Source organism: Lepus europaeus, chromosome 10 (genome assembly GCF_033115175.1).
Source record: "Lepus europaeus isolate LE1 chromosome 10, mLepTim1.pri, whole genome shotgun sequence".
In the NCBI taxonomy this organism is placed as follows: domain Eukaryota; kingdom Metazoa; phylum Chordata; class Mammalia; order Lagomorpha; family Leporidae; genus Lepus; species Lepus europaeus.
Window position 1 is genome coordinate 16,108,550 of NC_084836.1, and position 217,295 is coordinate 16,325,844.

The following is a 217,295-nucleotide window of genomic DNA, read 5'->3' on the forward strand; positions in this document are numbered from 1 at the left end:
GTTATGAAAATAATAGCTTAACAATATTTTACAACCAACTTATAAAATTTAAGTCACATGGAATTTTGAGGGGAGGGTGGGGGCTGGTGCTGAGGCTTAGTGGGTAAAGCCACCCCTGCAGTGCCAGCATCCCATATGGGTGTGAGTTCAAGTCTGGGTGCGGCTCTGACAGTTGCGGTCATTTGGGGAGGGAACCAGCGGATGGAAGACCTATCTCTCTCTCTCTCTCGCTCTCTCTCTCTCTCTCTCTCTCTCTCAGCTCTGACTGTTGCGGCCATTTTGGAAGTGAACCAGTGGATGGAAGACTTCTCTCTCTTCCTCTGCCTCTCTGTAACTCTGCCTTTCAAATAAATAAATGTTGAAAAAAAACAAGAATTATGGGGGAAATGACTGTAAGTACTGAGGAGGAAAACAATGATCGAGGGGTTTCAGGAGCTGATTTCACTCTGTCCCTCTGTCCTAGTTAATCTGTTCAGGAGAGGAATAGTGCCTTTTTTAGTTTGTTCCAGCACTGATCTTGGAGTAGGCACATAGCTAACGCTCAATCCATATTTGATTAGTGAATGAACAAAGTAAGAGAAGTTGAACAATTGCATGATTGTTAATTAACTGCTTCATTTGTTGGTCAGCCACTTCAGTAGACCTGGATGTCTGCTTGTTCTAGTCCCTGGAAATGTCCTCAAGTTACTTTTGTGAATTGTTGATTGATTTATGAAGCACCACACAGACCCTGCCTCATCCCAGTTTCTAAGAACAGCTTAAAAATTGAGATAGTCAAATCTTGCCAAGGTAGAGAAGAAGATGGCCAACAGAGGCTGGCATTGTGATGCAGCTGGTTGAGCTGCTGACTTTAATGCCCACCAGCATCTCATATAGGCGCCTGTTCTAGTCCTAACTGCTCCATTTCTGATCCAGCTACTGCTAATGTGCCTGGGAAAGCAGCAGAAGATGATCCAAGTATCTGGGCCCCTGCCACCCATGTGGGCGCCCTGGATGGAATTCCAGGCTCCTGACTTCAGTCTGGCCCAGCTCCAGCTGTTGCAGCCAGCTGGGGAGTGAACCAGTAGATGGAAGATCTCTCTCTCTCTCTCTCTAATTATGCCTTAGAAAGAGAGAGGAGAGAGAGAGAGAGAGGAGAAAGAGAGAGGAGAAATAGAGGGGAGAGAGAGAGAGAGAGAAAAGTTTTTACCAAGGAAGAAAGGAAGGAAGCAAGGGAAGTTTTTACCAGGATGCGCAGCAGTATTTAGTCTCCCTCCTAGCTGATGATGGTAATCAGAAAAAGTTTTGTAAAATACGAGAGTGCTATTAGTTTGGATGTTTAATGGCCCCTTATAAGCCCGTGTGTTAAAAGTCCAGTGCCCAGGCCAGTGCCATGGCTCAATAGGCTAATCCTCTGCCTGCGGCGCTGGCACATCGGGTTCTAGTCCCGGTTGGGGCACTGGATTCTGTCCCGGTTGCTCTTCTTCCAGTCCAGCTCTCTGCTGTGGCCTGGGAAGGCAGTGGAGGATGGCCCAAGTCCTTGGGCCCTGCACCCCATGGGAGACCAGGAGAAGCACCTGGCTTCTGGCTCTGGATCAGCACGGTGCACCAGCCGCAGCGCACCGGCCACAGCGGCCATTGGGGGGTAAACCAATGGAAAAAAGGAAGACCTTTCTCTCTGTCTCTCACTCTCTCTCACTGTCCACTCTGCTTGTCAAAAAACAAACAAACAAAAAAAAAAAAAAAAACACACACACACACACACACAAAACAAAAACAAAAAAAAAACACTCCAGTGCCCAGAGTCTTCTGTAATGATACTCAGTGGGTAGAAACAATCCATTTCTGGGTTTTGAAGGTGAGGTCTTTGGGAAGTGATTAGATTGTGTTGTTAGAGGGGAGTCCCATGGTTAAATCCTGGTGCCCTGATGAGAAAACACCTGGACGTAGACAGACATTAACACTTCTTCTTGCCATGTGTTGCTCTGGGCTGCCTCAGGTCTGTAGCAACAAGAACACCACGTCAGGTGCAAACCAATGGCAGCCTGCTTGAACTTGAACTGTGAATCTCCAGAACCATGGGCCATTTGGACCGTCATAAACCTCCTTACTGTTTAGAGGTATTTGACATAGATATTACATAAAAGGTGACTAACACAGAGGATAAATAGAAAGCATAATTTTCTCATTTTTAACCTTTTAAAAAGATAGTTGAATGTTTAAAGCAAAAACATACATGGAATTTATAATACATGTAGAAAATGTATAACAAAAATACCAAAACAGATGGAACTAATAAATGAAAGTATTCTGTTTTAAGGATCTTGTTGATAGACAGGAAACAGATGAGATCTGAGGTAGATAGCCAGGGACCAAGGGCTCAAGTGTCCCGAGTCTAATGGGCAGGAGGAAACTCAGCCTGAAGTCCAGAGGAGAACTCAAGCCTGGTGTACAGAAGGACATGCCTGGACAAAATGCCTCCACTACTCAAGAACAAGACGGAGAAACTATAAGCAAAGTAGGATGCGGTTACAGCTGGGCCTGTCCAGCTCCAGAGAGCAAGTCTCCAGCAGCAAGGTCATTGGTGACTGGCAAGTTTGCCAAACCCTGTACAAACTTGCTCACAGCCCAGGAGACATAAACCCCAAGGCAACTTACCCATACAGGTCATCTCTTCCGCCGAGAGCTTTTGCTTTTTACTTCATAAGCCATTTTTCTTGCTCACCCTCCATTGTTGACACTCCTTATTCCTCTTGGTCATGGAACACTAACCTGAACAGCTAGAACCACAGACTCCAGTGTTTTAATAGGGTTTGAATGTAGATGGTGGTAAGTTAAAAATGTATATTGTAAGGGCAGGCATTGTGGCACAGCAGATTAAGCCACTGCTTGAGATGTCTACCTCCCACAATGGAGCGCCTGGTTCAAGTCGTGGCTACTTCATGACTCCTATCCAGCTTCCTACTAATATGCTTGGGAGGCAGAGGATGATGGCTCATCAGTAATTACATTAGATGTAAATTGGTGTCCTACTCCATTCAAGCTACTATAACAAAATGCCATATGCTAAGCAACTAAAAAAGAGTAGAAATGTAGGGACTGTCATTGTAATACAGTGGGCTAATCTCACTATATACTAGGATGGCTAAAATTTAAGACTAGAAATACCATGTTGGTGAGAATGGGAAGTATGAATGGTGTTCTCAACTGTGAGTGATTTTGCCCCCCGAAAAATTTGACAATACCTGGAGACATTTTTGATCATCACGATTAGAATAGAGCTAATAAAATCTAATGGGAGCTACTAAGCCTTCTACAAAGACAAGACAGCCCTCAGAAGGAAGCATTATCCGGGCTAACATATCACTAGTGCTGAAGTTGAGATATCTTGGAACAACTGGAACACTCCGTTTCTGGTAGGAAACCACCAGAATAGTATAGCAATTTAAGTAAAGAGATGAGCACTTTCTTATAAGCATACACTTACCCTGTAACACAGCAACTTGAGGACAGCCTCCAGCCAGCCCAACCTCTGGTACCTATATCTTTATGTAATCCCTTCCTCTTGAGTGTGGCTGAACCTGAACCTGTTGAATTGCTTATAATGAATAGACTATGGAAAAAGGAATGGGGTGCTAACTTGTGATGTTAAGCTGCAAAGAGAATGTGAATTCTTCTTGCTCTGAAAGAGGCTAGCTGGTGCCTTGTGCTTACCCTATGGGGAATGCTACATGGTAGGAACTGAGGTTAGCCTCCTCCCAATACCCAGGCAGGAGCTGGGGCTCTTGGTTCAATGCCCAAAGGAACTGAATCTCGCCAGGTCCTTGTGTGAGTTGCTAGCATGAGAGGGCTTGATGAAACCACAGCACCTACCAACAGTTTGACTGCAGCCTCTTGTGAGACTTGGAGCCAGAGGCATCAAGTTAAGCCACGCCAGATTTCTGACCTAAGGAACTGTGAGGTAAGTGTTGTTTTTAAGCCCAAAATTTTGAAGTTATTTGTTAGTGTAGTAGAGAACTAAAACAATTCCAAAGAACTAGAAATAGATTTCTACACAAAGTGTTGTAGGTGAAAATGTTCATAGCAAGTTTATTGATAATAGCTAAGGGAAATAAGATAATTGTTTATCAGTTGGTAAATGAATAAACAAATTTTGGTGTTTCTGTATAGTGGAATACTATTTGGCAATTGAAAAATCCAAACTATTGATACCTGCAACAACAAAGATGAATTTATTTAAAAAATTTATTTATGTATTTGAAAGGCAGAGTTACAGACAGAGTCTAGAGAGAGACAGAGAGAGATCATCCATCTGCTGATTCATTCCCTAAGTGGCCACAAGGGTCAGGGTTGGGCCAGGGCCAAGCCCAAGCCAAGAGCCAACAGCTTCATCTAGATCTCCCACTTGGGATATCCTCCACTGATTTTCTGAACCCATTAGCAGGAATCCAGATAGGAAGTGGAGTAGCTGAGACTCAAACTGGCACCCACATGGGATGCTGGTATTGCAGGCCTCTGCTCCACAAAGCCAAACCCAATCATATTAATTTTTGATGGTAGTAAGAGTATGGTTTTTAAAAAACTACTATGTGAATATACAAGAGCAAGTAAGTAATTTGGTATGGAAATCTCAGATTTTTTCATGTGAATAAGTTCTCTGCTCTGCCCCCATAATCTTAAACTTGAACTGGTAATATGTGTGTAAATCTGATTCCCTTTTTTATTTCTAATGGGGCAGATATTTAGCAAAGCAGTTAAGACCCCACTTGGGATGCCCACATGCCATAACAGAGTGCCTGGTTCAAGTGCAGCTTCATCTGCTTCAGACTGAGCTTCATGCTGAGTGAACCCTGGAAGGCAGCAGATGATGGCTCGAGTAGTTGGGTCCCTGCCATCCATGTAGGAGACCAGATTTGAGTTCCAGATTTTCAGTATTGGGTTGGCCCAGCCTGGCTATTTCAGGCATTTGGGGAGTAAACAAGAAGATAGAATATGTCTTCTCTTCTCTCTCTCCCTTTGAAATAAAAATAAACATTTAAAATTACATATGTCATAGTTGTTTCCATTGGAAAGTCTAGGAGCCATGACATCCTTGCAGAACAAGTGTCTCTGACCCCTGGTTAGGACCTCTAAATACCATTCCACTAAATGAAATGAGATTTTTAAATGAGTGGCTGATTTCAGATCTGCATTAAGAAACACAAACTTAAGATCTTTTGGGATGTCAGAAATCAAGGAAGCTCTCAAATATTATAGGGGTCAAGTGAAAAGGAATGCAGAGCTAACTCCAAGGGACTGCCACTAGCCAAAAGTGGGACAACCAGAACATCAAGAAAAAAAGTCTGTAATTGAGTAGACCAAATGAAACAAACACTTGATAAAAATGAAAAAAAAAAAATGCAAAGAGCCCGAAAGTTAGAAAAACTCTCATAAGTCACCTCTGCCAATTTTTAGAACCAAAACTTCCTGTTCTGAATTTAATAAATGTCAAAACATGCATTTGCTCTGCTTTTATTGTAAAGAACTGTATCAGATAGCTGATGTTGGAAGTTCTTACAGAATTACTCTAAGTAACTGATTCTGACTGGACCACAGGGTGAGTGAATCATTTTGTAAGAAGGAAATAATGAATCAAGGGAACCAACTTCACTGGATGTTAAAATGACCACGGGAAATGTCGACTGGGAGTTGCACAATGAATAGACTAAGCTGATGTGATATTTCCAAAATTGCTCAAAGCTGGGATTGTGCCCCTGTTGTAAAGTTTAGGTAGTACACAGTGCCAGCTACCAGTTTTCTTGCCAAGAGAAACACATGACAACCTTTAGTTCTGACCACCATTTTACAAGAACCATGAGGAATAGAGGAACAAGTGAAACTGATCCAGGAAGCAATCAGACAACTCTACAATGTGGGAAATCGTATCAGAAAAATGTTTTATTCTACTGAGAAATAATACAAAAAGGAAAATGAACTATTACAAATTTTAAGATACTTCCAAGGCATATCCATGTAAGAAACTTGTTAATTATATTATGGGCAAGCCCTCATCATAAGAGAACTAAAACTGCACTTGATAGCTGATGGGCTGTTTTTTTGTTTTGTTTTGTTTATTTTCGACAGGCAGAGTAGACAGTGAGAGAGAGAGAGAGAGAGAGAAAGGTCCTCCTTTGCCATTGGTTCACCCTCCAATGGCCGGCGCGGCCAGCGCGGCCAGCGCGCTGCAGCCAGCGCACTGCGCTGATCCGAAGGCAGGAGCCAGGTGCTTCTCCTGGTCTCCCATGGGGTGCAGGGCCCAAGGACCTGGGCCATCCTCCACTGCACTCCTGGGCCACAGCAGAGAGCTGGCCTGGAAGAGGGGCAACCGGGACAGAATCCGGTGCCCCAACCGGGACTAGAACCTGGTGTGCCGGCGCCGCTAGGCAGAGGATTAGCCTGTTGAGCCACGGCGCCGGCCTTTGTTTTTGGTTTTGACAGGCAGAGTTAGACAGTGAGAGAGAGAGAGACAGAGAGAAGGTCTTCCTTTTTCTGTTGGTTCACCCCCCAAGTGGGTGCTACGGATGGTGTGTCGCGGCCAGCGCGCTGCGCCGATCCGAAGCCAGGAGCCAGGTGCTTCCTCCTGGTCTCCCATGTGGGTACAGGGCCCAAGGACCTGGGCCATCCTCCACTGCCCTCCCGGGCCACAGCAGAGAGCTGGACTGGAAGAGGAGCAACTGGGACAGAATCCGGTGCCCCAACCGGGACTGGAACCCGGGGTGCCGGCGCCGCAGGCAGAGGATTAGCCTAGTGAGCTGTGGCGCCAGCCTGATTGGCTATTTCTTGAAACTTTTTTCAGAAATTGGAAAAGGGGTGGGTGTTGTGGTGCAGTGGGTTAAGAAACCACTTGGGACCTGGGGAAGCTGGCATCCCATGGTGGAGTTCTGCCTCGGCTTCCTATCCAGCTTCCAGCTAGTCCACCTGGCAGGCAGCAGATGACTGCTCAAGTACTTGAGTCCCTGCTGTTAATGAGGGGGACCTGGATGATGGAGTTCCAGGCTCCTGGCTTTGCCCTGTCCCAGCCCTGGCTGTTGGCAGCCATTTGGGGAGTCAACCAGCAGATGGAAAATCTCTCTCTCTCTCTCTTTCTGCCTTTTAAATAAAAATGAATAACTTTTTTTTTAACATTTATTTATTTTATTTGAAAGGCAGAGTTACAGAGAGAGAAAAGGAGAGATGGAAAGAGATCTTCCATCCACTTGTTCACTCCCTAAATGGCTGAAACCAGGCGCCTGGAACTCCATCCAAGTTTTCCATGTGGGTACAGGGGCCCAAGCACTTGAGCCATCTTTTGATGTTTTCCCAGGTGCATTAGCAGGGAGCTGGATATGAAATGGAGCAGCTGGGACTTGAACCAGTGCTCATATGGGATGCTGGCATTCCAGGCAGCAGCTTTATCTGCTGTGTCGCAACGCTGTCTCCTACACTTGATCTTAGCCAAAAGGCTGAGAAGCGATACCGCTGTCTCCTAAATCAGTATTTTTTCTAAAAGAAATTGGCAATGAAGGAGATATGTTTGGCATCTAAAAGTTGAAATGTAAAACAAACCAACTTGAGTCATAGGCCCAAGCTGAGATAAGGGGAATAGAATGATTCTAATTGGTTTAACTCAACCAGGCCCCACTCCTGTAGCTGAAGGTGGGTGCGATTAATCCTCCCAGAAGGCACAGCTGTATGGTAGAGGGAAGGTGCAGAGGGATTGGGAGACACCCACAATGTCTACTACAGTCTATAATACTTGGCATTTATAAGTGGAGATTTTTCTAAAAGCTTCATTCTTTGTCTTCAGGGGACTAACCAAGCTGATTATTTATGCTGGTAAATTTTCAGATTGCTATTACCTGCTCCCAGGCCCTTAGGAACAATTATCTACTTAATTTAATTACCCAATTTTGCAAATCAAAACTATTTTATCTCTAGAGACATGCATACTTATGATGAAAATTATAGTTTAATTATATTACAAAGTATTTATTTTGGTTAACTCATAATCCATTTTGATCCTGTGGATAAAAATCAAACATTTGTGTCAAAGAAATGCTTTGTTTTCTAGCAAAATAGAAATCTGGTTGGTGTTGGGGACAGGATATTATTTCTGGTAGACTTCAGTGGTCTCTAGAGCAGTCATCTTAAACCAGAGAAACTTTGTTTCTCTGCCTCCTTTGCTGGAATTTAAAATTATTAGGTTTTTTTGTTTGTTTGTTTGTTTTTTGACAGGCAGAATGGACAGTGAGAGAGAGACAGAGAGAAAGGTCTTCCTTTTGCCGTTGGTTCACCCTCCAATGGCCGCCGCGGCTGGCGCGCTGCAGCCGGCGCACCGCGCTGATCTGGTGGCAGGAGCCAGGTGCTTCTCCTGGTCTCCCATGGGGTGCAGGGCCCAAGCACTTGGGCCATCCTCCACTGCACTCCCTGGCCACAGCAGAGAGCTGGCCTGGAAGAGGGGCAACCGGGAAAGGATCGGTGCCCCGACCGGGACTAGAACCCGGTGTGCCGGCGGAGGATTAGCCTAGTGAGCCACGGCGCAGGCTAAAATTATTGTTTTTCTAAGTGTTGAATTTTGTACTTAGTGCAAACATCATTTCATCTTCATTGTTATGCCTGTGGCATGGCACAAATAAAATCTGTGTTAAATTTTGCTTATATCAATGAATCAGAAATGATGACATAGGTTTTTTTTTTTGTTTGTTTGTTTGTTTGTTTTTTGACAGGCAGAGTGGACAGTGAGAGAGAGAGAGACAGAGAGAAAGGTCTTCCTTTTTCTGTTGGTTCAGCCTCCAACGGCCACCGCAGCCGGTGCACTGCGCTGATCCGAAGGCAGGAGCCAGGTGCTTCTCCTGGTCTCCCATGCGGGTGCAGGGCCCAAGGACCTGGGCCATCCTCCACTGCCCTCCCGGGCCACAGCAGAGAGCTGGCCTGGAAGAGGAGCAACTGGGACAGAATCCGGCGCCCCAACTGGGACTAGAACCCGGGGTGCCGGCGCCACAGGCGGAGGATTAGCCTAGTGAGCCACAGCGCCGGCCCTGGCTGCATCTCTTCTGATCCAGTTCTCTGCTATAGCTTGGGAAAGCAGTAGAAGATGGCCCAAGTCCTTGGCCCCTGCACCTGCGTGGGAGACCTGGAAGAAGCTCTTGGCTCCTGGCTTCAGATCGCCACAGCTTTGGCCATTACAACCAGTTGGAGAGTGAACCATCGGGTGGAAGACTTCTCTCTCTCTGTCTCTACCTCTCTCTGTAACTCTGCCTGTCTAATAAATAAAATAAATCTTAAAAAAAATGGAGCCCTCATGATCTACTCACATTCCTAAGGCCCTGCCTCTTAATACTATCACTGTGGGGCTAGGCTGCCACATGAGAATTTTCAGGACATTCAGACTGTAGCAGGGGAAGCCATTTTCTTTATATAGTTCATTGATTTTTGATCAAAAGTATTTTCTGCATTTTAATTGAGTTTACTGATTTTCATGCCCTTTAAATTCTTCTCTTGGGTCAACTTTCCAGGCTCTTACTCTACAAAATAGGTTATCTAGGACTGGGCTGTCAGTATCAAAAAGATATTTAGGAGATATGAGTATAATTAGGCCAGTGTCTGTGCTTTCTGATGATACTCTTTTATGCAATGGTTGGCATACAATTTGATACAAACAATCAGACTTCATACAGGGTTCCATCATGGGAGAGGACTGGGAGGAAACACTAGTTTTTTGTTTTTTGGCTTTTTTATTTTTACATTAGCAAATGGTGTACAGTTTGTTCTGTTTCCTATTTCTCATCCCACGCAGCCTCTTTTTCTTCTGTCTCATGTTAAGAATCTTTTTGCAAGTTTACCCTGATTACAACCTGTTGCAGGGTCTCCCACTTGCTGTCCAGGACAAAGAGAACTCAATTATTTTAAAACAAATACATTCATGTGGTCACAATAGCTGTGTTCACTTTGAAACTGCCCCAAACAGACCACCTACATACTGGCTACAGGTCCCTGTTTCCTTTAGCCAAGGATATACAAGGTGTCAGAAGGAGGGGATACAGAGAACTGGAGTACAAAGAGTACCTCTTTGGATGTCTTGCTCTCTGGGTTGGTGAGTCTGCCCAACAGCTCAGAATGTCTTTATTGCCCTATCTTTATTTTTGGTAACTTTTTTATTTTTATATAATTTTGAATTTACAGCCAAATTGCAAATTGTACAAGGCACTACAAAAAGTTAGTGGAAAATAGAATTAAAAGATAAAATGTGGGGTTTTTTTTGGCATGAAAAATTTTGAAATTCATACATTTGAGGAATCTTGGAAAAAGTTTATGGCAAATGATGTTATAAAAAAACTGCATAGGGCCGGCGCCATGGCTTAACAGGCTAATCCTCCGCCTTGCTGTGCCGGCACCCCAGGTTCTAGTCCCGGTTGGGGCACCGGATTCTATCCCGGTTGCCCCTCTTCCAGGCCAGCTCTCTGCTATGGCCCAGGAGTGCAGTGGAGGATGGCCCAAGTCCTTGGGCCCTGCACCTGCATGGGAGACCAGGAGGAAGCACCTGGCTCCTGGCTTCGGATCAGCGAGATGCGCCGGCCGCAGCGGCCATTGGAGGGTAAACCAACGGCAAAAAGGAGGACCTTTCTCTCTGTCTCTCTCTCTCACTATCCACTCTGCCTGTCAAAAAAAAAAAAAAAAAAAAGATGTATTTGTGGCTAGATACACAAACATGTGCCTTTATTAAGCTTTCACTTTCTAACTTTTGTATCTAATGATTAATGATTTTCTCTTTCATTTACTCTTTATTTCTTGGTCTTTTACTGTGAAGTAGAACTTCCTCTTCTCCTATTTACTTATTCATTGACTTATTTATATCTATTTTTTAAATTGTTTATTTACTTTCTTTGAGAGACAGATACAGAGATAGAGAGATCTCTCCCATCTGCTGGTTCACTCCCCAAATGCCTGAAACAGCCAAGGCTGGGCCAGGCCGAAGCGGGGAGCCAGGAACTCAACCTGGATTCCCCAGCTGTACAGCAGGGACTTGAGCTATCACCTGCTGCCTCCTACAGCACACATTAGCAGGAGGCTGGAATTGAGATCGTAGCTGGGACCTAAACCCAGGCACTGCTACAGGGGATGCAGGTGTCCTGAGTGGCATTTTTGTCACTGGGCAAAATGCCTGTCCCTAATTTCAATTTTGACTTATGAATTTTTATTGTATCTGTTTTAATCCATTACCATTATGATTTATTTTGACACAAAAATTGCTCCAATTGCTTTCAACCTACAAATGTCCCCATCATTCTTTGAGCATTACTTCATTTCTGGTGCAACAAGCTATTTCAGGTCAATTTTCTACTTTTCCTACCCCAGCCCCAGAATGAGTGTTTGCTTCAAGGTGCACCGGTTCCTTTCGGGGTGGAGAATGGTATTGAGAAAGTAAGATCTGCAAGCTTTGTGTGCACCTGCTACCAATGTGTCCTCCTCTCACAGTAGAAGGCAAGGACACACACATTTCTGCTTGTACCGTCATTTATTTCTCTATCTACTTGTTTCTCTATATTTATTTTTATTTTTTTACTTTTTGACAGGCAGAGTGGACAGTGAGAGAGAGAGACAGAGAGAAAGGTCTTCCTTTGCCATTGGTTCACCCTCCAATGGCCACTGCAGCCGGCGCACTGCGCTGATCAGAAGGCAGGAGCCAGGTGCTTCTCCTGGTCTCCCATGGGGTGCAGGGCCAAGCACTTGGGCCACCCTCCACTGCACTCCCGGGCCACAGCAGAGAGCTGGCCTGGAAGAGGGGCAACCGGGACAGAATCCGGCGCCCCGACCGGGACTAGAACCCGGTGTGCCGGCACCGCAAGGCGGAGGATTAGCCTATTGAGCCTCGGCGCCGGCCTACTTGTTTCTCTATATTTTAAAACTTCAACACTGAGAAACCTGAAGTAGCATGCCAGCTTACATAGGTCATACAGCCAGTTACTAAATTATTTGTATTTTTGTGAGCTGGCTATAGCTTGAAATCAGCAATAGAATATTTATACAAAGCAACTGGCACATATTACAAACCAAGATTTATTTCTCCCTAGAGAACAAGTTTAGCAGAATACCACTGGAGATACGCTCCCCATATCCTCACTTTATTTATTCAGAATACTCAAAAATTGGTTTCAGAATTGGTCATGCATAACACTGTGAAAAGAAAATCTAGAGGTCAGTATTCATTAACAGTTGTTTTTGTTTTTTTTTTTTTTTTTTGACAGGCAGAGTGGACAGTGAGAGAGAGAGAGAGACAGAGAGAAAGGTCTTCCTTTGCCGTTGGTTCACCCTCCAATGGCCGCCGTGGCCGGTGCGCTGTGGCCGGCGCACCGCGCTGATCTGAAGCCAGGAGCCAGGTGCTTCTCCTGGTCTCCCAGGGGGTGCAGGACCCAAGGACTTGGGCCATCCGCCACTGCACTCGCTGGCCACAGCAGAGAGCTGGCCTGGAAGAGGGGCAACCGGGACAGAATCCGGTGCCCCGACCGGGACTAGAACCCCGGGGTGCCGGCGCAGCAAGGCGGAGGATTAGCCTATTGAGCCACAGCGTCGGTCTCAGTTATTGTTGTTTTTTTTAATTGAAACAGAGAGAGGAGAAAAAGAGAGAGTGAGAGAGAGCGATAGAGATCTCCCATTCACTGGTTGATTCCCCAAATGCTGGCCATGGTTGGGGCTGGGCCAGGGGCTGAGCATTCACTCCAGGTCTCCTCCACCGTGAAAGGACCTTAATTACTTGAGACATCTGCACTGCCTCCCAGGCGGGAAGCTGGAGTCAGGAGCCAGAGTCAGGAATCTAACCCAGGCATCTGACATGAAACAGGCTGTCTCAACTGTAGGCAAAAGGCTTGCTCTCACTATTTTTTTCTTTACAATTTTTCTGCAGGTAAAATTTACCACAGTGAATTACACAGATCTTACACATACAGTTTGAAGAGTTTTGCATTTAAACCACATGCCTATTAAGATACAGGATATTTCCAATGCTTCAGAAAGAGTTCCCTCATGCTTCTTTCTAGTCGATCTCCCCCTACCTAAAGGCCATTACTTGTTCTTTCTTCTCTTCTTAGTCTTTTTCTTCCTCTTCTTCCCCAACCCCTGTTTTGGTGTTATTTGTTTTTTTGGTTTGTTTGTTTTGTTTTTTTGTTGCATCGTAGGTAAATGCTGCTTTTGCTAGAACTTCATCTGAATAGGATGACACAGCTGGTAAACATAATGCCCACCTCTACCGAGGGCTCAGTGTCCTAATCCCTGAAACTCAGGGTCTGTGAGCGTACGTGGCAAAGGAAATTAAGGTTGCAAGTGGAATGAGTGCTAATCAGGTGACGTCATCCAGGCTGGGTGGGCCCATGTAATCACTAGGATCCTTCGAAGTAGAGGAGGGAGACAGGAGAGGGAGGGAAGAGCTGTGAGGACGGAAGCTGACTCAGAGGTGCTACGTTCCTGTCTTTGAAGGTGGAGGAAGGGGCCACTGGCCGAGGGCAATGGCTGCCTCCAGGAGCGGCTCTCGGGCTCTCCCCTGGGGCATCCAGGAGCACAGCCCTGCTGTCACTTTGATTTTTGTCCAGAGATTCTTGTGGAAAACTGCAAAATAACAAATGTATGTGATTCTAAGTCACGAGAGTTATGGTAATTTGTTACAGAACAACTAGTATCTCTAGCTTTTCCTGTCAGGGCTCAGCATAACGGTGTGATATCCGTCATTTTGTTGAGTGTACCCACAGTCAGCTTCACTTCGTTGCTGCGCAGTGTCCTAGTCGATGAAGCTACCCGTGTTAGTTCTTCCATTCCCCTGTTGAGCTTTCGGATTCTTCCCAATTTTGAACTATAATGATAGCATTATGAACAGGCTTCTACTAGTCTTTTTGTGGATAGACGCATATCCATTTAAACAAATGGTTGGGGCCAGTGCTATGGTGCAGTGGGTTAACGCCCTGGCCTGAAGCGCCAGCATCCCATGTGGGTGCTGGTTCGAGACCCAGCTGCTCCACTTCCGATCCAGCTCTCTACTATGGCCTGGGAAAGCAACAGAAGATGGCCCAAGTCCTTGGGCCTCTGCACCCGTGTGGGAGACCTGGAGGAAGCTCTTGGCTCCTGCCTTCAGATGAGTACAGCTCTGGCCATTGCAGCCAATTGGGGAGTGAACCAGCTGATGGAAGACCTCTCTCTCTCTCTCTCTCTCTCTGCCTCTCCTCTGTGTAACTCTGACTTTCAAATAAATAAATAGATCTTTTTTAAAAAAGAAAGCTGTTTATAGAAAAAAAAATCCAACCAATGAGGTTAAGGAGTCCAGAATAATGGAACATACTAAATACTAAAAATAAACTAATAATACTGCTAGCAGCACAATCAGAATGGAAAACCAAAATGCCAGTAGCGGCACCTCTAATCCTAAGGGAAGGTGAGTGTATACGTATCCATTCATTCAGTTCTGGAGGGAGATGATTGAGTATTCAGTTTGGGCTACAGCAACAATTGTGCTAGCCTGAGACATAAAGAACCTGTTGGCAAACTAGCAGTAGATGGACAGATAAGTGAACCTTTATGATCAAGCACTTTAAAGTGCTGTGATCATGTTATTCAATCCCTCTTGTGAAAACTAGGAGCAGAGACCTGTAAGTGCACCTCGTGGGTGTGCACCTGGGAAGGTTTCTGGAAGGATAGAGTGTCCTATTTAAAGAGAACAGCAGGTTCAAAGCCTAGAGGCAGGAACTCGTGGGCACAGTTGAAGAATGATAAGGACGCATAAGAGGTAAGGACAATGACTTCAGCTTTCTCCGAGGTACATTCTAAAGGTATCAGGGATAGGGATACCAGCAATACCATACAAATGTACAGAAAAACAACCAATAGATGTCAGTCAGCAGTGCTCTGAAAGGATGCAAACATTGTACTGAAACTCTTTCAATTACTCAAAAATTGCTCCCCCCCCCAAGTAATTCCTCTGTCTAGAATAGTCTTTCCTATCCCTCTTCCTAAAATTTCTCTTGGCATGACTATTCCTTTATTTTTTTAAAAAGATTTATTTATTTATTTATTTGAAAGGTAGAGTTAAGAGAGGCAGAGCAGATGCAAAGAGAGAGAGAGAGGTCTTCCATTCTCTGGTTTACTCCCCAGATGGACACAATGGCTGGAGCTGTGCTGATCCAAAGCCAGGAGCCTGGAGCTTTTTCTAGGTCTCCCACATGGGTGCAGGGGCCCAAGGACTAGGTCCATCTTCTACTGCTTTTCCAGGCCATAACAGAGAGCTGGATCAGAAGTGGAGCTGCTGGACTTGAACCGGTACCCATTTTGGGTGCTGGCACCGCCGGCGGCAGCCTTACTCACTAGGTCACAGCGCCTGCTCCTGACTGTTCCTTTAAATCTACCTACTATCCTGTCCTCCTAGAGATCTTCCCTGCCCCTTCCCTGCCCCTTCCCTGCCCTGCTCCCTTACTCTGGAAAATGCTTCTGCTCTGTACAACTATAGCCCCTCCAGCATTCCTGGCTCTAGCTTCAGCTACTGCTGAACTGCTTGTCTGTCTCTCCCCCCAGATAGACAATGCAGTGGTAAAGCTGTTTATTATCCCTCTTTTACAGATGTGGAATCTGAATCACATTGTTGGCTAAAGCCCCAATTCCTCATCTATAAAATAGGTCTGTACCTGTCTCAGAGAGTAGTTTGAGGATTGAGTGAATTCATGTAAACAAGGCACTTAGAAAAGTAAGGCCTTGGGGCTGGTGTTGTGGCACAACACATTAAGCTGCTGTTTACAATGCTGGCCTTGCATATGGGTGCCAGTTTGTATCTTGGCTGCCTCACTTCTGTCCAGCTGTCTGCTAATGCACCTGGAAAAGCAGCAAAAGATGGCTCAAGTGCTTGGGCCCCTGCCACATACATGGGAGACCGTGGCTCCTGGCTTCAGTCTGGCCCAGCCCTGGTCATTGCAGCCATCTGGGGAGTGAACCAGCCGACGGACGATCCCTCTATCTCTCCTTCTTTCTCTCTAATTCTATCTTTCAAATAAATAAATACATCTGAAAAAAAAGAAAAGAAAAGAAAGAAAAGTTAGGCTTTCCTAGGCACACCTGTCTCATGACTTTATTTTCATAGTGTTTTCCATGACAGCCATGGCAACTCCAATCTTCTAGCTGTTGGAGCCAAAAATCTTGAAGGCATCCTGAACTCTCTCTCTCACATCCCACATTTACTCTGTTAGGAAAAGAGTTGCAGATCAGTGTCTCCTCACACAGGGCACCAAAATGTTAGGAAAAGAGGCAGTGCATGAATTTACAGCCAGACTGAATTTATTCAGAGAAAATAAATCCGTAGAGGTGGGTGACCAACTGCCCACATGCACATTGATGGAACATGTGGCAGAAGGCCCTGACCCCCAGGGGCCGGGCCTTTTTATATTTTAGGAGGGCTGGGGATGGGGGTGGGGTAGGGGGCAGCAGGCAGAGGGGAATTTCTGAACTGGTCTTTCAGGTGGCTGTGAGGGGTGGGGCATGAAGGCAATAAGGTGTGAGACCCAATTGAGTTTCAAGGGCAAGGAATACATTCCAGTGTTTATCTCTTTTGGACAATGAGGGAGAATGGCTGAGTCTTATGTCCTTGTTCCATCATACTCCATTAGCAAACTCTGTCCTTTTTTTTTTTTTTTTTTTAATTTGACAGGTAGAGTTATAGACAGTGAGAGAGAGACAGAGAGAAAGGTCCTTCCATTGGTTCACCCCACAAATGGCTGCTACAGCCGGCGCTACGCCGATCCGAAGCCAGGAGCCAGGTGCTTCCTCCTGGTCTCCCATGCGGGTGCAGGGGCCCAAGCACCTGGGCCATCCTCCACTGCCTTCCAGGGCCACAGCAGAGACCCTCTCTTGTGTCGGGTAGTCAGTTCTCCAAGTGAGCTCACCCAAAACTACATCGGAGTGGGCTGCTTCTGCTCAGATCCTTTCAGTGGCTCCCATCTTGCTCAGAGTCAAAGCCACAGCCCTTAACAGTGGTCTATTAGCCTCCTGCCCTGTCCCCAACCACTTCTCTGACTGCATCTGCTACCATTCTCCCCTGGATTGCTTTGTTGCAGACACAACAAATTCTTAACTGTCCTTTCAATACAACATACACACTTCTGTCTCAGGACCTTTGTGCTTGCTGCATGTTCCCAGATATCAAAATTGCTTCCACTCCTTTCTGCTCAGCCCACCCAGGTCTCTCTGGATTACTGTATTGAACAGACTTTCCTCGTCTCCAAACCTTTCCTACCCTTGCTCTGAAACTCATCATCTCTTTAATTCTATTTTTTTTTCTGAGTAGTTATTGTCAGACGGCTCTCATGGGCTGCACACTTTTGAATGATAGATTTTCTCTAATCCTTTTTCTTTGTGGACATTTTATATGATTTGTGGAGCCACTTTTTAGATAGTCCACACAATGGTTCTTGAACTTCATTGATTGTCAGAACTATCCACCAAGATTTTTAAAAATTATTTTTGAGGAAAACAAAGACAGAGATATAGAGAGAGAACTCCCCCCACCCCCACTGGTTCACTCTCTAAATGCCTGCAATGCTAGAGCTGGAACAGGTTGAAGCTGGGAGCAAAGAACCTAATCTGGGTTTCCTATGTGGGTGACAGGAACCCAACTTCTTGAGCTATCACTTGCTGCTTCCCAGGGTCCACAATAGCAAGAAGCTGGAATCAGGAGCAGAACCAGGACTGGAATCCAGGTGTTCTAATATGGGGCATGCACATCCTAAACAGTGTTTTGTTGTTTTTTGTTTGTTTTTAGACTTATTTGAGAGGCAGAGTTACAGAGAGACAAATAGCCACAACGGCCAGAGCTGGGCTGATCTGAAGCCAGGAGCCAGGAGCTGCTTCTAGGTCTCCCACATGAATACAGGGGACCAAGCACTTGGGCCATCCTCCACTGCTTTCCAGGCCATAATCAAAGAGTTGGATTGGAAGAGGAGCAGCCAGACAGGGACCAGCGCCCACATGGGATGCTGGCACTGTAGACAGAGGCTTAATCTACTACACCACAGTGCTGGCTTTCCCCTAAGCAGTGTCTTAACTGCTGCACCCCACTGCCTCTCTTAAAATTTTGTTTTATTTTTATCTCAATCCAAGTCTCTACTTTGAGTTCCAGATTTATTTTCCAAATAAATTTGCAGCAACTCATCTTGGATGACTCATAGAAACATCAAACTCAAGATACCTAAAGTAACTCAAACTTGACCTCTTCCAACCTCCTCCTCCACCATCTCCATTTCTGGGAACAGCATAAACTCAGGCTAGAAAGGTAGGAGTTGTTTTGGACATTCTCGTCTCCTTCCATATGCAGTTGGTCAAGTCCTTACAGTTCTAACCCTGATCTATTTCTTGTATCACCATTTTCCTCCTCATCTTCGTTGCCTGCAAACTGGGCTTCTCATTCCCTCTGTCACTCCCTTCTCATTCATTCTCCACACTGCAGCAGGAATAATCTTTTACAAATACAGCTCTGATCAGATCTGGATGGATTCCCTCCAACTCTTCAGTGGCTTCCCTTTGTCTTTAGGATAGAGTCCAAAGTCCTCAGCGTGGTCTTCAAGGGTCTGGAGCCCCAGTTTCAGAATGGCCACCTCACTCAAACCACAGTGGCCTTCTTTGGAGGCCGTCACTGGCAAAGCCGCTTCCTGTCAAGGGCTTTCAACCCCAGGATTCTCACAGTTACATGCACTCCCCTCTCCACCTTCTTCTCTTATTTTGTCTGACCTCCTCCTCCTTGTTCTTCAATGCTTAGATTAAATGTCACTTCCTCAAGGAGATCTTGCTTACCCTCAGAGCAGACAGGTCCCTTTGTTCCAGACACTTTGATAGTTCCCAGGCTTTTCTCTACCAATCATCACAACAGAGATTACTCCACAGCCTCAACGCCAAGCCACCTGCTTCACATTTTAAGGTGCCAGCTGTCAGGCAGACAGCAGTAATGTGATTGCTGTTTCCTGTACACACGAGGACCTAACTTTTCTTCACTCAGCTCCAGCTGGAGATATTTCCAGTGCTGAATTTTAATTGAGATTTGAAGTGTAACATATCTCAAAAATAGACTACAATGTGGTACCGAGAATGCAAATGTAAGAAGGTTGTTTGCCACATGCCGATCAATAAAACCAATGGACAGTCAAAACCATCAACTCAGAAAAAACAAGGGCAGAGTTTTCCGCACCAGGAAAGGTTGGCCTCTCCTTGTACATGCTTGGGTTTAGAATTTTTTTAAGATTTATTTATTTATTTATTTATTTATTTGAAAAAGCTACAGAGAGAGAGAGAGAGAGAGAGAGAACTTTCATCCACTGGTTTACTCCCCAAAATGGCTGCAACTGCTGGGGCTGGGCCAGGAGCCAGAAGCCAGGAGCCAGGAGCCTCCTTGGGGTCTCCTGGATGGGTGGCAGGGGCCCAAGCACTAGGGCCATCTTCTGCTGGATGGGAAATGGAGAACTGAGGTCTCTGGTGCCAATATGGAATGTGGGCTTTACCTGCTATGCCACAACACCAGCCTCTGGTGCAGAAATCTTGAAAGACTGCATGACCCAGGGAGAAACATCTATTGGAACTTCTGGCAAACTTTCAAAAGCAGTTAATTACTTTCTGGTGATGTGTGGTTTGAAAAAACAGGAACAAAAACCAGCTGGAAATGCAGTTAAAGCAATGCTTTCTCATATCACAGGACAAAATTACAAAGTAGATTAATGATCTTAATTAGCTTTATTTTCTTTTCTAGAACCAGGCAACGCTTCATTCCATAAAATAGACTTCAGTATTTCAATGAGCTGAGCACAGGAGGCTGGTTTTATAGACAGAAAAAGGCTGAAGAAAACAGAGACAAAGCGTGGACTGGTCATTTCAAAGTTAGTTTTCTTGTAAGGCTGGGACAGGGAGACAAGACCTAGAAACATAACTAATTGGTTAACATCGGGTTACTCCAGGTTGCCTGTTGCGTGTAAGGTTTAAGGCAGGTTATCATGCCAATAGAAACCAGCAGGCTTAGGAAATTTGGCTGTTGTCTCTTTAATCCTGGTTCCTCCAAAGGTCAGATAAACAGCTTAGTGTCAGTCTGGTGATGGGAAACTTTAGCATGATTGACTCCATTTCAATTTTTAGCCTTGTACAGGAACTTAATGGAAATCGGCCTCTTTTAACTTATCTAACCTTCATACTGCTTATATTTATATTTCTATAGGCATCAAAGACATCAGAATAGGTTGTTAAAAAAAATTACTGCAGGTGTAGACTGTTGGCCTAGCAGCGATGAGGCTGGTTAGGACACCCACGTCCCATAATTGACTTCATGGGTTTGGATCCTGGCTCCGCTCTCTGATCAACTTCCTGCTAATGAGCCCCTTATAGGCATCACGTGATGACTCAAGTTCTGAGCTCCTGATTTCAGCCTGAACTAGCCCTGGCCGTTCTTGGTATTCGGAGAGTGAACCAGTGGATGGAAGATCTGTCTCCCCGCCTTTCAAATTAAAGCACAGCCAAACAACAACCCCCCCCCCCCAAACAAACAAAATCATATTATCATTATTATTTTAAAAGCATTATTGGCTAAGAGTGATAGACACATCCTTCACCCGGAAGTAAAGGTTAAAGAGTAAAGTTATATTGCAAAGCAGAAGGAAAAACAAGTGGGTTAGTGTATGCTGGTGTCCTTTAGCGCCTGGAAAACTGCTAGGCAACTCCCGGTACGACTTGGAAGCTCTGAGGAAAAAAGTGTCACCGGCTATGCCAGTTTTTGAAAAATAACAGTCTCCCCTCAGAGTAAGTGACTGAAGACTGACAGCTCCGTTTTGCTCCCTGGAGTATCCCCGGGCGTATCCCATTACTTGAATCATGTATAATAGGTGCTCATTAAATAGCTGTTAAATAGAGGCGCTCTCACGGGCTCAGCTTTAACCCCAGGCTGCTCCACGCGTCCCGGCCTGCGAGGGGCGGCGGCCGGCCGTGAACCTCACCGCCCAGCGCTCCATCCCTGCTCGCCGGAAACGCCTGCCCGGAGTCCCAGCTGCCTCGGTTTTGAGCCAGTCAGAGAAAAAGAAACACAAACGCAGCCAAAGGCGGCCCCGAGTCCGAGAACAGAAACCAAGAGTCGCGGATCTCGGGGTTCGTTCCCTGGAGCCGCCGTGGCTGTGGATGTGCGTGGGCTGCTGGGGCGGGGGGAGGGCGGCAGCGGAAGGCGGCGGCCCTTCTCTCCCGGGCGAGCTCCCGCTGAAAACCGGCCCTCCCTGTGGTCCAGACTGTGCCCGGCCGGCGTCGGTCAGGGCGAGGCCAAGGGTCTGGGAGGGGCGGCCGGCACCGCCCGGGTCGCCGCCCTGAGGGCCACATCAGCAGCCGCGCGCTTCCCCCTCAGGCGGCGGCGCGGCTGCGCCTGCGCGGGGCGACCGCACGGGGGCGGGGCGGCGGGAGCTGGCGAGGTGGCGGGCGGCGGTCGCGGACGCCGGGGCTGTCAGCACGGGGGTACCGCGGCGCGAGGAGGCGCTCGAACGGGAAGGAGCCGCGGGCCGGGAGTCGCCGCTGGAGCCCGGGGATGAGGTGAATGCCGCTCCCCGCCCCGCCTTGGTGTGGTCTGAGGAGACGGCGTCCGCGCCCCTCACACCGCCCGCCTCAGCCGCCGCGCTCCGGGGCAGGTGATGGTGGTGGGGGGCGGGGGAGGTGTCGGCTTTGGTCGCGGCGCGGGGCTCTGGCGCATCCCGGGTACTGGTGGGAGGAGGGCCCGAGAGCCTGGCGCGGGAGGGTGGGAGCGGCCCGCGCCTCCGCCCCCGCCGGCGGGCAGTGCCCGAGCCCGGCCCGCGCCTCTGCCGCACCTCGGGCCGGGCATGGAGAGAGGCGTCGGCCCCGGAGCCAGGCCCGAGGGCGGGCTGCAGCTGAGGGGTGCGTCGGGAGGCGGGCCCCGATGGGGATGCTTCGAGGAGGCGCCGCACTCCCCAGCGCCCCAGATCGCCTCCTCACCGCATCCGTTCGGCTTCTCGGTGCCGGTGAAGCTTATCTCAAATGGCTCTGGGGGCAGGATTCTAGATCGCGTGTGCCATCTGTAGGAATCCGCACATAGACACCTATGCGTGTGCATCACGTACCTCTGTCTACTGCATAGATGCCCATCGCTGTTTGCAAATGATCCTTGTTTAAAACATTTGAGATAGCCATCACAGACCGTAACATTCGTGTGACTTTCAGGATAGTCACAAAAAGTTTCGCAGCTGTCAGCGCTGTCCAGGACACTTCCGTGACCTCCCAAGGAAACTTCGTCCATCCCTAGTTACTCCGCGTCCCCCTTGGGCTCCACCCCCTGGCCACCCCAGATCTGCTTTGTTTCTGTTGAATTTTGCAGTGTCTTCACCTTGTGATTTTCTGTTGGTTATCGTTAATTATAGCCATCCTCGTGGGTGTGAAGTATCTCTGTGGTTTTGATTTGCATTTCCCTACTGACTAGGAGTGTTGAGTGTCTTTTCCTGTGCTCATTGGCCATTTGGATCCTCTTTTCCGGAGAAGTGTCTGGTTAAATCTTTTGCCTCTATTTTAATTGGGTTATTGGACTTTTTCGTTGTCAAATTGTCCATTTATAGAAAAAAAAAATCTAGGTTTTGGAGACTGATATTGACTAAAAAATTCAACTGACCTGGTACCAAAGAATTTTGTGTTTCTACAGGTACTTGAGTAAAGGTGGAATTAATGGCACTTAAGTTTTAGAACATCCTACCTGTTAATTCTTGGGCATCTTACTGCCTCTTTCCATTTTCTGGTATCTTGTAAAAAATGTATTTATTAGAGAGGGAGGACAAGAGAGAAAAAGAGAAACACAGAGAAATCCCCTTTCTTTTCTTTTTTTTTTTTTTTGACAGGCAGAGTGGACAGCGAGAGAGAGAGACAGAGAGAAAGGTCTTCCTTTTGCCGTTGGTTCACCCTCCAATGGCCGCCGCGGTAGCGCGCTGCGGCCGGCGCACCGCGCTGTTCCGATGGCAGGAGCCAGGTGCTTCTCCTGGTCTCCCATGGGGTGCAGGGACCAAGCACTTGGGCCATCCTCCACTGCACTCCCTGGCCACAGCAGAGAGCTGGCCTGGAAGAGGGGCAACCGGGACAGGATCAGTGCCCCGACCGGGACTAGAACCCGGTGTGCCGGCGCCGCAAGGTGGAGGATTAGCCTAGTGAGCCGCGGCGCCGGCCAAAAATCCCCTTTCTTTTGGTTCATTCCCTAAATGCCCACAACAGCTGGGATTGTGCTGTTTAGGCTGGCCTAAAGCTGGGAGCCTCCCAAGATGCACTCCAGGAAGCTGGAGTCAGGAACCCAAGGCTTTCCAGTAACCATCACAGCTAAGCTGAATGCGTTCCCTGTTTTCTGGTATGTTCAGAGAAGCCACAGAAGCTATGTTCCTGACTAGAGTCAGGTGAGACCACCATATTGGCATTTTCATGTACTCTATGCTTAGTTTGAAAAGTTCACTTTAATTACAAATAACTTATATAGTGGTTAGCTAGTCAAACTAATGATAAATGGCAAGCACAAATTACTCAATTAAAATTTCATATGCTTCTTAGCAAGGTAGATCTTATTTTCTGAATTTTGTATAGTTTTTATTAAAATTGTCATGTAGAAAATATTTCTGATGGCGCTGAAGAGCCACTTACAGCTGAATGAATGCTCCCATGCTTATTTCATGGTTAACTTCTGAGTGTACACAAATTTGCCATGAATACTTTCTAACAGGGCTGGCACTGTGGCATAGCAGGTAAAGCTACCACCTGCAGTGCCAGCATCCTGTATGGGCGCTGGTTTGAGCCCTGGCTATTCCACTTTCCCAGGCTCTCTGTTATGGCCTGGGAAAGCAGCAGAAGATGGTCTAAGTGCTTGGGTCCCTGCACCCACAAGGGAGACCCAGAAGAAACTCCTGGCTCCTAGCTTTGGATAGGCTCAGCTCCGACCATTGCAGCCATTTGGAGAGTGAACCAGCGGGTGGAAGACCTTTCTCTCTGCTTCTCTATAAATCTGGCTTTCAAATTAAAAAAAACTTAAAAAAAAAAACAACTTTCATAGCAAAAAACACTTAAAAAGACATAGCACTTCCTTCTGGAATCCAATCTCATTTCCCCATTGATCTAATTATGTTTAATTATGACTGTTTTAAAGAAGAAGATGTGATGGTGATGGTGCTTGTTATAGCATGTTAAGGATGACCTTACTCAGGAACATCACAGCAGGTATGGGGACCACAACAATGGAATTTTGCTGTGGAGGAGAGAGACCAGGCTTACCTCAGAATACAGCATGAGAAAATGGGAATTAATAGCCACTAAGAGACAAATCAGGGATAAGGGGGTTGTGGTTAAACCAACCAAACAGGATTCCTGCTGAAAGATAGGACAGAGTGATTAGACATTACCCCAGGGGTTGGTAAAGGATGAACCTGAATAGAAAAGGTGGAAGGTTCTAACTAAACTGACCTAGTGGGGTTCTTTGCTAAAGTGGATTTTACAAAAATATATTGATGGGTCTAGAAGGTTTAGAACGCTGACTGGAGTTTGATCAAGCAGACAATCTTTGTCACTTTCAAAAAGTATGCTTCCAAACTATATACCAACTTTATATAGAAGATACAATTAAAGATTTCCAAATGGAAATAATGGATGAGCAAGTGATTAAGAGCCTTATGAACTGCCTAATGCTTATAAAACATGATGCAACTGTGGACATATTATTTAACGGTTTTATGCCTCACTGCCTTTATTAAAACAATGAGGCTGATTTCAGTATATACCTAAATGTGTTTTTGCTTTGCTTTAGCTAATGAAATTATCAAACATTGAAAATAGACTATCCAACCCTAATATTGATTGCTAAATGACTTAATGCATATACAAATACCTGAGAGCTACAGATGATTTCTCAAGTTGGCTTCCTCCGCTCCCTGGAGTTTTTAGTACCACTTTTTGAGAAAGACTCAAAATTGGAGGCAGTGAAAATTGGGAATGATGTTGGAGACATGATCCCTGGGAAATGATGACTTGTTTCCTTTATGGTACTTAATTTATGGTAGACTTCTAGGGATCCCTTCATCTCTTAGAAACTGTTATTAGATTTATTTAGCTTAAAATATATATGCAGGTAAAATATGTAAATGTATATATGAGAATGGCTAGAACTTTCAATCTGTTTTACTTTTTAAAAAATTTATATTATTTGAAAGGCGGTGTTAGAGAGGTAGAAAGAGAGAGAGAGAGAGAGAGAGAGAGAGAGAGGGGGAGATCTTCATCTATTGGTTCATTCCCCAAATGGCCACAATGGCTGGAGCTGGACCAATTTGACGCCAGGATCTGGGAGCTTCTTCTGGGTCTCCCATGTAGATGCAGGGGCCCAAGCAGTTGGGCCACCTTCTATGCTTTCTCAGGCTATAGCAGGGAGCTAGATAGGAAGTGGAGCAGCTGGGTCTCGAACAGGCACCCATATGGGATGCCAGTGTTGCAGGAGGTGGCTTTACTTGCTAAGCCACTGCACCGGCCCCAATCACTGTGTATGTTAATGTGAATGAATTTAATCAGATTGCTTTCTCTCTGATGAGCTGCATGAAGGAAATGAGACTTTTGACTTGAGGGGTAGGACAAAATGTCTACGTAGGAAAAGTGAAAGGAAGCATCTTCTTTCAGTTCCTCTTCACTTTTGCTCAGCCATGTTACTCCATGCTGACTCTTCTCCTAGGACTGAGAAATGAGGCGATTGAAGCTTTTTAGAGTGCTAATTATACCTCTTATCTCCAGATTTCTAGTCCAAGTCAGATTCTGAGGATGATTAAAACACCCTTAAGGGGCCAGCTTTGTGCGGTGGGTTAAGCCTACACTTGCTCTGCTGGCATCTCATGTTAAAGGGCCAGTGGCAGTCCTAGCTACTCTGCTTCCTATCCAGCCTCCTGCTGATGAGCCTGGGAAGGTGGTGGAAGATGGCCAAGTACTTGGGCCCCTGTTACCCATCCAGAAGGAGTTCTAGATTGCTGGCTTTTTCTTGGTCCAGACCTGGCTGTTGTGGTCATTTGAGGGGTGAAATAATGGATGGAAGATGTCTGTGCCTCTTCACCTGCCATTTCCCGTCCCATTGCTCTGCCTTTCAAATCTTAAAAAAAAAATTTTATTTATAAAAAAAACTTCATATGTTTCATGTATATAGTTTTAAGAGCTTAATATTTCCTGTCCTACCCTCACTCCTTTTAATTTTTATAATGACATACTTTCAGTTTTATCATCACAAGCTTAACCCACCACTAAATACGGAATTTAACAAGTAGTAAGTAGAATAACCATGGTTCCTCAAGAGTATGGACAAGGACTATAAACAATAATCAAATCTCAAAATGTCAGTTTTGCTCATATATATTACATTTTTTAAAAAGATTTATTTATTCATTTGAAAGGCAGAGTTACAGAGATAGAGAAGGAGATCTTCCATCTACCAGTTCACTCCCCAAATGGCTAGAGCTAGACCAATCCAAAGTCAGGAGCTTGCTCCAGGTCTTCCACAAGAGTGCAGGGGCCCAAGAACTTGGTCTATATTCCACTGCTTTCCCAGGCCATTAACAGAGAGCTGGATCGGAAGTGGAGCAGCTGGGGCTCAAACTGACACCCATGTGGGATGCCAGTGTCACAGGTGGAGGCTTAACCTGTGCCACAGCGCTGGCCCCCATAAATAAAATTTTAAAATAAGATCCAAGTATGAGAAGGAAGAGATAAAGCAGGAGGGAGAACAGACATTGTAATTCTCAAGAATAATTGCTAAATATGGTTCAAATGTAAGCTTCACGTTTAAGAAAAACGTGGAGTAACTGGGAGTTGAGCTGGCACCTACATGGGATGCCAGCAGCACAGACAGTGTCTTTACCTGCTACGCTACAATGCAAACCTCATTACATTTTTTTTGTACTCTGTATATTAGTTACCACAAATCAGGACAAACATATGATTTTTGTTTTTTTGGGACCTGCTTATTAAAAATTATTAAAGTAATAGTTGACTTTTATTTCTGGTGAAGTTGGATTGAACAATTCAGCTTAGACCCAGGCTTCCTCTGTTCCTGCTTAATGCACCTGTGTGAATAAGACTGAAGCATCTAAAACACTGCAGTTCTTGGCAGGGAGGAGAGACCTGCCTGCCATCAGGAGCTTCCCTCACAGGAGCTGGAAAAGAAAACTTTGTCTTCTTGAGGGCTTGCAAGTCCACGAGTGATAGTGAGAGCTCAAGGGGTGAAACCAGTCTGGAATGTTGTTTTTTTGGGAGTGGAGAGAAAAAAGTGTCTCTTTAATCCTGCTTTCTCCTGTTGAGAGAATTAACGTTCTGTTGTCATTTCGGGAGGAAAATAAACAGCCATCTTCTCATCGGTTAAGTGTGTTGTGGATAACAGTGTTTTATAGGCTAGCCGAGGCACTTAAATCACCACTTATAACATGAACTGACAGTATATTTTCCTTGGAGATAACTGAACTTCTTGAAACTTTTCAGAGGGTGGTTATTTCATTGTGTGACTAAGAATACAGATTTTGTGAATCTGTTTCCTGACTGGTTTTACTCTTCAAATATTTATTGAGTGTCTAATGAGTAACAAACACTGGGCTAGCTCTGGGGATTCAGTGGTGAACAAGAATGAGTTCTTGCTCTTATGGAGTTTACAACCTAGAAAGACAATTAGTACAAATATTATATCTAAAATGTATTAAGTATTGGAAGATGTAGCAAGCTTTGGGGGAGGAACAACTTTAAGAGGTCCAGGAAAGTAATGTTTAAGAGCTGAGATCATATGTAGAATAGAATGAGGGGAAGAAAGAATATTTGGGCAAAAAGAACATGTGGAAAGTCCAAGAAGTCAGAGTATGTAGTCCACGAAAGTAGTGTTTTTCTAACTGCAGGAACCTACTATGGATTGTGAAATCAGTTTAGTAGGTTGTGACTAATATGTTTAAAAAAAGAAATAAAATAAAAAATCTGTCATAAAAAAAAAGTCTGTCATGTAAAACTTACTAGGTTGTGTGCGCAAGTGGGGGTGTTTATGCAGGATTTAGTAACCTTATTCAAGAATTCGGGTTTATCTAATGAAATAAGAAGCTATTGAAAAATTTTAATCAGGGGGCTGGTGCCGTGGCTCACTTGGTTAATTCTCCACCTGCCGTGCTGGCATCCCATATGGGTGCCGGGTTCTAGTCCTGGTTGCTCCTCTTCCACTCCAGCTCTCTGCTGTGGCCTGGGAAGGCAGTGGAGGATGGCCCAAGTGCTTGGGCCCCTGCACCCACATGGGAGACCTAGAGAAGCACCTGGCTCCTGGCTTCGGATCGGCGCAGCGCCGGCTGTAGTGGCCATTTAGGGGGTGAACCAATGGAAGGAAGACCTTTCTCTCTGTCTGTCTCTCTCTGTCTCACTGTCTAACTCTGTCAAACAAAAAATTCAATCAGAACATGATTAGATTCATGTTTTCTAATGATCTCTTTGGGAGCCAGGTCTTCCTCAACTCAAATATAAACTTCAAATTCCTTGGCCTAGTGTCAAGGGTGTTCTAAAATTTGGTTTCAGTGTGTTTGTTCTAAAGAATCTTCCACCATTTTGTTATCAGAACTTCCCATTTCATGAAGATTTCTTGTTTGCCTAAGTGCTTTTTGCATTAAGACCAAAAGGTCTGTAAGAACAGACATCACGTTTGTCTTTCCATATTGGATCTCTGGCGATCAGCATAGTATACCTGGTACACAGTAGGAACTAAACATATTGGTTGAGAGAGTCTAAGTACTCTTTTTTGTACTTTTTTTTTTTTAAGATTTATTTATTTTACTTGAAAGTCAGAGTTACACACACACAGAGAGGTCTTCCATCTGCTGATTTACTCCTCAGTTGGCCGCCATGGCTGGAGCTGTGCTGAAGCCAGGAGCTAGGAGCTTCTTCCTGGTCTCCCATGTGGGTGCAGGGGCCCAAAGACTTGGGCCATCTTGTACTGCTTTCCCAGGCCACAGCAGAGAGCAGGATTGAAAGTGGAGCAGCCAGGTCTCGAACAGGCACCCATTTGGGATGCCGACACTGCAGGCAGTGGCCATACCTGCTATGCCACAGTGCTAGCCCCAGAGAGTCTAAGTACGTTTAATGTTCTAAGTGTTCCACAGTAGGATTTTAAGTCAGTAAGTGGTAGCAATATATCAGGTATTTATTGATTGGGAAAGATCAGCTTTTTCTGGTTCTGTCTTATGCATTGGTTTTAGCTTGGAGTTTAGGGTCTTTGTTTACAGTAGCTATATTTGTACTTTAACAAGAGATCCTGAAACTTTACCTATGGTGATGCATCAGACCTGTATGTAAAGTATTTGTGTCATGTGGATGTAAGGCTGTGCTCCCCCAGTAGTCACCAGCTGATTGGTCTGCCCAGTAGGCACCTTGTTTTGGAGACCTTTCTCTATCCCTCTGTTTGTTCCATGACTGAGTACTCTGGCCAGACCTACTTGGCCTGATCCCTTTCACACCACCCTTTTTTAGCCAATCAGTTTTGTCCTAAGGTTTTATTTTGCAAATAGACACTAAGATTGAGAGATTGTTTGCTAAGTCTCCTTAATGCCTTTTGTTTTGTTTTGGCAGAGCTTGTATTTCACAGGCCTGTTTGTTTTCCTGAGCAACTCTCATTTCTTTGCATAAGAAGTGTGTTTGCTGACTTGGTGTTGTATTTGGTAAAATAGTTATGCTTTTCCAGTACAGCTTATTTTTGGAGAAAAAGAGAAATATTACAAATGGAAGTGGCTTTGTTGTTTCTAGTACTACTTGGTTTTGGACAAAGAATGAGTATTAGAATTTTTTTTCTCAGTTGAAATTATATCAGTGACAGAACCACATTAATCTATTGAAAAGGTAATTGAACAGAAAGTACTATTATCTTACAGTGAAGTGGTATAGAGATAAGAAAAACCAGTGCTCTTAAGATTCCTCAGACAACATTTTGTAACTGCTGCTGCTGCTTTATATGTATGCCATAAAATGACGTTTATAAAAGAAATAAAGGGAATGTTGCACGGTTTAAGAAAAAAGAAAAAACCAGTACATTACTGGTTTTGGTGTTTCTTCGGTTCACAGGTATGGGCAATCCAGACATCATTTATATTTTTGTTTGAACTTACTAAATAGGCATTCTCTGAGTACTCACCAAGAGGCAATTTTAGAAAGACAGTGGGGACAAAGGGAATAAATCACATTAGCTTAATGAAGAGTCAACAGGAAATAGATTTTGCTCTTAAGTAAAAAACAGAATATCCAAATACCCCCAAAGAACTTACAATTAAGAACTTAATGATGTCAGTTTGTTGCCAAAAAATTATTCTGTCATAGTTCTATGACTTCACAGAATTAAATTGTGAAACCCAATCATGAAAGAAAGATTCTTTCAGTGTATGGTTCTGATAAGTGGCAAGAGAAGTTATGAAAGATTCCTGAAAGGTAGAGAGATTTCAGTTCTGATTTAAATCTATCTTAGTATGTTTTTGAAATGTAGAACTTCTGCTAATTTGTTTTTTTAAAATATAGATGTTATATCTTAAGCTAGAATGCTACAGTCAAATTTTGATGATACAGGATGGCTTTGTAAACATATTCACTGAATTTTGTTTTTGTGTTCTACAGCCCAATTTTAAGGAGTGCATCATATAATTAAATTGAAAATGTTAATATATAAAAATTTATACAAATAAATAATTCTAAATATGAGGAAATATTACACACAGTTCATTTTTTATTTTAAGATTTATTTATGGGGCTCGTGCTGTGTTCCACTTCTCTTTCTGTTGCTCTACCTTCCAAATAAATCTGAGGCCGGCGCTGTGGCATAGCAGGTAGAGCTGCCACGTGCAGTGCCAGCATCCCATGTGGGCACTGGTTCGAGTCCTGGCTGCTCCACTTCCAATCCAGCTCTCTGCTATGTCCTGGGAAAGCAGTCGAAGATGGCCCAAGTGCTTGGGCCCCTGTACCAGGCGGGAGACCTGGAAGAAGCTCCTGGCTTCAGATTGGTCCATCTCCAGCCGTTGCTGGGGAGTGAACCAGTGAATGGATGACCTCCCCCCTCTCCCGGCAACTCTGTCTTTAGGAGGAACCAGGAGCTTTTTCTGGGTCTCCCACCTGGGTACAGGGGCCCAAGAACTTGGGTCATCTTCTGCTGCTTTCCCAGGACACAGCAGAGAGCTGGATTGGAAGTGTAGGATGCCAGTACTGCAGGTTGTGGCTCTAGTTGCTGTGCCACAGCACCGGCCCAGTTGTTCATTTTCTTTGCGATGTAACTCAGTCAAGAAAATAACCTGCTGTAGGGAAGTGATTCATTAAAATGTGACAATCCATTTGAAGAAATTTGACCACTAAAAATATTTTTAGAGTAGTGCTTTTCTCCTAAGTAGAGGAACTACTTACTTTTTAAAATTTATTTTTATACATTTGAAAGGCAGAGCCATACAGAGAGATAGAGGCAGAGAGAGAGAGAGAAAGAGGCTTTCCATCTGATGGTTCATTCCCCAAATGGCCACAACCGCCCACCGTGGGCCAGGTAGAAGCCAGGAGCCTTCTTTGGGTTTCTCACGTGGCTGCAGGGGCCCAAGCACATGGGCCACCCCCTGCTGCCTTCCCAGGCACACTAGCAGGGAGCTGGATCCGAAGTGGAGCAACCAGACACAAACCAGTGCCCATATGGGATGCCAGCACTGCAGGTTTGCCTGCTACACCACAGTGTTGGCCCCAACTTTCTACTTTGTAAGGTAGAAAGTGCTTAATTTAAGCAAAATAATATAACAGGAAACAAAATTATTTTAAAAATTGAATATAGTATTTTCTAATCTAGGTAAGCCCACTTCCCCAGAAGTAAATACTTTGAGCACTTTGGCGAAGTTCTTCAAGACCTTTCCTTAACCTACTGATTTCAAATTGGGGGAGGGTTCAGTATCTTTTCAAGTTGGGCAAGGTGGGGATTGGGTGGGTGGGAGCCAGGATGCTTCAACTAGTAGTGCTTTGGTTTTGCAAAATCGTTCTATGTTACGGAATTTCACATAAAGCTTAAACAAAGTCTCTGCATTTAAAATAAATATTTAGGGGGCGAGCATTTGGCACAGTAGTTAAGATGTTACTTGGGAGGCCTACGCTCCTTTTCTGAGTGCTGGGGTTTGAGTCCCGGTTCCACTTCCAATTCTAACTGCCTGCTAATCCACACTCTGGGGGGTAGCAGTTCAAGTTACTGGCATTTAAGGAGTGTACTCCCCAGATGGGAGCTCTCTGTGTCTGTCTACTGTGCAAATAAAATAAAGTAAAATAAATAACTAAAATAAACAGTGGGCCTAATTTAGAACATGAAGTTGGAATCCCCTTAGTTATCATTTTCCAGGTTATCATTTTGCAGTTTGGTCATATGAATCTTCTACTTAGACCTATTTATTTTCTCCTGTGTTTCTGCCTGGTTACCATTCACCTTGTTGGAATGCACTTCCCTTTCTCTTTGACCCCCATCTTATCTGTTCTTTTTTTTTTTTTTTTTTTTTTTTAAGATTTATTTATTTGAAAGGTGGAGAGTTACAGAGAGGCAGAAGAAGCAGAGGCAGAGAAAAAGAAGTCTTCCATTCACTGGTTCATTCCTGAGATGGCCGCAATGGCCAGAGCTGGGCGAATCTGAAGCCAGGAGCTTCTGGGTCTCCCAAGCAGGTGCAGGGACTCAAGGATTTGGGCCATCTTCTACTGCTTTCCCAGGCCATAGCAGAGAGCTGGATCAGAAGTGGAGCAGCCGGGACTTGAACCGGTACCCATATGGGATGCCAGCACTGCAGGTGGCGGCTCTATCTGCTATGCCACAGTGCCGGCCCCCCTACCTGTACTTTAAGGTTCATTAACTCATGATCTTTTTGTTTGTTTCTTCTTTCAACATGTATTTCATGAACACTTTGATTTTGTCTAATACTATGTGGGGAATATGCAGAACTTTGTATCAAAAGTTCATGGGCTAATCCTCCGCCTTGCGGCGCCGGCACACCGGATTCTAGTCCCGGTCGGGGCACCGATCCTGTCCCGGTTGCCCCTCTTCCAGGCCAGCTCTCTGCTGTGGCCAGGGAGTGCAGTGGAGGATGGCCCAAGTGTTTGGGCTCTGCACCCCATGGGAGACCAGGAGAAGCACCTGGCTCCTGCCATCGGAACAGCGCGGTGCGCCGGCCGCAGCGCGCTACCGCGGCGGCCATTGGAGGGTGAACCAACGGCAAAAGGAAGACCTTTCTCTCTGTCTCTCTCTCACTGTCCACTCTGCCTGTCAAAAAAAAAAAAAAAAGTTCATGGGCTTGTAAAGGACAACTTTCATGTAAATAAGTTCGGTAGTATATTACAAAATAAGAGTATTATGGGAGCAGACACTAAAGTTATGTTTTATATGGTACTTATAAACAAGGCAGCTTGTGATATGGTTATATTTCTCAGTCTTCAGTAAATTCTTGTTTATTTTCTATTATTCAATCAAGAAATGATGTAGAGAGTTCACCTGTGAATCAGAGTTGAGACCTGGGAAGGAAAGAGCTGTTTATTTTATTTTATTTTTTATTTTTTTTTAATTTGAAAGAGTGACAGAGGGAAAGAGAATCTTTGACCTGCTGGTTCACTCCCCCAAATGCGTGCAACAGAGGGGCTAGGACGGCTAAAGCCAGGATCCAGGAACACCATCTAGGTCTCCCATGTGGGTGTCAAGGACCCAAGTACTTGGGCATCACTTGCTGCCTTCCCAGGTGCGTTAGCAGAAAGTTGCGTTGGAAGCAAGGAGCACCAAGGAGGGACTCAAACTGGTGCTCTGATATGGGAGACAGGCTTCCATGCAGTGGCTTAAACTACTGTGCTACAACACCTGCCCCTATTTGCATTTATGAACAATTTACTATTTAAAAGTAACTTGAGTCCAATTTACTGAGTTCCATGAGACATGAGAGGAGCTGGGAGGGGACACTGGAGAGTCTTGGTTCTGTAGTCCTTGTGCACATGGCTACAAGGATCCTAACAGAATGCCTGCAGGGCTTCCTTATCATTAACTGACTAGTTAGAAAGTCTTGAATTCAAGCTTTGGTTCTTTACCTTATTTACTTTGGATACGATATTTAATTTTCTTGAGACTTAGTTTGCTAAAATATAAAGAATACCTATCTCCTAGGTTTTTAAAAAATATTAAATGAGATAAGCACATACAAATACAGGCTATTTTCTTTTCTTCTTTTTTTTTTTTTTTTTGCTTTTTAAAAAACATATTGATTTGCAAGAGTGGCAGAGAGGGAGAAAGAGGGAGAGGGACAGACAGACAGACGGAAACAGAGTGAGATCTTTTGTTCTCTGATTCACTCTCAGAATGACTGCAAGAGCCAGGGCTGGGACAGGCCAAAGCCAGGAGTCAAGAACTCCATCCAGGTCTCCCACGTAGGTGGCAGGGACCCAACCATTTAGGCCATCATCTGATGGCCCCCCAGGCACATTAGCAGGAAGCTGGATCAGAAGTGGAGTAGCCATGACTCCAACTGGCACTCCAGTATGGGATGTAGCATTGCAAGCTGTGATTTAACCTGCTGTGCCACAATGCCTGCCTCTGTTGTGTTGTTTTGTTTTTGTGTTTTGCTGTAAGTGGCATTGCTGATACATTACATGAGTGACCTTTCCTTTGGATTTAAGTTTTTAAATGTGTTGGAGAACTTACTATTTATTAGACTGCAATTCTTTGGAGCAGTGTTTTATTCAGTCTGAGAGTAGACTTCTGATAAGCTATCCTATTCCTGGTAAGGTGAGTATAAAAATGTAGGAAACTAATAGTGTCACAGGAATATTCAGGTGAGAAATAAATCTTTAGCTATAATTTTCCAATGCATTATTCTGGGAATTAGTGAAAGATTATTACATCTATAATAATGAAAGGAAAATTAAAACAGTCTACAGTTCAAAGCCCATGTGCTATTTTTCATTATCTACAACTTTCTTCCATCTTTAAGAAACAGTTAATTTTTATAGTAATTGTTTTAATTGTTTCAAAAAAATAGGAAACTCTGTGTGTAGGCTTGAGTGCCTCTGAGCTCAGGAGGTTACCCAGTCTTGTGGTAATGGAACTTAAAGTGTTTAAAAGAGGGGTCTTTAGGAAGTGATTAGATTGGATCGTGATGGCGATGTGAAAGACCTCCCAGGCATGGATAAGTGCATTCTCTGTCTCTTCCTTGTAATGGCGTATGTCATCTAATGACTCTACCTGCAAGAACCCCCTCAGCAGAGCTGAATCAGTGGGGCCTGCCTGATCTTGGACTCTGAACTTCCAGAATTGTGAGCAAAAGTAAACCCCTTGAAAACATTTATTTGAAAGGCAGAGAGACGGAGAAATCTTCTACCCACTGATAGACTCCCCAAATGCCAGAAACTTCTGGGACTAGGATGGACCTAGAGCCAGGAATGCAATCCAGGTCTCCCATGTAGTGGCAGGAATCCAATTATTTGAGCCCTCATCACTGCCTGTTAGTTCTTGTGTTGGCAGGAGTCTGGAGTCAGGAATTGAAACCAGGCAATCCAATTTTGGACTCGATGTCTTAACTATTGGGTTAAACACTTGCTCTATAAACTTCTTTATAAACTTAGCTCGGATTCCATCTTTTTGTTGTTGTTGTTGTTGTTGTTAAAGATTTATTTATTTGAAAGTCAGAGTTAAACACAAATAGGAGAGGCAGAGAGAGAAAGTTATCTTCCATCTGATGGTTCACACCCTAATTGGCCTAAATGGCTGGAGCTGCACCAGTCCGAAGCCAGGAGCCAGGAGCTTCTTCCACGTTTCCCATGTGGGTAAAGGGGCCTAAGGACTTGGGCCATCTTCTACTGCTTTCCCAGACCATAGCAGAGAGCTGGATTGGAAGTAGAGCAGCCAGGACTCGAACCCATGCCCATATGGGATGCTGGCACTGTAGGTGGCGGCTTTACCCCCTACACCACAGTGCCAGCCTCAGATTCCATCTTTCTAATGTTTCTTGAGTTCTGGTAGAATAGAGTTAGTTTTCTAGTGCAGAGTACCCTTAAAATATGATTTAAAATAGTTTAATTTGTAAGTTGTAAAAAATGTTAATATGTCTTTCTAAAATTAAAAGGTATATGAAATAAAGATGTTTTAACTTAAAAATAATATTAGGGCTACTTCCTATCCTAACTTCTATTTTCTTTTGTCCTTTTAAAACATTGTGATTCCCTGAAGACCCACACTGTGTGTGTGTGTACTATTTATTGGGTGTGTATTTGTATACACATACATACACACACACTGTGTGTATATATATACACACACACTGTGTGTATATATATATATATATACAACACACACACACACTGGTTGGTATGCTGGACATTTAATGAAAAACAGGATTAGGTAAATTGCATAAAATAGAAACATGAAATTCCTGTTGATTTTTTTTTTTAAATAGGAAATTAGAATAAAACAGGTCATCTGAAAATTATAAACCAGGAGATCTAATACAGCACAAATGCGAAATGTTTGGCCCATGGACCATATAAGGCCCATGAAATCATTTGGTCTGGTCCTGCCAAGGCAATCACAGGTGGGAATTGAAATTTAGTAAATCTATAGCAATATAATTTTTATATTGATAATTTTATATGGCCCACAGTGATATAAATATCCAAATGGCCCTGGGCAGAAAAAAGGTTCCTCGCCTCTGCAATATAGCAGTTGTTTTTGTGATTGTATGATATAGTATATTCATTGTTAAGAGGAGAAACAGATGGAAAGTTAGGTTTTGAATCCTTCAAAAAATTTAATAGTGATTAAATAATAAATATTAGCATACATTGGAGTCTTAGTTCAGTGTTCTAAATACTTTGTATGTTTAAAGTCATTTAATCCTAACAATAGCCCAGGGAAGAAAGTGCTTTTCATGAGTAAACTGAAATACAGAGGCATAGGTCTCACAGTTAGGGAAAGCCATAGTATACACCCAAACAGTTTGACTTTGGAGCCCAGGCTTATAACTATCATTATCATTAGTGTGTTGATGCTTCTTGATATTAAATTTTTGGAAGCAATTAGTTGAAGTGTGAAATTTGATGAATAAGTCACTTGAAATCTCACATAAAATGATTCAATGAAAATCATGTTATCGACCTAGTTACCTTATGAAAACATAGCAAAATATCGCAGTAAACTTTGTAAAATTTCTATGAATAGAATAAGCCTTTGCCATAAAGATTTCACATGAATAATTCAAGTTTGAATAAGTAGAAAACATTCTTCTTTTAAAAATATGCCTTGAGAGATTCCAAGATGGTGGAATAGGGAGGGAGCTTACTGCTGAAGTCTAGGGGAAGATAGCTAAAAATAAGTGTAGAGAGTGCAATCTTAGGCAAGAGTTAAGGGAGAAAACAGCAGAGGAAACCTCATGCAAATTACAGGGACACTAGATTACATGGAGGGTGTGGACACACACAACTTAGGACCCCAGCAGCTGAGAGCCTCAGCACCAGCTTTGGAGAGTGAGGCGAGACCAGATTACAGCAGCCCAAGCTCCTGGCGATAAAGGTGTGGGAAGAGCCTGGCATGATTCTGGCTTGGAGCCTTGTGGGAGACGGTATACCTGCCAACCTAGAGGGAAAAAAAGGAGGACATGTGTTTTCTCTCCCTGACCACCTGGCACTAGCTTCCTGTAACAAGTGGAAAAAGGGCAGGTGCCATTTTGGACATAGGTAATAGCTGCGCCAGTTTGTGTCCGTGTGCTCAGTGACCAGCCAAGAGGAGACGCCTGAATCTGGCAGGGAGAGTTGACAGGGGGTTGGATACTCCTGACTGTGGGAGTGTTGTGTGCTGGGACTGTGAAAAAACTGTGGCTGCTGTATGGGAGGGCACAGGGTGTGCCTGGGTCTTTGGGCAGTCACTATGGGTGGCTCTATGTGCTTGGGACTCCCTTATTCCCTAATGAGGGTAATTGCTGCAGGATTCATGCTTACACTGAGGACTACATGGGTCCTTCGTATGGTTCTTGTGGCAGCATGGATGAATATTGTACCCTCTGGTGCTAGCGCCCAGGCATTGGTCTCCTTGGAGGAGAGGGGGTGAACGTGAGGCTACACCAAAAGAGCTGATCAAACCTCCCCTCTGATTAAAAAAAAAAAAAATTTACAATGCTCAGCTTGGGTGTCACCTTGGATACTCCCTTCACCCTGGAGTACTGAACAGAACTCCCTGGCCACACTCAGCACATGTCTCTGGGTATTTACTGAAAGAGTGGACACTCCACTAAGCTACAGAGAGATAGTCCAAAGATAAAAGCCATCACAGGGAGAAAAAAGTATCTCCACAAATGCTAAAAATAAACACAGCAATTCAAGAAACAAGAATAAGGAAGACAACATGACACCCTCAAAAGAACACAACACTTTAGTACTAGAATGTGAAGATGAAGAGCTTGAAATATCCAGAAATGGGATTCAGAAAATTGATGGTAGGATTACTCAGAAGTAAATAGAAGCAAAGCTATGAATTAAGTCCATATATGACATGAATGAAGATTTTTTTCCCATGAAATTGAGATTTTAAACAAAAATCAGAATGAAGTATTGGAAAGAAGAATTCAATAGATCCAATAAAAAATGTGTTGAAAGCCTTTTTTTTTTTTTTTTTAAGATTTATTTATTTGAAAGGCAGAGTTAGAGAGAAAGAGAGGTCTTCCATCTGTTGGTTCACTCCCCAATTGGCCACAATGGTTGGAGCTACACGGATTCAAAGCCAGGAGCCAGAAGCTTCTTCTGGGTCTCACATGTGGGTGCAGGGGCCCAAGGCCTTGAACCATCCTCTTTCTTAGGCCATAGCAGAGAGCTGGATCAGAAGTGGAGCAGCCGGATCTTGAAATGGTGCCCATATGGGATGCTGGCACTGCAGGCAGCGACTTTACCTGCTACGCCACAGCACCAGCCCTGGTGGAAAGCCTTAACAACAGACTAGGTGAGGCAGAATAGAGAATATCCAAGTTAGAAGACAAACCTCTGGAAATTTTACGTTCAGACCAAAAAAAAAAAAAAAAAGAAATTAGAAAACTAAAAAACACTGAAGATTTATAGGATACTATCAAATGACCCAACATGTGGATCTTAGGAGTTCCTGAAGGCATGGAAAGGTACAATGGGTTAGAAGGCCTTTTTACTGAAATAATTACAAAAAATTTCTCTAATTTGGAGAAAGAAAGGGACGTGCAAGTACAGGAAGCACATAGAACTCCTAATAGACATGATCAGAAAAGATCTTCACCATGACACATTGTAGTCAAACTCCATAATAAACAAAAGATTCTAAAATATGGACGAGAGAAATGCCAGATTACTTTTAGAGGATCTCCAGTTAGACTTACAGTGTACTTCTGATCAGAAACTCTGCAGGCTAGGAGGTATATTCCAAGTCTTAGAAGAAAATTATCAGGAGCGGTGCTTTGGAGCAGTGGGTTAAAGCCCTGGCCTGCAGCGCTGCCATCCCATATGGGCGCCAGTTTGAGTCCTGGCTGCTCCACTTCCAATCCAGCTCCCTGCTAATGTGCCTGTGAAAGCAGCAGAGGATGACCCAACTCCTTGAGCCCCTGCCCTGAAGTGGGAGATCCAGAAGAAGCTCCTGGCTCCTGACTTCGGATCAGCTCAGCTCCTGCTGTTGTGACCACTTGAGGAGTGAACCAGCAGATAGAAGACATCTCTATGTAACTCTGTCTTTCAAATAAATAACATAAATCTTTGAAGAAAAAAAAACCTCTCAACCCAGAATACCATACCCTGCAAAGCTCTCATTTATGAATGAAGGTGAAATAAAGACCTTCCATAACAAACAGAAATTGGAATACTTTGTCACCACCCATCAAGCCTTCCAAAAGATGCTTAAGGATATGCTACACACAGAAACATGGTTATGACTATGAAAGAAGTTGAAGGTAGAAAATCTCCCATTAAAATACAAAGGAAATCTAAAGTAAGCAGTAGGGAAATTTATGGAAAAATAATAGTCACCTTGAATGTAAATGGCCTCAACTCTCCAGTTAAGAGATACAGATTAAAAAACAAAACCCATCTATTTGCTGCCTACCAGCAGCACATTTCATCAATAAAGATGCACACAGACTGAAAATGAAAGGATGGAAAAAGATATTCCATGCCAACAGAAACCAAAAAACAACTGGTGTAGCCATCCTAATATCAGACAAAATAGACTTTAACACAACTAGTAAAAGAGACAAAGAAGGGCACTATGTAATGATCAAGGGATCAATTCAACAGGAGAATATGACTATTCTAAATGTATATGTATAATTACAGATCACCTGGCTATTTAATAGAAATGTTAATTGGTCTAAAGGGAGACATAGACTCCAATACAATAGTAATGGGGGACTTCAATACTCCACTTTCAGCAATGGACAAATCAACCAGACAGATAACCAGCAAGTACACAACAGAGCTAATTGACATTTTAGACCAAATGGACTTAAAAGATATCTACAGAACTTTTTTTTTTTTTTTTGACAGGCAGAGTGGACAGAGACAAAGGTCTTCTTTTGCCGTTGGTTCACCCTCCAATGGCCGCCGCGGCTGGTGCGCTGCGGCTGGCGCGCCGTGCTGATCCAAAGGCAGGAGCCAGGTGCTTCTCCTGGTCTCCCATGGGGTGCAGGGCCCAAGCACTTGGGCCATCCTCCACTGCACTCCCGGGCCATAGCAGAGGGCTGGCCTGGAAGAGGGGCAACTGGGACAGAATCCGGCGCCCCAACCAGGACTAGAATCCGGTGTGCTGGTGCCGCTAGGCGGAGGGGATTAGCTTGTTGAGCCACGGCGCCGGCCCAAGAACTTTTCATTCTACAGATGCAGAATACACTTTATTCACACCAGTGCATGGAAATCTCTCTAGGATAGACCACATACTAGGCCATAAAGCAATTCTCAGCAAGTTCAAAAAAATTGAAATCACACTGTACATCTTCTCTGACCACAATGCAATGAAGCTGGAAATCAACAAGTCAAGAATCTCTAGAACATATGTAAAACTGAAAAACATACTTAGTGAAATAAGTGAAATAAGCCAATCCTAAAAGCACAAATACCATATGTTCTCTCTGATCTGTGGTAACTATTAGAGCACCTAAAAGGTAATCTTTAGAAGTGAAATTGACACTTTGAATTGCAATGACTATTAACAGCTCTTTCTCAACTGTTGAGTTAGTTTTTTGTTCATACTTTTTGTTGAACTCTTTACTTAGTATAGAGTTAATCATATGTGTATAAAATTAATTGAAAATAGATCTTTGTAAAAAATCATGGCAATAGGAGAGTGAGGAGGAAGAAGGGTGGGAGGGTGGGTACCATGGAAAGAATTACTATGTTCCTAAAGTTGTATTGATAAAATGCATGAAATTTGTATTCCTTAAATAAAAGGTTTCTGGGAAAAAATTAAATAAAATGAGTAAGCTAGACTGGAAAAAAAATGCGCCTGGCTGAGGCCAACATTATGGAACAGAGGGATAAGCCACTGATTGGGATATTGGCATCCCATATTGAAGTGCTGGTTATATTCCTAGCTGCTCTGCTTCCGATCCAACTTCCTGCTAATGTGCCTGGGAGGGCAGAGGAATATAGTGCAGGCACTTGGGCCTCTGCTGTCCATATGAGAGACCAAGATGGAATTCCTGACTCCTGGCCTTTACTTGACTGAAACCTGACAGTCGTGGCCATTTGAGATGTGAACCAGAGGATGAAGGAACTCTTTCTCTCTCTGATTGTGCCATTCAAATGAATGAATAAGTGAATACATAAATGCCTGACTGAAGTCTAAATTCAAGTATGAAATTTTTTTTAAAAAGATTTTATTTATTTGAGAACTAGAGTTACAGTGAGAGGGAGAAACAGAGAGAAAGGTTTTCCGTCTGTTGGTTCACTCCTCAAATGGCCACAATGGCCGGAGCTGCGCCAATCTGAAGCCAGGAGCCAGGTGCTTCTTCCTGGTCTCCCATGTGGGTTCAGGGGCCAATGCACTTGGGCCATCTTCTACTGCTTTCCCAGGCCACAGCAGAGAGCTGGATTAGAAGTGGAGCAGCCGGACTAGAACTGGTTCCCATATGGGATGCTGGCACCGCAGGCGGAGGATTAACCTACTGCGCCACAGCGCTGGCCCCAAGAATGAAATTTTGATTATGTATAAATTTATAACCTGAAGTTAAACTCATATTACTCCTTGGAACAAAAACCTGTTTCTCAGTCCCTGGGAACAGTGCTTAATGGGCAGTCTAGGCATTTATTGGAACATTACTAAGAGAATTATGTAATTTAATTTTTAATTTTTAAATAAGTGAAATAATATTCATGGGATAATACCTCATTGTGACTCTTGTACTTCATTTTGTTTGGGGTTACTTTTATTTTGAATTACACCTGATGAATTATGGGAGAACCATAATCTGGATTTGGTTAGTAATCTGGTCCTGTCGTGGAGTTTAGTGGGTGAGATGTAGTTATTTATTGAAAAATTGGAAAAGAAGGGCAATTAAGGGGTAGATGTGTGACGCAACAGATTAAGACACCTCTTGGGATGCAGACTTCCCATATCTGACTTGCCTGGGTTTGAGTGTTGCGTCTGTTCTTTCTACTAATGCACGTTCTGGGAGGCAGCAGATGATGGCTCAACAGATGAGGGAGTTGGGCTCCTGCCACGTGGAAGACCTCTAATAGAGTTCCTGGCTCTTGGTTTTCACCTGGCCCATACCTGGCTGTTGTGGGTGTGTGGGGAGTGAACCCATGGATGGAAGATCTCTTTCTGCCTTTCAAATAAAAAGAAAAAAAAATAGTTAAAAAGAGGAGTAGTTAGGACATTTTTATTAGCAGAGACTCCTGTATGGCAGCTAGCTGGGTATTTGGGTAGCTTTGAATTGTGCTGATAGCAAGTGTGTGTGTGTTTGAATAAAAAAGTGCTCAATTCTGACCAGTTAGATCATTGGTCCAGTTAGATGCCAAGCTAATTGAGTAACAAGATACGTGTACTTGTGATTTACCTCATCTGCATATGATTTCTTCTAGTGAGTTTGTGCACTTGAAGTGACTTATCGAAAGTATCGTTTAAGGAATCTGGAAGATCTGGCTTCACCCACCTGATGGTGGTCTCAATGTGAAGATGTCCAGGTGAGGGAGGGAGATGTTAGGTCTTTGCCTCAGGAATACCTCCGTGTGAGAATTGCTCTATTGCATCACCCTATGGAAGGTCATGTACTTCATGTGACCAGCTCAGGAGGAGGAGTCAGGGTGTCCCTTCATTGTGGCCACAGGGGAAACAGAAGGCTGGATGAGTTGAAGTGTGCTGAGTAACACTTGAAATACGAGACCCTTGAAGATTTTGGAACATTCTTGGTCTTAAAATGTAGAAGAAAAAATGATAACTTTGCATGTGGCAGGAAATTTTTTCTTTATATAAAAGCAGAAGTTTTGTTTTTCTTTAAAACTTTGATACTTTTATCCCTTGTCTTTTTTGCTCTTTATTTCTGCTGCTGTTGCTTTTTTTTTTTTTTTAATATCCATTTATTTGAGAGGCAGTGTTACAGAGAGGGAAAGACAGAGAGAGGTCCCCCATCAACTGGTTCACTCCCCAAATGGCTGCAAAGGCCGGAGCTGGCCTGATCTGAAGCCAGGAGCTTATTCTGGGTCTCCCACATGGATGTAGGGGCCCAAGCATTTGGGTCATCTTCCACTGCGCTGCCAGGCCATTAGCTGGGAGGTGGGTGGGAAGTGGAGCTACCGGAACTTGAACTGGTGCCCATATGGGATGCTGCTGCCCCTGGCAGAGGCTTAACCTACTATGCCAGTTTACCGGCTCCTCCTTTTTGTTTTCTTAAAAATAAATTTTTTTCCTTGAAACTTTGACTCAGTGGTATTTACACTTTAAAATCCTGGAAGCTTTTATGTAAAATTTTCAGTTTAATTATACAAAGAGTCAGTTGTATAAGTTGGTCTCAGAAATGGGTTTGTAGTTTTAGAATTGATTTTTTTAAAGATTTTATTTATTTAGGGGCCGGCGCCGTGGCTCATTTGGTTAATCTTAACTCCGCCTGCGGCGCTGGCATCCCATATGGGCGCCGAGTTCTAGTCCTGGTTGCTCCTCTTCCAGTCCAGCTCTCTGCTGTGGCCTGGGAAGGCAGTGGAGGATGGCCCAAGTGCTTGTGCCCTGCACCTGCATGGGAGACCAGGAGGAAGCACCTGGCTCCTGGCTTTGGATCGGTGCAGCACCAGCCATGGTGGCCATTTGGGGGTGAACCAAAGGAAGGAAGAACTTTCTCTCTGTCTGTCTCTCTGTTTATAACTCTACCTGTCCAAAAAAAAAAAAAAAGATTATATTTATTTATTTAATTTGAAAGATGAGTTAGAGAGAGAGAGAGAGAGAGAGCGCTTCCATTCACTGTGCTGGTTCACTCCCCAAATGGCCACAACAGCTAGGTGAGGCTCCAGGCCAATGACAGGAGCCTGGAGCTTCTGCAGTGTCCCAGGCACTTGGACCGTCTTCTGCTGTCTTTCCCAGATGTATTAGCAGGGAGCTGGATCAGAAGTGGAGCAGCCAGGACTTTAATTGGAGCCCATATTGGATTGTAGGCAGTGGTTTATTCCACCGTACTGCAGTGTTGGCCCCCAGAATTAATTTTTTTATAAGATTTATTTGAAAGACAGTGGTAGAGAGAGAGAGGAAGGGAGGGTGGGAGGGAGAGATCGATTGATCTTATATCCACTGGCTCACTCCCCAAATGGCTGCCATGGCTGAGGCTGGGCCAGGTAAAAAACAGGAACCAGCAGCTCCTTCCAGATCTCCCAAGTGGGTTCAGGGACCCAATCACTTGGGATGTCCTCTACAACTTTCCCAGGCACATTAGCAGGGAGGTGGGTTGAAAGTGAAGTAGACGTGACTTGAACCAGTTCCATATGGGATGCCAGCACTGCAGGCACAGGCTTAATCTACCCTAAATGCTGGCCCGCAGAATTGAATTTTTTTTTTTTTTTTTTTGACAGGCAGAGTGGATAGTGAGAGAGAGAGAGACAGAGAGAAAGGTCTTCCTTTTGCTGTTGGTTCACCCTCCAATGGCCGCTGCGGCCGGCGCATCGTGCTGATCCGATGGCAGGAGCCAGGTGCTTCTCCTGGTCTCCCATGGGGTGCAGGGCCCAAGGACTTGGGCCATCCTCCACTGCCTTCCCGGGCCATAGCAGAGAGCTGGCCTGGAAGAGGGGCAACCGGGATAGAACCTGGCTCCCCGACCGGGACTAGAACCCAGTGTGCCGGCGCCGCAAGGCGGAGGATTAGCCTGTCAAGCCACAGCGCCGGCCAGAATTGAATTCTTAATATAAGGATGTGTTAAGCGTGAAGTATGAGTGTGTACTTTTTGTATGAGTTCTGAATAACAAAGTGTACTCATTGGAAATGCTGATGGCTGCAGTTACTTAGAATCTAAATATACCTATTTCAGATTTATAAGCACCAGAGAAAAAGGTAGGGAAATGTGCTATTTCTGTCTTATTTTTTTGGTACTCTATTTCGTTACACAAAAGTTCCAAGGCAGCTTATAAAAGAACACCTACAAGAAGTGTTGATTTCAAAAAATAGAAGAACAAAACTGGTACCCTAGAAAATAAAACTAGGAATGTAGCATTAGATGAATAAATGGATTATAAGGTTTGAATTTTTGATATAGCTATGCTTCTTCGCTGCTAAAGTTAAAAAGTGGCTCCTTCTTTATTGAACAGAACCAAAGATACCAGTCTTCTGTAGCAAGGCTTTCTGTAGCTGTTCTTAAGAAATTTTCATGGACTTTGTATAGGGAAGGTGATGTTAAGTGGTAAGGGGATGATGTTCCCTGAAGTTGTTTGCAGGAAATAGATCTTATATGTTATTTGCTAGAGAGTCATTAAGTTTTGGTAACTTTTTTGTTTTGTCTTTAAGGTACATACACAAAATGTTTAAGATAGAATAAGGTAAATATACATTTTCTGTTATTTTAAAGTGACCTCTCAACTTCAGAACGGTTCTCTGATTCAGCATGTTTGCTGTTCTACCATTCATTGATTTGTTTCCAACAGTAGTGCCGATATTTTCGTTCATTGTTTGCCTCCTATACTATAGAAACTGTTGATGCATTGCTATCAATTCAATCAGAATTCCCACTTAAATGACTGCATTATTTTCCACTTTTCAGTTGGTTGTTTTCATAGGGGTTAGATAAAATCTATCTGGTGGTATTTGGTAGAATAAACTGTGCTCTGTTTATGCAATCCACTCAGTTCTTTGAACACATACCATATTTATTCTGTCAGCATTTTCTCAGTAAGTAGTGTTGGTTTAAGTAGGTTATGGGTTATGTTTTAGTTCATCCATTGGCTTTTTTTTTTTTTTAAGATTTATTTATTTATCTGAAAGGCAGTAACTGAGAAGTGGGGAGAGTGAGTTAGTTTCCAGGTCAGGCTAGGCCAAGGTCAGGAGCCTGAAACGTCATCTGGCTGTCCCAAGTGAGTGGCAGAGACACAATTACTTGAGTCATCACTACTGCCTCCAGGGGCTACGTTATCAGGAAGCTGACTTGAACCCAGTCTTTGGGACTCAGACTTGGCATTTTGACATGGGATTTGGGAGTCTCAAGTGGTGTTTTTTTTTTTTTTTTAAATTTTAAAATAATCACAGATCATTAAAACTATAATAGTATAACTTTTTTTTAAAAGATTTATTTATTTACATGGGATGCAGAGTTACAGAGAGGGAGAAGGAAAGAGTCTTGTATCTGCTGGTTTAGTCCCCAAATGGCTGCAACATCCAGAGCTGGGCCCATGTGAAGCCAGGAGCTTCTTCTGGGTCTCCCACGTGGGTTCAGGGGTCCAAGCACTTGGGCTGTCTTCCGCTGTGTTACCAAGGCATTAGCAGAGAGCTGGATCGGAAGAGGAGCAGCCAGGACACGAACCAATTACACGAAATCAATTACTCTAGATTTAGTTTAAAAAATTATTTGAAATAATAATTTGAAATACTTAAATTATAAATATATATGATTATAAATTATATATTATATGATTATATATTATAGATTATAAATTTCAAAATATAAATTGAAAAATTATTTGATGTAGATTGAGGATTTATTATGCAGAAGATTTATTATCCTCTTATTCTTATTAGAATATTATTAGATTTATTATCCTCTTATTATTGTTAGAAATGTTCAGCTGTCTTAGCAGCTTATAGAAACTTCAGGGTTAGAAAACTGGTGATGCTACTCTTATGTCAGGAGCAACCTTGGCAGTGAGTGAGTGTTCTGTAGAGCCAGCTTTTGTTTATTGGTAGCTGAATCCTGTCCTTGTTGTCTCAAGCTCTTGTGTTTGTACAGAGGATTTTACAGTAATTCCATGTCTCAGACTTGCAGTTACTTGCCCTTTCACTCTTGTATTTTTCAAACTTGTCTAGAAAGTTTGATATCATTACTTATTACCTAAATAAATCTACTTGAGTTCATGAATTCATTTTAAGTCAGTGGAGTCAATATTTTTCTGAGGACTACCTCTGTGTTTTAAGCCAAAAGAAGAAAGGGATACTTTCATTCTACTTTAGGGGTGAATCTTTTAGTCAGAGAGATCAGTCTGTGTGAGGTTGTGATAGGGTATTTCAAAAACTTTATGAAAACCTTATGCATTTGCCATGAACTTTTTGAAGTACCCTGGCATTTGCTTTTTTAAGATTCATTTATTTATTTGAAAGGTAGGGTCAGAGAGAGTGAAAGAGACAGAGATACGTATACAGAGAGAGAGAGACATCTTCCATCTGCTGTTCACTCCTCAAATGCCGGGAGGTCAGGCTGAACCTCGGATCCAGGAACTCCATCCTGGTCTCCCTTGTGGGTTATTTGGACCATCATCTGCTACCTACCAGGAACATTAGCAGGAAGCTGAATCCCAAGCACAGAGCAGCCATGTCTCTAATTAGGCATTCTGATATGGGATGTTGGAGTCCCAAGCAGTAACCTAACCTGCTGTATATGATGCCTGCCCTCTGGCATTTCTTAATATTTTAGTTCCCAAGGACTTCTGAACAATAAGATTACAGGATAAGATATGTAAATTACTATAATTCAGCTGTGATTTGTGCCAATTTGAGACTTATACTTTATGAAATTCATGGGGTGGTTGCTAGCTAAGCTCACCTTCATTCTGTAGTGTTGTTGTCATGACATAGTTCCCTTCCCATGGTATGCTTCAGGAATCAAGCTAAATAGATCCATGTACTTTTTATTTATTCAAGTTTTGCATTCTTACTGAATGATTTCCCAGCCAAACACTGATAGTACATGTGGAATTCTGGAAATTTCTTTTACATTGCCATATGGAGTTACAACTCTTGTGGGCCAAGTGATAAATATTAAATATCACAGGAAACATAAAATTTCATCTCTGTTATGTGCCAGTGGAAGACTAAATGGATACTTTTAACCTTAAAAAGTTCTTTTTTTAAGTTGTAAGTTGTTGAAAAATTTCTGGGCTGGTGCCGTGGCTCAGTAGGCTAATCCTCCGCCTGTGGCGCCGGCACTCCAGGTTCTAGTCCTGGTCAGGGTGCCGGATTCTGTCCCAGTTGCCCCTCTTCCAGTCCAGCTCTCTGCTGTGGCGCGGGAGTGCAGTGGAGGATGGCCCAAGTCCTTGGGTCCTGCACCCGCATGGGAGACCAGGAGAAGCACCTGGCTCCTGGCTTCGGATCAGGTGGTGCGCCGGTCGCGGCGGCTATTGGGGGGTGAACCAATGGAAAAGGAGGACCTTTCTCTCTGTCTCTCACTGTCCACTCTGCCTGTCAAAAAAAAAAAAAAATTCTGTTTGTGTTTTCGTCATTTAGTTTTGACAGTTCTTTCCTCTTTGTATTCTTAATTCTAATAATTTTGGGTAGAGTTGTTTGAAGTAGCATAATTTTACGATGGCCTTTTGAGTGAGGTGAAAAATTCCAGGGTATTAGAAATAGTGCATAGACAGTATAGAAGGGGGAAAGCTAAACAAAGGAGATTTGATTGGCATAAACGAAGTTCTGACTTGTTAATTTTAATAGAAGATATTGAATCAGTGTGAATCAATATGTAACCCCAAATGAGCACTATAGGGGGAGCCTACATGAAATATAAGGGCTAAAAATGATAAATGATTTTAGCAGTAGCTGGAAGATTAATTCAAATGGAGAAAAGAGTTCTTCAGTATGATTCAGTAGTCAAGATCTGTGGTCCACATAAATGGGACATTGGTGTTCCCTGGTGTTCTTTTTAAAATCTGTTTGACAGAGGCGTAGAGAGAAATTGGTCCTATTTGCTAGTTCATTCCCCAGATGCCCACAACAGACAGAACTGGGCTGGAGATGAATCTGGGAGCCAGTAACTCAGTCTAGGTCTCCTACATGGTGGCAGGAACCCAAACACTTGTACCATCACTCCCCATCTGCCAGTGTCTGCATTAGAGTGAGGGCCAGAGCTGAGTATCAAACCCAGGTACTCTGATATGGTACATGGGCTTCTTTATTTTAGGCTTATTTATCATATATTTATTTATTTGAAAGAGTGATGAGAGAAGAGATATATTCCATCCAGTGGTTCACTCTCTAAATGCCTGCAATAGCCAAGACTGTGCCAGGCTGAAGCCAGGAGACAGGAACTCCATCTGAGTCTTGCATGTGAGTGGCAGGGACCAAAGTACTTGGGTCATGATCTGCTGTCTCACAGGGTGTGCATTAATGGGAAGCTGGAATTAGAAGTGGAGGCCATCAGAATCAACCCTTGGGGCATTCGGATCTGGCTAAAAGGCCCATGAGAGTCTCACAGGAATAGAAAGCCACGACACGGTGGCAAAAACAATCTAAATGAAAGATCCTGATGAACAAGACCCCAGCAGAAGGAACAGGCCATCAAGGAGGGAGGTGCCTTTCTCTGAAGGGAGGAAGGAACCTCCACTGTGTTATGGCCTTGACTAAACAAGTTCAGAGTCGGTGAACTCAAGGGGCTTCCATAGCCTAGACAGCTCATGGCAAGAGCCTCGGGTGATTGCTGACGTCATAAATAAGAGTGCCAATTGTTAAATCAACAACAGGAGTCACTGGGTACAGGCTCCCCACGTAGGATCTCTGTCCTTAATGTGTTCTTAATGTGTTTTACTATGAAACTTAAAAACAACACTAGTAGTCGAACAATACCCTATACCTTGTGTGGTTGTGTGAGGGCAGCCTGTTGAAATCCTTGCTTAGTATATACTAAGTTGATCTTCAGTATATGAAGGTAATTGAAAATGAAACTCGATGAAGGGCGGGATGGGAGAGGGAGTGGGAGAGGGGAGGGCTGCAGGAGAGAGGGAGGTTGCGGGGGGGGGGGTAGGGAAGCCACAACAATAAAAAAGTTGCACTTTGTAAATTCACATTTATTAAATAATAAAAAAAAATTGAGGGACAATATTTTCCTTCCTTAACCCTTTCTGGTCAAATGTGGTATTTCATTTTGAAAATGAAATTAATTCCTTTGTGGCCTTTGAAACTTTAATAATACACAATAAATAAAATCATATCTAATAAAAAAAAGTGGAGGCAAGACATCATCCCAGGCACTCTGGTATGGAAGATAGGCATCTTAAATGGTGACTTAACCCATTGTGCCACAAGACTTGGGCATCTTAATTGTTTAAATAGCTAAGCTGAATGCCTGTTCACTTCCCTTGTATTCTGATGAATTCTCTTAGGCAAAGGGTTTGGCAATGAGATGATGGTGGGATAGAAGAAATTGGTGTCAGAATGAACATGAGAAAACCAGAAAATTACTTCAGAATAGTGTGGGATATGAGCTGAGAAAGGTGGTCAGATGGTCAATTCTTCAGAAAAAGGGATTTTTAGATAAGAAATGGCAAAGCTAAGGAGGTCAGATGATGAAACTGATATGTAAAAGGCTACTGACTGGGGCTTTTAAAAATTTTTCCTTGAAATGGGAGAAGTTAGTTATTGAGGGAAATTGGTGAGGACTTTAGCTTACACAAGGTTGGGTCTTTAAATGAAAGTAGGGAAGAGAACTGAGCAGCCTTAGAGGCATCCTAATGTTTGGGTACTGCAAAAAGCAAACTAAATAGGCATAATTGTTATATTTTTGAACCTGTTATGCAACTAAGCACTTATTGGGTATTCAAAGGAATGCACCAACATTTAAATAAAACAAAATAATTTATATAAAATCAGTCAAATATAGTTTTATTTGATGTGATCTCTCTGATAGTACTGTGGTTTTAGTGTATTTATATAAATATATAATACTTGCTCAACCAGTTTTGAGATTTATGACTAAATGTAATAATTACTTATAATAGATTACATAACTTTTCTTGTTATGGGCAATGACCAAGTGTTAAACTCCCATTCAGTGTCTTTCTGAGTAGTTAGGCTTGACTTACGCTTGCTCACTTATAGCTCTGCTGGATTTTCCAAGTATTATTAATTTTCTTTAAAAAAAGATTTTATCTACTTATTTACTTGAAATACAGAGTGTCAGAGAGCGAGAGACAGCCAGAGATCTTTCATTTGCTGATTCGTCCTCCAAACGACCACAGCAACCATATCTGGGCCAGGGCTAAGCCAGGAGTCAGGAACTCCATCCTGGTCTCCCATCTTCTGCTGCTTTCCCAGGTACATTAGCAGGAATCTGGATTGGACTCAAACAGCACTCTGAAATGGGAGGCGGGAGTCACAGGTGGCAGCTTAACCTGCTGCACCACAGCCCGGGCCCATTCAGGCATTATTACTTAACCTTTGCGGTAGAATACAATGCCTCTCTGGTACTTGGAGCAGATTTTCTTTGAGGTTCTCATTTAGCAAACAAATATGCATATACTTCTTTTTCTTAAATTTTAAAAATAAGCATTTTTAGTATTAATGTTTTTTGTATCTAAAGTTGAATGCATAAAGAGTGTCCAGTATCAGTTTATTTATTTTTTGTTAATAATTCCCTGACATGACTTTGTAGACCAGTGCTGAACTGTGTGACAAAATTTTCACAGGGAATATGGAATTCTTCCATAAATCTAGATATGTACAGTGGAAATGCTGTCTTTTTTTTTTTTTTTTTTTAAGATTTTTATTTATTTGAGAGGCAGAGTTACAGAGAGAGGGAGAGACAGAGAGGTCTTCCATCTGCTGGTTCACTCTTCAGATGACTGCAATGGCTGGAGCTGAGCTGATCTGAAACCAGGAGCCAGGAGCTTCTTCCAGGTCTCCCATTTGGGTGCAGGGACTCAAGCACTTGGGCCGTCTTCTACTGCTTTCCCAGGTCATAGCAGAGAGCTGGATTGGAAGAGAAGCAACCGAGACTGGAACCAGTGCTCATATGGGATGCTGGCACTGCAGGTGGAAGCTTAGCCCACTACACCACAGCACTGGTCCTGTCCTTTTTTTAAAGTATGAACCGATTTTTGTCCTTTCTTCATTTTTAGTTTTCAGATGTTTGATTATTTTGGAGGAAAGATAGTTTTTAACTTCATAAAATTTGGGAGAAAATTTTATTGGTTTATGAGATCCAAATATTTGGAAGTCACGCTTTTAAAATTTCTTTGGGCAGACATTTGGCTTTGCAGTTAAGACACTTGCCTTCCATGTTGGAGTTCCTGGGTTCCAGATCCCATTCCTCTCCTGATTCCAACTTTTTGCTAATACCCAGCCTGTGCAGCAGCAGATGATGACTTAAGTAATTGAAACTTGGAAGACTTGGATTGAGTTCCCAGTTCCCTGGTTCATCCTGGCCCAGCTCTGCCAGTTGCAGGTATTTGGGCAGTGAACCAGGGGATGGAAACTCTTCTGTCCCTCTGTCTATCTCTGTCTCTGTCTTAAGAAGATAAATAAATAAAAATTTAGAAAAAGCCAAAATTTCTTCAACCATACACTGGAAGCTTTCAGGGCTGGGGAACTTTTTTCTGCCAAGGGACATTGTATATTTCCAAGATCATTCACAGGCCATACAAAATCATCAACTTAAAAATTAGCCTGCTATTGATTTATTGAATTTCTAGTTCTGCATGCAGTTGCTTTGGCAGGGCCAGACCAAATGATTCTACCCTTGCTAAGTGCTTAATATATCAGAGAGACTCTTAAACTGAAATGGATAGGAATCTGTGATTCAAATTCCTTTTTAAAATATATACATTTTTGGTTAGCTTTTGTTAGGTTATGGTGTGGTAATAAGCAGTTCCAAACTTCTAATGGCTTTCAGTGGTAAAGCTTTCTTCTTCCTCATGCTTTATGCTGCAGTCCACAGGCAACTGTTGCAAAAAACACTAACAAAGAAGGTACTTTGAGTCTTCAAGCTTAAAAAGTATTACCAATCTTTTGAAACCTCCATGGGCTTTTTCCACTTCCTCAAATGTAACCATTCCCTTGAAATTTTGATTTATCATATTCTTCCTCATATATTACATTGTTGAAAATGCCACAATTTATACTTTCTTATGGATTAATTTCAATTTATTTTGTTAGTATGAAAAATGCTATTAAGAACATTCCTTTTCTGGTGAATAATGCAAGAGTTTCTTCCAGGTAGGTGCTTGGGGGGTGGAATTGCTGGCTCATGTCGGCTGTCTTCAACTTTAGTAGGACATGCCAAATTACTTAACAAAGCCATTTACAGTTTACACGTGTACTTGTGGTGCTGTGTGTGTTAACACTGCTTACATTCTTGTTTATGTTTGAAAGTCTAACTTGTCAAGTTTTTGGTCTGTTAGATGTAAATCAGATTTTCCTTTGAATATATTGGGAGATATTTCTTGGATGTTACTGAGTTCACAAATCATTTGGGATGACACTAAAGGTACAGATTTTGATTTAAAAAATCAGTGAGGACTGAGATCCTACATTTTTTTAAAAAGCTTTTAAATTTTTAAAATTTGTTTGAAAGGTAGAGTTAGAGAGGGAAGGAGGGAGAGAGAGAGAGAAAAAAAAAAAGAGAGAGAGATTGATTGATCTTCCCATCCATTGGTTTTCTCTCCACGTGGCTGCAATAGCCAAGGTTCTGCCAGGCTGAAGCCAAGAGCCTACAGCTTCTTCTGGATCTCCCACGTGAGTACAGGGTCCCAAGCACTTGGGTCATCTCCCACTGCTTTCCCAGGCCGTTAGTAGGGAGCTGGATCAGAAGTGCAGCAGCTGGGACGCAAACTGGTGTGCATATGGGATGCTGGCTTCACAGATGGTGGCTTTACCCACTATACCACAATGCCAGCCCTTATTCTACATGTTTTTTAAAAAGATTTATTTTATTTATTTGAAAGACAGAGTTACAGAGAGAGGTAGAGACAGAGAGAGAGATCCTCCATCCACTGGTTCACTCTCCAGATGGCTGTAACGGCCAGAGCTGTGCTGATCTGAAGCCAAGAGCCAGGAGCTTCTTCTGGTCTCCAACATGGGTGCAGGGGCCCAAGGACTTGGGCCATCTTCTACTGCTTCCCCAGGCCATGGCAGAAAGCTGGATCAGAAGAGGAGCAGCTGGGACTAGAACCGGTGCCCATATGAGATGCCGGTGCTTTAGATCAGGGCTTTAACCTACTGCGCCACAGCGCCAGCCCTTGATCCTACATTTTTAACAAGCTCCCAGATGATGCCAGTGCTATTGGACCAATACTTCATATAACAAGGATCTAAGGCACTAAGTCTGAAATGCCGTTGTGTTTGCCATGCTTATCATCTAAAGAGTCTTTGGAACAAAACTGTTAAATAATATTTAATGCAGCCAACTCAATCAAAGTGTTTGAATCATGGCACATAAAGTTTTTTTATTTTTAAAGATTTATTTATTTGAAAGGCAGAGTTACAGCGGGAGAGGGAAAGAGAGGGAGAAGGGAGGAGGGAGACAGAGAGAGAGTGAGAGAGAGGGAGAAGGAAAAGGAGAGACAGAGAGAACTTCTCTCTGTTGGTTCACTTCTGAAATGGCTGGAAGGGCTGTGGCTGGGCCAGGCTGAAGTAGGAGCTTCTTCCAGGTCTCCCACATGGGTGGCAGGGACCCAAACACTTGGATCTTCCTCTGGTTGGTTTTCCTATGCCATTAACAGGGAGCTGGATCAGAAGTGGAGCAGCCAGGACATGAACCAGCACCTGTATGGGATTCTGGCATTGCAGGTGGTGGCTTGACCTGCTACACCACAACTCTGGGCCCCAAGTGCCAATTTCTTGATTTCCCGTACTCTTAGAAGTGTAAGACAGGCCTATACACTCCCGAGAAAACCTGAGGCCTCGAGACCCATTGTGATAGGTGGCTTTGAGAGCCTTTCCAGCTGTAGCAGCAGTAGTACAAATGGGCTCTGTAGCTGTATACATAGCATATGAGGGTACTTCAGAAAGCACATGGGATCATGGAACTAAAGGATGAATTTATTTTGGTGCTCCAAATTTTTGAAATCCGTGTATAGACTTTTGAATATGTGTTTTCCATGAACTTCTTTTTCTTTTTCATTTTAGATTATTTATTTATTTATTTGAGAAGTAGAGTTATAGACAGAGGGAGAGACAGAGAGAAAGGTCTTCCACCTTTCTTTCCTGCTGGTTCACTCCCCAGATTGCTGCAACAGCTGCAGCTGGGCTGAACTGGAGCCAGGAGCCAGGAGCCAGGAGCCAAGAGCTTCCTATGCAGGTATAGGGGTTCAAGCACTTGAGCCACCTTCCACTGCTTTCCCAGGCCATAAGCAAAGAGCTAAATTAGAAGAGGAGCAGCCAGGACATGATCCAGTGCCCATGTGGGATGCCGGCACTGCAGGCGGAGGCCTGGCTTGCTATGACACAGTGCTGGCCCCTTTCCACTGACTTCTTGAAGATCCCTTATGTTCATGGATTTCATTTTTTTTCCACCAAAATAAGCTTATTTAATTACATTTCCTGTGAATATTTTGAAGTACTCTCATATGTCCTTTGCAGCTTCAGTGTCCATCACTGTCTGACTAGTTGCAGTGTGTCTGTGTCTCTTAATTCAAAGTCTTTAGGGAAAATCTGTTTACGGGTCAGCCATTCAAGGTCATTCCCTGGGGTTATGGCTCAGAGCAGATTTGAAAAGTGTGAATGGACAGAGTGCACTTTTAAATAAATGCAAGCTTTCTTTGGCTTGCAAAATGCAGGAGGACATGTATACATGTAATTTCTTTTCAGTTTGATGATTTCCTAAATAACAGAAGGAATTGTATTCCTAAGTCTCTTATAATGGATTTGTGTGTGTGTGTGTGTGTGTCAGAGCTGCAAATACGAATATGACTTCAACCTAATTTTATACCTGAAATAAACACCCTGAACAGTATAAAGGACATCTGCAAGTTTTTTTTTTTTAACAAGTAAATAGCATCATTATCTCTTCATATTTTAATAGCAAAATATATCAAGTTGTAGATAAAATGATAGGGCTTATTATTTAATGTTTTAAGTAAAACGCCATATACTTTACCTTTTGCTGTATACAAATGGGTGTTAGGGGTTGTATCAATTTGATTCTGAGTCTTCTCTACAGGAATGGAAACCATCACTTTTTGAAATAAATTTGTCCACTGCAGAACTTCAGAGGGAGTTGAAGACCTTGTGTAGATACTAGTTACATAAAGTATACAAAGATTAGAAATGCTTTTTATCAAAATGAGCCCAAGTAGTAGCTTTGTAATCTATTTCTATACACAACAGCAATAGTATGGCACAAAGAAGCTATGTTTTAAGCCCATGAAGTACAGTATCAATATTGTAGGATTGAAGAACTCATGTGTTTTCTACATCTAAATATGATAATCTAAACATTGAGATAGTTAATATTATTTATCTTAAAATTAAATTTTTATTTTTTGAGAGGCAGAGAGGAAGAAAGAACCATAGAGAATTCTCATCTGCTGGTTCATTCCTCAGGTTCCCATAACAGCTAGGAATGAGCAAGGAGCTGGGAATTCCTTCCAGATCTCCCATGTAGTGACAGTGACCCAATCTCTTGAGCCAGTCTGTGCTGTCTCCGATAGTTTGTGTTGGTGGATGCTGGCATCACAAGCCAGAGCCAGAAATTGAACCCAGGTGCTCTGATATGGGACATGGTGTCTTAATTGGTATTTTAACCAATAATTTTTAATTTTTTTTCTTTCCAGATCCAGTCCCTTCGTGGAACTTCTGAACACCTTTTATTAGTGAAAGCATTTTCTACACAATGAAGCTAACAACTTAATTTAAACAAGTGTTTATGTGGTTCTGCTTCATCTGCTATGGTTCACGGCGCTTGAGATCTCAGGAGTACCGGATCTTTTGCGATGACAATATGACTAATAGTAAAGGAAGATCTCTTACTAGTAAAACAAATGGTGGTTTAGGTAGTGGAGGAGGCTGTGTAGACTGGACTTTAAATTTAAACACAATTCAGTCTGATAAGTTTTTAAACTTACTGTTGAGTATGGTTCCAGTAATTTACCAGAAAAATCAAGAAGAGAGACACAAAAAAGCAAATGGCATTTGGCAAGATGGACTATCAGTGGCAACACAGACTTTTAGCAATAGATCTGAGCAACACATGGAATATCACGGTTTCTCAGAACAGTCTTTTCACGGTAATAATGGACATATACCATCGGGTTGTAGCCAAAAGTATGATGACTATGCCAACTATAATTACTGTGATGGGAGAGAGACTTCAGAAACTACTGCAATGTTACAAGATGAGGATATATCTAGTGACGGGGATGAGGATGTCATTGTGGAAGCAAGCCAAAAATTACCGAGAGAGTCCAGTGGCATCATGGCATTGCAGATACTTGTGCCATTTTTGCTGGCTGGCTTTGGAACAGTTTCAGCTGGCATGGTTTTGGATATAGTACAGGTGAGTTTTCTTTCACTGGATTGTCTTTTTGTTACTGCATTTCTGTTGAAAATGTTGTATATAAAATAAGAAAAAAATACAAAATGTTGTATATAGGCTATTAATCCCAAACATTTATTTAGATTTTATTATTCCTTAGTAAAGTGAGTGGCTGCTGACTCTGGTAGACAATCTTCTTTTTCTAGATGGGGTTCAAACTTGCCCTCCCCCCCAGAAGTTCTGATCATTCTGATGATAAAATAGTGCTTCTCTGTAGATCCAAAAAGGGTCAGAGTATCATCCATTCTTCATCTCTAAACTAAAACTCTCCTCTTCTCCAGACATTACTATCATTAAGAGGTTGTTATATATACATTGCAAACTTCTCTGCTTGTATATGAGTACATACATTAATGTGAGTTATTTTCAAAAATGAAAATGAAATACTATTTTTGTGAAGCTAATTTTCATTGCTTGATAGTATATTTTGTACATCTTTCCAAATTGCTATATGAAGATTTTCTGTATTTTAAAATATTTCATCTTCCATTGTAGATGGAATTTTACTTATTCTTCATTGTAGATGTAAGTTTACTTATTCTTCTATACTAGTGGGAAAATAATCCTTAGAAGTATATTTATACTAATATAAGTATCTTCATAGGATAGATTTAAAAAGTGGTTATCTTTGGGTATTAGGCTATGTTTAAAATTTTATGGACACTTGTAAATTAGCTTGCAAAAAGTTTGTAGTAATTTATACCTTTCTATTGATATGTAAATACTATTTTTTTCTTTTTTATTTAAATATTTACTTATTTATTTGAAAGGCAGAATTAGAGAGGCAGAGGCAGAGATAGAGAGGTCTTCCATCTGCTGGTTCACTCCCCAAATGGCTGCAATGGCTGGAGCTGGGCCTATCTAAAGTCAGGAACCTGAAACTTCTGGGTCTCCCGCATGGGTGCAGAGGCCCAAGGACTTGGGCCATCTTCCGCTGCTTTCCCAGGTGTATCAGAGAGCTGGATAGGAAGTGGAGCAGCCAGGACTCGAACTGGCGCCCATATGAGATGCTGGCACTGTAGGCTGCAGCTTTACCCACTATGCCATAGCGTCGGGCCCAATGCTGTTATTTTTCTAAGACCCTAACAACATTTAGAAATTCTTTTTTTTTTTTAAGTTTTATTTTCATTTATTTGAAAGGCAGAGTGATAGACATAGAGACATAGACAGAGATCTTCCATCTGCTACTTGACTCCTAAAATGGGCCACAATACCCGGAACTGTGCCAGGCCAAAACCCGGAGCCTGGAATTATATCCAGATTTCCCATAAGGGCGGTAGTGGCCCTGGTACTTGAGCTATCTTCTGCTGCCTTCCCACCAGAAAGCTGCATTGGAAGTGTAGCAGCCAGGACTCAAACTGGTGTCTGTATGGGATGATGGCATCACAGGTGGTGCCCTCACCCACTGTGCTACAAGGCTGGCCCCCTAGAAATTTTGACCTTTTTTATTTTTGCCAAATGACAACAAAATGTTATCATATTTTAATCAACATTTTTCATTATTTTAAAAAAAATTATGTTTATTTATTTGGAAGGCAGAGAGAGACAGAGAAATTGTCCATCTGCTGGTTCACTCCCCAAATGCTTGCAACAGCTAGGGCTGGACCAGACGAAAGCCAGCAGCCTAGAACTCAAGCTGAGACTCCCATGTGGTTGGTAGGGACTCTACTATGTGAGCCATCTCCTGCTGCCTCCTAGGGTATGCATTAACCAGGAGCCAGAATCCGAAGCAGAGCTGGACTCTGGATTCAAGCACTTTGATATGGGATGTAGGTGCCTCCAGGGGCATCCCAACTAATGTGCCAGATGTAAAATACTAAATGCTTAGTATCTTTTCTTATTTTTCCGTGAATTCATCTGGAATCTTTTATCCATTTAAAAATTTATGTGCTACTTACTGATTTGTAGGAGTTCTGTATTATAGCCAGAGGACTACTCATTATATAATTATCTTTTTAAAGTAGTAAATTGCCAAAATGTAACATTCTGTTGTCAGTTTTCATTTTTTAGTCAGAGAAAGGTTGGCTCTGGGAAAGTGCCAGATCCATCATCCTGTAATGTGCCTTTGTCTTTCATTGGTTGCTTCGTGGAAGAATCTCAGATCGTTGTGACTGTAAGACACTGTTCCACAGATAGCATGTTTTTCTAAATGGAAAATATACATAAATTGAAACATTTTCCCACCATCAGTTGGAGAAATTATGTAAGTTATGTGGAATTTTAAAATAGATAACAATACCAGTACCAGTGGGGAATGAAAGCTATCAACTTAAAATAATTTTTGCAAGTCATCACAATGGTATCATAGCTGCTGCAGCAAATAAGCTGATTTTGGTTCATTTCTCTTTTTAAAAAATTATTTATTTAATTTGAAAGGCAGAGAGGCATAGAGAGAAAGCAAAAGAGAGGGAGGGAGAGCAAGTCAGGGCAAGAGAGAGCTTTCATCCACTGGTTCACTCTCCAAATGTCCATAATAGGCAGCACTGGGCCAGGCCAAGGCCATGGGCAAAGAACTTAATTCAGGTCTCCCATATAGATGGCAGGAACCCAATTACTTGAGACATCACCTGCTGCCTCCCAGCATCTTCCATTGCTTTCCCAGGCCATAGCAGAGAGCTGGATTGGAAGTGGAGCTGCCGAGATTTGAACCATCACCCATATGGGATGCCACCACTGCAGGCGGTGGCTTTACCTAATATACCACAGTGCTGGCCCCTGATTATTTTATTTATAAATGTGTAGGAGTTATTGACATATTAATCTTACTTTTACCTAAGAATCTTTAAAAATTTCTTCGTCATAACCAGATCTGTGAATATGGGCAATTTTATTTCATTTTCAATCTTTTTTTTTTTAAGATATATTTATTTGAAAGAATTACAGAGAAAGGAGAGACAGAGATCTTCATCTGCTGGTTCACTCCCTGAATGGCCACAATGGCCAGGGTTGGGGTAGGCCAAGGCCAGGGAGCTAGGAGCTTCATCTGGATCTCCCACGTGGCTTCAGGGCCGAAGTACTTTGCCAGGCGCAGTAGCAGGGAGCTGGCTTGGAAGTGGAGCAGCCAGGTCAGGAACCAGTGCCCATGGGATGCCCCTTGTTGTTTTTCAATCTTACCTTCTTTTTTTTTTTTTTTGATCTATTTCAGAAAATGTAAGGTTTGTTTAACATTAAAATGTTAATATAATTAAGTATATGTATGGTAAAAAGGGAAAATAATATCAGTTTAATAAGACATTTGATAAACTTATAAATATAGATCTATGATTAAAAAATGAAAGTCTGGAACCAATGGCTAGAAAAGATCTTCCCTAATCTGATAAATGGTCCTGCAAAAAAATCTATAGCAAAGATTACACTAAGAAGTAAAATATAAAAATATTTCCTCCTGAAGTTGGGACTAAGACAAAGATATTCACTATCACCATATCTAATATTGTTCTAATAACTACAAGAGGCAAGAAAAAATAAAATATATAGACTTTAAGCAGAAGGAAAAATTGTCATTATATGAAAATAAGATTTGTTATCTAGAAAATTCAAAATAACCTATAAGTAAATTATTTGGATTATATTATTTGAATTATATTTATTGGATTAATTTTTGGATTATAGTGGTTCTTCCCCCCCATAACCACCCTCCCACCTGCAAACCATCCCATCCCATACTCCCTCTCCCATCCCATTCTTCATTAAGATTCATTTTTAATTATCTTCATATACAGAAGATCAACTTAGTATATATATGAAGTAAAGATTTCAAGAGTTTGCACCCACACAGACATACAAAGTATAAAGTACTGTTTGAAGATTAGTTTTACCATTAATTCTCATAGAACAACACATTAAGGGCAGAGATCCTACATGGGGAGCAAGTGCACAATGACTCCTGCTGTTGATTTAACAATTGACACTCTTATTTATGGTGTCAGTAATCACCCAAGGCTCACTGTCATGAGCTGCCAAGGCTATGGAAGCCTCTTGAGTCCACAGACTCTGACCTTATTTAGACAAGGCCATAATTAAAGTGGAAGTTCTCTTCTCCCTTCAGAGAAGGGTACCTCCTTCTTTGATGGCCTGTTCTTTCCACTGGGATCTCATTCATAGAGATCTTTCATTTAGGTTATTTTTTGCCACAGTGTCGTGGCTTTCCATGCCTGAGAAACTTTCATGGGCTTTTTAGCCAAATCTGAATGCCTTAAGGGCTGATTCTGAGGCCAGAGTGCTGTTTAGGGCACTTGCCATTCTATGAGTCTGCTATGTGTCCTGCTTCCCATGTTGGATCATTCTCTCCTTTTTAATTCTATCAATTATTATTAGCAAACACTTGGTCTTATTTATGTGATCCCTTTGACACTTCATCCTATCTTTATGATCAGTTATGAACTTAAACTGATCACTTTAACTAGTTAAGGTGGCATTGGTACCTGCCAACTTAATGGGATTTGGAGTCCCATGGCATGTTTCTAGCTTTACCCTTAGGGGTAAGTCTGAGTGAGCATGTACTGCACTGTACTTCTCCTCTGCCTCTTATTCCCACTCTTATTTTTAACAGGGATCAATTTTCAGTTGGATTTAAGCTCCTAAGAATAATTGTGTGTTAATTAAAGAGTTCAACCAATGATGTTAACTAGAAAAAGAAAATACTAAGAAGAATAAATTAGTAAGCTGTTCCTTGACAGTCAGGTCAAGGGCTGATCAAGTTGTTGTTTCTCATAGTATCAGTTTCACTTCTGCAAGTTTCCTTTTAGGTGCTCAGTTAGTTGTCACAGATCAGGGAGAACATATGATATTTGTCCCTTTGGGGCTGGCTTATTTCACTCAGCAGATTCCTCCATTTTGTTGCAAATGACCAGATTTCATTTTTTTTTAACCACTGTGTAGTATTCTATAGAGTACACATTCCATAATTTCTTTATTTTTTTGGCATAAAGTTTATGTGCCTAGTCCATGAAGTCTTGCTGGGACAGTCACCTCTTAATAGCATTTGTAAAATTTCACTTAGTGTTATTAAATATTTGTAAGATCTTTACAATTTAGAAAGCACGTGTCTGTTTTCTTTTTTATGTTATTTCTCCAGAGGCTAGATAGGATGGATATAATCTTTATTTTAGGGATGAAGAAATTGAGATCACAGATAAGACTCATCGAGGATCACACAGGCAGTTAGTAACAAACCCAGGATTCGAATCACAAATCTTGTATCCAGTTGATTGCTGTCCATTTTTTGACCTTGGGAAAAGTATTTAACCTCTCTGAATCTTTATTTTTATCATTTGTGAAATTAGGTAATAGTGCTGTAATTATCCTGTGGGATTGTGTAATTGATGTTGGAACCAGGATTCAAATCCAGATGATCTACCCAAGAGTCTGTGTTTTTAACTGCTAGCTGTCCTAACTCTTGCCATTATAAAGGAATACAGTTTAAGAGCATAAGGATTGTGTAGCAAGCTAGATATAGAATTAGATGTAGTTACCTGTCAGGCATCACTGAGTCTTTTAAAGTAACTTAAAGGTTCAAAGCTCAGGAGGATGGGGTTAAGCTAAATGTTCTCTGGTAAAATGACCTACATAGTCATTCAAAATGGAAATGCAAACTTGAAAAAATGGCTGGGACTTTTAGTAATGTCTTTGCTTTAAAATATTTTTTTATTTAAAGTATCAGAAAATTTTATCTTATTTTTACAGCACTGGGAGGTGTTCAAAAAAGTTACAGAAGTTTTCATTTTAGTTCCTGCACTCCTTGGTCTCAAAGGGAACTTGGAAATGACACTGGCATCCAGATTATCCACTGCAGTAAGTTTTTTCCTGCCTCACCGTGTGTATGTTACCTGTACTGCTTCTCTTTCATGGAGAGCCTGTATCAGGAAAAGAGCTTTTTCTTTGTCTATCAAGTAAAATGCTAGACCTCAGGTCTATGCTAAGTAGGTTATACCTGATATCATACCCTGGAAATTATCATGGATGTGTAATCTCAAGAAAAAGAAATTTGCCTCCTCTGATGCTAGGGTGTCCTAGCTATTATATTCTGTGCTTAAGACATGAAGTGAATCAGTTACTGAGATTCTTTAAGCTTTGGTGGTTGGTTGATTGGTATTTCAATTTTTTATGATCATAGAAGTAATATATGCTTATTGTAAAAACTGAATTAAAGGGGAAAACGTGTAAAGAGAAAAACTTAACATCACCCCTTGTCCTCTACCTAGACATAATCACTATTAATATTTTGGTATAGATCCTTCTATACCTGCATATCCATGCTTACACTTGATTAGATATATCTCCCATATGGGTGACAGGGACCCAATTTCATGCGCTCCCTTTCAGAGTACATATTAACAGGAAGCTAGAGTTGGAAGCAGAGCTGAAACTCAGACTTTGACACTCCATCGTGGGGCTGTGGCATCCCTAGTGGTATCTTTTTTTTTTTTTTTTTTGACAGGCAGAGTTAGACAGTGAGAGAGAGAGAGAGAGAAAGGTCTTCCTTTTTTCCGTTGGTTCACCCCTAAATGGCCGTTACTGCTGGCGCGCTGTGCCGATCTGAAGCCAGGAGCCAGGTGTTTTCTCTTGGTCTCCCATGTGGGTGCAGGGCCCAAGCACTTGGGCCATCCTCGACTGCACTCCTGGGCCACAGCAGAGAGCTGGACTGGAAGAGGAGCGACCGGGACTAGAACCCGGTGTGCCGGCGCCGCAGGCAGAGGATTAGCCTAGTGAGCCATGGCGCTGGCTCCCTAGTGGTATCTTAACCACTGCACCAATTGACTACCCCTTTTTAACTTAAAACAAACTTAAAAGTTTGAAAGCTAACTTTTTCATTTATGTGCAGGACTTTTAAAATTTCTTCTGATGTTTCTGTGTAGTATTTATTGTCAATTATAAAAGTAAGGGTAAAATATCATAGCTATAGAGGGCCATTCTGTCGTTACCTCACTCTTTTTGCTTTATTAAAGGGTCTTTTGTCATTTTTATGATTATTTGCAGGAGAATTAGTATAAATAAGATTATAGGATTTAAGGAAGGCCTTCAGAAAATATATAGAGAATGTTAAACATAAGGTATAGGAATTTAGCCTAGTCAATCTGTTGAAGATCAGCTATCTTTAACACTTGTTATTATATAAAGCTGGAGATTAAATGCTCATGTATAAAAAGATGTATTGTTAAAAGTTTTCATATTTTAACAAGGAAATTAAATAATGATGAATCCAAATGACTTTATTTTGTCCTTTTGAGTCAAAACTTACCTCTAAACTGATTAGCTTGGAAAATTTCCCTTATCTTATCTTTTTAATAATTTAGATAAAATTATAGTAAAAATATAGTAAAATCATTATAAAAATAAATTAACAGTAGTATGTAATTAGAAAATAAGTACAGTGATTGTATAAATTGTTGAGTTAAAAGGTCTGATCTAAGGTCTAAAATTTTTGAATGCTGATGTAAGAATAAAAACCGCTGTCCACAGTCCTAAAGATTTTATATCTATATGTCAAATATTTATTTACTTACTTATTTGAAAGGCAGAATTACAGAGAGAGTGGAAGAGATAGAGATTTCCATCTGCTGGTCCACTCCCTAGATAACCACAGTGGCCAGGACTGGGCCAGGCTGGAGCAGCTGGGACTTGAACTGGTGCTCATATAGGATGCTGGCATCGTAAGTTGCAACTTAACCTGCTGTGCCACAATGCCAACCCCAACATATATATTTTAAAAAGCCTTTAAAACTGTTTATTTGGAGTAATTGGCCTAGCACAATGTGAAAAGCACTTTTTATTTAAAGATTTATTTTTTATTTATTTGCAAGGCAGAGTAACAGAGAGAGGACGCGAGACAGAGAGCTCTTCCATCCACTGGTTCATTCCCGCAGTGGCTGCAGCGGCCGAGGCTGAGCAAGGTCAAAGCCAGGAATCTGGAGCTTCTTTGAGGTCTCCCACATGGATGCAGGGGCCCAAGCACTTGGGCCATCTTCTGCTTCCCCAGGCACATTAGCAGGGAGCTGGGTCAGAAGTGGAGCATCTTGGTCTCGAACCGGTGCCTATATGGGATGCTGGTGTTACTAGTGGAGGCTTAACTTGCTACACCACTACTTTAAACAGAACTAACTTCTGCTTCAAACTTTTCCAAGAACTTTTTTTTAAAGATTTTATTTATTTGAGAAACAGTTACAGAGAGAAGAGAGAGAAAAGCCTTCCATTTGCTGGTTCACTCACCAGATGGCCACAGTGGCTGGAGCTGGGCCAATCTGAAGCCAGGGTCTTCTTCTGGGTCTCTCATGTGGGTGCAGCGGCCCAAACACCTGGGCCATCTTTCACTGTTTTTCCCTAGGCACTTTGGCAGGGAGCTGGATCAGAAGTGGGGTAGCAGGGTCTCCAACAGACACCCATATGGGATACTGGCACCACAGGACCTTCTGTGCCACAGTGCTGGCCCTTAAGGATCTTTCTTAAGCTATAAGTATCAATCTGTAGTCATAACTTTGTGGAATAGGACTATTTATATTTAATCTGAAACTGTTTCAGTCAATAAGTTTTTAGCTTCCTACTGTTTTTGCAGCTTTTTTGAGATACAACTGAGGTACAGTAAACTACACACATTTGAAGTTTATGGTTCAGTGAGTTTTAATATTTAATATATGCCTGTAGATCTATCATCACAGTCAAGACAGTGAATGTTTGCTTCCTGCTTGTATGTTCAGGAAGATACTAGTTTGTGTGTATTTTAGTATGTACATTTTATTATAAAGTCTTTGGATTATATAAAAGTAAATACCAGGATTTCTGATTCCAATTAGTGCAGAATGAAGTAGTTGGATGAACCTTCCTAAACATTCATAATTACAGTATTCAGAGGAGCTACTTGAAGGTGATAGAAAGTGAAAGGGAGGAAAAAAAAGTTTGCCCTAAAAAGACCATAACTACAATGGGTAAGAATTGAAGAGTTTAGGCCAGCGTCGCGGCTCAATAGGCTAATCCTCCGCCTTGTGGCGCCGGCATACTGGGTTCTAGTCCCGGTCGGGGAGCCAGATTCTGTCCCGGTTGCCCCTCTTCCAGGCCAGCTCTCTGCTGTGGCCAGGGAGTGCAGTGGAGGATGGCCCAAGTGCTTGGGCCCTGCACCCCATGGGAGACCAGGATAAACACCTGGCTCCTGCCATTGGATCAGCGCGGTGCGCCGGCCACAGTGCGCCAACCGTGGCGGCCATTGGAGGGTGAACCAACAGCAAAAAGGAAGACCTTTCTCTCTGTCTCTCTCTCACTGTCCACTCTGCCTGTCAAAAAAAAAAAAAAAAAAAAAAAAGAATTGAAGAGTTTGTGGCGATTTTGCCTATAGGAGTTCTCTAATCTCTGATCTCATGTGGCAGAAACCTTATAGTCTTGCCAGTCTGTGACAGAAGACATAGTTCAGAGCTGTCAGAACAGCTGGTAATTTAAGAGTTTAGGGAAGAAATTCTAGAAGTAAAGAAGAGCTAAGACCCCCAATCTGAGTATAAGATTTGCTCAAACTAGGGATTTGGGCCATCTTCTACTGCTTTCCCAGGCCACAGCAGAGAGCTGGATTGGAGGAGGAGCAGCCGGAACATGAACTGGTGCCCATATGGGATACTGGCACTGCAGGCAGCAGCTTTACCCATTATACCGTAGCGCCGGCCCCCAAAAGTTTTTAAGATACAGGAAGAAATGTGAATTGGACCAACATTTATAAAACTAATATATTGGCTAAGATTTGTATTTTGCTTGTTTTTTTTACTGAGTGTTTTGTATGACCTATTCATGGCTATAGTGTCATAAAGTAGACATATAGTGTCATAAAGTAGTCTTCTTGGCATCAGTTATCAGATGACAAAGCTTGGACCTGACAAAGCAAGTGGAAATTTAGGGGGCTATCCTTGAAGTAGAGGACTGCAGAGAGAGTGAGCCCCCAAATCTGAGTATGAATGCTGCCAAATCTTTGGTTGGCTATGAAACTACACAGATGTAGAAGAGTTCTCTAAAAGGATAGGCTAAAAAAAGAGCAATCATTTGTAACCAAAAGAACCCAGCAGAGATGAGCTACTCTGTACTATGGGAGAGGAGAGACAAGAATCTATGGTTTGAGTCTAGGCAAGTCAGCTGCTGCCGATTAGAGGGAGAACCCACTACTCCTCACAAGAAGATAACAATATCCAGAGTCACTGTAATTGATTATCTACACTGTGTTTTCTAGCCAAAAATTACTAGATATGAAAAGAAACTGAACAATGTGATTCATATTCAAAAAAAGTATGATTCATACTCAGTCAATGAAAAGCATATCCATGTGGGCTGATGTGAGACTTAACAGTCTTTCAAGGAAACTGGTATAAATATATTCAAAGAACTAAAGCAGAGTGTATTAGAATAATTAAACAAATGTCTTAATGAGTGAACTAGTTGGTATTTCTATGAAATTATTAGCCCATTTTTCTAACACTTTAAGATACATGTAGGGACCAATGCCATAGCATAGTAGGTTAAGTCCCCATTTAGGGCACTGACATCCCATATGGGCGCTGATTTGTGTCCTGGCTGCTTCTCTTCCTATCCACCTCTCTGCTGATGGCCTGGGAAAGCAGCACAGGATGGCCCAAGTCCTTGGGCCTCTGTACTCGTGTACATGTACCAGAAGAAGCTCTTGGTATTTGGCTTCAGATTGGCCCAGTTCTGGCCATTTGGGGAGTGAACCAGCAGATGAAAGATTCTCATATTCATTCTCTCTCTCTCTCCCCCCGCCTCTCTCCTCTCTGTCTGTAACTCTGCCTTTCAAATATATACATAAATCTTAAAAAAGATCTATAATTTTAAAAAAAATTTGGGGTACACAGAAGTCTTTATCAGATCATGGTCTGTTATATCACCTTCCATGTTCTTGATTTCTCTAGCTGAACACCATTAGGTCAGCTAATCAAATAAAGTAGGTCTAGCAAAGACCTTTAGAGAGAACACACAAACTTTCCCCTCTCCACCTCTGTGGAAAACAGGTGTTTCATGTTATCCCTAAACTAATAGATAACAGAATGGGTTAGTCCAATTTTTGGTGCAATTTTTACAAGTTGGAAGCAATAAAGTCAATTTTCCATGGTCTTATATACCACATTCATTCCCCAGTGCCTGCCTATAGCATAACTGTTTTCTTAACAAGGTAGATTTGAGTCAATATTTATTTTTAGTTTACTTTTTAATCTTTCTAAAATCTTTGCTTTATAAAGTTATTCATGAATATATTCTTTATTTTTTATATTATATTATATATGGGTTTAGTTATTTTATACTAAAGTAATTGAACATTCAGGAACTTCTAGATCTGTAAGGAATGAGAGTATAATCTTTATCATTTTGTAACATGGAGTAATTGAATAAGGTTCTACTGTCATTCTGGGTTTGATCAGGGAAGCAGAACCATGGTGTATATTGTGGCAGTGAGAATTTAACAAAGGAAGTTGGACAAATCTGGGGGAGGTTGGAGAAGTGATCTGTGGTAGGAGAATCAGGGAGGTAGCCTTAAGCACTAGAGCAGGGAGAGAAAACCACATGTGTCCTGCAGCAAAGAGGTCTGCACTGTCCAGAACTAATGGCCTTTGCTTCATTTGGGCCTTCCAAATCTGAGGCAAGTTTCATTCACTGGCAGACTGTAGCCTAATGCTATAGCTAATGTTATATATGAGGAATTTACTTGCAGGCCTTAGAAAGTACTGCTGATGATGGTATCATGTGAATTTGTCACAGTTACATTGTGCCACTCCCACTTTTGTTGATCCTTTTCTACACCCTAATGTATAAATATTTACAGTGGCCATCATGCAGCCCTGGAGTCTTTATGTCTTATACTTTTTCATGTGATCATTTTAGATTGCTTCCTGTATGTATAGATACCTAAGAGGTTTTTAAAAAAAAATTTTTTTTTAAGGTTTATTTATTTATCTGAGAGAGACAAATCTTTCATTCACTGGTTCACTTCCCAAATGGTTGCAACAGCCAGGGCAGAGCCAGACCAAAGCTAGGAGCCTGGAACTCCATACGGGTCTCCCACCTGTGTGCAGGGGCCCAAACACTTGGGTAATCTACCACTGCTTTCTGAGACACATTCACAGGGAGCTGGATTGGAAGTGGAGCAGACAGAATGCAAACTGAAGCCCATATGGGATGCGAGCATCATAGGGAGCAGCTAAACCCACTGAGCCATAACACCAGCCTTTTTTTCTTTTTTAAACACTATTTTATCTTATTTATTTCTTGAACTCCAAACCTGAGTTTTTTTTTAATTTAAGATTTATTTTATTTGTTTGAAAGGCAGAGTGACAGAATGGGAGAGATAGAGATCTTCCATGCTCTGGGTCACTCCCCAAGTAGTCACAATAATTGGGGCTGGGTCAGGCTGAAACCAGGAGCCTGGAACTCCATCTAGGTCACTCATGTAGGGGGCAGAGGCCCAAGTACTAGGGCCGTTTTCTGCTGCTTTCCCAGGCTCATGAGTAGGGAGCTGAATCAGAAGCAGAATAGCCAGGACTCCAACAGATATTCCAGTATGGGATGCTGGTATCACAGGCTGTGGTTTAATCCATTGAGCCACACTGCCAGCCACAAGGTTTATTCTTTTTTTCTTTCTTTTTTTTTTTTTTTTTTGTTTTAGAAATACAAAATATTTTATTTTGAAACACTGGAAAAACATTAAAAGACAAATGTCCATTATTTAACCAGGAATATTAAGTATACAGAAACTGTAAATCTTCTAAAATGTGGTAGATACTTCCAGAGAGCTAAATACTGAAAATTATCTTGTCTTCTGCTCTAATACTAATAATGCTTGATATGATGAAAAATATCAAGAAGGCTCTATAGTTACTCAAAGTCATCATCATTTGGTTCAACTTAATTACACAAGTAAAAGTTTTGTCCAAGATGTTCCTGACACTTGAAGCTTCCAGATGAATTTCACAAATATTTACAAAAGTATCTTCCTTTTTTGCCTGTGAATGTTTGAGTATTGCTGTACTGATGGCTTATATCCACTACAGATACTGGTTCTAGGCCAGCCCAAGGGTCTTCAAGCATTGAAGGCTTGAAATAATTTTCCAAGTCATTAGACATTCTTTTTTCTATACCACGCCCTGATCCAAATGATGTAGATGTCCTTGGAGAACCCTGGGGGTGGGTCTGCTGCTGCCCTGGGGAGTAGCCGAATTGCTGCTGGGACCCCGCGGGGGACTTGGAGTAGGAGCCAGGGTAGCCGTCAGGAGACAGAGACCCGAACCGGCCCCCCAGAAGCTGCCGCTGTGTCGCGAAGAGTAGCCGCTCCCGTAAGGCTTAGATTGGGGCCCGTAGGGCGGCGTGTGGTGCGGGCTCCGGTACCTGTCCTGAGGGGAGGGCGGCCGCGGTCCGCCACGGCCCAGAGTACCCCGGAAGCTGCTCTCGCTATCCCAACTTCCGACACATGGGCCGGGATAAGGAGGAATCGGGGGTCAAAAATTCTGTCTGTTCATATCGAGCTGAAGCCGAACACTTCGCTCAAGGTTTATTCTTTAAACATTGCTTTTGTACCTTATAACTCACTTTAGCAAAGCCCCCAGGTTGCCAGAGCTACACACTTGAATTTCATCAATAACTTAGATTCCAAGTCTTAGTAATAATATATAAATAAAGACTGCATGAATATCTATTCAGAGACACAGAGAAATCTCAGTATTTGCATTTTCTGGGTGCTTTAAGTCTGAAGTCCAGAATGAGATTAGAAAATAGAGTTTGTTTTCCAGATTGACAGGAAATGTTGGCACAGCACTTAATTTGTCAGGTTGAACCCAGTGAGAGTTTTCTGGTTTGTTAATGATTAAAATTAATGGTAATGAACAACTGTTATGTATATCTTCATCTGTTCACCTAGATTTTATTTTTTTTCTATTTGAAAATCTTCTATGACCAAGCATATGAATAGTTGAACCCAACTCATTATAGTATTTTTTAAGCCTATGATTAGTCATAGAAGAACTTGGCAGAGGAGCTGGCACTGTGGTATAGTTGGCTGAGCCTGCGCATGCAGTGCCAACACTCCATATGGGCGCTGGTTAATGTCCCGGCTGCTCCACTTCTGATCCAGCTCTTTGGTATGATCTGGGAAAGCAGTAGAAGATGGCCCAAGTGCTTGAACCCTGCACCTGCATGGGAGACCGGAAGAAACTCCTGGCTCCTAGCTTCAGATTGGCCCAGCTCTGGCCATTGTAGCCATTTGGGGAGTAAACCAGGGGATACAAGACCTCTTCCTCTGTTTCTCCCTCTCTCTGTCTGTAACTCTACCTCTCAAATAAATAAATCTTAAAAATACTTGGCAGATTTTGATATACATTTTTTGAATCCTGAGTTGTTGGGAAATAGCATATATAACAATTGAGTATGTGAATGATATTTTGGAGATATTCTTTCATCTAGCAGACATACGTATAAATTTTAATACTCAAGTACATAATCAAAATTTGTGAATTTATTTTTATTGGTAACCATTTTAGTTATGACTCAAGTACAAATTATATGAATGATTTGTTTATATCTTGTTTTTTGAACAATAATTGTCCAAATTATACTGTTTTTACATGTGAGATTAACTGGGAAGCTTAAAATTATGTAATTATTTATATTGGGCCTCAATACACAAAATTCAGCCTGTTAGGATGATACCTGATGATGTTATAAAACAGCATCTGTGAATAGGTGGATAATACTAACTAGTCTATTAATTCTTATAAGATTAATAACTGAAAAAATACACTTTTTCCAGAAGTCTCAGTCAAGCCAAATGTTAGATGCAAGGCCATTAGTGAATTCAGAATTGATTTTCAAAGTTCAGTCTGAGTTCTTTCTCTGCCATGTGAAGACACAGTGAGAAGGTGGTTATCTGTAAGCCAAGGAAATGCCCTTAGCAGACACCAAACCCTGCTGGAACTTAGTCTTAGACTTTTCAGCCTCTGGAACCATAACAAAATTTGTTTTTTAAGCCACACTTTCTCTCTCTCTCTCTCTCACACACACACACACACACACACACACCAAAACACAACAAAAGGTCATCAGATTTATTAAAAAGTTAGCTTGGACTTAAAGACTTAAACAGAGCAGATGGCATTTATTCAGTAATATATGAAAATATCTACCCTAACAGGTAAATATTGGGAAGATGGATTCACCCATTGAAAAGTGGAATCTAATAATTGGCAACTTGGCTTTAAAGCAGGTAAGTAGTACACATATTTGTTTACAGATCTTGGGCTTATGGACCTTGGGTCCATAAGAATGATATAAATTGAGTACTCTGAAGTCTACCATTATTTCAGTATCTTGAAAAAGTGATGAAATGATACCCATGACCTCTGAAAGTTACTCTCTTTTTTCTCTTTTTGACAGAGTTAGTGAGAAAGAGAGAGAAAGGTCTTCCTTTTTCCGTTGGTTCACCCCCCAAGTGGCCGCTATGGGCCGGCGCATTGCCACCAGCGCACTGCGCTGATCCGAAGCCAGAAGCCAGGTGCTTCCTCCTGGTCTCTCATGCAGGTGCAGGGCCCAAGCACTTGGGCCATCCTCCACTGCACTCCCGGGCCACAGCAGAGAGCTGGACTAGAAGAGGAGCAACCGGGACAGAATCCGGTGCCCCGACCAGGACTAGAACCCGGTCCGGTGTGCAAGCGCTGCAGGCAGAGGATTAGCCTAGTGAACCGTGGCGCCGGCCGAAAGTTACTCTTAACTAGAAATTGATTGAGTTCTTCCAAATAGGAAAAATATAGAAAATATAAAAAAGCAAAACATTTTCTACCATAGATTTGTAATAAAGGCAGAATTTGTGTTAGTGTCTGTAAAAGTAAATATATGACACTTCATTGTTTGGGTGCTATTTTTCTCCTTTGATTTTTTTTTTTTTATAAATACATCATCTGCCTAACTGAGCTTTTTCCTGTATATTTTGATCAGCCATTTGTCTGAGATTTCTTTAATTTTTTAATGTTATTAGTCTTTCTTTTTTTTTTTTTTGACAGAGTGGACAGTGAGAGAGAGAGAGAGACAGAGAGAAAGGTCTTCCTTTTTGCCGTTGATTCACCCTCCAATGGCCGCCGCGGTCGGCGTGCTGCGGCTGGTGCACCACGCTGATCTGAAGCCAGGAGCCAGGAGCTTCTCCTGGTCTCCCATGGGGGGCAGGGCCCAAGGACTTGGGCCATCCTCCACTGCAATCCCGGACCACAGCAGAGAGCTGGCCTGGAAGAGGGGCAACTGGGACAGAATCCGGTGCCCTGACCGGGACTAGAACCCGGGGTGCCGGTGCCGCAAGGTGGAGGATTAGCCTATTGAGCCGCGGCGCCAGCCATAATGTTATTAGTCTTAACATAAATTGATGCATTAAAGTACCAATTATGTATGTAGTAAGCCAGAGATTTTGTATAATCTATGGCTTTTCCTAGTCGTAGGTGAGTATCCTTTCTTCCTTTCCCCCTACTCTTTCTGTCTTCAAGACAGAAGACTGCAGTTAACCTAGGCATTTTCTAGCTAGTATGAGATTAGGGGATGCACACTACGTTGAGCAGGATAAGAGCTGGAGATGACTGGGGATTCACTGAATCTGGTTTTACCATATCTTTTTCTGCCTCATACCTTCAAGGATGTATGAAGAACAGGGAATCCAAGCTGCCCCATCAGGACAGAACTGGTACCAGCTAGTGAGGCAGCATTAGTTGGAGCCCAGTTAGTAGTAGAAAAAAGCAAGAAGAAAGGAAGGTAGAGGAGTATTGGTAGGGCTGAAGGAAGAGATTATTCTCTCCCTGAGTCTTCCCTGCTGAAACTTGTGAGGCAGTAGATGAGTGTGGAGAGGGGAAAGGGCTAGGCTGACATAAGGCTTTTTTGCCTGGAGACTGGCTGTGAGGTTGGAGGTGGAGAGGGTGGAAAGGACAGAGGAGGCTCGTGCTCTCACTTGCTGGAGGGGGTGTACTCTTTTGGATATTAATTGGGGTCCCAAGCTGATTACCTGTCATGGGTTTCTTCACTATTTTACAGAATAGCTGCTAGGGCTAGTATATAATTTGTCAAATAAAGCAAAGTGCACAGTTCCATCTGAGGAACTGTTACCTTACCACGAGGGGTATGCCCTGCACCAGTATCTCCCATTAACCCCCCAGCCACTACTTGAACCCAGACTTTGCTTTCTCTTGGGTACAGTTATTTTTCAAGCAGTCATCTTTTTGTAGGTTTACAGAATAGGAGTTCCTCATCTCAGCTGTGTGCTTTTGTTTCCTTAGAAACACACACACTCACACTGCGATATCTGCAGCAGTTCCCTAGCCTTGTGTTAGCGTGTCAAACCAGGAAAGACTTGGAATCACAGTATTAGAATTTATATTATTAATTAATTTTACTGCTTTAAGGTACTATTATTTTGTTGTTTATTAACCAATATAAAAATACTGTATTATTTTAACAACCACTGCAGTTGCAGTGGTGCTTATAGCTTGAATCTTAGCTCTGAATCTGTGGGTGACATCACCAAGAGCTCTAATGAGTGGTTGAGAACTATGATTTAGCATATAGAACGATTGAATATGTGAATCTGGGTTATCTGGACTGTCTGTTTCTGTCTGTTCCTTTAATGTACCATATGGCAAAGTCAGACTTGGGAATTTTTCACTTGGAGCACTTGATTCCAGTTTGTGGATTGGCTTCTGTGAGTCTGTGAACACCAAAAAATTATACTTAAAGCATGAGTGCTTCTGTAGCCCTGGAGAACTGTGTTCTGTAGAGTTTTCACCAGGTTGCCAAAGGGTCCACGTGGCAAACACAGTGAAGAATCAGCAGAATAAATGATTCCCTTAGGGGTTCTTTTAGTTCTGACATTGTGTTCATCTGATTCCTAGAGTTATTTGTAGTTTTTTGAGTGTTGCTTTGTGTTAGCACAGTGAGAAACGCTTTGAGATTTAAATTCATTACATAAATGTATAAAGCTTGTTAATATCACTGCCATCTTACAGATTAGAAACTGCAGGTTTTTATCTTTCCTTTTTAAAAGTTTATTTATTTTTTTTATTTAAAAAAGAGAGAGAGAGAGAGATACAGAAACAGAAGGAGGTCTTCTACCGCTGGTTCATTCCCCAAATGGCCCAGTGGTCGGGGCTGGGCCATACCAGGCCTAAGCTAGGAGCCAGGAGTTTCTTCCTAGTCTCTTACATGGGTGCAGGGCCCAAGGACTTGAGACATCCTCTGCTGTTTTCATAGGCCGTTAGCAAGGAGTTGGATTGGAAGTGGAGCAGCCAGGACTGGAACTGGTGCTCATATAGAATGTGGGTGCTGCAGACAGTGGCTCAGCCTGCTATACCACAGTGCCTGCATTGAAACTGAAAGTTTTTTTTTTTTTTTAAGATTTATTTATTTATTTATTTATTTGAAAGAGCTACACAGAGAAGGAGAGGCAGAGAGAGAGAGGGAGAGAGATATATCTTCCATCTGATAGTTCACTCCCCAATTGGCCGCAACAGCTGGAGCTATGCTGATCCGAAGGCAGGAGCCAGGAGCTTCCTCCGGGTCTCCCATGCGGGTGCAGGGGCCCACACACTTGGGCCATCTTTTACTGCTTTCCCACGCATAGTGGAGAGCTGGATCACAAGGTGAGCAGCTGGGTTTCGAACCGGCACCCATATAGGATGCTGGCGCTGCAGGCCAGGATGTTAACCCGCTGCACCACAGCACCGGCCCTGAAACTGAAAGTTTTTAAAACATTAATCACCATAGTGATTGTTCGTGAGGCTATTTTTTTAAAATATCTGTCTTTCCTGAGGACCAAGAACTCTGAGAAGAGGGACTAAATCTCTTTCGACTGCTGTTGTAGCCCAATGCTAAACATAACATCTTGTATGTGATAGAGTCTAAATAAATGCTAGTTGAATGAATGGATCTAAATAACTTGCCATAGGATTAAGTGGTAGAACCTATCATTTGACTATAAAATCCAATCTCTTGTTCACACTGTTTTCGAGTCAAATTGCAGATATGTGGATTGGGTGCTTTTCAGGCTGAAGGTAGTGTTTTCTTTGGTGTGGATCAGAGCATTGAAACCATTTGGGGTGCATATTAAAAACATATTCCTTGATCCCATTTTATGCCTGTTGCCACCAGATCAGGTCAGTTGGAGAACCTACTGTCTTAGGAAATATTAAAAAATATAGTAGCTTCTTTCAGAGGTAATGCAGCTCACTTACCATATGCAGTATTTCTTCTGTGTTCTTGTATGCAATATTTATATAATCAAAAACCTTTCAAGTATGTTTTTTAAATTAATAATTCAGTTGGATTTTATAAAAAAATTTAGGTGCAGGCAACAGTCGTTGGTTTTCTAGCAGCTGTAGCCGCAATTATACTGGGCTGGATTCCAGAAGGAAAATACTACCTTGATCATTCCATACTTCTGTGCTCCAGCAGCGTGGCAACTGCCTTCATCGCATCTCTCCTGCAGGGTGAGTGGATTTGTAAATATCTATGGTCTTGTCCTTTTTATTTTTCAATCTTGTACTTTTAAGTGATTTGTTTCTTGAGATTTTTTCTTTAAAAAAAAAAATACTTGTTCATTATGAAAAGAACAGAAAAAAACTTACCCACAAACATTAAAAATAACTGAATTATTTTGATGCTTTTAAAACTTATAAGCATTAGCATAGAACAGTCTTTCTGCAGTGGTCTCCTGACCTTAGACTCTCTGGTATAGCTGCCAAATAAGATCAGGAAAGTAACTTAGACATTCATTTCTGTGAGTTAAATTACTGGAAAAACTCCCTTTTGGAAATTACATAGGGGATTTCCTGGCTTGTCACTTGAGTTAACAACAAGTGTTCTAGGAATTCTGGGTTTTAAAGATAGTCCCTCAGTTAAAATTTGCTGAAGTCCAGATTTCAAAGAGATTCTTTACTTTTTCTGTAGCAATAAAAATACAATCTTAAGACAGCATATTGTTGGCTATAGAATTTTAAAGAATCTGAATGTTTTAAAAATTAGCTGCATTAGAGCTTTTCAGTTGGTGCTGCTTCTTCTTTATTTTAAATATTTATTTGTTTATTTGAAAGGCAGAGTTAGAGAGAAAGGGGAGATAAAGAGAGATAAATCTTCCATCCACTGGTTCACTCCCCCAATGGCTGCAATAGACAGAGCTGGACTGATATGAAGCCAGGAGCCAGGAGCTTCTTCTACATCTCTTACATGGATGCAGGGGCCCAAGCACTTGGGCCATTCTTGACTGCTTTCCCGGGCTATCAGCAGGGAGCTGGATCGGAAGTGGAGAGTGGAGCAGCCTAGACTTGAGCCGGTGCCCATATGGGATACTGACATTGTAGGCAGCAGCTCTACCTGCTATGCCACAGCATAGCAGTATGTGTTTTACAGTATGTGTTTTACAGTAGAGAATTAGCTTAATATAGGATTGTACCATAAAGGCTTGAAAGTCAAATGTTAGGTGATCATACACTGAAGCTAACTTTTTAAGATAGGTCCTGGGAATTCAGGGAATCTTAATAAAATTAAGACTTGACTTCCAAAAATATTTTCAAGCATTTCATGTAAGTACTTAAATAGTATCAGGGGTAGTTTTTGTTTTTATATAAAATTACTAGATTTGAGTGGCATTAACACTGCCTACACAAGAATGAAGTTAAGCTACTGAAAAATTATATCTCTGGTTTAAAAAAATAGTTTTAACATCAGCACTTTTTTCATTGGGTTCATTTGATTTTGTTTTCTTTCAGATTTTGTTTCATTTACAAAATGTTAATATTGCCGGTGCTGCGGCTCAATAGGCTAATCCTCCGCCTGTGGCACTGGCACACCGGGTTCTAGTCCCAGTCGGGGCGCCGGATTCTGTCCCGGTTGCCCCTCTTCCAGTCCAGCTCTCTGCTGTGGCCTGGGAAGGCAGTGGAGGATGGCCCAAGTGCTTGTGCCCTGCACCTCATGGGAGATCAAGAGAAGCACCTGGCTCCTGCCTTCGGATCAGCGCGGTGCGCCGGCTGCAGCACACCGGCTGCAGCGGCCATTGTGGGGTGAACCAATGGCAAAGGAAGACCTTTCTCTCTGTCTCTCTCTCTCTCACTGTCCACTCTGCATGTCAAAAAAGAAAAAAAAAAAAAGAGTGTTAATATTTTACAGTTTAACAACTATTTGAAATGCCGAGTATTTTCAAAACTCAGAGTTTTAAAAAGCTCAGATTTAAAAACACTTATGTAAAGCTTCTTGTTTTAAATAATGCATATTCCAATTTTATGATAATTTGATACTATTATGCAAAGTAGGTACTATCTGCCACATTTTGTAGGTTAGAATATTGACTAAGACAGGTAAGAGAACTGGTCCAGTTTCAGCAGCTTGTCAGCTTCAGAATGAGAATTAAAATCCAAGTTTTCCGACTTCCAGCTCTTTGTACTACACCATGATGTATGCAACACTTTTTTTTCAAAGATTTATCTTATTTTTTGAATGGCATAATTAGAGGGAGAGACGGAAAGAGATCTTAAATCTGCTGGTTCATTCCCTAAATGGCTGCAACAGCCAGGGCTGGGCCAGACCAAAGCCAGAAACCTGAAACTCCATTTGAATCTCCCAGAGTGCAGGGGCCTAAGGACTTGAGTCATCTTCCACTGCCTTCCCAGGTGCATTAGCAGTAAGCTGGATCAGAAACAGAGCAGCTGGGACTTGAACAGGCACCCAGTATGGGATGCTAGTGTTGTAGGCAGTGGCTTAACCTGCTGCACCACAATGCCAGCAGCCACCAAAACTGTTTATCTTTACAACAGAAAAAAAAAAAAAAAGAGATGTCACTGTCACAGGAGAAACTTCCCATATAGATCTTTAAATGTGCTGATTTTGGAAAAAATATTCAACAAATCACATCTTGTTTGATTGTTGAATAATATATTCCTAAAACTTTTCTGCTATTGCTGTTTTTCCTTTTTACAATGATATATGTGAAAGTAAGTTCAGTGATTGAAAAAAACTGCAAAGTATAAGATGAGGCATTGTTTGAGGACAAATATTCTAGTTTTTAAAAATTTTTACTTGAGGTGGGCACTGTGAAATAGTGGGTAAAGCTGCCACTTGCAGTGCCAGTATACCACATGGGCACCAGTTCAAGTCCTAGCTGCTCTACTTCTGATCCGGCTCCCTGCTAATGTGCCTGGGAAAACAACAAAAGGTAGCCCAAGCACTTGAGCTCCTGCACCCATGTGGGAGACCTGGAGGAAGCTCCTGGCTCCTGGCCCAGTCCTGGCTGCTGCAATCATTTGGGGAATGAACCAGTGGATGGAAGATATTTTCTCTTTATCTCACTCTGTGCCTCTGCGTCTGCCCCACCCCCCGCCTCTCTTCTGCCTCTCTCAGTAACTCTGCCTTTCAAATAGATAAAGCTAAAAAAAAGAAAAGAAAAAAAGTTTTGACTTCATGGGGCAGTATTAAAAACACTGACTAGAGTCATACAAACTATGAACTTAAGCAAACATTTAAACCCTATCCCAGAACCTTGCTTTCATTATCCATAAAATGAACATGCAGGAATAAAAAGTTATTTTTACTCTAAAAATTCACTGATATATTCTGTTTATTTTTCTGTAATCATATTTAGGTTTCCATACTGATATATAGTTAATACATAAACAAATGAAACATTTTAGATTTTCTCTGTCCTGCATTCCCTTAATGTGTTAGCATGGGGAAATCTATACAATTGTGTTTTAATGTAAATGTTATGATTTTTCTCCCATTTGTAGGATTCAAGAAAGTAAGTAATTTAAGTGCAAGTACATAGTCACATTTTGCTCTCTTTTTGTCTGTTTATAGATAGAAGCTTTGGGTTAAAAGAGTATCTTCAACAAAGACTGTTTCTTGTGTACTGGTCATTAGTGTTCAAAATTTAATTACTTCCTGCTTCTTAATATCTCAACACTTTAAATAATAAATGCAAGCATTTCTAGCTACCATATGTGAACAAATCTCTTTCTGTTGGTGATCTTCCGATACATGACTCACCTTTCTTTAGTATTTTATACTTCATTTAGGTTTACAGGTAAAATTTTTGGGTTTAATACATACAAATCTGATTAGATTTGAGACACCTATGTTACTAAATTTGAAATTTTAGCTTTATTGTAACTTTTACAATACTTTTCAGATATCTAAAAACATTGAATTTTTCAAATCTCTTATGAGTCCTTTGGAATTTGGTGAAAACCATTTTGCCTGGGCATAAAATGTTTGCTTTTGTCAACTCACTAAAACATTCTAACTAGAAATGATAGGCTGTTTGTCCTACATATTTTGGCATTTGGGGAATTGCTTTTCTTTAAATCATAGCACAAAAAGTAATGAACATTCTTTCTTCCAGGAATAATAATGGTTGGGGTTATCGTTGGTTCAAAGAAGACTGGTATCAATCCTGATAATGTTGCTACACCCATTGCAGCTAGTTTTGGTGACCTTATAACTCTGGCCATATTAGCTTGGATAAGTCAAGGCTTGTATTCCTGTCTTGGTAAGTTAACTTGAAACCAAATATAATGTCTTACTCAGAGTTTCTTTAAATAAATATTGTAGGGATGCCATGAATCATGGTGACCTTCATTTCATCTGTGTTAGCACTGTTGTTGAGATGATTAGAATAACTGTTATTTGTTTTACACATACTACGTGTTATGGTTCTTAAATGTTTTTTCTCTTAGGGAATTTAAAACTGTACAATCTCTACTTCTGGTTGTATGCTACCCAAAATTAACTAATTTGAGAGGATTGAATATAGATCTGTCTTACTCTAGGATTTCTGCCCTTGGCTCTAAAAGTGTAGCCAGCTGGAAGACCACCTATACTTTTCTGTTATATATGTTGAACAATTGTCCCAAAATGTAAGACTAGTGGTACTTGAGATTTACCAATGGGATATTTTCCCTATCAGAAATCCACACCAGTAATTATCCTCCTGGCAATTAACAGAAAGAAGAAAAAAAAAAAACCATGAAAATTACTCTCAATGCTTTATGAAGTAGGAATCATCCTATAAACATAATTCCTAATGAACAAGGCAGAGTATTTATAAAATCGGGTGAATTGTTTTAATGTAGACTTGCACCCAGGACTACTGTCAATGGTAAATTAATAAGATTTCTGAGCATTTGTTAAATGCTAAATATTGGTTGTGGTTTTATTTATTTTTTTAGATGCCAGAAAAAATTAGGAAGTGAACAGAAATTAATACAAGAAAAAAATTAGTTTATAAGGCAAGCCAGAGGCAAACATTTATTTACGTATCCTCATGTATTTTTCATGGGTTCTATACAGATTTGCTTCTTTAAACTAATTGGACTCTAGTTTTATTTTAAAATATACCACCAGATATATGTTCTTGAATGAAAGAAAGGGCTTTAACCTACCACAGGTGATAATTTTCTTTGACTTTTGGAGATATGACAGGAAGCTTCATTTAATATATAAAATTGCCTTAAATTATTTAATGAGTACGTAAAAATATTCAGTAGAACTTGAAGTAAATGTTCAAGGAAAACTTTTGTCATTTAGAAGATAAAGATGCATCCACTTGAAGTAATGTAAAGGCAATAGATGATCAGTGGCCTACATGTATGATCTTGTTCCCATAGGTGTTTGACTTTTGTTGTGCAATATACAAGGAAGAATATATGTTCAAGTATACTCAGGGTGATGCTAAAGTCTTATCTCCCACTCAAAAGATGCACGGAAAATGAGAATTATGTTATTAAAGGAATGACAACAATCTGCTCTGATTTATATTGTTGGGGTGACAAATTGGTCATTTTTTTCCTTCTCTGAGTTATCATACGATTTAGAAATAAATGCTGAAGTTGGGGGTTGAAATACTAACTTACGGCTTTTGTAAGATAATGTGGCTTAATATTCTTTTCCTACTCTATGAGGGTATTAAACTTTCCCACCCACTCTTAGGCAGTTGGACAACTTGTAGTGTTCATCCCATGGAAAAGACCTGTATGGAGAAGGGAGGCTGGTATCAATAGATCTTTGGATTTTCAAAGAGAAAGCCAGTAAGGGCCTGAGTTAGGCATGCCTAATGCCCTTTTCTTTAGGCTTGCCAATTAGTTAAGTGTCTCCCACTTCAAAGAGGAGGTAAGAGAGGAGAAGAGTAGAAGAGGACGAAGGGTTTTTTTTCAATATGAATAAGACAAAAATTCTATGGGACTACCCAGGAAAAGTTGAGAGTGAGAGTGAGGCTGGAGGATTGGCAGTAATTATGGGATGGTTTCCCCAGTACTGCATACCTGAAAAAGAAAGGCATAGTGTTTGCAGGCTTGTGTACTTAAAGTGCTACTAAGTAATTTATAACACATTTCTCAGCTATCAGGGTGTTTCATCCCTTGAAAAAAAGTGGTGCGGCGGGGGCTGTGGTGTAGTGGGTAATAGTGGGTAAAGCTGCCGTTTGTAGTGCTGGCATCCCATCTGGGCACCGGTTGGAGTCCTAGATGCTCTACTTCCAATCCAGCTCTTTGCTATGGCCTAGGAAAGCAGTGGAAGATGGCCCAAGTCCTTGGGCCCCTGCACCCATGTGGGAGACCCAGAGGAAGCTCCTGGCTCCTGGATTCGGGTCTGCTCAGCTCTGGCTGTTGCGGCCATTTGGGGAGTGAGCTGGCAGATGGAAGATCTCTGTCTCTTTCTGCCTCTGCTTCTGCCTCTCTGTAGCTCTGCCTTTCAAATAAATAAATGAATCTTACAAAAAAAAAAAAAAAAAGGCTGGCGCCTTGGCTCACTAGGCTAATCCTCTGCCTTGTGGCACCGGCACACTGGGTTCTAGTCCCGGTCGGGGCACCGGATTCTGTCCCGGTTGCCCCTCTTCCAGGCCAGCTCTCTGCTGTGGCCAGGGAGTGCAGTGGAGGATGGCCCAAGTGCTTGGTCCCTGCACCCCATCGGAGACCAGGAGAAGCACCTGGCTCCTGCCATCGGATCAGCGCGGTGCGCCGGCCGCAGCCGCAGCGGCCATTGGAAGGTGAACCAATGGCAAAAGGAAGACCTTTCTCTCTGTCTCTCTCTCACTGTCCACTCTGCCTGTCAAAAAACAAAACAAAACAAAACAAAACCAAAGTGGTGATAAAGATTCTTTTCTTGGCCAAACTTTAGTTAAACTGCTGAACTTTCTCCTAGGCTCATCTGTTCCCTTCCTTATAAAATCCAGTTTTAGCAAAGGAACCTTGCTGAGGCAGTTCAGTCCCAACAGCCCCTCCACCCTACCCCCACCTACCTGGTTACCTTTGCTCTCTGATCAGCTTCTTCATCCTCTACCATCTCCTAGGTGATGTCTGATCACCTTGGCCTGTCTTGAGCAGGAATCCAAGATGTTTTAATTACTGTTATGCTTTGAAATTAGGTATTGTGTTGTTTCCAGCTCTATTTTTCTTGCTTAGGATTGCTTTAGCTATTTTTTTAATTTCATATGAATTTTAGGATTGTTTTTCTAACCTTGTGAAGAATGCCATTGGTATTTTGATAGGGATTGCATTGAATCTGTAGATTGCTTTAGGTAGTATAGACATTTTGATGATATTGATTCTTCCAATCAGTGAGCAAAGAATATCTTTCCATTTTTTTCTGTCCTTGGTGATTTCTTTCATCAGTGTTTGATAATTTTCATTGTAGAGATTTTTCACTTCTTTAGTTAAACTTATTCCTAAATGTTTGCTTTTTTGTATGGCTATTGTGAATGGGCTTTGTCTTGATTTCTCTTTCTGTGAGTTCATCATTAGCAAATCAAAAAGCTACTTTTTTTTGTATGTTTATTTTATAACCTGTAACTTTATTGAATTGGTTTATCAATTCAACAGCTTTTTTGATGAACTGTTTAGGTTTTTCCATTTACTGCATACATTATGTCATCTATAAACATGGATAATTTAATTTCCTCTTTTCCAATTTTGATGTCCTTTATTTCTTTTGCCACCCTAATTGCTGTTGCTAAAACTTCCAGTACTTTATCAAGTGAATAAAGTGGTGAAAGTGGACATACTTGTCTTGTTCTAGATCTGAGGGGAAGTGCTTTCGGTTTTTCCCCATTCATTATGACACTGGCTATTGGTTTATGATATATAGCCTTTATAATTTTGAGTAATGTTCCTTCCATACCTAATTTGTGGAGAGATTTTATCATGAAGGGGTGTTGAATTTTAGCAGATGCTTTCTCTGCATCTATTGAAATGACCATGTGGGTTTTCTTCTTCATTCTGTTGATGTGATTTATGATGTTTATAGATTTGTGAATGTTGAATCACTCTTGTATTTCTGGAGTAAATCCCACTTGATCGTGGTGTATGATCTTTTTGATGTGGTTTTGGATTTGATGTGCTATTATATTGTTGAGAATCTTTGCATCTGTGTTCATTAAGAATATAAGTCTGTAGTTTGTGTGTGTGTGTGTGTGTGTGATGTCTTTATTTGGTTTTGGTATCAAAGTAATGCTGGCCTCATAAAAACAGTTTGACAGAGTTCTATCCTATTCAATATTTTGGAATAGTTTGAAGAGTATTAGAGTTACTTCCTCTTTGAATGTTTTGTAGCATTCAATAGTAAAGCAACCAGGTTCTGGACTTTTCCTTGATGGAAGACTTGTCATTACTGCTTCAATCTCATTGCTTGTTATGGGTATGTTTAGGTTGTCTATATCTTCTTGAGCTGATCTTGGAAGGTTATATGAATCTAGGAATTTAACTATTTCTTTGAGGTTTTCTATTTTTTTGGCATATAGTTCTTCATAGTAGTTTCTTATGATCCTTTGTATTTCAGTGGTATCAGTTGTAATGTTTCCTTTTTTTCATCACTAATTTTAATTACTTGCATTTTTTCCTGTATTTTAATTTGTTAATTTGGCTAGAGGTTTATGTATTTTATCTTCTCAAAAAACCAATACTTTGTTTTGTTGATGATTTGTGTTACTTTTTAGTTTCAATTCATTGATTTCTGCTCTAATCCTTATTATTTCTTGCCTACTGCTGATTTCAGGTTTTATGTGTTCTTGTTTTTCTAAGTGTTCAAGATGCATCATTATATCTTTGAGACATTTCTCTTTTTTAAATATAAGCACTAAGCTATAAACTTCCCTCTTAATACTGCTTTTGCTGTATCCCACAGGTTTTTTTTTTTTTTTTTTTTTTTAAGATTCATTTATTTATTTTAAGGGCAGAGTTACAGAGAAGCAGAAGGAGGGAGGGAGAGAGGGAGAGTGAGAGAGAGGAAGAGAGAGGTCTTCCATCTGCAGGTTTGCTGCCCAGATGGCTGCAATGGCCAGAGAAACCAGGAGCCAGGAGCTTCCTCCAGGTCCCCTAAACAGATACAGGGGTCCAAGGACTCAGACCATTTTCTACTGCTTTCCCAGGCCATAGCAGAGAGCTGGGTTGGAAGTGGAGTAGCTGAGACCTGAACCAGCGTTCATATGGACTACTGGCAGTACAGGTGGCTGCTTTACCCCACAGGTTTTTATATGTTGTGTTTTCATTTTCATGTATTTCAAAAAAGTTTTTGATTTCCTTTTTAATTTCTTCAGTGGTCCTTTTTAATTTCTTCAGTGACATGCTGTTTAATTTCCAAGTATTTATGAATGTCCTGTTGTTCTTGTTGATTTCTAGTTTTGTTCCTTTGTCATCTGAGAAGATACATGCTATGATTTCAGTCTTTTTAAATTTGCTGAGATTTGATTTGTGGGCTAATATGTGGTCTATCCTAGAAAATGATCCATGTGCTGGTGAGAGTAATGTGTATTCTGTAGCTGTTTGGTGAAATGGCCTATAACTGTTTGTTAGGTGCATTTGCTCTATAGTATGTTTCAGCTCTAATGTAGATTGATTTTTTTGGTCTGGATAATCTATTCATTGATGAGAGTGAGGTGTTCATGAAATAACACCTTGACAGTAGGGACTCCATTTTGGAGAACCTGAGACTCCATTCTACACACACCCCTCTACACTCCCCCTCTACATACACCGTGAGACTCTGGTCTGAAACTATGATATAAAACAGTTGGACAATAGCACACACTACCATCACACTTGGCAGAGCATAGAAACCTCCTAGCATGATCGCTCAAGCTTGGAAGTGGATAGGTTGCACCTGGGTTAATGATAAAAATGTAATTTGTCTATGTCTTTCATATGATTAAAACTAATACCTGGATTAATGTCAGGATTATAATTAAAATTGTTAAGATTGGCCGGCGCCACGGCTCAATAGGTTAATCCTCCGCCTTGCGGTGCCGGCATACCAGGTTCTAGTCCTGGTCGGGGCACCGGTCCTGTCCTGGTTGCTCCTCTTCCAGGCCAGCTCTCTGCTGTGGCCCGGGAGGGCAGTGGAGGATGGCCCAAGTGCTAGGGCCCTGCACCCCATGGGAGACCAGGAGAAGCACCTGGCTCCTGCCTTTGGATCAGTGCGTTGCGCCGGCCACAGCGCACTGGCTGCGGCGGCCATTGGAGGGTGAACCAACGGCAAAAGGAAGACCTTTCTCTCTGTCTCTTTCTCACTATCCACTCTGCCTGTCAAAAAAAAAAAATTTGTTAAGATTGTAACTGGTATTGTCAAGATTATAATTGATACTAGTTTCACATAGGTTTTAGGTCAGCTTGACCCCAGTAACCATATATTCCCCCCTCCGCCCCGCCCTTGATCCTAGCAACCATGTATTCCCCTCCCAATTTTGCGGTTTTTGCCTTTATAAACCCTGTTGCTTTGTGCTTCAGGGTCGAGAGTTCTTTAGGGCACGAGCCCACTCTACACCACCGGCAGTAAAGGAGCATCAGATTTTATCCATGTGTGGTGTTGCTTTGTTTACACTCGCTCAGGTAAAACATTCAAGTCATGCACGATTATTTTATTGGAGTCTGTCTCTCCCTTTAGGTCTAATAGTATTTTCTGTATGTATCTGGGTGGTCTTGTGTGCATATATATTTATGCTTGTTTTGTCTTCTTGCTGAATGGAACCTTTTATGAAAATATAATGTCCTTCTTTATCTCTTTTTATAGTTTTTGATTTAAAGTCTGTTTTACTTGTTATCAAGATGGCTTTTGGTTTCCTTTTGCTTGGTATATCTTTTTCCAACCCTTCACTTTCAGTCTGTATGTATTTTTGTGAAGTGAGTTTCTTGTTGGTGGCATATAGGAGATCATGGTTTTTTTATCCATTCAGCCAACCAAAGTCTTTTGGTAGGTGAATTTAATCGATTTACAGTCAAGGTTAGTATTGATAGATAAGAACTAAGACCTGTCATCTTGTTGATTGGGTACTGAGTCTACCTGCTCTGTTAATTAATTTGGTGATGTCATGTGTTTTCATGAAGTTTACTTCTAATGCAGACTGCATTTCAGAATTTCTTGTAAGGCTGGTCTGGTGGTGGTGATTTCTCTCTGTTTTTGCTTATCTGGAACATATTTTATTTCTCCAACTTTTTTTTTTTTTTTTTTTTTTTTGACAGGTAGAGTGGATAGTGAGAGAGAGACAGAGAAAGGTCTTCCTTTTTGCCGTTGGTTCACCCTCCAATGGCCGCTGCGGCCAGTGCATCGTGCCGATCCGAAGCCAGGAGCCAGGCACTTCTCCCGGTCTCCCTTGCGGGTGCAGGGCCCAAGGACTTGGGCCATCCTCCACTGCCTTCCCGGGCCATAGCAGAGAGCTGGCCTGGAAGAGGGGCAACCGGGACAGAATCCGGCGCCCCAACTGGGACTAGAACCCTGTGTGCCGGGGCCGCAAGGCGGAGGATTAGCCTAGTGAGCCATGGCGCCGGCCGCTCTCCTTCAACTTTAAAAGTTGAAGCTTTGTGGGATATGATATTCTTGGTTGGAATTTTTTTTCTTTTAAGACTTTGAATATATCATCCCAGTCTCTTCTGGCTTATAGGGTTTCCGCTGAGAAGCCTGTTAATCTGATTGGTTTTCCCTTATATGTAATTTGACCCCTTTCACCTTCTGTCTTTAGGATTCTGTTTGTCTTTAACTTTTTTTTTTTTTTTTTTTTTTTTTTGGACAGGTAGAGTTATAGACAGAGAGAGAGACAGAGAGAAAGGTCTTCCTTCCATTGGTTCACCCCCCCCAAATGGCCGCTATGGCTGGCGCTGTGCCGATCCGAAGCCAGGAGCCAGGTGCTTCCTTCTGGTCTCCCATGCAGGTGCAGGGGCCCAAGCACTTGGACCATCCTCCACTGCACTCCCGGGCCACAGCAGAGAGCTGGAGTGGAAGAAGAGCAACCGGGACTAGAACCCGGTGCCCATATGGGATGCTGGGGCCACAGGTGGAGGATTAACCAAGTGAGCCATGATGCTGGCCCCTCTCTTTAACTTTTGACAACTTGATGATGCTATGCCTCAGAGAAGACCTTTCTTGGTTGAGTCTGCTTCAAGAAATTAGAGCTTCGTGTGTCTGGATGTCATATCTCTTTTAAGATCTGAGAAATTTTCAACTGTTATTTCATTTAGCAGGTTGTCAATGCCTTTTTCCTTTTCTTTCAGGAATAGCTCTAATATGAATATTTGGTCATTTAACTTATATTTTACATAGACTTTCTTCATTCTTTTTAATTATTTTCTCTTTGTTTTTTGTTTGGGCTGTTTCAAAATTCTTGTCCTGGAGGTCAGAAATTTTTTCCTCCACTTGAACTATTCTGCTTTTAAAGCTCTCAATTGTATTTTTTATTTCACTGATAGAAGATTTCATCTCCAAAATTTCTGTTTGTTTCTTCTTATTGAATTCTCTCTCCTTAGTAATATTTTCATTCATGTCAATCATTGATTTCCTGATTTCTTTAATCTATTCGTATGCTCATTTAAAAAAAATTATTTATGTTTTTGAGAGGCAGAGTTAGAGACAGAGACAAAGACAGAGAGAATGGTCTTCCATCCACTGGTTCATTCCCCAGATGGCTGCAACAGCTGGAGCTGGGTTGGTCATGACCCAGGAACTTCTTTTGGTTCTTTCATGTAAGTGCAGGAGCCCAAGCACTTGGGCCATCTTCCACTGCTTTCACAGGCCATTAGCAGGGAATTGGATTGGAAGTGGAGCAGCTGGGACTGGAACCAGTGTCCATATGGAATGGCAATGTCACAGGTGGAGGCTTAACTTATTATGCCACAGTATTCTCTTGCATCTCATTGCGTTTCCTTACAATCATTGTTCTGGTTTCAATATCTGTCATTTCATAGATTTTCTCTAGTTCAGGATCTAATTCTGGAGGAGTATTGTGTTCTCTTGGAGCCGTCATGCTACCTTGTTTCTTCATTTCTCCTGTGTCCCTGTGTTGACATCTGCCCATCTGGTATATTTGTCCCTTCTTCTTCACTTGATCTTAGCCAAAAGTCCGATAAGTGATGTCCCTTCTTCTTTACGGAAGTAGGTTTTATTTGAAAAGATTTATGGTTTAGCTGGAATACAAGGTATCACTTGGTTTGTTGCTTTGCCTTTGGTTCTGGGTGAGCTCAGCAGCATAGTCTTTGTGTGATTTCTTTCTTCTTCTTTTTTTTTAATTTCTTTTGTCTTAATGTCTATAGGTGACACAGTGGCCTAGCCTGCTGCAGTTCATAGGGATAGAAGTGTGACTTTGAGAGGAATAAGTGTTCCTTGGGTGTGTATCTTTGGCCCACAGAGAGTTCAGCGACAGTCTCCCTGGTGAATGTGATAGCCAGGGCCTTGTTCTTGACACTGAGGAAGACAGGGGTGGCTGTCCCCTAGTCCTGCTGGCAAGCCTGAGTGATACTGGGGCTGGTGGCATCAATGACTGTGGCTCTAGGACTGTGTGATGTTGATGGACCCTTCCTCAGGTGGCCCCAACGGCTGTGGCTCTAGGACTGTGTGATGTTGATGGACCCTTCCTCAGGTGGCCCCAACGGCTGTGGCTCTAGGACTATGTGATGTTGAGGGACCCTTCCTCAGGTCTTGCTAGGAGGGTCCGACTGGTGCTGTGGCTATGACATCAACCGCCCTACACCTGGGAATAGGGGATGTGAACTGGACCTGTTCCAGTCCTACAGGGTGACTACAAGGCATACAGGAGATTTTGCTCTCGAGGGTACAAGTCCAGAGAGGTGGAATGCAGGTAGATTCTTATGTTCACCCCATGTCTTCCAGTGGCACTGAGAAATTTAAAATGAATTGTTACAGTCCTGGTGTTGCAGGGTGTAGCGCAGTCATTATTCAAATATCCCAGGGTGGGAGTAGATTTTTTTTTTTTTAAATGGGCTGCTTTTGGTGTTAGCTCCCAGAAGCTAAAGTGAGTCCACTTACATAGAGATGTGAGCATAGGTCTGGTGCTGATTCCCCAAAACTCTCACAATTACAGGATGCAGGGGATCTGTCCTTTGCCCCACATGTTGCCCTGACTATGGTGCTGCATGACTTTCTGCTGCAGAATATGGTGCTCTCTGGGCGTGGGGAGGGGAAAGAAGCAAGTTGGCTTCCCTGCTCCAGCTCAGCAGTTGCGTAGACCCCAGTCAGGTCTCCCTCCAGGCTGAGGTAAAAGTGGGTGACCTGGAATTCCCTCTCAGCTAAAACAAGTGATGGAATGCATGGTGATTTAAGATGGAGGCTGACAACCAGCAACTAAACTGTCAGCATTTTGAGTGTGATATAGTGAATAGTTTAATTGGATCAAGAAATAAAAAGGTAAAATGGAAAGTTACATCACTGACCATAATTTTGAAAAATAATATTATTGAATATTGCTTAGAATTTTTCTAGGTTTTTATATTATGAAAGTTGGCTAAAAGTAATTCGAAATGAATTCATTAAAATAGGATTTTTTATATTTGATTTGTATCATTTTTTCCTCTAAAGATATATTTAGTGACCAAGGGATATCACTACAAAATTATTCCATAATGCATGTAACAGTTACAGGTGAAGTGTCCTGTGTTTGGGTTGCTAAAGCATCTACATTGTGAGCACTAGGGGGCCTCATAAGATCAGGAGAGAATGCCACATATTTTTCTTATGAATACCAAGATTAGGAATAGGCACATTTGAATTTCAAGACCCCATTCATCCTGCTGAGAAGCTTAGCTCTTGGAAACGAAGTTTAATTCCTGAACTATAGAAAATACTAAGTCTTTAGAGATAAAAAAGAAAAAAGATTTCATGGTACCTATAAGGTTTGGTTCCAGAGGTCAGCAACAGGAGTCACTGTGTACTTACACCCCATGTGGGATCTGTCCCTAATGTGTCGTCTAAAGCGAAGTGATGCTATAACTAGTACTGAAACAGTATTTTTATACTTTGCGTTTCTGTGTGGGCAGAAACTGATGAGGTCTTTACTAATTATATACTGAAGTGATCTTCTGTATATAAAGAGAATTGGAAATGAAAAAAAAAAAAAAACAACCTGGTGTTAAAATGGAAATGGCATAGAAAATTAATTAATTTGAAAAAAAAATTATGTAGGATCTCTGTCTTTAATGTGCTGTACATTGCTATTTAATGCTATAATTAGTAATCCAATGGTAGTTTTTTCACTTTATGTTGCTATATGGGCAAAATGTTGAAATCTTTACCTAATATATACTAAACTGATCTTCTGTATACAAAGAGAATTGAAAATGAATCTTTACATGAATGGAAGGGGAAAGGGAGCGGCAAAGGGGAGGGTTGCGGGCGGGAGGGAAGTTATGGGAGGGGGGAAGCCATTGTACCCCATAAGCTATACTTTGGAAATTTATATTCATTAAATAAAAGTTTAATTTAAAAAAAAAAAAGAAAAATCTGATGGGGGCTATTCATCAAGAGGATATAACAATTGTAAATATGTCTGTACCCAATATCAGATCACCTAAAGCAGTTATTAATAGATCTGAAAGGAGAAATAGAAAACAATAGAATAATAGTTGGGGACTTCAGTGCCTCACTTTCAACAACTGGTTGATCATCCAGACACAAAATCAATAAGAAAACATTGACGTTAACTCTACTTTAGACTGAATGGACTCATAGACATAAACAAACCTTCTGTCCACAGCAGAATACACATTCTTCTCAAGATCACTTGTTGCGTTCTCCAGGAGAGTTCTATTAAGCCACAAAACAAGTCTTAACAATATAAGATTGAAATCCTATCAAGTATCTTTTCTGACCGCAAAGATGAAATTAGAAGTCAGTAACAGGGGGCCGGCGCTGTGGTGCAGTGGGTTAAAGCCCTGGCCTGAAGTGCTGGCATCCCATATGGGTGCCGATTCTAGTCCCAGTTGCTCCTCTTCAGATCCAGCTCTCTGCTATGGCCTGGGAAAGCAGTAGAAGATGGCCCAAGTCCTTGGGCCCCTGCACCCGCGTGGAACACCCGGAAGAAGCTCCTGGCTTCGGATCAGTGCAGCTCCAGCCGTTGTGGCCATCTGGGGAGTGAACCAGCAGATGGAAGACCTCTCTCTCTGTCTCTAACTCTTTCAAATAAGAAAAATAAATCTTTTATAAAAAGAAGAAATCAATAACAGAAGAAAAAGTGTAAAACTCACCAATATGTGGAGATTAAACAACTCAGTCCTGAACAACCAGTGGGTCAAAGAAGAAATCAAAAGGCAAACTAAATCTCAAGTTAGCAGGAGGAAGGAAGGAAATAATAAAGATCAGAGCAGAAGTAGAGAATAGAGAAACTACACACTAAACCAACAAAGCTAAGAGGCTTCTAAATTTAAGAATAAACAAATTTGACAGAACATTAGACTAGGAAAAAAGGGAGAATAGTCAAATATATAAAATGAGAAATGAAAGTAGATTACAATGGATGTCTCAGTGCTGCATGCCAGGGCTTTAACCCACTGTGCCACAGTGCCAGCCCCTGAAAACTTTTCTTCTAAGATCTGGTGTAAGTCAAGGATTCCCATTCTCATTGCTTCTATTCAACTTAGTGCTAGAAGACTAGCAAAAGAATCAGATAAGAAAAAGAAGTATCCAAATCAGAAAGGAAGAGTAAAATTTGTCCATGGCATAATCTCTAATGGAGAAAAAAAATTTTTTTTAAGATTTATTTGTTTGAAGGGCAGAGCTACAGAGGCAGAGGTAGAGAAGTCTTCTATCTGCTCGTTCACTCCCTAGATGGCTGCAAAGGCTGAGGCTGAGCCAGTCTGAAGCCAAGAGCTAGGAGCTTCTTCTGGGTCTCTCATGTGGGTGCGGGGTCCAAGGACTTGGGCCATCTTCTACTGCTTTCCCGGCCGTAGCAGAGAGCTGGATCGGAAGTAAAGCAGCCGGGACTTGAGCTGGCACCCATATGGGATGCTGGTACGGCAGGCAGCAGCTTTACCTGCTACATCACAGCAACGGTCCCTGGAGAAAATCTTAAAGACTGCACACACACACACACACACTATTGAATGAATTTGGTAAATTGCAGAATTCAACAAATTTCAATGAAAAAGTTAACAAAAAGTCAGTTGCCTTTCTTTACGCTAATGAAGACCTATCTGAAAAAGAAATCAAGAAAATAATTTATAATAGCATAACAAAGAATAAAATTTAACCAAAGAGGTGAAAGGTCTATATACTGGAAACAAAATGTTAATGAAAGAAATTGAAGAAACACAAATAAATGGAAAGATAACCCACGTTCATGGATTGGAAGAATGAGTAGTGTTCAAGTGTCTGCACCATCTAAAGCAATATACAGATTCAATGCAATCCCTATCAAAACTCCAACAGCAGGCCTCCCACTGTGGCACAGAGGGTTAAGCCACTGCCGCCTGCAGTGCCTGCCTCCAATATGGGCGCTGGCTGCTCTGTTTACAATCCAGCTCCTTGTTGGTGACCTGAGAAAGTAGCAGAAGATGGTTCAAGTCCCTGGGCCCCTGCACTCATGTGGGAGACCTGAAAGAAGCTCCTGGCTCCTACTTTTGGCCCAGCCCCAGCCATTGTGGCCATTTGGGGAGTGAACCAGCGATAGAAGATCTCTTTCTGTCTCTCTGTGTCTCTTTCCCCCTCTCTCTGTAATTCTACCTTTTAAATAAATAAATCTTTTTTGAAAATAGAGGGAATAGAGGGTGCATCCTTTTTTTTTTTTTTTTAAAGATTGATTTATTTGAAAGTCAGAGTTACACAGAGAGGAGAGGCAGAGAGAGAGGGAGGGAGGGAGGGAGGTCGGTCTTCCATCCGGTGGTTCATTCCCCAATTGGCCGCAATGGTCAGAGCTGTGCCGATCTGAAGCCAGGAGTAGGAGCTTCTTCAGGTCTCCCACAAGGGTGCAGGGGCCCAAATACTTGGGCAATATTCTACTGCTTTACCAGGCCATAGCAGAGAGCTGGATCGGAAATGGAGCAGCTGGGTCTTGAACTGGCGCCTCTATTGGATGGCAGTGCTTCAGGCCAGGGCGTTAACCCGCTGTGCCACAGCGCCAACCTCATAAATAAATCTTTTTAAAAAAATTCAGTAGCATTCGCCGGCGCTGCGGCTCAATAGGCTAATCCTCCGCCTTGCGGTGCTGGCACACCGGGTTCTAGTCCCGGTCAGGGCGCCGGATTCTATCCCGGTTGCCCCTCTTCCAGGCCAGCTCTCTGCTATGGCCCAGGAGTGCAGTGGAGGATGGCCTAAGTGCTTGGGCCCTGCACCCGCATGGGAGACCAGGAGAAGTACCTGGCTCTTGCCTTCGGATCAGCGCGATGCGCCAACCGCAGCGGCCATTGGAGGGTGAACCAACGGTAAAAAGGAAGACCTTTCTCTCTGTCCTCTCTCTGTCACTATCCACTCTGCCTGTCCAAAAAAAAAAAAAAAAAAATTCAGTAGCATTCTACAAAGACAAAGGAAAAATCTTAAAATTTTCTTTAGAACTACTAAAGACCTAAATAGCCAAAATAATCTTGAGAAAGTAAAAGTTGAAGATATCGTATTTCTTGATTTCAAGTTATATCAGAAAGCTCTAGTAATCAAAACAATAGGGTACTGGCATAAAAATAGGCACATAGACTAATGGAACAAAATAGAGATCCCAGAAGTAAACCCAAGCTTATATAGTCAACTAATTCTTTACAAGAGCACCAAGACGACACATACTGGAAGAACAGTCTTTCTTTCAATACTATTTATTGACACTGGGAAAGCTAGATATTGAAATTGGACTCATACCATACAGAAATTTCATTTAGAAATGAACCGAAGACCTAAACATAAGCCCTGAAACCATAAAATTCCTAGAAGAGAGTTTTGGGGTAATCTTGACAATTTCTGTTTTTTTTCAGGGGGAGATGGGGTAGGGGGTGTCATACCAAAGACTCATGAAACAAAAGAAAAAGTAAGCAAGTAAGACTATGTCAAACAAAAAAGATTCAGCATAGCAAAGGAAACGACAAAATGAAAAAGTAGCCTATAGATTGGGAGACCTTTGTGAACCATATATCTGATAAGGGGTTAATACTAAACATATGTAAGAAGTGCCTGCAGCTCAATACTTAGAAAACAAATAGCCAGATTAAGACATAGACAAAGGACCTAAATAGACAATCCCACGAAGAGGACATAACATTGGATTTTTAAAAAATTTATTTGAAAGGCAGAGTTAAGAGGGAGAGACAAGGCTCTTCCATTCACCGGTTCACTCCCCAAATGGCTGCAACAGCTAGGGCTGGGCCAGACCAAAGGCGGTAAGCCAGGAACTTCTGGGTCTCCCACATGGGTGCAGGAGCCCAAGGACTTAGGCCATCTTCTACTGCTTTCTCAGGCTTATTGGAAATGGTTGGAAATGGAGCAATCAAGACTTGAATTGGCACACGGGTAGGATCCAGCTGTTGTAAGGGATATCTTTACCTGCTTTGCCACAATTGGCCTCCATGAAAGTAGAGGCCATGACTGATAATCAGGGAAATGTAAGTCAAAACTAAGATATAATGTCACCTTACACTTAAGTGGCTGTTATCACTAAGATAAGACAAGATGTAGCAAGAGTTAGCAAGGATGTGAAGAAAAGGGACTCTTTGTAAACGGGCATATAAAAAACACTATGGAGTTTCCTCAAGAAATTAAAAATAGAACTACCTTTTGACCCTGCAATCCTTCTGCAAAGGAATGCAGATACGCATTTCCATGCTCATTGCATTGCATTGCATTAGGAAACAACTTAAATGTCCACTGATGGCTGAACAGATAAAAACATTGGCATATATACAAGAAGTCTTGGCCGGCGCCACGGCTCACTAGGCTAATCCTCCGCCTTGCGGCGCTGGCACACCGGGTTCTAGTCCCGGTCGGGGCACCGATCCTGTCCCGGTTGCCCCTCTTCCAGGCCAGCTCTCTGCTGTGGCCCTGGAGTGCAGTGGAGGATGGCCCAAGTGCTTGGGCCCTGCACCCCATGGGAGACCAGGAGAAGTACCTGGCTCCTGCCTTCGGATCGGCGTGGTGCGCCAGCCGCGGCGGCCATTGGAGGGTGAACCAACAGCAAAGGAAGACCTTTCTCTCTGTCTCTCTCTCTCACTGTCCACTCTGCCTGTCAAACAAAACAAAACAAAACAAAAAAAACCAAACAAACAAAAACAAAACAAGAAGTCTTGAGAAAATTTATGGAAGATGTGTGTTATGTAAAACTGAATTTCAAAAATTTTTCCACCAAAATAAACTTAGGTTTCAATTCCATTTTCCTTGAACTTTTTGAGTTACTTTGTATATATTATATGAAGAATTACTTGGGCCTTAAGGAGATCCTGCCATTTGTAACAGCATGGATGAACTTGAAAGATGTTGCTCTAAGTGATACATGCCAGACACAGAAAAATACTGCATGATCATGTTTATGTAATAGAATCGGGAAAAATTTGGATACATAGAAACAGAGTAGGATATAGGGAAGTAAAACTGGAAATAGGGAGAAATAGGTCAACTACAAAGTTGTGATTATAAAGAATGAGTAAATCTGTGATCTGATATGCAGCATGAGATTGTAGTTTTAATACTTTGTTGTATACTCAACATTTGCTAAGAGATTTTAGGTACTCCTACTAAAAAAAGAGAGGTATACATTTGTGAGATGATAAATGTTAATTTACTTGACTACGGTAACTATTTCACTATGAACAACTATATCCAGATATCATGTAGTACATTTTAAATACATGAAATGAAAAAAAAAATGGCCTTACTTGGCTCCTCACTCAGAATCTTGGATATTTGAAATGACTTTGAACAATATTTTGCTGTCCTGTGAATGTTCATACATGCCCTAAGGTTTATTCTACATAATTCATTGTGCTACCTTTCTTCTGGTCCTACTAAAATTTTCTTATTTCTGATATCTGAAATAAATACGGAATTTTATTTTGCCAAAAAAGAAAAGAAAAAAAGAGCAAAGCTTTGTTCACTTCAATTGACTTTATTTTTTGTAGTCACCCTGAACAACTTTATTGCTTCGTGGGCCAAATTAAAGTTTTTAGCTTGGTTTTTAGACCTCCTGGTGAGGCCAATCTGCTTGACCTCCTACCTGCTTCTCCCTTCCTTATGCTTTTTATTCCAGGAAAACTCACCAGTTTACCAATAGCAATACCCAGCTTTGGATTCTTTGCTTTCTAATGTCATTGCCCTTCCTCCAGTCTATCCTCTCCTTCCCATCAAGGCCATTTTTTAAAAGCTAATTTCATAGATTTTTCTAATCTTTTGTGATCTTTTTCTCCTCTGAATTCCTATAGCATTTTTTTAATGCTTCTCATATGATGTTCTTTAATTTTGGCCAGTCATTATAGCTTTTTGTGTAAATGTAGTACCAGGGTATAGCTCTCTTGAGGACAAAACTGTGGGGTGTTTTTTTCCCCCTTTATTTCTTTATTTTAAAAAATTTCTTTATAGCAATCTAGTACCATGGTGGGTGTTTAATAAATTACACTTTACCAAACGCTTTCTCCCTTCTGAAAGTGCTCTAATGAATGTCATGAGAAGTTATTTAGGAAGTGTTTTATGTATGCATAGAAAATCGAAGGTAGGTAATGTTCTGAATGATTTTGACACAATGGTGATATAATAGATTATAATAACAAAAAAGTCCTTTTGATGAAGATGTAGTACTGAGAAAATAATTGCCTTGACAAAGTATCTAGAGATTCCATCACTACAGAAAAATTTAAAATGGCAACATACAGCTAGAAAAGATCTATTTCAAATTGAAATAGAAGAGGAAATAAAAGGAGAGTGATAAAAGTTCTGGATTATGAGATTATGATTTGCTTTTGTGTGGCTTGCACAGAAAATACAAGGCGTTTATTCAGTCTTTTAGCAATCTTTAAGCAGAATCTTTAAATTATAATCCAGCATTGGGCCAGTAACTGAAATATCTGCATACAATGATTGTTGCCGGTCCTCCCTCCCTCCCTCCCCACCTAGATGACTAATAAGTGACACCAGTAATAAGGTTATTTCTTCAAATTCCTTTGCCTGCTCTCTGCCTCCCTTAAAGGCCTCCAGCCTGGAAGTGTTGCAAGGAGTTCAGGTAAAAGCAGCATCACCTGTAAGATGGGAATGTCTACTGTATCGCTGCTGTGTTCAGAAATGCTGAAGTGTTTCGGGTGACCTCTGGGAAATGAAACCCTGACTCCTGTGTCACAGTGAACGCCCTGTAACTGTTACCACCGAACTCCACAGACGGGTCTTCCCCATCCCCCTCCTGCTCTGACTGCACGTCACACCCTAAAAACAATTTTTAAAAATGCCTCCCTCCCTCCCTCCCTTCCTCCCTTGCTTCCTTGCTTCCTTGCTTCCTTTTTAAAGATTTATTTGAAAGGCAGAGTTACAGACAGTGAGAGGGAGAGACAGAAAGGTCTTTGATCCACTGGTTCACTCCAAGTGTCCACTATGGCTGGAGCTGAGCGGATGCGAAGCCAGGAACCAGGAGCTTCTTCCAGGTCTCCCACGCAGGTGCAGGGGCCCAAGCACTTGGGTCATCTTCTACTGCTTTCCCAGGCCATAGTAGAGAGCTGGATTGGAAGTGGAGCAGCCAGGACTCGAACTGGCACCCATGTGGGATGCTTGTGTTATAGGCAGTGGCTTTACCTGCCATGCCACAGCGCCAGCTCCCATCCCTTTATTTCTTGTTTGCATAAATTCAAGAGGATTTTTTTTAAAAGATATTTGTTTACTTATTTGAAAGGCAGAGATACATAGAGGGAGAAACAGATCTTCCATATGCTAGTTCACTCTCCAAATAGCTCAACAGCTAGGGTTGGACCAAACTGAAGCCAGGAACCAGCACCTTCTCTGGGTCTCGCATGGGAGTGGGAGGGACCCAGGCACTTGGGCCATCTTTTACTGCTTTTCCCAAGCACATTGACAAGGGGCTGAACAGGAAGTGGAGCATCAGGGAATTGAACTGGCACCCATATGGGATGCTGGTGTTGCAGGCTGCAGCTTAACCTGCTATGCCAGGGCACCAGCCCCTAAGAGGATTTTTAAAACCCCTTTTCAAGTATTTATTACTAAAAGACTATGTAATTTTTGTATTTCTCTGATATTTATTGATTTGAAACAGTTATCTTTTATGCAATGTTTGAGAAGCAGAATGTTGATTGATTTCATATTCTTCAAGGTTAACTTTTAAAAGGTGAATTAGTTGAAGCTCTCAGAGCAGTAGGAATCAGCTTCAGGTTACTTCAGTCCTGTGGAGACCAACAGAAGGCCACCTGGTTATTTACAGGGCATTGTAGAATATCACAGCTTTGACTGGTGATGTGTGTAGAATCTAAATTTGAGACATAGTTTAGAGTGATTTCTAGAATATTAGTTTCCTGAGAAGATTCTGATTACTATTAAAGGGCATTTAGAAAAGATTGTTGGGCCGGCGCTGTGGTGCAGTATGTTAATCCTCTGCCTGTGGCGCTGGTATGCCATATGGGTGCCGATTCTAGTCCCGGCTGCTCCTCTTCTGATCCAGCTCTCTGCTGTAGCCTGGGAAAGCAGTGGAAGATGGCCCAAAGTCTTGGGTCTCTGCACCTGCATGGGAGACCCAGAGGAGTCTGGCTTCATATGGGCGCAGCTCCGGCCTTTACGGCCATTTGGAGAGTGAACCAAAAGACGGAAGACCTTTTTCTCTCTCCCTCTCACTGTCTGTAACTCTACCTCTCAAATAAATAAATAAAAATCTTAAAAAAAAAAAAAAGATTGTTTGCAACTTACAATGCCCATTGCTTTGTTGTTCACATAGAAACTTCTAACATATAAAAATTGACACTCATAGCTGCTACATGTTTCAGAAGAATTTGGAATGAGAATAATGAATGCTGTTAATAAAATGATATAGTAGTAGTTGGAAAATGCCACCAAGGATATAACAAAAGGTGAAAGCTGTGTGAATCACAGGAGAGGGTAGTTTTGTGTGGCAGTTAAGTGGAATCAGAGCAATATGAAACACTTCGGCTGTGTTCATCTTTTCTGTGGTTTGCCTGTGTCATAGAATCAGTACTCATCTATGTGGACAGGTTTCAGGCTTAAAATTCCAAAAATTGTTACATATACACACATACCTTCATCAGCTTTCCACTGCTGCTACCATAAATTTCCACAAACCTTGTGTCTTAAAACAGAAGTTCATTTCCTTATAGTTCTGGAAGCCAGAGATCCTGCATGTTTTATGTAGGACTAATTTCAAGATCTGACAGGGGTGATTCCTTTTGGTGGTTTCAGGGGGTAGTCTATCCCTTGCCTCTTCCATGTCCTAAGGTTGCCTGACCTGTAGCGGCATTCCTCTAGCCTCTGTGTCCGTGGTCCTATTGCCTTCTCCTTTTCTGCAACCAAGTCTCCTCCCACCTTCCTCATACCTATCATTCTATTTAAGCCCATCCAAGTTATCAAGGGCAATATTCCCATCTCTTAATCCTTGACTTAATCACAGCTGCAAAGCCCCTTTTGCCACATAAGGTAACATTTGTGGGTTCTAGGGATTAAGATGGTGGATATCATTGTGAGCCATTATTCAGTCTACCATAATATGCATTATGTTATATCTAGATTTTAATCCAAAATACGATCTTGATCAGGAATTTAGTTATTTATTTTCATTTTATTTGAAAGGCAGAGAGAAACAGATAGGTCTTCCATCCCCTGGCTTACCCTCCAAATGCATACAACAGTTGAGGCTGCACCAGGCCAAAGCCAGGAGCCCTGAACTCTTATCTGGGTCTCTCATGCAGGTGGCAGGGACTCAATTACTTGAGCCATCACCTGCTGCCTCCCAGGGTGCACATTGAGCAGGAAGCTGGAATCAGAAGCAGAGTAACCAGGCCTTGAAACAGGAATTCCTGTATGGGATGCAGGTGTCCCAAGTGGCTACTTAACCACTGCCCACCCCTAACCAGGACCTTCTAAGTGTTTAATATAGAAGAAAGACATTGTTTTATCTTTTAGCAGTAATGTAGAAATTCATGATTGTCTTTTTTGTTGCCTTTTAATTGACCATTTTTTCCTGCTAATTTTGTCATTAATGGTTTTCTAAAAGTAATTCTTTAATTTTATGACATCTATAAAATACCAATATATCCTAAAAAGAAGAATATTTGTAACATCATTCCTTTTTTCTGTATTTGTAATTTTCTTCTAGCCATCAGAATTGGATTATAAGTTAGCCAGGGACAGGGTGGGCAGGTCCTGTACAGTTTTGCACATTGTCTATTTTAATGGTAATTAGAATGTTTGATTTGGCAGAAAAATGAAATAGAATATATTAACAGTGAATTCTTTGGACATTTCAGTATCATCATGATTTTCTTGCCTTTTAATGTTTGAAGGTAATGTTATACTTACAGAATTCTTGCAAAAATAAAAATAGTGGGGACTGATGCTGTGGCGTAGCAGGTAAAGCTGCCATGTGTAGTACTGGCATCCCATATGGGCATCAGTTCGAGTTCTGGTTGCTCTACTTCTGATCCAACCCTCTGCTATGGCCTGGGAAAGCAGTAGAAGATGGCCCAAATCCTTGGGCCCTTGCACCCATCTAGGAGACCTGAAGGAAGCTCTTGGCTCCTGGCTTCAGATCAGCCCAATTCTGACCATTGTGGCCATTTGGGAAGTAAACTAGTGGATGTAAGACACTCTTACACTCTCTCTCTCTCTCTCTCTTTCTCTTTCTCTCTCTGTGTAACTCTGCCTTTCAAATAAATCTTTAAAAAAAAGTTTTCCTTATAAAAAAGATAAAAATAGTGTGAAAATACCAGCATCCCCTTTGTCTACATTTACCTGTTAACATTTTACCCCATTTACTTTTTCTTTGTTCTCTTTTTATCTGTGTATGTCTGTCTGTTGTCTTTAGTGACATGAACATTTTTGAAGCATATAATCCACCTCCTTTTTTTCCATTGTTAGAATTTTTCAAAATTAGCTATGTAACATACTGCGTGGTTCACCTTTGTAAAGTATCCAACTCAGTGGTTTTTGATATATTGATAAGATTATGCAACCATTACCATGCTCTAATTCCACAACATTTTTATCACCCTTCCAAAAGAACTTTGTACACTTTAGTAGTCATTCATTCCACTCTTGTCTCAGCCCCTGGCAACCACGAACCTACTTTCTGTCTCTTTAGATTTGCCTATTCTGCATATCTCATATAAATAGAATTGTACAATATGTAACATTTTATGTCTGGCTTCAAGATTCTTCCGTATCACATCATGAATCTGTACTGAATCATATTTAGTGCTGAATAATAGTCCATTGTGGATATAGCACATTTGTTTAAGTATTTACCATTTTATAGATATTAAGTTGCTTTTATGTTTTTTGCTATTATAATCAGTGCTGTGATGATCATTCACATATAAGTTTTCCTGTGAACATAGTTTTCACTTCTCTTGGTTATCTATCTAAGTGTAGAATTCCTGGTTCAAGTTAAATTCTGTTTAACTTTTTTAGGAATTACCAACTCACTGTTTTTATTTCCTTGTGAAATTTTTCCCTCTTGGAAAATGCAGGGCAGTGATTCTGGGGTTGGGGCAGTGGGTGCTATTTATAACTTCAGGTACCTTTCCAAGATTTTTTCTTTTTTTTTGAAGTATTACTTGATATTAGTTTTTTTTTTTTTTTTTAAGATTTTATTTACTTGAGAGGCAGCGTTCCAGACAGATAGGGAGAGACAGAAAGGTCTTCCGTCCACTGGTTCACTCCCCAAAAGGCTGTAATGGCTGGAACTGGGCTGATCTGAAGCCAGGAACGAGGAGCTTCTTCCAGGTCTGCCATGCGGGTGTAGGGGCCCAAGCACTTGGGCCGTCCTCTACTGCTTTTCCAGGCCTTAGCAGAGAGCTGGATTGGAAGACGAGCAGCTGGGGCTTGAACTGGCACCCATGTGGGATGTCAGTGCCACAGGCAGAGGCTTAGCTCACTATGACATAGTGCTGACCCTCTCTTTCCAAGATTTAAGGTTGAGGATAACTTCTTGAATGCCTGTCATGGTACTCCTAACTTTACCTGGAGAATAAAGATGGTCTGATCTGGTAGAATACTTCATTTGTGTTCAGTAGATTTCAGTGCTTTTAATTTTCTGTGTGGGGCCAGCGCTGCAGCTCAATAGGCTAATCCTCCGCCTGCGGTGCTGGCACCCCGGGATCTAGCTCTGGTCAGGGCGCTGGATTCTGTCCCGGTTGCTCCTCTTCCAGGCCAGCTCTCTGCTGTGGCCCAGGAGGGCAGTGGAGGATGGCCCAAGTGCTTGGGCCCTGCACCCGCATGGGAGACCAGGATAAGCACCTGGCTCCTGCCTTCGGTTCAGCGCAGTGTGCCAGCCGCAGCACACCGGCTGCAGCGGCCATTGCGGGGTGAACCAACGGAAAAGGAAGACCTTTCTCCCTGTCTCTCTCTCTCTCACTGTCCACTCTGCATGTCAAAAAAAATTTTTTTTCTGTTTGGTTGTGTAAAGAGATTGTTGACAACTTCATTTGTTTTAGGAGGTAGGAATGCTTTATAACTGAGGTATTATTTATCTAATGGTTTACAAGGAGAACAAAGAGAACTGGGAAGCTAGTTAAATGTTTCCCCATTTAAAAAATCATGGAGAAAATGACAGTAAATGTAGCATTAGTCATATAACCTTAGGTGGAAGAAAATACAAAAGTGGATTCTGTTAGCATAATTATTTTGAAGGTGTGATGGCAAATCCAGACAAAGCTGCAGGAATAAAATTTGTTTAGATAATATATTTATGTCTATAATAATTGTTTACTCTTACCTCATGGGGAAAAAATTAGAATGTCTAGCTCAGATATCTTCAGTAGTATGTAAGAATATTTTTTAAGTTTATTTATTTATTTGGAAGGAAAAGCAAAGGAAAGAGAGAGAGAAAGAAATCTTCCATCTGCTGGTTCACTACCCAAATGCCTGCTTGCAACAACTGGGGGTAGGCTAGGCCAATACCAGAAACCAAGAACTCTGTCCCGGTTTCCCAGGGTGTGCATCAACAGAAAGATATATCAAAAGCAGAGGCAGACTTGATCCCAGGCACTCTGATGTGGGATGCAGACATTCCAAGCAGCAGCTTAATCTGTGCTACAACATCAACTCCCTTTAGCTGAAGTATTAATAATAAAACTTTGATTAGCCAAAATATCACCAGAAATGTTTTAGGGTGACATAACTGTCTCAATAAGTGGTATAAACTTATAATCACAAAAATTTAGAATTAAGTACAAAAATATTTAAGAATTAAACTTATGAAATAGTTTTGGGTTTACGAGTCAATTCATATTTATGTTATATACTTGGAATACAGCCCATTAGAGTAATATGTCAGTCTTCTAATTTCATTTAAAAATTTACAGTTAAATAGTTGACTTATTCTTGTGATTGTTAAATAGAAATTTATTTATTCTTGTATTGTTAAATGGAAATTTATTCTTGTGATTGTTAAATAGAAATCTTACTGAATTTATATACATTATACGAATGTTTATGCAAACTCATTAGTCACCATATTTATACATTTAACTTATTAAATTTGTAAAGACTACTTTACTTGAAAACTTTTGTGAGATAAGTGAACTGTGTAAACAGAATGTCTCAGGGTATTTAACTAAGTCTATAAAAAGGACCGAATAGTCCAGACTCTTAAAAATAATTTTTGGTTGGATGCTAGACGCTGTAAACGTGATGTTAAGTGCTTAATTGTTTTTTCTTTACAGAATGTTGGATTTGTTCTTACAGGCAGTTTTTTGTAGATTAGCTTGGGTTTTATAAAACTGCTTTAAAGCTTCATTGGGACAGATCTAGTACAGACATTACTCTAGGGCTAGCCCTACTGCTAGGATGATCTGGGTTTCTACTGAATGCTCTCACTGTTCAAAGAGGTTTCTCTGTAGGGGGTTAGATCTTGCTTGAGTGACTTCCAGCCTTTTGTAAACTTGAGGGATTTTTCAGTTTACAATTCCTTGATTTTTCTTGGCCTAGACTTGTGGAATTTACTCTCCGCACACACAGGTTAGCAGTCAGTTCTCAAGCTCTTTCTCTCATGGCTTCTTCTTTTCTAATATTCTGCCCTGTAAATTCCTGCTGTTCCAGCCTGGAGAACTGCCAGTTCTCCATCCCTGAGCAATGATCTCTGTGTGCCTTTTGTCAGAAATCTGGGGCTGCTCTAGGGCTTATCTCATTTATTTTTCTTTTCCCAGGAATCACGGTCTTGCAATCCCTGTTTTCTGGTGTCTGAAAACAATCGAGATACATACACACATGTAAATCTTCTAGTCATTTCTGAAAGCACATTTAAAATTTTGTTCCAGGACGACATACATAATTTCCACTAAGCAAGACAAATGGCAGAGACCAAAATCAATGAGGCATAGAAGTATACAAGTACTGTCTCTATAGGACAGCATAATGAAAATAGCAGTTTGGAACTGTAGTCAAGTTAGACAGCCTGCCACAAAGAAGTTTAATAAAGTCCTGACAATCTGTTGTCCAGCTGTTTCCCAAATAGCAAGACATTAATACTAATGGCAATGATGATGATGAAGACAGTGATAATGATGGCTATGTGCCAGTGTACTATTCTAGTTAACTTACATGTTTGCATATTAATTTTACATGAAATTTATACTATTATAAATATATTTCAAAAATAAGGAAATTGAAGCTTAATGAAGTAAAATTTCTTGTCCATAAGTTGTAACACTTATATAACACTAGGTAATGTATCCAAATTATAGTTGGTACAATGTTCTATATTCCATCTTTTTTGTTTTTTGTTTTTGTTTTTTGACAGGCAGAGTGGACAGTGAGAGAAAGAGAGAAAGATCTTCCTTTGCCGTTGGTTCACCCTTCAATGGCCGCCGCAGCCAGGGCGCTGCGGCCGGCGCACCACGGTGAACCGAAGGCAGGAGCCAGGTGCTTATCCTGGTCTCCCATGCGGGTGTAGGGCCCAAGCACTTGGGCCATCCTCCACTGTACTCCCGGGCCACAGCAGAGAGCTGGGCTGGAAGAGGGGCAACCAGGACAGAATCCAGCGCCCCGACTGGGACTAGAACTTGGTGTGCCGGCGCCGCAGGCAGAGGATTAGCCTATTGAGCCGCGGCACTGGCTTATATTCCATCTTAATGTATTAAAGATACTAAGTAGTAGATCCTTAGTGAAGAAATATGTGTAACTTTTTAAAGCCTAGTTTTTCACCTTTACTTTTGTGCTTGTACTTTATTATCAATCAGTGAGCCAATGTTTCAGGGAATGCCTGGATTGTAAGATCCATGTAACTTTATTGTTAATCCTGTTTGATTCTATTTGACTTTATAGTTCATGTTTTCTAACAACGCTGTCTCTTCCCTGTGTCCCAAAGTGTGTAAGCCTATTTTTTCTTAAAGTGAAAATGACAGCATCTATTTTATGGATAATTAAGTCAGATGACAAATACAAACCATTCAGCATAGTACTTCATAAAATAGTAGGAGACAAATCTTGTTATTTTACTGTTGTTATTCATGTTATTGCTATTCCAATGTAAGTCACATTCTGTTTTAACAAATGTTTGTTGAATTTATTAATTTTTAGTCATAATATTTAATATTCTTACCTTATTTACTTCTCTAAACTTGTTTGAAATTTGCAGAAAAATGTAGCATGTTTGCATATTTGATAGCATCATGTCTAAACTTTTACTCGTAATAATTTAGATTTGCCCTATAGAGACAAAAATGTTGTTTGTTTTTTTCATTTTAGAGAATTATTACTACATTTCTCCACTAGTTGGTGTGATTTTCTTAGCTCTAACTCCTATATGGATTATAGTAGCTGCCAAACATCCAGCCACAAGGACAGTTCTCCACTCAGGCTGGGAACCCGTCATAACTGCCATGGTTATAAGCAGGTTAGTATTAAAGTATGTGTGTATTCTGTATGTATGTGTATATTAAAAACAATTCAGTTGCCTGTTTTATTTCTCGGATTAGTCATTTTATATAGCCACTGCATTATTCACTGAGATAATAAGGGATGTAAGTGACAGGAGTTACTGAAATCACTGGAGGCAGACACTTTGAGATGCCCAGTCTCAAAGCCTTACCAGACTGATGAATAAAGTTTAGGTGTGTGTGTGTGTTAACCTGACATCAAGGGCATTTTGTATTTTTAATAAGTTGCTCAGATGAGCTTTAGAAAGCCTTATTAATGTATTGTATATCTACCCTTTGACTACTTCCATCTGTAGTACTCTCACAGATTTAAAGATGTATGCAAAAGATTTTGTGGCAAGCATCCTCTTCACAGTGGAGTTTTTAATAAAAAGAAGAATCTAAAGGTCTAGTGGTCAGGTATTGATAGAATGAATCATGGTATAGTCACAAAATGGAATAATAGATCTTAAAAATAACATTATAGAAGCAGATGTTTAGCCTAAGGATTAAGATACCCACCTCCTACATTGGAGTGCCTGGGTTCAGTGCATGGCTCTGGCTCCTGATTCCAGCTTCCTACCAGAGCAGACCCTAGGAGGCAGCAGGTAGATGGCTCCAGTATTTGGGTTCTTGTCACCTATGTGAAAAGCCTAGATTGCATTCTTGGCTCCTAGTTCCAGGCCTGACCAGCTCCAGCCATTGCAGTCATTTGGGAAGGGATGGGAGGATGGGAACCTCTCTCTCTATCCTGCTGCCTCTCAAGTAAATTTTTAAAAGTAATATTGTAGCATTTTTAGCTGTGGAAAGATGTTCATTATACATTTGATGAAAAGAGCAATCTAAAAAAGTGAATTTCTAGTGAAACATGGTAGATTCAGACATACTCACTTTTTTGTTCCCTGCAACTACTAAAATTACAGTAAAATAATAAAATACTGTAAATCCACAAAGAAGAGGAGCAAAGAGGACAGCAGGTGAGGGATTTGGCAAAACCAGGGAGACAGGAATCATAAAGATTGTCATCAACTGAACGAATAGAGTGAAAAAAGCTGATATCTAACCAAGCAAGCTGATCTGAGCCTCAGAAACCCAGAAGGGCAGAGGAGTCAGAAGCAGCAGGTACTTCTGAAAGCTGAAGTTAAGAAGATTGGCTGAAAGTTCAGGTACGGGGCAATCCGATCCCAGAAGCCCTTCTTCAGCTGGAGTACCCAGGTCACTGCCCCCTCCTACTCAAGCAAGACAGTAATGGACTCTGAGGAGACCAAATTAGAGAGGTTCTAGAAGCCTAAGTGAATGTCTACACACTGAACAGTGAGAATGCTGTCTCACTTCCTTTTCTCTGTTCATAGTGCATTCCTGCAGCAGTTGGGTTTATAACCCTAGGCAAAACAAAACAACAAACAAACAAACAAAACAAAAAACCCCGATAATCGCTTTCTGGGGAAATTCATTGACACAACACAAAGGAACTGCTGATGCTAACCTGTGTGAGTCCTTTGGTGAAAGAACTGCAAGACCCCTTGATGGTTGTTCAGTGAGGCCCACCTGCCAACAGACACAGCCCACACATGTATGCTTTGCAGCCTCTTAAAGAGGAGCAGACAAGAAAGGGTCAACAGGTATCTCACATAAAGACACATCAAAAAATAGTGTTCAAAGAAAGGCAGATGACAAGAGACAAATGAGAGAGAGAAAATTATTGAAGGAAATAATCCAGAAAATCTCCCAGAACTGAAGAACCTGTGTGTCCTGGTGAGAAGGGCCTCCTCAAGTACCCAGTAAAATGAACTAGAGTATCAGGAGCTCAAATCAAAGCAAGTTATAAATCCCAAAAACTTCAGAGAAAAAAGATAATTAAAATAAAGGATTGAGAATGAGAATGCAATCCACTAGCAACACCAAAGTCAATTCTTCCAAAATCCTAAAGGAAAATTATTTTGAACATAAAACATAGTATCAAGTATAAAAGAAGACTAAAGAGGCCGGTGCTGCGGCTCAATAGGCTAATCCTCTGCCTGCGGCTCTGGCACCGCTCGGGGTGCCGGATTCTGTCCTGGTTGCCCCTCTTCCAGTCCAGCTCTCTGCTGTGGCCCGGGAGTGCAGTGGAGGATGGCCCAAGTGCTTGGGCCCTGCACCCGCATGGGAGACCAGGATAAGCACCTGGCTCCTGGCTTCAGAACAGCGTGGTGTGCTGGTAGTAGCGGCCATTGAAGGGTGAACCAACGGCAAAAGGAAGACCTTTCTCTCTGTCTCTCTCTCTCACTGTCCACTCTGCCTGTCAAAAAAAAAAAAAAAAGACTAAAGAAATTTTCAGATATGCCCAATCTCAAAAAATTTGCTTTCCATTTACCTTTTTGTGTAAAGCTGATAGAAGATGTGGTCTGTCACAATGAGGAGATAAATCAGAAAATGCCACAGGAATGAGGAAACCCATTCTGTGACAGTATGCGGTTCGTTTCTCTGTAATGTAGATTGCATTTTCCTGGGAGATAAAGGCTACAGAATGGTATGAAATAGTGGGGCTTGTCATAGTGCATATGCCAAGATTCCCCTGGGGAAGCCTGAAGGGACGGTGCAAATGACAGCTTTGCAGATTGGCAGGACTGTGGGCTTAACGAGGGAAGTCTTAGAATGAAAAAGTCAACCTTAAGTATTTTACCACAGGGCCAGCACTGTGGCATAGCCGGTTAAAACCCCAGCGTGCAGCACCAGCATCCTGTGTGGGTGCCCATTTGAGTCCTGGCTGCTCCACTTCTAATCTAGCTCCCTGCTGAAGTGCCTGGGAAAGCAGCAGAAAATGGCCCAAGTGGGAGACCTGAAAGACAGACTGACCTCTGTCTGTCGCAGCCATTTGGGAAGTGAGCCAGCAGATGGAAGATGTCTCTCTCTCTGTCTCTACCTCTCTCTGTATCTCTGTCTTGCAAATAAATAGAACAAATTTTTATTAAAATATCCTATATATTAAAAAAAGAACTTCACCACAGATTGTAATATAACTGGATTGTCAGGAAGGGACTTGTAAAGGGACAAAAGTGGGGAGTGAAGTGTAAAAGCAACTAAATCCTCATCTGCCATCATGGCAAGTCATTAGATAAATGTCTACAATTAAAAATGAAGAAATGGCAGTGCAAACTGTTATTTAGAAATACAGAACTGAATGCCAAAAGAAGCTGCTGAAGTTGAAAAGAATTCCTAGTAAAGAGAAGGGTCTGGGGTGGAGTTAGTATTTTCACTTTTTCAGTAATGCCCATGTTTTATAAGAATAGCATTTAATAAAAGCAAAGAAAACTGCTGTTATGATTTTATCCAAATTTAAATTAAAAATTTTTTTTTTAATTTAAGTAACAGATAGACATATAAAGACAGAGAAAGCTTTTGTCTGCCAGTCCTCTCTCTCTATGCACACAACTGCTGGGCCTGGGCTAGGCTGAAGCTGGGAGTCAAGAAGTCAGTCCAGGTGTCCAGTGTGTATGTCAGGAGCCTGATTACTTGGACCATCATCACTGGCTGCTGGTATCTGTATTAGCAGGAATCTGGAACCAGAAGCCAGATCGAAAAGTTGAGCCCAGGTAGTCCTAACTGGTAAGCTAAGCATCTGTCTCCCAGTTTTGTTTTTTTTTTTTAAAGATTTATTTTTATTTGAAAAGCAGAGTTATAGAGAGGCAGAGGCAGAGAGAGAGAAAGAGAGAGAGGTCTTCCATCCACTGGTTCACTCTCCAGGTGGCCACAGCAGCTGGAGCTGCGTCGATCCGATGCTAGGAGCCAGAAGACAGAAGCATGGTCTCCCATGCTGGTTCAGGGGCCCAAGGTCTTGGGCCATCTTCTACTGCTTTCCCAGGGCATAGTAGAGAGCTGGAGTGGAAGTGGAGCAGCTGGAACTCAAACCGGCGTGTATATGGGATGCTGGCCCTGCAGGCTGCAGCTTTACCTGCCACGTCACAGCACTGGCCTCTGTCCCCCAGTTTTTGTTTTTCTTTTTTTAATGCACACATTAAAAATTATCTGAGGGGGCAGGGGAGATATTGGCAAAAGGATACAAAACTTCATTTAGGCAGGAGGAATAAGTTCTGGGGGTCTAGTGTACAACATGGTAGCTATAATTAATATATTCTTGAAATTTCCTGAGAGAGAAAATTTTAACTGTTCTCACCACAAAAAAATAAAAAATAAAAAAAGGGAGTGGGTAAGGTACATCAGTAATGTACATGATAAGTAACTCAATTTAGTTATTCCACAGTGTATACATATTTCAAAGCACCATGTTATTTGGGATACATATATGCATTTTGGCCAATTTAAATACATAAATAATATTTAAGAAAGGATGTCAAGAAGGCTATTTACCAACAATGTAACAGTGTAACTCTGAATAAGTAGGATTTATTTATTTTCTTTTTATTCGTATTTTCTAATTTTTTTCTGTAGTAAGTTTTAGTACTTGGGTAACAAAAATATTATAAAATGTATTTTTAGCAAGTGTTCATGTTACATTCACAACATGACCTGTGCAGTTTTGCGGCGAGATTTATTCTTTGACTCCTAACTAGTTTGGTTTTTTTTAAAAAAATTTAATTTTTTATTTAGATAAGGTGAACAGATTTTGTATATTTCATATATACAGTTTTTAAAAAATTATTTGAAAGGCAGAGTTACAAAGAGGCAGAGAGAGACTAATTTGTTCTTGACATGTATATTTCTTCTTAAATTAGGGCTTAAACTATTAAAACATTTCTTTTTTAAAGATTTTTTTTATTTAAAAGAGCCACAGAGAGAGAGACAAACATATGCTGGTTCACTCCCAAATGGCTGCAAAATGGCTGCAACAGCCAGATCTGGGTTTCTCACATGGGTGACATGTCCCCAAGTACTTGGGCCATCATCTGCTCTCTACCAACACACATCAGCAGGAAGCTGAATTCGAAGCAGAGCAGTCGGGACTTGAGCTAGCACTCTTGTGTGAGATGGTGAGCCATGAAATTGGCCCCAAAGTATTAAAATGTTTCTGAAGAGGACTAATTCTGTACTCTAAAGTACAGAATTACTTATTAAAGTGTCGTTTAAATAGGAACTCTCACAGTTTAGGCATATTAAACTTTAATTCATTCATTTTACTGAAGAATTAAGATTTAATAATTCCCTAATGTTAATTTTTAGGTAGTGATAAGATCATTTGATCTGACATTTTCACAATCAGCCCCGTTCTGTGAAAGTATGTAATTCATTTTGTTCTAGTGTACAGTTTTCTGGAAGATTTAGGCAACAGGATCCCATGGGCTGTTGGACTGGCAAAGTTTGATATTCCATAAACCAGGGGTGGGGTGCCTTTCTTCTGCCAAGGGCCATTTGGATATTTATAACATCATTTGCAGGCCATGCATAATTATCACCTTAAAAATTAGCCTGCTATAGATTTATTGAATTTCAAGTCCCAGCTATGGTTGACTTGGCAGGGTCAGTCCAAATGATATTGCAGGCCTTATACGTTCCCCATTCCTGTACCCTGCAACCAACAGACTGATGTTAACTAATGCATAATGGTCTTGGAAACATGAATTGTGGGAGAGACCTCCAAGTTTCATTGAGAGCTTGAGGATGTATGGTTTGCCACTGCATGACTTGTCATTTTTCTAGATTTTTTATTTTATTTTTTTTACAGATTTATTTATTTATTTGAAAATCAGAGTTAGGAGAGACAGAGAGAGCTCTTCCATCTACTGGTTCACTCTCCAAAAGACTGCAATGGCTAGGACTGGGTCAGGCTAAAGCCAGGAGCCAGGAACTTCCTCCAAGTTTCCCATGTGGGTGGCAGGGACCCTAGGACTTGGGCCATCTTCCACTGCTTTCCCAGGTGCATTAGCAGGGAGCTGGTTTGGAAGTGGAGCAGCCAGGATAGGAACCGGTACCCATATGGGATGCCAGCACTGCAGGCGGCAGCTTTACCCACTTTGCCACAGCGCTGGCCCTGCTATAACTCATTTTAATTTGCCAGTGATAAGACATATTGTAACTATATCTGGTTTTAGCTCAACAAAATTGTCTCTTTAATACTTTTACTTCAAACATGAAAAGATAGTCTTTTAAAATTTAGTTATCTTTTAAATTATAAGAGTGTTAGATGAAATGTTTTTTAAAATCCATAAACATAGAATGATATAAAATGACTGTCACTTCCTTGTCATTCTCAAACCTTAGAAATAGACGTAGTCGATAATGTATTATACGTCCTTCCAGACATTTTAATGGACTTCAATTGCACATTTTTTTTTCTTTTTATAAGGAGCATATATTTGAGATCAAAGTCCTGAAATTTGGGGCTATAGCTTATTCCATGTGTGATTTTCAGTAAAGTCAGGATATCTATATGTACAGAACAACTTTAAGTACATTCTATTTCCTTTTCTGTAAATTTTCTTATTTTATATCTTTCAGCATTGGAGGCCTTATTCTGGATACAACTGTATCTGACCCAAACTTGGTTGGCATTGTTGTTTACACACCTGTCATTAATGGTAAGAATTAGACATACTATTTCATGATGATAACAAATCTGTATATACTATGAGGAGCTACTAGAAGTCTCCAGGCTCAGATTTTCAGAGGTCTATCTTTCCATCACATCCATTCTCCCTCCAGCCCTAAAATGTTGATCACAGTGGAAATTATACTCGCTGAGCTAAGTATGTAGAAAGAAAAAAAGGAATGGTTTCCTAATATTGTCATTAGAGGTTAGTCTGAGAGTCAGGCATACCTGACTTTTAAGGTTGGTGAGGCAAAATAATGATGTTTCAGATCTGGAGTATCATTTATTTGAGGTTTATCTGCTACCTTCTATTGTTTTGTTTCTACTTTTATCACTATTCCTATAAAATTGTTAGATTTAAGCATTGCTTGAATCAGTTCAGTTCATTAAACTCTGCTATTCTGATTCCTTTAATTTTCTTATCTGTAAAATGAGAATTATAATACTTAAGTTCACAGGGGTATTTGTATGAATTACATTTAATAAGATAGTTTTAATCTACTCCTACTGATTTTGGGGTGGCTGTCATTAAACTGAGTTTAGAACAGCCTAGAAAAATGTAATTTAAAAAATACTTCTACCTGGGGAAAAGATATCACAGGATATACTACATATTTAATGTAAATTACTTTTTTGTGTTTATGTGAAAGAAAATATGTTTTACAAAGGCAAGTTCTTTAAGATCTAATTTCATATCTGAAATTTCAACTGAAAAGTTTGACTTTTGTATGTCTTTAGAATGTCTGTGAACAAATTTCCCAAAACAGCTCTCTCCCGATTTTCTTGGTCCTACCATTTTCCCATCATTCATCTTATAATCATAGAACCATGTGATTCAACCTGACCCTTCATCCTCCCTGACTAGAAAATGAACAAATGTCTGTCCTTCTATGAAATTCACCTGTTTATTAATTATATAACAAGAAAGTCTCCCCATTTTAGTTAACAGACTAGTCTTTCTTAAACCATGTTTTGTTGTTTTGTTTTTTTAAGAATTATTTATTTATTTGAAAGGCAGAGTTACAGACAGTAAGAGGGAGAGACAGAGAGAAAGGTCTTTTATCCACTGGTTCATTCCCCAAATGGTTCTAACAGCCAGAGCTGCGCCAGTCTAAAGCCAGGAGCCGGGAGCCAGGAGCTTCTTTCAGATCTTCCACATGGATTGCAGGGGACAGGGGACCAAGGATTTGGGCCATTTTCTGCTGCTTTCCCAGGCACGTTAGTAGGGAGGTGGATCAGAAGTGGAGCAGCAGGGACTCAAACCAGCATTCATATGGGATGCCAGCTTTGCAGGCAGCAGCTTTACCTGCTGTGTTACAATGCCAGCCCCTTAAACCTTGTTTTTATTACATTGGTCCTAGGATGATGAGCTTAACAGTGATTTCTTCCTGCCTATCAAATTAAATTTGAATTCTTCTACCCAACTTTCAAGACCCTATATGTGTTTGGATTAGGTGTTCTCTAAGGACCAGCATAACTTTCCATAATCTTTCTAAATGTATATATTTTGAAATATTTATTTATTTATTTGAAAGTCAGAAAGTCAGAGTTATACAGAGAGAGGAAGAGACAGAGAGAGAGAGATACCTTCCTTCTGCTGGCTCACTCTCCAAATGGCCTCAATGGCCAGGGTTGGGCCAGGCCAAAGCCAGGAACCAGGAGCTTCATCCTTGTCTCCTACATGGGTGCAGGGGCCTAAGCGCTTGGGCCATCCTCTTCTGCCCTTCTAGGCACATTAGCAGGGAGCTGGATCAGAAGTGGAACAATTCTTGACTTGAGCTGGTGACCTTATGGGATGCTGCTTCTGCATGCAGCAGCTTAACCCACTGCGCCGGCTCTAAATATATTTTCATATTTTTAAACCAAGATTGTCTAATTTTCACTGTCTGAAATAATGCTACTTGTGCAAACTCTGTTCCATGAATACTGACAGATGAATTCATTAGCCTAAGCATTATCCTATAATGACTGTTCTAACTGCATCAAACAACATTTTCATGAGAAACCTAACTGAAATCACAACTCTTATGTTAGTAAGACTTCGGTGAGTATTTTAGTTGTTGTACCTTCCATGTGAAGCAATTCTGGAATTTCACTGAAGTGTTGTCTAGAGGTCTGTGCCACGGCATTGCATGGTGGTAAAGACCTTTTTGTATCTCAATAAACCTTCTAGTTAGACATCACAAATTAAATTCCACTCTTTGAAAATATGGTGAAGGAGTGGGTCTTTGACCTAGCATTTAAGACATCTGTGTCTCACATCGGGGTGCCTGGGTTCAACTCCTGACTGCTGCTCCAGCGCCTGAACCCAGCTTCCTGCTCATACATATTCTATCTGGGAGGCAGTAGTTATGACCTGAGTGATTCAGTTGCTCTTAACTTTGATGAGATTCCCATAGCTCCCAACATTGGTCCAGACTGGGGCCCATTGTTGGCATTTGGGGAGCAAACCAATGGATGAGAATGCTTTCTCTCTTGCTCGCTCTCTCTACCTCAAACTTTAAAAAAAAAAAAAGATAACATTAGCTAATCAATGCTTTTCAAATAAGCTAAAACTTTTGAAAATGGAATTTCATTTTAATTATACTGGGGAATATGCTATTTAAATGATGCTGGTTAATCACCATAATCATTTGCTATATAGTAAGTACCTATATATGTTAGATAACTTGTAGGTCTTTTTTGTATATGTTATATTATACACACACACACACACACACATATATATAAAATGTTATATAACATTTAATCTTCACACTAACATAAGTAATTTGCCCAAGATCTTAAATCTAGTAGATGATGAATCAGGATTTAAATCCAGATCTGCTTCATTTTTAAAACTGTGTTTTTTCCCTCAAAATATGTGGCTACTAGTTTATCTTTTTTGTTAGATACATAAACTGCTTAAAGTAAGGCATATCTGTAGTTTTTTGTAAAGGATAACTTTTAATTCTTACATCTGTTGGACTAGTAACATTCTCAAAAATACATTTTGTGGTAATGCTAGTTCTTTGAGCTCTTAATAAATATGTAAGTTGAACACTGAGTTCAGAGGTCAATTAAATGTGGCACCATGAGGTTAAATCCGTTTTCTCAACATGGACTTTCTAAAGCCTTTGTGATGCTGCCAGTTTGTGAATCCCTCCTTCTGGCACTTCTGTTCCCTAGCCACTGGGATTTCTGGATTTAAACCTTCTCTCAGACCCAAGTATATTTTTAAAAATGTATTTATTTATTTGAAAGGCAGAATTCCAGAGAGGCAGAAGTGCGGGGTGGAGGCAGCGGGCAGAGAGAGAGAGAGAGAGAGAGAGAGAATATGAATGAATCTTCCATCCGCTGGTTTACTCCCCAGATGGCTGCAACGGCCGGAGCTGAACTGATCCAGAGCCAGGAGCCAGAAGCCTCCTCTGGCTTTCCCATGCAGGTGCAGGGGCCCAAGCACCTGGGCTGCCTTCTACCACTTTCTTAGGCCATAGCAGAGAGCTAGACTGGAAGTAGAGCAGCTGGGACTCGAACCAGTGCCCATATGGGATTCTGGTACTGCAGGTGGTGACTTTACACAAAGCCATAGTGCTGTCCCCATGGCTTATATATTTATCATCTTCTTCTTCTTCTTCTTCTTCTTCTTCTTCTTCTTCTTCTTTTTTTTTTTTTTTTTTTTTTTTTTGACAGGCAGAGTGGACAGTGAGAGAGAGAGAGAAAGGTCTTCCTTTTTGCCGTTGATTCACCCTCCAATGGCCGCCGTGGCCGGTGCGCTGCAGCTGGTGCACCGCGCTGATCCGAAGCCAGGAGCCAGGTGCTTATCCTGGTCTCCCATGGGGTGCAGGGCCCAAGGACTTGGGCCATCCTCCACTGCCCTCCCGGGCCATAGCAGAGGGCTGACCTAGAAGAGGGGCAACCGGGACAGAATCCGGCGCCCCGACCGGGACTAGAACCTGGTGTGCCGGCACCGCAAGGCGGAGGATTAGCCTATTGAGCCACGGCGCCGGCCATCATGATCTTCTTTCAAACAGTTCTGTACTGCTGCACACACAGGATAAGAAACCCACATTAGTCCTCTTAGATTAGTAGCCTTCTTTCTCGTGTCTTCTTTTCACACATTTTAGTTTGCTATAGATCCTACAGTGTGTTATTGTTGTGCTTTAAACAGCCAGTCATTTTAAAAAGATGTTAAAAATGAGAAATTATGTAAATCTACATTTCTAGTCATTCTTTCTTTTGTGTGGAGCCAGAGTTCCATCTGGTATTGTTTTTCTCTGAAGAAATTCATGTAGGGCAGACCTACAATCAGGTCTTGCCCACCGTACTTCCCTTACCTTTCCCTACACCTTGATTCTTACCTCTCACAATACCTGTTTGTAACTTCTTTCACTCCTGGCACTAAAGACTGGCTGACTCTTGTCCAGTGTTGAGTATTCCCTGTGCCTGAGCTACTATTCCACTGCAATTCCTTATAATAGGATTCTTACTCCATGAAGTCATTTTAACTTTCCCTGTGTCTGGTGTGTCTTCTTCTCATTCATCTTTTCTCTTTTACCTACACATGTGCTCAAGTCTTCTGTCCAAAAGCACGTTTCCTGTGGTGGTTTGCCTTGTATTTCTCTTCTGCTCTTTACAACCCAGTCTTCTGAAGTGTAGTCTGTACTTCTTCAATTCATTACAATATCTTCCTTCCCTTTCACTCAACACAAATGCTTTTAGTAAATTCTCCAGTGACTTCCTTGTTACTTTGCACAATTTCTTGTTGTCAATTTTCACTCCTTTCAGCTGTTTGATACTATGTAGTATGCACTTTGTACAGCTCTTCCAGTTTTCATCCATTCTCTGAAAATTCTTTTTCATTTTCATTCATTGATTACTATTTTTGCCTGCCTCTTAAGTGTCTGTATTGTTCATGACACTGTTCTTGATTATCTTCTAATATCAGTTTTCCCCTTCTTTTTGAGCAATGATATCTACTCCAAAGGTTTTCAAAGTGTGGTTTTCAGACCAGAAATACCATCTGGGATCTTGTTAGAAGTGAAAATTCTTGGGCTTAGTGTTGTGGCATACTGAGTTAAGCCGCCCCCTGCAATGACAGCATCCCATATGAACCCTGGTTCAAGTCCCAGCTGCTCCACTTCTGATCCAGGTCCCTGCTAATGTGCCTGAGAAAACAGCAGAAGCTGGCCCAAGTGCTTGGGCCCCTGCACCCATGTGGGAGACCTGGATAGAGTTCCTGGTACTGGCTCCTGACTTTAGCGTGCCCCCTCCCTGGCTGTTGCAGCCATTTGAGCTATGAACCAACAGATGAAACATTCTCTCTCTCTCTCACTCTCACTCTCTCTCTCTTTCAAATAAATAAGTCTTTTTTTTTTAAGTATTTTTTTTAACTTTTATTTAATGAATATAAATTTCCAAAGTACAGCTTATGGATTACAATGGCTTCCCCCCCAATAACTTCCCTCCCACCTGCAACCCTCCCCTTTCCCGCTCCCTCTCTCCTTCCAATCACATCAAGATTCATTTTCAATTCTCTTTATATACAGAAGATCAGTTTAGTATATATTAAGTAAAGATTTCAACAGTTTGCCCCCACATAGCAACACAAAGTGAAAAAATACTGTTGGAGTACTAGTTATAGCATTAAATAAACAGTGGTATTATCTACCCAGAATCCTAAACAAGACATCCCAAAGCCACATACTCCCTCTCCATTATAGTCTCTACTTTAACCATCTCTTAAAATAACTTATGAATTAGTCTCAACATTTTTCTCTATCATTCCTGTTTTTGTTCATTATCCACTCTGGGTAGATTTCCATAAATTGCCTCCCTACCCCATTTTTTACTAAACCTTTACCTCTTTGTCCTCCACATTGCATCAGTTATTTTCTGAACGAAGCTGATCCTGTCCTTTGCTTGCTTAAAGATCACAGTTAGCTTTTTGTTTACTGATGGATAAAGTGCAAATTATTTAGCATCACATACTGAGCCCAATCTGCTCTAAACTCTCCCTCTTCTAATCTCATTTCCCCATCAGTCCACTAATTTCGACGTTCTCATCTTGTTGAATTTTTCATGCTTTCTCAAATGCATCGTGCTATTCTCTATCCCATGCATTTGCACCTACTGTTCTCTCTGCTTATTTCCTTTCTCTTACTTACAAAGTTCTGCTCATTTATCCAGACCCAATTAAAATGTCACCTCTTCTGGAAAGTAGATACTTAGGCAGAATACTTTTAGCAATTTTATTATAATATGTATTGAGTTTTTATGATAATTTCCTTTTCTTTTGACTCTGAATAGTGCCTACCACATTTTAAGATTTCATAATTGTTGGATGAATAAATGCATGAGTTAAGGCACATACTTAGTTTAACTGCAAACTATATGTCACGGAGTCTGAGGAAATTATCTTGCTAAATAACATTACTTAGACCGTAAACAAAAATGTTCATATACTTTAGTGGGTACTGAGATCTAGTGGGTGAGATTCATTTAAGTAAGCAAAAATAGAAAATTGTTTTGTCCTGTTTGTATAAAAAATTGGCTATGATGCCAACATTTATTACTTTTCTTAATGATTTTTCCTTTGTGTAGATAGAGAAATTAATATTAGTTACTCAGCATTTTCTCCTCTTTGATGTGTCCTCATGGCCCTTTTGATAGGAGCAAATATTGATGTGGGAGCTCTTCAGATGTTAAAGGAGAAAGTTAGGGACAGGTGTTTGGCATGAGATGCCACATGGAACACCCACATTGCCTGTCAGAATACCTGGCTTCAGGCCGGCACCGCGGCTCACTAGGCTAATCCTCCACCTAGTGGCACCGGCACTCTGGGTTCTAGTCCCGGTCGGGGCACCGATCCTGTCCCGGTTGCCCCTCTTCCAGGCCAGCTCTCTGCTGTGGCCCTGGAGTGCAGTGGAGGATGGCCCAAGTGCTTGGGCCCTGCACCCCATGGGAGACCAGGAGAAGCACCTGGCTCCTGCCATCGGATCAGCGCGGTGTGCCGGCCGCAGCGCGCCTACTGCGGCGGCCATTGGAGGGTGAACCAACGGCAAAAGGAAGACCTTTCTCTCTGTCTCTCTCTCACTGTCCACTCTGCCTGTCAAAAAGAAAAAAAAAAAAGAATACCTGGCTTCAGATCCAGGCTCCACCTCTGATTCCTGCTTCTTGCTAATGCATACCTTGTGAGGCATCAGTAATGGCTCAAGTACTTGTATCCCTGACATCCATGTAGGAGAGCTGGAATGAATTCCAGGCTCCTGGTTTCAGTCTGGCCCAGCCCAGCCCCAGCTGTTGAGGGCACATGGGGAGTAAGCCAGTGAATGAAGGATAGATCTCTTTCTCTCTGCCTTTCAGATAAATAAAAGTAAATAATTATAATTTTAAAGTACAATTGCTGTGTGTCCATTAACATAAAAATGTTTATAAAAAATAAGAGAGGGCTAGAGATCCAAGGAATAAATATTTTGTAAGCATAGGAAGGATAATTCAAGAGAGACCATTTATTCAGTGATTAGGAAATCATTTTATTATTAATTTACTTGAGCAGCAGGCTAAATAAATGAAGATATAATCTTAGAATATTATTAATATTAAAATGAATGAATTACATAGGAGCAAGGATGAATCTTAGAAATTTAATGTATGGTAAATTATTCCATTTCAATAAAGTTCAAAAGTATATAAAATGAAATATTATTTTGGAATGCAAATATATGTGATAATAACCCAGAGAAAAGTAAGGGAACGGAAGAACACAATTAAGAAGGGGAAGGAATGATACGGGGTTGAGTAGGGGCACGTAGGGTATTTCAAATGTCAAGGTGATATTGTATTCCTTTTCTTAAATAGAATAGTGGATACATGAGTTTATTTTTGTGCAAAAAAAAATGGAATCTATGCATACAAGGCTTCAAGATGTTTGTGGAAAATATGTAGTAAAAAAAAAAAAAAACAAAAAACTGTGGGAGGCAGGTGTTGTGGTACATTGGGTTAAGTTGCTGCTCAGGATGCCCACATCCCATATTGGAGCATTGGTTCAAGTCCTTGCTGCTCTGCTTCCAGGCCAGCTCTCTGCTAATGTGCCTAGGAAGCAGCAGAAGATGGCTCAGGCGCTTGAGTCCCTGCCACCCATGTGGGAGACCCAAATGGAATTTCTAGTTCCTGGCTTCAGCCTGGTTCAGTCCTGACTGTTGGAGCCATTTGGGGAGTGAACTAGCAGATGGGAGATGTCACTTTCTGTCTCTCGCTCTCTGTTTGTCACTATGCCTTTCAAATAATTTAAAATGAAAAGTTAAAAATGAAAAGAAATGCTTGAGTTCATAATATGTATTTTCCTATGAACTTTTTGAAAACACTTTATATACACGAATTTCAAAAATTTTTGCATCAAAATAAGCATATCTTTTTTTTAAGATTTATTTATTTATTTGAAAGAGTTACACAGAGAGAGAGGAGAGGCAGAGAGAGAGAGAGAGAAGTCTTCCATTTGCTGGTTCACTCCCCAATTGGCCACAATGGCTGGAGCTGCGCCAGTCCGAAGCCAGGAGCTTCTTCCCGGTCTCCCATGTGGCACAGGGGCCCAAGGACTTGGGCCATCTTCTACTTCTTTCCCAGGCCATAGCAGAGAGCTGGATTGGAAGTGGAGCAGCTGGGTCCTGAACCGGCGTCCATATGGGATGCTGACGCTTCAGGCCAGGGCATTAACCCACTGTGCCATGGTGCTGGCCCCGAAAATAAGCATATCTTTTAATTTTGCTTTTCCACCAACTTTTGGAAGTACCCTCATATTTTTCTATCTATTAAATACTTAGTAAAAGACAATTAAAATCGTTAAGGAGCACCTTTACATTTATTAAGTGATTGACAATAGAAAAAAGAAAATTAGAAGTCCAGAGGACCCAGAGGTCCAAATGAGGAACCTTCTCCAAGAGAAGAGAGAGATGGGCATGTGTATTGGCAGGGGGCAGGAAGGACTGAGGGTTCAGAGACAGTAATGATGGAGCAGAGTGCCCTGGGGAAGAGAGGATGCCCCTTACTTCACTGCCGTGACACACACAGCAGCTCTCCAGGTGAAGAGGGGACCGCGCGCAGTGAATAAAGACAAAGACAAGAGACTGTGGAAGAGCCGGGGGCCGGAGGTAGCCTGTCTCCGAGTGGAGAAGGGATGTTTCTTTGCCTCTCCTGGCAGCTTTTAGTCCCTCCAGATAACATTCAGTTTTGGTGGATCAGCAAGTGTGTATCTGTTCACATCAGCACAGTTTCCCCTGTGTGGTGGTATGCATCAGGCTATCGCTCATGAGGAGAAACAGGAGCAGACCCTTGTCCCTTTGTTGAAACATAATGTCCAGTGCCTCTGTGGTGTGAGCCTTCCCAGGACCTGAGACACGAGGGGACTGTCCCCTGCCTCCTTGGCCTTCCAAGAAATGCAGGCATGATGTTCTTGTCTTTTTCCTCAAGAGAGAGATGAAGATGGCGCCCTGGTGGTCCCTGACATTTCAGTGTAATAAGGAATCCTGAAGGGAGACAGGTGTAAATACAGGGATATGGGGTGGGGAATAGAATCAAAATGAATGGCCATACAACTGACAGCCTCAATTGTCCCAAGATAGTAGACATGCATATCTCTAGGGCAGTGTTTCCCAATCTCCTTCATGTTATGATACACACAAAAATGATAATGTTTGGATGACACGCTAGAGAGAAGAAGGCAGCTACTTGTCACCAAAGCCACTAGCCTGGTGCTGCAGCCATGCCAAGTGCTTAGATCTAACTCATCTGAGCCTGACTAGCTGGAAAGTTCTGGTCTAGGTCAGTGTCTCTCAACTTTTTCCTTTCTATTATCATCCACTGAAGGAGCCATTTTTTTCCTCTACCTTGCCCACCCATGAAATTGCGATACCACAGATATACTGCTTATGTATATAAATCTGTGTTTTATATATAAAACAAGTATGATTTTCCTCTGTAAAAACCAATTTTTTGCCTCCATTAAGAATGTATGATCCCAGGGTAAGAGAAGTAGAAAATTTGGAGACTGTCAGTCATTCGCCAATTTAGCTACCACTGTATTTAGACGGAGTGGTGAAGGTGATGGGTCGGGGATTTGGGAGGTGAATGTGCCTGCCCTTCTTTAGAAGAAAGGGTCTTCACTAGGAGAGCTTCCAGATTTCTCTGAAAAATATGGAGAAATAGAAGACAGGTCTGCCCCGTCCTTTTGTGCTTCTTGAGACTAAAAGAGTAATACTGCATATGAGTTCTGACAGGAGAATGGGTGGAAATGAAGAGGTTTATGAAGGGGCTGAAATAGGTATGTAGTATTTATGGAACACCCAGATCTGTTTTGCTATTGAGTATAAGGATTCACTTTTTTAAGAAAATGAGCTTTTATTTTGGGCTCCCTTGGGGATGTACAAGATAGAATTTGAAAGGTATTCTATGATTTGACTGCTAAATATTTACTGGAAACATGTATTTCTAAATTTAACAAAACACTTATTTAAATTTTAAATCACCCTCCAGATGAAGCTACTGTTAATTTCCTGTTATTATCAAACTTTGTATTATTGACTGAGTTATTCTAACTTGAGACACCTAAAATTAGGTCTTGTGGATACTGAGGAGTCTCACTCATTATTTAGTGTATTCACAAGCTCTTTTTTTACTCATGTTCTTAAGTTATGTGAGACTATCTTTAGATGTTCTTCACTTGCTTTAATGATACAATTAGTTTCTGAAGAATTTAAATAATTTAAAAGAAATGCTAATAGACCAGCTTTTGGTAGACACATCATGACAGCCAGAAAGGCTTTTTTGACATTAAAGAAAACTTTTCCAAGGTAAGAATTCTGCTATAGTTTAAAAACATAACTACAGATGATGATGAGACCATGAGAGGTTCCAACTTTAATTAGTACCTTCACTAATTATGCTGTTTACTTTAAAATTGTATTCACCTTCTCTGGTGTCTTTTTAAAGTCTCAGTTCATTTTATTTTTAATTTGGTGCAATTGTAACATCAGTTGTCTGTTTCCTAGATGACAGTGTGAGGCAAATGGGGGTATATAGGAAAGAGGAAGGTGATCAGTTGATTATTTCTAAGAATTTATTTGTGTTATCATATATGTTAATCTGTTACATTGTAACACAAATGATAAAAGTAACTATAAAATTCTGCCAACAAATTTGTTTTATGAAGTTTTTCTTAAAGATTTATTTTTATTTGTTTTGAAAGGCAGAGTTACTTAGAGATGGAGAGACAGAGATCTTCTATCTTCTGATTTACTCCCCAAATAGCTGCAACAGCCAGGGCTGGGCCAGGCCAAAGCCAGGAGCCAGGAGCTTCTTCTGGGTCTCCTGAGTGGGTGCCAGGGCCCACTTGGGCCATCCTCTGCTGCTTTCCCAGGTGCACTAGCAGGGAGCTGGATTGGAAGTGGAGCAGCCAGGTCTCCAACTGCAGCCCATAACAGACGCCGGCACTGTTACAGGTGAAACAGCAGTGGAGATGATAGTATTATCTCGGTTCTTTGTCTCCTATGGAAGAAGAATTTTCAAGCAGACAAGCAGATTTAAAAGCAAGATTTATTAGAGTCAGAGGCCTCCAACTGGAGTGGCATGGAGGAGGGCTTCCAAGAGAGGAAAAAACTCGAAGGGCCCCATGGCACTGGTGGTGTTAAACACAATTTTGAAGAAAAAAAAAAAAAAACTTGTCAGGCCAGACCTGTCTCTTCACATGGGTCACCGGAAGAGACATCAATGATGAGGGGGGTGTGAACCTTCTTAGGGAAGGCACCCTGTAGATTTCCATTACCTAGCTGGCCTGGGAGGAGAGCTGGCCTGCAAAGAAGGTGGGTGGCATCTCCAAAAGGAAAACATTTTTAGTTAATTTACAGTTCTGCCTGCAACGTTGCTGACCCTACTTGGCCATCCCCTCAATAGCAGTGGTTACTTTGGAAGCTGGACTGAGTGAAGGGCTTTTCAGCTTAGAGCCAGTAAGACCTGCGGCTCTGACCTGGGAGTCCTTCAACAGTTCTGTTTCCCGTGACCTAACTCTTGGCTGCAGAGCTGCCAGGGCTCTTCACAAGTTGACTGCTGCTGAAGTCCTGGCTCTCCACGTCGAAAATCAATGCAGTGAACTGGACTGTTAGGTCTCCTTAATAGAAGACAGTTTATGTTGAAATCTTTACTTAATATATGCTAAACTGATCTTCTGTATATAAAGAGAATTGAAAATGAATCTTGATGTGAATGGAAGGGGAGAGGGAGCGGGAAAGGGGAGGGTTGCGGGTGGGAGGGAAGTTATTGGGGGGGGGGGGGGAGAAAGCCATTGTAATCCATAAGCTGTAGTTTGGAAATTTATATTCATTAAATAAAAGTAAAAAAAAATATAATTTGCAGATGTTTTCCATCAAAAGGGTTGCCTTTTAACTCTGTTGGGGGTGCCTTTTTACATACAAAAGCATTCAATTTTACATAGTTCTTTTTTGTGATTCATGCAATATATATTTAAGCTATTTCAAATTATTGCCAACACACACACAAAAAGACAGTTTAAATAATTATTTAAAATATGGGTACCTAGTGATTTATTATCTTTTCTTTTTTTAAAGAAGAGAATATGTGAATTGAAGAGCAATACAGTTCCTGGACATTCTGTGACCTATAGTTAAGAAAAAATACCAAGTCAGAACCATTTGCATAAATGGCTTGTTATTAATAGTAATAATAGTTGACATTTGTTGAGCCTTTACTGTGTCCAGAAGCTGTGCTAAGTGTCCTTCATGTAGGCAGTATTTTATTTAATTCCCCCAACATCCTTATGAGGTAGATGTGAAATGGTCCTCATTTTCAGATTAGGAAGTGAGAGCTGCAGGCTTCCTAAGTGGCTGACAGTTTTCCAAGTCCATGTGGTATGAGCTAGTCAGAATTCTGCTAAGAACAGAGCTCAGCCTTCATGTGCCTTAATTATTCCACCTCATCAATATAACTTTTAAGCACATTTTTAAAGACATTTATTTTCTTTTATAAAATTTTTCAGAACTCCATGCGATGTGGTTTTATGATGAACTGACTTTAAATTCAGCATTTGCGGTTAATGAATTTTTTACTTAGTAAATGATATGTGACGAGAAAATTGTGAAGCTACCTTTAATTTAAGATCAAGTCATTATAATTTTAGTTTTAAAAATATATTTGTTTTGCTTTTGGTGCATTGGCACAAAAATAGATAAATCTTCCTAAAAGTGTGTGAGGGAGGGCAAGAACTCATGTTTCCGTGTTTCTCTACTTAAAATTTTTTCTGTGATTAAAAAATATTAAATTTTTATTCCTATAACAAATTAGCATTATCAGGATGAAGTAAATGCCAAAACTTTATTAGGTATCAGGTAATATATAAATAATGTAGACTGACAGAATCTCTTAACCTATGTTTCTGAGTGTGATACTTACTATACTTAAGATTAACTTACAGATGTGGCCAGCAGGGCTGGGTTTCTCCATATTAAGTTATTTATTGCTGGTTTATAAAAATCAGATCCTAAGTTGTTAAATAAAAAAAGTCACCATCTAGCAACAACTAGATAAAGCCAAGGTAATCTCTGTTGTGGTGGAAGGAAAATCTGTAAGCTTCCAGGTGACTTGGATCAACAGTTGGGGGATGGTTGTGGGCAGAGGTTTGCTGCCTTCTGATTCTGTCTGATGCCATTCAAGGTTTTGAGTTTGAGCACCTGGTTCAGACAGCCTGTTGGAATTTCTCTTTCCTTTAGTACAAAAATGTCCCTTTCTGCCAGAATAGTCACAGTAATTCAAATGGAATCCTGCATAAGTTCAAGATTTCCAGATCTTTTGATTACATGCCTCTTTGAAAACTCATTCATCCAACTGGTGCATACAAATAGGCATTTCTCTGAATGTTTATCTGAGAGTGGAATTGCTAGATTATAGCTTATGCACATCAGCAATTTCATTACACAGTGCCAGTTTTCCAAAAGGATTATAACAGTTTATACTCTTGCTAGCTTTGTGATCGAATTCTCATTGCTCACCCTTATTACTGCCAGTTGAGGTTTTCATTCTAAACATGTTTGTCAATCCTGATCGATATGAAATGATACTTACTGTGCTTTCATTCTCATTTCTGATACCAGTGAAGTTGAGAACCTCTCCCTATGTTTTCTGACAATTTGGATTCACCTCTTTTGTGAACTGTCTGAGTCTTTTGTCCTGTTTCCTGTTTGTAGGAATTCCTTATATATCCTGGATGGTTGTCCTTTGACAGTTATCAAAAACATTGTGGAAAATGGAATTAAAAGATAAGCTTATTTTGGTGCAAAAATTTTTGAAATCCATGCATTTTAAAAATAATATGCATTGGCCAGCACCACGGCTCACTAGGCTAATCCTCCGCCTGCGGCGCCGGCACACCGGGTTCTAGTCCCAATTGGGGTACCAGTTCTGTCCCGGTTGCTCCTCCTCCAGTCCAGCTCTCTGCTGTGGCCTGGGAAGGCAGTGGAGGATGGCCCAAGTGCTTGGGCCCTGCACCTGCATGTGAGACCAGGAGGAAGCACCTGGCTGTTGGCTTCCGATCAGCACAGCGCGCCGGCCGTAGCGGCCATTTGGGGGTGAACCAACGGAAGGAAGACCTTTCCCTCTGTTTCTCTCTCTCTCTCTGTGTCTAACTCTGCCTGTCAAATAATAATAATAATAATAAGCATTTTCCATGAACTTTTTGAAGAACCCTCATCTATAATTTCAAATATTTTTTTCTTTTTATTATCAGTATTTGTCACAGTTTATAAACCACACCTAACTCTCCCATTTGTTTTTAATACAAATTACGTTTTTTGGTTTTTATTTTTTAAAGATTTATGTAGTTATTTGAAAGAGTTAGAGAGAGGAGAAGACAGAGAAAGAGGTCTTCCATATGCTGGTTTACTCTCCAATTGGCCGCACAATTCAGAGTTGCGCCAATCTGAAGCCAGGAGCTTCTTCCAGGTCTCCCATGCAGGTACAGGGGCCTAAGAACTTGGGCCATCTTCTGCTGCTTTCCCAGGTCATAGCAGAGAGCTGGATTGGAAGTAGAGCAGCCAGGACTCGAATAGGCACGCCTACATGGGATGCTGGCACTGCAGGCGGCGGCTTTACTTGCTACACTGCAGCACCAATCCCTTTAATCCAAATTATGAATGAAAGTTTTAAATCTTACTATAGTCAAATTTATCAACATTTTCCTTATAGTTTGCAGTTTTTCTGTTTCATTAAAAAAAAAAAAAATTCCTTCCCTTCCCTATATCAGTTAGGGTTCTCCAGAGAGACCAACTGATAGGATGGAGGGAAGGAGATAGATAGATAGATAGATAGATTATTAGCGAAATTGGCTCATTATTATGGAGACTAATAAGTCCCATAATTGGCCACCTGAAACCTGCAGAATCAGGGCGGAAGTCATATGGCTTTTTTGAATTCTTCATAACCAGGGAACCCTATGTGTGATCCTCATCTAAGGCTGAAGACGTTAGAACTCAGGAGGGTCTCTGGGACAAGTCCCAGAGTTCAAAGATAGGAAAACCTGGAGTTCTGATATCCAAGGGCAGAGGAGTAGGCTCTCCTAGCTCCCAGAGAGAATTCACCTTTCCTCTGCATTTTTATTCTGTCCAGACCCCTTCCCAACACACTCATCTGCAGGAACAATCTAACAGAGACACCCAGAAACAATGCTTTACCACTTACCTAGGTACCCTTAATCTGTTGAATTGAAGATGAAGTCACCACACCATCCCTTTTCTGTTATCTGCTGTCTAAAGCTTAATAATTCTGCCTTTATCATTGCATCTTTAATTCATCTGGAATTGATTTTTGTACGTGGTACAAGAGTAAGGATCAAATTTCATAATTGTGTCATATATTAATAACTATCTTAAAACTACATATTAAAAAGTCTAATGGTGGGCATTTGGTACAGCAGTTAAAACACCACCTGGGACACCTGCATCCCAAGTTTTGAGTCTGCTTCCGATCCAGCTTCTGCAAATGCTCACCCTGGCAGGTAGCAGGGATGGCTCGAGAAGTTGAGCACCTACCACCTATATGGGAGAACCAGACTGATTTTGAGACCCCTGACTTTGGCCTAGCCCAGCCCAGGCTCTTGTGGGCATTTGGGGAGTGAACCAGTGGATGGACAGTCTCTGTCCTGTTTCTCTCTGCCTTTCAGATAGATAATAATTTAATAGCTTGTAATACTATTTATTGATCTGCAGTGCCTCCTTTGTTGTATCTTAGGTTTTGTGTGTGGGAGGGGGCTGTGATTTTCAAATTAAAGAAATCCCCTGTGATTCCTAGTTTGCTAAGAATTTATAATCATAGATGTTGAATTTTATCAATCTTTGTACACTTATTCATATAATCATGTTTTTTCCATTTATGTGTTAATGTGCTGAATTGCATATACTTATTTCCAAATATTAAATCAGCCTTGTATTCCTAAAATAAATCCAATTTTTTTTTTTTGACAGGCAGAGTGGACAGTGAAAGAGAGAGACAGAGAGAAAGGTCTTCCTTTGCCGTTGGTTCACCCTTCAATGGCCACCACGGCCGGCGCACCGCGCTGATCCAAAGGCAGGAGCCAGGTGCTTCTCCTGGTCTCCCATGGGGTGCAGGGCCCAAGCACTTGGGCCATCCTCCACTGCACTCCCGGGCCACAGCAGAGAGCTGGCCTGGAAGAGGGGCAACTGGGACAGAATCCGGCACCCCTACCAGGACTAGAACCCCGTGTGCTGGCGCCGTGAGGCAGAGGATTAGCCTATTGAGCCACGGCGCCGGCCCTCCAATTTTGTTGTAATGTATTACACATTTTATAGGTTGCTGGATTTCACTAGCTAATGGTTTGATTAGTATTTCTTAAAGTTGTTTATGATATTTCTTTTTCTGAAAAAGATTTATTTATTTATTTGAAAGGGAAAGGCAGAGAGAGAGGGAGAGAGAGGTCTTTCATCCACTGGTTCACGGCCAGATGGCTGCAACGGCCAGAGCTGGGGCAATTCGAAGCCGGGAGCCAGGAGCTTTTCCGGGTTTCCCACGCGGATGTGGGGGCCCAAGGATTTGGGCAATCTTCCATTGCATTCCCAGGCCATAGCAGAGAGCTGTGTCAGAAGTGGACTTGCACCAGCACCCATATGGGATGCCAGCACTGCAGGTGGTGGCTTTACCTGCTACGCCATAGTGCCAGCCCCCATGATATTTCTACATTATCATTTAAAAAAAAAATTTATTTGGAAGTCAGAGAGACAGAGAGGGAGGGAAGGAGGAGAGGAGAGGAAAGAGAGACAGAGACAGAGAGAGAAAGAATTTTGTATTGTTGATTCACTCCTTGATGGCCAGCCACAACAGCCGGGCTGAGCCAGGCCAAAGCCAAGAGCCAGAAGGTTCAACTGAATCTCCCATGTGGGTGGCTTGGGCCATCTTCTGCTGCTTTTGCTGGTCTTTATCAGGGACTTGGAGCAGAAGAAGTGGAGCAGCCAGGACACGAACTGGTACCCATATGGGATGCTGGTGTCCAAGGCAGCAGCTTTACCCACTATACCACAACACTGACCACTACATTATCCTTTTAAAGTCTGGGTATTCTGTAATGATTTCTCTTTCATTCCTGACATTGGAATTACAGTCTTCTTGCTTTCTTGTTGATTTGTTCAGTGAACTAGTTTTTGGCTTATTTTCTGTTTTTTGTTTTCTATTTCACTGACTTGTACTTTTGTGCTTATTACTCCTTTTTTTGCTTTTTTTCATTTAATTTTTTTCTAGGTACCTAAGATGCAAACTTTAGATCATTAATATGAGACTTTTCTTCTTTTTCTTTTTTATTGAAGATTTGCTTATTTTAAAGACAGAGTAACAGGAGGGTAGAAGACAGAAAAAGAGACTTTTCATCCACTGGTTCACTCCCCCAAATAGCTACAAGGGACCCATCAGTGTCTCTCATGTGGGTGGCAGGGGCCCAAGTAACTGGGCTGTCTCCCATTGCTTTCCTAGGTGCATTAGCAGGGAGCTGGATGGGAAGCATAGCAACCAGGACTTGAACCAGCGCTCCTCTAGGGGATACTGGCAGTCACAAGTGTGGCTTAGCCTATGGCATCACAATGCCAGCCATTTTTCTTCTCTTTAATATGAATATTTAATGCTGTGAATTTGTAAGTGCTGATTTATGTGCCTGCTACATATTTCAGTATTTTTTGTTCGCATTTTCTTTAAGTTGAAAATATTTCCCAAATTTCCTTATGATTTTGCCTTTGACTTCTGAATTATTTAGAAATATATTGTCTATGTTCTATATATTTGGGGAAATTCCCAGATACCCACACATTTCTATTGTGGCCAGAAAACATGTTTTGCAAGTTTCAATCATTTCAAATTTATTGAGACTTGTTTATAGTCCATAAATGGTCTGTTTTTATGGGTATTCCATGTGTACACTTCTGAAGTATATTCTGCTATTTTGTGATGATGTGTTCTGTAGATGTCACTTAAATTAATATTACTAATGTCTGTGTAATTGATATTTAAAGTATCAATTAATGACAGTGGTAAAGTCTGTAAGTTGTAAACACAGGCTTTTCTATTTTTCCTTGTTCAAGTTTTGCTTTATGTAGCTTGAAGATCCATTTTTAGGTACATCTACACTAAGTTTTAAATCTCTCATAAACTGATCTTAAGCATTATTCAGTGTTCATCTCTATCCTTGTGGATTTTTTTTTTAAAGATTTATTTATTTATTTGAAAGTCAGAGTTATGCAGCGAGAGGAGAGGCAGAGAGAGAGAGAGAGAGGTCTTCCATCCGATGGTTCACTCCCCAATTGGCCACAACGGCCGGAGCTGCGCCGATCCAGAGCCAGGAGTTTCTTCCGGGTCTCCCACGTAGGTGCAGGGACCCAAGGGCTTGGGCCATTCTCCACTACCATCCCAGGCCATAGCAGAGAGCTGGATTGGAAGTGAAGCAGCCAGGTCTTGAACCGGCGCCCATGTGGGATACCAGCGCTTCAGGCCAGGACATTAACCCACTGTGCCACAGCACCAGCCCCCTGTAGATAGTTTTAATGTTTTGTTTCTCCTGATCCTGATATAGCCATTCTTTCTTTTTATTAGCAATTATATATTTTTCCATATTTTCACTTTTAACTTATTTATGTTTCTATCTTTTAATATATGCTGTACCCTTTTTTCTATTAGATAGTTCTTACACATTAATCATAGTAATTTTGAAGTCCTTGTCAAATAGTTTCAGTGTTGGATCATCTGTGGGTCTGGTGCCATTGAGTTCTTAATTCCTCTGGTAGTCTGTTTCCTTTATTGCCTTTTACTGTCTTGAAAGTTTTTATCAAATGCTGGACATTGTATTTATAAAAAAACATTAGAGATTAAGATAAATCTTATTTACATATAGAAATGGATAGTCCTTTTCTTCTACTAGGTCATTAGTGTGGAGAATTGATTCTGTCTAGTCAGTAGCTGAGCTAGTTTGTTTTCGTGGTTGCCTTCAGTATACCACTGACTTCAAATTTCTTACTGATGGGCTTCTACCCTGTGCTAGTGTGAAATCTTGAGTGCTATATTCCTGCAGCGTGGAAAGCTTAATTATCTGTGTTCTACTCTTCTTCCAGTAAGTTAGTTACTGATGCTTCTTATTCAGTGCAAGGCACAGGTTGACGTTTGGGATTCTCTTGCTCCATTCTTAGTCTTATATGGTCCTTTTGCACTTGTTCCTCAGGGATAGGGCTTTCTCAATGTTTCTATCCCTCTACGTATTGGCACCCAAACTAATCAGATTGATGTTAAGCAGGAAATTTTTAAAAAATATTTATTTATTATTTGAAAGGCAGAGTTACGCAGAGGCAGAGAGAGAGAGAATGAAAGAGAGAGAGGTCTCGCATCCACTGGTTCATTCCCCAGATGGCTGCAACGATCGGTGCTGAGCTGATCTGAAGCCAGGAGTTTGGTTTCCCACACTGGTGCAGAGGTCCAAGGACTTGGGCCATCTTCTACTGCTTTCCCAGGCCATAGAAAATAGCTGGATCGCAAGTAGAGCAGCCTGGACAAGAACCGACACCCATATGGGATACTGGCACTGCAGGCAGCAGCTTTACCCACTACACCACAGTGCGGGCTCCAAGCAGGAAGGTTTTCATTCCACTCCTCCAGGAGCAGGCAGCTCTTGCTTCTCTTCTGCCTCTGGTTGACAGAGATGGCTGTTCACAGGTTCTTGTCTTTGTGCAGAAAAAGAATCCAATGTGAGACAGAGTAGTGGTAAACATGCTAGCCAAGTTTAATGAAGAGAAGTACACCTGATGGATCAGGTGGGCATCTCAGAGAATGAGAGCCCAGTCTGCATTCAGATGAGTATTTATGGGCATGAATGTGGATCCCCCATTTCTTCACCCCTCCTCCCTCTTCGGGAAATTGTGGGTGGGGGATTTCTATATGTGGAATCCCTGAAAATCCTCCCAGGACCTTATCAGCCCCATGTTTATTGGACCTAACAGCCTCCTTGGTGCAGGGCAGGGGGATTCTCCTGAGATGCCCCAAGGGAGAGGGCTGAAACCCCTCTAACAGGGTTCCTATACAAGAGCAGTTACTTTAGGTGTAATTTCAGCTCTGTATTCCAGGCTTGTTTCCTCGTTCCATTGCACAGAAATTTATTTTCTTTAAAAATTCTCAGTTTCTTTGGTCCCTCTCACACACATAGGCTAATATCTACCTAACTACCTTAACCCAGTGTCAGTAGATCTTGGCTGGGGCCAACTTGCTCGAATGTTTCCTCTACCTCCCCAAGCAGCTTTTGTTTCTTGTAGGGAGGGGTTATATAATATATGCCCGTATTTGAAAATGGATGAAGTTACTTACCAGTGCCCCTGTGGTTGGCTCTCTCAAGGCTCCTGCCCTACTTCAGTCTATCTGCTAAGCACCTAGTGGAGGCTAGTAGGCAGGTAACTGTGAACGCCACCTGTGTCTGGGACACCTATCTATTTCTAAATGTTTATGCTGGCTCACACTCAGCATTCACACTCAGCATTGAAGTTTTCAGTTGATTTTGCCCTGCTTGATCTTATGCCTACTATTTGTTCCTTCCATACTCTGTGAAAGGAGAAACACTTTTCAAGTGTTCTGTTTCACCTTGGAGGGGCTTATTACCCTTTGGAATTCATTTCCTGTCTTGGCATCAACTCCTCCACCTCAGTATATGGAAAGATAATTCAGGTTATAAAGGTGATATTCTTGAGTAATTTTTTTCAGTGCCTTATGCCGTGTTTTTAATAAGCTGAGAAGAAAAGCATTAGGTCTTGCCTATTTAAATAAATCTAGCTTATTTTCTCTCTCATTAAGATGATAAATGTGAAACATTTTGTTACTTAGTTTTAGATCTTAGTTGTGATAAATGATTTTTTTAAACACTTTTTTTAAAAAATTTGACAGGTATAGTTATAGACAGAGAGAGACAGAGAGAAAGGTCTTCCTTCTGTTGGTTCACTCCCCAAATGGCCACTATGGCCGGAGCAGCGCCGATCCGAAGCCAGGAGCCACGTGCTTCTTCCTGGTCTCCCACGCGGGTGCAGGCGCCCAAGCACTTGGGTCATTCTCTACTGCCCTCCCGGGCCACAGCAGAGAGCTGGATTGGAAGAGGAGCAGCCGGGACTAGAACCCAGGGTCCATATGGGATGCCGGCGCCCCAGGTGGAGGATTAGCCAAGTGAGCCACGGCGCTGGCCCCAAACTTGTATAAATTCAAACAAAGTTCTTGTGAAATACTGACTTATTTAAAGTTGAGGTGTGTGGAGGGTCGTCCTGGACTTGATGGACTGGGAAAGTCCCTAGCTAAGGGCAGGGCAAACTTCCCAGCACCACTCAGAAAGGTAAATGACCTCCCCAGGAAAACACTTTGGACCACAAGAAAATTCACCCTAAGAAGAGACTGCCCTTACAAGTAAACCCCTCAGATTATAGTCTGTGTTGCAGCAGTCTGCCTCTGGTTGTCCAGCCTGCCTTCGACTCTCTTGCAGCAAGTTCAACAAATCTAACTCTGCTCACTCTGACTGTTCTGTAAATTCTTACACCACCTGTGACACCACCCTCATTTGGTTGGTTCCCATGACAAGTTAGGCATTCCAAAGATATAAAATCATTGTTATGAAAGATTATTTTTTCAAATATGAATGTCTGATATTAAAGCAGATCAGCCAGGCTGGTGCTGTGGTGCATGGGGTTAAGCCACCATCCACAGTGCCAGCATCCCTTATGGGCACTGGTTCCCAGCTGCTCTATTTCTGATCCAGCTCCCTGCTAATGGCCTGGGAAAGCAGCAGAGAATGGCCAAAGTGCTTGGGCATCCGTGTGAGGGACCTGGAAGAAACTTCTGGCTTCATTTGGGCAGCAAACCAACAGATGGAAGATCTATGAAAGAATCCCTCTTTCTCTCACTCTCTCTCTCTCTCTCACTCTTTCACTCACTCACTCTCTCTCCCCCTCCCATAATTCTGACTTACAAATAAACAAATCTTTTAAAAAGAGCATTCATCAAAATCACTTAATGCAATCAAAATTAAAAAATTAAATTTAATTAAAATTAAAAATCATTTAATGTAGGGCCGGTGCCATGGCTCAATAGGCTGATCCTCCACCTTGCGGCACCAGCACACCGGGTTCTAGTCCCGGTCGGGGCACCGGATTCTGTCCCGGTTGCCCCTCTTCCAGGCCAGCTCTCTGCTGTGGCCCGGGAGTGCAGTGGAGGATGGCCCAAGTGCTTGGGCCCTGCACCCACATGGGAGACCAGGAGAAGCACCTGGCTTCTGCCATCGGATCAGCGCGGTGCGCTGGCTGCAGCGCGCCAGCCGTGGCGGCCATTGGAGGGTGAACCAATGGCAAAGGAAGACCTTTCTCTTTCTCTTTCTCTCTCTCTCTCTCTCCATTCTGCCTGTCAAAAAGAAAAAAAAGAAAATTTAAAAAAAATCATTTAATTCTACCTGTCAAATAAATAAATAAAAATTAATAAAAATGAATGTATACAAGTTTAAAACATGAGGATAACTGCTTTGATTTCTTCTTTTCTTTTAGGTATTGGTGGCAATTTGGTGGCCATTCAAGCTAGCAGGATTTCAACCTACCTCCATTTACATAGCATCCCAGGAGAACTGCCTGATGAACCCAAAGGCTGCTACTACCCATTTAGAACATTTTTTGGTCCAGGTATATGCTTGTGGATTTTTGCATAGGTTTTTCAGAAATTATTACTCTCTCAAATTATAGGCAAGCAGCATTTGTTGAATGCAAATTTTTTTGTGTGTGCAAGTTGCACAACTTTCCTGTTTCTGAGAGCTGATTTCAGTGGACAAAAATTCTGAAGTTGGGCTTTGTCTAATTTTTCTTTTATTCCTCTCCATGGAATATCTTGTTTATTTGTCAGGAAAACACATAAAAAAAGCATTGCTAGGTGATTTATGTTGATAGGTATGCTCTTTTTTCTGACAGTCTTTTTGGCCTTTCAAAATTTAGGCATTTGATCTCAAACAGGATGAAAAAGGATAACCTTAGTTGCAGGAATCGGTATATTATTGATGTGAGTCAGGCACTAGAAACTGAGACAACAATATGAAACCTCACAATTCTTTTTTCCCTCGATGAAAATAAATGTGATTATTGACATTTGACTACTTTAGATACCCCCATACCGTATCAAAGGCCTAGGTGGAGTCCAGCTCCACTTCTGATTCCAGCTTCCTACTGATATGTACCCTAGGGGCAGCAGTGACGGCTCAAGTACTTGGGTCTCTGCCATCCTTGTGTGTCACCCAGATTGAGTTCCAGGCTCTTGGCTTCAATCTGGTCCAGCCCCGGCTGTTAGAAGCATTTCAAGATTGAACCAGCAGATGGAAAATCTGTCTGTCTCTGTTTCTCCACCTTTCAAGTAAAATGAAAATTAAAAAAATAAAAAATAAAAAATTAAGGGTCCAGCATTATTGCAGAACACAGCAGCTGGGATTGGGTCATGCTGAAGCCAGTAGCTTCCTCCAGGTCTCCCAGGTGGCTGAATGGGCCCAAGCACTTGGGCCATCTTCTGCTGCTTTTCCAGGCACATTAGCAGGGAGCTGGATTAGAAGTAGAACAGCTGGACTTGAGCCAGCACCCATATGGGATGCCCGTATTGCAGGCAGCAGCTTAACCCACTAGGCCACAGCACCAGCCCCAACAAAAGACTTCTTAAATATAGTAATTAGGACCTTGTACGGTAGTGTGCATCATTCCCTCAATTCAGTGAATTCCTTTTGATAAAGGACAGGCAGGGTCACTTTGGGCTAAGGGAGAGACTGAGTCCTGTCTTTACATTATAGGAGTTCAGCCTCAGTGTTGTACAGTAGATTAAGCCTCCAATTGTGATGTTGGCATCCTATAACAGAGTGCCATTTCAAATTCTGGCTTTGCTTCCAGTCCGACTTCCTTCTGATACACCTGCGAAGGCAGCAGATAATGACCTTTGCCACCCATGTGGGACACCAAGTTGGAATTATTACTCCTAGCTTCAGCCTGGCCCAGCCCTTTGGGGAGTGAGCCAATGATGGAAGATATTCTCTCTCTCTCTCTCCCTCTCTCTCTCTCTCCCTCTCTCCCTCTCTCCCTCTCTCCCTCTCCCCCTCTCCCCCTACCCCTACCCTTCCCCTCTCCCTCCACCCCCCACCATCTCACACATACACACCCCTTCTGCTTCTACCTCTCCCTCTGCCTCTCTTCCTTTCTCCCACCCTCTGTATCTCTGTTGCTCTGCATTTCAAATAAATAAATCTTTTTTAAAAAAAAATTTTTTTTTTTATTTGACAGGTAGAGTTATAGACAGTGAGAGAGAGAGAGAGAGAAAGACAGAGAAAGGTCTTCGTTCCCTTGGTTCACTCCCCAAATGGCCACTATGGCCGGCGCTGCGCCGATCTGAAGCCAGGAGCCAGGTGCTTCTTCTTGGTCTCCCATGCAGGTGCAGGTGCCCAAGCACTTGGGCCATCCTTCATAGCCCTCCAAGGCCACAGCAGAGAGCTGGATCGGAAGAGGAGACTAGAACCAGCACCCACATGGGATGTTTCTTTTTAAAGATATTCTAAAGACTTATTTATTGGGGCAGGCACTGTGGCACAGCGGGTAAAGCTGCCACCTGCAGTGCTGGCATCCTATTTGGCCTCAAGTTTGAGACCCGGCTACTACACCTCTGATCCAGCTCTCTGCCATGGCCTGAGAAAGCAGTGAAAGATGGCCCAAGTCCTTGGGCCCCTGCACTTGTGTGGGAGACCTGGAGGAAGCTCTTGGCTCCTGGCTTCAGATCGGCACAGCTCCGTCCATTGTGGCCACTTCGGATCCGCGCAGCTATGGCCGTTGCGGCCATTTGGGGAGTGAACCAGTAGAGGGAGGACCTTTCTCTCTGTCTTTCCCTCTGTCTATAGCTCTACCTCTCAAATAAGTAAATAAAATCTTAAAAAAAAAAAAGAAAGAAAGAAATGTCCAGCCTAATAATATCAATGTTAAAACTTTAAAGGGATAAAGTTATAACATTTCAGAACTTTAAAACTTTGTATTTTCTCTTTTGTCTTACCTCTATTTTTATGAAAGATGTTAAACTTTGACCAGTATTCTTCATAGCCAGTTTTTTAAAACCAGCTATAATTAACAAATAATGGGAATTTTAAAGAATTAAGTGCATTGCAAGTAGTTGAAATTTTAACAAATGAATTTTGTGTGATTCTATATAGTAATTAGAAAATAATCCTCAAATTTCAATAACTGTGACTTATTACTAGCCAAAATAAGATTTGTTTTAATTTTACATTTTATATTACAGGAGTAAATAATAAGTCTGCCCAAGTTCTGCTGCTTTTAGTGATTCCTGGACATTTAATATTCCTCTACACTATTCATTTGATGAAAAGTGGTCATACTTCTTTAACTGTAATCTTCATAGTTGTATACTTATTTGCTGCTGTTTTACAGGTAAGAGTTAAAACCTCTTGAAATGTCTTTTATGATCAGACTGTTGTAAAAATATAATTATTTGTAAATCTAAATGCATATAACCTATTTTACTATTTCAAAAATCAACTGAATGCCTTTGTATTGATTTGACTTTGTTTCAAGATTTATTTATTAATTTGAAAGGCAGAGTTGCAGAGAGAGGGAGAGACAGAGAGAGAGCTTCCATTTGCTGGCTCACTCCCCAAATGACCACCGTGGCTAAGGCTGGGACAGGCTGAAGCCAGGAGCCAAGAACTTCACCTGGGTCTACCATATGGGTGTAGGGACCCAAGGACTTGGGCCATCTTCCGCTGCTTTCCCAGGCAAATTAGCAGGGAGCTGGGTTAGAAGTAAAACAGCTGGGACTTGAACTGGTGTGCATGTAGGATGCCAGTGCCGCAGGCAGCAGCTTAACCTGCTGTACCACACTACTGGCCCCTGTTTTGACTTTCTTAAAACAGATAAGTTCAGGATAAAATTTTTTTGTTTTTTGTTTTTGTGTTTAATATGAGAGGTAGAGAGAGAAGCTGAGGCTGGGCTGGACCAAAACTAGGAATTCAATCCAGGTCCCTCACATTGATGTCAGAAACCCAATTCCTTGAGCTATCACCACTGCCTTCTAGGATTGCATTAGCTGTAGCCTGGAATCGGAAACCAGAGCCAGGAGTTGAAATCAGATACCCTGATAAGGGATTGTGAAAGTTTTAACTGTGCCTTAACTGCTGGGCTAAACATCTACTCCAGGAATTTTCTTTTTTCCTTTTTTTAAAGATTTATTTATTTGAAAGGTAGAGTTGCAGAGAGAGAGAGAGAGAGGGAGAGACAGATCTTTCATCTACTAGTTCGCTCCCCAAACGCTCACAAGACTAGGGATGGCTCAGACCAAAGCCAGGAGCCAGGAGCTTCTTCTGGATTTCCCACATGACTGCTAGGGCTCAACCCTTTGGGCCGTCATCCACTGCTTTCCTAGGCACATTATCAGGCAGCTGGATCAGATGTAGAGCAGCCGGGACTCAAACCATTGCTCATACGAGATGCCAGCATTGCAGGCAGCAGCTTAGCCTCTACACCACAGTGCTGGCCCTGTAGGACTTTTTAAATACAGAACATTTGGATTTCCTAGTTCCTTGATTCCATATCTTCCCTTTTTTGATTTTCTTGTTTATATGAACATGTCTTCCAGTAGATTCCTGAGAAAGTTAGATTGTCTCAAACATTCATGCTCTTATACTAGCAGACACAAACATACACAACATGTGCAAATGCACACACATTCACACACACACCCCTATTTGAGGTTTAGTTAAAAGATCTTGACTTTTTCTGCCTGCTTGAATCAATCCAAAGATGGACAAAATAAAGAAATTTTTAAACACAGAGTCCTTGGCTATTAAGACTATTAAGGCTATTAAGACTATTATTTACTTGATTTACTTTTTAAAGATTTATTTATTTATTTGAAAGAGTTATAAATAAATAAATAGACCTTCCATCTGCTGGTTCACACCTCAAAATGACCGCCACAGAGGAGCCAGGAGCTTCTTGCCAGTCTCCCTTTTAGGTGAGAGAGGTCCAAGTACTTGAGCCATTATCCTCTGCTTTCCCAAGCAAGACCTCTCTCTGTCTTTCCCCCTCTCTCTGTACCAGTTTTCTTTGTTAAAGTCAGAGTTACAGAGAGAGGGAGGCAGAGAGAAAGAGATCTTCTATCTGCTGGTTCATTCCTCAGATGGCTGCAATGATCAGGACTGGGCCAGGCTGAAGCCAGGAGCCAGGAGTTTCTTCCAGGTCTCCCACATGGGCATCAGGGACCTAAATACTTGGGCTCTGTTTCTTCCGCTGTTCTTCTCAGGCTTTTAGCAGGAAGCTGGATTAAAAGTGGAACAGTCATGGGGCTGACGCTGTGGCGCAGCGGGTTAATGCCCTGGCCTGAAGCGCCGGCATCCCATATGGGCGCTGGTTCTAGTCCCGGCTGCTCCACTTATGATCCAGTTCTCTGCTGTGGCCTGGAAAAGCAGTGGAGGATGGCCCAAATCCTTGGGCCTCTGCACCCGCATGGGAGACCTGGAGGAAGCTCCTGGCTCCTGGCTCCCGACTGGCGCAGATCCAGCCGTTGCAGTCAATTGGGGAGTGAACCATCAGATGGAAGACTTCTCTCTTTCTCTCTGCCTCTCCTCTCTCTGTGTAATTCTGACTTTTAAATAAATAAATACATCTTAAAAAAAAAAAAGAATTAAAAAAAAAAAAAGTGGAACAGTCAGGAATCGAACTGGTACCCCTATGGGATGCCAGCATTTCAAGCAGCAACTTTACCTACAATGCAGCCCTATTTGTCTTTCTAATAAATAAATAAATCTTAAAAAAATACCCATTCATCAAAAAATGTATATTTAAAACCTTGATTTTGGGGCCGGCTCTGTGGCATTGAGTAGGTTAAGCTGCCTTCTGCATTGCCAGCATCCTGTATGGGCACCAGTTCAAGTCTCGGCTGCTCCTTTTCTGTCTGAGCTCTCTGCTATGGCCTGGGAAAGCAGTAGAGGATGGCCCAAGTGCTTGGGCCCCTGCACCCATGTGGGAGACCCAGTAGAAGCTCCTGACTCCTGGCTTTGAATCTGTGTAGCTCTGGCTGTTATATCCATTTGAAGATTAGAAGATATTCTCTCATTCTTTCCCTCTTCTTCTCCCTACCTCTCTCTCCCTCTCCCTCCCTCTCTCCCCCTCTCCCTCCCTCCCTTCTCTCTCCCTCTCTCTTCCTCCCTCTCTCCCCCTCCCTCTCTCTCCTTCCCTCTCTCTCTCCCTCCCTCCCTCCTTTTTAAATAAATAAATAAATCTTAAAAATAAAAAACACCTTGGTTTTAGTCCTGGCTGTTACTCAAGAGTCCATACCACTCTTCTCATTCCTAATCTCTGTATTTTGATTAACCATTGTGAAGTAAGATTTTCTACTGCATGTTTAATTTCAACTAACTATAGTATAGTAAAGGTTTCTAATGAATGTTTAATTTTTCCTGATGCAGTTTCCTGCGTCCTTGAAGATAGAGACCATGCTCCTTTCTCTTTAGTATTCCTCACAGGGTATGCTGTAGTGGTTGATTTTTGAATTCTTGGTGTTTTACTCTCTTCCCAGGCTACTATTCATTGAAAATTCTCCCCAATTCCCTGGCCCCCGAAATGAAGGAAATCTGTTGGAAAGGAACTTGATACTAGATTTATTGTAATAATGTATTAGCAGTCATTTACAGTTTTTCTGCCTTTGCTCTGATGTCATCTCTTCCTGGAAGCCTTTCTTGAATATCTAATTTGGTCTCAGTGGCCTTATTCTCTATTTCCCATCTTACTTTATGTATACCGTTACCCTAGCCTTTTCCATATTAAATTGACTTAGTCTGTTATGTGTCTGTCTTACCCATTCCAGAGAAAGGGTCTTTGTTTTACTTTTTTCATTTCTTTAAAGATTTATTTATTTATTTTAAAAGAGTTACAGAGAGAAAGGGAGAGACAGAGAGATCTTCTTTCCTTTGGATCACTCCCCAGATGGCTGCATTGGCCAAAGCTGAGCCAAGCTAAAGCCAGGAGCCAGGAGCTTCTTCCAGGCCTTCCTCATGGGCAGTGAAGCCCAAACACTTGGGCCACTTTCCACTGCTTTTCCAAGGCCATTAGTAGGGAACTGGATCAGAAGTGGAACAGCCGGGACATGAACCAGCACCCATATGGGATTCTGATGTCACAGGCAGCAGCTTTACCTGCTGTGCCACAATTCCAGTCCCTTTTTACTCATTTTTATATATCCAGAATGTAGCCCCATCTCTAGTGGTCAGTTAATGTTTGTTAAACTAAATGACTACTGCCTTACCAGCTCCATCTTCTCCATCAGTGGTACCAGAAATTATTTAGGTACCAGAAGTTCCAGAACAGCTAAAAAAAAAAATCTAAATTTTCTTCTCTTTGCTTTCAATAATCAACAATTTTCTCCTTCACTGACTAGGTAATTTAAAATAAAAGACAATGAAAAACAAAACAAAAGCCTCACAAAATATAACAATGATCAGTTAAAATTCTAAGGTTTTACTTTAGAAATGACATGCCTTGATATCTGAAAGGGAATGGTCAGGGTAAAATTGATCATGAGTTGGTAATAGGTGAAGCTGCGTGACAGTACATGAAAATACATGGAGTTAATTAATGCCCTATGCTTTTGAGTTTTTCTGTATACTTTTGAATTTTCCCATAATAATGAATTTTTGAAATTAAGATTTTAAATTCCAAATGTTGGGGCCAGTGGTAACATAGTGTTAACATAGCAGGTTAAGCTGCCGCCTCCAACAAAAACATCCAATGTGGGGTCCAGCATGCAGTTTTTTCACAATCTGCATTTTTCAAGAGCTCTTTCAAGACCCTTCAGACTTTCTCCTACAAACTGAGAGATGATTGTGTTCTTTGTCTCTGAACAGTGATTTTCCTGCTTTCATGTCCTATTTATTCAGATGCTCCATTGACTACCCAACGCCTATTAATTTATGAAACAAAAAATTGGGCTATGGAATTTCAAGTTGTGATGGACCTTGCTGGCCTTCCTTGAGATTTAAAAAAGAAAGTCTTGCTGTCTTCTTCACGGTTTTCTGTCTATTTGTTTGATTAACTCCCTACAGTCTTTTTCAAAGAGGTAGTACCTTGACAGCATACTAAACCAAGCAGATGCAAAAATGATAACTATCAGTCAGATCAACGTACTAGGGAGGGGGTTGTGGAACAGGGCATTACGTTGCTGTTTGGGATGCTTAACATTCCATATTGGAGTGCCACGTTTAGTCTCAGCTGTTCGGCCTCTGATCCAGCTTCCTGCTGATGCATCTAGGGAGGCAGCAAGTGATGGCTCAAGTGTTTGGGTCCCTGTCACCATTTGGGAGACCTGGACAGAGTTCTGGGTGCCTAGTTTCAGCCTGACTCAGCCCTGGCTGTTGCAGGCATTTGAGGAGTGAATCAGCCAATAGGAAATCCCTCCCTCCCTCCCTCCTTCCCTCCCTCCCTCTGCCTTTCCAGTAGATGAGAACAAATTTTTTTTTTTTTAATTTCTTGAGCAAAGAAGTAACACTAGTACATTTTATTTCTCCTTTGTGTTACAAATACTAAATATGATTTCTTTGAAAAGACAAAATTATAAGTTTGAATGACCTACATCCTACATCCTACATGCAACAAAAAGATTGCCTTTAAGGGGCAAGTCCTTGGCCTAACTTTTAAGCCCTTGGTTAGGATGCCCTTGTCTCAGAGTACCTAGGTTGTATGCCACACTGGCTCCCAATCCCAGCCTCCTTCTGATGCAGACCCTGGGGGGCACAGGTGGTATCTTAAGTAGTTGGGTCCTTGCCATTCACCTGAGAGACTTAGAGTAAATTCTAGTCTCACAGCTTGGCTCATTTCCAACTATTGTGGTCATTTGGGGAGTGAACCAATGGATGGAGGTCTCTGTCTCTGTCACACTTTTTTCCTCTTGAAGGAAAAAAAAAAAAAAAAAAGATTGCCCTTAAACAAACTGAAAGAGGAAAAGTAAATAAATAAAACTAATTAGATGGGTGATCTCAAACATGAATAAATCTGTTACCATTGAAGTCTCATTATTTCTATAATCCATTATTTCACTCGTTTGATTAAAAACAAAACTGCTTTTTGTTTTACTATTATAATTTTCCTTTTTATTCTGTGAAATATCTTAGTGGGAAAAGAAAAAACGAAACATCTTCTAGCTTTTATGCCTATTGAAGTCCAACAAAATGTTTTTTAATATAATTGGTAAGCAATTAAAACTATTTCTAAATGAAATTTTAATTCCTTATTTTAGGCACTGATTGTTTAATACAGAAAATTAGATTATTAAGAACCCCACTAGGATTTTAAACCGCACCAAATCCCATGAGAAATTCATTGTGTAAGTTTGGTTTTAGAAAACATTTACCCCTGGCTATTATCTGTTTTTACAAGAGAGAGACAAAAATGTTTCTTTTAAACAGTTCATCTGCCTATCACCTAAGTTGTTCTTTCTGAAGAGTTCTAGTTTCAGCATTTCCCTTCTTGAGGTTGAGTGATTTGAGTCACTTTTCCAATCTATAATCGAGTTTCAAAAATAATATTAGGGGGTGGGCATTTGGTACAACAGTTGAGACACCACTTGGGACGCTCACATCTCATATGAAGTGCCACTTCAAATTCCAGCCCCTTGCTAAGGCACACTCTGAGAGCAACAGGTGACAACTCAAGTTCTGTTGTCATTGCCACCCACACAGGAGACCCAGATTGAGTTCCTGGCTCCTAACTTTTACCTAGCTTGGCCCTGGTCATTGCAGGCATTTGGGGAGTAAACAAGCAGATTGAAACATTCTCCCCCCCCCCCTTTAAATAAATATAAATAAATACTTTAATTTTTATGAATATAAAGAACAGATTCCATGTATTTCAGAGATACAGTTCTAAGAAGATAACTATCCTTCCCTCCCTCTATCCCCTCTCTCTCTTTTTTTTTCCTTTAATTTTTTTGTTTATTTTTGAAAGTAAAGTAGGATTTAGGTTGGAAACCTCCTACCAGAGTGGCAAAGAGGGGAAATCTAAGAGAGGAAGACCCACAAGGCTGGTGATAATGAAGTTTTTAAGTACAATCTTGGGGACCAGACTTTAAATCAATGAGGAGGTGGTAACAAACTCAACAAAAGACCTGATTTACAGTTCTCCTCCACCCTGTCTGGCTTATGATTTAAAAAAAAAAAAAAAAATTCCAAAGTGGGGGGAAGAGGAGGAATCACCACTTTCTTGCTGTTTTCATGGTAAATTTTATTTTTTTAAAGATTTATTTATTTATTTACTTGAAAGTCAGAGTTACATAGAGAGGAGAGGCGGGGGGGTGGGGGGGTGGGGTGGGGGTGGGGGTGGGAAGGGGTCTTCCATCCGATGGTTCACTCCCCAGTAGGCTGCAGCAGCCGGAGCTGCACCGATCTGAAGTCAGGAGCCAGGAGCTTGGGCCATCTTCTACTGCTTTCCCAGGCCATAGCAGAGAGCTAGATGGGAAGTGGAGCAGCAGGGTCTCGAACTGGTACCCAGGTAGGATGCTGGCACTTCAGGCCAGGGCGTTAACCCGCTGTGCAACAGCGCTGGCCCCTCATGGTAAATTTTAATTTGGAGATTCCCAAGAGCAGGACACTTGATCTGCTAAAGATAAACTCTTTTGGGGTGGAGCAGGCACGTTGAAATTCCAAATTTCTACCAGGGGACCACCCTGACTCTCTATTACTCATTTAACTCACACTCCCACCTCCAGAAGATTGAAACCCCAACTTCTGTTAGGGAGAACTGGGCGATGACTGTTCTGGCTGCTTCATGCTGAAAAGGGGCATCACTGGGGGAACAGAAGCAGGGTATTCTTCTGGAGGTCAATCTAAGGGTCCCCAGTAGAATGTGGGCTTCTTTAGAGGTTTCTGAAGTATTGCTTGGAGTTTGATGGCTTCTAGTCACTTAAGCCTGGATAACAAAAAGCATTCAAGACAGTTTAGTATACATGGTCTTAGCAGGAGTGCCAGAAAGATGATAAATATTGGTCCTAGGAAGGGCAGTAACCAAGATAGCCACTTCCAGTTTTCAAAGAAATTTCTCCCATTTCCAAAGAAACTTTCAGTCGACATACGTATTTTATTTACTTCCTCATGCAGCCTGTCAATCTCCCTGTGAACCAGGTTTATCAGCAGGATTAAAACAGCATATTCCTGGCAATTGCTCACATCTGATTTGTTTTTTTAGCAATAAGTAATCAATGGCTGCGCCATTTAAGAAAGTGTTTTTAAAACACTTTCTTAAAAACACTTTCTTAAACCTGACTCATATGTTAAGGCAGTAGCTGTGGCGTTCGCTGTCTTTTCTAACATACAAGCCAGCTCATTGATCTCTCCATGTGCCCGTGCAGCCAGTCCAGGAGTTGGTATAATGAAAACAGCTGCTCTCAGTGCCGCAGTTAAAGTGAACAGCGTTAAGGCGTCATCACAGTCCGAGGGTGATGATCATCTGGCGCGTACAGAATGTGCAGAGGCTCTCTCAGGAGAGATGAGAAGGGCTACTACTCGACCCACTGAGCAAAGGCCGGAATGTGACTTAGGAATTGTGAACAGAGAAATGTTACTACAGAGAAGACCCCAGTGCTTTGGTGTAGTCACATCATTTGAATAGTCTACATGAGTTATAGAAGAGCAGTTATGCTTTCGAGTTAGATCACTGGAGACGCAGACACAGTCGTTATGTATAGTAAATAGTAATGGCGTGTAGTTCAGTGGTGAGTCCTTAGTGATAGGCAAAGAAGATATGTTTTGCTTAGTTATCTTTGAAAAGTATTTGAGGGAGGTGTCTAGACCTAACAAATTCTGTTGTAATATATCCATAGTTGAGGCTCCTTCACGCATATAAAAGGTGGTTTGGTTTAACAGGTTAGAAGCTAGATGAGCCCACAAGTTTCCAGTAGGTGTGAAAGAACCTGTTTTGGTAAGGACAGTTGCAGGCTTGCCTGTTGTTAACTCACTGCCTTGGAAACCTGTGGTGTTTTGGATGACTGTTCTGCTGTCATTAACCCTCCAGGTTGAGCACGGGGTCCTTATCATGACAGTGTCAGAGCTGGTTGGTAGGACAGTCATTCGGAAAAGGGGTGACTGTAGAGGAGTTTCCATGAGTGGAATAGTGGAGACAGTTATGGAACGCAAGTAGTCAGCAGGAGCTGAGCTGAGTTGAATTGTAGTAACTAAGAAGTTACTTATCTGAAGGTAGGGTTTTCTTAACCTGCAGCTTGAGTCCTTGAGTGACTTCACAGGAATAATTGTCTTCTTTGTGGGTGTTAAGCCCGAAGTCGTCTTCAGCTGTTGAGTCTGCTGGGGCTTCCAAAGTCCAGACCTTTACTTTGGTGTGATGGATCCAGGCCTCATGTCCTGAGACCTTACTGCAGAGGGAGTGGACACCATAACAGTGAAAGGACCCTCCCAGGGAGAATGGCTGGGGAGGGCATTTATTAACATTAAGTTTCCAGGATTAAATTTAGGAATTCCTATAGTCCTAGGCATTTTTTCAGGTAATTGCTGAAGCACCTGTCGGAATTTAGCCAGCTCAGTTACTAACTTAGTAAGAGTAATAGTTTCTTGGTCTGTCACTAGGTCATTAGGAGAAAGGGTCTCCCATATAATTTCTCAAAAAGACTAAGCCTAAATCTGAAGGAGTATTTCTAATGCACATTAAAGCTATAGGTAACAGATTTACCCAAGGGAGATGAGTCTCCGGAGATAACTTCCTCAGGTGGCTTTTCCACCTTTCCTAAGGATTGGGGTCTCCATGCACAATGGAGATGATGTTGGATGCCTAGAGCCTTGGAAACTCCTTGTGTGACTGCTGCCTTAAACGCAGGGCCATCGTCACTTTGTAAACTCTTTGAAAGTCCAGATCTGGGGATAATTTCTGGAAGGAGAATTTTAGTTACCTCTGTGGCCTTCTCAGTTCTGTGGGAAATGCCTCAACCCAGCCAGTAAAAGTATCCACCCAAACTAGGAGGTATTGGGCATTCCTGGCCTTAGGCATATGAGTGAAGTCCAGTTGCCAGTCCTCTCCTGGATAGGTTCTCCTCCTCTGTATTCCAGGAAGCGGGAGTTTTTCCTTTAGTTTTTACAATAGCATACTTTCAATTTACTTTATAATCACAGGCTTAATGCACCACTAACCACAGTGTTCACCAAGTAAAATGTAGAAAGACCACTGTTGCACAGGAATAATAGCAGCTAGTATGTATTATAAGCCATGTACTGTTCTAGGCATGTTATATATGTGAACTCAGTGAGTTCTCACAACAACTCATTGAGGTCAGTTCTGTTATTATTTCTCAAGCAGCAATTGACATGGCAATTAAGTGACTTGTCCAAGTCTACACAGCAAGAGTCTGATTCCAGGGTGTAGTCTCCTAGCCACTGTGTTTCATAAGACTAAGTATGACACTTTGTTCTTGGTGAGATCATAGATTTTAGAATGGTAACTTTTAAAGACCCAACGCTGTTTCTTCTCTCCTGTTCCATTCCATCTTCACGTTTCCTCCAGCTACACATTTTGGTTCATTAGAGTGTTCCTTCTCTAGAATCTATGCTTACTGGTCAAGTAGGATCCAGACAAGGTAAGAAATACATCAGGAGTGTTCTGAAAGAAAGAAACAGTGCTATGGAAGTTCAGTATTTTTTTTTCTGTATGGGAATGAAGTTTTATAGTGGATAAAATGATGCTTTGTGGAGTCCATAGAAGATACCATTTCAACAAAAGGGAGTAACTCAGGGTATTTATTGAAAATTGCCAGAAATTTCTTGGAACATTAGGCTTATGAAAATGGTAGAAAAAATGATTGAAAATTACAAATAAGAAGCATCTTGAAGATCAAACAGAAGAGTTTTGTTTGTTTTGTAGAATGGTGATTTTCAACTTGTTTTTCCACTCCGAGTAATCTTGAAAGCTCTGGTGCATTCCCCTGATACAGTGTGAGATAGTTTATATGGGCTTAGGCGCTGACTTCAGTCACTCAAAACCTGTGTCAGCCTAGGCCAAGTCACCTCTCAGGAAATATTTCCTCATCTGTATAAAGAGGCCAGGAACAGACCCACCCTGTAGCTTATTCTAAGGATGAAATAATGCTTGTAGAGTGCCATTATTGTCATCATTATTGTCTTATTATTTTAATGTTACCACCATCATCACTATCACCTTTGTCTGTGGACTACTGGGACAGCTAGTTTCTTAGGGAGGAAACCAGAACCATGGAATCTGGCATTCATTCTCTACTATGAGTCTGATACCCAACTCCATCTGTTGGAGTCATCTTCTAAATAAGAAAGTGTAGCCATATGGTGGCAACATGAGCATGATTAGAATCCCTAGAGATCCACCCAGTTGTTGAGCGAGTTAATTAGCTTATCCTTAAGCAAGTTCTTACTGTCCTTGGATGTAAAATGAGGCCAGCGCTTTCTCTTTGTATGGTAATAATATTTAAGTACTGGCACACAGTAGGCCCTTATTAAATGTTATGTGTGGTTATGTCTTTTATTATTATTGATATTATGCAAACTCAAATCCTATTCCCAGATGACTTACGAAAGGTAAGGAGCTAAGCTAGAGCTAGGGGTGTTTAACAGGTAGCCTGATCTCATCCACATTCTCTTCTTGTTCCTCTGAATTTTAATTACCAGATTATAGCTGGAAAGTGAAGATCACTTTATTCTATGTGACAGCTCTGCCTCTGTCTTGTAAGTTTCTGTCTGTCAGTTTGGGTTGACAGAGAAGTAGGAAGAAAATGATAAAGGAGATTTGAGGAGAAGATGTGCTGTTCCTAGAAGGGTTTTTTCTGTTGTAAAAATATCCACTTTAATTTTGGAAGTTAATTAACGTGATTATCTTAAAGTAGGAAGTTGGAAAAGGTTAATTTTTGAGATGTCTTATGATTATGTTTTTGTTATGCAATGGTGTGGTTATGCTTTTATTGCTTAGTTTATAGAGTCTTAACGTCAAGAAACTTTCCTAATCCTAAAATTTCCTATTTTAGATAGTTTTACAAGGGCTCTGTGCCAGTATGATTGCTTTATTGGAGGCATAGTGTGCTGGATCCCAGTGTAACAAGGCACTGGGAGAGCGAGCTCTCTTCAGTCTTGTCAGGTCTGATGAAGATGAAGCCAGAACCAGAGAAGCTGAACGCCTTTTCTTAAATGTTCTGCTTAGGATGATACTGTGTGTGCTCTGGACCTTGCTGAGATTGAAGACCCGAGCTGGAGAAATATTCACATAATCTGAAAAAAAAATCTTACACCATACTAGGGGAAAGTACTTAATTGAAAAGCATGGAAACCATTATTCAGGAAATTTGCCAGAATAATGTCTTGGTTGATTGTGACCTCAGAACATTCACCCTCCAAAATGCTGACCCAAACAATTCTATAATTTAAATTTTTTTTCTATTTTTAGAAATAAATATTTAGCATCGTGCCACTTTTTACTTTTAAAACTAAGTGCTCATATTTGTTTTACATAGCAAAGGTCATCTTAATTATTTTTTTATCATGTAGGGAACTGTATTAAGGCAAAAAGTTCCTAAAGATTTATGCATTTATTAAAAGGGAAACTTAGAGGTGTTCATTTGGTGTAGTGGTCAAGACATCAGTTAAGCACCAGCGTCTCAGACAATGCTCACATGTAATACCCAGCTCCAGCTCCTCACTCCAGCTTCCAGCTAACATAGACCCTGAGAGGCAGCAGTGATGGCTCCAGTGATTGGGTTCCTGCCACACACAGGGGAGATCTGGATTAGATTCCCCTCTCCTGGCCTCAGCCCCAGCCCAGCCTCCGCCATTGCAGACATTTGGGAGGTGAGCCAGTGGATAAGAGCTCTCTCTTTCTTCTGTCCTTGTCTCTCTGCCTCGGGAAGGAAGGGAGGAAGGGAAGAGGGAAGGAGGAAAACACCATTGAGAAGATCACCACTCAATATCTGAAACAAAAAAGTGGGCACTTGACCTAACAGGTAAGATGCCAGTTAAGATATCTGTATCCCCTATTAGAGGGCCTGACTTCAAGTCCTAGTTCTGGCTCCCAATTCTAACTTCTGCTAATGCAAATCCTAGGAGACACCAGATGATGTCTCAAGTGGTTGGGTCCTTGCCACCCATGTGGGAGACCTGCATTGAGTTTCTAGCTCCCAGCTTCAGCCTTGCCCAAGCCCCAGCTGTTGTGGGTACTTAGGGAATGAACTAAAGAAAGGGAGGTGTGTGTGTGTGTGAGTGTGTGTGTGTGTGTGTGTGTGTGTGAGAGAGAGAGAGAGAGAGAGAGAGAGAGAGAGAGAGAGAGAGAGAGGTGGGGGGCAGGCATGTGTCTCTCAAATAACTACAGAGTTCAATTGACAGAATTCAGTTTTTACTTAATATTATGAGAGAGCTCTACTGGGATGAGGTACAGAGTGAACTATTTATTGATCTTATGTAGGACTTTAGAAAAGTGTGAGTTCAAGAATTGGCAGACATTCAAAAGCATGAGTGGATTGATATCATCTATAAAAGTATGGTTGCTTGGGTGTGACTGACCTTTAGGGGTGTGTTTATTGGGATGGATTAGTTCTTAATTGACTACTTCAGAAACAAGGATTATCATTGATTGGTCAGCTTCTAAAACATGTGCAATGAGGCGGGTTGTTTACTGATTGAATGAATTTAAAACTAATCTGGTGGCTACTTGTTATTATGGACAAGGACAGTTTGCCTTTTCCTACAAGTGAGAAGAATTTTTTTTATTATTATTCCCAGTTCACCTTTGTTCTTCACTCAGCCACAGCTTCAGGAGAAATCATTAGGAATTGTTCAGACCTTTATCTGTGTTGTTGATTCTCCTTGAAGATGAGGTTTCATTCACAGAGATCCTCCTCCTCCTCTTCTTCTTTCTCCCTCCTCCTCCTCCCTCCTCCTCCTCTCTCCTCCTCCTGCCCCCTCCTCCTCCCTCCTCCTCCTCTCTCCTCCTCCTGCCCCCTCCTCCTCCCTCCTCCTCCCTCCTCCTCCTCTCTCCTCCTCCTGCCCCCTCCTCCTCCCTCCTCCTTTCTCCTCCCTCCTTCTCCCTCCTCTTCTTCCTTCCTCCACCAGTTATTACTTCCCCAGAACTAATGAGATGTGTCCATCATGGGTACTGGGGAGTCATATCCTTCAGTTGACTCCAAAGAACAAGTAGCCTTGCATTGAAAAAACCCTAATTCCTGAAAATAAGAAAGAGCTAGGACTTGCATAAAAGATATATCCAATAAAGACAGGAATGCCAAAGAGAATGTGACAGAGGACTTTGTTCTGATGGTCATAGGTGAAACTGTGTACTTATATAGTCCTCTCTTTGTTCTGAGAATCTTGGGTTAATAGTTGCTATGGGTCATCTGCTTCCAGACAATCTCTGTAAACCCTCAGTTTAGGTTCTGTGATGAGTGTGAACTTTCTAGCTAAGGTCTCTCCCATTTTTCTAGAGGTTGATAGAGGATGTGACCAGTTCAGGCTTATCCAGCGATTAAATTTCACTCTTATAGCCTTAAGCACCCAGCCTCCTTCCTGGCACAGTAAATATTTTTAAAGTAAACATTCAGTTTTGTGTTACTCTTGGATTATTTTTGGTACTCATTATTAGTTATGTTTCTTCATTTGAATTCGATCTCACTAAAAGCAGTGATTGTGTCTTACTCTTCTTTGAATGTGCCAGAAATCTTACTGGAGTTTTTCCTATGCTAGCTATAAATAAGTATTTGTTAAGTTAGATTTCAGGTGTTTTGAGTGTACTTTGGGTAATATGGCAGACACTTGATAAGGTTCCTAAAGAAAGATCAATTGGAGAGATGGAAAGCAATTGAACATATTTATTTGAGAGGCAGACAGACATACAGAAACAGAGAGGAATCTTCCATGTGCTAGTTAACTCACCAAATGCCTGCAGTGACTTCACCTGGACCAGGCCAAAGCTGAGAGTCAGAAACTCAAATCCAGGTCTCCCCCCATGGAGGCAGGGACCCAACTTCTCAAGCCATTGCCTGCCGCCTCCCCAGGTGTGCCAGTAGGAAGCTGGAATTGGGAGTACAGTCAGCACTCAACACCAGGCTCCAGTGCGGGATGCAGATGTCCCGGCTGGCATCTTAACCACTGGGTCAGACACCCACCCTGAAACCACATCTTTACAAAGTAGAATTACATGCTCAACAAGTATAAATAAAATAGTCTATAAATGGCTATTTCTATACTATAACAATGTAGGTGTTTTAAGATCTTAGCCACTTAAATAGAATGCTAAGCTTAAAGTTACTTTGGAAAGTAACGTTTCATGATACAGTCATATACAGCAGGGTTAAAGAGTGATTTACAATAGTTCCCAGCTACATGTTCAGAATGATACTGTGACTGTCACAGACATAATAGCAAGCAAAAGAAGTCAGATGTAAAAAGAGTACATTGTGTGTATTGTTACATTTAAATTAAGTGCAGACATAGGCATGACAAGGTGTAGGGGAGATAAATGAAGTTTGGTAACTCACTTCTGGGATAACCTGAGATAAGATAAAGAACAGTGGATAGGTTATGGCTGCTCATTTAAAAACTGGCTGGTAGCTGATCAGGCTCATTTATTTTTTTTCCCTATGTCATAAACCATGGCTCTTAAAAACTTTACTTAGATATAGAATATAGCTAATGTTTATAATGGTTAATTACCAGACAATGTATATTTGTCTATATTATCTCATTAATCCCCTCATTAGGCCTCTGAAATGTGTGTCATCTGAGAAACTTAAAACCTAAAAATCTTGCCCAAAGTCATACCAATGGTTAAGTGGTGAATAAAATTTGAACTTTGATTTGTATCATTCCAAAGCTTGTGTTCTATCTCATGATAGAATAAATAAAAGGATTGAGAACTTAACCTGAGCAGTCCTATTATTTGTTAATGGAAGATGACATGAGGAAGTCCTACATTAAGGTAGAGGTTTGCACACTTTCTCTGTATTAGGCTAGACAATAAACATTTTAGGTCTTGCAGTTCATATGATCTGTGTCACAAGTACTCAAGTCTGCCATTACACTGCAAAAGTAGCCATAGATGATATTCAAATGAGTGAGTGAGATTGTATCCCAACAAAAACTTTATGGAATTTACTTACATGAAACTGAATTTTATATAATGCTCACATGTCATGAATAATATTCTTCATGTGACTTTTTTTTAATGTAAAAAAAAAAAAAAAAGTAAAACCATTCTTAGATTGTGACCGTACAGGGCCAGATTCATCCATCAGGAAATCACTTGGTGACTCCTGGCTATAGGCTGTTACTGGGAAAGATGCACACTGCTACCTGATGGACAAAGGTGAAATCTTTAACTTGCAAAGACAATTTTAAAACTCATCCTTAAGGTATAATATATATACAGTACAGTACACCCATGTCAAGAGTAGAGCTTGATGAGTTTTGATGTGTGTGTATACCCATATAGCAACGACCATAATCAACATGCAGACCATTATCTTCACCTCCTAAGGATTCTCTCATGCTCCTCTGCAGGCAGTTCTCTTCCATCCCTGCCTCCAGGCAACCACTGGTCTGTTCTTTGTCACTATAAATTATACTTCTTTTTTCTAGAATTTCATATAAATGAATTAAGTATTACACTTTTTGTTGTCTCCCTCTTTTACTCAACATAATATCTTTAAAACTTTGTGACAGTAACAGTTTTTTTTCTTTTTTATTGTTAATATTCCAGTGTATGAATTAATTACAGTTGGTTTATCCATGTACCTGCTAATGAATGTTTGACTTTTTTCCAGTTTGGGCTGTTAGTCATGAACCTTCTGTGAATATTCAAATGCAAATCTTTGTGCACATCTCTCTTATTTCTTTTGGGTACATCCCCCCAAAAAAACAATTTTAGGGTCATATAAAAAGTACTTATTTAACTTGATTAAAAATAAAAAAAACTAAGCTGCTTTCCAAAGTGATGCTACCATTCTCATTCCCATTATAAGGAGAGTTTCAGTTGCTCCATGTGCTCATCATTGCTTACTGTTGTCATTCCTTCCACAAACTTCAACCATTCCAGTAGCTGTACGGGTGCTATCATGGGGATCAGAGTTTGCATTTTCTTGATGACTAACGGTATTGAATATCTTTTCATGGCTTTACTGGCCATTTGTATGTTTACATTTGTTTACTTAAGGCTGCTATTAAAAAACTGGGTTGACTTACTAGAGTTGTAAGAGTTCTTTATATATATTCTGAGTATAAGTGCTTTGTTGGTTATATCTATTGGAAATATTTTCTCCCAATCTGTAGATTGCCTTTTCATTTTCTTTATATTTTTAGAACACAAGTTTTAATTTTAAAGATCTGTTTATTTGTTTGTAAGGCAGAGCAACAGAGAGAGAGGGTGAGTCAGAGAAAGAGAGATCTTCTATCTGCTGGTTGACTCCCTAAATGGCTAGAGTGGCTATGGACTGGAGCCTGGGACTTCATCGGGTCTCCCACATGGGTGCAGGGGCCCACATACTTAGCCATCTTCCACTGCTTTCCAAGGCACATTAGCAGGGGGCTGGGTCACAAGTAAAGCAGCTAAGACACCAACTCGCGCTGGTGTCGCAGATGGCAGCTTAAAAAGTTTTAATGAGATTCAGTTTATCAGTTTAAAAAAAAGTGATCTGTGCTTTTTGTATCCTATGAAATCTTTTCCTGTCCCTAGGCCATGAGAAGCTTCTCTTCTATTTTCTTTTAGAGGTTTCCTATTTTATCTTTTATTTGGGTCGCTAACCATTTTGAGTAAATTTTTATGTGTAGCATGAGATAAGGATTGAGATTTATATTTCTCAGTATAGATATCTAGTTGTCCCAGCACCATTTACTGGGAAGGTTGTCTTTTCCTCTCTTGAATTACCTTGGCATCTTTGTCAAAAATCAATTTACTATATATGTGTGGATCTATTTCTAGACTCTCTGCTGTTCCATTGATTTATATGTCTAAAACAACTGTTGTTTTGAGTTTTAACATGTTCTTGATTTTAGTTTCAACAAGAAATCATTTGTCATTCTTTTTAAATCACAAATTGCTCTTTTTTTTTTTATGTGTTGGTTTACTTCTGAGTATTTTTATGTTTATAGGTGTAGATAGGCTGAAGAACCAAATTGAATGTAGATGTTTTTGCCACCACAATTCCTGAGAGATTAGGTTCTGTAATTTTTTTTTCCTTTTTTTTTTTTTTTTTTCCACTCTCAACATCGAGTTCTTAGTGTGCTGGCATTTCAGCAGCAGTAATTATGTCTACAGATCCCTATGTGATGCTGAGTTGCAAACCTTCTGGAAGTCCAAGTTGATTATGTCTGGGCTTTCACACTTGTCAGTGCTCAAAGCTGCGTTTTCCAAGATGTTAATTAGATTAATTAAGCATTTTTCCTTGCTTTTGTAAGATTTTGAAAAAGATTATTTCTCAAATTTAATTAGTACTTTTGAAAGGCACCCAGTAAATACTTTTAAATGAATGAGAATTCTTTTTCCCATAAAGTATTTTGCTGGGAATTTGCAGGGGGTTGGTATTAGAATCAGAGGTATCTTTGGGATCTGGGCAGAGAATAACAAAGAGCAACTAAGTTGTTCAGGGCCCAGCCTTTGCTCACTGCATCTTTCCCTAGTATTCTGTTGCTATAAGGCGTGTTTCAGTAATTTTACTTAGCATGTAGTTGAAAATCAGCACACTAATTTTCTTGTAGCTGTGTGTGTGTGTGTGTGTATGGTTTATTCTTGTCATTTTAATTTTTTTCTTCTTGTGAGAAACTGAGACAACTTATTTGAGTATTTCCTTGATTTTTAGTTTGTCATTTCCTAATATCATATGGTTCTCGGTATCTCTGGTTCTTTGCATTATTCCGTCAGAATGGCATGGCAGAGGTAGTGAATTCCCAGTTAAGAATGATTATATTGGGCCAGCGCCGTGGCTCAATAGGCTAATCCTCTGCCTGCGGCACCGGCACACCGGGTTCTAGTCCCGGTCGGAGCGCCAGATTCTGTCCCGGTTGCCTCTCTTCCAGGCCAGCTCTCTGCTGTGGCCCGGGAATGCAGTGAAGGATGGCCCAAGTGCTTGGGCCTTGCACCCCATGGGAGACCAGGAGAAGCACCTGGCTCCTGCCTTTGGATCAGCGTGGTGCGCCGGCCGCAGCGCACCGGCCACTGCTGCCACTGGAGGGTGAACCAACGGCAAAGGAAGACCTTTCTGTCTCTCTCTCTCACTGTCCACTCTGCCTGTCAAAAAAAAAAAAAAGATTATATTGCTAAAGATTTTAATTGTATATTAAATATCCACTAAATGATGATATAGAATATATATATATATAATATAGCATATAGAATACTAATACAGTGAACCCCGGCACACTCATCCATCAGCATAAAATGTAACACTCCCCACTTTCTGCTTCCCACAGGGAATTTTTTAGCTTTTTAAGTTGTATGACCCTCATGTCTTTGCTTTTCCTTACGATTTTACTGCATATATTTGGATGCCTGAATGTTTTCTTCTGACATATTTGACATGGTATTATATAGAATGTATGTTTAAAAGTGACTTTAGGGGCTGGCGTTGTGGCATAGCAGTAAAGCTGCCGCCTGTGATGCTAGCAAACCATATGGACTCCGGCTCATGTTCTGGCTACTCTACTTCCAATCCAGCTCCCTGCTAATGGCCTGGGAAAAGCAGCGGACAAGTGTTTGGGCCCCTGCCACCCATGTGGGAGAACCAGATGAAGTTCCTGACTCCTGGCTTCAGTTTGGCTCAACCTTTGCTGTTGTAGCCTTCTGGGGAGTGAACCAGAGAATGGAAGATCTCTGTCGCTGTCTCTGTCTCTGTCTCTGTCTCTCTCTCTCTCTGGGCAACTGGCTTTCAAATAAATAAATTTTTAAAGTAGCTTTATTCTTTTGATCAGCATTGTATGTAAGATTCATCCATATGTGTAACTGCTAGTTATCTATTTTATTGCTGTATGTTATTCTGTTGTATGAATATTCTGCAATTCAGTTATCCATTCTTCTTTTAATAGACTTTAGGTTGTTTCTAGCTTTTTGTTATTAAAAATCAAGGCTATGAATATTATTCTATGTAGGCCTTCTGGGACACATTTAAAAATTTCTTCTTTTTTTAAAGATTTCTTTATTTCAAAAGGCAGAGTTACAGAGACAGAAGGAGAAAGGGAGATATCTTCCATCCACTAGTTCACTCCCCAAATGGCCAAGCCAAAAGCCAGAGCCTGGATCTCCTCAGCAGGAAGCTAGATTAGAAGTGGGGCAGCTAGGGATCAGACTGGTGCTCTGCTACGGGATGCTGGCATCGCAGGCAGCGACTCGACCCCCTGTGCTGCAGTGCCGGCCAGTCCCATTATAAGATTTTCTTTTGGACAGAAGGTCTTAAACTGTTTTTGTATGCTAGGCTACTTGGGATTCCTCATTGTTCATAGTTGATCTGTGTCTTCCCTTTTTTTATCTTAAGATGGCCAACATCTTACTTGCCTTTTCAGGGGAGCAGCTTTATTTTCAATTACATTAACTTTGTATTTTATTATTATTTCATTCTACCTTGGACTTATAATTTTTTCCTATCTTCTAAATGTGGATACATAGTTCATTTGTCTTCAGCTTTCTTTTCTACCATAAGGATCTAAGTGCTACATTACCAGCTTTCCACAATTGGATATAAAAGATTTATTTATTGATAAGTTCTCAATATTTTATAATTTGCATTATGGTTTCTCTTTGACTCGTGATTTATTTAGCTATACGTTAAAATGTTCAGTTGTACAAGGGTTTTGTTTTACGGTGTCATTGATTTTGATTCATACTAGAGTTACAGAATGTGGGCTTTATAATATTAATCTTTTGAAATTTTATTAAGAATATTCTTAAGCCCTAGTGTATACATAGGTTTTAAAAATATTACCTTTGTATTTGGGAGAGAAATATATTTTTCCCATTGTTCACTTCTATATTCTCTCTCTCTCTCTCTCTCTTTCTCTCTCTCTCTCTATATATATATATTAGATTGTTCGTTAATTATGTATTCCAGATCATCTATTTTTTTCCTAATTTCATCCAGTTGATCTGTTTCTTCCTCAAAGAGACAGGTTAACATTCCCTGCTATGATCATTAATTTCTGCTTTCATGCTTCATCCTTCCTGTTTTCTCTCTTTCTAAACCCCCAGGTAGCTGTATTTGACCATTTCTTATGCCTTCCTCTGTTTATGGCATGTTTTCTCTTTATAGCTTTGTGTCACTTTTATTAATTCCTCAAGATTAGTCTTTCAGTTCCTTACTTTTGTCTTCAACTGTAACTAATATGCTATTAATCTCTATTATTGAATTTTTAATTTCAGCAGTTAAAATTTTTATTTCTAGAGATTTAAGTTGTTTCTATAACTCATTTTAATTGTTTATATTTCTTCTGTTATTCATTACCCATCTTTTAATTCTTTAAAAGTATGACACAGACTTATAGGAGTATTCTATGCTGAATATTTTCTGTGTCTGAAATACTTCTGGCTATAACTCTGCTATCTATTATAATTTTTCTTATTAATGTCTTATTTCCTGTATTATAAATATTGACTCTGAGCTCCTATATTTTATGAACATTGATACTTTTAATTTTTAAAATTAATTTATTTTGAAGTGACAATGTTTCACATATAACATGTTTTGATGTACATATACATTGTGAAATGACTAAAGCTAATTAGCATTTCCATTACTTCACAGTACTTATCTGTGTGTATGTGTGTGTGTTGAGAACATTTAAAATTTATTCTCTTGGGGCCAGCGCTGTGGTGCAGTGAGTTAATGCCCTGGCCTGAAGCGCCAGCATCCCATATGGGTGCCGGTTTGAGACCCGGCTGCTCCACTTCCTGTCCAGCTCTCTGCTATGGCCTGGTAAAGCAGTAGAATATGGCCCAAGTCCTTGGGCCCCTGCATCCATGTGGGAGACTGGGAGGAAGCTACTGGCTCCTGGCTTCGGTTCGGTATAGCTCCGGCCGTAGCAGCCATCTGGGGAGTGAACCATCAGATGGAAGACCTCTCTCTCTCTCTGTCTCTCTCTGTCTCTCTGCCTCTCCTCTCTGTGTAACTCTGACTTTCAAATAAATAAAATAAATCTTAAAAAATATATTCTCTTAACAATTATCAAGTCTACAATACATTGTTATTCAGTCAGTCACCCTGTTCTATGGATCTCCTGAACTTACTTCTACCTTGAGTCCATGATCATTGTGGCCTTTATACATCCCACCTCCAACTTCCAAACAACTCTGCTCCAGAGAGGATTTTTTATTTGCTTTTTCCAAGCACCCTGTGGCACTACCAACTTGAGAACAATTTATATAAGTACGCAGTTAGAGGTTGTTCAGACCACATATGTGGTTTGATACTGGCCTGAGATCTGTGTAGGGGTTTCTCCTACCATGTAATACCACAGCCAGACACATTTCCCTCCTGACCCTTTGAGATGCAGGTTTATTTCTTGTTCAGAGGTATACCTCTTTAACATATGTGAAGAAAAAAACAAAAAACCTTCTGGTAGACTCCCTGGGGCCAGCCTTGCCTTTGCCTCCTGTCTAGCACCTATGCCCTGCATTGCTGTCAGCACAGCAGAGGATACCCTGTGCGCCCTGGAGAGGCAGAGGACACAGAATGCCCAGTGGAGCTGCTGCCCAGAGAACCTCTCACGCAGATGCACAGAGCTTGTAGATGCCTCTAGGGCCAAAGCCTGCCCTGCTGTTCTGCCTGCCCCAGGCGTGCCTGTTTGGCCTCTGGGGTTCTTCACTTTCTTGCCAGCTCAGTGATGCATTTAAAAAGATAATTTTTGTATTTTATTGAGCATTTTAGTTGTTTTCAGGAGGTGGGTTCTTTGCATTACTGCTAAAATTGGAAATTTGAGTGGGTTGTTTTGTTGTGCCTTTTCTTTTTCTTTTTGGTGGCCTGCTTGCTTGCTTGCTTGTTTGTGGTATCTACAGGTAGAAACATTTTCTTCTCCTCTTTTGGTTGTTTTTTTCTCTGCCCGGCAGGGGTAATATGATGCAGGGGGAGATAGCATGAGCTTTGGAGTTAAGTCCACCTCAGTTTGACTCTGCCACTCAGTAGTTGTGTAGCTGGGCGAGTGGCTTACTCTTTCTGTGTCCAGAATCGAGATAACAACACCCAGTACCAAAGTACCCAGGAAGATATCAGATGGTATTTTTCTTTTCAGCACCACCATTCATTTTCCACTTTCCCCTACTGCCACCTTAAAGAAATAGTTCAGACCAAAGAAAAGATGCTTTTATCTGAACATCAGAAGTTGACTGATAATCCTAAATCATTCTTAAAAAAACATTTAAATATTAGATTTAACAAGTATGCTGCGTTCCAGCCTGGAGACCAGACTGGGGAAGCATATTTTTATAGGGGATAAGAATGCAACCTTTGTAAAGTTAGGGGTTAGGAAGCACTAATTTGCTAATTTGGAGGTTTATTTGTATCCTGTTTCTAAGCATTCCTCTGCTAAAGAAATCATCTTTCTTCACTCAACACACAAGGCTGTTGTTGGCGATCAAGGCATCAAGAGGTGCTGATGCAGGGGAATGTTGACTCCCGCTCCAAGAAGCAGCTGGCCTTGGCAGTCAGTGTCATCCAAAGCAAATATAGATCCTTGTACTTTACATATTTATTTAAATTCCAAGAGGTACATCGAGAACATGCATAATTAGCTGGGGCTACAAAGTTGGCTTTTCAGAAGGCATATTTACCTAGAGAAGGTATGCATATTTCATAAAAAATAAACACCGTGTGAAAAAACACTCTGCCTTTGGCTTGATTTTGATGTGTTTTCCCAGTGAAAAGCATGCATTCCTCCAGTGATCATTTAGTTTTAAAACAAAGCATGTTGCATTAATAACTATTTGATACTTATTAGTAAGTTACTATACACAGAGTTCTAAGGAAACACTGATTTTTTTTAAAGTGCAAAAAATTTTTAAGTAAATTGAAACTTGTTGGAACTTTGACATTGCAGTACCTCTAAAAAGAAATTGCACAAGAAGGGAACTTGATTCTCTGCTTACTGTATAAATAAATACAATGAAGAGGATAAAAATGTGGGAGGGAGAGGGTCAGACACAAAGGGGAGCGATCCCTGTGTGCTTTGTGACACAGAGCTAGAGTAATGTGAAGACAAATTCATTAATTCTGAAATGGAACCAAGGCCCAGAGAGGTGGAAAGTCATGTAGCTGCCTAGTGTTAGAAACCAGTGTTCACACCTCTATTCCAATAGCCTTTTTTAAAACAATTTTTAAAAATTTATTTATTTTATTTGAAAGGCAGAGTTTCAGAGAGGCAGAGTTAGAGATCTTCCATCCTCTGGTTCACTCCCCAAATGGCCTCAATGGCCAGAGCTGGGCCGATCCGAAGTCAAGAGCCAGGAGCTTCTTCTGGGTCTCCCACGCCAGTGCAGGGGCCCAAGTTTGGGCCATTTTCCACTGCTTTTCCATGCTGTAGCAGAGAGCTGGATCAAAAGTGGAGCAGCCAGGATTCAAACTGGCGCCCATATGGGATGCCAGCACTGCAGGTAGTGGCTTTACCCACTACACCACAGCGCTGACCCAAAGTCATAAATTCTGAGAAAGTGTAATAAATGATATATCAGTAATAATGGCTCTGGTATTTATAGAACACTTACTGCAAAGTAGGCATTGGTTTAGCCCTTTATGTATGTTATTCCTTTTCATTTCTGTAACCAACCTGTGAATTTCCTAATAACTTATTTTTTACTTGTGGAGTTGAGGAAACTAGGACTTAGAGGCTTTCTCACTCACTGACAGTGACACAGTTACTCAGTGGTGGAGCCACTTCAGCAAACAGCATGCTTCCGGTTTATCATGGGAAGTATTTTCCTAAAAGCTAAAGGATCAGAGAGAGAGAAGACACGGATCTCCCCTTCTGGGAATTTACATGTTAGATAGAAACTAACATTCAAGATGGACATGTTAGAAGAGTTGCTTTCAGCTGGTGCCGTGGCTTAACAGGCTAATCCTCCGCCTTGCGGCGCCGGCACACCGGGTTCTAGTCCCGGTTGCCCCTCTTCCAGGCCAGCTCTCTGCTATGGCCCGGGAAGGCAGTGGAGGATGGCCCAAGTGCTTGGGCCCTGCACCCCATGGGAGACCAGGGGAAGCACCTGGCTCCTGGCTTCAGATCAGCACGATGCGCCGGCCGCAGCAGCCATTGGAGGGTGAACCAACGGCAAAAAGGAAGACCTTTCTCTGTCTCTCTCCCTCACTATCCACTCTGCCTGTCAAAAAAAAAAGAAGAGTTGCTTTCAAATGTTTTTGACTACAATACTTAGTAAGAAATACGTTTATACTGAAATACGTATGCATGTATTTAAATATGTTAATTATAGGTGAAACATGCTTTATTAAATCACTGCATAGTTTTTCATTGTATTTTTCTCCTGAGCTTTTTGAAGACCCCTCATATGCATGGATTTTAAATTTCTTTGCACCAAAATAAACTTTTTTGATTCCATTTTCCATGACGCTTTTGGAAGTAATTATGTATATGCTATTGTTCTATTTTTATTTATATTTTAAGATTTATTTATTTATTTGAGAGACAGAGAGAGGTCTTCCGTCCTCTGGTTCTGGTTTACTCCCCAGATAGTTGGTGACAGAGAAGCACTTTTTTTTTTTGGACAGGCAGAGTGGACAGTGAGAGAGACAGAGAGAAAGGTCTTCCTTTGCCGTTGGTTCACCCCCCAATGGCTGCTGTGGCCAGCGCACCGCGCTGATCCAAAGGCAGGAGCCAGGTGCTTCTCCTGGTCTCCCATGCGGGTGCAGGGCCCAAGGACTTGGGCCATCCTCCACTGCCTTCCCGGGCCACAGCAGAGAGCTAGACTGGAAGAGAAGCAACCAGGACAGAATCCAGAGCCCCAGCCGGGACTAGAACCCAGGGTGCCGGCACCACAGGTGGAGGATTAGCCTAGTGAGCAGAGGCGCCGGCCAGAGAAGCACTCTTAACCACTATGCTGTACTTGTCAACTTGTCCAAAACTAATGAACATTAATGAATTCCATCTCAAATTCCTTTCATTGATTCAGATTATTTAAATATTAGAGAATCCTTTTTTATGATTTAAAAAAAATTATTAATATAAAAAACAGATTTCATGTATTTCATAGGTACAATTTTAAGAAGATAATCATACTTCCCTCCCTCCCTCAATCCTTTTTTTCCTTTGATTTTTGCAATAATATGATTTCACTTTACCATGTAATCAGAGGCTTACTATGAATTTATCAAAGAAAAAAAAGCATCTGTTCTAGAAATTGAAAGCCCCACAAGTTTTCATATTTTTGTTATTCTAAAAATATTTATTTACACATAAAACCTTATTATTTGAAGAGCTTTAAAAATATTTTGACTCTTCCTGTGTGTCTGTGTCTGTATGGATCAGTCCCTTCTAAATGCATTCACTGTCTGGTTACTGTCCTTACCGTTGCTCTGAAACTTCCCTCGACAAGCTGCACTGGCCTATGATCACTGAGTGAAGGATCAGTTCTCCATCTTTATTTCATCTGATAAACCTTCTGTGGGAGACTGTTAAGTAATTCCTTAATTGTTATTCCTATCTTCATTTGTCATCTTCCTTCTTCACAGGTTTATCAAATAGAAAATAAACATAACATACAACAGTTTGCTTGGAAACTGTGCAATGCTATTAAAACAGAAGGATTAGAAGATATATGTGAAAAATTAAAGAAAAATTTTAAGAGTTACAAACATACATGCTATTTTTTCTTGTGAAATGAAAATGTTCCTGTCAATTAGTATTCTTTTCAAGCATGGCTCTTGATTTAAACACATGCTGTTCCTTCCAGAAATCAATGGTTTAGGCTCATGGCCATGTTTTTAATATATTTTTTGAAGTTTTTATTATTTAGTTGAGAGAGAGAGCACTCAAGGGCTCCCATCCACTAGTTCACTCCCCTAATGCCTGTATCACCTACACTGGACCGAGCCCAGTGCAGCGGCCAGGAGCTCAGTCCACGTCTCCCACATGGTGTGGCAGGAACCCAGCTCCTTGAGCCATCGTCTGCTGCCTCGCAGGGTGTGTGTTAGGAGGAAATTGGAGTCGGGAGTAGAGCCAGTACTGATAAGGGATGCGGGCATCCCAAGCGCTCCGTAACTGCTAGGCCAAACGTCTGTGCTGCTCGCTGCTCGTGGCCGTGTTTAAAGGACAAGGAATGTCCCTGTGACAGAAGTAATCTCTGGCATTCTCTTCTAGGTATTTACCTTGCTGTGGATTGCTGACTGGATGGTCCACCACTTCTGGAGGAAAGGAAAGGACCCAGATAGTTTCTCTATCCCTTACCTAACGGCATTGGGTGATCTGCTTGGGACAGCTTTGTTGGCCTTAAGTTTTCATTTTCTTTGGCTCATTGGAGATCGAGATGGAGATGTTGGAGACTAATCAACCCTACAAACTGCTTTCAGATTACCAAGGAGGAAGACACAAGACAACCACTTCTGGCTCTCTTTCAAAACTCTTAAATCAGTAATTTGATTTTTGCCAGGGTAATCTTCAGTTGGCCCTGAGATTCAATTAAATGGCCTTAACGTTTTTTTTTAAGGAATTTGTGTTGAAACCACAATGAATAGTATTTGTGCTGCTTTTTGTAGAATAAATTATCATTTGACATAGACATAGATACATGTTCCAACTTTGAAATTAATTAAATATGAAAAAATTTGAATGTTTGACAATGAGTAATTTTAAAACCACAGATACAGCAGAAATGTACTTTCTTATGGTCTGATAACGCAAGATTGGAGGAAACAGTGCTCTAGCTCTTAGTGTAGCTGTTGTGTCTCGCAGGTGTGTTACATTGTAAAGCATACGATCAAGTGAAAGGTGCCAGCCAAGGTGTTAGTATTTTTAAGTATGCTTACCTCTGTGCTCACCGAGGATAAATTCACCAACTACTTGTTCCTAAACTGGCCAAAAGGATTCTGCTGAGCACAGATAAACTTATTTTACCTGCGTCTAAAATTACCCTGTGCTAATGCTAACTCAGTTTCAACTCTGCCAAGTTCTTGATAGGCTACGCTTTAAACACAGAATGATCTTGAGAGATCGTTAATGAAAGCAGTAAGCCATTTTAAATTATTGATTTGTTGAATAAAAAGTTGGTATTTTCAAACAACCTGATAGTCAAAAGCAGAAGATAACCTAAGCTGCATTTGTAGAAATAAAATGATATGAGAAATTGTGTGTGTGTGTGAGAGAGGCCTTTGATAAAAAATGAAATTTGGATAGTAAAGATGATAGCGCTGTTGGAACGTCAGCATTATAGAGTGATTCTTAACCAGGTTTCATTTGTATGCTTTCATCATTGGGTCCAGAACTGTTGCTGCCAACCAGACTTTAGTATTTGTTACCTATGTTGTAATTAATAGTTCCTTCTTATTTACAAAAAACTGTTTAAGCAAGTTTTAAGATATAGAATGACTAAGTGATTTGTTTGCACTTTTAAGGAAGCCTGTCATTTACCCTTTTAAAAGAGAAGTTGGTGAGTTCCCTCGCTTATTGTTCACGCCTACACTTATCTGTTTGCTTAGGGCTTATTTCTACATGGGACACTAGCATATACACTGCTCCACTTCTCAGTTATTTTTCTAAAATTTGGCCTAATATGCTAAATAACCAACACTTTGGTTATTCAGTGGATAAGCATTTTCATATCACATATAGTTCATTTCTTAAAATGCGGTACAATCTCTAGAAAACATTAGATATTTAATAATTTAAAACTGCAAAGGGAAGAATAAAACATACACATTAACTTTGATCATGGTTTCAGTTGTGTTAGTGTTATATAAACAGTAGGTTGTTCATAAATATATTGGAAGTATTCTTTCTAAGCTCTTCAAAGGGGCTGTAATTTAGAGTTATATATTTTTGCTTATTTTTGAACTTTAATTATTCCATTATTCTGCCTGATAATTAAGCTTTAAGGCAGAGAACTAAACTAAGTATACAATTTCTCCTTTGGAGAGTTAAATGTCACATAGTGAACATTCTTATAAAAGAAAGAATGGTTACATTTAAGTTGATGAATACTTAGCTGCAAAGATTTTTTAAATTTTTTATGAAATCCATGAGTGAGATCTTTGATTTTATTGTAAACCACTTATTTATATTTGGTCTGTATGATTTACAGTCATTTACATTTCCCAATGATTTCTGTTTTAACACCAAAAAAAAAAAAAAAAAAAAAAAGCAGAGCGAGTTACATCATCAAAGCATTAACCAACCAACAACTGGTAAATACATATTCTGAAGCACATTCGGACACTTTATGTCACTTAGTATTCCTGTCTATTTCACAGCGCAGAAAACTGAAACTCAGAGTAGTTACTTTTGTAATATGTATATCTGCAAAGTGACCACGTTGTGAAGTCCCTAAAGTCCAGTCTTCTGGGCCAGGCTTCTTATATACATCTGTGATCCTCTAAGTCCACAGAGAAACCAATTGGAGAAGCAGAGTTTTCTAAAAATAAGAGTATCACTATATCTTTTAGATTTCAGATTGAGAAACCTCTGTTTAATATATCTTCACAGTAAGGATGGCCAACTCTAAATTATTTGTACTCTAAGATCAAGGAAAACAAAAGAATATTTTATAAAATAGTTTCCATTTTTACACATTAAATCTTTGGAATAAAGAATCATGCCTTGTTTCATAGAACATATCATTGTCACCATTCTTTCCAGATCTTGCCATTTGCTATAAGTGATAACAAAACTAGTATTACAGTCCAAGTGTTGGCCTTTGTCTTTTGCTATTCAACCTTGGTTAGAGCAACAAAAAGTCTGAAAGGTGTGTAAGGACAAAAGGGAAAATTAGTGACTGATTAGCTGAATTAACTATGAAAGGGATGTAGATTCCTTTTTTTAAAAAGTATTACCTTTTGAAACCCTTCCCATATGTGTGTAACCAATAAGGTGACTTCTTTTTATTTGCCCACAAAAATAATTTATTATGTCTTATATGTAAATCTACAGTATTTATTTTTATACACCATAGAAACTCCTGCTTTCTGGACTTCTTCCTTTCACTAATTTATGAGACACTTTAGTTACATACAGATAACCTTTTCAGGACATTTTTCACTGTTGCCCACCAGCCATTTTTTTCTTTGAGAAATAAAGTTTCTTAGGACCTGATAAAATGGAAAATTAAAGTAATGTAGCTTCTGGGAGACATCAAAAAGTTCCACACCATAGACTGTCAATGACATAGCCAAATAAATGAAATAGAGGTTTAAAAGTCTTTCAGTAATTGGGCTTTCTTGCCTTATCATGTATCTGTGTATAGAACACCCATTTAAAATGGGTGTCTACCACCTTTGAATTGTTGTAGACTCAAATAAGAATAAACTTTGAGAAATATTTACCCCAGCCTTGTCATGTTTGCTTCTTGATGAAACAGCCGGTGTCAAGCCCGTATGGAATCTCCCAGCAGAGACTGGGCTGATCTATGATCTGTGTTTATGAAGTGGAGTAAACTAGACTGCCCATACCTGGACCTCCACTCCATTGCTTTACTGCTCACTTCTCTCATTATCTGACTTAGAATCCATGGTCCATCAGCACATCCATCTGCAACTGACTCCTTCACACAGAACACCAGCTCTGGCTGAGTACGGCTCTCTGTCAATGCTGCGTCTGTACCTAACTGGCTAAATATGGCTCATGGAGGCCAGCGCTGTGGTGTAGCGGGTAAAGCCACTGCCTGCAGTGCCAGCATCCCATATGGGCACTGGTTCGAGTCCCGGCTGCTCCGCTTCTGATCCAGCTCTCTGCTGCGACCTGGGGAAGCAGTAGAAGATGGCCCAGGTTCTTGGGCCCCTGCACCTGCGTGGGAGACCTGGAGGAAGCTCCAGACTCCTGGCTTCGGATCGGCCCAGCTCCGGCCATTGCAGCTATTTGCGGGGGGTGAACCAACAGGTGGAAGGCCTCTCTGTCTCTGCCTCTGTAACTCTGCCTTTCATTCAAATAAATAATCTTCTAAAAAATCTTCTTTAAAAAATATGGCTCATGAAACAAACACAACTATGCTAGCAGAGCTTTAAATTACAACCTCATGACACAGTAGGTTAACCTGTCATTGGGATGCCCATATTTGACATCCAAGTGCCTGTTCCAGTCTCGTCTCCTCTGCTTCTGATCCAGCTCCCTGCTAATGTGCCTGGGAAAGCAGCAGATGAGACAGCCCAAGCACGTATGTCCCTGATACCCTTTTATGACACCTGGATAGAGTTCCTAGCTCCTAACTGCAGTCTGGCCCACACCTGGCTGTTGCAGCCATTTGCAAAGAAAACCAGCTGGTGAAAGATCTCTTGCTCTGTTTCTCCCTCTGTCTTCCGAGTAAATACATCTTGGGGAGGGGGACATTTATAAATCAGGTTTTTTTTTTTTTTAAGATTTTATTTATTTGACAGAATTACAGAGAGAAAGGTCTTCCTTCCATTGGTTCACTCCCCAAGTGGCCGCAACGGCCGGAGTTGTGCCGATCCGAAGCCAGGAGCCAGGTGCCAGGTGCTTCTTCCTGGTTTCCCATGTGGGTGCAGGGGCCCAAGCACTTGGGCCATCCTCCACTGCTTTCCCAGGCCACAGCAGAGCTGGATTAGAAGAGAAGCAGCCAAGGCTAGAACCAGTGCGCATATGGGATGCCGGCGTCAAAGGTGGAGGATTAACCTGCACCATGGCACTGGCCCCCTATAAATCACTTTTAAATTAAAGCCTCATAAAAGGACAGGAGCCTGCAAGGAGATTTGTGTGGAGTCCCATGTGTTATAAATAGGGGCTCCCTTGCACCCAACTTTTTGGATTTGCCCTGCAGATGCTCCTGAACGTGCATGGGTACATCAGAAAGTTTGTGGGAAAATGAAATTAATAAGCTTATTTTGGTGCAAAAATTGACATCCCTGCATTTTTTTTTTTGTGATATAAATTTTCCATAAACTTTGGGATGACCTCTCATCATAATAAGATTATAATATGTAATAAAGGTTATTTATTACAGCTAGGCTTGCAGTAGCAAAATATTAAAAAAAAACAAACCAGGGTTCCTAGTGGAATTAGCATATCCATGTGATGGAACACAGTGCAGCTGGAAAACAGAACAAGATATCTTTACAAACTGACATGATGAGGTCTCTAAGATATATAGTAAGTGAAAAAAATGAGGCATGAGTTAATGTACAAAATATTTCCTCCTTTTTGTACAAAGAATGAAAGAAATAAGGATAAATACTTACAAGGAGTAGGCATTTGGCCTAGCAGTTAAAACACTGGTTAGGATGTCCACGTCCTGTATCAGCATGTGTGGGTTCGATACCCACATATTTGGAGACTTCAGAAGTTTTAGCTACAGATCTTCATGATGACGGCTTCTCAAACTACCATCACACAGAGCCTCTATTTACCTCTAGTTCAGACACTAGATGAAGGTAGCCTGTCTTTGAGATATATTTTCTGGCATTTCCAAAAGTGCTTTTGTGAATGCCACATTGGATGCCATGTCATTCCAAGTAAACCCTACACGGTTGTAAAAACCTTCTAGCCGGCCAGCGCCGTGGCTCAACAGGCTAATCCTCCACCTTGCGGTGCCGGCACACTGGGTTCTAGTCCCGGTCGGGGCACCGATCCTGTCCCGGTTGCCCCTCTTCCAGGCCAGCTCTCTGCTGTGGCCAGGGAGTGCAGTGGAGGATGGCCCAAGTGTTTGGGCTCTGCACCCCATGGGAGACCAGGATAAGCACCTGGCTCCTGCCATCGGAACATTGCGGTGCGCCGGCCGCAGCGCGCTACCGCGGCGGCCATTAGAGGGTGAACCAACGGCAAAGGAAGACCTTTCTCTCTGTCTCTCTCTCTCTCTCACTGTCCACTCTGCCTGTCAAAAACAAAAAAACAAAAACAAAAAACCTTCTAGCCACTTTCCAACACATGGGGACTCCATTATATGCATCTGGGTGGTATCGGCACGTAATAGGACCCCGGTACACAGACACCATCGGCGTGGTTCAGCAGAGAGGCAGCATACTGAACACAAAAAGCACAGGCACAGCTCTGAAATTGTACAGACCTGGCTTCTCGTCTCACATCTGCCCTTGCCCAGCGTAAAACTTGACTTCAAGCAAGTCAACTTGAGGATTGGTTCCTCCTTTATGAAACAGCGGTGACTCTTACCTTATGGATCTCATGAAGGTCAGGAATAAGATACACCTATATGAGGGCTAGAAGAGTAGTAATTTATTGGGAGAATATCTTTTCCAAAACATTTAAATGACATACTTGTATTAAATACTTTTCAGTTTGGTGTATTCTAAAGACATGGATGCTAACCCTGGATTTGAATCCCTTCGCTATCCTGTACTGAGCAGACCAACTTTGGATAGGCCACTTAATCTACAAGACTCAGGCATCTCTTATAGCATGGGGATAATAATTCCTCCCTCACATAGTGGTGGAAGGTTCATCAAGATGAATATGTGGAAATAAGTAGCAGGCAGGTGGAATGTACTTGACCGATGAGTACTGTTCTTCGTCTTTCCAAGCCATTTATGTAAGATTCCAGTAACAGTTGTAAAACCAAGAATGACAGCATCTGAACTGTGAGAAAAACAATTAGGTGGCCCCACAAGTAAGTTGGGCAGCCTGAGATGCCCATTGGCCTACGAAGACAGAGGGCCCCCTCTTTCAGGGCACAGGCATGAAGTCCAGTGGCTAAGCACTTTCTGTCCATTCTTCACTCCCATACGTGTGATTGAGATTATGTAGACAGTTAGCAACACGGAGCCAAGAGGTGTGGTTTTAAATTGGGGAAATGTGTGCTGATGCAGCTGTGCTCTGGGAAGCTGAACTGCTAAATCTGTACACTCCGTTCTTGCAAGATGCATTTGTTTGATGCTAGGAAGGGAGGAAAATGCTATTAAGGAGAAAAGGAGGACTGGAGTTATGGCGAAGCAGATGAAGCCGTGCGGTGCCGGCATCCCATGTGGGTGCTAGTTGAAATCCCGGCTGCTCCACTTCCGATCCAGCTCTCTGCTATGGCCTGGGAAGGCAGTGGAAGATGGCCCAAGTGCTTGGGCCTCTCTCTCTCAACTCTGCCTCGCAAATAAATAAATCTTAAAAAGTTTCCTTCCATCCTACAGTGGCCCCATTGTGAACACAGGGCCTCTTGCGTCACTGCAGAACAGAAAGAGGAGACGGGGGAACTGTGCGTTTCTAGGGACCAAGTATGGAAATGGCATCCATCACCTCTCCCTGTGGCCCAACTGAGCTGCAAGGGAAGCTGGGAAACATGGACTTCCTGTCTGGCCAAGGAGAGGAAAAGGGAATGAAATAGGGTTGAACAGGAGCATTTGTCACTACCACAGAATTTATGACACTGTATCTGGGTGTTCCAGGACCCGGAGGGCTGAAGGGCATGAGACTGGCTATTTGGGAACACGAGAGAGAGAGTCACACAGGCCCTGTCACCCAGTCACCAATTTCAGCTCCTCAGGGCAGGAAACCTGCTTGAGTCATCTTGGCTCTGCTGTGCCAGCAGCAGTGGCCAAGGGAAGGGCGGGGATCACTGGTCACTGGCTGGCCCTGCCAGTGCTCCGAGCCCTGGGATGAGGAGGAAGCAGACTGTGAGTGCCCGGAGTCTCCCGAGCACATACCAAGCCTCTCTGCGGGTCACAGGGAAGGCGACCTGAAAGGTTAGGGGATGAGCTGCTCTGAATAGACCAGAAACAACCCTGGCCCTGTGCTGTACACAGGACTGTATTCAGTTACTTTCAGGAGAAGGAAAAAGTGGAAAGTTACATAACAAAAGAAAAGAAAAGAAAGAAAATAGGTGGAAAGGGTTTCTTCCAACGATGAAAGGGTCTTTTTTAAAAGAAAGATGTATTTATTTATTTGAAAGTCAGAGTTACACAGAGAGAAGAGAGGGAGAGGGAGAGAGAGAAAGAGAGAGAGAGAGAGAGATCTTCCATCCTCTGGTTCACTCCCCAATCGTGAGCTTTGCCAATCCGAAGCCAGGAGCTTCTTCTGGGTCTCCCACTTGGGTGCTGGGGTCCAAGCGCTTGGGCCATCCTCTACTGCTTCCCCAAGCCATAGCAGAGAGCTGGATCGGAAGTGGAGCAACTGGGACTCCAAAGCCGGCACCGCAGGAGGCAGCTTTACCTGCTACATCACAGCGCCGGACCCCATGAACGGGTCTTAAAACAGCCAATCTCTAGATTGTCTAGGAAACAGGATAGACTTAGAATGTGGCCAAATCCCCCCTTCTCCTCAGATCAATAGACTAAAATCAGAGGCAAGCAAGACCCAGCTCCAGAACTCCTTGTGGGAGTAAGAAGTGAATTCCATCTGGATTTGTGACATTGACCTGTATTCCACAGGCAGCTCTGGGCTCAGGACCGGAAAATGGTGAAGTCTCCCATAGGTTCAGCCAGCTGAACAGCAAAACCAGTCTTTTAAAAAAAAAAGAAAAAAAGCTGATTTCCAGAAGTATTTTCCCGTGCTCAAAAGCAGAGGTCAGGTGACTTTGAGATGTGGGTCTCCTCTATTATGACATTCTGCTTCTCTTAGTGAATTAGAGATTGATACTCACTTCACTGGAACATTACAGTCACGTGTGTGTGTGTGTGTGTGTGTTTGGGGGTTGTCTAATCATTAAATCTAGACTTGGTGCTCTGATTGAAGTGCATCAGTGAAAGTTCTGGGCAGGTGGTTTAAACTAAGTCCCACTCTGGGTTTGTTATGTCTATTTGTTGTCTCCTCTTGAAAAGACAGTCTCTGAAAATGGGGCTCTGTGGCTGGACTATAAATAATAGATACAATACATTCACTGCAAAGTTTTTTTTTTTTTTAATTATTACTGTGTTTTGATTCTCCTGCACCTTAATGACCCCTGCTAATAGCATTTCAGAAGTTGAATATAACAAAATGTGAGATGCCTGTTTATAGAGGGAATGGCTCGGGCTGGATGCTAATTGGATTTGGCATACTCTTGTGATTTCCTATGGCTTCATTTCAAACAGACGGGTTTTATAGGGCCCCAATGCACGTGGATCCAGGCCATCAGTGAAGTTAACAAGTTTTTTATTAAGGGCCATATGTGAGACTGCTCCTGCTCTCGACACGGAGGGGAGTTCAAAAGTGGAGAGCACACATTTTCAGCATTCACAAGATCAAAGATTTGTATATGAGAAAATTCCTATTAGTCACTGACAAGAGTAAAAATTGCAAGCAAAAACTGGGTACGCATCTGGCCTGGCCTAGTGGTTAAGCTAGTTGGAATGCCAACTCTCTGGATTCCAGCTTCCTGCTAAAGCACACCCTGGGAGGCAGCAGGCGGTGGTTCCGGTGGGCGAGCCCGTCTTCTATGTGGGAGCCCCAGACTGAGTTCTGTCCTGGCTTTGACCTGGCCCAGCGTTGTCCACTGCAGGTACCTGGGGAAGTGAACCAGCAGATGGGAGCTCTCTGTCTCTCAAACACATAAATAAATACTTTTTTAAAAAAGCACAAACCAATTAAATGTTCAACAATAGAGGAATGACTAAAAAAATTATGGTACATAATTTGCAAAATATTTGTAAAATATATATCTTCACGTGTAAACGTATTTTCCAAAAACATTTAATGACATGGCAGAAAGCCTCCGGATAGATGAGTGAAAAAAATCAGGCATCCGCAGTTGGATCTCTCAATGGGTGGCCCTCCACCATCTCCCGCCCAGAGATTAGAGACAAGCAAGGGAAATCACTCAGGCTTATCAATTTTCCTGAGAAACCAACGCAATAAACCTGGGAACACGGGCTCGCAGGAGTAAACATCCCGGAAGGAAAGGAATCCTCACCAGGTATATACGTCCAGGTCTTATTTTGGGAGAAACAGCATCAGACCTCAGCTTTCTCCATCCCATTTATTTATTTATTTGACAGGCAGATTGTACAGTGAGAGAGACAGAGAGAAAGGTCTTCCTTTGCCGTTGGTTCACCCTCCAATGGCCGCTGCTGCCGGTGCACCGCGCTGATCCGAAGCCAGGAGCCAGGTGCTTCTCCTGGTCTCCCATGCGGGTGCAGGGCCCAAGGACTTGGGCCATCCTCCACTGCACTCCCGGGCCACAGCAGAGAGCTGGACTGGAAGAGGAGCAACCGGGATAGAATCCGGCGCCCCGACCGGGACTAGAACCCGGTGTGCCGGCGCCGCAAGGCGGAGGATTAGCCTAGTGAGCCGCGGCGCCGGCAATTCTCCATCCCATTTTCATCTCACTCCCCACAGGTCCGCCATTTCCTCTGCCTTCACCATCCCAGGGCCAGTGCCAGGCAGCCAGATGATGGGGGCCGCAGACAGGAAGTGAGACAGGCAATCGGGGAGCTAGATTTCCCACAGTTCCTTGCTGTAGCCCCGTGCGCTAACTCCACCCCCTTACCCGCCAACCTATACGCCCGCTTTCCCATGATGCACCCGAGTCTCCTCCCACGCCAGGAAGGCGAGGAGGCCATGAGAACGGGGAACCTGAGCTGCACGTGGAGGCCCCACGAGCGTCCGCCTCACGTGTACTAAGACCCGCTCAAACCCCACCCTGCTGGTACAGCCAACTGGGGCACCGCACCCCTGCCCGTAAAGGGGGGCCGTTGGCCAGGGGAGCGCGCTCTCCTCGTGGTTAGCGCCTTGTCCCCCTCTCCGTGGGGGGCTGCCTGAACTCAGGCCTGACTGGGTACGACCGTTCCCTTTTTAATAAACCCTGCTCTCAGGACTGCACTCTAGGTCTCTGCTTTGCGGTCTTCCTGGGCAAACGCCTGAAATAACAGCCGGAAACACATTCCCGTGCCATGGCGGCCAGCCCCGCAGAGCCGGCCCACCGAGGGTAGTCACTGTAGTCCCTCTGCAGCTGGTGTCCAGGCTTGCCTGCCCAGGAAACCCCAAGAGAGGTCTGGCCCACACATTCCCCTCGCTCCTGCTTGCCGTGTCAGTCACCAGAGGCTCCCATGGGGCTTCGCCTGCCCTGCCGGGTCCTGTGTCTAGGACCTATGAGTAAATGGGCCGCCGGCTGACCACCACGAGCAAGAATGGAAAACACATGTGTGGGTCATATGGAACTGTGTTTTCAAGACTGGAAGGAACTATAAAAATAATACTGATTTTACAAGGAGAGTTTAGATGATTTTCGTTTTATGCTTCTCTATTTCCCATTTTCTGTAATGATCAAGTATGATCATGTGGGTGGCAGGAGCCCAATTACTGGCACCGTCGTAGCTACCCCAAGGGTCTACAGTAGCAGGAAACTGGGCACTGAACCCAAGTTCTCGGCTGTGGGGCATGGATAACTTTTTTTTTAAGATTTATTTTATTTATTTGAAAGACAGTTACAGAGAGAAAGAGAGAGCGAATGGGGCCTTCCATCTGCTGGTTCACTCCCCAGATGGCCACAACAGCCGAGCTGCGCTGATCTGAAGCCAGGAGCCAGGAGCTTCTTCAGGGTCTCCCACGCAGGTGCAGGGACCCAAGGACTTGGGCCATCTTCCACTGCTTTCCCAGGCTGTAGCAGAGAGCTGGATGGGAAGAGGAGCAGCCAGGACTAGAAGCAGCGCCCATATGGGATGCCAGCGCTTCAGGCCAGGGCGTTAACCCACTGTGCCACAGCGCTGGCCCCAAGGTACATGGATAGCTTAGCTGCCAGTCTAAATGCCCACTTCACGGTCAACTGTTTAATGGGGAAAGACAGAGGGCTGACTTTGAGTGTGAATGCAAAGATTTTCTCAAGTATTTTGCATGAGGAAGAATTTTCAGCTTCCGGGTTGTTGATCTCCAGGATGAATTTGTCAAGCCCCAACCGTGAACCTGGCTCAGGAAAATGTGGTGAGTAGCTCACGAACCATCCTGCAGGAATTTCAGACCGTTCTGTGTGGGTTAATGGATACAATTAACACCCAAATTAGACACCATCTGTCCGTAATTGAGAGCATTTAACATAGTTATTGACTATCCAAGCCCTGGACTGCTTTGTGGGTTAGACAGCTTCACAATTCATCAGAGAATGTGATTAGCAAGGTTTTATGGGACGTCATTATTGGCCCCAGTTAGCACGTTTTCTGAGACGTGACCATCGTGTCCGTGTTTGGGCTGAAGTGGGTAAATGTGTGTTTTCAGATACGGATTCGGTTTACCGCATCCGACTCAACTTTCCTCCCTACTTCTCTCCAGCCTTCCCCCCAACATCCAATGGACTCCGCCCAAACAAGGTCCTTCCTGAAGCTCCTAAGTCCCTCATTTCACCTGGACCCGAGCCCCTGCTGGTGGCAGGAAGGGTGGTGGCGTGGACTGAGCCCATTTCTTCCTTACCTCCCAGCTCCTCTGCAATTGACTCCTGTCAATCACTGGACAAAAAGTCATGTACTGGGGAAAGGGCGTCAGAAGTAGGGAAGTCCAAGGCACGGAGACGGGTTGAGACAGAAGAGGTCTGGCTGTGTTGGAATATTTCCCAGCACTGATGTTCAGCCCTAGCTGAGGAGAGAAGAACTGCCTCCCCGCTGCAGCACCCAGAGATTCTGACTTTATTGCTTTGAGGGGGAAACCCCCTGCTTCCAAATATTTTCAGAGCATGGCCAGGTTAAGAACAACTCCTTAGGAGCAGTGTCTCTAGAGCTTTGATGTGCATGTGAGTCCCTGGGTCTTGTAGTTCAAGGAGGATTCTAGTTCCTAGGCCTGGGGCAAGGCTTGAGATTTTGCATTTCTAGTAAATTCTCAGGTGGTAGGGTCACTGCTGGTGGGTGGATGCCACGCGATGTGTAGAAAGGCTAGCGAGGTGAATGTGGAAGACGACACAGACCAGAATCATCTTGGGTCTGAAAAGACTGAGATAAAGCCCAGCTGCTGTTACCCTGGGCTTGGGTGTTGATGGTGAGGAGGATGAGTCTACAGCCAGATAAATCTAATTCAAGCTTCCCCAGACAGCTGCACCTGTGAGTACAGATCAGATCGCCTGTGTACCCCAAGTTCACAGTCATCACTCAGATGTCTCCTGCTTATTGCTCTGTTAGACATTTCTCTGTTAGCTGCTTCTCCTGAGGCCTGGCTCCAGAAAGAGCATTGTATGCCCTGGGAGCGGGGGGGCCCGGGGCTCGACCTCCTGGCTCGTCAAGTGGAATCTGCTGGGGCAGGCGAAGAAGGCAAACCTAGTGCAGCTGGCTTGTGTTTCTAAATTGATAGCCTCGTGGAACCCATCCTGCTTGTTGGCTATTTAAGGCAATGGACTTCGGGCTGGTGCGGATCACGGAGTGATGGACAGCTGTCCGTCGTCTCTTCTGTAAGTAGAAGTCAGCGGCCCTCCCGTTTGGACTTCTGGGTGTGAGTCCTTTCTCTAGGCCCCCATGGTGTGAGAATTATTTCTAGAAGTTTCTGTGCTGGGGGTGGGGTCTCCCACTTCACTTCAGCAAGAAGCCTCTCAGGCCCTTCAGCTTGGAATCACCTTTGTGCCTGCTCAGTCGGAGACAGCACTTGGGAAGGGATGTTCTGCCCTAATGGCCACTCTCAGGCACTGTCTCTCGGGGCCCAGGACCTCAAGAGCAGGGCTGCGCTCCTGAGCCAAAGCCATTTCCCGTCCTGCGTGGCCGGGAGAGATGGCAGCTCAGAGCCCCTTGTGCTGATGTGGCCCTGCCTGCTCCCTGCCCTGCCCGAATGGCCTACAAAGGGCGTCTGAGCCCGCTGGCACTCCCCTCCAGGCCCAGTGCAGGAGCTGGCGAAGAAGCCGATACTCGGTTTGTCTCAGAACAAGAGGAAGAATATAACTTGGCTTCAGCCTGAAAAATCTGCAATTGAGTTCCTTCCCCAGAGAAGGCTAGAACTAGGGCCAAAGTGGCGAGTGCTTTTATAGTGTTAGAGGGCAGTGGTTCCAAATCTCTGATTTTGAGTGGGGAATTCGCCCCCCCCCCCCACCGCCTTTCTTTGATTATTCAAGATGTATCTAGAAATTAAAATTCAAAGAGTAAGGGGATGAAATCTTGCTCCCCATTCCTATCGCGATTGCTCAGAGGTAACTCCTGTCAGCTCTCTCTGCCTCAAAAGTTTCATGGCTACCTCTTTAACTCTGAACTCTATGCTACCCTTTTGCCTCATCGTGTGTGTGTGTGTGTGTGTGTGAAGATTTATTTTATTTATTTGAAAGAGTTAAAGAGAGGGGCCAGCGCTGTGGCGCAGCGGGTTAACGCCCTGGCCTAAAGCGCCAGTATCTCATATGGGTGCCGGTTCTAGTCTCAGCTGCTCCACTTCCAATCTAGCTCTCTGCTGTGGCCTGGGATAGCAGTAGAGGATGGCCCAAGTCCTTGGACTCCTGCACCCACGTGGGAGGCCCAGAAGAAGCTCCTGGCTTCGGATTGGCGCAGCTCTGGCTGTTGTGGCCATCTGGGGAGTGAACCCGAGGATGGAAGACCTCTCTCTGTCTCTCCCTCTCTCTGTAACTCTGTCTTGCAGATAAATAAAATCTTTAAAAAGTTAGAGAGGTACAGCCAGAGAGAGAGAGGTCTTCCATCCACGGGTTCACTCCCCAAATGACTGCAACAGCCATAGCTGAGCTGATCTGAAGCCAGGAGCTTCTTCCAGGTCTCCCATGCGGGTGCAGAGGCCCAAGGACTTGGCCCATCCGCCACTGCTTTCCCAGGCCATAGTAGAGAGCTGGATCGGAAGTGGTGCAGCCAGGGCTCAAACCGGCGCCCATATGAGATGGATGCCTGGGTTTTAACCCACTTCACCACAGTGCCAACCCCTCATCTCTTGGTTGTAAGCAACATTTATGAAAGGCCTTGAAAAATTCATGGAAATGCATCATTTGAAAAATGCAGATTTTTTTAAAGGAAGACTTGCACCAAATAAACTCATGTACTCCATTTTTTCTGTGAACTTTTTATTCTCATATTAATAATTGTGAAAGATGAAAAATTCGATTTATTATGCTACTTTTTTAAAAATTATTTATTTATTTGAAAGTCAGAGTTACACAGAGAGGAGAGGCAGAGAGAGGTCTTCATCCACTGGTCCACTGCCCAGTTGGCTGCAATGGCCAGAGCTGCGCCAATCCAGAGCCAGGAGCTCCTTCCGGGTCTTCTGTGTGGGTGCAGGAACCCAAGGACTTGGGCCATCTTCCGCTGCTTTCCCAGGCCATTATATTACTTGCTTTACCAGCCCCCTTCTCCTGATTTGGTGGTTATATTTTCTTTTACAACTGGTTCTTCTTTTGGTTACTTGGATAACTTTAAATACACTTAAGCCTTTGCGTCTCCTAAAAGTTAATTTATTTAGGAGGGAGATAGAGGATGCATGAGAGTGCTCCCCTCTGCTGATGCCTTCCCCAAATATCTGCAAGGCTGGGAGTGGGCTGGGCTGGAACTGGGAGCTGGACATTCGTTTGGGTCTCCACGTGGGTAGCAGAAACCCGCTGCCTCTTGGGGGCTGCAACAGCAGGAAGCTGGAGTCTGAAGTGGAGCCGGGAATCAAACTTGGGCATCTGGTGTAGGAAATGGACATCTTGACCTGCAGGCTAAATGCTCATCTCATATTAGCTATTTAAAAAAAATTTATGGCCGGCGCCGTGGGTCAACAGGCTAATCCTCCGCCTTGCAGTGCTGGCACACCAGGTTCTAGTCCCGGTTGGGGCACCCACCGGATTCTGTCCCGGTTGCCCCTCTTCCAGTCCAGCTCTCTGCTATGGCCCGGGAGTGCAGTGGAGGATGGCCCAAGTCCTTGGGCCCTGCACCCGCATGGGAGACCAGGAGAAGCACCTGGCTCCTGGCTTCGGATCAGCGCGGTGCGCCGGCCGCAGCGTGCCAGCCACGGCGGCCATTGGAGGGTGAACCAATGGCAAAGGAAGACCTTTCTCTCTGTCTCTCTCTCACTGTCCACTCTGCCTGTCAAAAAAATTTTTTTTGTAAGGTTTATTTGAAAAGCAGAGGTAGAAGAGAGTGGCGGGGTTGGAGGGAGGTCTTCTACCTGCTCGTTCACTCCCCAGATGCCTGCAACACCTGGGGCTGGGCCAGGCAAAGTCGGGAGCCTGGAGCTCCATGTGGGTCTCTGCCATCAGTGCCGGAAGCAGATCCTGTCACCCTCAGTGGGATTGGAAATGAGACCACAGCCCGAGACCCAGAACCTCATGGAAGGCTTTAAGCCATAGGCACTCGCTTAAACTGTGGTGGATTTCAGACTACAGAAGCTCTGAGGAACAGTGTGTGTGTGTGTGTGCGTGCGTGTGTGTGTGCTTTTTTTTTTTAAAGATTTATTTATTTAATAGTGCTGGCCCCCGGTCTGTGTGCGTGTGTGTTTATTAAATATTTGTTTGAAAGGCAGAGTTAGGCAGAGAGAGCGAGAGGTCGTCCATCCACTGGTTTGCTCCCTAAATGGTTACAAAGGCCAAGGCTGGGCCAGGCTGAAGCCAGGAGCTTCCTCTGGGTCTCCCATGTGGGTGCAGGGGCCCAAGGACCTAGGCCATCTTCTGCTTTCCCAGGCCATAGCAGAGAGCTGGATCAGAAGTAGAGCAGCTGGGACTCGAACCTGCACCCATATGGGATGCTGTCACTGCAGGTGGCGGCTTAAACCACAAAGCCATAGCACCGGCCCCTTTTTGGTGTGTTTTGAAGCTACTGTTGTGTTAAACAGCAATAGATGGCAAATATATGTGTCAGAACTTTAACTTGTCTAGAACCAAACTCCGGATCTCCAGCTCTGCTCCCAGTGTGCCCCTCCTCTGTGCCTCTTCCCAGCTCAGTGAGCAACTACTCTGGCCATCCACCTGCCAGGGCCAAAAACATGGAGCCATCTCTGACTTCTCTCATCACTGAGAGCTGAAGTACCTACACATCCTGTCGGCTCTAAGGTCAAAATATTTCTGAAGTCTGACTGTGTCTCCCCACATCGCCACCACCGCCCTGGGCCAAACCACACTTGCCCCTGGCGTGGGTCACTGCAACAGTCCGCTCCCCGTCCCCTGCTTCCCACTGTGCCCCCTCTCGAGTCTTTCCACGTGCACCCAGAGGGATCTGTTGCAAGTCCGATCGTGTTGCTCCTTTGCCACAAGCTCCCCAGTGCCCTCCCGTCTCCCTCGTGGCAGACTGTCCTTGTGATGACTCGGGAGGCCCTGCGGGACCTGGCTGCATTGCTGCCGCCTCTTCCTTTGCTGTCTTCCCAAGCTACGCCACACTCCTGCCCGCTACCAACACCTGCGCCCGCCTCAGGCCTATGCACTTGCTGTTCTTCCGCTGGAAGGCCTGGGCACAGTTGGCTGTTGGGATGGGGATTCGCCCGTTTATCATTGATGTACCCCTAACACCTTGAACGTCTTGAAGTAGGCATCGGATAAATGCCATAAATGCTGGGAGACCGGCTTCTGCCCTCTGTAGCTAAAAGCCGAGACAGCTGTAGAGGACTCGCTGTTGCCTCTGTTCCTCTGTTTGTTTCTCTCATGTGCAGTAGCTGTTCCTTGGGTGCTATATGCTTTGGGGTTGGCCATTTCTATTTAATTATGAAATACCGGGCTCATTCACTTGGGGAGCTGGCTGGAGTTTCTCAGTCTTCACTGACCTCTCTCCGAAGCAGAGGACTTGACTATGGTGTGTGTAGGGGGGTGGGGGTGGGGGGTACATGTGGGATTGGGGGGCTGCTGGGCATATCCAGTGGCAGGCATCGCTAAAAGCTTTTGCTAAAGTGTGTTCAAGTTAAGACGAAGCGACTGCAACAAGTGTCGCTTCCAAATGTGTTCATGGGGATGGAGTCCTCTTTTTTAAAGATTCAGTTACCATCCGAGGAGCTGTGAATCCTTGATCAGTGTTTGAGGCCAGGGCCAGCATTGTGGCACAGTAGGTTAAGCTGCTTCCAATACTGGAGGACTGGTTCGAGTCCCAGCTGTTCCACTTCCCATCCAGCTTCCTGCTTATGTGCCCAGGAAGATGACCCAAGTGCTTGGTCCCCTGACCCCATGTGGGAGACCAAAACAGAATTCCTGGCTCCGGGTTTTGGCCCAGTCCAGTCCGAAGTGTCATACCATTTGGGGAGTGAACCAGGGGAAGGAAGATCTTTCTCCTGTCTCTTCCCCTCTGTTGCCCTGCCTTTCAAATGAATAAATCTCTCTCTCTTTCTCTCTCTCTCCCCTCCTCCCCTTCTTAAAAATATTTGGAGGCCATCTGTTAGATTTTGGTGAAGGGACAAATCCCACCATCACTGGTAGGTGGGAGGGACGCTGATACTTGATGCTTTTCTAGAACGTCCATTGCCACCTGCTCTTTGTCCTGGGCACTTGCTGCCTCGGCGGCGGGGAGCGGTCTGGAGAAGAGACCCCTGTACACAGGCCGCAGGCTGGGCGCCCCTCGTCCTTCTGAGCCCCCCGCCACCTTCCGTCCTGCTGGTATTCACAAGCACAGAGCGCGGAGTCTGCTCCCTTTCCTCTCCTCGGCAGTCCCACGACTGTTCTCGTTCCTTCCTCCGCCTCGCTTGGCTGGACCCGGGTAATAGGCTCAATTCCTCAGTCTGTCATCTTTAACCCGAAGACGCCCTACGATATTCTGGCTTTCATGACTTGCCTTCCCCATTTTACGGTAGTCTAGTTTTTCTACTTGCCTGCCTTCTACTAGAACTGTTTGTTCCTGGTATTTATGAAATTTGACAAGGATGAGCCTCTGGCATAGGCGTTTTTATTATGTGGATCACCCAGGAGTCCTCCCTTTATTTCTGAGAAAACTCCTCAGTATATTTATTTATTTATTATGTGATAATTTGTTGACTGGTTTATCTTCCTGGAATTCCTATAAGTTGAAAATTTTCTCTCCTGGGAAGATCGACTCGTTTTGTTTTCTGTCTGCGTTTTACAAATCCTCTCTGCGGTTTTTTCAAGTATGTTCCCCATTCTTGAGTTGGATTTGTTTTGATTGCACTGTGTGTAATTCCCAGTATCTCTCTAGTCTCCGTGTCTTCTTTGTTCGCGCCGCCTTGCTTTGCGTAACCAGTATCCTTTCTTGCCTTGTGCCTGATGCCAGCTCCACTTGTTTTTGTTTTCGTCTCTATTTCCTCTGGATTGATTGACTTATTTTTCTCTGCTTTGTGCTCTTGGTGATTTGGGATGGCTTTCCCAAATGTTTGGAGATTGCTGGCTGTCTGCCCCACTCCATAAGACCTAGCCACGGGCTCCCTTTGGTGATGACTGGGTTTCACTTTGGATATAAGTAGGGCAATTGGGCATTGTTATGGCGGTCACTTCTCTGTGAGCAGCCAAGACATGCAGATTGCAAGAGGCTTAGTCCCACACGAAGAGGCAAAGAGGATTCGTCTATCACGGGAGCCCTGCTACTTCCAGGCAGGATTTCATCTCCGGTGTTGAGCTGTGCCCTCACCACGTACTAGGGCCTGAAGGGCACCTCTAAAGCTCGCACTGAAGTGTGTCGCTGGAGCAGTATTGCCTGTAAGAGGTGGTCCGTGCCATTGGCCTTGACTCAAGCTATTAACGTGGGAGTGGTTCATGATGTACAGAATGGGGTCATCCTGGTGTTTTCTCTCTCTCCCAGGCACTAGCTTGCCCTTCTGCCATGTTACGGGGCAGCACGGAGACCCTCGCCAGATGCCAGCGCTGGGACCTGGGACTTGCCGGTCTCCAAAACTGTAAGCTAAAGAAGCTTCTACGGTCTGTAAACTTCCTAGTCTGTGGTATTCTGGCAGGGCAGCAGAAAATGGACTTGGATACCATACGCTGCTGTTTCTGTCTTTAAACAGTGTGACTGACTTAATGAAAAGAACAGTTGCTCATTAACTTGGGTATTTAATGTCTCAAATGCTCGTGGTAGAAATGAATGGATAAGCAAAGCCTTAGGAGTTGCTTAGGGTCCTGCCTGGGACCCAATAATGTTGGCCAATCACCTGCTGACTGTGTGGCAGGCTCCTCCTGAGCCTTAAGGGATCCCCTCCAGGTGAGGAAGCTCGGCACAAACCAGGCCGAGGTCAAGGCCAAGTGCTTGCATGGAGGGGGCCAGCAGATGGTCATGCGGGCTGGGTTGAGTGCTGCTCATTCTTACAGTGAGGCTGAGCTCCTCGTTGGGTCCTCATTGCAACAACTAGCCATGGAGATTAATGGCTCCCAGCTACACCATGGTCCCAAACCACCCTTGTGTCTTTTGTGCTACTCCTTTGTGCGTCAGGTCTGTGTTAGCCCCATCATGTTACTATTTCACTAACCTGAAGAGCATTTTTTGGGGGAGGAAAAAGTGCCCTCTGAAATCAGTAGTGAACATGAGACCCCTATCCTTATTCTTTGCCTCTTTAAATCAGTCTGTGTCGTGTTTTCCCCGCCACCAAGATCATTCAATTTCAAATTGGCTTTCCTAATACTTTTTGGAAGTAAAAATAAGTGATGTCTTTCCCATGTACGCATGTATTATTCACTGTCATCATAATAGCATTAACAATGGGTTACAGAGTGTATTAGTCCGCCTTTCATTACTTTTAAATACTTGAGAGGGGCCTCTTTGGGAGAGAGCAGGTCTATCCTGGCTTACCGTGGAGGTTTCGGGATCCAGCTGCCACACAGTCTGGTGTTAGGTGGAGGCGGGTTTTGGAGGCTGTGGCAGCAGTGATCACAACATGAGCCAGGAAGGAGAGAGAATCTAGGCTGAACTTGAACTGAAATGGTCAAATATCTCATGAGAACCACCCTCCAAAGGTACTGGGCCGATGCCTCAGTGACCGCCCCCGGCCCTGCCTCTCAGGTGAAGACCATGACAATGGCAGAGCTCAAACAGCTACAGGAGTTGTAGGGAGGTAAATCCTCCTCTGTCCATAGCAAAGACAAAAACTGCTTTCAGAGTCTTAGAGTTTAGCAGAGGAAACACAAATAGTAGAAGTTGGGCAAATGTTCTACTAGAATTATTGCCTAAAAAAAAAAAAAAAAAAAACTACTTAGAAGTGGAAAACAAACCAGTGGCTTCTGTGACCCTCACAGGGTCTGCCCAGAGCACCTAAATGATCTTCAGAATCAGAAATAGAACATAAAATCGCTAACACACCTTGTGCTTTGCTTTTATCACTTGCAATTCAGATTTGTAAATTAACAAATGGAAATGCAAAGTGACAGGCAGGTGTGAAAGAGAACTCAAAGGAACAGCTGCTTTCAGGAATAATACTGAAAACTTATGAAAGCTGTTAATAAATAAAAAGAAGTCCATATGTGTGTTTCGGAAACCCACAACACTTCTTTCCTGGCTGCTTCTCAGTCCCTGAGTGTAAATAGTGTATTTTTAAAACATGAACCAAATCTGCCCAGATTGCTAGAGACCCTCAAGGAAGAACACCGGGTAAGACACGGGTTAGTGGAGAAGATCAAGTCGGAGATGGTGGCTGTGGAAAAGGAGACTAGAGCCTGGCGCCGAGGCTCACTAGGCTAATCCTCTGCCTGCAGCGCTGGCATCCCGGGTTCTAGTTCCGGTCGAGGCGCCGGATTCTGTCCTGGTTGCCCCTCTTCCAGGCCAGCTCTCTGCTGTGGCCCAGGAAGGCGGTGGAGGATGGCCCAAGGACCCCATGGGAGACCAGGAGAAGCACCTGGCTCCTGGCTTTGGATCAGTGCGGTACGCCAGCCATAGTGGCCATTTGAGGGGTGAACCAATGGACGGAAGACCTTTCTCTTTCTCTCTCTCACTGTCTAACTCTGTCCAAAAATAAAGACTAGAGCAAGCATGGAGGCTGGAACGAAGGCTCATAGAGGATACTTGAAAACCGGCATGAAAAATGCAATGAACAGATTCTGCATTTGTCCAGGAACTTGGTGAACACTTCACGTGTGGCTCAGGAATTGAACCCAGGTAGAAAAGCAGACCCACTGCGAGAGCAGCTTGGGGAAGCCCTGGGAGTGTCCACGTCCTCTCCGGCAGACGAGGACCGGGAGGATGAGAAGGCTCCAGGCTCGCTCTGTTCCCTTCTGCCACCACCAAGGACTTAAAGAAGCTCTGAGCATGTGCTACGTGTGGTGGTGTTTATTCGACACACGTATGCATGCAGAGCAACCTGCCATCCATTGGTCCACTCCCCCAAATGCCTACATTGGCCAGCTCCAGGCCAGTGCCAAGCCAGGAGCTAGGAGCTCAATCCAGGTGTCCCATGTAGTTGCAAGGAACCCACTCCTTGAGCCCTCGCCTAGTGTGTGGGCTCGTCACATCTCTCTCTTCTGTTTTAGAGTGGATTATCTCTGTGGCCAAAATCTCAGCTGGTAGGGCAGTCTTTCGCTCGGCAGATGTGACCCTGGTTAGTGCGGCACAGAAAAAACATCAATAAGCCGCAACCCACAATAACAACCGCTGCAATAATCAATGCATAGGGGTGGAACCAAAATTTCATGCGTCCCCACAAGTAATAGACCAATTCCAGACCAGTCTCTGTGTAAAGGTGGTAACCTGCAGGATAGAAACGCGGTGGCATTAAGCTTTGGGTTAAACTGAAGAGCACATGAGAACTCCTCATCCCAAGGGCCATCACAAGTAATAGACCAATTCCAGACCAGTCTCTGTGTAAAGGTGGTAACCTCCAGGATAGAAACGCGGTGGCATTAAGCTTTGGGTTAAACTGAAGAGCACATGAGAACTCCCCATCCCAAGGGCCCCTGATACAGACTGACAAGTTCACACTGCTGACACAAACAGCTTGTAAGCAAACATCACACTGTGCGGGGGGGGGCACACGATGGGATGAGGGAGGCTGTGGCGATGGCTGTACCAGCTACCACAGTGACCAGTCCAAGGGACCTCGTAGTCCACTCCACCAGCTGCCTGACCACATCCTTGAAGGGTTGGTCCATGGGTCTGGTCCTGTTACTGTGCATTCGAACAGGAAGTCCAATCACCAGGGCTGTCCTCTTTAGGTGTCTCTTCATTGGCTGCTCGTTCAGGGAAAGGCACTGGTTGGCTTGCTGGAGGGTCAGTTTTCGGAGACTGGGGTCCAGGGTTTGACATTTCAGGCCGGTATCCACATGGGCTGTGGAGTGATCTCTGGAAAGACACAAGCGAAACCTCTTCTCATTGTTATGAGGAAATCGGGCCCCTTCCATTGTTGGGTGGTCAGGTCCTCCGTCGAATAAGAGGCAGCTGGGTTGGGCCCATGAGGGGTCTCCAGTGTCTTACTGGGGCCACTCTCCAGAGGATGAGACTTGTAAGAAATTTAAGGTGAAGAGAGCAAAGTTAATGCACTCATGGGGGGAATCGCATGAACAGTGGCCCCTAGAACTGGGGGACAGTGGGCCAAAAAGCGATGAGGAGTCAGAGCCCCATGGCAGGAACACAACGGAAGTGGCCCTGGGTGGAAAGCAGCCCCAGGGAACTTGAGTGGCAGGGGGCAAGGGCATAGCAGCCATGCGTGAGGAAGAGGAGGTGGTACCACTGGCCAGGGCGAGGCTTGTGGTTTGGGCTGGCCCAGCGGGATCTCAGTTTATCCATGGGCAGGGAAGACTGGGGGTGAGCTGGAGATGAGGAAGGGGGCCATACACCAGAAGGAGGAGGCTCTCCCTGTTCCCCAGGAGGAGGAACTGATGGCCAAGTTAATGGGCCAAGGAAGAGAGGGAGGGGAGGCCAAGATCGCCCCTCCCATTGGGTCCCCCATCAGGCCCGTGGCCTCTGAGTTCTTATCGTTGGTTTGGTGCAGAGGCTCCGAGTTAGAATCATTGTCTGAATCAGGGGATGGGGAGCCTGCTGATCAAACTGCGTTGATGTTTATAGCATCTGAGGTCTGGGGGGTGGCATGGATGTCGGGAAGGTGGCAGTGGGGGAGCTATTGCAAGATGACAGTAACTATAGGGTAAAACTGGAGGGGGACAGGTATGTTGGCGGGTGGCTTACAAAACCTTCTGCCAGACAAGTGGATCATGAATGTCTACTACCTCAAGCCACAGACACATGCCCGCAGTGGGTTTTTCAGCTTCCTCCTGTTTCAGTTTAAGGCCACATGTTTCCAGCAAAGCCTGTGGGAGCTGAGGCCTAGGGTCCTTACTCGGGGTCTGGCCTATAGTAAAGAGCAAAAGCAAGCAAGCAGCCAGGAAAGTGAAGGAAAAAGCTGGGAGGATAGAATCACAGACAGACCAATTCGATGGGGCAGTTGCAGGGGAGCAAAAGAAAATCCACATGGGAAGCCAGTGACCACGGTGGGGGCCCTTAAAGCAAGACGGAGATATCCTCTCACCTACAGAGAGAGGGGTTGGGGGCCTGACCAGTGGGCGATGCCTCCTCAACGAGCAGAGAGGGCCCCACCCTTGCCTAGCTTCGTGTTCAGGTCCCTGTTTGGGCCCCAGCTGTGGGCTTGCCCTGCGATGCCCATACTGTCAGAATGGTGGGGTGACGGCATTCTTCAACAAGAAGCGCCATTGACAAATTTCGGTGAACATGTCCATTTATTTGAACAGTCGGGCACAAGCTTTTAAAGGGCAGGCAAAGAGGAGTAGCTAGTTCAGGATAACAACACTGATTCTATAGGGTAAAGCTGATATTGGCTCCTCTACGCTTCTCCAATCAGCTTGAAGGTCACGTAGCCTGATAGCCTTCCAGGTGGTCTTTACGGGTCTGGGCCACACCAGAGAGCTGTTTACCTGGCTGACAATTACAAGACCCTTCAACAGGAAATAGGGTGAGGGAAATGTGCCTGGGGCTCCTGCCACCTGCCAGGTCATGTGTGGCTCTTAGTGTGCCTGAGCCCCCGACCAAGGTCCTTCCTGGGAGGCATGGTGTGCCATGCCCTCTTAACCTCCTGGGTGGGCTGGGCAGGCAGCTTCCGAGCAGGCACAGGGTCCCCCATGCTGGTGGACTCCCAGAATGCACCTTAGAAAGCTGGATGGGAGAGCAGAGGCGGAACTGGAACCCATACTCTTTGATATGGGGTACAGACCTTTGAAGTGGTATCTTTTTTTAAGATTCATTTATTTCATTTGAAAGGCAGAGTTGAAGAGAGCAAGGGATCTTCCATCTACTGGTTCACTCCCCAGATGTCTACAATAGCCAGAGCTGGGCCAGACTGGAGCCAGGAGTTTTATCTGGGTGGGTGCAGGGGTCCAAGTACTTGGGCCATCTTCTGCTGTTTTCCCAGGCCATTATCAGAGAGCTGGATCGGAAGTGGAGCAGCTGGGCATCGAACCTGTGCCCGTGTAGGATGCTGGCATTGCAGGCAGAGGCTTAACCCACTATGCCACAGAGTCAGCCCTGAGCATGTGTCTTTTTCGGACTGGACTCCTGCATAGGATTTTTTTTGAACCCAGTGTTTGCTGGCTCAAGCGAAGTTTAAATGAAAGTTACTGAATCAGCACAAAGAGCCACTCAATAAGGTGGAAGGTGCACCTTCTCAGCAGCAAAAATTGAGAGCAAATCACGAAAGCAGGCGGTATGCTGCAAGAAAGATGGCTGTGCCCTGGGGATCGTGGCAGGAACTCGATGCAGTGAGGAGGACCAGCAGATCCCAGCTGTGTCTAGGGCTCCCGTGGGAAGGCCAGGGCTAGCAAACCACTGCAGATCAATTTCCTGACGGGAGCAGGAATCTCAGTTCTGTCACTGAGAGAATGACAGAAGTACACACAGGAGCAGCACCTGAAGATGGCTTCAGGTCCATATTTTAGACAGAATTAAAGGCAGACTCTTTTAAGGATTTAAGAAGGAACAGATACAAGAACAGAACAAAGTTGGAGTTATTTCTTTAAACTTCAGAGAATTTAAAAAGAAGACTTTGGAGAAAACTTATTACAAAGCTAAGAAAAATGAGGTGGTCAGTATCCATCAAGCAGGGCTAACTAGGTTGACCTTTAACTTGACCTTTAGCCTAGGCTAAGCTGACCTTTGAACTACAATGTGGTGTGTCAGAAGTACTGAGATAATTTGTAACGCTAAATCCTGTGGGTACAAGAACTTCCATGACAGGCAGTGCAGAGCTGAACTGCATGAAGGGTCTTGTGAAAGAGAAATTGTCAGTACATCCCCAGTGGGCATGGCTAACAAAGGAATATGGATGTCTATAAATCAGACTATAAAATATGAGCGAAGCTGGATACAAATGTGGTTTTTAAAGAGTTCAGATTCCTGAATTAATTATAACTTGGTCTCTATAGCTTTCATAGGATCTTTATTTATTTAACCCAGAAATGCTTTATTTAAGGTACAAAAACGTTTATGCATTTCATAAATGCAACTTTAGGAACATAGTGATTCTTCCCACTCTACTCACACTCTCACCCATCTTCTTTCTCCCTCTCTTATTTCCATTCCTATTTTTTACTAAGATATATTTTCAATTAACTTTTTACACATATGATTAACTCTGTCTTTAGTAAAGAGTTCAACAAATAGTGTGGGGAAAAAAACTGTTCCTCAACAGTTGAGACAAGGACTGTTCAAAGTCACTACTTCTCAAAGCGTCAATTTCGCTTCTACAGATTACCTTTTAGATGCTCTGTTAATTATCGCAGGTCAGGGAGAACATACAGCATTTGTCCTTTTGGGACTGGCTTATTTCACCAAGTATGATGCTTTCCAGTTTAATCCATTTTGCTGCAAATGACTGGGTTTCATCTTTTTTTTTTTTAACCCCTGTGTAGTATTCCATGGTATACATAACTCATAATTTCTTTAGCCAGCCTTCAGTTAACGGGCATTTGGGTTGATTCCATGTCTTAGCTATTGTGAATTGAGCTATGATAAATATGGGGATGCAGATAACTTTTGTTTACTGATTTCATTTCCCTTGGGTAAATGCCCAGGAGTGAGATGGCTGGGTCATGTTATAGGTCTATATTCAGATTTCTGAGGTATCACCATACTGTTTTCCAAGGTGGCTTCACCAGTTTACATTCCCACCACCAGTGGATTAGGTTACCTTTTTCCTCACACCTTCACCAGCATTTGTTGTTTGTTGATTTCTTTTTTTTTTTTTTCTTTTTTCTTTGACAGGCAGAGTGGATAGTGAGAGAGAGAGAGACAGAGAGAAAGGTCTTCCTTTTTGCCATTGGTTCACCCCCCAATGGCCGCCGTGGCCGGCACATCGCACTGATCCGAAGCCAGGAGCCAGGTGCTTCTCCTGGTCTCCCATGCAGGTGCAGGGCCCAAGGACTTGGGCCATCCTCCACTGCCTTCCCGGGCCACAGCAGAGAGCTGGCCTGGAAGAGGGGCAACCAGGATAGAATCCAGCACCCCGACCGGGACTAGAACCCGGTGTGCCGGCGCCACAAGGTGGAGGATTAGCCTGTTGAGCCACAGTGCCGGTGTTTGTTGATTTCTGTATGAGAGCGATTCTAACCGGGATAAGGTGAAACCTCATTAGGGTTTTGATTTGCATTTTCCTGATGGCTAGTGACCCTGAACATATTTTTATGGGTTTGTTGGCCATTTGGAGCCCCTCTTTTGAAAAATGTCTGTTTAAGTCCTTGGCCCATTTCTTCACTGTGTTGTTTGTTTTGTTGTTGTGGAGCTTCTTGATCTCTTTGTATTTTTCTGGTTATTAATCCTTTATCAGTTACATAGTTCGCAAATAATTTCTCCCAATTTGTTGGTTGCCTCTTTACTTTCCTGAGTGTTTCTTTTTCAGTACAAAAACTTCTCAATTTGATGTAATTGCAGTTGGTAATTTTGGCTTTGACTGCTTTTGCCTCTGAAGTCCTTCCCAAGAAGTCTTTGCCTGTGCCACCAATGTCTTAACAGGGTTTCCCCAATGTTCTCTAGTAATTTGATGGTGTTGGATCTTAGATTTAGATCTTTAATCCATGTAGAGTGGGTTTTTGTGTAAGGTGAAAGGTAGGGATCTTGATTCATACTTCTGCATGTGGAAATCCAGTTTTCCCAGCACCAATTTTTTTTTTTTAAGAAAGCTTTTATTTAATGAACACAAATTTCATAGGTACAGCTTTAGGAATACAGCTGTTCTTCCCCCTATATCTGCCCCCTCACCCCAACTCCCATCCCACCTTCTGTTCCCTCTCCCATCCCATTCTTCAGTAAGATTCATTTTTACTTAAATTTATATACATAAGACCAAATAACTAAGTAAAGATTTCAACAGTTTGCGCCCACACAGACATGCAAAGTATAAAGTACTGTTTGAAGACAAGTTTTACAGTTAATTCTCATAGTACAGCTCATTAAGGACAGAGGTCCTACTTGTGGAGCAAGTGCACAAGGACTCCTATTGTTGATTTAACAATTGAGACTTCAGTGATCACTTGAGGCTCTTATCATGAGCTGCCAAGGCCCCAGCACCGTTTGTTGAAGAGATTGACATTGCTCCAGGGATTGGTTTTAGCTTATCTTGTTTTTGCTTATCTTGTTTCTTCCAATCCATGAACATGGAAGATTTTTCGATGTGTTTGTATCTTCTTTTTTTTTTTTTTCTTTAATGTTTTGTGATTCTCATCATCGAGGTTTTTGACTTCCTTGGTTAAATTTATTCCAAGTTATTTGATTTTTTTTTTTTTTTTTTTTTTTTTTTTTTTTTTTTTAGCTATCATGAATGGGATTGATCTTAGACGTTCTTTCTCAGCCGTGGCATTTTCTGTGTATACAAAGGCTGTTGATTTTGTGTATTGATTTTATATCCTGCCACTTTACCAAACTCTTCTATGAGTTCCAATAGTCTCTTAGTGGAGTCTTTTGGATCCTCTATTTATAGAATAATAATATCTGCAAATAGGGATAGTTTGACTTCCTCCTTCCCTTTCATTTCTTTGTATCCTTTTGATTTCCTTTTCTTGCCTGATGGCTTTGGCTAAAACTTCCAGGACTGTATTGAATAGCAATGATGAGAATGGGCATCTTTGATTCCAGATCTCAGTGGGAATGCTTCCAGCTTTTTCCTATTCAGTACAGTGCTGGCCTTGGGTTTGTCATGAATTGCCTTGATTGTGTTGAGGAATGTTCCTTCTATACCCAATTTACTTCGAGTTTTCCTCATGAAAAGGTGTATTTTATCAAATGCTTTCTCTGCATCTATTGAGATAACCATATGGTTTTTGTTCTTTACTTTGTTAATGTGATGTATCTCATTGATTTGCAAATGTTGAACCATGCCTGCATACCAGGGATAAATTCCACTTAGTCTAGGTGAATGATCTTTCTGATGTGTTGTTGGATTTGATTGGCTAGTATTTTGTTGATGATTTTTGAATCTGTGCTCATCAGGGAAGTTAGTCTGTAGTTCTTTCTCTGTTGTATCTTTTTCAGGTTTAGGAATATAGGTGATGGTGGCTTTATAGAAAGAATTTGGGAGGATTCCCTATCTTTAACCTGTTTTGAACAGCTTGAGAAGAATTGGAGTTAGTAATTCTTTAAATGTCTGGAAGAATTCGCCAATAAAGCCATCCAGTCCTGGGCCTTTCTTTGTTGGGAGGGTCTTTATTACTCATTCAATTTCTGTCTTGGTTATTGATCTGTTTAGGTTTTCCATATGTTCATGGCTTAATTTAAGTAAATTGTATGTGTCCAGGAATCTATCACATTTCTTCTAGGTTTAACAGTTTGTTGACATACAGCTCTTTGTAGTAATTTCTGCTGATTCTTTTTTATTTCTGTGGTGTCTGTTGTTACATTTCCTTTTTCATCTCTAATTTTATTGATTTGGGTCTTCTCTCTTTTTTGGTTAGCTGAGCCAAAGGTGTATCAATTTTGTTTATTTTTTCAAAAAGCCAGCTCTTCATTTTGTTGATCTTTTGTATAGTTTTTTTATTTCAATTTTATTTCTTCTCTAATTTTAATTTCTTTTCTCCTACTAGTTTTGAGTTTTTTTTCTTTAAAGATTTGTTTTTTATTTATTTGAAAGAGTTACACAGAGAGGAGAGAGAGAGAGAGAGAGAGATCTTCCATCCAATGGTTCACTCCCTAGATGGCCGCAAGGGCCGGAGCTGTGCCAATCCGAAGCCAGGAGCCAGGAGTCTCCCCTGGTTCTCCCACGTGGGTGCAGGGGCCCAAGGACTTGGGCCATCCTCCATTGCTTTTCCAGGCCATAGCAGAGAGCTGCATAGGATGTGGAGCAGCTGGGACTCAAACATATGGGATGCTGGCGCTTTAGGCCAGGACATTAACCTGCTGTGCCACAGCGCTGGCCCCTAGTTTTGAGTTTGATTTGATGTTTTTCTAGGTCCCTGAGATGCATTGATAACTCATTTATTTGGTTCCTTTCCAGTGTCTTTTTTTTTTCACTTTCATTTAATAAATATAAATTTCCAAAGTACAGCTTATGGATTACAATGGCTCCCCCCCCCCCATAACTTCCCTCCCACCAGCAACCCTCCATCTCCCACTCCCTCTCCCATTCCATTCACATCAAGATTCATTTTCAATTCTCTTTATATACAGGAGATCAATTTAGTATATATTAAGTAAAGATTTCAACAGTTTACACCCACACAGAAACATAAAGTGTAAAAATACTGTTTGAGTACTAGTTATAGCATTAATTCACATTGAACAACACATTAAGGACAGAGATCCTACATGAGGAGTAAGTGCACAGTGACTCCTGTTGTTGACTTAAATGTCTTTTTTTTTAATTTTTATTATTTTTTTTATTTTTTTTTTATTTTTGACAGGCAGAGTGGACAGTGAGAGAGAGAGAGAAAGGTCTTCCTTTTGCCGTTGGTTCACCCTCCAATGGCCGCCGCGGTAGGCGCGCTGCGGCCGGCGCACCGCGCTGTTCCGATGGCAGGAGCCAGGTGCTTCTCCTGGTCTCCCATGGGGTGCAGGGCCCAAGCACTTGGGCCATCCTCCACTGCACTCCCTGGCCACAGCAGAGAGCTGGCCTGGAAGAGGGGCAACCGGGACAGGATCGGTGCCCCGACCGGGACTAGAACCCAGTGTGCCGGCGCCGCAAGGCGGAGGATTAGCCTGTTGAGCCACGGCGCCGGCCTTTTTTTTTTTTTTTTTTTTAAGATTTATTTATTTACTTGAAAGAGTTACACAGAAAAGGAGAGGCAGAGAGAGAGGAAGCCTTCCTTCTGCTGGCTCACTCCCCAGATGGCTACAACAACTGGAGCTGTGCCAATCAGGAGCCAGGAGCTTCTTCTGGGTCTCCAACATGGATGCAGGGGCCCAAGGACTTGGGCCATCTTTTGCTTTCCCAGGCCATAGCAGAGAGCTGGAGTGGAAGTGGAGCAGCTGAGACTCAAACCGGTGCCCATAAGGGATGCTGGCACTGCAGGCAGCAGCTTTACCTGCTATGCCATAGCACCAGCCCCTCCAATTTCTTGATGTAGGCACCAATTGTTATAAACTTCCCTCTTAACACTGCTTTTGTTGTATCCCATAAGTTTCGATATGTTGTGTTGTCATCTTCATTTGTTTCCTAATTTTTTTTTATTTGACAGGTAGAGTTATAGACAGTGAGAGAGACAGAAAGGTCTTCCTTCCGTTGGTTCACTCCTCAAATGGCCGTTATGGCCAGCGCTGCGCCAATCCGAAGCCAGGAGCCAGGTGCTTCTTCCCAGTTTCCCATGCGGGTGCAGGGCCCAAGCACTTGGGCCATTCTCCACTGCCCTCCCGGGCCACAGCAGAGAGCTAGACTGGAAGAGGAGTAGCCGGGACTAGAACCCGGCGCCCATATGGGATGCCGGCACCGCAGGGGTAGGATTAACCTAGTGCGCCACCACGCCAGCCCTGAGACTGTTGATTTTAGAGCTGTTATAGTTGCCACACTACTAGGCTAAAAGAATATTATTTATATACTTTTAATTATTTTTAAAAACTGCTCTGTTGAGGCTGGTGCTGTGGTGAGGCAGGCTAAGCCGCCACTGGTGGTGACAATGGTGTCCCATTCTGATCTAGCTCACTGCTAAGGTGCCTTGGGAAAGCAGCAGAAAGTGGCCCAAGGACTTGAACCCCTGCCACCCATGTGGGAGACCCGGAGGAAGCTCCTGGCTTTGGCCTGGCCCAGCTCTGGCTGGGGAGTGAACCAGCGGATGGAAGATCTCTTTGCCACTCTGCCTTTCAAATAATCAAATAAATGTGGAGAAAAAGAATATGCCAAGGGAGTTTCTGGGGGAAAGGATGAGCTGGGTTGTGCTTTCCCGGCCTTGTTCTCACATATGCTTGGAATCTGTTAATGTCTTGAAGACCACACCTTGCCTGTGAGGATTATTTGCTGTGGAGGAATACTTGAATTGCATATCATGGGATACAGCAATGATCATGTAAAATAGTGCTGGAACAATCTGACCTCTGTACGAGGCCAAAAATGAACTTCCACGCCCACCTCGCACCATACATCCACATTCAGTCAAAGGGGACCAAAGAGTTAACCATAAGGGCTAAAGTTATGACATGTCTACAAGAAAAGAAAAAGAGGGGCTGGCGCCGTGGCTCACTTGGTTAATCCTCCGCCCGCGGCGCCAGCATCCCATATGGGCGCAGGGTTCTAGTCCCAGTTGCTCCACTTCCAGTCTAGCTCTCTGCTGTGGCCCAGGAGGGAAGTGGAGGATGGCCCAAGTGCTTGGGCCCCTGCACCTGCTTGGGGACCAGGAAGAGGCACCTGGCTCCTGGCTTCAGATCGGCGCAGTGCCGGCCGTGGCAGCCATTTGGGGAGTGAACCAACGGAAGGAAGAGTGCAGGATGAAGGCACATCAGGCTGTCAGAACTAAGTAGCTGTGCAAGTCAGAAACCAAGGCACAGTAGCAATGGAAATTGCACTTAGAAGGAGGCAGAAAATACACATGTATCAAACATGAGTCAAAAAATGAAATTCTCTGGATAAAGAGCCAGAATTAAGTCCATATCGAATGGTCTGTTGCCTAAAGAGGCCTCCTTAAAATTGTGACAACCTACGTAGAACTAACAGAGGGGATGAAGCTGTGTGAAGGCACATTGGCTAACAGCACAAGATGGAATGAGGGCCTATGATAGAAGTAGCATGTTCTGACCGTGACATCAAGGTTGATGAAAAGCTAGGCACTTAATTATCTAATGGGAAAACGTATGATTTTCCTAGCAATATAGGAAAATAATAAATTTGAGCCATCTTCTAGGTACCCATTACTCACAGTTTGAACTAGCAAAAATAAAGTTATAAAGTCCAATGCTAGAAATCAGGAGAAATACGTATTCCTATTCCTAGTGGCACTGTTAGTGAGTTCTAGCTGCCTAGAGACAGTAAGGAAATATTGCAATGAGAACTGTAAAATTGTTCATATCCTGTGTTGTGGTGTTTAAGTCTTAAGGAAGTATCTTCTAAGAGAAAATAAAAGCATTTTTAAAATAATAATACTCATATTGGTGCTTTACATAATTTTTCTATAAACTAGACAAATGATTTTAAAAAATTAGATTAAAACACCACCAAATTCTTAGTGTCAAGGCTAATTAAGTCAAAGTGTTGGTTTAACTATGGCTATTAAAACTGGAATATTTCTGCAAGACAGTTCAGAATAAATGTCCCATAATTGAAAAGGATATTGGACAAATAGAAGAAAGAATTGTTTTTCAGACATTGGGCAACAGAGGAGAGATATGATTAAGAAGCAAAGTGGGGTGAGGAATACCACTGCCAAGACTTGGTTTCTGGAGGGAATTCTAGACTTCAACTCATGGGCGAGAATCCTTTGCCATCTATCAGATGAGACAGATAAGTTCTAGAAGACCAAGGTCGCTAAAAGGAGGTGCAGAATGGGGGTACCTAAGACAGTTAATTGTCATGGCAAAGTGGGGTATCTGACTAGCTGGTACCAGCTGACAAACTGGTAGATTTAAAGCCTACTACATCAATAGTAAGAAAGAGCTTCAGAAATTTTCATAGAGGTCCTTTGAGTCTTTGACTTAATAACAATGAGTATACACATGGGATAAATTTCTCCAAGACCAGACAAGAATAACATCTAAGGAAAGGACAATTACTGGGGTGCTATGGGGCCAGCATTGTGGTGCAGTGGGTTAAGCTGCCACTTGCAATGCCAGCATCCCATATCAGTGTGCCAGTTCAAGTCCCAACTGTTCCATTTCTGATCCAGCTCCCTGTTAAGGTGCCTGGGAAAGCAGTGGAATATGGCCCATTTGGGCCCATGCCACCTATGTGGAAGACCAGGATGGAGTCCCTGACTCCCGGCTTCAGCCTGGCCCAGCTTTGATTATTGAGGCCATTTGGGTAGTGAACTAGTAGATGGAAAATATCTCTGTTTTTCTTTCTCTCTCATTGTATATGTCAAATGTGTCTTAAATAATTCCCAGAGATTACAAAATGCTTCTAGCTACTGAAAGACCTTACTGAACATTTGTAGCATGAATAGCATCCTCAGAAAAGTCACATCTTCCAAGTGGGGTCAAATTAGCTCTAGAATCAACGATGCTCTAGTCCTATATAAGTTTAAAAATGAACCTCATAAGGTCTAAGTCACAGATAATGCAAATAACTGGCAGAAAATGTCCAACTCCTAAACAATAAAATAAAATCCAACACTCAACTATGTAAAGTTAAATATCCAGAATAAAATTTAAAGTTGCTAGATGTTCAAAACAGCAAGAAAATGTACACTCAGGAGAAAACTCAGTGGATAAAAGCAGACCCTAAAATGACAGTGATGATAGATTAGTAGATAACATTAAAGTCCATGCATGTTCTGTTGGAAAATATGATCAGATTAATTTATCTGAAAGGCAGAGTTACAGGGAGGGATAGACGGATCTTTTATCCACTGATGCACTCCCTAGATGGCTGCAATGGACAGCCATTGCTGGGTTAGGCTGAAGCCAGGAACTTCATCCAGGTCTCCCTCATGGGTGTCAGGGGCCCGAACACTTGGGCTATCTTCCACTGCTTTTCCCAGGCCGTCAGCATGGAGCTATATTAGAAGTGGAGCAGCTGGGACAATCAGACATCTGTATGGGATGCTGGTGTTGCAGGCATTGGCTTTATCTGGCCACAACACTGACCCCAATGGAGTTTTTTTTTTTTTTAAGAATTATTTTATTTATCTGAAAGAGTTACAGAGAGAGGTAGAGCCAGAGAGAGAGAGAGAGAGAGAGAGGGGTAGAGGTAGAGAGAGGTAGAGCCAGGGGGAGGGGGAAGGGGAGGGGGAGAGGGAAAGAGGGAGAGGGAGAGGGTGGTTCATTCCCCAAATGATCGCAATGGCCAGAGCTGAGCCGATCCAGAGTCAGGAGCTTCTTCTGGGTCTCCCATGTGGGTTCAGGGGCTCAAGGACCTAGGCCATAGCAGAGAGCTGGATCGAAAGAGAAGCAGCCGGAACATGAACCGGCACCACAGCACCAGCACCAGCCAAACTAGATTTTAAAAGACCCAAAGTAGGCTGAAAACTAAACATAAAGACAGATATGTTAAATAATAGAAGACAAGAATCGTAACCCTAACACTGAGAAAAGAGCTGGAATAGCTATATTGGTATCATACAAGGTAAACATCTAAATAAGGTATATTACTGGGGGAAAAGCGGAACATATTTATAGTGATAAAAGGGTTAATTAAGAAAGCATAACAAAGCTCAGAGTGTATGTACCTAAGGAAAAGTTTTTAAATGAAGCAAAGATCAATATAACCTCAAGGAGAAATAGGTTAAATAGAACATTTTGATAGATTTTGATGTTAATAATTATATAACAAATGGAGAATAAATCAATAAAGACATTGAAGACTTGAATATTATTTGCCATCTTGACCCAATTGGCAGTTAAAGATCTGTCCACCCAACAATAGCAGAATGTACAGACTTTTAAAATGCACAGGGAGGGGCTGGCATCGTGGAATATTGGGTTAAGCCGATGCCTGTTAGGCTGGTATCCCATATGAGTGCTGGTCAGAGTCCCCACTGCTCCACTTCTGATCCAGCTTCCTGCTAATGCACCTGGGAAAGCAGTGGAAGATGACCCAAGTCCTCAGGCCCCTGTACCCACGTGGGAGATCCAGAAGAAGCCCCTAGCTTTGGCCTGGCCCAACTCCTGCTGTTGTGGCCATTTGGAGAGTGAACCAGTAGATGGACAATCTGTCTCCCCCAGAATTAAATGAATAAATAATAAATATTTTCTTAAAAATGCACAGGGAATATATACCAACAAGTGCCTATAAATTCATATTTTAAATTATAAAAGTAAACAGAGGTCCCATCATCCAGTCTACTCTCCAAATGCTTGTGATGGCTGGGGCTGGAAACTCAATCTAGGTCTTCCACATGGGAAGCGGGAACCCAGTTATCTGAGCGATCACCTGCTGCGCCTTAGGGTCTTCATCAGCATGAGGCTGGAAGTCGGGGGCTGGAGGTGGATATCGAACCCAGGCACTCTGATTTGGGATGCAGGTGGCTCAACTGGCATTATAACTGCTAATCCAAATGCCAGCCCTGCTACGGGCTGGGAAAGCAGAAGATGGCCCAAGTCCTTGGGCCCCTGCACCCACGTGGGAGACCTGGAAGAAGCTCCTGGCTCTGGATCAGCCCAGCTCCAGCCATTGTAGCCATTTGAGGAGTGAACCAGCAGATGGAAGAGATCTCTCTCTCTCTCTCTGTCTCTGTCTGCATCTCTACCTGTTTCAAATAAATAAATAAATCTTTGAGTTTTTTTCTTTATTTTTTCTTTAAGAAAATCAAGATAGGGGCTGGCATTGTGGCTGCAGTGCTGACATCCCATATGGTCACTGGTTCGTGTCTCTGCTGCTCCACTTCCAATCCAGCTCCCTACTAACAACTGGGAAAAGCAGCAAGGACGGTCCAAGTGTTTGAGCCCCTGCCACCCACATGGGAGACCTGGATGGAGCTCCTGGCTTCTGCCTGGCCCAGCACTGGCCACCGTGGCCATTTGGGGAGTGAACCAGCAAGGTCACTCTCCCTCTAACTCTTTCTCTGTAACTCTGACTTTTAAAATAAATGAATAAATGTATTTTTTAAAACATTAAAAAGAAGGCCGGCGCCGCGGCTCACTAGGCTAATCCTCCGCCTTGCGGCGCCGGCACACCGGGTTCTAGTCCCGGTTGGGGCACCGGATTCTGTCCCGGTTGCCCCTCTTCCAGGCCAGCTCTCTGCTGTGGCCAGGGAGTGCAGTGGAGGATGGCCCAAGTGCTTGGGTCCTGCACCCCATGGGAGACCAGGAGAAGCACCTGGCTCCTGCCATCGGATCAGCGTGGTGCGCCGGCCGCAGCACGCTACCGCGGTGGCCTTTGGAGGGTGAACCAACGGCAAAGGGAAGACCTTTCTCTCTGTCTCTCTCTCTCTCTGTCCACTCTGCCTGTCAAAAAAAAAAAAAAATTAAAAAAAAAAAAGAAAACATTAAAAAGAAAATCAGAAAGTATGCTGAAATGAATGAGAATGGAAACACAACCAAAATGTCTGAGGTACAGTTAAAGTAGTACTTAAAAGGAAAATTATAGATTTAAGTGCTTATCTCAGTAAACAAGGGATTCAAATTAATTATCTGAGGCTCCAGTGTAAGCTAGAAAAAGAACAAATTAATCACAAGGCAAACAGAAGGAAGGAAGTAATAAAAATGAGAGCACGAATCAATGAAACTGAAAGCAGAAAACAGAGAAAATCAATGAAGCCAAAAGCTTATTTTTAGAAAGAATCAATAAAACTGATAAATCGCCAGACAACAGAAGAAAAGAGGACACCAGAATCGGAAATGAAAAAGGGGATAGAATTACATATCCAACATGGATAAGAATTATGCCAAAAAGTTCAGCAACTTAGATGAAGTGGACATATATTCCTTAACAGATGCTGCCAATGTTCATTCGCGAAAAACTAGATCACTTATGTAACCATCTAGCTAGGAAAGTGAATTTGCAATTAAACACAATTTTTTAAAATTTGACAGAACTAAACAGTGAGACAGAAAGGTCTCCCTTGCACTGGTTCACCCCCAAATGGCCGCCATGGCCGGAGCTACACCGATCTGAAGCCAGGAGCCAGGTGCTTCCTCCTGGTCTCCCATGTAGGTGCAGGGCCCAAGCACTTGGGCCATCCTCCAATGCCTTCCTGGGCCACAGCAGAGAGCTGGACTGGAAGAGGAGCAACCGGGACTAGAACCTGGCACCCACATGGGATGCCGGTGCTGCAGGCAGAGGATTAACCAAGTGAGCCACTGCGCCGGCCCATTTAAATACAATTTCACAGCTAAAATTCAGGGCTTAGATGGCGTCATAGAAGTTCTATCAAGTATTTGAGGAAGAAATGGTATCGTGTCTGAACAAATGTTTGGAGGACATAGAGGAGGGAGGAGGAAGGAGAACCTCGGAGGTGTGCTCTAGGCCAGCATTTCTCTGACACTGATGCCTTGTAACACCTGAGACAAAGTCATTACAGGAAAACTCCTGGGTGGTATTCCCACGAACACAGGTGCAGAAATCTCTCCTCAAGTGTTAGGAACCCACCACCTCTGTCTGCTAAGGGCAGCTTCCAGGCACCTGCAGCTGGCCTCAGACCTTATGGTGAGACACCGCACGGTTTCCTCCTAACCCGTGTCAAAGCTGGCATTGGAAGTCACGGCCGATGCAATAAAGAAGGACAAGCCACACCGGAGGAACCAATACCTGATTTCAAAGCTTTAGAAAGGTGTTAGTAGTGAGGACGGTGTGGGATTGGCGTAACGATGGCCCCGTAGACCAGTAGACTGGAAGCCTGGGAAGATACACACATGCATGACCACCTGTTTCCTGACAAAGGCACCAAGGTGAGAAAATGACAGCTGTGGGGCCAGCATCGTGGCGCAGCAGGTAAAACCGCCGGCATCCCGTACGGTCACTGGTTCATGTCCCAGCTTCTCCACTTCCAGTCCTGGTCCCTGCTAATGATGGCTTGGGAAAAACAGAGGAAGGTGGCCCAAGTGCTTGGGCCCCTGCACCCACAAGGGAGACCCGGAGGAAGCTCCTCACTTCGATGGGACTCAGCCCTGGCTGTTGCAGCCATCTGGGCAGTGGAACCAGTGGGTGGAAGATTTCTCTCTGTGTGTGTCTCCCTCGCTCTGCGACTCTTTCATGTAAATAAATCTTTAAAAATGCAGCTCTTTGAATAACTGGTACTGGAATGACTGGATATCTACATGGTCTGACTCGCCCTGACTTTCTATCATATACAAAATGGACTGAAGGGTCAGAGATGCTTTTAAGAGTTCAGGTTGTAACGCTTGTATCAGAAAACACTGGAGCCCTTAGATTGGGCAAAGATTTCTTACACAGGGCATGAAAACCCATTCATAGAATAGAAACCGATCACATGGACTCCATGAAAGTTAAAAGCGTTTGCTTTTTGAAAGACATTGTGTAGACAAGAAAAAGGCAAGTTACACAAACTGGGAGAAAATATTTGGAAAATTCATTCCTGATAAGGAATTTTTACCTGAGAGTTATAAAGAATTCTTATAGCCAAATAATAAAGTAAGCCAATTTTTAATACGGGCAAATGATTTTTTAAAATGCCTTTCTAAAGAAGATATAGAAACCTGTCTAATATTATCTCACGTGATAAATATGTGGAAATGTGTATTTCATGTATATACAATAGAATTCACTGGTTTTTTTTTTTTGTTTGTTTGTTTAATTTGAGAGGCAGTTATAGACAGAGGGAAAGACAGGTCTTCTATCTGCTGATGTATTCCCCAAATGGCCACAATGGCCGAGGCTGGGCAGATTTGAAGCCAGGAGCTTCTTCTGGGTCTCCCACGTGGGTGCAGGGCCACAAGGATTTGGGCCATCTTCTCTTTCCCAGGCACAACAACAGGGAGCTGTATCGGAAGTGGAGCAGAGAGGACACGAACCAGCGCCCATGTGGGATGCGGGTGCCGCAGGTGGAGGATTAACCTACCGTGCCACAATACCGGCCCTGGGGATATTCTTAAGTAAGGATTTTTTTTTTTTTCCTTATAGAGATAGTTTTAAGGAAAGCTTAAATTCATGTCTGCTGGATATCATTGGTTCTGGTGGCAAGATTTCAAAATTTCTGACATTGGCCTTGGAGGGGAAGGATCCTGATGCGGGTGCACATCCTGAATGTCATTTCAGAGTCAGACATTTCAGAGAGGGAGGGGCCTCGGCGCTCTGGCTGGGCAGTTGTAGCTCAGGCTCCTGCCCGGAAAGAGAGGAAAGCCTCTTCTCACACGGAACGGTGTAACGGGAGGACTGGGTCGGAAGGGCCGGTGTGCGCCGTTCTGTGAAGCACGCGTGCGTATTTTCAAGGCGCGTGAGGCGCTCTTGGCTGAGGGTGCAGAGTTAACAATAGCACGGGGGAAGGGCACCTGCTGTCTGGCTCTGGGCCACCACCTCTCCCTCGCTTTTCATTCCCGCAACATCGCTGGGGCTTTCTGGTCTGCCGGGGAGGCTGGAGGTGACGGACGCCTCCTGCGCAGGGTCCCTGGCTTCGGGCCAGCTGCTGTCAGAACGCGGAGGCTTGTTTGGGAAAGTCCGCTCGCGCGTAGGCGTTGGCAGGCGGTTGTGGGAGACCCACATAGAAGGCGGATGGCTGGATTCCCTGCTCTTGTGCCCCGCACCGTCCCTCTGTCTGAAAGTCGGCATTGCCTGTGAAGGAGGGCCTGGCCTCTGTTGGAGCGCAGTAGAACTCCTGGAGCTTGGCTCAGGCCCGCAGAGCTAGCTTCACCCTGACTTAACCTGTCCGAGCCTGTTTCCCCAAGTGTAAAACTGGGGTGATGCAAGTTCCCAAGTTTTATCTGAAACTCTTGGGTCAGATGTATCTAGGAATTCAGAAGTTTGGGGACCGGCATTGTGGCACAGCAGGGTTAAGCCTCCCCTGAAATGCCGGCACCCCATCTAGGCACCAGGGCTTCCAGCCCCAACTTCCACTTGTGATCCAGCTCCCTGCTAATGCACCAGGGAAAGCAGTGGAAGATGGCCCAAGTGCTTGGGCCCCTGCACCCACGGGGCAGTAGTTCAGGCTTCTGGCGTCAGCTTGGTCCAGCCCTGGCCATTGTGGTCATTTGGGGAGTAAACCCACAGATGGAAGATCTGTCACTTTTAGGCTTTCCCCCCTCTCTCTCTCTCTCTTTATTTGACGGATGGAGTTAGAGAGAGAGAGAAAGGTGTTCCTTCCATTGGTTCACCCCCCAAATGGCCGCTATAGCTGGTGCACTGTGCCGATCCAAAGCCAGGAGCCAGGTGCTTCTCCTGGTCTCCCATGCGGGTGCAGGGCCCAAGCACTTGGGCCATCCTCCACTGCACTCCCTGGCCACAGCAGAGAGCTGGACTGGGACTAGAACCCGGCACCCACATGGGATGCTGGCGCTGCAGGCAGAGGATTAACAAGTGAGCCACGGCACTGGCCCTCCCCACTCTCTAACTCTGCTTTTAGTAATCAAAGGAGTTCAGAATTTCGCATTATGTAGTACCCCAGTAGAGTATGGGCTGTTCTGTTAGAGACCACATGACCCTTCAGGAGGGAAATGTGCCAGTTTTCACAGTACGTGGCATAAATGACAATTATAATTAGTCTCATGGTGGCTGAGGTCAGGTTTTGCTGCCGAGTGAGCTTGCTGCAGATCTATGGAAGCAGGTTCTGGGTTTCCGGCTTTTCTGGATGTCAGAACCGCAGAACAAGGTGGGCTGTGGATCTACTCCATCCAGGGCGTCTGCTAAGCCACGGAAGCAGTGGTGCAGACCCTGCGCCAGCCCTTCTGCAGTTTAAGAAGCTTCCCAGGTGATTTTCAAGCAAATTCACATTTGCGAGCACTGGTCCAGGGCACAGGAAACCGTTTTCTACAAACCAGAGCAATGATGAGCCTGTAACTCGGCAAATAGGGTAGAAAGAAGGCATCGCTTCCCTCGGGGTAGATATCATGTCAGCCCCCACCTCGGCCCACATTTGTGTAGTGCAGCCCTGATCGTTGCACATCTCAGAGTTGCTGGAAGAATGAGGGATACGGTGAGACAACCTCCTCTACCAAAACCACGCCTTCACCTCCGCCTTCTTCCTGTGAGCTGGACCAGCGCTCACAAACGTGAATTTGCTGGAGAATCGCCCAGGCAGCCTCTTAAATGCGGGGGAGCTGGCGCGGGGCCTGCTCCCCTGCTTACCTGGAGGTTACCTGTAACAGCCATGCTGCTGGTACATGGACCACGCTTGGAGTTGTGAGGTTCTAGGACCACGCACCTGTCTCCCCCCGATGTCCCACCTGAGCCTTACCCTGTACCTCCCCCGGGAGCCTGACTCTGCTCCTGACTTTCTGTGCTCCACGCAGGGCCCCTGTCTCGTCCTTTTCCCAGCTGGGGAGGTGGCACTCGTCCTCCCCCCCCCTTTCTCTCTCCCTCACCTGCGCATCTGTTCTATTGCTGGAAGCTGCAGCTTCTACCCTCTTAACGCTGCTCCAGTCCAGGGGCTGCCAGCCTTGGCCTTCGTGGTGTTTGGAGCCAGGTGTGGGTCCTTGTCGTGGGCATCCGTCTGTCCTCTGGGGACAGTTTGGCCCTCCGCTCCCAACCACTGCAGCAGTCCCTCCCTCCCTCTCATTTCCCCAGCCTCTGACTCAGACCACTGCTCTCCCAGGGGGCTTTGGGCGTTTTGTCTTCCTGTGTGCATCAGCTCTCCCATACCGCTCGCCATCTCTGTGCTGTCCACTGAATCATGAGTCCTAAGAGTTTCCACGTTCTTGGCATCACGCACAGGGTCTGATGTAGGCTGGTGCTTAACCCGCATGTGCGTGGGTGGGTGGGTGAATGGATCTCCACAGCTGGTGTGGGGGAGGAGGAGTGGGGGGGTTCAGAGCTCTTGGCTTGCAGGAGATTCCCCCCCCCCCACGCCCGGGTGAGAGGCCACCCAGCCTGGGGCTGTGAGCAGGGAGCCCTGGGCAGAGGGAGCACTGTAGACCCAGCCGAGGGTCACCCAAGGGGCTTGCTACCCTCAGATACTTCCTTTAGCCATTCTCTCTTACCCTGGTGTTGCCTCTGCTGCTTGGAAAGGTCTCGCACCCCAGCTAAGTGGCCCCATCCCTCCTGCTGCTGGCCCCAGGGCACACCGCGTGGCTCCGTGGGCTGCTGTGAAACGTGGAGGCTGGCCCAAGATTCAGGGATAGCTTGGCCATTTGGTGCTCTCACAGCCCCTCTGAGAGCCTCGATTTGTACTTTGGGGGGAAAAAAAAAAAAGGCAGAGAGACAGACAGGGCTGGTTCACTCCCCAGATGTCTGCAACAGCTGGGGCTGGGCCAGGCTGAAGGCAGTCGGTGGGACGTCAGCCCAGGTCTCCCCCTTGCCCGAGCCATCACTGCTGCCTCCCAGGGACACGTCAGCGGGAGGCTGCAGACAGGATCGGAGCTGGGTAACGGAGCTGGGTGCTCTCCCGTGAGCACCTAGCCAGCACCCGAATCGCCCGGCTAAACACCTGCCCCAGACACCTCGGATCTGAGTCTTGCTGTCTGACTTTCACTGAAGCCCAGTGTTTGTGAACAGTTTGTCCAGGTTTGGTTGTCGTTGGTCCAGAGGTCTTTAAAGGGATCCCCTGGTTTCCCGTGGCCATTTCAGCCTGAGCTTTTTCTGCGTCGCCTGCCGGTTCTGTTCTAGCTGCTCCTTCTGTCTTTCAGCTTTGCCCCTTTGGCTAAGATTCTGCCCTCTAGGCACATCTCTTTGGGGCACCGCCATGACCCAGGCTTGGACTTCTGATCCTCCCCTCTCTCAGGCCATTGCGATGCCCAGCGGGCTGGAGAGTTGACTAGACCTGAGTGTAAATCCTGGCTCTGCCGCTAAGATGCGCAGCTTGGGGCGAGTTCTGTTGTCAGACAGCCAAGCATGCGCTGCTACTGCTGTAGAAACATCGAGTTCATCCTCCGAGAAAGAGAACGGTTACTGTGATTGCAGGCTTGCAGGGAGAAGGGGATCGTACTATCAAGAGCCAAATCGATCTCCCCACTCAGAAAAGGGTTCGGGAATTTATAGTCAGGATAGAGGGGATGTAATTGGGCGATAGGTGATAGAAAGTGATGGATACAGGGAGAAGGGGTGGGGAAGGCCTTTGGCAAACTGTATATTACATGTTCAGAGATGGTTGTTAGGAGATTTGTCACTGAACTTGATAATGAACCATGAGATAACCCTCTTTTTCAGCCTCGTTGCATCTAGGCAGGCTGTAGTTATAAAGCCGGGTACAGCCAGTTCTGTCTGGTTTTATCAGGGACCCTAAAAAGACGACTCAGCAGGCTTTTTGGAAAAGACAGGTATTACGGGAGAACTGAGAAACTATGCAACAGGCATGCCGATATGACTTTTCTGGGCTGTTAGCATGTAAGGCAGCTACAGGAAGCTTGCTGGTAAGCAGAGGGTTGGCGGGTCCCTTGTTGCTTGGACTTTGGGTGTTTTGGTCTGATCAGCCGGATCATCTGTAAAGTGGGTACAGGTATCTTCCTTGTTGTGATGAAGAGTAATGAAAACCATTTAACATACTGCATCGCATATAATAAACCATATGATAAATTTTAAAGCTACTTTTTAAAGATTTCTTTATTTTAATTTGAAAGAGTTAGAGGGGAGGGGAAAGAGAAAGAGAGAGAGAGAGAGAGAGAGCGAGCGAGTGCTGTCTTCCATCTACTGCTCCATTCCCTAAATGGCCACAGCAGCCAGTGCTGGGCCAGGCTGAATTCGGGAGCTTCATCCGGGTCTCCCACATGGGTGGCAGGGGCCCACACACTTGAGCAGCTCCCTCTGCTTTCCGCAGGCCGTCATCAGGAAGCTGGATCCCAACATCTGGGACATGAACCAGCACCCATATGGGATGCCAGTGTCATGGGCGGCAGTGTTACCTGCTACACCACAATGCCAGCCCCAGAAGTTACTTTTTAAGAGGTCTTTTTGAAAGGCAGAATGACACATAGAGATATAGAGAGATCTTCTATCCTCTGCTTCATTCTCCATACACCTACAATAGTTAAAGTTGGGCCAGGCTGAGGCCGGGAGCCAAGGACACCATCTGAGTCTCCCACGTGGGTGGCGTGAACCCAAGCTCTTGAGCAACCATTTGCTGCCTCCCAGGAAAGCTGAGACAGAAGTGGAGGCAGGAGCTGATCCCAGGCCCTCCCATATGGGGTGTGGGCATCTGAAGCAGTGGCTTAACCCACGGTACCACAATGCCCGCCCCAACGTTTGCTACTTTAGTAGTCAACTTTCCTGGTGAAAATGCATGACTTAGAAAAGACTGTGCTTAGAGCAAACTCTAAGCTTCCAAGCTCTCTCCATTGGGGTCCGTGCTCAGTGAGCGCAGAGGCTCCAGGGAAAGCCAGAGGCCCTTCCTCCCTCCTCTCTCTGAGCATTTGTGCCGGTTTGGTTCTGGCCTGAGCCTGTTTCTGGCTTGATGGGTCAGGTGGGGGCTCGAGGCTGGCCCCAGCCACAAAGTGCTCCCCTTCCTTGGCTGTGGACTTGTTGTCCAAACCAAGGTAAAGCCCAAAGCCCTTGCTCTTCCCTCTTCATGAGATTCTCTTTTTAAGATTTTATTTGAGAGGTAGAGTTATAGAAGGAGAGACAGATCTTCCATCTGCTGGTTCACTGTCCAAATGGCCGCAAGGGCCGAGTTGGGCTGTTCCCGAAACCAGGAGCTTCTTCCAAGTCTTCCGCTTGGGTGCAGGGACCCAAGGACTTGAGCAGCTTCTACCGCTTTTCCCAGCCATAGCAGAGAGCTGGATCAGAAAAGGAGCAGCCAGGACACAAACCAGCACCCATATGGGATGCTGGTGCTGCAGGTGGAGACACAGCCTACTATGCCTACCACAGCCTACTTAGCCTACTACAACACTGACCCCTCTCTGTTATTTTTAAAAACAGACATTGACCAAAAAAACGCAGAAGAGAACAGACACTGGTTTTCATGTGTCTCTTGCATATCGGATGTGTGGGTTTATTAGGGAGCTGGAGTTTGTGTTCTGGTAAAAGGGTCGCAGGGGCCGGTGTATGACCTAGCAGGTTAAATCCCCGGTCTGCGGTGCCGGCATCCCATATGGGTGCCAGTTCGCATCCTGGCTGCTCCACTTCCGATCCAGCTCTCTGATATGGCCTGGGAAAGCAGCAGAAGATGGCCCAAGTCTTTGGGCCCCTGCACTGCATGGGAGACCTGGAGGAAGCTCCTGGCTTCGGATCAGCTCATCTCTGGCCATTGTGGCCAACTGGGGAGTGAACCAGTGTATGGAAGACCTATCTCCGTCTCTTCCTCCCTCCTTCTCTCTCTCTCTGCCTCTGCCTCTCTGCGTAACTGCCTTTCAAACAAATAAAATCTTTAAAAAAAAAAAAAAAAAAGGTTGCAAAAGGGGAGCATACACTCCGTTTTCCACCTTGAACCTGGCTGTGAGCCGTTTCTTTGTTGTCGCTACTTCCACTTTCTAATGTTTCTTTCTCTGAAATTCTTCTCTCCCACCTTCATCTCGTTCTGTCCTTCCACTCCCCTCCTGAGCAGGGTTTACGTCTGTGGCGCTCTCTGTTTGGGTGACCCGCCTGTTCGCTATAAGGTGCCGGCAGCCCTGGGGGAGGATGTGGGTAGCTCACTGGATGCCGTTGGAGGCGTGAGTCGGGGTGGTGGGCTGGGTGCTTGGCTCAGTGCTTGACGCCGCTTGGGGCGCCCCCGACCGTGATCAGACTGCCCGGGTTCGAGTCCTGGCTTTGCTTCCGATTCCAGCTCTCTGCTAATGTACACCCCGGGAGGCAGCAGATGATGATGGTTCGAGTACTGGGGTCCCTGCCACCCATGGGGGAGACCTGGATTGTGTTCTGGGCTCCCGGCTTCCACCTGGCCCAGTCCCAGCTGTGGCAGGTATTTGAGAAGTGAACAGGTGGATGGAAGATCTGTCTCTGCCTTGCAAATTAAAAAAAAAAACAAAAATGAAGGGCTCGGAGGTCACCTAATTTGGTGGTTCTCAAACTGTGTTCCTTTCAGTGCTGGGGGTCCCACGGAGGCCCACGGAACTTTCTGGGGAGAGGAGGGCCCGCTGGACGCACACCATTCAGTCCCAGGGTTTCTGCACCATCTGTCTGACATCCGAGCGCTGAGCGCACAGAACATCCCTGAGGGCTCATTTCACAGCAAAACGGGAAACCGCAGTGGCCGAGGGCTGGAGCCCAGGGAGGAAGTGATCGGGTCTCGGTTGCAGTCCGTGCCCTGGTGGACGGGCTGGGGCTGGGCCTCCCCATGGCCCTTGCTCAGCTCGGTGGCGGCAGCGGCGACCTCGGAGGCTCCCGTTTGCCCTGCTTCACAGAGGCAGAGGGCAGAGGGGTGGGCCTGTAGGTTTGCGAGTTCTCGGAGGCTGTGTCGGGACTCGGCTGCCTGCTGCCTCCTGCCTCCCCTTTCCGCTAGCTGACCTCTCTACCTGTGGGTTGTCGCGATTTGGGGGAGAGGATTGTGACACGGGGACAAGGTGGCTTTTTGTCTCATGCCAGTCTTGCTGGAATGTCCCTCTTTTGTATCACCCTGGCGCTGTCCGTCACCCGAGCCTCAGGATCTCTGATAAGCACCGTGGTGGACAAGGGCCAGGTCTGTAAGCTGTCCCAGGAGCCTGGGGCCGTGCCGGGGCCACAGTGTGGGTAGCCGCTGTGGGACACTCAGCTCTGTGCTTCAGGGGGGTGTCCCTGGAGCTCTGTCCCCACCACGTCCTGAGCTTCCCTGACTTGTGCCACAACTGTACTCTCAGCCAATGACGTGGGTATCATGACTCTTCCAGAAAATATTTAAAATGACTTTAGGGGCCGACATAAAGTTGCCAACAGTTTAGATTTCCCAGCATCAGGGACCATCCTTAAAGTAAAAGAAACATTTTATTTATTTATTTATTTGACAGAATTAGATGGTGAGAGAGACAGAGAAAAAGGTCTTCCTTCCATTGGTTCACCCCCCAAATGGCTGCTATGGCCAGCGCACTGCGCCGATCCAAAGCCAGGAGCCAGGTGCTTCCTCCCGGTCTCCCATGGGGGTACAGGCGCCCAAGCTCTTGGGCCATCCTCCACTGCCTTCCCAGGCCACAGCAGAGAGCTGGACTGGAAGAGGAGCAACCGGGACTAGAACCCGGCGCCCATATGGGATGCTGGCTCTGCAGGTGGAGGATTAACCAAGTGAGCCACGTGCCGGCCCCAAGAAACATTTCCTAATACCAAAAACGTAGGGAAGACACAACTTGAGAAGACTGCTTTTCCCAAGGAAGGCGCTTGAGCGTCTTGCACAAGTGATTCGATCTGGTCCTGTTTTTGTTGACGGGGTGGTGGACTGGAAGTGGTCCCACCTTGACCTGGCCCTGGAGGTGCCCTGGGCCACAGGTGCGAAGGTTTCATAGCATTTGAGGGCCCCTCTGAAGTCGTCAGAAGCGCCTGCTGCTTAGCTGGTCAGAAGAGGGCATTTCTGGCTCATCCCGAGGGAGCCAACAGAGGGCGGTCCTGCTTGGCCTCCCCCTGACATTTACAAAGTGCCCAGTGAGCCAGCGAAGGGACGGGGCAGAGCTCCATCCACTCCCTGATGACCACGGCCATGTGTTTTCTATGTGATGACTAAGCTCCCTGCTCTGGGCACTTCCCAGACAGACGGGCCTGCGGCCAGGACAGTGGTGACAGGAGTGGGTCAGAGCTCAGTTGCCGGGGGTGAAAATCCGCTGCTGAGTGGTCACACCAGAAACCAAACCCGGCACAGCTGAGGGATGGGAACTGTCTCACCCTGGATCATCAGGTGAAAACGTTGAGTGAATCCACGGGAGACATTAGAATACAGTGAAACTGGGGAACGACTTTTTGATTGGCTCTTTGGAAAAGAACATCTTTTTTTTAAAGATTTTATTTATTTATTTGAGAGGTAGAGTTACAGTGAGTGGGAGAGACAGAGAGAAAGGTCTTCCATCTGCTGGTTCACTCCCCAAATGGCTGCAACAGCTGGAGTTGGGCTGATCTTAAGCCAGGAGCTTCTTCTGGGTCTCCCATGCAGGTGCAGGGGCCCAGGGACTTGGACCATCTTCTGCTTTCCCAGGCCATAGCAGAGAACTGCATTGGAAGTGGAGCAGCCGGGACTAGAACCGGCGCCCATATGGGATGCCAGCACTGCAGGTGGAAGGTTAACCTACTGCGCCACGGCACTGGCCCCAAAGCACCTCATCTTTGCCAACAAAGCTACAAAATGCCTGCTGTGCTTGGGGCATGGTTTGAGCTGTGGCTCCTAGAGGTCCCTGTGCTGGAGGCCTGGTCCCGATGGCACCTTGCAGAAGTGGCCTGCTGGGAGGTGATGAGGTCCGTAGGGCCGCTGTCCATGCACAGGGTGAATTTTTCCCTCAGGAGTAGACAGTGAGGAAGAGCAAGCCCGGCCCTGGAGTTCCCCTTGCTTCCTGTCTCACTGCACAAAGGGGGCCCTCAGCAGGACACCGGTGCTGTGTCGTGTGGACCCTCCAGCCGTGGTTGTCAACCAGACAATCCTCCTTACTTACCGGCATCTTGCCCCAGGCTTTGTTAGAGCAACAGAACACGGGCTAAGATAATGTCCTTCCATGGGGCTCCAAGTAGCTCAGTGGAGGCAACAGGAACGGATTTGGAATTGGAAAACTGGGGCTCCCAGGGCAAGTCTGTAATGTCCTAGCAGTAGGACTAGGGGCGGTCACTCAGAGCACCATGTCATTGTTCCGTGCCCCAGATACAGGGTTTTGAAAGCTCACTGGCCTGGGTTTGAACACTGGCCCTGCCACCAAAGCCATTGAGCCTCTGGAAGTGTCCACTGCCTTACTTTCCCACGGGGGTCTGCCGCTGCATTACTCTACAGAGAGTTATAGAACAAATGGGGTGAGGAGAAGCTTCCATCCGTCCAGGAAACAGGAGGCGTTTGGGTCTGTGGTGGCCTTTACCATGGCCGCGTGGGTCGGCAGGCCACCCGTCTCCATCCTTTGATGCACATGAGCAGGGCCCCCCATGTGCTAAGGAATACAGCCCCGCGACCCCTACAGTCTTCGGTCAATGAGCTACGAACAAAGTGTACACAAAAAGACACGTTCTTTTTTTTCCTTCAATTTAATTGAAGTTAC

At 43.0% G+C, this 217,295-nt stretch overlaps 1 protein-coding gene and 1 pseudogene across 6 annotated transcripts; one reads left to right on the forward strand and one right to left on the reverse strand.

The window, feature by feature from the left end:
- The first annotated feature begins 21,047 nt into the window (after window positions 1-21,047).
- Window positions 21,048-170,794, forward strand: SLC41A2 (solute carrier family 41 member 2). Of its 6 annotated transcripts, none has more exons than XM_062202990.1 (11): window positions 21,048-21,132; window positions 57,160-57,881; window positions 63,606-63,713; window positions 73,078-73,149; window positions 77,254-77,398; window positions 81,301-81,447; window positions 108,036-108,183; window positions 114,638-114,717; window positions 137,813-137,944; window positions 140,574-140,722; window positions 167,623-170,794. In XM_062202990.1, the coding sequence occupies exons 2-11, from the start codon at window positions 57,252-57,254 to the stop codon at window positions 167,806-167,808; spliced, it is 1,797 nt and encodes a 598-aa protein (XP_062058974.1). In that variant the 5' UTR covers window positions 21,048-21,132; window positions 57,160-57,251; the 3' UTR covers window positions 167,809-170,794. The 6 variants fall into 6 exon arrangements, with proteins under 6 accessions (XP_062058974.1, XP_062058977.1, XP_062058972.1 ...); XM_062202988.1 differs by lacking the exon at window positions 21,048-21,132 and adding an exon at window positions 21,447-21,561; XM_062202989.1 differs by lacking the exon at window positions 21,048-21,132 and adding an exon at window positions 21,582-21,656.
- Window positions 70,829-71,410, reverse strand: LOC133767561 (M-phase-specific PLK1-interacting protein-like; annotated as a pseudogene).
- Window positions 170,795-217,295: the final 46,501 nt, after the last annotated feature.

Bases quoted from the DNA above. Each gene is read 5' to 3' on its own strand.
- SLC41A2 (XM_062202990.1), top strand. From the start codon at position 57,252: ATGTGGTTCTGCTTCATCTGCTATGGTTCACGGCGCTTGAGATCTCAG. The intron at 63,714-73,077 runs GTAAGTTTTTTC...CTACCCTAACAG, and splicing joins CATCCAGATTATCCACTGCA to GTAAATATTGGGAAGATGGA. The intron at 140,723-167,622 runs GTAAGAGTTAAA...ATTCTCTTCTAG, and splicing joins TATTTGCTGCTGTTTTACAG to GTATTTACCTTGCTGTGGAT.